This window comes from Panthera onca, chromosome B3 (assembly GCF_046562875.1).
Source record: "Panthera onca isolate mPanOnc1 chromosome B3, mPanOnc1 haplotype 2, whole genome shotgun sequence".
Taxonomy (NCBI): Eukaryota; Metazoa; Chordata; class Mammalia; order Carnivora; family Felidae; genus Panthera; species Panthera onca.
The window spans coordinates 60173800-60462157 of record NC_138344.1 but is presented as its reverse complement, the minus strand read 5'-3'; the positions used below and the strand labels follow the sequence as shown (position 1 = coordinate 60462157).

General features: G+C 40.7%; 3 protein-coding genes, 2 non-coding genes and 1 pseudogene across 21 annotated transcripts in view; 2 read left to right on the top strand and 4 right to left on the bottom strand.

The window, feature by feature from the left end:
* Positions 1 to 101996, top strand: part of STARD9 (StAR related lipid transfer domain containing 9) — a 120451-nt gene extending 18455 nt beyond the window's left edge. Inside the window, exons 4-33 of one of the 9 annotated variants that reach the window (XM_078448544.2) lie at positions 30400 to 30516; positions 34425 to 34457; positions 34546 to 34607; positions 36381 to 36493; positions 46006 to 46075; positions 47708 to 47780; positions 55134 to 55201; positions 56374 to 56471; positions 56882 to 57091; positions 57274 to 57371; positions 58751 to 58828; positions 59264 to 59335; positions 61665 to 61844; positions 65758 to 65809; positions 66144 to 66281; positions 66981 to 67063; positions 67197 to 67300; positions 72740 to 72927; positions 73382 to 73862; positions 75580 to 85752; positions 85939 to 86136; positions 86558 to 86741; positions 87088 to 87228; positions 98159 to 98276; positions 98467 to 98588; positions 98842 to 98906; positions 99074 to 99276; positions 99512 to 99591; positions 99781 to 99939; positions 100496 to 101996. In XM_078448544.2, the coding sequence (XP_078304670.2) occupies positions 30400 to 30516; positions 34425 to 34457; positions 34546 to 34607; positions 36381 to 36493; positions 46006 to 46075; positions 47708 to 47780; positions 55134 to 55201; positions 56374 to 56471; positions 56882 to 57091; positions 57274 to 57371; positions 58751 to 58828; positions 59264 to 59335; positions 61665 to 61844; positions 65758 to 65809; positions 66144 to 66281; positions 66981 to 67063; positions 67197 to 67300; positions 72740 to 72927; positions 73382 to 73862; positions 75580 to 85752; positions 85939 to 86136; positions 86558 to 86741; positions 87088 to 87228; positions 98159 to 98276; positions 98467 to 98588; positions 98842 to 98906; positions 99074 to 99276; positions 99512 to 99591; positions 99781 to 99939; positions 100496 to 100597 (13863 nt within the window). In that variant the 3' untranslated portion in view covers positions 100598 to 101996. Of the gene's footprint in view, positions 1 to 30399; positions 30517 to 34424; positions 34458 to 34545; positions 34608 to 36380; positions 36494 to 43961; positions 44101 to 46005; positions 46076 to 47707; positions 47781 to 55133; positions 55202 to 56373; positions 56472 to 56569; positions 57092 to 57273; positions 57372 to 58750; positions 58829 to 59263; positions 59336 to 61664; positions 61845 to 65757; positions 65810 to 66143; positions 66282 to 66980; positions 67064 to 67196; positions 67301 to 72739; positions 72928 to 73363; positions 73863 to 75579; positions 85753 to 85938; positions 86137 to 86557; positions 86742 to 87087; positions 87229 to 98158; positions 98277 to 98466; positions 98589 to 98841; positions 98907 to 99073; positions 99277 to 99511; positions 99610 to 99780; positions 99940 to 100495 lie in introns of those variants that run through there. The other 8 variants (XM_078448538.2, XM_078448537.2, XM_078448536.2 and 5 more) reach the window with 8 other exon arrangements.
* On the top strand, positions 16688 to 19083 carry LOC144616494 (importin subunit alpha-1 pseudogene; annotated as a pseudogene).
* A 1625-nt stretch (positions 101997 to 103621) lies between the features above and the next one.
* On the bottom strand, positions 103622 to 116034 carry CDAN1 (codanin 1). 6 transcript variants are annotated; one of them, XM_060618806.2, is made up of 28 exons: positions 115905 to 116034; positions 115187 to 115677; positions 114747 to 114953; positions 114378 to 114547; positions 114132 to 114245; positions 113971 to 114049; positions 113445 to 113565; positions 113178 to 113287; positions 112623 to 112712; positions 111908 to 111983; positions 111172 to 111377; positions 110747 to 110867; positions 110465 to 110611; positions 110188 to 110354; positions 109746 to 109833; positions 109403 to 109492; positions 109157 to 109211; positions 108814 to 108947; positions 108629 to 108732; positions 108221 to 108379; positions 107784 to 107847; positions 107512 to 107590; positions 107204 to 107352; positions 105953 to 106060; positions 105773 to 105836; positions 105424 to 105605; positions 105062 to 105169; positions 103622 to 104441 (listed from the first exon to the last, which is right to left on the bottom strand). In XM_060618806.2, the coding sequence occupies exons 1-28, from the start codon at positions 115992 to 115994 to the stop codon at positions 104316 to 104318; spliced, it is 3699 nt and encodes a 1232-aa protein (XP_060474789.2). In that variant the 5' UTR covers positions 115995 to 116034; the 3' UTR covers positions 103622 to 104315. The 6 variants fall into 6 exon arrangements, with proteins under 6 accessions (XP_060474789.2, XP_060474790.2, XP_060474787.2 ...); XM_060618807.2 differs by having other exon boundaries at positions 114747 to 114950; XM_060618804.3 differs by having other exon boundaries at positions 115857 to 116028.
* A 1318-nt stretch (positions 116035 to 117352) lies between these two features.
* TTBK2 (tau tubulin kinase 2) lies at positions 117353 to 283979 on the bottom strand. Of its 4 annotated transcripts, none has more exons than XM_078448548.2 (15): positions 283850 to 283979; positions 250575 to 250710; positions 245381 to 245528; positions 216629 to 216702; positions 210008 to 210148; positions 208425 to 208529; positions 178340 to 178405; positions 173770 to 173862; positions 173032 to 173157; positions 161729 to 161886; positions 153932 to 154148; positions 143472 to 143683; positions 140962 to 141550; positions 127932 to 129205; positions 117353 to 124420 (listed from the first exon to the last, which is right to left on the bottom strand). In XM_078448548.2, the coding sequence occupies exons 2-15, from the start codon at positions 250641 to 250643 to the stop codon at positions 123958 to 123960; spliced, it is 3735 nt and encodes a 1244-aa protein (XP_078304674.1). In that variant the 5' UTR covers positions 250644 to 250710; positions 283850 to 283979; the 3' UTR covers positions 117353 to 123957. The 4 variants fall into 4 exon arrangements, with proteins under 4 accessions (XP_078304674.1, XP_078304672.1, XP_078304675.1 ...); XM_078448546.2 differs by lacking the exon at positions 283850 to 283979 and adding an exon at positions 283421 to 283829; XM_078448549.2 differs by lacking the exons at positions 250575 to 250710; positions 283850 to 283979 and adding an exon at positions 233895 to 234006 and having other exon boundaries at positions 245381 to 245495.
* On the bottom strand, positions 150309 to 150492 carry LOC132670672 (U2 spliceosomal RNA). The gene has a single exon (XR_009606885.1). It is a non-coding gene; the product is annotated as a U2 spliceosomal RNA (small nuclear RNA).
* LOC132670488 (U6 spliceosomal RNA) lies at positions 183193 to 183295 on the bottom strand. Its single transcript, XR_009606725.1, has one exon. It is a non-coding gene; the product is annotated as a U6 spliceosomal RNA (small nuclear RNA).
* Positions 283980 to 288358: the final 4379 nt, after the last annotated feature.

The following is a 288358-nucleotide window of genomic DNA, read 5'->3' as shown; positions in this document are numbered from 1 at the left end:
TTCTGTAAACATAAATAAGTATGTATTATATAGCCTTTTAAAAAGGTGGCATTTACACTATACGTACTATTTTTCAATGTGCTTTATTCTACTCAGCTTAGGTTGGCCCTAATTTATTTGCTATACATATGGTTCTACCTCGTTGTTTTAGTGCTACATAGAATTTGATTGTATAAAGGTATTACAGTTCTCTAGTAATGGACAATTGGGATATTTCCAGGTTTCTTCTGTGATACACAATACCGGAATGAGCATCTTTGCATTTTTGCAAGTATAACTGTAAGATGCATTTCTAGAAGTGCTGTTGCATGTTCAGAGAGTTTGTGCATTTCATTTATTTATTTTTAAATGTTTATTTTGAGAGAGGCAGAAGGAGCTTGCACACGTGAGCTGGAGAAAGGCAGAGAGAGGGAGAGAGAGAATCCCAAGCAGACCCCTCGCTGTCAGTGCAGAGCCTGACATGGGGCTTGAGCTCATGACCATGAGATCACAACCTCCGCTGAAACCAAGAGTTGGATGCTCAACCAACTGAGCCACCCAGGCATCCCAGAGAATTTGTGCATTTTAAATTTCAATAGATTTTTGTCTAATTGCCTTCTAAAAAGATTGTACCAGTTTATACCCTTAACAGAATACCCTACTGTATCCCTTGTCAATACTAAGTATTACCAAACTTTGTAATCTATGTCCATCTACTACTACTAAAAATAGTATCTTGTTGGCTTTGCTTTTCTTTCATTATAATTGAGATTGAGTATCTTTTCAAGTTTCTTGGCCATTTTTGTCATAATGTGTTCATATATTTTCCCCATTTTTCTACTGTCATGTTCATCTTTTTCTTATTTGTAAGAGTAGTTAGCATATTAAGGAAATTGATCCCTCTGTTTCAGATGCTGGAAATATTTCACATTTTTCCTTTTGATTCTGTTCATGGTAGTTTTTTTTTTTTTTTTTTGTCTTTGTGTATATGTCTTTTTTATTTTTCATTGCCTCTTTTTTAAAAAATATAATTTATGGTCAAGTTGGCTAACATACAGTGTGTAAAGTGTGCTCCCTTGAGCCACGAGATAATGACCTGAGCCCCACACACTCACATTATGTTTACCCAGCACATAGCATATGCCTGACATACAGTAGATAAACATTTGTTGAGTGAATGAATGCTGTTGCTGCAACCTTGTAGCCCAGGATGCTCAGCCTCCTTCCCTCTGGTTAAAAATCTTCATGGCCCCAAATTATCTAAAGTGAAAGTATCTATCTCCCTTTTCTGTTTCTGGAATGGGAGTAATGACATGGCCTCTATCTGCTGGGTATCCAGGATGTTCTTGAGGCCACTGTGCCACTACACAAAAAACAGAACAAAACAAAAAAACCCCTGTGATTAGCCTCCATATCCCTTGGAGTTTGGAGCAGCTCAGAGGTGGAATGTGGGAGTCTGGCCTCCTGGAACACTTGGAAAGATGGACATTCTAACTTCCTCTTAGCTTCACCCTGGACTGGCACCACCGAATCCACTCAAACACATCTTGTACATTTTTATTCTTGCCTTACAATCTTTGCTTAAGCCTTTCCCTCTGACTAAAATGTTTATCTACTGTATGTCAGGCATATGCTAGGTGCTGGGTAAACATAATGTGAGTGTGCAGGGCTCTCAGGTCATTATCTCATGGCTCTCGTGTTCAAGTCCTGCATCAGGCTCTGTGCTGACGGCTCAGAGCCTGGAGCCTGCTTCAGATTCTGTGTCTCCCTCTCTCTCTGCCCCTCCCCTGCTCATGTTCTGTTTCTCTCTCAAAAATAAATACATTAAAAAAAGTAAAAAAACCCAAACATATTGTGAGTGTGTGTATTTATAAGAGACAGAGTTTTGCTCAGTTTTTTGTTGTTTCTGTTTTGTTTATCTCCGTTGATATAGCTCCATGGTATCTCCATTTCTACTGATTTCTCAGCAGCCTGCCCATGGGGCATCATACAGATGTATCTGTTCTTGTTCCAGAATAGTAGAAGTGTTCTGATTTTATTATTTAAGGTACTTTCTTGTAGAAAAATAGCCTCCCAGGAAAACATTGCTGGTTTTTCCTTCTGGATATGCCTGTTGAGGTTTACTAAATACTGTGCATATCCAGATACCTCTGTACCATGAAAGGTAGAGGACTTGCTTTCTACTCTGGGAATACAGATGTAGAGAGTCTGGGGTTGTTCTGCCTTGCCTCTTAAAGTGTGAACCTTGGTATTGCCTAGAGCTTGTTAGAAATACATTTTCAGACCCAACCCAAAGGTGCTGAATCGAAATCTGCGTTTTAAAATGTTTAGTTTTGAGAGAGAGTGCGAGCAGGGGAGGGGCAGAAAGAGAGGGAGACACAGAATCTGAAAAAGATTCAGGCTCTGAGCTGTCAGCACAGAGCTGGACACAGGGCTCGAACCGACCAACTGGTGAGATCTTGACCTGAGCCAAAGTCAGACGCCCAACCTACTGAGCCACCCAGGTGCCCCTCAAAATCTGCGTTTTAAAGAGATCACCAGGTGATACACATGCGCCTGAAAGTAATTAAAATTAGAGAAGCAGATTTAGAAGGAGGAGGTGTTGAGGTAGGGTTGAAGATGCTGCTGGCCTGAGGACTACACTTTTAGTAACAAGACTGTAGAGTATGTGATACATTCCGCTTTAATTTATACAAATCTGAATAGATGACTACTTTTCCCAAGGCCTAGTTAACTGTGCTTTTGTTTGGGCTATAAAATGTGGACTTCATTCTGACCGAAATTTCTCTTACTAGTCTGTCTGGTTGACTCAAGAAAGAAGCTGTGTTAGACTCTCCCATATCCACTTACATAACTGCCATTTCAGGCAAACCTTGATGACTTTTGGTTTAGTGGAACAGATTTTATATTATGTGATTTAAATATCCTTGATGAAGTTTTGGAGAGATGGATGGGGAATTCATAGAGTCTGGAGCCAACGGCCAAGAAAGAATTCTTGAAGACATCTTTGGTGCAAAAAGGTGATTTTATTAAGGCACGGGGACAGAACCCCATAGGCAGGAAGAGCTGCACTGTGAGTGTGGGGGGTGACCAGTTTATCGAGTTGGGGGATCTAGAGGGAGTTTCCAAAGAGACTTTAATATGCTAAAGACTTTACTGGAGGCCTAGCTGTTAAGCTACAGTTGTTTTTCCCTCTAGCAAGGCATTAACATTAAGACCTTAGGGAGTTCCTGGACTTTGGCCTATTGATAGGATTGCCTTTTTCTGGTAGAGATTCTCATCAGTTTGACCATTTGTTTTTTGTCCTTTCTTGTTTTTTTGGGGTGGCCAGAATTGTCATGTATCCTACATGTCCCACCTGGGCATTGGGGGTGTGCTAGCTTGTGTTTTGCCCCCTATCCTGCCTCACACTCCCTCATCAGCCTCAGTTTCTTTACCTTTCAAGAGGGAGCGGTAATTCCCCCACCTACCAACACTATAGGAATATTGTTAGAATAAAATGAAGTATTATGCTTGACACGACTTTGGAAAAGAGTAGAAACACTAAATAAATATCACTTGTTATTATTACTAATGCATTTCATTCTCTATTGTTTCTTTTTTAATGTTTATTTATTTTTGGGAGAGAGAGAGAGAGAGAGAGGAGGGAGAAAGAGAATGAGTAGGGGAGGAGCAGAGAGAGAGGGAGACAGAGAGTCCAAAGCAGGTTCTGCACTGTCAGCACAGAGTCCAGCATGAGCCTCGAACTCATGAATGAACTGTGAGATCATGACCTGAGCTGAAGTTGGACCCTTAACCAACTGAGCCACCCCGGCGCCCCTCTTTCTCTGTTGTTTATGTACCAAACAAGACAGTCTCTCTGCTGAGTTCTATATGTTGCCAATGAAAGTATCTTCTGGTCTTAATTCTTTAATAAGAATATTTTTCTTCTAAAAATACTGTATTGATTTTTAAAAATAGGTAATATATGCATATGGCAGAAAAAAAAAAACAGTACAGAAGGACATATAGTGAAAATTAAATCTCTTTTCTATCTCTAGCCAAACTCTTTCCCCTAAACTGAGGCAACATTGTTATCAATTTCTCATATATATATTCCCAGAGAATTCTATACAAGTATAAGCATATAATTGTATATTTCTTTTCTTTAAAAAATTGGAGCATACACATATTATTCTGTATCTTGCCTTGTTCAGTTAATATATCTTGGAGACATTTTCATATCCATATATAATTATGTCTTTTTTTTTTTTTTTTTTGATGATCACATAGTAACCTTCTGTGTGAGTATACCCTAACATATTTGCTACTGTGAACTTTTAAACTATTTATATCTTTATAGTTACAGTGAATTTTTTTGTAGGCAGCATATGTGTTTTCCTAATCAGACCATCTCTGCACTTTAATTGGGGCTATTTAGACCATTTTCATTTAGTGTAATTACCAATACAGGTTTGACAATCATTTTGTTTGTTTTCTGTTTGTCCCATCTGTTCTTTTTTTGTTTGTTTTGTATTTTGTCTTCTACCTTTTTTTGGATTGGTATTTTTTATGATTCCGTTTTATCTTGGTCGATTTATTAGCTATAACTCTGTTTTGTTAGTGGTTGCTTTAGGGTTTATAGTATACATTTCTAACTTACTGCAGTCCTTCAAGTGATAATATACTACTTCCCCCCCCCCCTTTACATTAGAATAGTTCTTTTTCTCCACTCTCAGTCTTTATCCTATCAAGTCATACACTTTATGTCTACATATGTTATGAACTCTATTACATATTAACATTTTTGCTTAAGCAGTAAATTATCTTTTAAAGAATGTAAATAAGAAAAAAAATCTTATATATTTACCCACGTAGTTACCAGTTCTGGTGGTCTTCATTTCCTTTTTGGATCCATATTTCCAACTGGTGTCCTCTTCCTTCTGTCTTTTAATGTATTCTTTAACTTTATTTTAGCTATCATATTTTGCAGAGATGGAGACTGTGTTTGATTTATATCCCACAAACTATATAGCATTATGACTCGTGTCAGCAGATGATCCATATTGTTTTGTGATTTGCTCTATGGACTTTAGCAGAACAAATTTTAACTTAGCATTTGTCTCCTAAACCGAAGGCAGCCAGAGCCTTTGTCAGGCACCGTTGATAGTATGCTGTGGCTTCTAGAGTATGGGCAGAAGGCTTTTCCATATATTCTAAAACCAAAAAAAAATCAGAAATTGATAATTTACTCTAACAGTTTAGAGCATTTCCAGATCTTGGCTGTCCAACATCCTTGTTGTTGCTTGCTGTTCTTTCTGAACTGCATTTTTGGGGATAGGAATTTAGTCTCCTATTTTCTTTTTCAGGATCTGAAGTTAGGGGTGGTCACTGTGGTATACTGGCTCTAATCTGTGATTTACATACATCTACATAAGCTCAGCTTCCAACAAAAATAGCCTTTTTGGAGTTCTGAGCTAGTGTGAGGATGAAGAGGGAACAATATGTTTATATCTTTGTTCTATCTACCTCTACTTGGTTGGCTCCCTTTTCTGTTACCTCTCCCTTAAACTAACATTCAATTTGATGTCTTTTATTTGTGAAAGCTCATTAAGTTCATATAATATGTGATTATTTTTAACTTATTCAATAATTCATTCAATGTATATCTGCTGAAAAATATGCCAAGAATTGTATGAGGCACTGGAAATAACCAGTAAGAACTGGACACTGTAGTTACCCATTAAAAATTCATAACTTTTTTTCTTTTAAGTTTATTTTGAGAGAGAGAGAGAGAGAGAGAGAGAATGAATCTCAATCGGGCTCCATACCACCAGTGCAGAGCCCAGCACAGGGCTCGATCCCACCAGCTGTGAGATGGTGACCTGAGCCAAGATCAAGAGTAGGATGCTTAAACGACTGAGCCACCCAGACACCCTGAAAATTCATAGTTCTTGAGAGAGACAGATACATAAAGAGTTAATTCCTTCACGGTGTGGTAAATACTATAATATATATTTTTAAAAGTTTTTTTAAGTTTATTTATTTATTTTGAGAGAGAGAGGTGACAAGTCGGGGAGGGACAGAGAGAAGGAGAGACAGAAACCCAAGCAGGTTCTGCACCATCAATGCAGAGCCTGACTCAGGGATCAAACTCCCGAACTGTGAGATTATGACCTGAGCCAAGATCAAGAGTCGGACACTTAACTGACTGTGCCACTCAGGCGCCCCACTATAATAAATATTTTAATCAAACATTTGAAAAAACTTAAAGAGGGACGTAGGTTTTTTTTGTTGGAGAGGGAAAGGGAGGTTGTCAAAAAATCTAGTTTACAACAGGATTGATATATTCTGGATTGAATAGGATCTAAACCTAGTAGTTCTCTTCCAAAGGTAGGAAGAACTTTTCCTATTATGCCTTGAAAGTGGTGCTTCACATACATAGATTTAGCGACACAGCTTGGTGAGTTTCCAAAAAGATCAGAGACTTATTCAAGTATCATGAATCATTCACTAATTTTAATTGGAGCTCCCTTTGGATTTCATTCTAGATACCATTTAGTCCTATAATAAAATAGGTATGTGAATTATTAGATTGAAGCTGGCTATTTAGCATGCTAACCTGATGTATGATTAGTTTGGAGGGAGCTGGATTCAGTGAAAACCTGTCTTCTTTCTGCAGGAAAGGCAGTTGATGGTTTCTCATTTTTCAATTGTAAGTCATAGCGGCATGAGCTATTTATAGACTTACTTCCCCCCATAGCCTGAACACAATAGAAGCCTGAAATCAAATGGTGACCAGATGTGCTCAGGCACCCCTCAGTTTGTGTTTAGAAGTTGGAAAAGGCAGAGCTCCTGGGGAATTGGTCTCTGGGCAAAAGCAGAAGGACTTACTCATAAAACCATCCTCCATATACAAACAGCCCCTTACATCTGGTCCCCAGGAGTGGAAGAGGTAAACAGAAGAGTGTGTTAAACTCTTTTTTTTTTCTTCTCTTCCTAGAAGCGGGGGATATTCCTTTGTCAGTCCTTTCATTGCTTAGCTTTTATCTCACTAGTTACACAGTTACACAAAATACAAATATTGTATGGGAATATGTGTTGAATTGATGTGGGGGGAAGAATTAATACAGCTTGCATACAGTCAGTATAGATAGTGGTTCTCAGCTCAGATAAGGAGATCTGAAAGGAATGGGAACCCTTAATTACTTTTTTCCCCTTTACTATTCCTCTACCATTAAACTAACCTCATCTTGTTTGTGGTGGTGGCGGTTTGGTTTAAAGCACAGACATGTAGTGGTTTCTGATTGGTGTTGCTTTTCCTTTTCTCCCACATCAGAGATTTTAAGAAAATAGAAGCAACTCTTTCTTCAGTAAGCATCTGGAAATATTCTTATGTAGTTTAGAGATTTGGTTTCAGGGTTTGGAAAAGTTTTATTTGATTTTGGAAAATGTTTTCATGACCGACTTGCTTAAGTGTGAAATGAGAAAAAAAAACACCATTTCTTGAGAACCTATCCTGTTCCAGGTACTGAACTGAGTCCCTAACTTATGATCTCATTTGCTCTTCACAACAACCCTGCAAAGTGGGTTATTATCACCTCTACTGCAGAGACATGAACACTGAGGCTCAGAGAGGTTAGGTAACTTGACAACAGCCACACTCTTAAGAGGCGGAGCCCTGGTTGAAACCCAGTTCCGCTGCCTTCAAAGCCCTTGTTCTTTTCACTACACCCTGCTGTCTGCTATGTGAGCTAATTCCTCCTATGTGCTTCCATCTTAATATTTGAAATATGATATGAATTAGCTGACGGTTAGAAAATCTTGGGCTGTTCCTGGGTGGCTCATTCAGTTGAGTGTCTGACTCCAGCTCAGGTCATGATCTCACAGTTAGTGAGTTTGAGCCCCACATTGGGCTCCCTGCTATCAGCAGTGTGAAGCCTGCTTTGGATCTTCTGTCTCCCTCTCCCTCTGCCTCTCCCTTGCTTGCTCTCTCTCTCTCTCTCAAAAATGAATAAGCATTAAAAAAAAAAAAAAAAAGAAAAGTTTGGGCTGTTTAACTTTGCATTTACTGTAGGAAAGGACTCCAAAGTCATGAATAAGAAACATTTGTTTGCAAACCTTCCTATTGATGCCTTTCTCTGAGATATGGAGAACCCCACCTATTTTTAATTTTGTATCTGAAGCAAGTGCTTGCCTGTAGGTGCAGTCAGGGTGTTTTGTTCTGAATCCTGTGAATAGCCATAAGTGACCCAACTACTTTCTGAGACACAAGAAATAGTTCACACTTCATGGCAAAGAGGTGCTTCAATTAACCTTTTCTAAGTGGGGCCAGGTTTTGAAGTGGACTTCTTTATTTTATTTTTTTGAAGTGGACTTTAAAAGTGATGAAGTATAACCAGAAGTGCCCATGAAGGAGTCTGGGATCTGTGCACTAACCCTGTCTGGCAGTGTGGTCCTTTTTCTTCCTGGCACAGCCCAGCATTTCCTGGTACCTGGTTGGTTTGTTTGTTTGAGTAGGTCTCTTATCTGTCAGGAAACCCTAAGGTGTCCACTGTCATACTGGGGAGGGAAAGAAAGAATGCAGGACCTCTAGATTGAATCCAGAAGAAAGAATCTTTTCATTTCATTTAAATGATTTTGTTATCTAGATTTATCTTAAATTCCACCAGCTTTAATTTCCAAGTATTTATTTTTCAGCAAAGATGAACCTCATCTCAGTATTTTTTTTAAATTTTTTTTTTTAACGTTTATTTATTTTTGAGACAGAGAGAGACAGAGCATGAACGGGGGAGGGGCAGAGAGAGAGGGAGACACAGAATGAGAAGCAGGCTCCAGGCTCTGAGTCATCAGCCCAGAGCCCGACGCGGGGCTCGAACTCACGGACCGGACCGTGAGATCGTGACCTGAGCTGAAGTCGGACACCCAACCGACTGAGCCACCCAGGCACCCCTCATCTCAGTATTTTTCACTTAGAAGCATTTATACACCAGAGAGGATGAATCTCTTAGGTATTTGTCAGCTCATTAGGATTAAAAAAATTTTTTTTTCATGTTTTTATTTATTTATTTTGAGAGAGAGCACGTGAGCGGGGGAGGGGCAGAGAGATAGGAAGAGAGAGAATCCCAAGCAGGCTTCATGCTGCCAGCACAGAGCCCAGTGTGGGGCTTGAACTCACCAACTGTGAGATTATGACTTGAGTTGAAACCAAGAGTTGAACACTTAACTGACTGAGCCACCCAGGAGCCCCAGTTCTGTTAGGAGGTGTTTTTTTTTGTTTTTGTTTTTTTTAATGTTTATTTATTTTTGAGAGAGAGACAGAATGTGAGTGGGTTAGGGGCAGAGAGAGAGGGAGACACAGAATCCAAAGCAGGCTCTCAGCTCTGAGCTGTCAGCACAGAGCCGATGTGGGGCTCGAACTCATGAGCTGAGAGATCATGACCTGAGCCGAAGTCAGACGCTCAACTAACTGACTGAGCCACCCAGGTGCCCCTGTTAGAAGTTTTTAATTTATTAACTATGCTTCATTGAAAGTCAGTCCCAGGTTTCTGAGTGACTGGTCAGGTTTGTGTCAGTGCCTCTCCTTATTGTCACCAGCAGATAATTGCTGAACTGAGTGCTATGCCATCAAATCTGTCTTCCATCATCTTTTTTGTCTTTTGCCTACACTTGGTAAGTGGCAGTGGCAGCCCTGAGATGGTCCCAGGGCTGTTAGCTGAGGTTGGAGTCATGCTTTGTTTCGTTGGTTGAGGTGATTTAATATGAGGGGCTGAGGCGCAGCAAGTGCCCCACTACCAGTGTAGTTGGAGATCTTGTGATTATAGGGTTGGAGGAGGGAAGTGTGGTTCAAGGGAAGAGGGCCCCTAACAGTGGTAAGCATGGGACAGAGGCTGTGCACATCAACACAAAACTAACTAGGCCTTGGATTCCTGGGAATGAGATGGGCTTCAGTTGGGCTGGCTGAACCAAACTATGAAACCGGAACTGACTTAGGGGCCCAGTTCATTTGCTTCCCCAATTAAGATTGGTCTCTGGAGACCTATTCAGACTAAACAATATTAAAAGCAGGAAATTCGTTTCTAGCAGCATGGTTGCAGGAAAACTTTTTCTACTTAGGAATGAGAGTTAAAAACAGAAACTGCATCCTCCAGGCTTATTTTCTTCTTAGATGAAAGCATTAACAACTCAAACAATGTGAAGCGGCTCCATCCTACTTGGCTGCCTTCAGCGTACTGCCTGATGGGACCTATTACAAAAGGTGGTAAAGAGCCCTCATGAACACATTGAGAAATATGAAAACAGTGCTACGTGGAAGATACTGACCTGGTGATGTTCATCTTGGTTAAAGATCAAATATGCAGAATCAATGCCAGTAAGGTTTAAAGAAGACCTAGAAAACATCCATCATTCAATTTTATTCAGCACACATTTATTGCACATATTTTAGATTCAGTCCATAGATAATGTACTCATTTGTTTAGTCAGTGTTAACCGAGTGTGTACTGTGTGTTGTTCACGGGTGCCATGTCCCAGCTGCAGCTGTAGATGTGTGATGTTCTCTTCCCTCTGTAGTGCCACAGGGCCTGCTCAGGTTTGCTTGTCACAGTCAGCCCTGGGCATCCCTGGATCTAGGGACCCGACTTTGGGGACTGCTGCTCTTGTGCATGATTCACTGCTGAGGTTAGTGGGGATCCACTAGGGAGGATCTTTAGGGAGAGAGTGGGGACAAAGAGACAGCTAAAAGCTAGTGAGGAAATGCTCTTTTCTTCCTCCCCTGCTGTGATGTCACTCTGCTTAAATCCATTGTTGAGGAAGGCTTCCAAAGCCCTCCGTGAACATGACCTGAGTTTGGGGTGACCGTTCTGTCACCCCAAACTGTGTTTACAGTTCTTACTCTGGCTCAGTAGATGTGTCATGAATGAGCGTTTGCAGAAGAGACTGTGTGGTCAAAAGATTCTTCAGCAGATGCATGTCACCCCTTTCTGCTGGTAAGGGAAACAGAGCTAGTTTAAAAACTTTTGATTGAAACATACATCGAGAAAGATGCACATTATAAGTGTACAGTTCAAATTTTCTATCCACTTGAATTTTCACAAGATGAGCATACCCATGTAACCAGCATCCAGATCATGAAAGAGAACATTACCAGCTCCTCAGAAGTCCCACTTGTGCTCTGTTAAAATACATGGTAAAGCTCTTTCCTGGGGCTTTTTTCCAGGGAGTGCTTTGACGACGTGTTGAGAGATGAGCTGTTTGAGGATAGGTCTTTCATCTCAGTTCAAGTGTGACATTCATCATGCTGCTTCCTAATAGACCTGGCAGAGAGTCTTGTAAAAACTAGTGAGAATAGTCTCTGCCTTTCTTCAGTCCCTGGGAATTGCTACAGTGTCACAATGAGAGTTTGGTTGCAGAGGTTATTCTTACATACAGTCTTAGCATTTGCCCAGTGAGGAGAGGATGAAACACCAACAATGGGGACCCTGTGTAGAAGAGACCCAAGGGAAATCAGGATCGTTTCCTAAAAAGTGTCTAAAGGTACAAGTGGATAGGAAGTTTGGAGATAGGTATAAGTCCTCTTTCTACCACCAGCTTGCTATCTGACTCTGAGCAAGTTATTTCCCTCTGGACATCAGTAGTGTCACTACCTAACCTGCTAATCTCTGAATCTAAGAGAGGTCAGACAGCCCTGCCTTCTCAACCTTCCCTTCTTTTTCTGACTTTCAGGACTATATGTGGGCTCCTTGAACAACCTTTTTGCTGAGACCTAAGGCCCAACACAATACGTTTGTTCCTCTCTCTCTCTCTTTTTGTTGTATTTCTCTTTATATTGTGCTTTCTTTATGTGGAGTCTTTGTGGAGTTAGACTGAGAGCTGTCAGTATCCTACTAACCTTCTTACCTTCTAGAGTTGTCAGTTCCCTACTAACCTTCTAGCCCTCGGCTGGTTTCTAGCTATAGAGATGGACTTATGTACTTTGTTCTTATTTTGTGTTACATTTATAAAATATACTGAAAGTCAAAAAGTGCATTTCTTAAAACAATTTTTTTAACATTTATTTATTATTGAGAGACCAAGCAAGACAGAGCATGAGCATGGGAGGGGCAGACAGAGGAGGAGACACAGAATTTGAAGCAGGCTTCAGGCTCTGAGCTGTCAGCACAGAGCCTGACATGGGGCTCGAAACCACCAACTGCGAGATCATGACCCGAACCGAAGTTGGATGCCCAACTGACCGAGCCACCCAGGTGCCCCAAAAAGTGCATTTCTTTAACAAATGTCTATGCCATGTAGAATGTCTTTAAAATTGAGGTTTTAGTATATTTGCTGTTCATCATCCCTCTTCATTTTGGTACTGTTCAGGTTGAGTACATGTAATATTTAGTAGTTGTATTATAGCCCAACGTCGTGAGTTATTGAGCACATACTGGCAATGTAACTGGCAAGCTTCTTGGGAGCCATGCCTGTGCTTTGAGGTGGAGTCATGCTTGGTCATATGGCCACACAGGAATGGTAGGGGAGCCAACAAGAAGAAAGATCATAGAGTTAGAATTTTGTAAACAGTGCAGACTTTTAAAAGAGCATCCACCATGCAGTATTGTTTATGGTTAAGACTGTAGACTGTAGAGCCAAACTTCCTGGGCCTGATTTTCACCTCTGACATTTACTAGCTGTATAACTCTGGGCCATTTTCTTGACCTCCAGTTGCCTCATCATAAAATGAAGATGACAATTGTATCTACTTCATGGGTTATTGTGAGGAGTAAATTATCAATGCATGTAAAGTGCTTTGAACATCACTGGGTACATTTCAGTACTGAATAAATTGTTCTTACTACCTTAACATTGATCATGACACTAGACTGACAACCATCTGAACCTCTTCTTTTACTAAATGCAAGTCTTTATGGGATTGAGATGGAACATAGAGTTTCCTCTTCAGAAATATTCTTTTTTTTAGAGTTTATTTATTTTGAGAGAGAGAGAGAGAGAGAGAGAGAATGAATGAACAGGGTAGGGGCAGAGAGAGAGGAGGAGAGAGAATCCCAAGCAGGTTCCACACTGGCAGCTCAGAGTTTGCTGTGGGGTCTCGATACCACAAACTGTGAGATCATGACCTGAGCTGAAATCAAGGTGCCCCCAGAAGTATTCTCTGCAGGCAACTTTACTTGCACTCGTTTATTTTGTAAGATGAGGACATCCGTACCATGGGAAAGAAAATCTCACAAGTTTTTTTTAAAGCTGTATTTGTCTCCTAAAAATTTTCCCTATAGTAAGTAGATCGATTGTAAATTTCTATCGGTTACACTCTGCAGAGAGTGGCTGAAGTTTTTCTTATAACAGTGGGTCTTAAAGTGAGGTCTTAAGATCAACAGCATTAATGTCACCTGGGATCTTGTTAGAAATGCAAATTCTTGGGCCTTCCTCCATACCCACAGATCAAACATTTTGGGGGTGGGGCCCACCGAACTCTTTAACAGCCCTCCTGGTGATTATAATGTATGCTAAAATCTGAAAACTACTGCTCAACACATTTTCTATTTGTAGGCAAGTGGGAGTATAGTCATAATTATAGGTTGGGGGAGGGACTGAAAGTTGGGAAGCAGCTGTCTTAAATGAGCTAACTTCTTGATAGCATAGGCCCTAGTTTACAAAGTGCTTTCACATGTGTTGTCATAGTCACATGTATTTGTCTCAAAATTGTTGTGGTAGGTACCATTACTTCTACATTTTGGAAGGGTTGATAGAGACTGCCATAATCTAATAATTGGTAGACCTGGAACTTTGTTATTTGGAGTCTTTGGAATCTAAATCCTGGCCTCTTTGAATAGCACCACATAGCCTTTTTATCCTCAGGCTGTGGGTGGGCTGTTTCTGGGCTGGCTTCCTCTCTAACAGACTCCGAAATGAAGAATTGTGTGAAGGTGACTTATTAGGAAGTATTGCCAGGAAAGAAATGGTAGGTGTGGTGGGGAAGTGACACCAGCAAAGGAAAAGAGGCCAAGCAACTCCACAGGGGTGCTTTAAAGACTGAGTGTAGAGTTTTCCTGGTCAAGAATTTCCTGATCAGTTTTCTTGTACCCATCAAACATTGGTTAAGGCTGACTCCTAGGATATCTGGCTTTCAAAAGGAGTTCTAGTAACTGGGGGGCAGTCCTCCAAAAATAGATAGAGACACCAGTATTGATTTTTGGAAGTAAAAGCACACCAGCTGCCCAATGTGCATGAAAATGGTGAAGGAATTCGAGTGTATATGGGTGGAACATTAACAGCACCTGCTGTGTCTTCAAAGTTGATCTAGAAGATAACAGTAGAGAACTTAAGGAATTGTGAAACATTTGCTAGTTCCAAAGTGGAATATGGCAATATTCCTCTGTGAATCCTGTCCCCATTGGTTCCTGCAGACCCCTGCTCTTAATGTAGTTTCTGGTTATGTCTCATGGTCAGTGAAGAGTCTCCTATGTCCTCTGCAACTACCAATGTGGGCATTAAGAATTGATACTTGAGGGGTTCCTGGGAGGCTCAGTCAGTTAGGGGTCCAACTTTGGCTCGAGTCATGATCTCATGGTTCATGAGTTTGAGCCCTGCATTGGGTGAACTCGAGCCCCACTTTGGGCTCCACGCTGACAGTGTGGAGCCTGCATGAGATTCTCTCTCTCTCCCTCTCTCTCTCTCTCTCTCTCTGTCCCTCACTCACTTGTGCCCTCTCTCTCTTAAACAACAACAACAAAGAATTGATACCCATAATGATAACCTCAGCATCCTGTGATTTCAGAATCCTTAGACACTAAGGAAAAATACACTAAACAGTTTGAAATTTTAATTTAAATGAAGTTGACAGTGGTTTCTGCCTAACCAATTATCAGAAAGGTTTTTTGTTAAGAGTCTCATTTTGTGGGGTGCCTGGGTGGCTCAGTTGGTTGAGCATCCAACTTTAGTTCAGGTCATGATCTCACAGTCTGTGAGTTCAAGCCCCACGTTGGGCTTTCCGCTGTCAGCACTGAGCCTGCTTCTATTCCTCTGTCTCTCTCTCTGCCCCTCCCCTGCTTCTGTGCTTGCTCTCTCTCTCTCAAAAATATATAAACATTAAAAAAATTTTTTTTTAAGAATCTCATTTTGTGATCAGTTAGGTAAAAGTGACTTAACTATTGCTATGTGATAGTCTTCATGTTGCTTACTGAATATTCATGGTTCTTTATTTTCTGTGTGATAGAATTTCACTTCCTGGTTATTGTGTGAGGTGGGGCCATATGATTAGTTTTGTACAGTGTGTTATGAGCAGAAATTATGTCTGAGCATTCACTTGGTGGGGTATGACCTTCTGAAGCCCTCTTTTCTTCTGGCACCATGAAGCAACATTGGAAATAGGTTGTTTTGTCAATTGGGTCCTAAAGAAGCTACAACCCTAAGGGTCCTCTACTGACCCACATGTAGCAAGAGCCAGAAATAAGAAAATAAAAGTAGTTTTTTAAGCTACCACGCTTTGAGAGTTGGCTACAATAACCTAACTTAGCCTGTCATGACTGATAAACTATTCAGTGTTGAGCTTATTGAATGACTTTAACTTAGGTACGGTATCAGTCATTATAAGAAAAATGGATTAGGTGGGTGGTCTCTCTCTGCCCTTCCCTCAATCTCTCTCTCTCTCAAAAATAAAAATAAAAATTTTAAAATGCATGTTTAAAAAAAAGAAAATGGACAAGGTGATCTGTACATGTACTTTCATTTTCTTTATTCTTTTTTTTTTTTTTTTACATTTATTTATTTTTGAGAGACAGAGACAGAGCACGAGTGGGGGAGGGGCAGAGAGAGAAGGAGACACAGAATCCAAAGCAGGTTCCAGGCTCTAAGCTGTCAGTACAGAGCCTGACACAGGGCTCCAACTTAAAAACTGTGAGATCATGACCTGAGCCAAAGACCGACTTGAAGTCGCTTAACTGAGCCACCCGAGGTGCCTCTGTACTTTCATTTTCAATGATAATGATGTTAACGTATTTCTAAGGATTAGAAGACCTTTCACATATTCAGGATTCATTTTAGTCTTGCTTTGTTCCCTTTTTCTCTTGGAACCCAGAGACCAACCTGTATTTTTTAAGAAGTTGACTCTAGAAAGGACTTTTGCTCTACAGTAGGGATTGGCAAACTATGCCCTGTGGGCCAAATCTGGCCGTCTCCTGTTTTAGTAAAGTTTTATTGGAATATAGCCATGCCCATTTGTTTACGTAATGTTAGTAGATGCTTTTCTACTACAAAAGCAGTTCACTAGTCATGGCAGAGACCATATGGCCCACTAAGCCTAAATAATATATTTGCTCTCTGGCCATTAATAGAAAAAAATTTCTGACCCCTGCCCTATAGGAATCTTAATTATTAGGAATGGAAAGATTCTAGATGATTTGCCTCAATTGTTGCAAACACCCTAGCTCTTGGAAGTTCACCCTAATGGAATGAAGGCCTTCTTCTGGATCTCCAATCTCCCTTTATTTTGTATACTCTCCTTGAGTCAGTACCACAACTTACCATTCTTGGATTTTGCTTATGACTAAGCAAAGACTCCCTCAGCCCTGATAATCGAACCATCTTGCATATTGCCACCCACATTGTCTTTGTCTAGACCAACTGCTAACAGGTCCATTGATGTGACTCCTGCTTGCTCAGTCAGTGTTTCTGCTTTGTGCTTGTAGCTGATGACAGTTTAACTTGTCATTGTGATAGGGCTTTCTCAGGCTGCATGGAAGGAGGTAATCAGATTATCTCACAGGATGGATATGAATGTAAGATTATGTGGGGAAATAAGGAAACTGGAAACTGTCATCAGTCACACAGCCAGGCCCCAAGACCATGGAACATTATTCATTATGGCTCAGAATTCAGCAGTAACTATAAGAGGCCAATGGCAGCTCTGTCTCCCATTCAGATCTCCCCAACAAAGTTGATAATGCCAGTTAATCTTTATCCAATTTGGCATATCCTGTTAGCATTCTTATTTGGATCATCTAATGGCTGATAGTCTCTCTTAGGTCCATGCTGAATGTTCTTGCTTTTGCTTGGGGTCCAGTTAGTTGGGGCCTGGGAAGCAGGGTCAAATGATCTAAAACATGACAAATTATGATCAAGGAACCACTTGTTGTCTTTTTAGAAGAGGCTGTGAGAATGGCAAAAACTTTGGATTCTTCCAGTAAAGCCATCTTTTCTCACAAGACCCTGTCTAATGAATCCATCTTTTTGCAAAGAAAAGGGAAGCATTAGAGCTAGATACTCATCTGTCTATTTTAGGAATTCCTCGCTTATGTCCAGAGGGTAAGACAGCTGCATATGGGATCTACCAGATCTCACATGCCATTCAGACAGTTGTCCATGTGAGCGTTGTTTAGCAAAACAGTATTGTTAGAAACAGCAGACTCTTGTATAAACAAAGACGTGTTTTGGTGATCTCAAAGCTCAGTTTTCCTGGTTCCTTCAGGAACCAGGGGCTTAAACTGGGAATATAAATTTATGTTTCTTCATGCATGTATGTTTATATAAATGAGTATGTGTATATAGTAGTTCTCTATAGTAGTACTGCTGCTGTGTGCAATTTTCTTTACTTTTTTATTTTATTTATTTATTTTACTTTCCAGAATAAGAAGCCCTAGGTAAGTGGACTGAGGGACTGCCTAGAGACAGGAATTTCTGTTTTTATCTTTGGATAAAGATGAGAAAAGAATTAATTTAGTAGTGAGGGTATATTTTAGGGTCTGATACCAGAGACGTTAGACTTTCCTCTTGTCACCCCATCTCTTTCCTAGATGAAAGGTGGTCAAGTATAGTAATTAAAAATATGGTTTATTTCCCAGATTCACAAATTACTGGCTGTGATCCTGAGCTAGTCCCTTTATTGCTCAGTGCTTCTGTTATCTTATCTGTAAAATGGGGATAATAATGGTACCTACCTCAGAGCTATTGTGAGGACTAAATGAATAAAGAAGTATAAAGCACCTAGATCAGTGCTTAGCAGATAATAAATATCTGTTGTTGTTGTCACTGAGTTCTGTGATACCTGATCAGGATCTTATCCAGCATACAATAATTTCTTGAATCCTTTTTCCATTCAAAATAATATATCCCTCTGCCCTTCCTAGTAGCATGGGCATTTTATTTAATTTTATTATTAATTAATTTTTATGTTTTTGCCTGTATATTTTAATAGGGACACTGTGACGTTACAATGTGAATTCCTCTAATGGAGAGCATTTCTAGTATTTTATAGGATCGTGGGGAAAATTATTTGGGGCACATTATGCCAAGAGGTTGAAGAATCCGAAAAATCACATGTTTACAGACTATTTAGAGACTTGAATGTTTCTCAGCTTCCCTCCGTTCCCAGCCCCCAATTTTTTTAAAGTTAAGAAGCTTCCTGTGATAGCCTAAGCCAGCTCTGTCGTTTTCTTTCTTTGTCTCATAACCGTGTCCACTAATCAGAGTGCCAGTTCACCAGCTGCGTGCCTTAACAGATTCAAGAACAAGGGGACAGATAGTATAGAAATGAGGGGGTGCCAAATTGAGGTTAGTATGGAGGTGAGAGAAGCTAAGAAGGATGACCACATGCTGAAAGGAGCAATGTCATCTCTTTTCCTGATGATGCTATTTCTCCACTGCAAGAAAACTGCAGCAAGCAGGGCACTATAGATTGGCCTGTTGATGACATTGTCACAGGCATAAATAGCAACAGATTTGGAAAGCCAGCTCCAAGCTACTGAGGCTGCTAGGAGATGGCTTTCTAGGGAACAATAACCCCCCACTGACAACCTAATCTGGGCTGGTTTGATTCCAAACTTTGTGTCCTTGGGCAGAACTGGTGGTGGTCTCATTCAGTCTGGCTCTGGTTCAGTGCTCACAAACACTGCTTCCAGGACATTGCAACAGAGCAAGGCTGTGGCAGATAGAGTGCTATCCCAGCATTCACTTCTCTGTTGATATCTCTCATCACATCAGTACACAGCTGTATGGACTCTAGGAAACATTGCAGGTGATGGTTCAGTTTTCCAAGACTTGGGTATCAAATATGGTGCAGTTGATCTACTGTTGGCTCTTCTTACACTTCCTGATATGTCATCTTTAATTTTTTTAACATTTATTTATTTTTGAGAGAGAGAGAGAGAGAGAGAGAGAGAGAGAGAGAGAGAGAGAGAATGCGAGCAGGGTAGGGGCAGAGAGAGAGAGAGAGGGAGACACAGAATCCAAAGCAGGTTCCAGTCTCTGAGCTGTCAGCACAGAGCCCAACATGGGGTTCAAACCCATGAACCGTGAGATCATGACCTGGGCCAAAGTCAGAAGCTTAACCAACTGAGTCACCCAGACACCCTATTAATATGTCATCTTTAACATGTGGTTACTTGCATCATCTTACCTGGACTCATTTTGAACTTTGTCGCAACAAGATTCATGCACCTCCATTAGATGCTGTTGCACAAAATTTTTCCTACTTGAGTTCATCCCCTGCCTCATGATGATCCAGAAGTATTAGAAGATACCTGCTGGGCCATTTTCTCCCTTACCAATGGTCCAAATGAATGGATTGAAATGGTTGTGAAAACAGGAATTGTGCCCCAACTTGAGAAGCTTCTAGGAGCTACTGAATTGCCAATTGTGACTGATGACAGTGTCATTCTGGATGCTGTTTCGTGTATCTTTTAAGCTGTTGAGAAACTCGTATAATGATTGAAGAATATGGGGGTTTGGACAAAATTGAATGTCTACAAAACTATGAAGATGAGTCTGTGTACAAAGCTTCATTAAGCTTGATTGAGAAGTATTTCCCTATAGAGGAAGAAGGGGATCAAAATGTTGTGCCAGAAACTACCCTACCAAGTTAAGGATGGCACTGCTGGGATCTTTAACTTTTAGATTATACATCTGAGGCTTAAAGTTGTGTACTATGTTTGGTGTATGTTTGTCTTACTGTTTTTCTACTAAGAACTTTTAAAAAGTGGTTTGCTATTGTAGCACTTTTTATGACCAAACTATACTGAATAGTTCCAAACTATGCATACTGTGTGAAGCTTCTCCTCTCAGTGGATTTCTTATTTCTATGTGGAATTTTGTGTCTTGGGATGTCCTATAACTAACAATTAAATCCAACCCTTAAAAAAAAAATAACTATGGGATCAGCAGACAGTCGGGGGCTAGAGAGTTCAGGGGAGGGGGCCTCAGGCTTTGTTGCAATTCTAATAGAGGAAGCTGGTACAGGACTTCATACAGACATGGGGATTGTTTTGGAGTACCCAGAGGTAAAGATTGGAATGCATGGATTCTTGGAGATCTTGGTGTAAGATGAGGGGAAAGTTAGCGTTGGTCAGTCATGCTCCTTGGTATTTACCCAAAGGAGTTGAAAACTTAGGGCCACACAAAAACCTGTGCTTGAAATGTTTTAGCAGCTTTATTCTTAATTACCAAAACTTGGAAGCAGCCAAAATGTCCTTCAGTAGGTAAATGGATAAACTGCGGTACATCCGACAATGGAATATTATTCAGTGCAAAGAAAGAAATGAGTTATCAAATCATGAAAAGACAGGGAAAAACCCTAAATGCATATTACTAAGTGAAAGAAACCAATCTGAAAAGGCTACATATTGTGATTCCATCTATATGGCAGGTTGGGAGAGGAAGGAAGCAGTGAATGTGGAGCCTGACTTAGAGCTCAGTCCTATGACCTTGAGATTGTGACCTGAGCCAAAATCAAGAGTTGGTCAGTCAACTGACTGTGCCACCCAGGCACCCCTATCCCAATCATTTTAAATTGTGTTTGTATGACTGTCGCTATGGTGTGTATACATGAAAAATGAAAAATTATATCTATGGCAAATAACCTGTATGTTCATGATATACTATATGATAAAAAGCAAGTTACAGGTTGATGTGTATTGTATGTGTCTATTTCAGTGAAAACAAACAAAAACAACTGTATATCCTTGTATATGTGGAGGAAAGTATGGAATGACATACTTGTTGGATATATTCTTCCCTGTCTTAGTACTGAAAGCTACCTGTTGGATACTTAAATGAGCAGCATTAGGGGTAAGGAAAGGTTAGCTTTTTTTTTCATGTGTTGTATTAACTTGATACAAAAAGTGAGCATTCTTTGTAATTTGAAAAACAGCAAAGAAAAAAAAATATAAGTATGTGTCTGTAATAAGCTTCAAATTCTGGTCATTTAATAAGGGTGTGTGTGTGAAATTTTGGGATGAGATTGTAATTCTCTTTATGTGCAATGAAGAGGTTAATGGAGCAGAAAACTCCAAAAGCAATTAACAAATGGCAGTAGGATTAGAATTTATTGTTTTTGGTAAATTTTATTTAAAAATTTTTTTTAATGTTTTTATTTTATTTTTGAGAGAGGGAGAGAGTGAGCAGGGGAGCAGCAGAGAGAGAGGGAGACACAGAACTTGAAGCAAGCTCCAGGCTCCGCTCAGCATAGAGCCTGAGGCAGGGCATGAACCCACTAACCGCAAGATCATTACAGAGCCGAAGTCAGACTCTTAACCAACTGAGCCACCCAGGACCCCCTAACAAGATATTATTGGAACTCCTAATACTAAATACTAAAGAGGAAATACTAAAAAGGAGACTTGGTAAAGTTTCTTCCACTGTAAAGCAAAATAACAGGAAGTAAGGAAACCATGAAGATAGTTTTAAATTGTAGGGTAATAGCTTTGTGTTTAGCAGATAAGATTTGCCTTTCCTGGTAATTCCATGAGTAGTTAATTTGTTAGCTGCAGGGTATCACGTTGGTTAAGAGCAAGAGCTTTGTTTAGAAGTACTTGGTACCTGTGGCACTTGAGTTTTCTCCTGTGAAAATTAGAGATTGATAATAATAGTAACTATCCCATAGATATATTGTGAGGAGTACTAAATCATTTAAGGTGCTAAGAAGAGCCCCTAATATGAAATAATTGCTAAGTAAGTGTTACTGGTTATAGGGATCTAAAACCCTGGCTTTGAATAAAAACACTTCTAATGAAGTACTAATGGTGCAAAACAATCCTAACAGTTATCTTTAAACAATGGGAGCAGTGCCCAGCACAGTATTTTGCTTTAGTAGGCACTCTATAAATATTTGTTGAATAAATAAATGTAACTTCTTTCACTTGATTTTATTAGTCTCTGAGTAGTTTAACATTACTTCACATATTTCTATTTGTTTTCAGAAAATTAAAAGGAAAAGTACATCCATAGGGTGATAATATGGGTGAATCTCAGGTAATGGGTTCAAGAATAAAAGAAACTTCTATGTACTTAAATATATAGAGTTTCAATAGGGGAATATGGGGCTACTAATTTGTATTTTAAAGAATAATTATGGAGGAGAGGAGTCTGGGAAAATGACAGAGTAGGAAATGATGAAGTTTTGGGGTGATGGTGGGGTGGTCTGGAGCCAAAGGCCAAGAAAGAATTCTTGAAGATGTCTTTGGTGCAAAAAGGTGATTTTATTAAAGCACGGGGACAGGACCCATGGGCAGAAAGAACTGCATTGGGGCTGTGATGGGTAACTGATTATATACCCTCAGGGTGGAAGGGGGTTAAAGATAGAATAAGTCTCTAGGTATTTTGAAAGCAAGGTTTCTGGGACCTTGAGGGGCCAGTTGCTGTTAGGAAAATGCCATTTATTATAATTTAGTAAAACTTCAGTCATGAGACCTTTCAGATGTATATCAGAGGGCCTTAAGCTTGGAGTATGATTGCTGGCATATATCTTGGGGGAGCTGAGATAAAGTTTCCAAAGGAATTTTCATAGGCTAAAGTAGACTTATAGGACCTTGGGGGTCAGGATAATGTTAAGCCAAGATTCCCTTTTGCCCCTAGCAAAGTGTTATCATCAGGCAGCTGAGCTCCTAGAAGGAGGTCACTGCCACTTTCAAGGACTTGTCACTGGGCTGTAGGCAGTAAGGGAATTAAATTTTTCATTTGCCTTTGTTTCCCATATCATCATGGGAAGCACTTAAACCCCTTTCCTTTCTTCTTAGGTTGCCAGGAGTGTCCAAGGAATATCACACATATCCCAACTGGGGTGGGGGAATACTGTTAGCTTGTACTTTTCCCTCAGCTTGCCTTATGCTCCCTTATCAGGAAGCATGAAGAATCTGTTCCCCAACCTAGACAGGGATTACACTAGACAAAACTGTCTGATGTAATGGTTTTTGGAACTCTGGATTTTCTTGAAGGCTTGCATTTTCCAGAGGAAGACTTGAGGGATAAATCGCAGTTAATTTCTGTCAATTTCAGCTTCTAGCACAGTAGCAGTTACCCATTTGTTATCCCCAGCCACGTGGCAGGCAGCTGTACATGGGTCCTGGAGCATCTTGTACACAGCTTGCACAAGTCGGGTGGACAAAAAGGACCCTGTCTTCCAAATATCAGGAATCTGTGCTGATTGCCAATTCCTGCTTGGGATCACAGAATTGCAGAGTTGAGTAGTCATTGTTGTCGCATGTTTCCCATTGTTGCAAGTCCCTCCCCGTACAGCTGAAGTGACTTCCAGGGGATTTGAAGTGACAACTCCCCACTCCACTCCTACTTCATTTTTCTGCTTTTCTCCATTTTGCAGTCAGACACTAAGGACCAGGGCATTGAAAAACAACTCCACACATGGGGAAAATTAGAAAGTGACCATGCGTGCCCAGGGAAAGGCTCAGAAAAGACCACTTGCTAGAACCTTAGGTTTACACCTCAGGCTGATCCTGGCACAGAGATAGCCTACAGTAATCAGAAAAACAAAAACAATAAACAAAAAGAATAATGAGACACAGGATACCCCAGGCAAAGGAGAGAATCTGATTTCTAGAATTACTACATTATTAGATTCAGATGTTCAGTTTTCAATGTAAAAGGTCACAAAGCATACAAAGAAACCTGAAAGTGTGGCCTATTCAAAGGAAAAAAAAATCAACAGAAACTGTCCCTTAAAAAGCCCTAAAGGCAGATATATTAAACAAAGACTATAGACCAGTTGCCTTAAAGATGCTCAGAGAACTAAAGGAAGATGTGGAGAAAGTCAAAAGCCAATGTATAAACAAAATGTTACTCTTCAATCATATATTTCACTCTATTTCATTGGTATGATATGGTGTTCTTTTCATTGCTTTGTGAGTAGTTTATAATTTTAGTTTTGATTTCTTCTTTGATTTAAGGGTTATTTATAAGTGGGTTTCTTAATTTCTTTGCTGCCTAGTTGTCCTTGTACTGCTAATTTTTCATGGTAGAACAATAGGTTGCTCATCATATTCCTTGAGATTCTGCCATAAATAATGCAGTACACACTAAGATGAAAGAAAACCTAATCCTTAGCATTACCCCAATACTTAAGTCTTATCTCCCAATGTATCTGATTTTCCAAATTCCATCTGAATAGCCATGTATTTTCGTTACTCCAAGCTTTACATGTGTTGTTTATCCAACCTAGACAATCATCCCCATCATGAAAATCCTTGTCTTTTTATTTATTTATTTTGAGAGACAGAAAGCATGCAGGCGAGCAGGGGAGGGGCAGAGAGAGAGAGGGAAAGAATCCCAAGCAGGCTTCATGCTGTCAGCTCAGAGTCTGATGTAGGGCTTGATCCCACAAACTGTGAGAGCATGATCTGAGCTGAAATCAGGAGTCAAATGCTTAACCAACTGAACTGCCCAGGCACTTCTGAAAGTCCTTTTGTCTTGAAACTCAGTTCAGATGTTCCCTACTTCATAAAGTCTTTCCAGGTTCTTCAGCCAGCATTCCCTTTGCTTTTTAGGTTCTGTTGAATGTCTTCATTTTGCCCTTCAAGATGAACTCTTCAGGGGCCCCCCGGGTGGCTCAGTCGGTTGAGCGTCTGACTTCGGCTCTGGTCACGATCTCACAGTTTGTGAGTTCGAGCCTCGTGTCGGGCTCTGCGCTGACAGCTCAGAGCCTGGAGCCTGGTTCGGATTCTGTGTTTCCCTCTCTCTCTGTCCCGTCCCCACTCATGCTCTGTCTCTCTCTGTCTTAAAAATAAATAAAACATTAAAAAAATTAAAAAAAAATTAAAAACCATTAAAAAAATTTCCATCTTATTTTTTGCCCCAAGGGTGACCTGTTGCACTAAAAAATGGACTCTCTTAACCTCTGGCTTGAGGTTGGCATTGGACAATGGAAAGCCCTAGCAGGAAATCAGAGGGGAGATCCTTTCCATAGGGTTGTCTTGGTCAGGCCTCGTATGTTTTTGGTTTTGGCCAGGGAGAGGGCCGGTGTCTTCATCATCTTTATATTTTTTGGAAGTAGAATTGTCATAAAATAGTTTATTAGTATCAGATATATACCATAGTGATTTGACAATTATATACATTATGAAATGCTCACCACCATAAGTATAATTACTATCTGTCGCCTTATAAAGTTATTACAGTATTACTGACTATATTCCCTGTGCTGTAATTTTCATCCCTGTAGCTTATTTTATAACTGGAAATTTGTATCTCTTACATCTCCTCACTTATTCCAACCATCTCCTAAACCCCCTTCCTTCTGACAACTACCAGTTCTGTTTTATGAGTCTGTTTCTGTTTTTTGTTTGTTCATTTGTTTTGTTTCTTAGATTTCACATATGATTGAAATCATATGGTATTTGCCTTTTCCTGTCTGACTTAGTTCATTTAGCAAAATACCTTCCAGGTCTATTCATGATGCTGCAAATGGCAAGATTTCATTCTTTTTTATGGCTGAGTAATATTCCATTGTATAATGTATATCATGTATTGATTGATTGATTGACAGGCATAGGTTACGTCCATATCTTGGCTATTGTAAATAATGCTGCAGTGAACATAAATGTTTATTTATCTCTTTGAGTTTGATATTTTCATTTTTATGGGTAAATACACAGAAGTGGAATTACAGGGTCATATGGCATTTTTCTATTTTTAATATTTTGAGAAACTCCATACCTTTTTGCACAGGGGCTCCACACATATTCCCACCAGCAGTGCACTACACATCCTTTTTTCCACATCCTCACCAAAACTTATTATTTCTTGTCTTTTTGATACTAGCCATACTGACTGGTTTGAGGTGATAACTCACTGTGGTTTTGATTTGCACTTCCTCCATGATTAATCATGTTGAGCATCTCTGGTCATTTTTAGGTTTCTTTTGGAACTAGGTCTATTCAGGTCCTTGGCCTGTTTTTGATTGGATTATTTGCTTTTTTGACATTGAGTTGTATATATTTTTATGTATTTTGGGTATTAACCCCTTATCAGATATAGTATTTGGAAATATCTTCTGTTCAGTAGCCTTTTCATTTTGCTGATATTTATTTTGCTATGCAAAAGCTTTTAAGTTTAAAGTAGTCCCAATTTTTTAGTTTTGCTTTTGTTTCCTTTGCTTGAGGAGACAGATATAGAAAACTTGCTGAGGCAAGTTTTTGAGAGAGCGAGAGAGAGAGAGAGAGAGAGTGAGTGCATGTGTGTAGAAGGGGCAGAGAGAGAGGGGAATAGAGGATCTGAAGTGGGTTCCATGCTGACAGCAGAGAGCCTGATGCAGGGCTTGAACCCACAAACTGGGAGATCATGATCTGAGCTGATGTCAGATGCTCAACTGACTGAGCCACCCAGGTACCCCACTGCCTGTGTTTTCTTTTAGTAGTCTTATGGTTTCAGGTCTTATATTTAGGTCTTTAACCCATTTTGAGTTTATTTTTTTGTGTATGGTGTCAGAAAGTTGTCCAGTTTCAAAAGAGGAACCCTTTTACATTGCTGGTGGGAATGCAAACTGGTGCAGCCACTCTGGAGAAACAAGTTCTTCCAAAAATTAAAACTAGCACTACTCTGTGACCCAGCAATTGCACTACTAGGTATTTACTCAAGGGATACAGATGTGCTATTTTGAAGGGGCACATGCACCCCAATGTTCATAGCAGCATTATTGACAGTAGCCAAAGTATGAAATTTATTGTCAAATTGGTTTCCATGCAACACACAGTGCTCATCCCAACAGGTACCCTCTTCAATACCCATCACCCACCCTTCCCCACCTCCCACCCCTCATCAACCCTCATTTTGTTCTCAGTTTTTAGAGTCTCTTATGGTTTGGCTCCCTCCCTCTCTAACTTTTTTTTTTCCTTCCCCTCCCCCATGGTCTTCTGTTAAGTTTCTCAGGATCCACATAAGAGTGAAAACATATGGTATCTGTCTTTCTCTGTATGACTTATTTCACTTAGCATAACACCCCAAAGTATGGAAAGAGCCCAAATGTCCATCGATGGATGAATGGATAAAGAAGATGTGGTATCTATATACAATGGAGTATTCCTCGACAATCAAAAAGAATGAAATCTTGCCATTTACAACAACATGGATGGAACTAGAGGGTATTATGCTAAGAAATTAGAGAAAGACAAATATGACTTCATTCATACGTGGAATTTAAGATACAAAACAGGTGAACATAAGGGAAGGGAAGCAAACATAATATAAAAACAGGGAGGGGGACAAACCATAAGAGACTCTTAAATAGAACAAACTGAGGGTTGCCGGAGGGGTTATGCGTGGGGGGATGGGCTAAATGAACAAGAAACATTAAAGAAGACAGTTGTTGGGATGAGCACTGGGTGTTATACGTAGAGGATGAATCACTGGATTCTACTCCTGAAATCATTATTGCACTGTATGCTAACTAACTTGGATGTAAATTTTAAAAAAATTTGGAATTAAAAAATTATTAAAAAAAGAAAGTGGTCCAGTTTCATTCTTCTGCATGTAGCCATCCATCTGGTCTAATGTGTTATGCAAGTCCGCTGTTTTCTTACTGATTTTCTGTTTGTATGGTCTGTCCATTGATGTAAATCAGGTGTTATAATTTCCTACTATTAGCATATTACTGTCAACTTCTCCCTTTATGTCTGCTGATATTTGTGTTATATATTTAGATGCCCCTGTGCATAGATGTTTATAAGTGTTATATCCTCTTATTTTATTGATCCCTTTATCATTATGTAATGCAGTTCTTTGTGTATTGTTAGTCTTTAAGTCTTTTTTTGTCTGATGTAAGTATTGCTACCCCAGCTTTTTTTTTTTTTTTTTTTTAACTAGTCTTCATGCCCAGCATGGAGCCCAGTGCAGGACTTGAACTCACAGCCCTGAGATCAAGACCTGAGCTGAGATCAAGAGTCGAAATCTTAACTGACTGACCCACCCAGGTGCCCCTCTTCTCCTGCTCTTAAGATTGTCTTTTTATGTTTAATTTTTTGCATAAAAAAATTTTTTTTTACTGTTTATTTGTTTTTGAGAGAGAGACAGAGCATGAGCAGGGGAGGGGCAGAGAGAGAGGGAGACACAGAATCCAAAGCAGGTTCCAGGCTCTGAGCTGTCAGCACAGATCCCAACGTGGGGCTCGAACTCAGACTAGGAGATCATGACCTGGGCCAAAGTCAGAGGCTCAACCTACTGAGCCACCCAGGCACCTAATTTTTTACATTTTAATTATATGTCTCTTGGTGTGGACCTCCTTGAGTTCATCTTGTTTCAGGCTCTCTTTGCCTCTGAGACCTAGATGTCTGTTTTCTTATCCAGGTTAGGGAAGTTTTCAGCTGTTATTTCTTCAAATAAATTTTCTGTCCCTTTTTCTCTCTCTCTTCTTCTCAGCCTCATATAACGTGAATGTTAGTATGCTTGATGTTGTTTCAGAATTCCCTTAACCTATTCTTAGGTGCTTTTTAAAAATCTGTTTCATTGATGAGGAAACTGAGGTAAGGTTACTTGCCCAAGGAGCCAGGCTTTGAACCTAGAAAGTTCCAAAGCCTGTGTTCTTTTTTTTTTTTTTTTTAATATTTTTTTAAAATGTTTGTTTATTTTTGAGAGAGAGACACAGAACATGAGCAGAGGAGGGGCAGAGAGAGAGAGGGAGACACAGAATCTGAAGCAGCCTCTAGGCTCTGAGCTGTCAGCACAGAACCCAATGTGGGGCTCGAACTCACAAACTGTGAGATTGTGACCTGAGCCAAAGTTGGATGCTCAACTGACTGAGCCACCCAGGCACCTCCCAAAGCCTGTGTTCTTAATAATTAAACTATAGGTAGCTGTTTAGAGGAAGAGAAATCATTTTAAGAAGTTTCCCTAATGTTAGGCCCTACTAAAAAATATATTTTACATGAATCCTCTCTCTTTAAATAACAAGCTCCAACCCTACTTTTCTATACTACTACCACAAGTTTGGAGAGAGGATGGGTAAATAGATCCACAAATAGTATCAACCTTACCTCAACCTTTATGTGTGATAAGAAGTGTAAATACAGCTCTTTTTTTTTTAAGTTTTTATTTTCATTCTAGTTAGTTAACATAAAGTATTATATTAGTTTCAGGGGTACAATATAGTGATTGAACAATTCCATATGTCACTACTCTGGGTTATTTTTTTTTTAATTTCTTTTTAAGTTTTATTTATTTAAGTTATTTCTACACCCAATATGGGGCTTGAACTTACAACCCTGAAGTTAGGAGTCACGTGCTCTTCCAGCTGAGCCAACCTGGCACCCCAGGGTTATTTTTTTTAAGTTTATTTATTTATTTTGAGAGAGAGAGAGAGAGAGAGAGAGAGGAAGAGGGAGGGAGACTCCGAGAGAATCCCAAGTAGGCTGTGCACCATCTACGTGGAGCCTGATGTAGGGCTCAAACTTCCGAACCACGAGATCATGACCTGAGCCCAAGTTAAGAGTTGGACACTTAACTGACTGAGCCTCCCAGTCACCCCACCCCTGGGTTTTTTTAATCCAAAATATTATAAAGTGTTTCAAGTACACATGACTATTAATTCCCTATGATTTTACAAGAACAAATTCAGTTTCAGAAAAAGTTTGCTAGGGAAAATTTATTCATTCAAATGTGTTTTAACACACTTACTGTGTGTTGGGCACAAGGCTAGACATTGAAAATTTTATAACTGGAGTTGGTGGGCAGGGCCGCAGTCTGACCTGATGTCTGCCCCCAGCCCACCGCTGGGGCCACAGTCAGACTGGTGTGTGCCTTCTCTTCCCCTCTCCTAGGGGCGGGATTCACTGTGGGGTGGTGTGGCCCGTCTGGGCTACTTGCACACTGCCAGGCTTGTGGTGCTGGGGATCTGGCGTATTAGCTGGGGTGGGTAGGCAAGGTGCACGGGGGCAGGAGGGGCAGGCTTAGCTCGCTTCTCCTTAGGTGATCCACTTCAGGAGGGGCCCCTCTTCCGTGGGCCTCTCGTCTGCGCTTGGCTCCGGAGACTCCGTTCTGCTAATCCTCTGGCGGTTTTCTGGGTTATTTAGGCAGGTGTAGGTGGAATCTAAGTGATCAGCAGGACGCGCGGTGAGCCCAGCGTCCTCCTACGCCGCCATCTTCCCTCTCCGACATTGAAAATTTTAAAATGATATGGTCCCTCAATATGCTATGGGAAGGACTATAGTGACATGCTTTTTACTTTTGTTGTTACAGGTGTTCCAAGATTTGGGAACCGAAGTACTGTCTGGAGCTGCCAAAGGCTACAACATATGCCTTTTTGCCTATGGGCAGACAGGCTCTGGGAAGACATATACCATGCTGGGGACCCCAGTGAGTGTTGGTATTGAAATATATCTCTTTCTGTTGCCACAGCAAGCCTGAATCTCAAATGTCCTTGCTACTGAGAGCTAGAATATGAATTTAGCAGTCAAGTTTAATAAGATTTAATGGGCTCTCTTCTGTATTAAGATTGGGTTTCTTAGCACTTTAATTGAAAAGTGAACTTTGAATAATTAGCCCTTCCTTATTAAACCCTGAAGAACCTTAGAATTTTACAACTCCCTTTGATGAAGCAGACCTTGTCAGTGCTGAATTTCTCATATCATTTCCAAGTTCGTCACTTGAAGCTTTTTAACACCTTAGGAGTGGATGAGACAGACTGAATCTTAAGTGCTGCCTAGGGCTGTGCAGAAATGGGGCTATGTGTTCCATCTGAGTGTTGGAGAGAAGCAGGAGGACCAGCTGCTGGGATGGAACTTTCAGAAATATGAAGGACTTTTGAGACCCTTCCTTTGTCATGGAAAATTGGGAGGGTAGAGGTCCTTAAGCACACCTCTTTGTTTTATGTTTAGGAGTACCTTGGTTAGTTGAACTGGTGGGGCAGGTGGCAAATAACACTACACATGGACATTATCTGGGACATTATTCCTTCTGAAAGATTACCCCCCAGGGGTGTCTGGGTGGCTCAGTTGGTTGAGCATCTGACTTTCGCTGAGGTTATGATCTCACAGTTCGTGAGTTTGAGCCCCATGTCGGGCTTTGCACTGACAGCACAGAACCTGCTTCAGATTCTCTGTCGCCCTCTCTCTCTGCCCCTCCCCCTCTCTCATGAGCACGCTCTCTGAAAAATAAACATTATTTCTTATACCGTACACAAAAATAAACTCGAAATGGATAAAAGACCTAAACATAAGAGAAAGCCATCAAAATCCTTGAGGAGAAAGCAGGCAAAAACCTCTTTGACCTTGGCCACAGCAACTTCTTACTCAACACGTCTTGGAGGCAAGGGAAACAGAAGCAAAAATGAACTCTTGGGACCACATCAAGATAAAAAAACTTCTGCATGGGAAGGAAACAGCAAGACTAAAAGGCAACCAACAGAATGGGAGAAGATATTTGCAAGTTACATATCAGGTAAAGGGTTAGTATCTAAAATCTATAAAGAATTTATCAAACTCAACACCCCAAAAAAACAAATAATCCAGTGAAGAAATGGGCAAAAGACATGACACTTTTCCAAAGAAGACATCCAGATGGCCAACAAATACATGAAAAAATGCTCAACATCACTCATCATTAGGGAAATGCAGATCAAAACCACAATGAGATACCACCTCACACCAGTCAGAATGGCTGAAATTAACAACTCAGGCAACAACAGATGTTGGTGAGGATGCAGATAAAAAGGAATCCTTTTGAATTTTTTTTTTTTTTTCAACGTTTTTTATTTATTTTTGGGACAGAGAGAGACAGAGCATGAACGGGGGAGGGGCAGAGAGAGAGGGAGACACAGAATCGGAAACAGGCTCCAGGCTCCGAGCCATCAGCCCAGAGCCCGACGCGGGGCTCGAACTCACGGACCGCGAGATCGTGACCTGGCTGAAGTCGGACGCTTAACCGACTGCGCCACCCAGGCGCCCCAAAAGGAATCCTTTTGGACTGCTGATGGGAATGTAAACTGGTGTAGCCACTCTGGAAAATAGTATGGAGGTTCCTCAAAAAAATTAATAGAATTACCCTGTGACCCAGCAATTGCAGTACTACGTATTTATCCAAAGGATACATGTGTGCTGTTTCAAAGGGGCACATGCACCCCAATGTTTATGGGAGCACCATCGATAATACCCAAAGTATGGTAAGAGCCCAAATGTCATTGACAGATGAATGGATAAAGAAGATGTGTGTGTGGATATATATATATATATATATACACACACATACATACCACACACGCACACGATGGAATATTCCTTGGCAATCAAAAAGAATGAAATCTTGCCATTTGCAACAATGTGGATGGAACTAGAAGGTATACTAAGCAAAATTAGAGAAAGACAAATATCATATGACTTCACTCATGTGGAATTTAAGATACAAAACAGATGAACATAAGGGAATGGAAGCAAAAATAATATAAAAACAGGGAGGGGGACAAACCATAAGAGACTCTTAAATATAGAGAACAAACTGAGGGTTGCCAGAGGGGTTGTGCGTGCGGGGATGGGCTAAATGAACAAGAGGCATTAAAGAAGACAATTGTTGGGATGAGCACTGGGTGTTATACGTAGAGGATGAATCACTGGATTCTACTCCTGAAATCATTATTGCACTGTATGCTAACCAACTTGGATGTAAATTTTAAAAAAGAAATTAAAAAAAAAATCCAGCTACCATTTTTTTTGTGGAAATTGGGAAGCTAATCTTAAAATGCATATGCAAATTAAAGGGTCTCAGGACGTCCAAAACAATTTTGAAAAAGAACAAATTTGGAGGTTTCATACTCCTTGACTTCATCATTTACTAGAAAGATAAACTAAATAAGATTGTGTGGACCTTTTATAAGGATTGACATATAAATCAATGGAAGAAAATAGAAAAACAAACTCTTAAACTTTCCACAAGTGTGCCAAGACAATTCAATGGGCAAAGAATAGTATTTTCAAAAAATGTTGCTGGGACAACTAGATACACTCATGCAAATGAAAGATGCTAGAACTCTACCTCATAACTACAAATAATTCAACATCATTCATAGATCTAAATTTAAGCGTTAAAATTGTAGGGTTTTTTTGGAAAACAAAACAAAATAGAAGTAAATCATTGTGACGTTGAATTAGTCAATGACTTTAGATATACTGCACCAAAATCACAAGTGGCAAGAAAAAAACCCCCAGATAAATTGGACTTCCTTAAAATTAAACATTTTTGTGCTAAAAATAATAAAGTAGAAAGACAACCTAAAAAAAAAAAAAACATTAAAAAAAAAAGATTACCCCTGCTGCCTTGGGCTCAGCTCATTGCTACTATGTCTGTGGTTTAGTGTGACTTTATATATTTGAAATTAAGAGAAAATGCTGACTACACCACGGGTATAAAAGCTTTAACCTACATACATGTTAACAATGGGTCTAAAATGAAAAAAGAAGCTACTTTTCCCTAAATGTGTGCTTTATTTTATTTTATTTTTTAATTTATTTATTTTGAGAGAGAGAGAGTGTGGGAGGATGGGCAGTGAGAGAGGAAGAGAGAATTTCAAGCAGGCTCTGCACTGTCAATGAAGAGCCCATCGTGGGGCTGGATCCCACGAACTGGGAGATCATTACCTGAGCCGAAATCAAGATTCAGATGCTTAGCCCATTGAGTCATCCAGACCCCCATGTGTATTTTATTTTTTAATTTTTTTAATGTTTATTTTTGAGAGAGAGAGAGAGCTCAAGCAGGGGAGGGGCAGAGAGAGAGGGAGACAGGATTCGAAGTGGGCTTTGCACTGAAAGCAGTGAGCCCAATGTGGGGCATGAACTCACAAACTGTGAGGTCATGACCTGAGCCAAAGTTTTCATTCAACCAACTGAGCCACCCAGGCGCCCCCTAAATGTATATGTATAGTTCTCTATGTGTAGGGATAGAAGTGTTTTGGGAGGGCCTGCCATGGTAAATAGGTTTATCCAAGAAGGATGTAATCTTTATTGCATGAAAGCAGGTACCTGTGTTTGTTAGCTTCTCCACTCTTCCTTCTTACGGTGGTGATCTGCCTCTCAGCTGGTACATTCCTCCCGTGAGTGTCTCCTGAGAGCACAGGCAAATAGAATCTTCTACATACTTCCAGTGAACCTGCCTAAAACGAAGAGGTAGCACAGGGAACCCATGTGCCCATCCCCCTGCCAACCTTGGTTCCTGGTTGTTGTGGGAGAGCTTCACTGTAAGTGAACAGTAATGCTTTCCTTTCTTCTCTTCTCTAGGCCTCTGTTGGGTTGACGCCACGGATATGTGAGGTATAGATTCTATTTTGACTAGATCCTCTCAAAGTACACCTCCTTTGTACACTCCCTTCAGTGAACTCCAACCCTCTGGTTTGTGCAGGGTCTCTTCATCAGGGAGGAAGACTATGCCCCACTGCCTTCCTCTTGTAGGATAAAAGTAAGGTAAGAACCTGTCAGGCCCTAGGGCCTAAGATATTTCCGTTTCTACTCCAAATTGTAGCATGTTCAGCTGTCCTCTCTTTGCTTCAAGAGTCATCTAGAGGGATGGAGAAAAGTCACAGCAGAAATATTTTGCAGTATAGAGTGATGAGAAACATACTTAGATCTTTGGGTTGTAGGAATCTTAATTCCTATCCCCAGGCTTAAACAGGTGTTTCCTGTGGACCAGCTTGCCCTGGCTATCTGGGTTCCTTTTCTTCACTTTCCTTACAGTTTAACACCAGCTGTTGGAATTTCTCTTGCAGCTCCAGTAGGTTGTTCTTTGGGTCAGTAGTTCCTAAGCTCTAGTTCCAAGACAGTGCTGATTACTCCCATATGAAGTTTTAACCAGCCTATAGCGAAAATGTTGGTGCAAGGTTACCAATTGCCCTTAATTTTTGGTATTCTGTTTTTTTGGTGTTCAATGTCCTTTTTAAAAAACATGAGACATAACTCATATACCATAAAATTCATGCCTCCAAAGTGTATAGTTCAGTGATCTTTTTTTTATATTTACAAGGTTGTGCAGTCATCCTTACTAATTCCAGAACATTTCATCATCCCAAAAAGAATAAATGCCCTTTTTAAAAATTAAGTGATAGTGAACATTATTTATACATTTTTTTAAGTTTCAAAGTAAAATTTTTAGACATGTATATGTGTGTCTGTGAACATGTACATATTTATTGGCCATGAAATCTGGGAACCACTACTCTGAGAGACATCTGGGATTCCTGTGTCCAAATCTGGGAAGGTTAAGAAGAAACAGTTTATAAGAATGTGCATAGTGTTCAGCTCTGATCTGGAGCCTTTTTTTCTGGTCACTGGCTTCACAGGCAAACATCTGTGTTCTGATGAGGAAGACCTTTCTGTGAGGTTTGTTTTCTTTTCTTTTTTTTTTTAATTTAATTTTTTATTTATTAAAATTTACATCCAAATTATGTTTTCTTATTTAACAAAATCTTTGCTGATTTTAATTAAGAGTTGTAGCTATTTTGTTATTATTTTAAAGATTTTATTTTTAAATAATCTGTACATCCAGCGTGAGGCTTGAACTCACAACCCCAAGATCAAGAGTTGTATGCTCCACCAGCTGAGCCAGCCAGATGCCCAGCTATGTTGTTATTTTGAAAAGGAATGAAATGCTAGTAGATACCTATAAGATACAGCATATGTTAACCAGAATTGCTGTGTATAAAACAGGTGAAATGAGAATTGTCCTACTTAAATTAGGGGTAGGGACCAGAATTTTATTCATTTAACTGTCCTCATTGCTCAACACTGGCTCTCAAGATGCCATCACAGAATAATAAGAGCTCAAAGATCATATTTGAAAATCACTTAAGAAATAAGCCTTTAGACTTTGCGGTATGGTGGCCTGATCAAGATAAAGGCTGGTGGCAGCATCCTAAAACCATGCTGAAATAGCCTCTTGAAGGCTAAATTTGAGTCAGCGCTGACATTGTAAACCTAAGACTGTCAAGTGATGACAGCTAACGCTAGCAGCACAATTGTGCACATGTAGAAAGAGACTCAGTGGGGCTCCTTGGCATGGCCAAGGTCTTAGAGTGTCAGAGGTAGAACTGGATCAAGAATTAGAACCTTCTGATTCTTGGCTTAGTGTTTCCCCTACTTTTTTCCAAATCTAATATGTTGCCTTTTTTTCACAATGTAATTTTGAAAAGATGTCCCCATTTTTCAAAATGTAATTACGTGCCTTGTTCTACATGTCTTTAGTTTTCTGGAAATCTATAATGAACGAGTGCGGGATCTGCTGAAGCAATCTGATCAAAAAAAGTCCTACAGTCTGCGGGTCAGGGAGCACCCAGAGATGGGGCCCTATGTACAAGGTGAGCCACTGTGGTCCTGGAAGTCTGAGACCAAACTGAATTCTGAGAAGCTTTCCTAATGGTCACTGATTCATATAACAGATGTATAGTGAATACTTACTATGTGCCACCTGCTGTACTAGATGCTGGATATATAGCAATAAACAAAAAAGACAATCCTGCCCTCAGAGGCAGGCTTACAATCTTGTGGGGGCTCAGGCAGAAAACAAACAATTAAAGTAGTGATAAAAAGCTAATAAAAAATAAATAGATGTCATGATGGAAAAGAGCATTGGGCAGTGTAGGCAGTCCATCTGCATAGCGTGGTCAGGAAACACTTATGTGAGGAGATTCAGAAGCCAGTCATGTGAAGAATGGTGTAGCAAGGGGAAGAGTGACTCAGGTAGAAGGAGCACTGTGAGCAAAAGCCCTGAGAGAAGGGCTGGGTGATTACAAGGAGACCGATATGTCTAAAGCATGGTGGATGAGAGGGAAAGTGGCATGGTATAAGGTTGGGTCTGTGGTGCCAGGTCCAGCAGGGCCTGGACTGACTCCCAGGTCAGGCATTCTCCTTTTCTGAGTACTTTGTCTTCCACTGGTGGTGATAGGGAAATGAGGAGATGTCACACATAGCATGGGTCAGAACTGCTTCCTCATTGAGTGCTGATACTTGGTGTTTGGTACCATTTGTCTTATTCCATTAGGCTAGGTCTTAATATTAAGTAGAAACAGTTGTGTTCTTTTGTGGAGGAAGTTTTTACCCTTTCAGGCCGCTATAAAAAAATAACACTCAAATTCTATGCTCCTATTCCTTCAGAGATATGCTAATTTAATTCCTGACAAAAGAGAGTTATATCAGACATCAAGAGTTGGTCTCTTCTTTGACCAGGGCATGACCGGTGGAGGTGTACCAGTCACTGATTCTGCTACCTTTGTCTTTTCCCAAATGTTCCATCATAAACAGCAGCCTGGAAACAACAAAAATGCCATTTGCTTTCCCAAGAGCCAGTGGAGTTTACTCTGTAAAACTGTGTGGATATGTATTTCTGTGTAAAACAATACTTTGAGGGCAGACCAGGAGTTGATGCAGTAGTGTCACAGTTTCTCACCTTTGTGTTTTATTTTAATGTGTGTGTGTGTGTGTGTGTGTGTGTGTGTGTGTGTGGTGGGGAAGTAGAGGAAACCTCAGACACAGTCCAGGTGTTCCCATTGCACAAAGGCTAAAATGAAGCTACAAGAAGCTAGGGGATATTCCCAAATCACACAGCTCACTGGGGCATGGTTGGAACTGGGAACATTGCCTAGAATAGGAGGAGATGAGTGGGACAGAATCCTGTACATCAGGGAGACCTGTGATCATAGATTCTTTGATTGGCATTGCACCTGAAACCCGGAGAAGGTAGGAACTTATGCATAGTCATTCAGCTTGGGTCATATACCCAAGGTCAGTGACAGGAACTGGACTGAAATCTCAGGGCTCTTTTGGATACCTTCATGGAGTGAACCCTCAGGGGGAGGGGGGATGGTTGGTAGGAAATAATTCTAACCCAGCAAAAAGTCTCTTAGCTCCTTTGGGTTACATGTTTCTTTTTTTTTTTTTTTTTTTAATTTTTTTTTTTTTAACGTTTATTTTTGAGACAGAGAGAGACAGAGCATGAACGGGTTAGGGGCAGAGAGAGAGGGAGACACAGAATCTGAAACAGACTCCAGGCTCTGAGCTGTCAGCACAGAGCCCGATGCGGGGTTTGAACTCACGGACCGTGAGATCATGACCCGAGCCGAAGTTGGATGCTTAACCGACTGAGCCACCCAGGCGCCCCTCCTTTGGGTTACATGTTTCTTAAAGTTGATTGGCATTTTCTCAAATCATGACAAATAAAGGTCAACATTCCTCCCATTTCTCAATGAAGGAGCCTTGAACTTAAGTTGTACAGAACCAGCCTTGGAAGCTAAGACTCTGAATAGTCACACTGAATTATTATTCCCCTTACTACTCTCTGATGGCATTACAGCAAACTTTTTACTTTTAGTTTTTTAAACATTTGCTTTCTTCATTTATTTACATTATCTGCCTACCTGCCTGCCTATATACGTGTCTGTGTACCTCCATCTTTGGGCTCATACATTCTGTGAATGTGATTCCAAAGTGGAAAGTGGTTTCTGCTTTGAAACCAATTCTCTGGGAATTTATTGAGTACCTACTAGATGCCTATACTATTCAGGGTGCCATAGGAAATATGAAAATATAAGAACTTACACTTCTAGTTCAGAATTGTGAGCTGAAACTTGAGAGTTGTCTAAATCAAAGGAAAGGAAGGGGGTAGCCCATTACCTTCCATTAAAAAGTTTATTAATTAGATGACAGAGTAAGTTCAAATCTGAAACGTACAAAGTTCTGCCCAAAGCACACATCAGAGGCTAGTGGTTATAGGGTCTGAAGTATTATCTAAGTGAGAAAAGGACAGTATTATGTTTTTGCCTTGGCCTTTATCTTAACATAAAGGGATAAGGTGCAAAGTAGAAGGTGTTGGAGGTAGGTAATTGGGTTTCTGAAAAAAAATTTTTTTTAATATTCTATGTGTTCAATCTACATGTTTGTTTTTTTTCTTTTTAATTCTTTTTTTAAAAAAATTTAATTCTTAAACCTTTTTTCCCCTTGCCTTTCTGCACTTACCAGGACCTCTGGTACCATATTAAATTAAAGTGCTAGCAGTTTTTAATCTTGTCCCCAGAGGAAAGCTTCAACATTTTACCATTAGGTATGATATTTGCAATAGTGTTTGTTTTTAATAAATATTATTTATCACATACTTATAAAAATATAGCAAAAATATAGGACCAGGTTTTTTAAAAAAATTTCCAATCTATGGCAAACCAAAACCTTGATAAAGTAAAGATGAATTAGGGGTGCCTGGCTAGCTCAGTTGGAGGAGGATGCAACTCTTGATCTTGGGGCTGTGAGTTTGAGCCCCACCTTGGGTGTAGAGATTAAAAATAAAATCTTAAAAAAAAAGATGAATTACTAGAAAAATGAGAAAGACATCTTGAATATAAGCTCAAATTCTTTTTACCAATTCAAAAGATATAAAATCACTTGTCATATTGTTATAAAAGTTCTTAAAACTCTCATTTCTGTTTCTTTTTTTTTTTTTTTTTTCTCATTTCTGTTTCTATCTCATTACATACTAGTAACAATTTGAGAACTGGCCCCAGTCTTTGGACCAGCTTTGAGAAACATTGCCATAGCAGATTAAGGGAATTCTCTTTTTTTTCTAAAAGTTTTACAAGAGTTTTTTTTATTTTTTATTTTTTGAGAGGGAGAGAGAGCATGAACGGGGGGGGGGGGGCAGAGGGAGAGGGAGAGAGGGAGAGAGAGAGAGAGAGAGAGAGAGAGAGAGAGAGAAAGAGAGAGAATGAATCCCAAGCAGGCTGTGATCCGCCAGCACAGAGCCCAATTTGGGACTTGAACCCACGAACCATAAGACCATGACCTGAGCTGAAACCGAATGAGCCACCCAGGCACTCCTAAATTTTTTGTTTTTTAACTTTGAAACAAATTAAACTTTTTATAAAGTTGCAAGTACAGTGTAAAGAACTTTTTTTCTTGAACCATTTGAGAGTGAATTGCGAACCTAATGACCCATCTCCCCTGATTATTTTAGGGTATTTTCCCTCCATTCCTCCAAATAGGAATGTTCTCCTGTATAATCACAGCACAACGACCGAAATCAGGAGATTAACTTTGGCATGTTACTACCATCTAATCATGAAAACCCATTTAAGTTTCCCTAACTATCCTGATAATTGCCCATTTGAGAATCACAGATTGCATTTAGTTTGTCTCTCTGGGACTCTTTAGTCTGGAAAGTTTCCTTGGTCTCTCTTTAACTTTCATGAACTTTGACAGCCATCAAGTAGTATACAGTTTTAATGTGCCCCATTACTTATGATATTTAAGGTGATATCTGCCAGCCTTTTTCACTCTGAAATTGCTATTTTCCTTTTGTGATCAACAAGTATTTGTGGGGCAGTACTGTGAAATCATGTACATATCCCATCGTCATCTAACTTTCAATTTATTTATTTCAGTTTAGATTCATGGTTTCCTATTTTATCCAATGGGTTATCTTCTTTTACTGTGATTTTTTTTATTTTGATGCACTCAGGAATCCTCTTTGAGTACGCTTCTGTGACATTTTGACACATCACTGTTATTTTTTTGAGCATCTCCTTGTTTTCTAGCACAGAGATATTCCAGGCCCATCTACTTTCTTTGCCTCAGTCTTGGAATCAGCCATTTCTCCCAGGAGTCCTGTTCCTTTTTAGTGGAGAAGAATATTTAGAAGCTAGGGTCTGGGTGCTATGTATGCCCAAATGTCCCTCTGAGTGGACAGAGCTAAGTAATCTGTGTTCACACCAGTACCTTTAATTGCAGTCCAACACAGCACAGTTCGTTCTGGATTTCTCTCTTTTCATATTTGTAATTCCTTTATCTAACAGGGGAGATACTTCTTTGATCTACCTTCCTACATGTGATCTGTCTCCTTGCCATTGCTGTCCTCTTTCTCATGTGGGTGTCCACCTCGTGCACATGCTGGGCTTCTTGAGTCTGCTGTTTAATGACCCTTTATCAGTTGTGGATATTTTTTAGTCGTTATTTATTCTAATATTGCTTTTTTTCCACTCTTTTCCTTCTATAACTCCACTTACAGGTATGTTAGACCATTTCCTTATCTGTGCTATGATTTTTACCCTCTTGTCTATATTTTTTATATTTTGTCTTTCTGTGCTTTATTTTGGGTATATATGATTCTGACCTATGTTTCTACTCACTTTTTTTTTCAGTTGTATCTAACCTGCTATTAAGCTTAGATATTGAATTCTTATTTTCACTGTAGTACTTTTTATTTCCCAAATCTCCATTTGATCCTTTCATTACAATTTCCAGTTTTCTGTGAAGTTTTATAATCTTGCTTTTAGTTCCTTGAAAATAGTAAGCAGAGTTACTTTAAAGTTACCATAACCCCAAGGTCTGAATTTTTCTTGCATTTATATTGCCTATTATTATTTTTTAAAATTTTTATTTAAAAAAATTCTTTTATGCCAATACCATGCTGTCTTGATGATTACAGCTTTGTAGTAGAGGCTAAAGTCTGGGATTGTGATGCCTCCTGCTTTGGTCTTCTTCAATATTAATTTGGCCATTTGGGGTCTTTTGTGGTTCTATACAAATTTTAGGATTGCTTCTGCTTCGAGAAGAATGCTGGTGCTAGTTTGATTGGGATTGCATTGAATGTGTAGATACCTTTGGGTAGTAGTGACATTTTAACAATATTTATTCTTCCAGTCCATGAGCATAGAATGTTTTTCCATTTCTTTGTATCTTCAATTTCTTTCATAAGCTTTCTATAGTTTTCAGCATACAGATCTTTTACATCTTTGGTTAGGTTTATTCCTAGGTATTTTATGCTTCTTGGTGCAATTGTGAATGGGATCAGTTTCTTTATTTGTCTTTCTGTTGCTTCATTATTAGTGTATAAGAATGCAGCTGATTTCTGTACATTAATTTTGTTTCCTGCGACTTTGCTGAATTTATGTATCAGTTCTAGCAGACTTGGTGGAGTCTATTGGGTTTTCCATGTAGTAGTATGTCATCTGCAAAAAGTGAAAGCTTGACTTGATCTTTGCCAATTTTGATGCCTTTGATTTCCTTTTGTTGTCTGATTGCTGATGTTAGAACTTCCAACACTATGTTTAACAACGACGGTGAGAGTGGACATCCCTGTCGTGTTTCCCTCAGGGGGAAAGCTCTCAGTTTTTCCCCATATTGGATGATATTAGCTGTGGGCTTTTCATAAATGGCTTTTATGATATTTAAGTATGTTCCTTCTATCCCGACTTTCTCGAGGGTTTTTATTAAGAAACGATGCTGAATTTTGTCAAATGCTTTTTCTGCATCGATTGACAGGATCATATGATTCTTATCTTTTCTTTTACTAATGTGATGTATCACATTGATTGATCTGCGAATGTTGAACCAGCCCCACAGCCCAGGAATGAATCCCACTAGATCATGGTGAATAATTCTTTTATATTGCCTATTATTTTTGCTGGTTTTCATTTATTTATTGCCAGATCTACTTGGATGTTTGGTTTGTTACAATTTTGTGCCAGATAGTGTTGGCTAAATTTTTTTCTAGAAATAATTTGAAGGTGTAGGACAATGGTATCTTTCTATGCAGAAGACTTCTCTTTATTTGTCCAGGTTTCTGCATATGCTAGTGATCCAGAATCACCTCAGTCCAATTTAAGTTTTGGCAACGTTCAAAGCTGCGTTGCAAACCCTTCAAAGGCTATGTACTTCTAACTCTTTTATTCCTGTGTGTTAGCCCTTTGGGTTTCCAGCTCAAGTGGTGTTCTATAGGGCAACTGTGGGTGGGATCTGGACTGCAGTCTGGGTTTCTCTAGACCAGTGAGGTTGTCAAGGGAACTGCTCTGAGTCATATCCCCTCAAGATCTGGCAACTGACCTCAGAGGAAAAGTGTCCCCAGATGCTGGCCTCTTTTCTCTGGGCTTCCATCTTCGCCCAGTATATGGCCAGAAAATTTTTAATATCTGGGTATCCCTCTGTGCCTCAATACGTATGTCTTTAATATTACTTGTCCAGATTTTTCTAATAGTCTGTACTGGAAGGATTGATTTGTGTTATCTCACTTACCATTACCACAATTTTTAAAACTTTTTATTAGAGAGAATTTTGAACACACACAAAAATAGGCTAATATAATGAACCCCCATGTATTCATCACCCAGTTACAATAATCATTAACCCCTGGCCAGTTTTGCTGTACCTATATTCCTGTCTACTTTCCCTCATTCTGTGTTGTTTTAAGGCAAATTGTGTATGTCACATCAATTCATCTATAATATTTTAGTATGTAGCCCTAAAAGATAAAGATTAAAAAAAAAACATAACCATAAAACTAATTATAACATCTAAATAATAATAATTTCTTTTTTATTTATTATTTTATTTCATTAAAAAATCTTATTTTTTAAATTTTAGTTTATATCCAGTATAGTTAACATACAGTGTTATATTAGTTTCATGTGTACTATATAATGATCCAGCAATTCCATACATCACCCAGGGCTCATCATGATAAGGGTACTTACAATCTCCATCACCTATTTCACCCATCTCCCCAACCACCTCCCCTCTGATAACCATCAGTTTGTTCTCTATAGTTTAAGAGTCTGTTTTTTTGTTTGTCTCTTTTTTTCCCCTTTGTTCTTTTGTTTTGTTTCTTAAATTCCACATATGAGTGAAATCATATGGTGTTTGTCTTTATTTCTTATTTCACTGAGCATTATACTTCTTAGCTTCATCTACATTGTTGCAAGGTTTCATTCTTTTTTTTTTTTTAATTTTTTTTTTTAACGTTTAATTATTTTTGAGACAGAGACAGAGCATGAACAGGGGAGGGGCACAGAGAGAGGGAGACACAGAATCCGAAACAGGCTCCAGGCTCTGAGCACAGAGCCCGATGTGGGGCTCGAACCCACGGACTGAGAGATCATGACCCGAGCCGAAGTCGGACGCCCAGGCCACCCAGGCGCCCCACAAGGTTTCATTCTTTAAAAAAATTCTTTTAATGTTTATTTATTTTTGAGAGAGAGAGAGAGAGAGAGAGCGAGCGAACATGAGCAGAAGAGGCAGAGAGAGAGGGAGACACAGAATCCAAAGCCGACTCCAAGCTCTGAGCTGTTAGCACAGAGCCCGACCCAGGGCTTGAACTCATGATCTGCGAGATCATGACCTGAGCTGAAGTCGGATGCTCAACCAACTGAGCCGCACAGGCACCCCAAGATTTCATTCTTTTTTTTATGGCTGAGCAATATTCCATTGTATATATATATATATATATATACACCACAATTTCTGTTTGTTTGTTTTTTTGAGAGAGAGAAAACAAGCAGGGGAGAGGGGCAAAGGGAGGGAGGAAGAGAATCCCAAACAGGCTGTATGCTCAGTGTGGAGCCCAACTTGGGGCTTGATCCCACAACTCCATGTTCATAACCTGAGGTGAAATCAAGAGTAGGATGCCCACTGACTGAGTCACCCAGGTGCCCTTATACCACAATTCCTTTATCCATTCGTCTATCGATGGACCCTGGGCTGCTTCCATATTTTGGCTATTGTAAATAATGCAATACACAGAGGTGCATATATCTTTTCAAATTAGAATTTTTGTGTTCTTGGGGCCCCTGAGTCACTCAGTCGGTTGAGTATCTGATTCCTACTCAGGTCATGATCTCACATTTGGTGAGTTTGAGCCCCACATCAGGCTCTGTGCTGACAGCTCAGAGCCTGGAGCCTGCTTCGGATTCTGTGTCTCCCTCTCTCTCTGCCCCTCCTCTGATCATGCGCTCGCTCGCTCGCTCTCTCTCTCTCCAAATAAAGAAACATTAAAAAAATTAAAAAAAAAAAGAATTTTTGTATTCTTTGAGTAAATAGTGGAATTATTGGGCCATATGGTAGTTCTATTTTTAATTTTTTGAGGAACCTCCACACTGTTTTCCATAGCGGCCACACCAGTTTACATTCCTACCAACAGTGCACGAGGGTTCCTTCTTCTCCATGTCCTTGCCAACACTTGTTGTTTCTTCTGTTTTTGATTTTAGCCATTCTGACACGTGTGAGGTGATATCTCATTGTGGCTTTACCAATAATTTCTTAAAATAAAGAAATCCAGGCAGTGTTGAAATTGCTTTGCTAATTTGTAGCCTAATTGTATTCAGCAATGAGCCAGTGAAGTTACTTTTTTCCTGAATCTCTGACTCAGTTGTGAAGGCACTTTTTGATTTGGTCACTAATGACCCATAAAGACTTGCTTTCATATCCTTAAGCTCCTCTTTACCTATCTAAAGCCTACCTATTCTGTGACTAAATTCAAGTCTCAATTCCTTCATGGAGCCTGCCCTGGCCACTCCTCTGATTGCCTTAGCATTTATTATCTCTTCTACTCCTATGGCATTTGGCCATATGGTTTTGTATAGTATAACTTCTTACGCTTGTAAACTGTGTTTGCATAGGGACATGTGTACTGTATGTTTTGCATGCCAAATTGAGTCTGCCGTCTGGTGGGGCACATAGCATCTGTTTACCTCAGAAATTTTGTGAGGGCCAAATGTGAGGGAATATAAAATCTTTTCTCATACTCTATGTAGCTAAATTGTAAGGAATTGCTGTTGTTTTTGTTGTTGTTAGCAGAACCACTGTATGAATTCTAGACTATATTTTCTGTGAGGGCAGAGATCTGTGGTTCCAGAGCCTATCATAATGCCTGACAATAGGCTTCCAATAAATATTTGTGGATTTAATTTATTATCTTAATGAATTTAGTCAAGGTCTCTTATTCTTGTCTATCAAATTATATAAAATAGGGTAAAGTTAATGACCTACAGGAAGAAGTTAAACTTTATCAAACATTTTATTTATTTTGCTTTTTCCTCCCTCACAAATCTGATAGGTTTATCTCAACATGTAGTTACCAACTATAAGCAAGTAATTCAACTCTTGGAGGAGGGAATAGCAAACAGGTAACAGGTTTATTTGTTGCTGTCCTTCTTTCAGCCTCATTCTTCTTTCCTGTGTTCTCATCTCCCTTTTGGAGTATATGATTATACTTCTCTCTGTAGCTTCCCACATTCACAATCAGGAGACCTTTCTCAGAACAGTAATGTACCCAGCGGAAGGGGCAGTAGCTAAGATTTCATGCATTTCTCACTAGTAGATAGGCTGGAGTTTGTTCTGGATATAATAATATTAGGCAGTAAGCCCAGAGTTACTCTGTGCTTTGTCTTATAATACACAACTTTTGCTATTTTGACTAAAGAAAGATTCTTGCCTGCATTGTTCTTTCTGTAGGCTTGATAGAGATAAGAACCAGTATAGTTTAAAATGTTTCAGAAAACCACTTTTCTTCTAGTTTGATATATTTGTAAAGGATACCTAAAAAAAGACTGTTTTGAATCTGCTATGAATAAGTGCTGTAGACTCTCCTAAAAGCTATTGTAAGATAACATTCCATATTGTTGGTTACTAGGAAATACTGAGACTGTTACTAGTATATGCCTGAAAGAACAGACTTTTTTACCTGGGAAAAATGTTGGGATTTAGTCTCCTATTTACCCTATTAATAGCATGTCCAAGTTAATTGACCATAAAAGAATAACTTTATTTTTTAATTTTTAAATGTTTTACTCATTTTTGAGAGCATGCAAGCAGGGGAGGGGCAGAGAGAGGAGGACAGAGGATCCGAAGCAGGCTGTGTGCTCACAGCTGCGAGCACGATATGGGGCTTGAACTCACAAACCCTGAGATCATGACTTGAGCCGAAGTCAGATGCTCACCTGACTGAGCCACTCAGGGGCCCCAAAAGAAGAACTTTAAGTTTGACATTCTACTCTTTAGGTTTCATGGAACTATCCTGGAGGACCTTGACTCTGGTCTTCAGGATACCCTGTGTTCCTTGATTTTTAAGTGTCAGGCTTCACTTTTTCCTCTTTATCCTTGAATCATGACACCTGTCTTTGGAGTTTGACTCTTCTTCCATTCTCCAGCTCCTCTGAGAACAGAAGTCAGTAAGATGGTCTTAAACTGAAACATGATTGACTTAGATTTAGATGAAGGGAAGACTCTTCTGACTTTAAGGATTAATATTTCAATGAATTCTAAAGGAGGTTATGCATTCCACCTTGCTTAAGTATGACTTTGACATAATTCAGGATCTCATTTCAAATCCCTTTCTGACACTACAACATTAATATTTAGTGTTTAATCACGTTTTACTTTTTCTTTGAGGCTTCTCCGACAAGCTCTCTATTTCCTCTTGTTTTCTTTAAATGGGTCTATTTTGGGGATATTCTTCCAGGTTGGCGACACTCTAGTATTCCCCTTTTCAACTCTGATTTTTGCTGCTTTTGCTTAAAAATGTCCTAATGTGGTTTAATATGATGCTACACTGCCTTTTATTCTCAGATATCCATACCTAGAATGCTGCTTCTGCCATCTTTGGACCACTCTCCTAACTAAACTGGACTAAATATGGATGTTTTGTGATTCTCACCTGTGAACCTCGACACTAACACTTCTTGTGTTCCCCTTGGATTCTTAAGGATCCACCGTGCGTAAACAATACCTATCCTAATTGTCTTCCTTTATGTACACAGAATCACAGCAGCCACTCATGTTCATGAAGCCAGTAGCAGATCCCATGCCATCTTCACTATCTACTATACACAGGTTGGTTACCCCTTTATTTGCTTAGATCTCTTCCTTTCTCAGGCCCTTTTGACGGCTTTCTTGTCTTTTCTTACTTCTTTTCCTTTCTTCTTACCTTTCCATTTACAGGTCCTTTACTGTGATCTAATGTCACAAGGAGGACCTACATACAATCTCCTAAGCTCTACACCAGAAAGGGTGGAGGCAGTTTCATAAAAACTAATCAAAATATCTTCAACTTATATTTACTTTTAACATTTCAAAGCACTTTTACATCTATGTGATCAATATGAGCATTTAAAACAAGCAAGGGGCACCTAGGCGGTTCAGTTGGTTAAGTGTCCAACTCTTGATGTTGGCTTAGGTCATGATCCCATGGTTTGTGGGATCGAGCCCCATGTTGGGCTCTGCACTGGCAGCACAGAGCCTGCCTGAGATCCTCTCTCTTCCCCTCCCAGCTCTCTCTTCCATGTACTCTCTCTCTCTCAAAATAAATAAATAAACATTAAAAAGATAAAACAAGGAGCGAGACTGAAATAAATATAAGTGTTAAAATGAAAAGGTTGAAGATTTACTTCTATTATGATGGAGTAAAGAGATCAACAAATCCTATCCCTCAAAAGCAACTATAAACCTCATCAAAACTGTCAAAATAACCATTTCTCCTCTCTAAAAATAGACCAGAGTCATATAATAAACCACACATTTGTTTAAGAAAACTACCAAATTGCAGGTAAGAATAGTACAAACCTGTGGTGTGTTGCCTTAGGCTGTTACTATCCCTACCTGTCTCTGTTAATGAGGTAGTTGAGTGAGGGAACAGAAGGCCATGAAAGCCAGCACCTTTGTTGCTACCGCTGCTAGAGGAGTTCACATGATTTGGACCTTTTTCAAGTTAGAGTGGTGCTATTGATGGCAAGGAACAGGAGATCAATAGCTCCCTTAAGACTGAGGTTGTGAGTCTGTTTCACGCAAGAAATGAACTGGAAAATTATCTGGGGATTTAACAGGAAGTTCTGGAAGATGATGCAGCCATAGCAGACTTGATAAGATCTTCACATATCCTGTATTGAACAGAACCTAAACCTAAAACTGAACTTTTAATGCATTCCCCAGCCCACACATAGATCCATTAACAGAGAATAGAGATTTTATTGGCTCAAGATGTTTGATTATAATTTATGACCTGTCTTTTGTTGAATACTTAGCTATGTAGACACAGAGTGGCCCCCAAAAGGCCAAGCTTAGAGGTAAAAACAACTAAAGAAAAAAACTGAACAGAGAATTCTTTGGCTATATATTGCTGGGGAGGCAGATTTTAGAGATTTTTAGCCTAGGCAAGTTACGAGAGAAACCCAACAACCACTGCCACTTTCAAGGGGAAAAAAAATAACAGAATTCAGAGTTGTTACAGTATGTTATCTAAAATGGCTAGTATTCGACCAAAAATATTAGACATGCAAAAGCAAGTAAGAAACTACAACTCATGGCCATGGGGGGAAAAACAAACAAACAAACAAACAAACAGTAACAGTCAGTAGAAATTGATTCTAAGTGCTCCAGATGTTAAATTGTTTAATGATGCCAGTGACTCTAGAAAATTTCAATAAAATCCTAGAAATTGTTGTATAAAATGGGAGTCCCAGAATTGAGCTGTATAATAACTGAAACAAAAAAATTTACTAGTGGGACTTAAGTAGATATGAGATGGCAGAAGAATTACTGAACTTGCATACAGACAAGTAGAAACCAAACATTTTGAAGAAAAGAGAGTAAAAAGATTAAAGAAAAAAGCACAGAGCCTCAAAGACCTGTTGGACCACAGCAAATGTGTTAACATAAGTGTAATGGAGATCCCAGAAAGACACAAGAAAATAAGCATAAGAAAAATTTGAAAAATAGTGGCCAAAAGTTCCAATATTTGTTGAAAATCATTAATGTACAGATAGAAGTATTTTGAAATCTCTGAGTAAAATAAATATAAAAAGATTCATACCTAGACACATCATAGTCAAATTATTGAAAGACAAAAAGCAAATCTTGAATACAGCTAGAGAAAAATGACTCAGGATATATAAGAGAACAATTACATGATTAATGGACAACTTCTCACCAGAAATATTGGACCTCAGAAAACAGAGTACTGAAAGGAAATAAAACTGTCAACCAAGAATTCTCTATGCAGCAAAACTAACTTCCCAAAATTAAGATGAAATAAGAACATTCCTAGATAAAAAAGAAAAAAAAACCCAGAATTTATTGCTAGCAAGCCTACCTTACAAGAAAACCAAATGAAATGTTTCATGCTGAAAGAAAGTAATGTCAGTAACTTAAGTCTACAAGAAGAAACGAAAAGTGCTGAGAATAGGAAATATGTAGGTTAATATAACAAGCTACATAAATATATTTTTTCTCCTAATGTTATTAAAAATAAGATTGTATAAAACAATAATTATAATGCTGTATTATAATCACTATACATTACATACATTGTCATACATATTGACACTAATAGGACAAAGGAATAGGAAGGAAAAGGAGATCTATTCAAGCAAAGTTTCTATATTTATAGGAATGAAGTTAGTATTGTTTTGAAGTTGATTGTGATAAGTTGTGATGCATGTTGTCATCTGTAGAGCAATCACTAAGAAAGTAGCTAAAAAATGTAATTCAAAAATCAGAAATTTGGGGCGCCTGGGTGGCTTGGTCGGTTAAGCGTCCGACTTCGGCTCAGGTCATGATCTCACCGTCTGTGAGTTTGAGCCCCGCGTCGGGCTCTGTGCTGACAGCTCAGAGCCTGGAACCTGTTTCAGATTCTGTGTCCCCTCTCTCTCTGCTCCTCCCCTGTTCATGCTCTGTCTCTCTCTGTCTCAAAAATAAATAAACGTTAAAAAAAAATTAAAAAACAAAAAACCAAAAATCAGAAATTAAAATGACATACTAAAAATAATTATTTAACACAGAAAAGGCAATGAAGAGAGAACGGAAGTGTAAAAAATATATGAGACATTTGGAAAATAAATAGAGTAGGAATAGTTTTGAACACATCAGTAATTCCATTAAGTGTGATTGGATGAGAGTACAAATTGTCAGATTGGATAAAAACAGAACTCAACTATATGCTGTCTACAAGAAACAGCCCTTAGATCCAAAGATACAAGTATGTTGAAAGTAAAGGGATAGAAAAATATACACCATGCAAATAGTGACCATAAGAGACTTACAGTACTATGTTAATGTCAGGCAAAAAATAAATTTTAAGACAAATACTATAGACAGAAAGGGACATTTCATAATGTTAAAAGGTCTGTGCATCAAAAAGATGTAAAATTAGGGGCACCTGGGTGGCTCAGTTGGCTAAGGGTCCGACTTTGGCTCAGGTCATGAACTCATGGTTTGTGAGTTGGAGCCCTGCATTGGGCTCTTTGGAGCCTGGAGCCTGCTTTGGATTCTGTGTCTCATTCTCTCTCTGCCCCTCCCCCACTTGTGCTCTGTTTCTCTCTGCCTCTCAAAAATAAATAAATGTTAAAAAAAAAAAGTTATAACAATTATACATGTATGTGCTTTCAACAGTAGAGCTCTAAGATGTAAGAAGAAATAGAAATAGACAGTTCAGTTACAGTAGTTGGAGATTTCAGTAATCCACTTTCAGTAATTGGTAGAACAACTTGGCAGAAATCGGCAAAGATATAGATTTGATCAACATTATCAACCAACGTGACCTGACATTTAACACTTAACATCTACAGAATACATTTTCTTTCTTTCTTTTAAAGTAAGCTCCACGCCCACGTGGGGCTTAAACTCCCAACCCTGGGATCAAGAGTCAGATGCTCCACCGACTGAGCCAGCCAGGTGCCCCTAGAATACATTTTCAAGTGCACCTAGACCATTCTCCAGGATAAACCATATATTGAATAAAGCTAAAGTATGCAGTTGTAAGTTAAATAAGTTCTGGGGATGTAAAGTACAACTTTATGACTAGAGTTAACAATGATAGATTATTATTTGAAAGTTGCTAAGAGATCTTAAAAATTCACATCACAAGGACAAAAAAATTATAATCGTGTGAAGTAATGGATGTCAAAACTTATTGTGGTAATCATTTTGCAATATATTCATATATCAAATCATTATGTTATACATCTTAAACTTATGCAATGTATATCAATTATATCTCAATAAAACTGGAAAAACAAATTATGGCACATTTACATTTAATGTTCTCTACCTTACAAAAATGATACATCAACTAATCATAATATGTAGGACTTTAGTTGGATTCTGATTCAAAGAAACTAAAAAAAAATTGAATAGGAAATTTGAACAATGACTAGATATTTGATGCTCTGAGAAATTGTTGATAATGTTCTAGGTATACCGATAGTATTGTGGTTGTGTTTTTTAAGGGTTTTTTAGAGATGCATACTGTAATATTTACAGTTGAAATTGTAGTGATGAATTGACTTCACAATAATGTGGGTGGTGAAATAGTGGGGATATAAGCAAAGTGAGCCTGGCCATATGTTGACAGGTACCTGAGAACTCATTATACTGTTTTTCTACTGTCCTATATGTTTGGAACTTACCCTAATAAAAATATTTTTAAGGTAAAAATAAAAGGCTAAGACAGTGTGGCATTAACATTAAGATAGACAAATAGATCCATGGAATAGAAGGGAGTCCAAAATAAATCTATGTACAGGCAACTGTCTTTTCACAAACTTGGCAAAGACAATTCAGTGGAGAATGTGTAATCTTTTCAACAAATGGTGGTAGGACAATTGGATAGCCATATGTTAAAAAGAAAACAAACCCCTACAAAACCAAAAAAACAAAACAAAACCCACACCAAAACCAGAAGAAAACAACTGTAATCCATACCTTGCACTTTATCCAGAAATTAACTCCAACTAAACCATAGATATAAATGTAAGGCCTGAAACTATTAAATTTGAAAATAACTTGGGAGAACCTTCGTGATACTGGATTAGGCAAAGGGTTTTTCGGTAAATTGAACAAAAGAACAAATTGAAATTTGCAATTGGTCAAAATTTAAAACGTTTCTTTGAAAGACATTATTAAGAGAATTTTTAAAAAGCCACAGATAGGAAAAATATATCTGTAAAACATACCTGATAAAGGATTTGTATCCATAATATATATAGAACTATCTAAACTCAGTGTAATAAGAAAACAACTTACAACAGTGGGCAAAAATTTTAAGCCAGCACTTCACTAAAGAAAATATATAGATGGTTATCAAGCCCTTGAAAAGATGCAGACATCATTAATCATTAAGGGAGTGAAAGTTAAATGAGATACCACTATCCACCTTTTAAAATACCTAAATTTATTTATTTTTAAATGTTTATTTATATTTGAGAGAGATAGAGACAGAGTGCGAGCTGGGGAGGGGCAGAGAGATGGGGAGACACAGAATCTGAAGCAGGCTCCAGGCTCCACAGAGCCCAATGTGGGGCTCGAACTCACAAACTGTGAGATCATGATCTGAGCCGAAGTTGGACGCTTAACCGACTGAGTCACCCAGGCATCCCTAAAATACCTAAATTTAATAGAGTGATTGTACTAAATCATGACCTGCTATGTAGGAGCTGAAGTTCTTGTCCACTATATTACCAGTTGGAATATAAAATGGTACAACTTTGGAAAAGAATTTAAACATATATCTACCATATGATCCAGCCATTCCATGCCTAGCTATTTTTCCCAAGAGAAAAGAAATTGTATGTTTGTACAAAGACTTGGACTCAAATATTCATAGCAGCTTTATTTGTAATTGCTCAAAGCTGGACATGATCCAAATGTCAATCAAGAGGTGAAGAAGGGATAAGTTGAACCTGATATATTCACACAATGGAATATTACTCAGCAATAAAAAGGAATGAACTCTTGATACATACCTCAACACGGATGAATCTCAAAATAGTTATGCACAGTGAAAGAAGCCAGACATTGTATAATTCCATTTGTATGAAATACACTGAGAAGACAAATTTAAGAATTTTTAATGTTTATTTTTGAGAGCGTGAGCAGGGGAGGGGGAGAGAGAAAGGGAGACACAAAATCTGAAGAAGCAGGCTCCAGGCTCTGAGCTGTCAGCACAGAGCCCTAGGAGGGGCTCAGATCCATGAACCACGTGATCTTGACCTGAGCCGAAGTTGGACAGTTAACAGACTGAGCCTCCCAGCGCCCCTGAGAAGACAAATTTATATGTAGAAAATTGGTGAGTGGTTGTCTGGGGAAAGGGATGGGAATGGAGATTGATTGTGTTCTGACTTGGGGGAACTTGGGGAGTTATTGGAAATGTTTTAAAACTGGATTTTGGGGCACCTGGGTGACTCAGCTGTTTGAGTGTCTGACTCTTGATTTCCATTCAGGTTATGATCCCAGTATTGTGGGATCAAGCCCTGTGTCGGGCTCTATGCTGAGCGTGAAGCCTACTTAAGATTCTCTCCCTCCCCCTCTCCCCCTCTTCCCTGCTCACACGTGCTCACCCTCTCTCTCTCTAAAATGAAAAACACCCCCCACCCAAAAAAAACCCTCTTGGATTTTGGTGATCGATGCACAACATTAAAATAAAACAACAAAACCCTACACTTAATTTTTTTTTTAAAGGAAAAATAGGTTTTTTTCTTGAGAGCTGGATGGCTCCTGAATTGAGAACATAGGTAGAGTGCTTGCCCTAGTAAGTGAACATGCTGTGACTCCAGTTGGGGGCCCTACACCTGCTGTGGATCTCTACTGATGAGAGTCAGTCCCCAGGAGGGGAGTCAAGCATTTGCCTGCTAAATTGTAGTAAAATTTCTGGTACCTCTGAAAATTGTGCTCAGAGGACCTCATGGGGATTTGCCCACTGTGGAAATCCTGCTCTATTTTCTTTTTTAAAAAAAATTTTTTAATGTTTATTTATTTTTGAGAGACACACACACAACATAAGCAGGGGAAGGGCATAGCGAGAGGGAGACACAGAATCCAAAGCAGGCTCCAGGCTCTGAGCTGTCAGCACAGAGCCCAACATAGGGTTCAAACCCGTGAACCGCAAGATCATGACCTGAGCTGAAGTCGGACATTCAACTGACTGAGCCACCCAGGCACCCCCCTCCTTTTTTTGTTTTTGTTTTTTTTTTTTTAATTTTTGTCCTGCTCTATTTTCAATGAAGTAAGGACCCAGAGCTTACTGATTGACTTATCAAACTTTGAGAGCTCATCCGGTTCAGAGCACATTCATATACACATTTTTTGAGTGATTTGGCTAAAAATCCAGAATATCACCTTGTTCAGGGAGGGTGTCTAAGGGGGAAATACTACACTTTTCCAAATGACAAGCTTTAAATGTGCTTTCTCCCTTAGGCAATCCTGGAGAACAACCTCCCCTCTGAAATTGCTAGCAAGATCAACCTTGTGGACCTAGCAGGCAGGTAATTAGGATCTCAGAGCCAAGGGGAATTAATCCCTTGACCTTGTTCTTGCCCATTTTACAGGGAATAAACTTGTTCCACCTTTTCCACATATCAGTCATCCTGAGAAAATTACAAAAGAAACAAATTGTTGAATGCCATGTTAAGAAATTATAGTTTTCTAGGGTCTGCAAAATCTCCGATGTCAGGGGTTCTAAGTCTTAGCTGCTTATTAACATCACCTGGGGCCTTTAAAAATTCTCAGTGCCTGGGTTTCACCTCTGATCAAATAAATAGCATTATTAGTGGCACCAGAGGCAGTGCAGATGTCAGTAGTTTTTGAAGCTGCCCAGGTGATTCTAGTGTATAGTCAAGATGAAAAACCACTGCTCTAAGTGGAAGTAACCGGTTTAGTATACTTTTTTTTTTTTGACTTAATATTGGTTTCATGCAGCTATCATTACTGGAAAAAAAAAGAAAGCAAGCTTATAAAAATACCATGGCATAGAGGAGAAGATACGACCTTCTAAGTATTAGAAGAAAGCATGGATTGTAGTCACACGTATATTCAGAGAGAAGAAAGTCATCTTTCTTCTGTGGTCACACACAAAAGTGTGAGATGAGATAAAGCAAATTTTCTTATTTTAAAACTTAATTTATTACTATGGTACATCATTCCCTTAAAAATGAAGTGTTGTCTCTGTCAGTTGCAACTCTGGCATTTTGGGAGAAAAAAATGAAATGCTCTCTGAAAGAAACTATATCAGGCACCTGGAAGTGTGAATCTTCAATATTTCCCATTGACTTAAAAAAGAAATTTAAAACAATTGACAGATAACGACCCAGATACCATAAAGCCATTAATAGGTGAAATTAAAACAAAGATTGGGCAGATGTGAGTATATGAAAAATCTATGCTAATATCATTACTGTAAATGAGCATTAGTTAGCTGAAAGTGCTCTGGCAGTCAAAATAAAAATGTAATGAATTATTTGATTTCTATTGCCTGAGAAGTGGAAGAATGCCAGTTGGTTACAAGATGGTAATACTTTTTCGGGCACTGAATTCTAAAAAGAATTTATCATGTGGGCTTCTTACATAATGTACAACATAATGGATAGTGTCTTTCAGCAGTATTATAAGGACAGTGTCTTCCTGTTTGTTTTTCTTCTTCTTTTCATTGATTATTTAGTGAAAGAGCAGATCCCAGTTACTGTAAGGACCGGATTACTGAAGGAGCCAATATCAACAAGTCTCTTGTGACTCTGGGAATTGTCATCTCCACTTTAGGTATTTTGCTGATAGACTGGATCATCAGAGTGGGAGGGAGACTTTGGAAAATAACTCCTATATTTTCATCTTGTCAAGCTGGGATAGACATTTACAAGGTCCTTTTTTTATAAACTTAGCTTCTGGGTGAATATCGTAAAAACTGATACTTGTCTGTGATTGAGAACACTATGGTCATCCTCCCATCCCTCTCGTTTCAGAAAGAGAGGAGACTGAAATATCATGTGACCAGATACTCCATGTCATGAGTCCAAAGTCTAATTCAGGGTTCAAACTTGTAGCATCCTATCATATGCAGAGAGGGATTAGGAAGTGTGATACTTAAATTTGTGTTCTCCAACCATTGTTTTACTGCGTGTGTTTCATGATTCCTTTTTCCCTCCACTTTTATTATTTTTTTGTCTTTAAAGCCCAGAATTCTCAAGCATTCAGCAGCTGCCAGAGCCTCAACAGTGCAGCCAGTGATGGTGGTGACAGTGGGATCCCTAGCTCTCCTTCTGGGACAAGCAGTGGAGGGGGGCCCTCTCGGAGGCAGTCTTATATCCCATACCGGGACTCCGTGTTGACCTGGCTGCTGAAGGACAGCCTTGGCGGCAACTCCAAAACTATCATGGTTGCCAGTGAGTGGGATGCTGGAGCTGGTTCTGTGTTGGGACTGGTACTCTGCCTCAGAGAAGGGGCCATGACCACCTGCTTCATTAAGGGTCTCATAATACAGCATGGATGATAGCAGTAAGGCAAGTGGTTACAGGCTGGGTCGGAAGGGCTTGGCATCATTTTTAACTTTCTCCTTCTACCTCAGCTGTGTCTCCTGCACATACTAGCTACAGTGAGACCATGAGCACACTGAGATATGCATCTAATGCCAAACACATCGTCAACAAGCCTCGGGTAAATGAGGTGAGACCTTTATTTGAAGTCCTGGTTTGGTATTGTTTACATTAAGTTCTTTTATTCTCTCACTGATTTCTTTCTCCTTACAGTCACCTCAACTTGCCTGACCTTCTCCAAATAAAGAGTGAAATTCTTTGTTTCAGAGTCATACCCTTCTCCCATATCTTTACTGACTCCATTTCACTTGCCTTTTTGAATAGTTTATTTTAGATACTTCTCTGAGGCCATCCCTGGTGTACCACTGCCACCTTAAGGGAGATCATTTAAAAGTTTCTGTGTTTATTGCTTTTGAGTTTATGTTGATGTATGCTTCTGTTTTATTTCTTTTCTTTTTCTTTTTTTTTTTTTTTTAAGTTTATTTATTTTGAGAGAGACAGAGACAGTGTAAGTGGTGGAGGGGTGGATAGAGAGGGAGACAGAGAATCCGAAGCAGGCTCTGTACTATCATTGTGGAGCCTGACAAGGGGACTGTCCCCATGAAACCACAAGGTTTCATAACCTGAGCTGAAACCAGGAGTTGGACGCTTGACCAACTGAGCCACCCAGGCACCCCTGTTTTCTTTCTTTTCTATGCAAACTGCAGTGATTTCTCTGTTTCGGGCTAAAAGGGGCTTGTAAGGAATTTAATAGTTTTGAAAGTTGATTAATAATGAAAAATTCCTGGGGTGCCTGGGTGGCGCAGTCGGTTAAGCGTCCGACTTCAGCTCAGGTCACGATCTCGCGGTCCGTGAGTTCGAGCCCTGCGTCGGGCTCTGGGCTGATGGCTCAGAGCCTGGAGCCTGCTTCTGATTCTGTGTCTCCCTCTCTCTCTGCCCCTCCCCCGTTCATGCTCTGTCTCTCTCTGTCTCAAAAATAAATAAACGTTAAAAAAAATTTTTTTTTAAAAATAATGAAAAATTCCTTATCTTTGCAGTTTCAGTGAAAAGTTTCAGGGCTGGAATCATAAACTGGTGGCTAGACCTTTATAGCCCATTTATGAACTGTTTTAAAAGGCAATGTAATTAAGTAGGTACTAAATTCAGTCACACTATAGGAAGGCCAGCATCTACCACCTATTTGTGCTGCTTTTTGGGTTACCTGTCAACCTCCTGCTCAAGGACACTGATTCTCATACTTTATCAGAATCAACTCCTTGAGGGTTGGTTAAACTGGGCCCTGGCCCTCAAGAGTTTCTGATTTGGTAGGTGTTGGTGGGGGGCAGAATTTGCATTTCTAACAAGTTTTTAGATAAAGTTGATAGGGTTCTGGGATCATACTTTGAGAAGACTGCCTCAGAAGTTACTCCAAAGGAGTAAACCACTTTTTCCGAACTAATTCTCTGTTTTATTTTAAAGCTGGTTGAGGCCTGATATCATTCAGTGGTGACCAAGTTTTTTATGTTTCAGGATGCCAATATAAAACTGATCCGAGAACTCAGGGAGGAGATCAGAAGACTAAAAGCCATGCTGTTGAGCTTCGAACTGGTATTCAGGCAATCGGAACTTTTCTGTACACAAAACCTGCTTTTCTTCTGCATGGAAGCTGAGCTCTGCTGCATTTTGTGTTTTCACTTAAGTGACACTTGTAGAACAGAGTCAGGAACAAAGACAGGACTTAGATTACTCTGATTACCTGAGTAGTTTCGGATGGGGTGGGCATCATCAATATATCATCTTTGCTGTCCGAAGGGCAATTGCCTGAATGGCTGTTATTCTGTGTGTAAGAGGATTAAGAGAATGGGCCCCTCCAGAAGAATTTCTTTGAATTTTCCTTCTTTGTACCAAATTGATCCCCAATATTTAAGCTTCTGATTTGTTTCTGATTTTAATGATAAGGTCGTTTTTTTTTTTAATCTGCCCTTCTTTTCCTTCATAAGAGTAAGGGTGAGACCCATGAAGCACATCTTTCTCTTTGTGCAGAGAAACTTCAGTTCATTGAATGAGGAAAAGGATGAGAATCTGAAGGAGCTGGTTCTCCAAAATGAATTGAAGGTGGGTTTGTTGGGTGGACTCATTTATGGTTTATATCACCCTGGTAGTGGGTCTCATCTCCTTCCATTATTCCTCAGTCAAGACTGCTCCCTCCTCAGGACGGAGAGGTTCTATCTAGTTTAGAGACAGTTGTCTCCATTGAGCCTTGAGTGGGGAGTGTGTTTGCCTTAGGGACTGGTGACTGGCTTTCTTTGTTTTGTTCTCTTAGGGGTTCATGATAACTTCCTTTGGATAGGGACAGTAGCCTAGAAAAAAAAAATATTTTCCAGTCAAAAAATCAACTAACTGACATGTATTCGTTGAGTACCAAATAGGTGCTCAGCATGATGCTTCCAGAGATACAAAGAAGTTCCTTCCCTCAACTGGCTTGCAGTCTAGTTGGAAACACACTTAGAGAATGGTTAAATGAAATGAACTATACGAGTTATATGAAAAGAGCTTAGGGAAGGAAGAAATCAGTATGGCTTGGAATTTTCAGTGCAGGCATCACAACGCTGGAAGCTAGAGAAGTTGAACTAGACCTTGAAAGATCAGTGGATTGTGTTAGATAGGGAGAAAGGGGTACGACATTTTGGGTGAGGGTGGGATAACATAAGAAAAGCCATAGAACCAAAAGAATGAACTGGTGTGGGAGGCCACGTGGAAGCACAGAGTGTGAGGAAGACTGAGCTGGCGAGAATAGGTGCTCATGGAAGAGAGTAGTGGAGGTGATGTTAGGGCCAGTTTAGGAGGTTTGAATTTGACATACACAGGATTAGTCATGGCTTCTTGAACCAGGTTGGGTGACATAATAATGGAGTCTATTGGTGACATTTAATATGACAGTTGTATGTAGGACTAATTGAAGAGAGGGAAGACTGGAAGCAGAGAGACCAACCAGGAAAGAGACTGATTTTGCGACCCTGTGAACGTGAGGACAAGACATGTGGGGAGGTTAGGTTACATGGTGATTCCTGGAGACATTTGTGAGGAAGAAATGGCAGGCATTGTTTGGTGACAGGTTCGATTTAGATACCACAACCAAATGTCCCAATTCCTGGTATTCTGTCGCCTCATCCTTATCCATTATAAAGTATCCTGGCTACGTCAATATTTTGTTACCCAGACTAAACTTTAGGACTACATCACGCATCCAGATATCTCTCAAAAATTCTGTGTTTAAATATATGTTCTGATTTTTGGTTCAGAAAATACCACCCCTGTGTATATAAGAGATGAAGTACAGAGTCAAAATCACTCCGTTATACATTCTGGCAGACCTGGACTCGAATCTGCCACTTGCTGGCCTTCTGACCTTAGGCTTTGTAGGGGTAGGTGACGAAAGCCAGCCAGAAGGGGTACTTCCGGTTAGCTGAGCCACGCTGGCTAAACTGTAAGCCACCATGCACTGCTGCTCACCTCTGCCGGGTCCTAATCCAACCCAGCCCTTCGCAGTACCTGGTAGTTTCACTCTTTGCAGACTTCAACTCAATGATTATAATGTTAAAAATGACATTTCTAGGGTACATAAAACACTTGTACCTAAACTTGGCATACTTGGTTTTTTCTCACATTCTCTGTTTATGAAAAGTACTTAGCTGAATCCAGGTCCTTTTCCTGGGCTTCCTCAGTTCTTCCATTCCCAGGATAACTTTTCTGCCTGGACATTAATTTCCACCAAAAGAAGAAAAAAAAGCACCTTATACTCAACACTGTTCATTCACGTTCCCCAAATGGCCTTAGCTTAAGGCCTGTAATTTGCTATATTATATATATTTAAACTCTGTTCCTGATATATAGTAAGCCCTTAGTATTTTATTGTTGTTATTACATGTTCTTTTAGACCAGTTTCTTATAATCTTCTTTCTACCTGAGGAGATTGATCTTGATGCTTTGTGTATCTTTGAGCCTGATACAAGCTTATATTCGGATTTGAGGTTCTACACCTTGAGAAAGAAGTGTTAGGTCATAAAAGGATTCCCAGTATGGATCACGTAGAAGAAGGATGGGGAAAGGGGAGTTGTAAACATACATGTATGAATAACATGTCAAATAATAAAACAAAGTAACATTTATGGCATTTTTTCGAGTTATAAAAACAATACATGTTTGTTGAAGAAAACTTTAAGAATACCCTTTACTGAGGGAGTTTATAAAAGTAACTCTTGCTTATTGAAGAAATTTTGGAAACAGCTCACATAGGAGGTACAAGGGCCTATGTGGAGCTTTGAATAGTAACAGTGAAGAAGGTGAGGAAGGAATGCCATGAGGAATCAGAGCATGGTGGCTTCTGACCTTATGTCTGCTCCGTGGACTGTTGGGCGTCTAAAACTGCCTCCTGTCTCTGCAGATAGACCAGCTGACTAAAGACTGGACCCGGAAGTGGAATGAGTGGAAGGCCCTCCTGGAGCATTACAGAGTGGACATCAACAGGAGGCGGGCTGGAGTGGTCATTGACTCCAGTCTGCCACACCTGATGGCCTTGGAGGATGATGTACTCAGCACAGGAGTCGTGCTGTATCACCTGAAGGTGAGCAGGCTGGTTCATTGCCTCCTTCCCTGAGCCACTGGCTCCAGAGTCAAGGAGGGAGAAGCCAAATGCAGTAGCTATGCATCTACGAATTGAGTCAGATGCCACAGAGCTGTGTTCAGGTTTGCCCTCTGGAAAATGGGCTAGCAAGCCAAGGGTGATTGATTTGTTTGCTTTTGTATGATTAGAGCAGAAAACTGGGAATCAGAACAATTATTTGTTTTTCTCTGGCTGCTACTATTGCTCTTATATAACTTACTTTTGTTCTCTGTGATTTAATTTCATCATTTTAAAGTAAGAATGATGCTGCTTGTATTCCTTTTCTGGCTTCCTGAAGCACGGAAGTGCAGGCATGGAGGTAAAATCCTAACCTTGAAAAGCGGTTAGCACTCCTGAGCTCTGCACATGCAAGCCGCTCACAGACAGCTTTCAGAGGCTAAAGAGGGACTCAAGATCTGAAACAGTTTCCTTCTCCTATCTCCCCACTCCTCAACCTCCTGCTTCTCATTACTAGGTTTACCAGGGAAAGAAGAGAGGCAAATGAAAGCAGATATAGATGGCTTAAAGAAAGCATGAGGGATGTGGCACCTGGGTGGCTCGGTTGGTTGAGCATGCCACTCTGGATTTCAGCTCGGGTCATGATCTTGCGGTTTGTGGGTTCGAGCTCCACAACGGGCTCTGCACTGATAGCACAGAACCTGCTTGTGATTCTCTATATCTCTCTCTCTCTGTCCCTCCCCAGCACGCTCTAAGTAGATAAAAAAGAAAGAAAGAAAGAAAGAAAGAAAGAAAGAAAGAAAGAAAGAAAGAAAGAAAGAAAGAAAAAAAAAAAAAAAGCGTGAGGAAGACCCCAGAGTGCTGGTGGGCCAGCAGGGTGGGGAAGGGCAGGGCACAACATGCAGCCATCTGGAACAGTGGAACAAACTCCTGCCTTCCAAGAAGGATCTGGATCACCTGGTTCTTTGTCACATGGAAGCAGGTCCTCATTTCTAAATGAAGCATTTTGAGATGTAGTGCCCAATGGTAGTCATTCATACCCTGTCCTCATCAAAAGTATTTGTCCTCCTATAAAAGGACATTCCCTGTGGATGACAGAACATACTGTATGTGGCCAAAATCCCTACGCTCACTGAAAATCCAGTCTTCATTCTCCTAATTGTCCCCAGCTGCCGTTTGAAAGGAACAGGGTTTATGAGGGGTATGTAACACTGCTCTCATCCCTGGAGAAATCAGGCTCCTATCACTGCAGTGTATATGGTAGCGAAATGTTAGCAAAGCTCATCCTGTTTAGAAAGTCTGTGTTCTTAGGATAAGCCCTCAGGGAAGTTGTCAGAGACTGAGCCTCTCAGAAAGTTAAAGTATTTTATTTTCCGACACAGAGTATAAATTAGCTCCGTGAAAATGCCTCAGGCAGAAGCTGTTACCTAAATAACAGATCTGAATACCAAAGGCTGTCTATCAATCCTTCTATTAGAACCATAGGGAGAGGTTGGAGGTCAGGAAGAGACCAGTGGATTAAAATGGTTAATATTTGAATAGAAATGATCTGATGTATTGAGTAGATGTGGAGTGAGCAGGTGAAGCTAGACGTCATGTGGTAGGGCTAAGTGTGGCAGCAGAGGGTTAAAGGACATGACTCAGATTGAATCAGAGAGGAGAGGTGAGCACAGGCCTCATCTGAATGTTGGGAGCGCTGGTTTTCAGTGTGGGGTCTGTGCACACTGAGGGTGGTGCCCCCTCCTAGATGCATTCCCAGTGAACCTGGGGGATGAGGTTTTAGTCTAGTTCTAATCCTGGCATTTCTGCATTTTTTCCCTTTTTGTTGGTTTAGATCCTATTTTGGGTAATGGTAGAGCAGTAATCACTCAAGATTCTCTGTATTTTTGTTTGCTTTGCTAACTTGGTTATAGACCTGTCACGAATCCCTAGCGTTGCTCTGGACGCTCTTTTCCATTGGGTCACCTTGGGAAGTACCTTGGATGGACAGAGGGAAGGTTGGGTGGAGCACAGGTTACTGGTATCCTGGACTTCATCCTCATGCTGTTCACTCTCCCTGCATAAAGAAACAGAGGGGGCAGCAAGCACAGCAATCATCTCAGTCCTTGTTAAATGAGATGCCTTTGTGGTTTTTTTGGTAGTTTCTTCCCTGTAGATGTAGAAGTTGTGATATACTGTGAGGAATGCATTTCATCATCAGGACTGACCCTGAACCCAAGGGGTCCTGACCCCTTTTCCTCGATTTTGTTTGATGGTATTTGTGGAGGCCAGCATCCATTTGTTTGTGTGGCTGAGCAGGAAGGGCTGGGCTCTGGCTGTCTGGGGGTGGTGGGAAGCACAGTGAGGCCAGAGTCTCATTCATTGCTTCTAGGAGGCTGCCTTCTCACCAGCTATTTTTGGGGAGCTGCAGGGACATCCCCCTTCTGGCTGCTGACAGTGAAAACAGGTGGGAAACTCTCTGGTCACTTCCAGTTACGAGGGAGGTGGTATGGTGAGGCTGGACAAGCATGGGCTCAGGCCCAGAGAGACCTCAATTCTAGCCATGGCTCTCCTATTTAAATTTTTTTTTCTAATAATTTTTTTTAAAGTTTATTTATTTTGAGAGAGAAACAGACAGTACATATGGAGGAGGGGCAGAAAGAGAGCGAGACAGAGAATCCCAAGCAGGCTCTGCACTGTCAGCTTGGAGCCTGATGTGGGGCTTGAACTCATGAAACCGTGAGATCATAACGTGAGCCAAAACCAGGAGTCAGACATGCTTAACCAACTGAGCCACCCAGGTGCCTCTTAAAATATTTTTAATGTTTATTTATTTTTGAGAGAGAGAAAGACAGAGAGCAAGCACAAGTTGGGGGAGGGGGAGAGAAAGAGGGGGACGCAGAACCCAAAGCAGGCTCCAGGCTCTGACCTGTCAGCACAGAGTCTGATGCAGGGCTCAAAAGTCAGACCACAAGATCATGACCTTTAACATTTAACCAACTCAGACATTTAACCGATTGAATCACCCAGATGCCCCAGCCATGGCTCTCCTATTTAGTGTGTAGGCTCCCTGAGCAACTTTCCCCATCAGCTTCAGATTCCTTATATATAAAAGGGGGATAATGAGTATATTTTAGGTTGCTCAAGGATTAAATAAGAGCTGTCTGTAAAGCACTCACTGCAATGCCTGGGACATAGTGGATGGTTATTCAATACCTGATAAATATGTATCTAAACTCAGCATCCTTGTTGTCATAGTGCTGCCTTCTACAAACAGAGCTATGTGTTCTTAAAAGAATTGCTATAATCCAAGGGCCAAAAGGCCCTGTTATCTACTAACCCAGTAATTTGTTTATGCTAACTCCTTTTTCCCCTCCTTACACTCTCTTCTAGTCCTTTTTGATTCTAGACATGCTTTTCTCCCATTTGTGCTTTACCCTTCTTAAAATCTGGTATCTCTCAAACTTCATTTGTGGACCAAGAAGTTAAAAATCTTGTGCTCCATACATCTTCGTAAAATACGTGTCTCTTGGAGACTAAATGGACCAAACTTGGACCACACCAACCTTAGTCCCTAGAGAAAAGCTCTGCCTTTGCGCCCTCTTCCTCGGACTGGAGATTATCTGACCGACAGCCATGACTGTTCCCTAACATCAGGCCATGGGACAGAAAGGAGTTTGTCAACACTAGTTGACTTTGCAAAGAGCTGGTGCTGCTTTTTTCTGTATTTTTTGCCCCTGCCTTCTCAGGAGCTTCCTGGGCTGCAGTGGGTGGGCAGAGCAGTCAGAACAACCTGGACCAAAGTTGAGAAGTGGTGTGGGAAAGGCCGGGGTGGGCATGGGAAGACAGTGAAAACACTCCACCAGGTGGGTTCTGCTTTGGGGGCAAGCTGTGTCCCTTTTTATTCTCATTTAAAGGGCTTTGTTTTTCCTTTTAGGAGGGGACAACAAAAATAGGAAGGATTGACTCAGATCAGGAACAGGACATTGGTAAGTGATAGAGCATCTGGGTCTGACACTGTGGTGGATACTCATGCCTGACTGGTCTCTTTAGAGGAACCTGATGATGCTCTGAGAGGAAGGAATCCTTGAGGATCAAGGGGCTATTACTCTTTTGTTGCTACATTGTGGTGGTTGTTGTGTGTCAGGGACATGATAGGAGGAGATCCACACCATGGGAGAATCCAGATCTGGGTGGTTTTCAGGTGGTGGCTCTTCCTCTCTTGTCATAATGTAAGATCTTCTAGATGTGGATTCCGATCTCGCAGAAAGGGTGTTTCCCTGGGTTGTTTCCCCACCCACGTGACCCCCATCTCTTGTGTAGTTCTGCAGGGGCAGTGGATTGAGAGAGACCACTGCACTATCACGAGTGCCTGTGGGGTGGTCATTCTGCGGCCTGCCCAGGGGGCCCGCTGCACAGTCAATGGCCGGGAGGTCACTGCCTCCTGTCGTCTGACCCAAGGTAAGACTGTTTATAGCCCTGTTTATACCGGGATAAGTGATGAACTAGCTTCCTTCTCATGGGCCAAACCCACAGAACTCAGTGAAGCAGGCTTTAAACATGGAATACTCATCCTCTGCACCCAGAGATCTGAAGATCTGAAGATTTCCTAATACCATCCTCTTCCCAAGGCCCCAATTCCAGGTCCCAAGGTGGAGAATGACTCTCTGAAATCTCTCCCTGTGTTTGCTAGCTCTGTGTCCTTGGGAAAGTCTCTGGACATCAATTTTTTCATCTGTAAAATGGCGATAAGAGAATTGTTGTGAAGACTGAATGAGTTAATTTGTGTAATGTTCTTAACAGTATTCTTGTCACCTAGTAAATACTCATTATCACTATTACTATTACTACTATTATTAATCTGTTCAAATTCCATCTTTCCTTTGACGCTGAGCTTATATTCCCCCTCTTCCATGAAGCATTCCCTAACTAGTCCATGAGGAACTCATTTTGCTTTCCCTCAGAATAGCAGAACTCCTCCTGTTCATTTTGTTAGTTCAGTACATATGCTGTGGGATATCCAATGAATACATATCTTATTGACTCACCTAAGTTATAAGCTTGTTGGGGGCAGGACTTTGTCTCTCAGAAGGGCACCCTGCACATAATACATACGGAGAACGTGAGCTGTTGGTTCATTCTCCCCTGTCTCTGCCACAGGAGCAGTCATAACGCTGGGGAAGGCACAGAAGTTCCGATTCAACCACCCAGCAGAGGCCGCTGTCCTGCGGCAGAGAAGGCAGGTTAGTGTGCTGTGTTTTCAAGGTGACTGCCAGCCGCCCTGCTCCTTTCAAAGGGACAAGTTTGAGCTTTATCTGGTTCTCTTGGGGTGGGGTTGGTGATAGCAGCCTTACCGCACTCATTCCTCGTTCCCAGGTCGGAGAGGTTGTCGGTGGCAATGGCTCTTTGGAATGGTTGGATTTGGACGGAGATGTCACTGCCTCCCGGTTGGGTCTCTGCCCTTTGCTTTGGAAGGAGAGGTGAGAATCTTGTGCTCATTTTGCTATGGAACCTACTGTTCTTACTTCTTAGTCTAATACAACATGGAGCAGGGAGGAAGTGAGTATAATAGCCAAGCTCTGAATGAGGCCTGGTCTCAACCAACTTGTGCAAGTGATGGAATGTTACTGAACTAGCTGCTTAGCTTCTAGTTGGCAAGGAAGCAGTCTTAGCCCTCATTCATTTCCTGTTTGTTATTACAACTTCCTTCATCACTGAAAGGAGTATATATCATTTGATGTTTCCTGTCGCCAGTTTCTTCTGTCAGCAAGATTTGAACATGACATGTTTGTACATAACTTTGAGACTGCTTCTCAACTTACCTCCCCATGTGCCCCTTTAAATTCTGGCTGGCCTGTGTGTGAGGTCACAAGGTGTGTCAACTTTCAGGACTGTGGCTTCCTCTGAGTTTTTAAAGATAGTCTGTGACTGAGAATCCTTTCTTTTCTCAATACCAAAGGGTCCAGAACTACACATAAGAGGGTCAGGAACTCTCAGAACAATATGAAAATATCTTGGAGTTCTGCCCTCTCATACCCACTGCGCCTGCATTGTGATCGTGAAAACATGGAATCAAAGTTTTATATGTGATTGGTGGCCATTACTTTTCTTCTTCACAGTCCTTCTTCATCTATTTCTCCACAGAATCCCCTTCCCAGATCTACATGTCTCGTAGGTTTGATACTGTGAACAGTGGTATCCTTCTGGTCCTGTAAGCCAAAGTAGCCTCTTACTTGGGGATGTTCTGTAGAAAATGTCAGCAGGACACCCACTGCCTGTGAGACCAGTGGTGTTGGGAGGCTGCCCAGCACTGAGGCCAGGGTTCCTGGGAGATTATGATGGCTATTTCCCCTGGTTCCTTCCAGGGAATCTAGCTGCTGTTTTCTTAGGCCAGGAACATTTGCTGGCAGCTGATGAAAAGTCTTGGTCTGACATTGGTGGTGAGGTGTGTTGGATGTAGGGGCAGAGTGCTGCGATGCATGAATAGCAGGCAAGTCCTCACATGTGGGCTACTGAGGATGGAAGGACGAAGCACCAGAGTCTCAGGCAGGATGACTCCAGTGTTGCGTGACCAGGGGCTCTGTGGGGTGACAGGGAAGGTGGGAGAGGTGACACAGCTGGAACATATCAAGGCCAAGGTGGAGTAAGGAGCTGCTGGAGCTCTTGTTTCATGAGAGTACAGTCATGAGAGGAGGTCTTGTCTTAGGTAAGATTTCTACTGTGGGAAGACGCATTGGAGATCTGTCTTTCCCAGAGTTCAGAGATTTACAGAGAACAGCTCGGCAACTTAATGAGCTGTGAGGTTGAAGAGTTATCTTGGAGTTGGATAAAGCTCCTTGACATCCTGGAATTATGAAGTAAAAGCTTTGTGGCCTTAAGCAAGTTACTGAGTCTCTGAGCCTAGTCCCTCACCTCTAAGTAAGGATACTACCATCTGTCTCTGGGAGGTCCTCATGATAGGGTTTGAAAGAGCAAGTGCACGTGGAGAGCTCTGCCTTCTGCCTGGCACTCCCAGCCTCGCTGCTGAAGGCCCTTGTGCCGAGCTGCCCAGGTACATAATCTCCCTTTTGTTTTCCTGTCCTCCCACCTCATCTCAGCTGACCCATCCACCCTAGAGAACACTGGTCTTCTCCTGCCTTTTTTTTTTTTTTTTTTTAACTTTTATTTATTATTGAGAGACAGAGAGACACAGAGCGTGAGCAGGGGAAGGGTAGAGAGAGGGGGAGACACAGAATCTGAAGTAGGCTCCAGGCTCCGAGCTGTCAGCACAGAGCCTGACGCAGGGCCCGAACCCATGAACCATGAGATCATGACCTGAGCCGAAGTCGGATGCTTAACTGACTGAGCCACCCAGCTGCCCCCTTCTCCTGCCTTTTAAAGGTCTTCTTGGGCTCTCTAGCCCCAGGGGCACTGGTGTGACCTTTCAGTAACATCAAGAATGCACCCTTTCATTTGGAGAGGACAGAGAGGGATTGAAGAATCAAGGCCTCTCCCACTTGCTGCCTCCAGTCTTTAGCACCAGCTCCAGGAGTCCGTGGGCTGGGCTGGTCCTACGCAGCTACCATAGTCACCATCTGTGTGCCAGCCCCTGGTGGAAGTGGGGTGGTATGGGCCTCAAGCCTGTGATTGGGCAGAGGGACCAGGGAGAGAACCCGTGAGAGAGAACACTGTATGTCGTCAGCTGGGCTCCCAGACTGTGTGTGTGGCTGTGTCTCCATAAGAGTCTCCTCTGCTCTGGTGAGCTTAGCTCCAGAGCCTCCCCTTGTCCTAGAGTTTTCTTCTCTCATTTTTCTCTCTGGGGGAGCACTCACAGGGAGCCTGCAAAGGTGGAGCTGACTCCAGAGCCAGAGGGGATTGGTCAACCTGTCTCTTTTTATCCCTTGCAGCAGTGACCTGGACCACAGAGGAGTTTGTCTTTGAAAACTTTTTTTTTTTTTTGCATTTTCCTCTTTGGAATTTTGGGGACTTAACCTTAAGTGCTTAGAGCCTGGGAGACCCTGTCGCTGCTGCCACTGCCACTGTTGCCTTAGTGAGTACCTGTGGCTGCATTCTGCTGCAGAAGCTGTCAGGCCTCCAAGCAGCTGGGAGAGAGGGCGGGGGAGGGCGTTATGGAGTCCTGGCAAGCAGGTGACCAGACAGCAGTGGGGAGATGCTGGAGCCACCTAAGATGAAGGGCAGTCATCTGACAGAGACAGAGGTCCTTGGCTGGCAGATAACTGAAGACTTGCCAGTAGTAATAAGCCCGGACATGTAACATAAGGTTGCTTCCCCCACTCCCCCACCCCCAACCTGCTTTCTGGGAACTTGACTGATGTGCTTAGCAGAGGAGCCATTTTTATTCTGATGGTGTGTGGCCATCTCAGGTGAATGTGCTGGGTCTATAGTGATCATCTCAGACAGCTTCCCTGTGCAGGTCTTGTTGGTGCATGAAGGAAGCTGCATTGGGTCAGCAGAAGCTAACTGGCTAGCTGCTGCTTCCCTAGGGGAAGGGTAGAGGGAACCCTCTTCTGTGGAGAAGCAAATTGTGAATCTGAGGGTTGTGAGACAGGCAGAGAAGGAAGCTGAATACTCTCTGGGGATTAAGAATAAAGGTACCTCCCCTGCTCCTTGCGTCTGATGGTCTGGACTTTAGCTGAGTTTGTCCAAGACCCTCTTAGGGGCTAATGCTTGTAATTCAGCCATGTCTGTGGTCAGACAAATTTTGGAGCGGTAATCTAGCATGCATACAAACATACGTATAATCTGTTTCCCATTAGCACCTTTTCTCTTTGTGTGGTGTTAACTGGTTTTCTCTTCTAACTGCTGTCCTTAGCCTTTTGCCTCACATATGAACAGAGTGCCTTTCCTCTTTCCTGTATATTCCACTGTGTGTGTTTGGCCTTTTGCCCATAGTAGTCAGAGCCAGTCTCCCCCAGGACACACGCACTCAAGTATCTGGGCCTGTCCCAGTTCTTGGGCCCATTGTAGATTGAGTCCCCTCCCAGACTCCTTCCCAGGGAGGAGATTGCCATCGTGTCACTTCGTACCCCCCCCCCCCCCCCGCCCGCCGCCATACATCCTTCACTCTCCTCTTAAGGCTGCATTAAGAAATCTTAATTTCTTCTAAGACAAAAGGCAGCAAACTTTCTGTAAAGAACTAGATAGTTGGTTTGGGTTTTGTTGTTGTTATTTTTACCAGATAGTATTTTAGGGTTTGTGGGCCATACAGTCTCTGCCGCAGCTGCACAAGCAGCCTAGATATAAACACTCATAAACGAATGAGTGTTCCAATAACACTTTATTCACAAAGATAGGCAGCAGACCACATTTGGTTCACAGGCTATAATTTATGGACCTCTGCTTTGATATACCCTCTGTGATTTCATTCTTCTCTACAAAGTAGTAAATTTAAGCTGGGTGAACCCCTCCCCCCCGCCCCCCACCCCTGCCCAGAGCACTGCTCCGACTGTCTAATGTCAAGTCAGTAAATGGGCCTTGAGAGTCAGGGCATCCTTGGACTGGAATGAGTGCTAAGGACTGGCTAAGGGAGAGCAGATGCGGGCTCTTTTGTTAGCCTGTGGCAGCTCCCAAGCCCTTCTAGTCACTTCCTACTCCCTAGGGCCACCACCCTGGAATGCCCATGCAGTGGCTCTTTTAGAAATCTGAACGACAGAGGGGCGCCTGGTGGCTCAGCCGGTTGAGTGTCCAACTTTGGCTCACGTCACCATCTCACAGTTAGTGGGTTTGAGTCCCATGTTGGACTTTGCGCTGACAGCACGGTGTCTGCTTCCAAATTCTCTGTCTCCCTGTCTCTCTGCCCCTCCCTGGCTCACACATGCACTCTCCCTCTCAAAAATAAACATTAAGAAGGAAGGAAGGAAGGAAGGCAGGAGGGAGGGAGGAAAAGAGAGACAAAGGGAGGAAGGAAGGAAGGAAGGAAGGAAGGAAGGAAGGAAGGAACCTGAATGACAGAGATGGGGAGACCCTGCAGAAACAGCATGTGAGGTCCTTGTATAGGAGGCCATGTGTGCCCCTGGGAAAAGCCATGCAGGGAGAAGCTGTCAGTCTTCTGAGGAAGGCTGTGACTCATCCACGGCCACACAGGTACCTGAAGGCAGAATAAAGCATGACTGCAATCCAGAATTCTTTTTAAACTTTGTATTATGTATAATTCCAAATACACTACTAGTGATCAAGTCATGGCTAATCTTGTTTCGTTTATATCCCCACTCCCTTTCCATTTTCCCCTACTGTCCCCCACACTGGATTTGAACAAATCCCAATTTCACCAGTAAATACTTCAGTGTATATCTCCGAAGTTATGGTACAACCTGAAACTCGTGAGCCCTATTCTTGGGCTCATTCACTGAGAATAGCCCTTGAGTGGAGACCAGCCGTCCTCTGGGTCTCAGTGCATATAAATCTCTTTCCTCTAGATTGGCTACCTTTTTCCTACTCCCATGTCACAGAGTGTTTCTGTTTCAGAAAACAGAGATGCATGATGAACATGTAGGGGAGTTTCTATTCCCACAGTGGTTGTTGGAGCTTCTGCCTCTACTCTGTTTCCAGCACATTTTGAGCAGATACCTTTTATTCTTTTTTAAAGGCCAAAGCTCCTTGATTTAGCTAAAATGTTTTTGTTTTTTAAAGCTGCTTTACTTTCCTGGTTATTTTCCTTAACTAGAATGAACTTGTGTTTCTGGTAGACTCACAGTCTAAGGATATGCTAGTCTGAGGACCATTCTCCCCTCCTTCACTGTGACATCATGAGCTGCCTGTGACAGCGTGCCTGGGACAGTGTGTGTCTCAAGTTGCTAGAAGTTCAAAGCCCTCTCTGCCCTGTTGAATTCATGGCTCTCTCAGAAAAGCTTAGACTACCACTGGTTTGCCCTGAACTGGGCTTGCATTTCCCTTGGGTAACCCCGGCCCCTCTGTGATAGGAAAGTGCTGGAAGAGCAGAGCGACCAGGACCGCCAGCCACTGGGGGCTGGAGTGGCGCCCCACAGGGCCGCCATTCAGCACCAGCACTACGTGGGGGATTTGAGGCAGCGGATCCTAGCAGGACAGATTAGAGCCAGACAGGAACTGGAGTTTGACCAAGCACACCTCAGCCGGCAAATTAAAGACAGTAGGTGCCCACTGCTCACTGTGTTTGCTTCACCTTTTCATCTCTTCATTTTCATGCTTCCGCATCCTTCTGTATTCTCTCCTTTGTTGCCTTTATGATTTGATGGAATCTTTGGTATTAGGTGTTCTCTCCCCTCTTTTAGAAACCAGGGGCTCTTATGAGGGGCTGGAAGCAAGAATAAGGAAGCGACCTTCCTTATTGCCCCTCAGAGTGATGGACCTCCTGCTCTCTCTTCACGCGCACATTTATTTGTGCTTTGGTGCCTGTCCCAGCATGTGCTAATGCCTGGGGGCTTCCTTCCCTAGCCCTGTGGTAAGGGGGCCTGGCATCCCTCATATCTTGGCCAGGGCTTTCCCTCCATTCAGGTCCAACCACAGCCAGAGTTGTGTGAGTCTACACCACACGGGCAGGGAGAGAGGTGCTGCCCTTCTCTCAGGGTGTCTTTGGTTCCCAGACCAGCAGTGGCTGCTCATAGAAGAGCCCTGGCTGGCTGGCTTGCAGCAGCAGCAACAGCAACAGCAGCAAGACCACATCGCAGAGAAAGAACTCGAGGCTTGTGTGCGACCTGGTGCTTGGCTCCAGACAGATCTTGAGACTCTGCCTCCCCCACTGGTCCGAAGCCAGAAGAGGGAGGTGCGACTGCAGCTTGGGCGCAGGAACGTGCTTCGGGCAGCACAGAGGGACATCTGGCGAAGAAAAGCCTCCTTCCAGCTAGAGAGAATCATCAAGAAGCAGAGGCTGCTGGAGGCCCAGACAGGACTGGAGCAGCCCAAGGCATTGTGTGGGCTCCAGGATGACCACACCCAGAAGCCCCCATACCGGCTCTCTGGTGCTGGTGCGATGGTCCGAGGATCTCAACACAGAAGCAGACTGACAGATTGCCGTTCTCTGAGCCTCCAGAGGCTCTGCAGCCAGTATTTTCCCAGGCTACACAGGTACAGCCAGCTGTGGTCACCTGAAATCACTGGCTGAGGTTTACAGCCTTGTTGCCCAGTCAGTGTTCTTCACTTCCCAGTGCCATGGTTTCTCAGTCTGTGAAATGGGAAGATTTGCTTCCTCCTCTTTTTCCCACCACTTTTTCCCTCTTCTTTCTCTGTAGGTGAGATCTTCTAAGACTTAAGCTTTTCTCTTCTCCCACCCCGAGTGGCAACTCTTGCTACTTTGGTGATATCTTCCAAGTGAGAATCTCAGCCTCATTTTTCACCTGCTCTTTAGACCCTGGCTGTGCACATACATTCCTTGTGTTTGTCCTGCCACCACCTCCCTCTCCTCTTGCCTCACACCGGACTGTGTTCCCACATGCTTCCTTCTCCTCCCTCCCTTCCACCTGTCCTGCCACCTCAAGTGAGCTTCCTCACCCTACCTTCCAACTGGTAAGCTAGTGGAACACTAGCTGATTCTTGGGTCCAATTTGGGATCTTCTTTTTTTTTTTTCTTTTCCCCTTCACTCCTTATATTCAGTCAAGGTGAGGGTGGACTGTGTCTACTTCTCTGTATCCTCCAGGCTTACCTCAGAGCCTTGCCCATGGTATGTGTAGACTTCACGCCTTTTCATTCTGTTGGCTCACCTCTCTGGTCTTCAGAGTACTAGGCAGGCTTTTTTTTTTTTTTTTTAAAGACTTTTATTAAAAATTTTCAAACATAGACTAAGTTGAGAGAATAGTGTCCCTATCACCCACATTCAGGAGTTTCCAACATCTACCATGCTTGCTTTAATCTCCTCTCCTTCCTTTTCCTGATGAAATATTTTTGTTTGTTTTGAGAGAGAGAGAGAGAGCACGTCCACGCACAAGTTGGGGAGGGGCAGAGAGAGGGAGAAGAGAATCCCAAGCAGGCTCCACACCACTAGCACAGAGCCCAGTGCAGGGCTCAAACTCACGAAACTGTGAGATCATGACCTGGGCAGAAAACAAGAGTTGATCACTTCACCAAATGAGCCACCTAGTCTCCCCTCTGATGAAGTATTTTTAAAGCAACTCTTAGATACCGTGTCATTTCAATCCTACATCAAGTATACACCTAAAAAAATAAGAACTTTCCTTCGAACCACATTTCATTATTCACTTAACAAAATTAAGATTAATTATTCGATATAACCCAAAACCTAGGCCATATCAAATTTCTCTAATTGCCTCAAAAATATGTATTTACACTTCACATTAAGATCCAAATAGGATTTACACACTGCATGTGGTTATGTCTTTTAAGTTCCTTTTTCTTTTATTTCATTTTTATTTCTTCATATCACTGATTTGTTAAAAGTGTATCAGTTCTGTAGAATATGATGCTTTATAGGTTTGCCTGTTTGATTCCTTGTGGTGTCATTTAGATGGTTCCTCTGTTCCTCACGCTGCCTATTAAATGGAAGTTTTCCCTAAAGGCATGATTACATTCAGATTCAGTTCAATTTTTTTGTAAGATAAAGAAATTAAGGAACAGAGTGTACCTGGGCCTCTTTGAAGCCAGGGCTATAGTCCACAGTTGCTTTTTGTACCCATAGAGCTTTTCTCTGACTTCAAATGCTAGGGGACAGTGACATTGGCCTAGTTTTTAACCTCTTTTACAGAAAACTAAGTGGGACTTTATATTCCCTTTGTGAGCAGGCAATAGGGACCTTCTACTTTTCTGAGATGGATTTCCTTATCTCCACAGTATTTTCCTGAGTCGAGATCCCTCCACCATGGTACCTCCTTTGCCTGATCCTACTGACCAAATATCAGAGACATTTCCATCAGAAGAATATTTGCCCCAGGCTGCTTCTTACCCTCCAAGGACAGGGCATTTCAGCAAGAATGCCCTCTGTTCCTCAGGCAAGGGGCATCTCTGCAAAGCCAGGGGGGCCTTGGCAAGGAAAGGAGCCTCAGCCTCAGGCACCTGTCTCACTGTGAGTTCTGAGTCTGCCAGCATCCAGGAAATGGAGAGCGTGGGTAAGCAGCCCTGTTGGATGGTGTCCCAGAGCTTAGCATCTCTTGACCATTTAGCTAACAAGCTAAAGCCAAAGGATGAGCCAGAAGCACTCAGCCCTTCCACCTATACCAGGAGGGGTAGGGGACTAGCAGACTCTGACCACACACGATCAAGGTGGCGTAAAGAAGGGAACGTTGGGACCCACAAGACTGCTAAGGGAGCCAGATGCAGTTCCTCACATCCCTGTGGACCCAGACAGGCATCTGGGCATGGAAAGGCAGCCAAGACTTTCTGGGTAGAATCCAAACCACCTTCTTCAAGCAAGGCATCAAAAAGGCAGCAGAGGGTTCTGGTAGCTAGGGCCAGAGACATTGTCAGAAATTCCTCTTGTTTGCCTCATGGCAGCTCTTTGAGGAGGCAGCACAGTGCAGGAGACCCAGATTCCACATCCTCACTCACTGATTGCAGCCCAAGAGTGGATCTTGTAAGAGGGAAAGATGGTGACTTATCTGATGCGGATAGCAGTTACTCAGTGGATTCTCTCTCCTATGTCTATGCCAAAGCCCAAATGGAGCCACTGAAGCCAGAGGACCTCCAGGGGAAGGAACAGGATCTCCCAGAGTCAGAGAACTCCGAAAGTGATGACAGCCAAATATCTGAGGACTCGCTGGCTGAGAAAGGATATGAAAGCCCGCCAGACAGCTCAGGGAGCAGTTATCTCACCAACCACCATGGCCACCCCAGGGCCAGAGCTAAAGTCCCTGTGAGGGGCTTCACCATGTCCTCAGACAGTGAACTATTCACCCAAACTTGCAGGAGCTTTTCCCTGGATAGCCTGATTGATGCCAAGGAGGAACTGGGGGCAGATCAGCAAGAGCCTTTCTTCAGTTCAGCTGAGGAGATGCCCGCAGAGACATTTTGGCACCTGCAGACCTCCAGTCTGCCCATAGTGGACCAGGAGGCAATGTGCAGGCTTGGTCCCATCAACCATAGAACAGGAACCAGGCTGGATGCCATCCTGCCAATGAGCAGTTCATTTTACCTTGGCCCCCCACCCCAGCCTCACTGTGAACAACCTGAGTCGGAGGTAGAGGTGAGCTCCTCTGAACAGGCAAACACACTCCAAGGCCTGCAGCTTTCCAGAGGGAGCCCTCTGTTGTCCATGGATTCCTGGTTTTCCTGTGACTCTAAGATCAATTCCAGCAGCCCTTCAGGAATAGTGGGTTCCTTATGTCCGAGTCCTGATATCCAGGAATTTGAACCCCAGGGTCAGGAGCAGCCTGGACAATGGCAAAATATGGAAGAACTCAAGCCATCAAGGGCAGAAACACTCCTGCCTTATAACTCCAAAGTACCCCAAGGCGGCACTGAGCTGCCTTGCCATATAAGAGGTGTGTACACAATCCCTGCCTCTGATACATCCAGGCTGTCATTCTGGGGGTCGTATAGGCTTCTTCAGCCACGAGTTGCTGGCATCTTTCGAGCCAGAGGTACCCCTGATACAGCCCAGCAGGGCAACTCGGAAGCATCCAACACCTCTAGCCTATCAAGTGTTTTGGCTGCCTCTGCCGCCTCATTAACTCATGTAGGCAGTGCACCTGAGAGGGACTGGGCTGCCCTTCAGCAGAAGTACCTCCTTGAACTGTCTCATCCTGTTCTGGAGGCTGTGAGAGAGCCCAGGCCAGCTTTCCCCTCCCTCGAAGAAGACTCCACTTCCTTTACCCAAGCTTCTGGCAAAGAAACAGATACTGTCTTGCCAGTTGGTTTTGGGGTATCCAGCAGTCTGCATTTCAGCACCTTTCCTCTCCATTTTTCCAAAATTAGGCATTTGAGAGCAGAGAAAGAACAGGACAGTCTGAGCACTGAGATAGAAGGTACTTCAGATTTCCTTACAACTAGAGAGAAAGAGGTGAGTCATAGTGGAACTTATTCAGCAGATGTAGAATCATTGACTTCTGGAACTATAAATGCACCAGTCTTTGTAGCCGAGAACAAGGTGGCAAATTCCATGACACAAGCACGTGAAGACAAGCAGAACAGTTTGGAAGAGTCTTTGCAGAGTAATGGGAAGCCTGGACTGATGACTTCCTCTGATGAATGTTTCTTCCTCAAGCGCCCTTGTCACAGTAATGTCACCATAGCCACTAAAGAAAACCACTGGCCCCGCGGCTGGGCTCCTCTCAGAAAGAATAGTGCAGGCCAGGAGGGGCACTTAAGTCACAACAGCTACCTGCCCCTCCAGGAGGAGAAGGTGAACTATCAGGAGAGCTCCAGGGAAGTGGTTGGAAGGCACACTAGCGTTTCATTCGCGTCAGGTCCAGAGCCATACCCCCACTCTGCTGCCTGGAATCCATTCCCGTCTTCCTTGAAGCCACCCCCCTTGGAGACATTCTATGTGACCAAAAGCCGGGATGCCCTGACAGAAACTGCCTTAGAGATTCCGGCTTGCAGAGAATCAAGAGTGCCTTCCCCACCCCCCAGGGAAGCCTGGGGCTTTGGTCATGACCACCAGGTTCTCCACAATGTTTATGTGAAGAATAATTTGCCAGTGCTGTTACAAAACCACAATTCCAAGATTCCCTCATCTCAGCAGGTCACAGCAGGGAGGCCAGTTCATCTGAACACCAAGGAAGGTATCAGAAAAATGGGGGAATGCCCTGGAAATACTGAAGAAGAAAGCCATAATTCAGTTTATCTTTTTGTTGGTCAGAACAGACATTTTCTATCTACTAGCACAAAAGTATGTGAATTTGAAAATCAAGTTGGAATTTTAAATGAACACAGTCTTTCATCACTTGAGGAAAAAGAAAAGGCCACAATACAGTCCTCTTGCAATGTTTCCTCAAACCATTGTAGGTCTGGGAGGCCTCTCCTTGTTTGTGAATCTGAGGCAGATGGGGAAGAAGAGCAGGATCACCATGTAGTCCTAAGACAGACCCAGGCGTTTGATATGAACAGACAGCTTCCTTCCGGGGCCAGGTCTGATTTCATCTATAAAACCATCAATTTAGCCCTTGACAAGGACATGCTGGGGGAAACTGCTGTTTCTTTGCAGTCTAAATCAGTATGTCATAGAGTAAGAGGCCCAGAGATGATGGCCCAAGATGAGAGTCCAGCCCACAAGGGTGGGGGGAAAGCAGAGGGGAAGAGTGAATCTGGGCTTCTTGGGAAATCTCTCCATTCCAAAGGCTGCTCAAAAGAGTTTAAGCTTCCACAGACAGAGTCTACATATGAAAGATTCCGGTCAGTTATAAGCTCTCAGGAAAAAAGCCTGAGTGAATGCAAGGGCTCTGGAAGATCACAAGAAACATTAAACCCCAAAGAAGAACCTTCTGGAAGAAAACAGAATAAAAGAGTTAACAGTGCTGATGAAATGGCCAGGCTAATTAGGAGTGTAATGAAGCTGGAAAATGGCATCTTAGAAATTGAATCCAAGCAAAATAAGCAGCTATATGCTCCTCCCACACAGGGAGTCAGTAAGGAGTCTGTGTTCCAGGACCAGAGGGACCGGGAGATGGCTGACTGTGCCCTGAGGTCAGGCAGCTCTGGAAACCACCTGTCTTTCAAGGATCAGCCATCTTCTCCAAAACAGATAGATGATATTACCTTTAGGGATAGTGAAGCTGGAGAAATGGAGGTTAACAATAGCGTTGGGAAAGGTCCCCAAGTCCGAAAAATCATCTTGAGCCCCTTCAAGTTAAGGGAATGTATACAAGACATTAAGTTTGTGACAGAACACACTCCCCCAGCTGTATTAGACAGACCATCCTGGGACACTTGTGATTGCGTAGGGACATGTACAGCTGGTAAAGCGTTCGCAGACACTTGCAGTAATCCAAGAACTGAGGCATCAGCTAGTGCTCTGCCATCACAGCCCAGACTGAAGATGTCTTCTGAGAAGGAGAGCGAGGCAGGGAATGCATCTGCATGCCCCAGAGGGCAGCCCTGTAGCTTGGGAGGTCTTGAGGAACTGGAAACTGTGAAAGATTTTCAGGAGAGCCAAGTTGCCAAACATGTAAGTAGTTCTAAGCAAAAGGGGCCAAAAGCTCAAGGCCGAGTTGAGGAAATGATTGTGCGAACAGGAGGGAGCCTACTGGAGGAAGACAAAATGGTCTCATGGACTCAGAAAGTTCCTAGCCCAAGCCCACATTGTGTGAGCACATCTTTTAGCCAGGAGACTGGCCCATTGCTGAGCCAGCCAGATTCCTCTGTGGCTCCTCACAGAGACCTGAGTGGTACCTTGCCTTTGGATTCTCCAAGGCTACCAAGAAACTATCTTCACGCATGTGATACTGTACACATTGACAATGTGCTGGATCCCACGATGTTCAAAATGACTAACAGTCCCTTGGTAACTGGAGCAGGGCGTCAAGACCAGAATGGAGAGCTCCGAAGCTATAGCCCTCAGGGAGATGTTAGAGGGGGCTTTTCCTTGGCACACACTGCTTGGTGTGAGTCTGTGATAGCTACAGCCATGGCATCTCATGGTCAGTTCCATGTACCAGAGAGCATTTCCCTGGGGGCAGAGAGCAGGAGATCAGCAAGCACTCAAGATGAAGGAGGGAACCTCAGAAGCATCGTGATGGGCTTGAGTCCCAGGGAGAGTTTTGCTTCTGAAGCTGAGGCAGCTGTGCAAAGAGGATCAGAAAGAGCCAGTCCCCTGAAAAGGGGATTTAGCCCACTTGAAAAGAAGACCAGCTGCCTCTTAGAAGAGGGTAACAGTCAAGGCCAGCAGGCTAAGCAGAAGGCAGAGAAGGAGGCCAAGGACCTCAGTCCTGCTGGTGGTGCTTTCTCAGCACCTGTGTCCCTGCCGAGGGTGCCTCACCCAGAGCACTGTGCTCATACATCTACAGACCTGGCTGTGTTAGAGGAGATCAGGCAAGCAAAGGCCCAGGAAAAGCAGCTTCATGGCTTAGGGGCTGATGGCAATGTTCTTCCTTACTATGTGACTTTATTAGAACCTGAACATTCTTCAGGGGCCCGTGGTAGGCCTCAGTGTCCACAAAGGGACCAGTCGGTGTCAGATAGGACCAGGAATGAGGATGAAGCACAAGGATTTTATGTGACATCTCTCTCTGCTGAACCAGGACATCTGTCGACTGATGAGGCCACACCCCTCCCTGCAGACAGCTTTCAACATCTGCCCAACACTGAAACTAAAACAGGGCCATGGCATCCCTCACAAACTTCCTCCCATGCAGCCCCTGTTCCAGGCAAAAGCCATTGTACTGGAGAACGGAGACATTTTCTGGGAGCTGGTGAACAGTTTGTATGTCACTGTAGCTCTTCTGAAATCATAGAGAAAAAGAAAAAAGCAACCAGAACACCTTCCTCTGCTGATCCTGTGAGCTCAGACAGTTTTTCTTCCACACTGGTAGTGGACAGGAGGGTAAGGTCAGAGAAAGCAGTGGCTGCCTTATCTTCTTGGGCCCCTTCTGGTGATCCTGGCATGATTCTGTGTGGGGGAAGCCAGTTAGCTCAATGGGAGACTGCAGAAGGCACACGCCCTGGTGGTCAGGAGACCAACCCAGTGCTTCACGAACCTAGAATTCTAGATACCACTTGTGGTGGAGGTTCAGGTAATTTCTCAGTGGCTGCACAGGGAGGAAAAACAACCTATTCTGAAAGTGGGCTTGTGACCTGTGATGTTCAGAATTCTGTCAGCCTCTCAGGACGTACCCAAGACCATGGCCGGTGCTTTGAGGCTTCCATTGGCTTAGAGGAAGGGGGGGCAAGTCCCAAACAGGGTACCATCCTGCCTGGAGCCCCAAGAAGGGTTGATACAGAAGCTCCTTCACAGCACCATGTGAAGTGGGAGGAGAGCGATGACTGTGGGATGGCAGAAGCCTGCAGCCCAGCAAACAGTGCCAGCAGCAAACATCCTAGACCAACTCCATTGCCAGATCAAAGACCTAGCCCTGATTCTGAGGTTCAGGAGGAGTCCCAGTGCAGACATCCACAGGAAACTTTAGACCGTGTCGTCATCTCAGGGAGCATGGAAGGCAGCAGGGCTCTTAGTCCACCTAGGGGGCAGGAAGACAGTGGAACATCGCCTTGCTGGCATCTTTGCAATCCTCAACCCATGGATTCTCGTGCCTGTGCATCCCCGTCCTATACTTTATCGTGTTACAGAGACGGTGACCTGAGGAAGGGGAGTGCCAAGACTGCCCTACATACTCTCCATCCACCCTGCATAGTATCTTCCAGAGCCTGTGGAATGGATGAGACAGCAGAAAGCTATTCCAGGGCACCTGAAGTGCTCTGGACTCCTGGCCTTGAGCCCAAAGGCATTCGTGTAGTATTTGCACCAGCAGACATCAGTTCTTGGGAGCCTTCCGCTTCCGCTCCTGTCCTATCTCTGGCTCAAGAGGGCAGCTCCCCTTCCGCCCCTGATGTGATGACATGTTCCTTGAGCCACTCAGTGGCTGATGGAAGCTCAAGGTCAGGAGAGGATCCTGAGAAAAAGGTTGCTGAGAAGAAAGCCAGCCTAGAGCCTGAGGCTACCTTTTCCTCTGCAGACATGTACTCTGAGCCAGTGAGGGAATTTCAGGATAGCTCTGTAGGTGGCCAGAATGCACAGGACTCTCAAACCAAGCCAGAACCACCTTTAACAACTGGGAGACCATACACCCTGAATTTAAGTAAAGGGTCTATTGAGAGTGAGCTTCTGGGGGAACCTCAGCATGGATGTTTAGAAGATGCCATCCAGTGCCTTCCAGAAAAACCACAACTTTCCACTCAGTCCAGAGATCACAGTGGATTGGATCCCCAAGCCAAGTTTGTAGCAAAGTTAAAACACATTGCTAGGCACCAAGCTGACAGTCCCTGGGATGAGGAAGAGCAGCAGAGACACCAGGCTTCGGGTGGTTGGGAAGAGCCTGCCCAGGGCAGGAGCTCCCAACCTTCCCATGAAGGTGGGTTGGACAGCTGTCGAATTACAGATGCAGGCAGAGAGGAAGCATCTGTAGCCCATCTGTCTGTGTCCAAGATGCTTTCATCAGGCTTTGAAGACTCAGCCTCCATGCCTTTGGGGCAGAGTGGAGCCCCATGGCCCACACCCCAGAGCCCTGGCCTGCCTGCCTCTGGCAGGGAGCAGCCGGCTCCCCATCATGGGTGCTCACTTCCTGTGATTTCAGTCTTTTCTGGCCCCAAACACTCCAGGTCCTCCCCCAGACCACAGTTCTCTGTGGTCAGCTCTTCCCGGTCTCTTCAGGAGCTGAATTTGAGTGTGGAGCCTCCTTCCCCCACAGATGAAGATACACAGGAACCTAACAGATGGTGGACTCCACATCTCAGGGGTCATTTCAAAGGAAAGTCAGCAGCAGGAACATCTCTGAAAGCTGAGGGCTGCAGTCAGAAAGACTCATCTAACTGGGACATGAGCACTCCTGGTCACCAGCCCCCACAACCTGCCAACCCTCCTTACCCAAAGTCCTCAGATCTTTCTTTCATGCCCATCCCTGACTTCATGACAGGCTGGACATCTAGTACCCTGGAAGAGTCCTGGCAGGAAAATCCAGAGAAGTGGCACTCCAGGGTAGACAAAGGAACGCTACACTTTGGCTCCAGGGACATCAATCCCTACATCCTCTACTCACGTCCAGAGGGTCCTGTGCACGTTGGCTGGAAGCAGTATGTGTTTGGCAGTGCCACGGATGTCTCTTGTACCCAGGGCCCAACACCATCAAACATGGCCCGTTGTTCAAGCATGGACGATGGCCTCGAAGACCAGAACTCTCCTCTCCACTCCCACCTTAGCACCTATGCCAATGGCCGGGACCTGGGGAGCACACAGAGCAGCATTAGAAATGCCCAAGGTTCACAGGAGGCCTGGGAAGTATGGGGCTCCTCATTTGCCTTGGGGAGCCCCCAAATCCTGAACATCCCTGAAGGAAAAATCCCCAGTAAGTGTCCTGACAAGAGAGCCCAGACCCTGGGCACTCCTGATGAAGCAGGCTGTCTGAGGAGTAGGCCCCTGTTGGCAGAAGAAAGTGCTGCAGGTCCAGTAGGTGAGATTATGCTTCTGTATCCATCAGAGGCATGTGGCCCTGTGGGGCAGTCCAGGATGAACACCTTGGAGCAGGGCACACAGACCCTGGGCTGCAGTGTCTGCTGGAGCTCCACTGACATCTCTGCTCAGCCAGAAACAAGTGCAGTGCCAGGCTCTGGTCTGGTCTCCTGGACTAGCATGCACAACCTGTCTCTCCACCTCTCACAGCTGCTACACAGCACCTCGGAGCTGTTAGGGAGTTTCTCCCAGCCAAGTGTGGCTGAAAAGGAGCGGAACTTCAAGAGGGAGTCCCCAGATGAGATGACCCAGGCCCTAATGATGGACTGCTGTACTCAGACCACCATGGATGAGGGCATCCAAACTGAACTGGCCTTACCACCTCTGCACCTTCCAACCCCAGAGGCCAACCCTCAGGAGGTCAATGTGGTCCTTGAAGTGCTGGGCTCAGATATCTCCATCATGTCTCAAAAAAAGGGACATGTCACAGGGACCCTTCAGAAGAGAGAGTCAGAGGAAACTGCATGGAAAATGGCAGGGCCCTCAGAATCTCAGGAAGAAAGCCCCCACTTTAGGCCCCAGAGCTTTCCAGCACCCGCATACCACTCGAGGCTTCAGAAAGCCCACTTTGGGCAGAACCTCCCTTCTGTGATCCCTCAGGCTTCCCTTAATGCCTCCCTGCCTCCCAGCGTCCAGGCAGAGGAGCCCTCCTGCCTGGCTGTCAACAGCCCCAGCCTCAAAGGCTCCCACTCCCCAGGGCCCTGCCCCAGTCCTGCAGAGTCCATGGGGAATCCTAAGGTCCAGAAGGAGCTGGGCACTGTGAGTACCTTGTTGGTAGACAGGGCCTCCTCCCCAATACTCACGCTTAGTGCCAGCACCCAAGGATTGGGGCTCTCCCCAGATTCATTGTCTCTCACAGCCCCCTCAGCTTGTCCTCTTGAAGGCCGCCAGAATTTTGTCTCCAGTCCAGACCTTTTCCTTGATTCCCCCAGGCCTCCAGTGGATAATTATTCTCAAATTGTTAATGAGTCCGGTGACTCCCAAAGAGTGGGGGCTCCATGTGGGGACGGTGGAAGTCCCTTAGAAAGGAGTGATGGCAGTTCACTCCTTGAGGTGAGGTCCCCAGTCAGTCCACCACAGAGCCCAAAACTCCAAGTCTGTTTCATAGAGCAGCCCCCTCAGCAGCTTCAGCCCAAGACCACCACCTTGGTCCAAAACAGACCACCACCACCCTCACTGAGGAGCCAGAGTCCGAGTCTGGCTGATGACTTCGTGCCTGAGGACATGGCTTCCTTGGAGTGTGGCTCGCTGAGCAGTAGGGAGCCAAGTGAATGGCGGAGCAAGACAGAAAATGAGGGTGAGCCACAACCCTCTCTGGACTTTTCCTCTTCAAGAGGAGGCCTTCATCACCTCAGACCCTGCCCTGTCTCTGAGTTGACTGCTACTGCAGGGCTCCGGGGTCCCACTTTGAGCCCTACCTGCCAATCTGAGGTGCTACTGAGCTCCAGTTCCCAGGTATGCATGGCCGCTGAGCCCCAGCATCACGGCCTGAGGGACTCCTCAGTGCATAACAAAGTCAGTCATTGGAGCGGGGTTCAGGATGGCTCTCCTGGGGGACTAGGTGTGGAGTCACTGGGAACCAGGTGTGATCTTAGCTCTGGAAAGCAGGGACAGAAGCCCCTACAATCTCCTGACAACCAGAGCCAAGATCCTGAGTGGTCCCAGAGGGAGCAGATCCCCTTGCAGATTGGGGCCCAGAACCTCTCACTCAGCACAGAGCTCACAGAAGCGAAGTTGCACCACGGCTTTGGGGAGGCCGATGCTCTGCTGCAGGTGCTGCAAAGTGGGACAGGGGAGGCACTTGCTGCTGAGGAGCCTCTGCAGTCCACCTGGGAGGAGCTCTTTGCCCGGTAAGTGCCCCCGGCCTGGCGTGAAAGGGCAAGGGGTGGGCTGAAGGAGAACCACAGAAAGCTAATAGCTGGCTGTTCCTTTCTCCCCTGCTCAGCTCTGGGATCTTCCGGGGCTCAGAGATAGATCTTAAGATGGAGAAGGGCATTCAGGGCCAGCTTCAGTAAATCAATCACATTTTGTCTCAGGCAAAAACAAACCATTGAGGCCCTCCGGAGAGAGCGAGCTGAACGACTTCAGAACTTACACCAGACACGGAACCTCAGCCCCCAGAAACAACTGAGCCTCCTGCCCAACAGGGATCTCCCGACCTGGGACCTCGGCCTACCCAGCAGGCGCCGAGAATACCTGCAGCAGCTGAGGAAGGATGTTGTGGAAACTACCAGGTATGGACCAGGACCCTACAGAGAGCAGATTGTGTATGGAGTGGGAGGGCTGTGGGGGGCAGGGCCTGGAAAGTGGGGGCTGCAGCTTCCTTTGGACAAGAGTGATTCCAAGAGTGGGTCCTATGTTCCTGTGGGCAGGTGGAGGCAGCTCGGGGAGAATGGGTCAAAGGGAAAAAGGAGGATGTGGGAGGGAACAGGGTGGGGGCAGAGCTCATGGGAGAGGGTGGACAGAGCAGCTGTGACCTTCTGTGTAAGACAGCAGGCCTGAACCTCAAAATGGGTGGTAAAACCAAACTGGGCAAAGAGAGGATGGGTCCTTCAAGAGGATGGTGTTGAATAGGTCTGGGGTAAGCAGGCCAGGGCCGTCACCCATGCACCCACCATGTTAGAAGGCATCTCTCCACCCTGTGGTTTTCCTTAGGAGCCCAGGGTCGGCATCACGGTCTGCTCACCCTGCCTCAGACATAGCGCTGATGCTGCAAGAATACCAGCGCGCCCGCGAGGAGGCCAAGGTGGAGATTGCCCGGGCCCGGACCCGGCTGCAGGAGCGGACCGAGCAGGAGAAGCTGAGAATCCGCCAGCAGATCATCTCCCAGCTACTGAGGGTGGGGCATGGGGCAAGCTAGTGATTCTGAGTGGGCCAGGAGCCTGGGAAAGACGCCAGACCGGGTCAGCCTTCGCCCGGGCTGCCTTGGAGTCCTGGGATGTAGCCTTTGGAGGAAGGTGTTGGACTCCTAGTGCCAGCTCAAAGCTGCGCTCGCTCTTTTTACTTGTCACCCTCCTCTGACTGGCTCCTGTCCCCAGGCCAAAATCTGGGAGGAGGCTGCTTTGGTTTAGAGTTGGGGTAGGTATGTGGGAAGGCACTGGGGAGGTGAGGAGGGGTGGTTTCAGGGGAGGAGGGGATAGAGAAGGTGTACCAGCAGCTGGTTGCCAGCCATCCGTCCTTGTAAGGAAGAAGAAAAGCTGCACACGCTGGCTGCCTCCAGCTCCCTGTCTACCAGCTCCAATGGAAGCCTCTCCTCTGGTCTTACCTCTGGCTACAACAGCAGCAACGCCTTATTGTCGGACCAGCTCCAGTCCCCAGACAGTGTGGTGAGTGGGCAGATACTAACAATGAGCCACAGGCCAGAGCCACTGAGACAGGAGTTGGAGCAGGAAGTTCTGCCTCCCGGAGGCTGTCGCTGACTTGAACCCTTCTGGTGGATGATAGATAGGCTTTGTCTCTCCCTTAGTTTTGCCTCCTTCTCCCTGTGTGTTCATTCAACATGTGTTTATTTTGTAGGTACTATTTTAGGCACTGGGGTTAGAGCAGTGAGCAAAAAAGTTTTTCTTAAACCGTTAGAGGGATATGCACAGATTATTGTAAGATTATTTAAGCACTGTTGCAGTAAGTTATATGAAGAAGGGGTTCTAAGTCAATATAAAATGGGATCTGATCTGGAAGGTCAGCAAAGATGCTCTGAAGAGAGTGTGTTTAAAGTGACACCAGAAGTGTGAGAGGCAGTTAACAGAGCAGAAGCTTAGTGTAGTATGTCAGGTGTCAGGAGAGATGGTGGGTTGGATGGGGAACGTAGCCTTCCAGGCAGAGGTCTTGGTAAGTGAGGCCTCAGGGAGCAAGAGTTTGAGGAACTAAAAGCTAGCATGGCTGGAATATGGTAAGAAAGGAGAGTGACTTGAGGAAGGACTAGAAAAGGCCAGATCACGTAGACTCTGCTGCAAATTCAGGCCCCTTTCGGATTGATGTTACTTCCCAGAAGCTGCTCTAAAGCCTTGAAACCAGGGGAGCAGGATGATGAGGTTATAGGAGAGGGGACAGGGCAGCTGTGGGTGGAGCCGGCAATGACCACAACAAAGCCTGGTGAGAGCTGCCCATAGCCGGGTGGGGGCCCTGCTAGTGACAACGAGCACAGGGGCCCAGGGGGGTGCCCTGGACAGAGCACATTCACTGGACGCAGAGGAAGGGCAAGGGTGGAGTCAGAAACAACACACACTTTTTTTTTGGCCAGAGCAGCTGAAGGGGCAGTGATGGTGACTGTGAGGCACTGGGGGAGGACAGGTTTTGTGGGGAAGATCATGAGTGTAGTATGGGACTTACTGGCTTTGAAGTCTCTGTGAGAAATGCAAAGGGAGCATTTGGAAACACAGGTTTATCACAGGTAAGATCTGGCCAGGGATATAAAATGTGAAATTCGCTTTATAGTAAAACTTCACTAGTATTCAGACAGTAGCAGAGGATATACGATGCCAAGTTCGTCTTTCAGTCTCCTGTTGCCCTGCTCAGAACCAATCTTCTATCCCAGTACGGTGTGGATTTCTGGAGGTATTCTGAATATGTTGTATGTCTTACTATCTATAAGAATGTGCATATTAAAAATTTTTTTTTCTTTTTTAATGTATTTTTTCTGTATTTTAATTTTTAAAATTTTATTTATTTTGTTATATGCGTATTTTTTTCTTTTTCCCTTTTTTTAGATTTTATTTTTAAGTAATCTGTACAACCCCAGGATCAAGTGTCACATACTCTTCTGACTGAGCCAGCCAGGCGCCCCCATGTTTTTTCTTTTTTTTAAATCTCTCCCTCTCTCTCTCTCTCTCTTTTTTTTTTTTTTTACAATGTGTGTATCTCTCTAAAGCACATGAATGGCAGCAAAAGTGACCTGCTTTGTCACTTTTCTTCCTTAAGAATGTCTTTTGGACACCATTGCGCACCACCAAATCTGCGGCTGACTTATTCTTTTTAACAGCTGAATACTTAGTGTTTCTTTTTTCTCTTTTATTGTATGGTTTTAAATGTGATGTTTTGCATAGGTAATCTTTTCCTATGGTAGAAAAGACAAAAACTTATATATACCTATCTCTAAAGGTAACTAGGGAAGTACCCGCCCCTAGCAGCCGACAAGCCAGTCCTTCTCCCTTGCCGCCCCCAAAGAAATAGCACTGTTGTGTCGGGGGAGCCCTCCTAGAGTATCTTAATGCTCATGGAATAAAGCATATCATGCCACTTCAGGGTATCTTGGAGCTCTTTCTACATGACTGTATAGAGAACTTGCATTGTCTCTTTTTTTTTTCTCACTGCTACGTAGCATTCCATTATAAAGATCCAGTGTAATTTATGTAACCAGTCCTCCAGCTGGGGTTGATTTCAGTCTTTTGATGTTGTAAACAGTGCTACAGTAAATAACTGTGTGTATGCATCATCTCCTAAACCTACAAATATATCCATGAGGTAAATACCCAGAAGAGTATGTGCATTTGAGATCTTAATATTGACAAATGTTACCTCACAGATATACACAGTGTCTGCAACAGGTTATCAAATGTTTAAATTTTTGCTGGGCCATATCTTCGTATCCTTTGCTCATTTCTCTATGTTATTGTTACTAGTTTCTGGAGTTCTTTAGCAAGCTAGCCCTTTGCCTAATAGGAATTAATGATATTTATCCCAGTTCTTTGTTCTCTTTTGACTTTGCTTATTGTGTTTGGAGCTAGTCAGAAAATTTATCAGTTCTCCTCTTAAGTGTCTATGTTCTGATCATAATTAGAAACATGTTCTTCATTCCAAAGTTGTATAAAGAACTTCTGTGGTTTCTTCTGGAAATTGTATAGTTTTATTTTTCATATTTAAATCTTTTTTCATTTTTAAAAATTTTGTAAATTTTTAAATATTTTTATTTCATTTCTGAGAGAGACAGAGTATGAATGGGGGAGGGGCAAAGAGAGAGGGAGACACAGAATCCGAAGCAGGCTCCAGGCCCTGAGCTGTCAGCACATAGTCCAACGGAAGGCTCGAACCCATGAACCATGAGATCATGACCTGAGCTGAAGTCATATACTCATTGATTGAGCCACCCAGGTGCCCCTAAATCTTCTTTTAATTTAATTTTTATTTTAGAGAGAGCAAGCAGGGGAGAGAGAGGAAGAGCAAGAGAATCTTAAGCAGGCTTCACGCTCAGCTCAGCACAGAGCCCGAGGAGGGGAATTGATCCCATGACCCTGGGATCATGACCTGAGCCGAAATCGAGAGTCAGACGCTCAACTGACGAGGCATCCAGGCTCCCTGCCCCTCCTATTTAAATCTTTGATTCATTTTGAATATATAAGGTATGGATCCAACTTTATTCTTTCCAGATGGCTGTTGAGCTGTCTCTTTAACATTTGATTGTTCCTCTAGACAGCTTGCCTGTGCTTCACCAGTTTAGGATGTCAGCTTTTTTTTTTTTTAAGTTTATTTATTTATTTTGAGAGAGAGAGAGCATAAGCAGGGGAGGGGCAGAGAGAAAAGGGGAGAGAGAATCCCATGCTGGCTCCATGCTGTCAGCACAGAGCCCGACACAGGGCTCAATCTCACTATCATGAGATCATTATCTGAGATGATATCAAGAGTTGGATGCTTAACCGACTGAGCCACATATGCGCCCCCAAAAGTTCTTTATAAAGGGGCTATTTTGAAGATTATGATTCTGACTTTGGAAGAACGACAGTGATTGGCAGTGGAAGGAATCACATGTAAAATTCTTTGCATAAAAATTTTTTGTATGGGCATACATTTTCCTGTCTTTTGAGTATATACCTAGGAGTTGGGTTGATGGGTCCATAGATGGGTGAAACTGTGTTTCACCATTTGAACAATCGGCAAACTATTTTTCACAGAGGCTACACTACTCTAAAGCCCCACCAGCAGTGTGTGAGCACTGAATTTCCCCCCATGTTGACCAGCATCTTTCTTTATTATAGTTGTCCTAGTGGATGTGACATGGTACCTCACTGTGGTTTTGATTTGCATTATCCTAATGGTTTTGAGCATCTTTTCATGTGTTTACTCTAGCTATTTATATGTTTTCTTCAGATAGATGTCTTTTCAGACCTTTTGTCCATTTTATAATTGGATTATCTTTTTATTAAGTTTAATAATTTTTTTATATATTGTACAAGTTCTTTATCAGTTATATATCTGGTTTGTAACAATTGTGTCCCATTCTGTGTATTGTCTTTATACTTTTTTGGTGATGTCCTTTGAAGCACAAATGTTTTGATGCTGTTTGTTTTATCTATTTTTTCCTTTTATTGCTTACACTCTTGGTTTCATATCTAAGAAATTTTTGCCTAATCCCCGGTCACAAAGATTATGCCTATATAGGCAAACATACCTCCTATTATTGTGCTTTGCTTTATTATGCTTTGCAGGTAATGCATTTTTTTACAAATTGAAGGTTTGGGCTGTGTAAGGCAAGTCTGTCCGCCATGTTTCCAACAGCATTTGCTCACTTTATGTCTCTGTGTCCCATTTTGGTAATTCTTGAAATATTTCCAACTTTTTAATTAATATATTTGTTATGACCGGTGATCAATGATTATGACTCAAATAATGGTTACAATATAAATCTCAAATAATGGTTAGCATTTTTTATCAATAAAGTATTTTTTTAAAGTTTATTTATTTTGACAGACCATGAGCAGGGGCGGAGCAGAGAGAGAGGGGGAGAGAGAGAATCCCAACCAGGTCTGTGCTGTCAGTGCAGAGCCCAACAAGGGGCTCGATCTCACGACCATGAGATCATGACCTGAGCCGATATCAAGAGTTGGATGCTTAAGTGAGCCACTCAGGCACTCCAGCAATAAAGTACTTTTAATTAAGTTATATGCATTGTTTATTATTATTATTTTTATTATTATTAATTTTAGAGAGCACAGGCAGGGGAGAGGGGCAGACGGAGAGAAAGAATCTTTTTTTTAAACATTTTTAAAAAATGTTTATTTTTGAGAGAGAAAGAGACAGAGTGTGAGCAAGGGAGGGGCAGAGAGAGAGGGAGACAGAATCTTAAGCAGGCTCCAGGCAGTGCGCTGTCAGCACAAAGCCCGATATAGGGCTTGAACTCACAGACTGTGAGATTATGACCTGAGCTCAAGTTGGATGCTTAACTGACTGAGCCACCCAGGCACCCCGAGAAAGGGAGAATCTTAGGCAGGCTCCACTGTTAGCATGGAGCCTGATCCATCCCACAATTCTGGGATTGTGTACCCAAGCCAAAATCAAGAGTCAGAGGCTCAACTGACTGAGCCACCCAGGTGCCCTATGTATTGGGGGTTTTTTTAGATGTAATGATAGCACACTCAGTAGATTATAATATAGTGTAAACATAATTTTTATATGCACTGGGAAACAAAACAATAATCTGACTCACTTTATTCCAGTGATCTGGAACCAAACCCACAGTATCTCCAAGGTGTGTCTGTATTTTCTTTTAATAGTTGTATGCTGGGGCGCCTGGGTGGCTCAGTCGGTTAAGTGGCCGACTTTGGCTCAGGTCATGGTTTCGCGGTCCGTGGGTTTGAGCCCCGTGTCAGACTCTGTGCTGACAGCTCAGAGCCTGGAGCCTGTTTCAGATTCTGTGTCTCCCTCTCTCTGACCCTCCCCCATTCATGCTCTGTCTCAAAAATAAACGTTAAAAAAATTTTTTTTTAATAAAAAAATAAAATAGTTGTATGCTTTTAGTTCCTAGGTGTAGGTCTTTGATCCATTTTGAGTTAGTGTTTGTATTTAGTGAGACAAAATTAGGAGTTGAATTTTGTTCTTTGGCATGTGAATATCCACTTGTCCCACCACCATTTGTTAGTAACTATTATTTCCCCCCCATTGAATTGTCTTGGTGCCCTTGTCAAAGATGAATTGACCATAGATGTATGGATTTATTTCTGGACTCTGAATTTATGCCATTGAATTATATGTCCGTCCTTATGTCAGTACCACTATTTTGATTACTGTAGCTTTGTAGTAAGTTTTGAAATCAGGAGGTGTCCAACTTTATTCTTTTGCAAGATTGTTTTGGCTATTCTGAGTCCCTTGAATTTCCATGTGAATTTAGGGATGAGCTTATCAATTTCTGCAAAGAAGTCAGGTGGGATTTGGATTTTGATTTCATTGAATGTTTGTGTCATTTTGGGGTGTATTAAACATCTTAATAGTAATGTCTTTTGATCCATGAATATGAAGTATCTTTCCATTTATTCAGGTCTTCTTTGTTTTCAACACTGTTTTGTAGTTTTCAGAGTACAAATTTTGAATTTGTTTTATTCAATTTATTAAATATTTCATTCCTCTGATGCTATTATAAATGGAATTGTTAATTTCATTTTCAGTTTGTTAATTGCTACTCTGTTTATTTTTGTGTACTGATCTTGTTTCTTGTACCCTTGCTGAGTTGATTTTTTTATTAGCTCTAATAGTTTTTTAGTAGCTTCCTTAGGACATTCTGTATACAAGATCATATCATCTGCCCCTGTTGTTGTTTTCTTGTTTATTTTATTTTGTTTTTTTTATATATATATATATTTTTTTTAATTTTTTTTAACGTTTATTTATTTTTGAGACAGAGAGAGACAGAGCATGAACGGGGGAGGGTGAGAAAGAGGGAGACACAGAATCAGAAACAGGCTCCAGGCTCTGAGCTGTCAGCACACAGCCCGACGCGGGGCTCAAACTCACGGACTGCGAGATCATGACCTGAGCTGAAGTCGGCCACTCAACCGACTGAGCCACCCAGGCGCCCCTGTTGTTTTCTTGTTTAATTGCCCTGGGTAAAATCTCCAGTTCAATGTTAATAGAAGTGCTATGAAAGCACACATTCTTGTTACTGATCTTAGTACTAAACCACTCAGCCTTTTACCATTAAGGATGATGTTGACTTGTGGACAATTGTTATCAAGTTGAGGAAATTTCTTTCCAGTCTTAGTTTGTTGAGTGAGTTTTTATCATAAAAGGGTATTAAATTTAGTCAAATATTTTTTTTGTAACTATTGAGATGATTGTGTGGATTTTTTCTTTTATTAATATGGTGTATTACATGATTGATTTTTGTATATTGAACTAATCTTGTGTTCCTAGGATAAATCCCAGGAATGGTGTATACTTGGTCATGATGTATATAACTCTTTCTGTGTTGCTAGATTCACCTTCCTAATATTTTGTTGGGGGTTTGTGTGTTGATATGCATAAGGGAAATTGATCTGTAGTTTACGTGTGGTTTCTTTGGTTTTCAGGGACTTATAGAATGATTTATGAACTATTCTCTCCTCTTCTGTTTTTGGAAAGAATTTGTGAAGTATTGGGTGTCAATTCTTTAAATGTTTGGTAGATTTGAAGCTAATGAAACTATCTGGTCTTGAAATTTTCTTTGTGGGAATTGTTTTGATTACTAATTCAATATCTTGTTAAATGTCTGTTCAGATATTCTATTCTTTTTTTTCCTTTTTTCAAATTTTTTATTAAAATTTTTTTTCTAGTGTTTATTTTTGAGAGAGAGAGAACGAGCGGGGAAGGGGCATAGAGAGATGGAGACACAGAATCTGAAGCAGGCTCCAGGCTCTGAGCTGTCAGCACAAAGCCCAACGTGGGGTTCGAACTCATGAGCCATGAGATCATGACCTGAGCCGAAGTCGGACACTCAACCGACTGAGCCACACAGGTGCCCCTCAAATTTTTATTTAAACTCCAGTTAGCTAACATATAGTGTCATATTGTTTTCAGAATCTATTTCTTCTTGAGTCAGTTTTGGTAGTTTTTGTCTTTCTAGGAATTTGTTCATCTATCTAATTTGTTGGTGTATAGGTATTACACCAACTCATTTATTTTTTGTTTTTTCACTGATGTAAATATTTAAAGTTAAAATTTTCCACCTGAATGGTACTTTAGTTATATCCCATAACTTACATATTTTATCTATTTTTTATAGTAATTTTGCATTTTCAGTTTGTATTTCTTTCTTAATCCAGTTCTTATGAGTTCTTAAGAACTTTTTGGTAGAAAGCCTCCTGTGTTTCCTGATTTTATTATTAATTTTTAGTTTGCTACGTGTTGATTATGAAAGATTCCAGAGAAAAATGATTTCTACTTTTTTAAGTTTATTAAGGTTTTTTCGTTATCAGTATTCCCATGGACGTCAACTTATTTATTTAATTTATTTAATTTATTCTTTTGAGAGAGAGAGAGAGAACACACATGAGTAAGCAGGGGAAGGGCAGAGCAAGAGGGAGAGAGAGAGAATCCCAAACAGGCCCCACCCTTAGAGCCTGACATGGGGCTCAATCTCATAACCATGAGATCGTGACCTGATTTGAAATCAAGGAGTCAGATGCTCAACTGACTGAGCCACCTAGGCATACCTTCCCATGGACATCTAAAAATTTTTTGTTGTTTTATCATTATGTGGTCTGTTTGTTCTCTGCTGTGAGGGTAAATATGTGTCTTTTTTGTCTGATAATCTGGAAGCCTTTAAAAAATTCTTTCCATGATCATTTTTATATCTTCAAATAGTCTTTATTACTTGATTTAGCAGTGTTGTTACCTTTATAAAACATTAGGAAATCAATGTTCTACCCTTTTTTTTCCCTTTACTTTTTGTCAGAGTATTTCTACATTGTGTATAATGTTTGCATTCATAGAGTTGTTCTTAGGCTAGATTAAATGGACTCTTCTCACTTCTAGTAATTTTCCAGGCATTTTTATTCCTCCCTAGTGATTCGTCCCCTCATAATTTCTTCCAGAAAGACTCACGGGCCCTTTCTCTTTGGTCCCTGAGTTTGTATTTGAAATTGTTTATCGCTTTTATACTTAAATGACAGAACATCTCTTGGTTGCATTCCTACGAATGAGATTGGTAGGTCAAAGGATATGTACATTTTTAAATTTAAAATATGTGGTAGATGTTTCCAAAGTATACCAGTTTACACTCTTAAATAATACTTGACCACTCTGCTTAACAGAGCGTTGCCAAGGGTTTTTCCTTCAGTCTTTGGCAGTGTGGTGGGCATAAAATACGCATTTGCAGTTCTCCTCATGTGTCTAAGATCGAGCGTGTTTTCAGATTCTTAAAAGTTCTGTGTCCTTTTGCTCCATGACAGTGTACTGTATCCACTTCTCGAGTGGGTTGTTAGTCTTTTTGGTTTTAGAGGCCCTTTTATATTAAGAAAATTATCCTTCTGTTTCATTTGAGATACCAGTGTTTTTTCCTAGTTGTGTGTTTTTATTTTGTTTGTTTTTTTTTATTACTACCTGGAAATGTTACTTTTTAAAGTTTTTAAAATTTATTTTGAGAGAGAGAGAGAGAGAGAGAGCGAGCATGAGCAAGGGAAGGGCATAGAGAGGGGAGAGAGAATCCCAAGCAGGCTTCGTACTGTCAGAGCAGAGCCTGATGTGGGGCTCAGACTCACCAACTGCAAGACCACGACCTGAGCTGAAATCAGGAGTTGGATGCTCAACTGACTGAGCCACCCAGGCGCTCCTGGAAAATGTTAATTTTGTGTTGCCTGGTGTTTACCAATGTTTTCTTCATGGCTTCTGAATTTTATGCCCTGTTTAGGAAGTCATATCCCCACTATAATTTTTTTAACTTATTTTTTTCTTATAGTAATAATAAATTCTTTATTCCATGTATTTTTGAGCCACAAAGCATGAAGAGTTTATATTGGCATGATGTATGAAATGGGTCTCTGATCCATTTTTTTCACATGGTACCTAGTTGTGTCATCAGTATTTATTGATTAAACCATGGATATTTACTTTTAGGAGTCATCAGTGTAGCAGGGGGAGCAGATGGAATCACTTAGGAGTATATAATGAGTGAGAAAAGAGGGCCTGGGCCTAAGTCCTGAAAGAATCCCAGAATATCGATTTTTGTTTGAGGAGTCTGAGCCAACACAGGAGAAGGAGCACTGCAGGGAGAGGTGCCAAGAGCCTGGGGAGTCAGGAAGTGATTAGGAAGGGAGAGGCTGGCTGAGTGGAAGCTCACGGAGAGGTTCAATAAGGTGGGGACTGGAGTTGGTGATCAGCTCCAAGCACATGGATGTCACAGGGACCTGGTGACTGCTGTTGGGTGGAGTAGTGAGGCAAATGTTAGTTCAAGCAGGTTCAGAAGGGAGTGAGAGGTGGGAGATGGCAAATGGTGACCGTTGTTTCAAGAAGCACGTGTGTGAAGGGTGGGAGAGCAAGGACCCCTCTGAGGAAATTTTTTAAAGGTGGGAGAAATATTTACATGCTTGAGTGCTTGTAGGAAGGATCCAACGAAGAGGGTGAGGCAGAGGCAACAGTGAAGGAGGAGATGATCAGTAGTGGAAAGTTCCCAAGAAGATGGCACAAGACTTCAATCTGAGACAGAGACACCTGCTTAAAGTACAAGAGACTATATGTTGCAGCAGAGGAATGGAGACAAGGATGGAGATAGAACTGTCTGTGTTCACCTCTTCTTGTCTTTAGCCATAGGTTAAAAACTGATGATAGAGGTGGGATGGACAGTGCCTGTCAGGTCTGGTAGAGATCAAGGTCATGTCACTGAGTTGCCGGCTGAAGTAAAGGTGGGAGGACCGTATTGCAGATCCAGAGATCATCCCTTCTGGTTCCAAATTAGGACCTTTGGCTTACTTGCTGTATGGGGTTGGGGAGGTGAGGCTCAGGGAAGTTGGGGCCTAGGGTCAAGCTTTTCACAGTCCGTTGCTTTTCCTCCCCCTCCCTCCTTCCACTTGGGCTCCAGCCATGGCCTCATTCGTGTCGCCACATGGTAGAGCCCCCAAACCCACTGAGGCTCCATACCAGGTCCTCTGAGGCTCTGTTCATTTTGATCCCTTTTGGAGCTTTCCTACAAGCAGTCTTTGATCCTGTGGCTTGAACCATAAGGAGAGATTGTCCAGGGACTGGTTTCTATTGCTCTTGGCTTCTTGGAGACATCCAACCTCCTGTAATCCCAATGGGGAAGATTTTTTTTTTTTTTTTTTTTTTTAAAGCAGGCTTCATGCACAGTACAGCACCCAGCACGGGGCTTGAATTTAAAACTGTGAGCTCAAGACCTGAGCTGAGATTGAGTTGGACACCTAGCTGTCTGAGCCACCCAGGCTCCATGGGGAAGATTTTTTTGATAGAGCCTCTACATTGGAAACTTGGGATAGTTCAGAGGCAGAGGAGATAATTCTACACAGGCTTTCTGGTGCTCTGCTTTATCTTTCTTTGCTCTGGTCCTAAACATCTTTTCTGCAGGGGGACGCACACTTGCCTGATTCCAGTGACTCCTGGATAGGGGATGTTCGGGGACATTCTGCAGTGAGGAACAGTCAACTGAGTCTGGCTGGATCCACCTGGAAGAGCTTAGCTTACAGTGAGTGGTGGGGGTGAGGGCATGCAGCTATCTGCCCGATTTGGGGACTTTGGGGGCGGAGGTCCTCTAGATCCTTAGGGAGTCATTAGCCCGAGGTTATCAGCCCTGAGTCACTGTCCCTCAGGAGGCTGTTGCTGCTCTGAGGCCTCGATGCTCATGCTGTCTCACGACCTCTGCCTGTTCACTGCAGGCCGCAAAACCTCCCTGGGCAGCTGCTGCTGCTGTCCGTCCAGCCTGTCCAGCCTGGGGGCCTACCTGTCCTCCTCCTATCAGGATTTGGCCAAGCACATCGTGGACATCTCTATTGCTGACGTGAGGAGCGATTCTGCTTGTCCCGTGGTTCCTTTACCAGCCCTCCGCCGGGTGGGGAGAGGGAGGGAGGGAAAGGAGGGAAAGAGCAGGGCAGATGAGGGCCAACTTCTTTTAGATGAGGGTAGGGCTTCTTTGGTGGCTCTCCATCTCGACAGAAAGGGAATTCAGCAAACACTGGCCCTCGTGACTGACTAACCCAGGGGTCTGCTTTGTACCGTGCCCACTCACTTGGGTGTGATCCCTGTGTCTGCAGGTAATGGCTGCTTGCTCAGGTAACCTGCACAACCTCTTCAGCTGCCAGCCAGCAGCTGGCTGGAAGTAAGTTCCTTCTAGTGTCTTGTCCTAACCTGTTGTCCTGCTTGTCCTCTTTCCTCCTTTACCTTCTCTGTCCCGGCTCCCTTGAGTCCCTCCCCTGAGCTGCCCCTCTATGACCCAGGAGCCCAGTTCTCACCTCTTCTTCCTCTTCCCCACCCTCGTGTCCCCAGCCATCAGGGTGAGGAGCAGGAGGTGCATCTTTACTACAAGATGTTTTCTTCTACTCGGCATGGCTTCCTGGGGGCAGGCGTGGTTTCCCAGCCACTGTCTCATGTGTGGGCAGCTGTGAGTGACCCCACCCTGTGGCCGCTCTACCACAAGCCCATCCAGACAGCGAGGCTGCATCAGCGGGTGACCAACAGCATCAACCTTGGTGAGCCCAGGGAGGGCTTCCCATGGGTCCGGGCCAGGGGCCAGGGGCAGCAAGGGTTGGAGGTGGTCCTCTCGGGAGGCCAGGTGCTCACACGACCTCCACCGGGTGGCTCAGGCTAGGTCTGCCTGTCAGGTTGCAGAACGACAGGATATTGGTAGGCGCTCTTGAGCTGGGAAGGATTTAGGACTAGGTCTGTCCATGCACCTCCTGACTCTCCCCATTCCTGACCCCCCAGTGTACTTGGTGTGCAGTACTGCCCTGTGTGCCCTGAAGCAGCCGCGGGATTTCTGTTGTGTCTGCGTGGAAGCTAAAGAGGTGCCTGCCTCGCTGGTGGTAAAGATGTGGGAGGAAGTTGGGCTGGAGTGCTGTTGAGAGGCAGTCACTGTGGGCCTCAGGTCCTGCAGGGAAAGGAGGGTGCGGTGGGCAGGGATGAGGATGACATGAAGCCTGTCTGGCCGCACTGGAGCCTGTCCTGGTTTGATCCACTTCACTCCCTGTCCCCAGGGGCACCTGTCTGTCATGGCGGCTCAGTCTGTTTATGATACATCCATGCCGAGACCCAGCAGAGACATGGTCCGAGGGGAGATCCTGCCCAGTGCCTGGATCCTACAGCCTCTCACCGTGGAAGGAAGGGACATCACTAGAGTCATCTACTTGGCCCAGGTGATCCTTCCTGTGTGGCTGGCTGCACAGAATGCCTCGGTGTGACCCCACCACCCCGCGGGAGTTTTCTCTTCAGCTGCTCAACACCCTTCAGTGCCCAGGCCCTGTGTCCCCAGAGCTGGAGACTCAGGCTTCCTGGGCCACAGTGCGGGGAGTCAGTGGGGAATCGAGGACGGAGGAGGGGGACAGAGTAGGTCAGTCTCCTCTGACTGAAGTTGCTGTTACCAAAGAGTTCGGTGGCCTTTAGACCCTCTGTTGCTGAGTCCTTGGGAGATAGTCACGGTGAGGGAGGAGCAGCAGCCTCAGCAGAGCAGAATGAGCAGGACCCATTCTGTCCATTCTCCACTCCCAGTTCCCCAATGTGACCTTTGTCACCGGGAGGTGAAGCCCATGCCTAGATCTGAACAGCAGAGCCCAGGGGCCTGTAAACTCCGGGACCGCAGAGGAGCTTTTTGCATCGCAACAGCCTGGGTGACTACCTGGGGCTGACGTGTGGCCTGGCGTGTTCTCCCCGTCTGTACACACCTTTAACCCTTCCCTCTCTGCTTTATTTCAGGTAGAACTTGGTGCGCCGGGCTTCCCCCCTCAGCTCCTAAGCTCCTTCATCAAACAGCAGCCACTGGTTATAGCCAGACTGGCTTCCTTCCTTGGGAGTTAGCATCTCACTGTCAAGATGGTGCTGCAGAGACGCGGGTGCAGGATGTGCCAGTGATGCCACGTGGCTCTTGTCATTCTCTGTACAGGATGCAAGGACAGGCGAGGCTCCTGGTTGTGGCTGACCAGGCTGACCAGCACTCAGACCTGAGTTGCCAGCAAAGTCCCGTCAGTACTTGGGTCACAGCTGGTGCCTCTGCAGAGCCAGGGGACCTGAGTTCCTGGCCCCAGGTGGCCAGCATCAGTGAAGCTCAACTCACCTTTTTGGATTCCTCAACCTCTCTTTCCTCTCCGGGACATCGTGGCAGATAGGCTGCTTGAAGACCAGGACTGGGAGTAGCCAGCAGAGCCAGGAGAGGGCAGTACTCTGGCCCAGCCCTCAGCCAGGGAGGGAAGCAAGCAGCCATTGACCGGGACTGTTCAGAATCCGTCTCCAGCATTCAGCTCCACTGCGGACTGCAGTATCCGAAAGTGCCAAACCAGAAAAACGGTTTAAAAAAACAACTGCACAAACCATTCGGAATCGTTTCTCCTTGCATTTTTACAAAATGCTTTATTATTAATTTTTACTTTTTCCTCTTCGTTTCCTTCACAGGAGAGGACATTTGGGTCTTTGCCTCAGTCAGGAGTATTGAGCAATGCTCAGTCTTGGAGCAGTCACTCCAGAGCTCAGGAGAATGGGAAAGACCACTGTAGAAGCAGGTTGGACAGATTTGAGGCCAAGGAGGGGAACCTAGCCCTTTGAGGAGGGAGGGGGGTGGGCAGCCCAATGTTGGCTGCTGACAGGGCAAGAGGAATTTCAAAGAGCTGAAAAGTTGTTTATTGAAGACTGAAGATATGAGAACTCTTAGAGGAGGTAAGTGATTCATTAGGAGGAAATTCAGTTCTGTTCCTTCCCTCACTCAGAGCCTTGCTGCCAGCCTTCAGTGGTCCCCTGAGCGTCCGTGCTGCTGTGGTCAGACGTGCTATTCTAGGAGGGGACGGGGAATGGGCTCGGTTTTCTTGTACCTTAGCCTGCCTAAACTTGAGCTTCGAGTATTCAGTACGATTACGTGGAAGTGGTAGGGTGGGAGAGATTCCCAGCTTCCATTCTGGTGCCCACAATCTTTGGCGGAAGAGGATGACCATATGGGGGATTGAAAAGGTCAGTTTCTGTACAGTATAGCACAGAGATTTATTGTTTCTCAAAGTGTTTGCAGGATTGTTTTTCTTTTACCTCAGATTGTTACTCATATATGATTGAAGACTTTTTAAATTGCTTTTAAATGTATTTTTCTGGCTAAATTTTTGGTATATTTAACACCCTATTTATGTACTCCCATCTCTTTTCATATAAATCTCTTAAGTCCATTGACTGAAAAAGAACACTTGCAAATTAAAGGTCCATGGTGTCCTTTCATTTAGTGAAGACTGTGGTGTCCCTTGAGCTCAGAATTTAGTCTGGGGATTATGATGGCAGCAACAGCTCACGGCCCAGTTTCAAGCTATACAGTTCACACACATGTACTGACTTCTTTCCATGAGCTCAGCACGACTTTATGTGTGAACAGCCCTGTCAGTTACCCAACTACAGCCAGCTGTAGCCAGATACGAACATGAGCGGATTCCAGATCAGTTACTGCCACACACCAGTGACCATGATCCCCTGGAAGGAAGCTCTTTAACAACAGGTGAGTACTTCTGGGCTTCTGAAGCAGAGCTGGCAATGGGAAGCTGAACATACGCGTCCCCAGAGGCGATCCCAATCCCCTTCCTACAATAGCCACACACCAGGCCTGAGTCAGCAAGCTAAGGAATATTAACTGAGGCTGATTCTGTACTAAAGATAATCCAGGGATCCAGCTCCAAATGATCATGAGGAAGTCAAATTTTGGCTTGGATAGGTGGCTTTCTGACTTCATCAGAATCCCCTGAAGAACTTGTTGCATCCCAGAGTTTGAGATGCGGTAGTCCTGGAGTGGGGCCAACGTATTTGTTCTATGTCTGGGAAGTCCTGAGGCTGCTGGTCTGGGGACCAGCCACCCTTTGAAAACCAATGTTTGAGACAATTAGTAGAGAGCAGGTATGTAGAAAGGAACCTAATGAGTTCACTGTTTCACTGTAATTCTATCTTACTGCCTAGAGAATGGGCCTTTAAGGTTCACACAGGCCACTGTGAAGTTTCCTGAGCTGGGCCCACGCTATATTGAATTGAGTGGGCATTAGCCCAGCATCCCTGGGGCTTCAGGCTTGCCTCCCAGCTCCGCCTACCTGTCCCACCTACAGAGAGCTGGGTCCTCTGAAGTGGCAGCTTCTTACCTCAGGGCTCACCTTCAGAGAGCAGTGCTCTCGTTAAGCCACATGGGTGCAGAAAGATAAAACATTTCTTGGCTCCCAGGCATTCAGAACTTCCTGAATTTAGTATAAATGGATTTATAGGACAAATCCTATAGATTAGTGTGAAATGGATTTAAAGGACAAAATAAAGGCCTTTGAAGATAAAAAGATTATGGAACAAAAGGTTCAGCTGCAGAAACTTGTAAAAGGAGCAGCTGGGAGGAGCTGAGGGATGGAAGTGGCTTTTTAGGTGCTGAGGGACCTTTCTGTGCTGAGGGCTGTCAGGACTTCCCACCAGCTTTCCTCAGGTGACAGACACAGCAGGCCCCTTCGGCCTTGGGTCGGCCTCTTTGACAGCTATGTGCTTTTCCCCCAGGAACTACACACTGACGCACAGACAGAATTTTGCGAGACACTTCAGGAGGGTTCCCTGAGTACCCTCTCCTTCCTCCAACACAGCCCGAATCTGTGTGCACTGCCAATGTAGAAAAGCAATGAATTTTATAGGAGTGAACTTCATGCACGTTATCAAGGTAGCGCTTTTTAGTCCAAACTTAGAGACACACAGAACGCTTTTGTTCTGAGCCAAATGCAACACCCCCAGCCCTAACAAACCAGCACAAGGGTTGCTCTGCCCTGTCAGTGCCCACCTGAGACTACAGCCTTCTCAAGGGAAGAGCCAGGTGAAAATAACTAGACATGAAGCCCTTGATAAAGAAAACGGTTTATTTTAAAAAGCTCTAATGTTCTGCCCTGTGTGTAGCCCCTGTATGGAGTTACGGTTGAGAGTTAGTACCTGCACAGGGCTGAAGGCAGAGAAGGTGCAGGGTAAAAGCTGGGCTTCTGGCAGGTCAGCCCCACCTCACGTACTGTGCATTTTTAAGGAGATGGCAGGCAGCCTAGCTCCTGGTGGTAAGAAAACGTCCACTCCCCAAGATTCATGTTTTAACTTTACTCACGAGTTAAGCAGAAGCCACTTGCCTCTGTCATGATTTCCAAACCAAAGAGTTTTAAGGGATGCTGGGGTAGCAGCAAATAGGGCTCGAGTCCTGTGTCGTCAAGCCCACACACGTCATTTAATAATCCAAATAATAAATGCCAACTCTTCTGCTCCAGGACTGGAGTCTGTCTCTAGGCTTTCCCATCACAATCCTGAATCTGGTGAACCCTCCTCCTTCCTCTAGGACGCGGGCGGTGAGCCTGCAGTCAGCGTCAGTGGGATGCCGGCAGCCACACGCTTCCTTCGCATGTGAGCAGGAAGCCTGACTAACAGACTTAGCTGCTCCCGCATCAGCAAGGGTCAGCGGTGAGCACTCCGAGGGGGGCACGGGACCTCCTCCTGAGGCACAGTCCGGCCGGGCTCCAGGGTTCTGGTCAGACACCTGAGGCAGGGCCACTCCCCAGCCCTAGCTCTGGGCCAGCACAGTCCCCCGGTTTGTTTGCACCAGCTCACAAGCTCTTAGCTGGGGTTCTGGCATGTGAGGCTCAGCTAGAAATGGGTTGAACAGTGTTGCTAATTCTTCAGAGAAGTCCTGGAATAAGCAGAAAGAGGACAGAGAAGGCTGACACATAATTCTGGATGGTACATCCTTTCTATAAAACTCAATCCCCAATATCTAGCCCTTGCTAACCAACGAGTAGACAACCTTATTTTTTCCCAACGGCCTTCTACACTGAAATGGACATGACACCTTTTCCCATTAGTCCTCTGGGGATGCTCCAGTTCCAGCAGGGAGAGGGGAATCTGACAGGAGGCACAGAATCATCTAGTGAGTACTTACCACCAACAGATATCATCCTGACAAACCCTAGGAGGTATACGCTATTCTGCCCTAGATTACGATAACATTCAGTACCAGCTGAGATTCAAATCTAGGTTATTCTAATTTAAAAAACCCATACTCACCTTGCCACGCTGCTTTCCAACTACCTGCCCTCCATCTTCCTTCCTCCGCTGGCACCCTCTTTCATACAGTAGCTACTCAAATGTGAAAAAGGCACTCGAGAACAGCCACACCATTTCAGGGTGGTCCTGAAGATACCTGATAAAGTCCACTGAGCTTTGGGAAGATCCTAAGAATTCCTGGGCCCCACCGCTGGCCCCATTTCAGGAGAAAAGGGACAGATGGATGAGGAGATGAGGACTCCTTACCTTTGGCCACTGGGCATCATGGAGGCTGCCCAGGCAGGCCTCTATCTCTGTCCGTCCCATCAGCCCTTTCTCTACCAGCTCCCGGAGCAAGAACAGCAGCAGGTCCCACTGCAACACACATGGAGAGCGTCAGTGGGGTAGGTTGACACAGCGACCCTGACTGATCCAAAGGACAGAGCTGCTGAGGAGGAGGAGGAGATCTGCAGCCCATGTGAGCGTATTAGAGGAGACGAACACAGCGCCAGAAAAGGTGGAGTAAAGGAAACACACACACAGCAACTGGGGTGAGGGTGGGGGGGTGTCAGAACAGGAGTGCAGGGGGCTAAAGAGCCCACTTGCCCACCTCCACCGCTCTAGCTCACCTCCCTTGGCCGAGTGTCTGCCAGAAGCCCCAGGTTTCTTGGGCTCAGCAGCAGCTGCAGTGGAACCAGCACCTGAAAGTCATCCTTCCACAGGGAAAGCAGCATGTGCAGGAGCCTGTGAGCCTGTCCTCTCTCCAGCCGGTGCTGCACCGGGGGCCCGAGGACAGGGATCTGGTCTGCAACTTTGGGCAAAGAAGAAAGTCAAGCTTTGAGAAATGGAGGTAGGGTCACCTAGCTGGCCCCTGGGAGGTAGAAGAGAACAAAGCTCCATGTTTCTAATCTAGCTTGTACCAAAACCTGAGATCTGGGGGATGTGACAGAAGGGTGATGTAATGACAGAGAGCCATACCAAGGAGGGATGCTAACTCCACCGAGCACTTTGCCAGATGCTGCTCTGCAGGCGGGCACAGGAACTGTAGAGAAGAGGCTGGACGTTAGCGCTATCCTTACAGTAGCAGCCTTGAGCTGATGCAGCTCTGGTGACTAGCACTGGACAAGGACACAAGTACAGCGTCGTGTTAGGTCTCACCTGGCGGCACCGCAGTGTCTGGCCCAGCTGGCCCAGGAGCTGCTCCAGATGCTCCGGAGAGACTCCCTCCTCAGGGTCCCGGGGCCCCACAGCCAGAGCGAGCACATCCTGGAGAGAGCGGGGGTGGAAGCAGAGCGAGACTTCATACCTGGCTGGGACCGAGGAGGCCACCGAGAAGCCAGTGGAAAGAGGCAGAAGGAAAAGGAAGACCGGGTCCCCGGATGAAGCGGCCGGGCCAAGGTGCCTTAGACCTGGGACTTGGGCAGGACCGCACAGCTGGGAGAAGAAGCCAACCAAGTGGACAGCAACAGAGGGAACAGATGGAGCAGGTCAGCTGAGGGACAACATGCTGCCTTGAGAGCTCAAGAGATGTCACTCGTCTTGGGACAAAGCCACACCCAGCCACTTCCCAGAGAGCCTTATCCTGAAAGCATTTAGGAGAACCGTCTGGCTACATGTTATATTTTCTATCCCCCATGCTTCTGTTCATCTTCTTGGGAGAGTCCGGCTTCAGTACAGAAAACCACTTAGCCTTTTCTTCTCCCCACTATATACTCTCCATTTTTGTCATTCCTTCTTAGTCCCTAGTCGTAATCTTTGGCTCCACCAAACAGTAAATAGTTGAGGGTTTGCAGGCCTTAACATCTCTGCTGCTATAGCACAAAAACAGCCCTAGACAATTCATCAGTGAACGAGTGTGGCTGTGTTCCAATAAAACTTGATTTATAGAAATCAGCAGCAGGCTGGCTGGATTTGGTCCATGGGCTGTTTGCTGAGCCCTACTCTAGACGGTATCTAAATTTTTACAATCAAGAGCAATGGTAGTTTATTCTTACTGCCTACAACTAAATAAGCATCACATCCCACATATAAGAACATTTCTGAAATCTTGTGCCAACACAGGTGACTGCCCCCTTCGAGGCTTTCCTACTACAGCAGACGTCCGCTCCCCCCAGACCCCCATCACCTCCCATGCAAGCAGTATGCAGCCCATTGGAAACTTTCATATCTGTTCTTTTCCCCTTTTGGGTGATTCAGGTACCGGAAGTTAGTGAAAAGCAATTAGGAAAACCGTTCAGTTCAGCTGTGCCCTACCTAATCCGGTTCAGTAACGAAGGACACCGAACTAGCTGCACAACACAGAAAGCGGCTACACAAAACACTGCAGCTGACGTGAGGAAGGAGGGAGACCAGGAAAAGAGCGGGGAGAAGGGAGAGGAGAGGGGCGCAGGGAGGAGGGGAGCTGTGTACTTTGATCTCGGAGATGAGGTGGGAGGGGAGGGGAGCGTGGTGCTCACAGGCTCGGGAGCAGCCCCTCCGCTCCCCCCGGGCAGCTGGTTCAGGACCCTGGGCTCGAAGTGTGCGACTCACTGCCGCCTTCACCTCCCTCCTGATCAGTGCTGCAGGTCAAAGGGAGAACAGAAGAGGGGTCACCACACCAACCCATGCCCATCACTGTTTCCAACTGGTTTATGTTCCTTCTCCCCCAGAGGCCTCCCACTTTCTGCCAGTCCACTTTCGAAGAACTTGGTCAGCCACTCCCCTGTCCTGGACCTTACCTGTGATGTTGGCTGACAACCAGGCACAGGCCTTCTCTGTCGCAAGCCCCACAGCAATGTTCTCTGCGCTGCTTAGAACCTGTGACCCAGAAGAACTGCAGCGTCAGGGGCCAGAGGAGGCTCAGGGATGAGAATGAACAACAGCTCAGGTGTCCCCAAGGCCGGGACCAACCCTCGGACCCATCCACCACCTTCATGCACATGTGACCCGCAGCACAACTCTCCCACCACCAAACAGCAGCCCGCGGGCTCCAGGCCTCCTCCCTACTTACAGCTGCCGGGGTCTCCTCGGGAAGCAGTGCCCGTACTGCCCCAGGGCTCTTCTTCTGACAGAACCTGAAAGGAGACAGAGTCCGTGATGGCTAGAGGTTTTGGCCTGGCTCACAGAAAGAAAGGCCAAGTGCACCAATCAGCTGAGCCAGGAGGGCTCTGCCTTGGGGAGAGGTGGGCAGGGGAGTAAGAGAAGCACTGTCAGCCCTGGGCCCACCCCTGATCCCTGACGCCGGGAGGAATGGGACACCCAACCCCCCATTCTTCCAACTCAACTTTGGACTTTGGGTCCTAAAGCCTAAGATATGTACCTACATAGGAAGTGAAAGAAAAAGGGGGTTTCAGAGAGGACGTGGAATAAAAAGAGATGAGTTTGTGAAAAAGAAAAAGTCAGGAAAATAAAAGCGGAGAGTGGGGATGAGGGTCTGGCGTCTCTTACTCCCGCCCCCGGGTCAGTGCCTGGGCCCCGTGGGGGCACAGCTGGGAACACAAGATCTCCAACAGCTGGGCTGGATCACCCCCTTCCTGTCCCTGCGTCACCAGCTGCTCCTGAAGAAGCGACTCAGCTTGGCGTACCAGATCTGCCACCAGTGTGGCCCTGCAGCGGGAACAGAAAAGCTTGAAGGTGGTTGAGGGAACTGAATCAGAAAGGGGCTGCAAATGCAAGGAAATCTGGTCAGAACTAACCTCAAATAATGTTAGCAGTTTTAGCCTCCCCACCACATCCTTCCCCTCAAGCTAACTTTCCTCAGATTGGCAATACAATGTTAAGAGTTGAGGGGGTAAATGGTAAGGGAATGAGCCCGGCACCTTCCACATCTGCCTTCCCAACCCCCTCAACCCTTACTTGATGTGTTTGACACAGTTAGAGCCGATTCTTTCAGCCACAAATTCTACAGTCCTGCGCAGGGAAGGCGGCTGGTTGTGGAAAAAGGCTTGGGCCAGCTGTGCCTATGGGGAGGAGGCAACGGCGCATGAAGAGTTTCCTCTCTCTTCTCCCCTGGATGTCCCCTGCCTCTGCCCTGCCCTTACCTGCAGCCCCTGGGTGGTCCGGGGAGGCTGGGCTCCAAGACCCGTGGTGGTGGTGGGAGTGATCTTCCTCACAAAGCCTCCACTCCGCCCACTGCTGCCGGACACCCACGAAGCGAGCAGTTTTCGGAGCTCTCCTGCGACAGGGAAGCCCAACTGCTTAGTTCCAGAACCACCCCTACCCTCCCAGGCATCTTGGGACTTTAAGTATTTGTGGAGTAAAGAGGCTGAGGCACCTGGGGAACGCCTAAGAAGAGAACAACATATTAGGGTGTTAGGCCCACGGGATGTCTTTTAGGTGCTCATGAAGGGACAAGCCAGGGACTGAGGACCCTGGGTGCCTCACCAATATAGGGGCAGCAGGTGTAGAGTAGGTGCTGGTCCACCACAGGCATGCCATCCTGGGGGAGAGAACAGGCCAAAGTTAGGCAGGCAGGCAGGCAGGCAGGCAGGCTTCTCTTCCTCCCCAGTGTGCCAGAAATGGGACAGTTGGGGAAGAGTTACAGAAGAGTTCAGTCTCTAGGATCTCCCAGACTGCCTGCCTCCTTTATTCCTGCCACTCCCACAGCTTTGGCCAGACCCCAACACTTACCAACCCATGCTCTGAAGTTACTGTATCCACCTCAAAAGTATCCAACTGACCCTCTTCCAGAAAGAACAGATCCTCAGGGACTGTGGGAATCTGACAAAAGATCAAAGCAGTGCAAACTCCAGTCAGCGCTTCAGAGATTCAACACACAGACCTTGTGGTTCCAGGGTTTGGCCACCAGATACAAAGCAACCTTGCTCTGAAACCATGGTAATTCCCATACCCCCTCTAAACCTTCATCTTCTGGCCGTGACCTTGTTCAGACTCAGACATTCTCCTACTCCCTGACTCCACCCACAGTGGATGCCTCCCTTCCCCAATCTGGATCTTCCTCCACTTGACCAACCTGGAAAAGCCAGCCCAGAACAGCAAGCAGCAGCAACTTGTTAAGGAAACACATCTCCCCCTCGCTTTCCTTTGACAAGACCAAGCTCCTAAACAGTACATTTGTATAAGGAAAGACACAACGGAATAAAAAAAAGCTATCACTGGGAAGGTAATTCTCAAAAGCAGACCAAAAGGGGATGGCTGTCATACAGGTGACCCCATACAGATCTCCCCACCGCCCCTCACCAGATCTGTACTCCCTCTGAGCTCAGCCACAGGAGGAATAAAAAACAGCTAATAAAAGTGCAAAAAAGTGCCCACTTTCTGCCTCTCCCCTGAGGGTAGGTTATGGCTATGGTACCGCACAGGAAGCACAGGGCCGCTCAACCCTCTTCACTGACAGCAGCTTCAGCAGTGTTCTCCCATGCCCTTGGCTTAAGCCTCACCCTTTCTGGACTCACCGATGTAGGTGGAGCAGGAGAGTGAAGATGCTGCGGTAATAGTCCAGCAGTGGCACAATGTGGTCAGCGAGGGAGAGGAACTCCACCAGCCAGGGCACTGTGAGCACGGCTCGGCGGGCCCGCAGCCCCTGCTGCAACAGCGCCCGCACATCCAGGGCTGGGGGAACCTGGCGGGGCAGGGTTGGGTCAGGCGGCGGGGGGCTGGAGGTGGGGGACGCCCTCCATCTCCAGGGCTTGGCGGCCCCTCCCGGCCCTCCTTACCAGAGCCCCCATTCACCTGGCTCCTCAGGGCCAGAATGGAGTCCTGGAGCTCACGGGTGGGGGGTGGCTCAGGCCCCCGGTATGGCAGGAAAGCCACAAAGCCCAGGAATTTAGCCAGAAGCCTCAGGCTGAGCAGCACCATGGCAAACTGCCTCCGTTCACCCTGTAGGGATCAGGGAAGCAAGATGCCCTAAGCATAGGGCTTCAAGAGCAATTCTGAATCTGTTACCCAGTTCTTGAAAAGAGCCCTTCCCTCCTAGGTCAGAACCCTGTTCTCTCCCTCATTCTGCTTTCTAACCTGCCAGTCCACATCTGACTCCCCATCTTCGTCACTGGGCTCAGGCTGTGGCAGGGCAAGGCTGTTGAGCTCCCGGATCTTTAAACTCAGACTGTCCATGAGATGCTGATTAAACTGGAAGCTAGGAAGTGAAGAAAAAAAAAAAAAAGACACTGGCAGAGGCATAGACAGAATCGGAATAGAGAGAAAGTTCATGCAGAAAGCAAGGCACAGTGGGGCAGAGAGGGAAGGAGGCTGAGGTTACCAGTGTGGGTCAAAGAACAGGAAAGGAAATGGAGGCAGGAACTGTGAGCTAGAGGAGCCTGGCCATCACCGGTCCCACTCTGTTACATTCCAGGCAAAAGAGAGAGAACTGTTGCCCTTCTGGAAAGACAAACCCCTCCTGGCCTCAGCCCTATTCCCTGCACTTTGCAGGGGACCCTTACCTGCTGGCGCTCAGGATGAAGTCCCTGAAGAATCCTTGACAGCCCGGGAAGGTGGGGGGCGGACAGGGCCCCCCGCTGCTCTGAGGGGCCACAAGCCTCTCCTGTAGGCGCCGCAACCGCCCCAGTTTGTCAGCTCCAAGCATACTTAACACATCCGGAGCTTCACCCAAGACCGTGCCTCCGGTGCCACTGGGACTCTGACACATCTGCGCGGCAGGAAGAGGAGAAAAAAAAAAACAGTAAGTTTTTCTGGAAAGAAGGACTGAACAAAATAGGGTGGAAGTAATGAACATTTCTGGAATGCCAGCCTTGTATCAGGTGCCACAGGTTTGTTTTTCAAGGTTGGGATCAGGCTATTTTATAGGTAAAGAGACTAACCTCACAAGGTTAGATGTTTGCCTCGGTCACTAGGGCCAGGATTTAAAATCGGGCCTGAGTCCTACGACAGGGCTCGCTCTACTATGGCACAGACCAAGGACAAGGGAGTAGTGAGGGCCTAAGGCTGGCAGGGTATGCTGGGTGTGTGAGGAGGCTAGGGAGGCCGTGGGTGCAGGGCACGTGATGGAGGGCTCTGGCTCCCCTCTGGCTACCTGCATCTCAGCCACCCCCCAAGGAGAACTCCTGTTCAAACTCCAGCCCAGGACCTGCATGTCTGTCTGCTCCATCCCACCATTACCTGGCTGCCTTTAATACCTACTGCCTCCTGTAGATTCATCTCTTCTGCTGGGGCTCTTACCTGGAGAAGTTGTTTCTGGAAAAGCCGAACGAAATGGCTGTGGCTGCAGGCTGCAGAGAGCTGACCCATCATGGCTCTGAGGCATAAGAGGCAGGAACAGAATGTGACGGAAGGAGGAAGGGGGCAGAAATCTGAGAGAACGAGCCAATCCTTGGGCCTTTCAGTCCTTACCCAGGGGCGTGAGCAGACCTCAGCCAGAGTTGGCCAGTGCAAAGATGTGGGAATAGGTAAGGGACACTCTCCTTAGCACCAAGATCCCTCAAGGCTACAGACACACTGAACCCACCAAGAGATAATACCATCCCTAATCTTCAGTCTATACTGGGCTCTAGTGAGTGTCATGACTCGTGTGGAAGGTAGATCACTGGACAGGATATTCTTTCTGCATCTAGCTATGCAAAGTTATTGGAGCTGCTGAACTAGACAATGAAGAAAATGTTGGAAAGGGTCTAACCAGTGACTTGGGCCAAAACTCAAGCAACCTGGAAAACGGGCTTGGTATTCATCCAAGCATTCACACTCATATAACAAGTCTGAGTCATTCTGAGTGCAAGGAGCTGGCAATACAAATCCCTCTGAGTAGAGGCAGAGTTGCCAGTAACTAGAGATTAAGGAGGACACAGAAGGTAGGAGCTATGGGCTATAAGTGGAGGAAGAGCCCTCCTCCAATCAACTACCAGAGCACCACTAAGGTGACCAGCGTGGGAGCACCTACCTGATCCTGCTGCCCAAGCCCTTCTCAAAATCCCAGCCAGGCTCCTCATGCCGATCTTCCCACTCTCGAAGCACCTCAAAAAACACATCCCTGACAGACACAAGAACGCCTGATCAATTGAGGCATAGCTGATCTCACTCCCAAGAGTGCTTTCTCTAGCTCCGAACCATCGAGGACAGGACTATCCACAGCCCCATTCCTTATCCTCTCCAAAGTTCTCTACATGCCGACAACATTGAAGACCCAGCAGCAGCACACAACATGCTTCACATAGTTCTGTACACAGGAAAAGCTGATCTGGTTCTCTCTTGTTTGAGGACCCTGTGACTAATGTCATATACCTGTGAGAAGGCTGCTGAGGTCAGAGGTTCAAGTCCATGGGCAGGAAAATGGAATGAAGGTGTGTAGCCATTATGATACTTGCAGAAAGGGTGCAGTGGTGCTAAACTACCACCTATTAGTGCCAAACTCCTAGTTTCTAGGAAAACAACATAGGCTGCCTATCCCAGAGAAATGCTGCCCCACTCCCTCCTGAAAGTTCCCTTTTCTTGTCACCTTTGTTTTTTAAAAGTATGAAAGGCTCGGTCACTGGAGAAGTTGGCACGATTGTCAGTTTCCGGCTGAAAGGAGACAGCTTGAGCAGACGGTGGCATCTCCAGAGAGACCTAAAATATGGCAGGGACATTAGGGACTGAAACCCTCACAGATCATGCTCAGAAAACCTCATCTCTGTATTCCTGCCCGGAGTTAGCCCGGTGTGTGCTGGGCTGCCTAAATTATGAGGCTGGGAAGGGTCAGGTGGAGGCCAGGAGGGGTCCCTACCTTGGCAACACTGCCCTCATAGGCAGCTCGGAGGCGGCCTTGCAGAGCTGGTGAAAAGCACAGCAGCCGCTCATTCTCAGCCAACAGTTTTAAGGTCCCTTTGTCCAAGTAGGAAAGAACCCTGCAGGGACAAAAGCACATATGACTGGGAACGGGACATGGACTGCAAACAGGAAGCTGACATCTGCACCCCACAGAGAACATTATCTGGAACATGGAGCAGGCATGTAAGGCAAAGTCATGGGCCAAGGATTTAAGATGATGGAGGCAAGGGGGAAGAAACGAAACCTTATGGAGCAGGGAAACATTAGACATAAACCCAAAGATCAGATGCCAAGACCACAGAGAGCAATTTGATTGTTATAGGAGTTAAATTCATAGCTTTGACCAATAACTACAGACTCCATGTAGGAAAAGGCCCAAGGTTATTGCACCTGTGTTAAGCACAAGCATTTTACCTCAAGTGGCCAGAGACCCAAGCGAACATTGGGAATAAGGCTCAAATGCCAAAGCTGGGGAAACTCACTGAAACTGATGCTCCAAAACCTGTACTGCAAAGAAGACACAATCATGGACACTCTGGAACAGAGGGCTTTCCAGGGAATCTAGAAGGATAGTACCAAGCTGTCAGTTAAGAACTGTTCCATCTCCAGACCTCATTTCCCAAAAAGAGGCTCACTCACTGACCTAGTGCTCCCGGAATTGGTTCAAGGTCACTCTCCTTCGTGGCCACCATCCTCCGAGCAGTAAGGAGTTGAAGGACGAAGAAAAGCTCCAAGAAGAGGTTTGGTACCAGGTTCTCTGGATATAAAAGGAAGCCCCAGGGTGTCAGGCATCATTTGGAACCAAGGCTCAGTTCTGCTTGCCTTATCATTTCTCCTACACCAAAATTCCGCAGGCATCTCCACTCAAGCGCCCTTTGCTCTCAACTACCTGCGATGCATGAAGAGTAGATGAGGGCTATCAGCTCTAGGCGCTGGCGGGAAGACACTCTGGCAGGGTCAGCGGGCTCAGCTGTGAGGTTACCTGTCCGGCTGGGGAGGGGAGACCCCGATTCTGAGGTGGGACAGGCGGGAGTAGGTGACTGCTGCAGCTGCTTAGAGCTAAGGGGACAGAGAGATGTCATGAGAGGTTCCCCTGGCTTCCCCTCCACAGCCATACTCAGGTTTCTCCAGAGCAGACATCCACAGCCCAGGAAACAGACCCAGGGCTGCTCCCAGGGGCAAACCAATCTCAAGGGAAAAGGCCTGCAGATCCCCCACTGGGAGGAAGCTGACAACCCAGGGAGTGGCAAGATCATACCGCTCCTTCCTGAGCATCTCCCGTTCCTCTTGCAGACTTCTGCACCCTGGGGGAAGGCCATGGCCCCAAGGGCTAGTGTCCGGGACTGAGGGTTGGGAACTGGGGACACAGTTGATTGGGGGTGAGGTGAAGCAGGTCTTGGGCTTGGACAGTGACCGCTCTTCGCTCACCGGAGTTGGATTGATCCTGCGCGAAGGCTTCGTCCTGCTGAGTAGCCACAGGTTTTTCTCAAATTCGTTATCTTCAAACACCTCCCCCTCCACCACAACAGCGGGGAGGGGGGGGGGCGCTTCGCAAAAGGCCCCTCACCACTGTGGTTAACTCACCCCCAACCCTCGGGGCATTCCCACGCTCAACTGCGGAGAGCCCAGCCCTGATTTACTGATTCCCCTAACACAGCCTTCGTGCCACCCCAATCGTGGATGGGGCCTGATTCTCACCCTGCAGGGCCGGGGGGAACCGAGCCTACGGGAGGGAACTCCTCCAGGTTGCTGAGGTTTGGCGGATCAGAGCGCGCGAGGCTGGGGCTGCCGGGGCTGCCAGATCCCCTGGGCCTCCGGCCTGCGGCCCAAGGCGAACTCTCTCCGCTGACCCCCTCCTCCAGGCCCCCGGGGCCGCGGCCTCCCCGCTCGCGACCCGGCCCCGGGCCCCGCCTCCTGCCCCCGCGGCGGGCCGAAGGGGCCTCGGCGGCGGCGGTGCTGGAAGGCTCCGTCGGAGGGAAGAGCTGGCTGCGCGCCCCGCGGCCGCCCCGCGGCGGGCCCCCGGGCCTCCCAGGCAGAGCTGCCGAGGAGCCCGGGGCCTTGGCGGGGGTTGGGGGGCCCTGCGGGAGGACGCGGCTGCTCTGCTCCCTCAGGAAGTTCAGCAGGAATGGCACGAATTCCTTCCGCAGTGGCCGGAGGGAGCTCAGCGCGGCCGCCTCCCCGGGGTCATCCTGAGGGAGAAGCGGGCGAGGGGCGAGAGGGTCAGCTGCCAGCCCGGCGCCACGAGCAGCCCGGACCGCAGGGCGCGCTGAGGCGGGCGGCCCGGCAGCGGCCCCTAGTTGGAGCGCATTCGGCCCGGGCTGACAGCCAGGCACCCAAGAGAAAAGGGACCGGAGGGGTGGTATCTCACGCGGAAAGCAGACTCGGGCCAGGCCTGGGGGCGTGTCGGCGCTGTTACCTCCGAACTCTGGGCGCTGCGCGCGATCCACCTCACCGCGGCTGCGACCGACACCTCCTCTCGCAGCAGCGACTCCAAAACGGCCGCCATCCCGGTCGGGGCACTTGAACGCGATTGCGCAGGCGCCGACGCGCCACGGGCGGCCTGGGAGGGGCGGGGCCGGCGCGGAGGAGCGACCGTTGGGCCGCGGAGCGGAGGGGCGGGGCTGGGGGTGGGGCCGGGGCTTCCCCAGGTTGAGGTTCGGCTAAGGCCTTAGGTCAAGGCCGCGGCTGGCTCAGCGGCTCCCGGCAGCCAACAGTTGGCCCGCAAAGTGAGGCCGCACCGCGATGGGTGAGGTCCGGTCCCGGCTGCCCTGGCCCGAGGGGCGACCTGCGGGGTCCCAGGGACACGACAGGGGAGACCGAGGGGCCGGGAGAGCGGCTGGACGATAAAGGTGAACAATTCCCCGAGAGAGACACCTGCCTTATCTTCTGTGATAAGCACACTCTTTTCTTTCTGGAGTTTAAGTTTTCTAGATACAACAGTCTCCACCCTAACGAAGTTAGGATAAAATTAGCCTAACCTCATTTGACCTTGTCTTTCTCAAAAGTTGAGTTTTCAGTCCCCTGGCCCGTGCGACGCCCGCTGTCACCATCAGCTGCTCGACCATTTAAGGCTGTAAGACACGATGATTCTTGCATGGAGGCTTTTTATAATCCTCAGCCCACAACCCTTAAAGTTCCTCAGGCCACGCTGCACACAGAAGCGCTTGTCTGTACCTTTACCTTACACCAGGTTATATTATTTGGACTACTCTGCAGTTGAAATGTTAAGAAGCACATTCAGATTAGTTTATGGCAGCTTGAGTTATTTCTTAATTTCTTTTAGAAACACGAGAGAGGCAGCTCTTTGGATGTTGCTACTCACTGAGAAAATCAAGAAAGGGAAACCAGGCAGAGAGCTAGACAGATGGCAAGAACACTCCAGGCTGAACCACACCAGGCGGGGTGGAGCAGTGCCCATACGGGTGCCTCCTGAGAGTTCCTCTGGTTCAAAGGAAGGTCGCAGATGGAAAGGAGAGGGTGGTAGGGAGCAGGAATCACTCTAGTGATACAAAGGGCGTTTCCTGCAGAAAAGGAGAAAGTACCTCCAGCCAGAGGATGAAGGAGTGAAAAGGAGATCTTAATACACACAGTTTTGTTACTTCACCTTCAGTTTTATTACATGGGAAACCATCTCCTCATATCCCAGAACTCTCGTTTTTATCTGCAGGGATACTGAACACCTAGCTTCTATTCAGTCCAGGACTTCTTTTTCTAGGTCACCTCTGGATGTGGTACTGCATTTATAGTAACACCTTCTGTTCCCTGTTGATCTTGTAACCTCTGGTGCATTCAATAACTTTATTAAATCAGAAAAATATTATTTCCTGCTTTTGAAAGCAAACCATCACACAAACAGAACTAGAGTTTGCATGCGGAATGAATATTTTATTACTAGATTATAAAAATAAAATACAAAATAATTTTAAAACAGAACTTAAAACACTGTACAAAGCTTTAATATGATACAAATGGGAAAATTAAATAAATAATTACACTTTTATGTACAGATGGCCTATACAAAAGCACTCTGTGTTTCTGCCAATACTCTTATGTCCTTGGTTGCCTGAGCAAAAATGCATAAACAGGGCTGCTTGGAGGGAAAAGGTCAATACAATACCTTTGGAGGTATTTCAAAGAGCAACTTCTCATCACTCTGATTTCACGAAGAGGAGGAGAAAGGGAGAAAACTGTGGGATTATTAAAGTCCTCTATTCTACCTTACTGGTCTTGCTTGACAAGAAAATTCTTCTAGTTTGTGGTTCAATCTGATATAACAGTTGCCAAGAGTTCATAACTTTCAAGAATTATAACTAGTCAAAACTAGATGTTTCCCCCTCCCTCTTTTTTCCCCAAAACTGTTAAACTCGTAAACAAATGGCCCAATGAAATCGACACTGGCAATTTTAGGAATGGAGTCAGGAGGGGGACCAAGAACTGTGCAGGAGGGAGGGAGTGCATGGACTCCACGTGGGTTCTCTGATCTGTTCTCTGTTCAATTCACTCAATCCAATTTCAGAGCTGCAGGTGGCACAGTGTTGTGATCTTCCTAACTATTTCTGAATGCTTTTTACCTTACTGAACTAACTTACCTATCTTGTGAGTCATTTAAAAAGAAAACAGTTATGAAAAGTCCTACGGGCTTTCCCTTCCTGGGAAAGATGGCAAGAATTTTACTCCCTAAAATAAATCACATTCAAGCTCTAGTAGCCTTGTTTATCTCTTATGGGTGAGTGAAGAATACCCAGACTCCAAATATGGTGAAGTGCTGTGAATGAATTTTGAAGGATTTAAAAATGTGTATTATAAGGTGGGGAGAAAGTATCATATGGCAAGGACAGTCTATATTAAAACCTTGGGTTTACTCAATGTTTTTAGCTGGGTGAGTGAACATTTTTGTACACAATATGAAACGGTATTAAACTACTGAAAAGAGGTAAAATTCCTATCTATCATTAGTGTGTAAAATGATGTCATTGGCAAATTCTATAGTCACATGGGCTCAAAGATTTGCCTATGGAATCCTATTCTGTAGGTCAAGGAACCCAGAACCACTGGCCCAGAGTATCTAAGAGACGTGTCAGCATCACCAGTGATACATACTATGCCCATACTGTCACTGCCAATTGAAGAGGCAGGCTCTGTGAAAATTTCACAGGGTAATGAAGGAAAAGGCTTCACTTGTTTTACATGTCTCCTTAAAACCAAAGATCCAGCAAAGCGTAAGAAGTATTCAAATTATTACTAAATGTTACTTGTTGGCTATTCCCTTTTTTGAAGATTGTGTATAATAACCACAAAGTGATCTTGATCTTGTCACACATTTCCATTTTCTGATCCAAATTTGCTCAAGTGGAATAATTAAACATCCAACTTACATTTTAAAAGTCAGAGCAGATAATCACAACTCAATTAGGCAATGTAGTGATGGGCCAGGACGCTAATGTCATCATTTCATGTCCAGCCAGGGATTTCTCAGGGACTGAGGTATGCAGCATCCAAATTCTCCTTTAAATTAATAGGGATCCTTGTCCCTTGTCCTGGAGTCACTTAAAAACTATAGGAATTCCCATATACCTCCTGCAGTTCTCCGTTGCACTGCTGGCAGCAGATTCTGCAGGCTCCCACGACTATCTGGGTTCACTTTCTCCTAATTCCAAAGGGATAGCCAAACTATTGAGAAATCTAATGGTACGACGTTTCTACATTCCTCCCACATCCTCGAGGTGTACACCAGAGTTCTATCGGATGAGGACAGGGAAGCAGGAAATCCTAAAAAGCACCTGGCATTTTCTGTGCACCACATCCTCCCATACAGTCTGAGGACTGCAGCTGCTGCATGTTCCCTTCTGTAAGTTAAGGTCTAAATCTGCACCTCTGGATTCAGAACTTGGGTAAATATTGACATATGACGACTACCACTGTGGTTACGTGCCTCAATCCTGTAATACTTTTTGTGTTAAAACATAGATGAGTAGCTCTTCTGCAAATAAACTGTACAGACCCAAACTGAAGAAAGTTAAACAATGCCACTGTCATCAACCATTCTATCTCCTCAGTGATACAGGTGCCAAAATATGTCTCCGTTTAGGCAACGTCCCAAAACATCTGTGGTAAATGCACATAAACAGAAATGGGCAGAATATAAAAGAGTGAATGCAAACAAGTTAATTCCAAAATACATGAACACGAGAGAAGAAATGGTTCGCTAACATATGACACGTTTGGATAGATCTAAGGGAATGAAAAAAGTTTTAAAATGTAAAAAACTTTGATCTCCCAAGACTAAATCTAGACTTATCTACAAATAAATATATTTTCAAATAGCCAGAATAAGATGCATTTTTTTTCCCTAAGTCACTAAATTCTGAATTCCCAATCCTGTTTCTCCTTTCACCAATTCCTAATGTTAGATTCAGAATGTAGTTCCTAGAACAAAGAACCCTCTGGGGGAAAAGCATCTGTTTTTAATTCAAAACTATGGGGTACAGAAAAACTAATTATAGTTTTAACTATCTGCGTGTGGGTTTATCAAACATGCACCAATGTACACTTTTTCCTTGTAGATTGAATGCAACTATAGAAATATTTGCATAAAAATCTGTAGCCTGGAAGGAATCTCTGATGATTACCAAAGAACTTCAAGTTCCCCTAGTGGCTGGGAGCTGAAAAGAAAGAGATACTGCACAACTAGTCCACTGAATCAGGAAGCAGCTCAGATTTGCTTAGTATTTTAAAGCAAATAATACAAAGTGGACAATGACAACAGTGGTATCAATGACCATTTTGCTACTTATTTAGAACTGGACTGACTTGGCAACTTTTACAAAAAACATTCCCTTCACAACATGCAACTTAAGAAACAGTAAGTATGATGGTGCCCTTGGTCAGCAAGGCCAGCTTGCATACCAAGTTGGGAATAAGGGCACCTGTCTGAGACTTACCATTCAAAGATGTTTACATGCTGTGCTTTAAGCTTACGCCTGATATGATCCAATTTTCCTTTGTTCACTATACATTAAAGTTAAATGCCTGTATGCTGCGCAAAAGATTCTCAGGTGAAACTTTAATATTTCAAACAGTCTGTACACCCTGGAGATTTGGCAGCATAATGTAAGAAGAATGCTACCTACAGGGAATGAGCTAGTGCTAATCCATTTTCTGCTCCACACATAATTCCAGAGACTAGACATGACGGTTTAAGGGCAAGTGTGACTAGGGTTTGCCATTTTGTAGTGAGAAGAGAAACCAGGAGGCACTTGATTTTCAAAAGAGAATTTTAACTTTTGCCCCATACTATATTAGTATAGTTTGGCTGGACTTTTAATTAATGGCCATGTTTCTTAGGTAGAATAACCAAACTGATTTAAAATTGCTTGGTTGATCTGTGTTTGTCACTTAGATCTGAAATATGCCAACACTAAAAAAAAAAAAAAAAAAACAAAACAAAAAACACACCAAAATAAATAAAAAAGAAGGAACTAAAACAACAACAAATAACCAACCCATTCTCCATACCATAACCTTAAAATAAAACAAAAACAAAAATCCTTGGGCCAAAAATGCTTTGCTCAGGGCTGCCAACTTCTCTTTTTAGCCTGAGACCTCTAACATTTCTAAAAGCACAAACTATGCTTTTAAAAACCATGAAGTAAATCTCTGCATCAGCTAGTCCTTTTAGGTGGACCTATTGATACTTAAGCGATAACTAGTCTGTTTTCTTTTGAAAGTATCAGAGCAGAACATCTTTGGTTAACTCTTTCCTCACATGCAAAATAAAATATTCTTATACGCTGAGGCTATTTCTCTCTGGATCTGGAGTTCGTCAGGGCCATTTAGAAAAGGGGGCAACACAGTAGAAAAGCTGGGAGAAAATTAAGAAACCATAGAGAGAAAACATCCAATCACCATGTTGCCATCACTGTCTGTTTTGACCGCTAGAAGAGAAACACCAGTTAAAAACAACACACACACCATAACTGCAGCCTCATCAGCTTTCCCAATGACTGGCACATTTCAGATGACAGGGGTCAGGATTTAAAGCTGGCTACCCTTAGCACAATTTAGCTAATACAACAGAAAAAAGATAATTCCTTAACTGTAGATAATTAAGGAACTGTAGATAATTCCTTACTCCACTCCCCCACCACCCAAAAAAAATTGTGAGATGAAAAGAGGAACGAAGAATAGCAATTTTAAGACATTAAAAAAAATCAATTTATGTCAGACCCATGATTATCATTCCAGTTTATCCCCTTTAACCATAAGGACAGAATTATGTGATTAACATGACAAATTTTTGAACGAGTATTACAAGCATGTCCCGGTAATTTTTTCCCCTATTAAAATCTTTTAAAAGTGAAAATTAAATAACCTATCTTGGCTTGAAGGCTGCCAACCCTTGCATTATTACACAAAGAAGGCAAGAAGAATCTGAAATGTCCCATGCCAAGAACATATTTTCAGAAAATGAAGACAGGCAAGGCCCAAGTGTACACGAGGCACACAATAGAAAGGAATTTCACCATCTGTGATCTTGAAATTACAAATGGAGAATGAGAAAGAATGAGTTTATATAAGCATATGGTTCTCTATATATTTATAAATATTTATATCATTTACCATGAAGACATGCAAGTAGTGTTATAGCAACTATTATACAATATAATACAGAAGGACTGGTCTTCCAATATTAGAGTTGCTTTAGTTAAACAGCAAATATGTCTTATCTATTGCATTCCTCTGTAGTGCTTGAAACCGGAGAGAAATTAAGATTCCACACTATGCTACATTTCTTATGGGAGATCGTATAGGACTCAACAGTGCTTTGAGTTTCGTTTTGTTTTTTGTTTTTTGTTTTTTAAAAAAAGCTCAACACAGATAAAGAGAACGAGAGAAGTTCAGTGCAGCTTCAGGGCAGCTTTGATGCAGCATTAGAATGTATTCACTTAGTGAGGAAATACACTTCTTTCTTTCTTTTTTTTCTTTTTTCTTTTTTTTTTTTTTTTCCAATTCAACCATGTTAAGCTTTGGCAGCAAACACAAGGTCAAAGAGAAAGCACAGATGTTTGCTAGAAGGCAAATTTCAACAGCAAGCAGACCAATTTACCTGACCTCAATAAGGTCTTTACAACACAAAACACCTACAGAGTAGAAAAGAGCCCATTTGAAAAATCTAGCATAATTTACTTTTGCCTGATTCCTGTTACTAGAAGAGTGAAATCAGAATATGCTCCTCCTCACAGCTTTATAAATTGAGGTTACAAGGAAATCAGGTCCAAAAGCCCAAATATTCAAACTAAAGCACAAGAGAAGCAGGTAATAAAACATTAAAAGATAAATACTGAGCCTAAATTTATTTCCCCAGATACTTGTTCCTTATTGGCTAAATGTATAAAATACAAAGTTTGAGGATTATAAACCTCAACAACGTACCTAATTTCTCTCTATTTTTCTTTCTAAATATCTAAAAGCATAAAGTCACACTCCGCAGCAGTGTATTTCCCTGGTATCATCTTTGAGGTTGATATTGGAAATAGCTGGTATCCGGAAGACCTAAGAAAGTAAAGTCTACTCTGGTCGGTCTTCCTTCCATAAGGAGGAAACAGAGGGGAAGAGGGTTCTTTTGTCTTGAATGGTATTAGCCTCACTCTGTTCCTCTCTCCCTAAAGCACTGAAGCCTGGAAAGTAGCTCTATTTAGACTTCTTCCTTTACCTAAGTTTCAGTAGTTCTTTTTCACAATAAAAATATACTAAGAACTGCCGCTCCACAGAAAAATATTAGGGGACTAAAAAAAAATAACTGGATTTGAAGTTTTCATCATGTGCTGCTGAAAGCATATTAGAATGTATCGTTAAAATTAGAGAGACTGCGTCAGGTGAGATACACTAACTTTAAAAACTGTGAAATCCAGGGAGGGTAGTAGGCATGAGGCAAAGTAAAGGTGTGAACTCTCAATACACTAGATAAATACACAAGCCATGTGTGTATGAGCACTGGGTCTCCAGGAAACAGACTTGTTATATATCCTAATATTAGAGCAATTCTGACTCTCCCACGTTGGGAAGTTTGAATAAAAATATTAAAACAAGAAGTTTCACTTTTGCTATATAATCTTTGAGCAATGCCTTAAAAACAAACATACCAGGCCAAACCCCTTAAAATTCCATTCCATCTCCTTCCTTTAACTCCTTTGTTTCAAAGGCAGCTAAAAAATAAGAGTTCATTTAATCTCCCCCTTGGATTTTGCTGGATTGCCCCTTCCTATGCAAAGGCATGGATTCCTGATCTGCTTGCTGCCTGCCTTAGGTAATTCCTTATCATATATTTATGTCTTCTTATAAATAATTTATGTTACTTTCTTTTGTAAGAGAAGATCAACACTGATTTTTTAAATAGACAGTACAAGGACACACATGCATCAGGTTTAGGAGGAAGACCTCACACCTTTCCCAGAGATGCAGCCCAGCTCCTATCTGCTGAGTTTAGTGGCTGACTTACTCTTCCCTGGGGGGGCTTTCGAGCCGGCCGAGTGGTGGTGGAGGCTGCTGGATCCTTTCAGGCCATTCTTGCTGGGTTTGCAATGCTCCTGTTGGCAGGACCTCCTGGAGGAGGAGGATCCTGAGTGGCTGGGAGGTGACTTGCTTCTCCCCAGATGTGGGGATGAACTCCTCTGGTCATGGTGGGGCCGTCCAGCCCTCGATGGTGAGGAACTAGATGTGCGAGGCAAGGAAGAGCTTCGAGGAGAGGCACTGGGACTTCTGTGAGGGACAACTGGACTCTTGGGTGGTGTTTTTGGATTGTGAGGGGATCCTGGACTCTTGCACTGAGTAGTGCTCCGGGGTTTCTGAGTTCCATTTTGAAGAATTTGGGCCAGGCGGGAGAAAAGGTCTGAGTCGGAATTGCTACTCCCTAGGACTTTGTATCTGCGGAGCCTTAAAGGAACAGAGAAGACTTCTTTTCATTTTAATTCATTTCAAGTGAGTCCAGAAAGTCACAATGTCCCAAATGATAATGTATCTGATGTGAGTCAAGTCAGCAAACACAGGAAACAGAGTTACTCTTTCACACACCAGTTGTATGACCCTAGACAAATTATTTAACCTCTCCTAGTTTTTTTTAAAAGTATAGTTGACATACAATGTTATATTAATTCCAGGTATAAAGCACAATGATTTCACAATTCTATACATTATACAATGCTCACCATGATAAGTTTTGTCACTGTCACTATGCAAAGTTATTACAATATCATTGACTAAATTTCCTTTGCTGTACTCCCCCCTTCACCTACTTTACCCATCCCTCCCCTCTGACAACCACCAATTGTTCTCTGTATTTATGAGTGTCTGTTTGTTTGCTTGTTCATTTTGGGTTTTTTTAGATTTCACATATAAGTGAAATCAGATGGTATCTGTCTTTCTCTGAATCACTTCCTTTGCCATAATACCCTCTAAGTCCATCTATGCTGTAAATGCCAATCCATGTTCTTTCTTTTCTATGGCTGAGCAATATTCTATTACACACACATACACACACACTCTATATCTTTATCCATTCATCCACCAATGACACTTGGGCTGTCTGCATATCTTATAAACACAGGGGTGCATTATATCTTTTCGAATTAGTGTTTGGTTTGCTTTGGGTAAATAGCAGTGGCATTACTGGATCATATGGTAGTTCCATTTTTCATTTTTTGAGGAAATCCCATACTGTTTTCCACAGCTGCTCCATAAATCCCATCCTCAGCAGCAGTTCACGTAACCTCTCCTAGCTTTTAATAGGAATGCTATCTACCTCCCAGGATTACTGAGCAGCTGAGAACAGTGGCCCAAGTATTTAGTTGGATGTCTGCCATTCAGAAGCACTTAAATGTTGTTAGTCCCTTTCCTCCTAAGGCAGGTTTGCTCTTCAACTTGAAACATCTCTAGCATGTTAGTAAGTGAGAGAGAGAGAGTAAACCATTTTGTTTAAGGCTCCCATGACAGAAATGTGGCATGTGCATATGCAAACATTAAGCCCCACGATGTAAGTCTTCAACATGAACTATATTCACCAACAGCAGGAAATACAGACAAAAGTATTTTTCAACCTCATTTAATACTTTCCAAAAGGAAAAGAGTAGTCACTGGTTTCTTGGGGCCTCAGTTTCTGCCCTTGACAACAGTCTGAGATTCAGCAGAGCTGGGTTTGGGGGCTGACTGCCCTGTCTTACTGGCAATGGACCTGGGCCTTAGAATTCTAAATCTAGAGAATATTCATATGAATAGCAGTATCTTCTCTGCCCTAAATGTCTTTCTGTCTTGGGCTAAAATCCATTCAGTTAAAAAAGAATTTAAACCGCAAACTGCAGACATGCCACTCCTTATAGAAGGAAGTGGGAGAACTTCCAAGGTTGTATGATCACTGGCAGGATGCAGGGACATAAACAGCCACCATCAATCACCATCATGTGTCAGCAACAAGTTACTCAATTTTCTCTCCTCCTCCTTTTCCACCATCTACTTATTCAGACATGATGAAACTCACTCTGGTTAAGCCTACCCTCACGGATCTTATGGTAAAACTTGAAGAAGGGAATAAAATACGTCTTCTGTGCCAGGACCTAAGTGGGAAAGTTGCATTTCTGCTGAACTCCCAGATGAAGTCCAGACCGGTCAGCTCTGCAATATCTGGCACAATGCCACATGCTTGGCTTGGTTACCAAGTGCTACATTTGAGGGACATGTAAAGTGCTAAATAATAAATGATAATCAAGATTTGTTTGTTGCAGTCCAAAGCATCTCAAGCCACAGACACATTATCTCTATTAAGTACAGAAGAAAAGCAGAAGGAAGAGGGGATGTGTGGCTACTGTTCATGGAATCACCTTTAAAATGTCTCAAATGACTGCAGTTTACACATCACCATTCTCCCCATGGAATTGTAGTCCCACTGGCACTGAAAATCCAGTGTTTAGTTACCCTTGAACATGAAACCTTAGGGCAAGTCTAAACTTACCATTACCCTGGGGGAACAAGTTCTGCTGGGTAATGATACAGACAGAACTTCACTTTAATACACTTCAGAATCCATGTAACAGGTGGAGACCTACTACTGTACTACCTGTAACAGGCTCTAGTTTTCAGGTAAATGTATTCTGATTTTCACCTTGTTTTAGGTAAAAGGTCATCCTTTTTCTCTTTCTTCTCCAAGGGTTTAGACCCTTCTAGTCTGTGAAAGTGAGTAATGGCTCCAAGGAAAGCATTCTTAACTGGTTCATCACCTCCCAATATTTCCCCCCTTCCTTAAAACAGAATCACTCTTGGGGTGCCCGCATGGCTCAGTCAGTTAATAAGCATCCGACTCTTGATTTCGGCTCAGGTCATGATCTCAAGGTTCATGGGTCCGAACCCCTTGTCAGGTTTCACACTGATAGTGCGGAGCCTATTTGGGATTCTCTCTCTCTCCTTCTCTCTCTGCCTCTCTCTGGCTTGGACACACATGCAAGCCCACACATGCTCTCTCTCAAACTAAATAAACTTAAAAAAAAAAAAAAAAAAATATATATATATAATACACATTATTATATTATATAATAATATATATATATATATATATATACACACACACATATAAATAAAATCACTCTGTGGTCAATTATACATAAGAATACTTCAATAAACAAGTATACCATACAGTAAATATTGAAGTAATACTTTTGTAAGGCCGTATGTATCAGGCCTAGGAAAACTGCCCACAGGGTTTTTGCAGTTGCTTAATTCATTATAATCAGATAAACAACATGGTTACCATGACCCGTTCATCAAATTATGGACACAGGAGGTGCCTGGGTGGCTTAGTTGGTTGAGCGTCCGACTCTTGATTTTGGCTCAGATCATGATAATAGGGTCATCGGATTGAGCCCCACACTGGGCTCTATGCTGAGCATGGAGCCTGCTTAAGATCTCTCTCTCTCCCTCTGCCCCTTTCCCCTGCTTGCACACATTATCTCTCACTCTCTCTCTCTCTAAAATAAAATTAAAAAAATTATAGACACAGTCTTTTTCACTGGAGTTTGACATCATAATGACATCTGTTATAATGGAGTATCTAGTTAAAATGGACTAGAAGACAAGTAACCTTTGTCGCATGCTAATTAAACCCAGCACAAAGCTCCATATGTATGCAACCTTATTTTATCCTCCCCAAACCATGAGGCAAATGTAAGACCTGTTTCACAGATGAGGAAACTAAGGGTCACACTGTGAGAAAGTGGGAGAGGCAAGAATTAATGTGAATCACTATGATCCCTTTTATACACTGGGCTATAAAGGCTGGAAAAGGCAGGGAAGGAAGTAGATGATCAGAAACAGGCAACGAAGAAATGAAACCACTGATATATCATAATCAAGCAGACACAGAAATAACACTACACACTTAACACAGAACACATGGCATTACCTGGCTTCTACTCCAGGCCTCGTAGGGGGCTTTCCTGGTGGTGGCCGAGGCAAGAACTGAGCTGAAGTTGCGGTACTAACTTGATCTGTGTTGACCCATGAAACTGGCCTTGGAATTTTGCTCTTTCTGGACTGGGAGATGATGGGTGACAGAAAGCTGTCTTCGGCTGATCTGCTCAGGTGTGAGTCTACAGCCAGTCTTGAAAAGGGAGTGAAGACTTCCTCCTCAGAAAAGGGAGCAGGAACAGTAGCTAGTCTCTCCTCTAGCAATTTATCAGAGGCACTTGAGAGGTCCCCAAGGAAAGACTTGAGTTGCCTTTTTTCCACAAGAAGCCTGACTAGGTCTGGCTGATAAGCTTTCTTTTGGAGGAGCTTTTCTTTTGCAGAGACTGGAGAGGATGATTCAAAAGTTGAATCTATTTCTTGTGCTAAAACAGGGATTCGGCTGTGTCTAGTTACAAAAGATGACTTAACCACATCCTTTCGGGATGGTGGACAATGTTCACTCTCTGAAACACAATGAAATAATTCTCCATTTCTAGGGGCAATTTTCTCTCTCTTACCCTCTTGGTGCAAAAAAGTAGACAGGTCTCCCTGATGACCTGGCAAGTCTTCACTCCTGATGTCATCATCCTTAGATAGCTTACTTTTTTGCATTGCTGCCACCTGACCTATCTGTCCTTCAACATGTGAGTCAATGACTCGTGGAGAAATTTCTGAAGTTCCAACTGCCAGAAGCTTCATTATCTCATGATTTTTGTCTTGATTTGGCACCACACTAAAAGTCTGTGTCTTTGTCACATCAAGAGGTTCAGTAGTAGCTGAGTGATCCCTTTCCGCAGTTACCAAGTCTCCTGGAAGAGAGGCGATCTCAATATAATGCTGTCCTTTACTTAACTTCTCATCTTCATTATCTGATCCTAGAAGAATGCTTTTCTCTTCGGTTTCTCTAGGGAGACTCTCAAATTCTCTCACAGCCAGTCTGTTATGGTCAGCGAGGTCTTTTGGTTCCAGGTCTTGAGATTTGTTACTCTCTCTAATACTGGGTAACAAGTCATGACCAATATGATCTATCTGAAGCCCCAAGTCTGTTCTGCTTCCTCCACTAGGAGGCTCACCCTCTGTTACAACTAGGCCAGAGAAGTTCTCCCGTGGAGAGTAAAGTTCTACAGTGGGCTCAACAGGCTGAAGGTCTCTCCTCTCTGGCTGCTGACCATAGTGAAAGCTTCCTGAAGTTGACTGTGTGGATGCCACAGAAGGTCTAGGAATTGTAATCTGGAGACACAGAAGAAAAAACATAATGCAATAATGTGGAATATTAATGAAGATGGATGATTTGAAATTTAATACTTAAAATTCTAATTTATTAGAGGAACACAGATGTTGACCAGGTCTGTCCAACTCATACCTAAAATGAATAATTCTCAAAGTACATGACACTTAAGCTCCCCTACTCAGGAGCTACATAAAACAGTCTCTGTCTAGGCTCATCCCTGCCTTTACTTTAGCCTGCTCTGTGCTCTGGAAGATGAATTTCTATACACTGCACTATCCAGGCTCCCTTGCCTTCTGATTTCTGGTTGGGTTTGCCCAATGGGAAGCACCAACAGAGAATCAGAGAGTTGAGGAGAGAAAGGTCTGGGTATTAATTCTCTCTGCTTCCTGCCCAAGGGAGAAGAGCATTGGTGGTGACTACATTCTACCACTTCTAGCCATAGCTGCTGTTGCATGGCGCTTCTCCCAGCTTCTGCTCCTTCTTCCTTCTCTTGCAGGACTCAAGATAAAACTGACTCCCTTTACTGACGGTCCTGTTGGTTCTCTTTAGTCTATCCACACATCCGTAAAAAGTTGTTTTCATTAAATTCTAAGCCCCCTTCAGTGTGCCAGCTACTTCCTGCCAGAATCCAGATATAGGATTACAGGAAAAAATCATTGGCAAATTACTCTAAGTTTAAAAACTCTGGATTTACATGCATTTTGTTTCCCATAAATCCTAGCAATCAAACAATGTTAGGAATATTTTATCTTCTTATAAGCAAAGACTTGCAAAGATGTTTCCTTATGTTTCATTAGTTTCTTTAATTTTTTAAAGACAAGCCTATGATAAATTCTACCGTCCTTCCACTGAGGTCATTTCAATTCTATGTGAATGAGATAGATACAGTATCTAGTAAGAATGTCCTTTCTTAAGACTCCTAAAGTTTCTACATTTTATGACATGTAAGAAAAAAAAGTGACATGTAAGGAGACAGAAAATGTCAACCACATACACTGATAAGGAAAAAAGCCTTTCTGAGAAATCAAGTAAGTCAAATTACTTAATGAAACCAATTATGTTTTGGGGAAACTATGGAAATTGGCCTGAATTCAAAGCAAAATGAATGTGGAGCTGTCATGGGAGACTTCACTTAGATCCCATCTTAATCCAAAGACATCAAGAAATGGGTGTAGTTCCAGAGTCAGAGAAACTGTCTGGATTTTTTTCCTCTGTATATCAGGAATACAATCAGGTTTAAGAACATGTAAAGCTTGGGGCGCCTGGGTGGCTCTCAGCTGGGTAAGTGTCCAACTCTTGATTTTGGCTCAGGTCATGTTCTCACAGCTTGTGGGTTCAGGCCCCACATCAGGCTCTGCACTGGCAGAGCAGAGCCTGCTTGGGATCTCTCTCTCTCTCTCTCTCTCTCTCTCTGCTCCTCCCCTGCTCACTCTCTTTGAAAATAAGGAAATAAACATTTTAAAAAAAAGACATGTAAAGCTTGTCGTAAGTACAGCCCAGGAGAAAACACCTAACTAATTTCCTGAAATAGCTCCTGAATGGAACCAGTGTCCTGAGCATCTGTCTGATTAATTGAATACAGGCTGTTTAGGTTCAGATCAGAATTCTTACAATAAGCCCAGACCTCTAATGACCTTCAGGAAAAGGGAGTCAGTTCTAGTGGTCTGTTGCCCTTCAGGAAGTCACTTTACACTTGTATCTCTTTTTCATTGTTCTAAAATATATTCATTCAGGCAGATGACAATTTGCTAGTATATTTTAAAAAATGATATTGAAACCTAGAATACATAGTTATTTACTATTCGAAATGTATTTTTTAAGACCTGGGAGTCAGGGTGATAAGAAAACCAGGTAAGAAGTTACAATAAATGTCAAATAACAAGGGAGATGACTCTACCTACAGTCAAAATAAAACAACAGTCATTTCATTATTATATGTAATTTCAGAAATATCAGCCAAAATAAACTCAGCAGTGTTTAGAGAAAAACATTCCAATGATCTTCTGAGATTAGAGCTAGGGAATCAATGCACTTGTGAGCTTAATTCATCTTAGATTCAGGACATAAATGGATGTGTATGTGTGGCAAGAAAAAAGGGGTGACAGTCTTCTACACATGTAAGATACAGGAACATCAGATAGGAGAATTTATTTTCTTGAAAAAGATTCTGAGCAATTATGAAAAACTGCATAAAATATGCTCATATAATATTTCTACAGCACCTAAAATTTCTAAAATGTTCCTAAAATCATTTCTACAAATTTCATTTCATAACTGCCCTGTATTTTCATTGGGTACTATTGTTGACACAAATTTCACAAGTGAGAAAAAAAACCTTGGTAAAAAAAAGTCAGGGATAGGATTTAAGGATTTTGAAATCATACATAGCATAGCAAAGCATTCTGACATGCACTACACTCTCAAGTGAAGTCTGGGAAAGAGTCTGCAAAAACATTATCTGATGAGATAAAAGGAGAAAACCAAAGATCAATAGCTGAATACAGAGAAAGAAAAGGCTAATTCTAAGTGTATCTGAAAACAGATTCCTTGACCTCAGACTGTAAGACACAAAAGCACTTCCCATAATTGGAAATTAATTAACGATCTGCCAGGAAGCCATATGCATCTTTTATATCTTTAATTTCTATAATTCACAAACACTTCATTAAGGCATGAATTCAATCAGTGACTTTCTTCTGTTCTCTAACTGGTTCTCTAAAGGTAAACACCTTTTTACAGAACTAGAAAATGACCTCAATATTTTCCATGTCTTTCATATTAGTTTTATTAATGCCTGCTACTCAGTTTGACTAACCTCAGTCTCATTACTTTTTAGTTCAGATAAAGCAGCCTCATTATTTATAATTACCCCATGTTTACAACTGGCCACATAACAAGAGACAGTAAACTGTAAACTATTATTTACATTTAACTTATAAATAATTATCCTTTAACTTTTATCTCATTCAAGGAGTATAATGTTATTAATAAAAACTTTGGGAAATTCAACAGGCATACCAAACAGCCTCTCTTCCAAATAAAATGTCATATATGAAATATCTAGATCTCCTTTTGGTTTTTGACAAATAATTTACGATATATCGGTAGTAGAATAATTTATTAGTTCCCACTATAGCCAAGAACAACTGAGTTATATGAACACATTCCTGGCCTATTAAAAAAAATTAAATTTTAAACATTCGCATTTCTTTGGGCCATTCAAATTCCACTATACACTTCTTTTGCTCAAAGCATCTTTATGTGACACTTCATACAAGTGTTAAAACTTATGAATGAAACTAAAACACTATTATTGAACCATGTTTTTAATGTATCAAATGTTTATTACTAAAAAGTGAGTACACGGCAGTGATAACATTTGAGTATTAAGAGGCCTTATCGGGGGAGCACCTGGGTGGCTCAATTGGTTCAGCGTCCAACTTTGGCTCAGGTTATGATCTCGCGGTTCGTGAGTTCGAGCCCCTTGTCGGGCTCTGTGCTGACAGCTCAGAGCCTGGAGCCTGTTTCAGATTCTGTGTCTCCCTCTCTCTCTGCCTGTCCCCCACTCATGCTGTCTCCCTCTGTCTCTCAAAAATAAACATAAAAAAAAAAGAGGTCCTATCTGCTAACAGAATGTCCCACTCTCTCACTCTTTATCCCTGTTGCTTACTCTGACCATGTTGCTTACTATTGCTGAAGATGTTGTTACACTGTGGCTTGGCTTATGAATATGGAGGCTGACTAGAGGAGGAATGGAGAGAGCAGCAATGTGCTACATAGGTAGGTAAAACTGAAAACCTGAAGCCTCGAGCCGAAGTAAACAAAAAGTAAAAGTTGCTTTTCCCCTTCCCATTACCCATTTCTCAGAGATACTCACTCATCATTAATAGTTCAAGTGTTTTTTAGCAGGATTTGAAACTATGAGAATTTCGTGGGGGTATCAAAAATCATAAGCAGGCCACAACCCCACACCAAAGAATAGAAGTCACAGAAAAGACAGACGGAAGTAAAAATATTTTTGGTTGGCCTGCAATTACACATCACATACTTGACTACAGGATTTCATGGTCAGTTTTCAAGCCCCTTCATATAATACTGGAAGACACTTCAGGGGTCACTCTAGTTCAACTATTCCCAACTTCCATAACCTACAGATTTCTATCAAAGCATCAATAACACTTCATTTGTTTCCCTTTACTAGCTTGAAGATGCTTGGAAGCAGTGAGGAGACTCATTGGGCTCTGAATTCTTTTGATGCCTAGTGCAGTACTTGACACACAGTAGATGCTGGATAATTGTTGAATAAAATTCCCCTCCCTCAATCTTGGCAGTTTCTTGTCCCACAACCCACACATCTCAGCGGAGCAGGCCGATGCCCTTTATCACCTTACCTTTTGCATTTTATCTTCAGCCCCTTTCCTTTTCCCTAAAGAAAGGGCACTTAAGACTCTCAATCACATATTTCAATGCTCTGAACTGTGGTCTTCAAGTCTCTGTGCCTCTGCACATACTGTGTTCTTTGCCTCACAACCCTGCATCTCCCTCCAGCAAACTAATTCATCCTTCAGAGTCCTCTTATTTTTGAAGTGCACCTTAACCTTTCCAGAAAAATATTTTTAATTGTTATTTCCTCTCTAATTATGAAAGTAATGTATTTTCAAAATTTCATTTTACATGGTAAGAAAAATTAGAAAATAAAGAAAAGTTTAGAAAATAAAAACACCCAATATTGTACTCCTCAGTCCTAGGTAGATTGATCTGTGCCCTCCTTTGTGTACACAGCTCCACTAGAATCACTTCACGTTGTTTAAGGTAACTGTTAGACATAGGCCCTCAGTGCCAACCTGGAAGGCTGGTGCCAACTGTTTATCCCTGGGGTAAAGCATAGAGCCTGGAACTCAGGAGACACTGAATAGAACTGAAGGAATGAAAAGAACAGAATTAAGGCAATGCAATCACTGCTGATTTGAATTTTATAGTACTGGTATTGGTACTCCTGTAAATACAGTCAGAGGAATCCTCTTTGTAGATGCTGACTACCAGATAGATCACAAAACAATTATGTGACTCCTTTCCATTTTGTCTTGCTCCCCGTGTGTGTTGTGACTCGCAGCCCCTTTCTTCTTCTCAGTGTCTAAGAAACAAGTCAAAGAGGAAATTCCTTCAAATGTTGATAATCCCCTGATGTGAGGAACAGAACACAGAATGTACTCCACTAGTTATCTGCCTCTTTACAGATTATCTCCCTGTCCTATGGTTTGGTGTCATCAGTGCAAAAAAGGACAATAATTTTCCCTCTGCTTCTTCCATAGAGTCGCTGTTAGGATCAACTACGAAAAGTATTCTATGAAATATGGATGTAAGATAATATGGTAGCCAGTCTCTATGATGGCCCCCAATGACCTCTGCCCCTTGGTATTCATACCCTTGTATAAGCCCTCCCACACTGTAGCCGGATTGGTCTGTGTGACTACCAGAATATGACAGAAGTGATGGCATGCCCTTCTGAGATGAGGTTATAAAAGAAATTATGGCTTCTATCATGGTGGAGGCATGTTGGCTCTACCACCCCACCCACTCCCCTTTCTCTATCTCCTTCTCTCCTTACTCAGTGACAAAGTCAGCTGCCACTGTCAAGAATGGAGAGACCCAAGTGGTGAGGAACCAAAGCCTTTGGCCAACAGCTACTGAGGCCTGCCTACAGTCATGTGAGTGAGCCTGGAAGTGGATCTTCCCATCCTGGTTGAACCTTACAATGATTTCAACCCTAGCTGACAGCTTGACAGCAACATCATGAAAGACCCTGAGCCAGAACCATTAGATTGAGCCACTCCTACATTCTTAACTCTCAGAAAAGTGTGAAATAACTTTGTTGTTTAAAGCTGCTAAATTTGAGGGGTACCTGGGTGGCTCAGTTGGTTAAGTGACTGACTTCGTTTTGGCCCAGGTCATGATCTCACGGTTCATGAGTCTGAGCCCCACACTGGCCTCTCTGCTGTCCGTGCAGAGCCTGCTTCAGATTCTCTGTCTCCCTCTCTCTCTCTGCCCCTCCCCACACTCTCTCTCTTAAAAATAAACATTAAAAAAACTTTTTTATAAAATAAATAAAGCCGTTAAATTTGGAATAATTTGTTACACGGCAACAGGTAACATATTGTTGATATTATCATTCCCCAGTCATATTTATACTACTTCCAAAGGTAATATTAAAATGAAGCACTGGTTTTCTTTCTTTTAAAAAAAAATGTTTTTTTTTAATGTTTATTCATTTTTAAGAGACAGAGAGAGTGTGAGTAGGGGAGGGGCAGAGACAGAGGGAGACACAGAATCTGAAGCAGGCTCCAGGCTCTGAGCTGACAGGCTGACAGCAGTGAGCCTGATGTGGGGCTTGAACCCACAAACCGTGAGATCATGACCTGAGCTGAAGTCAGACACTTACTCAACTGAGCCACCCAAGCACCCCTGAAGCACTGGATTTCTAAAAGACCATCTAGAACCATGAGATCATGTGGTACAATCTGCCTTGATACTCGGTTTAAGAAATAACTTTTCCACTCCTGTATTAAATTTCAAATCCAACCTCCCTACTAACAGAGATTACCCAATGTCACGTGGACCAGTGGTTTAGACCTCTTTTAGAAGCAGTTCATTTTCTTTTCTTTTTCTTTTTGTATCATTTTAATGTTTATTTATTTTTGAGAGAGACAGACAGACAGAGTGTGAGTGGGAGAAGGGCAAAAAGAGGAGACAGAATCAGAAGCAGGCTCCAGGCTCTAAGCTGTCAGCACAGAGCCCAAGGTTGGGCTCAAACTCCCAAGCCATGAGATTATGACCTGAGCCAGATGCGTAACCAACTGAGCCACCCAGGCACCCCTTCTTTTCTTTTTCTTCTCTACCCTTATTTATGTATGCTAGCTTAATCTTGTCTCTCCATTTTTTTTTTTTTTATGTTTCTTTTTTATTTTTTGAGAGAGAGAGAGAGCACAAGAGAGACAGAGCATTGTGGGGGAGGGGCAGTGAGAGAGGGAGACAGAATCTAAAGCAGGCTCCGGGCTCTGAGCTGTCAGCACAAGAGCCCAATAAGGGGCTTGAATTTAAAGACTGCGACATAGGGGCGCCTGGGTGGCTTGGTCGGTTGGGTGTCCGACTTCGGCTCAGGTCATGATCTCACGGTCCGTGAGTTCGAGCCCCGCGTCGGGCTCTGTGCTGACAGCTCAGAGCCTGGAGCCTGTTTCAGATTCTGTGTCTCCCTCTCTATCTGCTCCTCCCCAGTTCATGCTCTGTCTCTCTCTGTCTCAAAAATAAATAAAAGTTAAAAAAAAAATTAAAAAATAAATAAATAAAAAATTAAAAAAAAATAAAGACTGCGACATCACGACCTGAGCCAAAGTCAGATGCTTAACCAACTGAGCCATCCAGGCACCTCTCCATTTTCTAATCAAAACATAACTTAGTATTTTTCCTGTAAGCCAAAGGTTGGTCTTATTTACTCCCTGTAAATCCATGTTTAGCAGCTTTTTAGAAACGATTGACAGTGAGCCAATTTCAATCAACACTGTTTACCCAAGGAAAAAAATTTAATTTCCAACAGTAACCCCAAACCAATTTTTTTCAAATCTAGCAAATTTAGCCATCTTTCAAAACATATTATTTAAAAAATTTATACATGCTATGTGATAATCAGTGGTTTCATGTTTATGGATAAGGGAATTCCTAACCAAGGCTAACAGCTCTGCACTAATAAAGTTTTCATCAGGTTAGTTTATTATGCCAACTATGCTTGTAAACAGATAAACTTTTGCTTTGCCTATTTTTATATAGTTCCTACATATTTTAAGACATCGGTATATTCTCCCTTCATATCATCATAAAAGAGAAACGAGCCTGAGTGAAAAAGATACAAACTAACAAACATTATCATCAGGATATGTCTTAATTTAAAATATTCAGATAGCCCAGTAATATAGTTTAGCATATCATCCAAGCTAGAACATATAATCAGAGTTGCAAGAGATGTGGAGAAGCTAACTGGGAGCCCTCCCTATTTAATATGTCTGTAGTAAGTTAGGAAATAATACCATCTGCTTTGCAAAAGTAAACTCTGAATTTAAGCCTCAAAAACAGAATCAACATAAATATATTTTTAATCTCATCCCCCACAAGTGAAGGAAATGGTTAAGTTTAATACCTTAGACATAAGTACACAAGTGATGCAGCTGACATTTCTTTAGAGACCTTCAGTTAAGAAAAATACTTTAACAGACACACAGATCAATGGAGCAGAATAGAGAACCTAGAAATGGACCCATAAACATATGGCCAACTAATCTTTGACAAAGCAGGAAAGAGTATCCAATGGAAAAAGACAGTCTCTTCAGCAAATGATGCTGGGAAAACCGGACAGAGACATGCAGAAGAATGAACCTGGACCACTTTCTCACACCATACACAAAAATAAATTCAAAATGGGATGAAAGACCTAACTGTGAGACAGGAAACCATCAAAATCCTACAGGAGAAAATAGGTAGCAACCTCTTTGACCTAGGCCATAGCAACTTACTACTTGACATGTCTCTGGAGGCGAGGGAAATAAAAGCAAAAATGAACTATTGGAACCTCATCAAGATAAAAAAGCTTCTGCATAGTGAAGGAAACAATCAATAAAACTAAAAGGCAACCGACGGGATGGGAGATGTTCGCAAACGGCATATCAGATAAAGGGTTAGTATCCAAAATCTATAAAGAACTTATCAAACTCAACACTCCAAAAACAAAATAAACAGTGAAGAAATGGGCACAAGACACGAATAGACACGTTTCCAAAGAAGATATCTAGATAGCTAACAAACACATGAAAAGATGTTCAACATCACTCATCATCAGGGAAATGCAAATCAAAACCACAAGGAGATACCACCTTATACCTGTCAGAATGGCTAACATTAACAACAGATGTTGGTGAGGGTGTGGAGAAAGGGGAACCCTCTTGCACTATTGGTGGGAATGCAAACTGGTGCAGCCACTCTGGAAAACAATACAGAGGTTCCTCAAAAAATTACAAATAGAACTACCCTATGACCCAGCAATTGCACTAGTAGGTATTCATCCAAAGGATACAAAAATGCTGATTTGAAGGGTCACGTGCACCCCAGTGTTTATAACAGCACTATCAACAATAGCCAAAGTAGGAAAGCCCACATGTCCATTGAGTGATGAATGGATAAAGAAAATGTAATATATATATATATACATATGTATACATACATGATGGAATACTACTTGGCGATGAAAAAGAATGAAATCTTGCCATTTTCAACAACATGGATGGAGCTAGAGTGAATTATGTTAAGTGAAATAAGTCAGAGAAAGACAAATATCATATGATTTCACTCATATGTGTAATTTGGGGAACTCAACAGATGAACACAGGGGAAGGGAAGCAAAAATAAGATAAAAAAAGAGAGGGAGGCCAACCATAGAGACTCTTAAATACAGAGAACTGAGGGTTGCTGGAGGGGAGGTGGGTGGGGATATGGGTTAAATGGGTGATGGGGCATTCAGGAGGGCACTTGTTGGGATGAGCACTGGGTGTCATATGTAAGAGATGAATCACTGGGTTCTACTCCTGAAGCCAAGACTACAATGTATGTTAACTAACTTGAATTTAAATTTTTTTTTTAATGTTTATTTTTAAGAGAGAGAGAAACAGACAGACAGACTATGAGTGGGGGAGGGGCAGGGAGAGAGGGAGACACAGAATCTGAAGCAGGATCCATACTCTGAGCTTGACAGCAGCAAGCCCAGCACAGGGCTCGAACTCATAAGTAGTGAGGTCATGACCTGAGCCGAAGTTGGATGCATAACAGACTGAGCCACCAAGGCATCCCTTGAATTTAAATTAAAAAAGAAAGAAAAAAGAAAAATACTTGTATTTAAAGATATCTGAAAATAAGGCCAAAGTTATAATATCAAATAAATGAATGCAAGTCTTTCAACAACCCGACAGAGAAAATGTTGCAAACAGTGTAAGAGAAGCATGTGAACAATCCCTGTGGATAAAAAACAGTATTGATGGGAGAAAGCAATACTAGGAGAAATGGAGCCAAGGCTTTAGAAAACCTTTTTTTTTTTCCCAAAAATTTTTAATGTTTATTTATTTTTGAGAGAGAGAGAGAGAGAGAGGTACAAAGAGCAAGCAGGGGAGGGGCAGAGAGAGATGAAGACACAGAATCTGAAGCAGGCTCCAGGCTCTGAGCTGTCAGCTGAGTCCCACATGGGGCTTGAACCCACAAACGCAAGATCATGACCTGAGCCGGTCAGATGCTTAACCGACTGACCCACACAGGGGCCCTTAGAAAACCTTTTTGAAGGGAAGTACACCAGAATGCTTGAGTGACGGCAAGTACATAGCATGAGAGAGTCCAAGATAAGAATAAACTGAAGATGGAAAGAGAAATAAATGGAAAGAGGGAAGGTGGGTGGAAAAAGGGATGAGGGGAAGGGGGGGTGATTGGACTTGCCTCTAGCCCATAGGTCATTGTGTACAATTTGAAAAAGGATGCTTCCTTAAAGAAGAGACAGACCTACACAAAAACGCAGTTTGGTTAGCAAAGTTTGGGCTAGGTTTCAGCCCCTACTTGCTCCCTGGGCTAGGCCACTTTATTTAGTGAACAACCTGTATAACTGTACAAAGCAGTCCTGGAAAAGAAGAAAAGACTAACTCTGATGTAGAAAGAGGCAGGCATTGATTTTCCTACGGCGAAGTGCAGGTGAATTCCTACAAAGCAGGACACAAAAGCAAATTTTGTTATCTTTTCTCACTGTTTTACACCTGCATTTGGAATTGTGTTCTAATAGAAAAATGTCAGTTTGGGGAACAACATTGTTTTTGGTGAGTTGGAAAAGACAGCTGCTAGATGATTAGGGAATTTGAGAAAACCTGGTACTTCCACCCATGTAAGGACAGAGGTACCTGTCCTCAGGATGGTGCCAAAGATCTCTGTACACAGTTCCTTACTGCCTCCATATTTGACTTTTCTGGGGCTCCAGCTGCTCTCAGTCATCGGGGCATCACTGCTTACTGATTAACAACAGGGTAACAGGCGTCTCCAGCTGAATGCCCAAACAGAGGGTAATTCCCTTGCAAAAGACCTATATCACAACTGCTTTCAGCTACTTGGTAAAATGCAGACTCCTGGTCTCACTCTCTCCCAGACTTATTGAAGGAGAAGCTCTGGAAGTGAGGCTGGGACTCTGTATTTTACACAGTGGACATCAAAGCTGGAAGACTACTGTTTAAGAGTAATGTAAAATATGAGAAATTTCCGCGTGGAGATTACGAAAAAGAAACAGAACAAAAAGAATCAAACCTAGCCAACTGTACACTATAAAGTACAAATTATATATGCCTTCCTCACCAGGTTTATAAGGCAGAGATTCAAAATCTTTAGAATTACAAACTTTTAAAAAGTCATATCTAAACACACAGCTCTTGTGGACTAATTAGAAATGTTATTCTGAAATTAGGTTATAATGACATTTCATGTGTTGCTACACTGACAGGAAACCTTCACTTGTTTTGAGAAATTTCATATTGGGTGACTGACATAGAACCTACTCCAGACATCATGCCCTATCCCCAAACTTAGGCATCTGCTGAACAATCTCAGTTGATTGCTAGTTGAACTGGTTAGTTCTTTTTTAACAGCACCTTGAATGGATAGCAGAGAAACATAATAGGAACAAATTTCTTACCGCTGTGAGGGGTCCTTCTGCTTGCGCCTCCATTGGACTCGTGGGTGTCACTGCAATAAAGTGACTAGCAGCTCCAGCCTGGAGTTCTAGCCTATCTGTATACTGCTCTGGAGCAGCAGTGGCAGGACACTCCCCAGAAAGTGCTAAGACCACACCTGAGGTTTCTTTCTTTAAATGATCACTTTCTGCCCAAGGACCCAGTAGGAGCTTTTCATCTTGAGGCGATTCCTCCAGGACTTGAAGTACTTCAGGCTCCTCATCAGAAGGGCTTCCAGTTGTTTTATGGCCTAAAGCCTCATTTGTCCTAAAATCCCGAAGGTCCTGCTCCTTGTCCACAATCACCCATTCTTTGGAATCAACCTCCTGCTTGCAGGAGCTCAAGTTAACTGCTATAAATCCATTGCTGGCACCGCCATCTGCCTGTTCAGGGGTGTTGGCAGAGGCAGGCTTAGAAGCATCTGGAAGATATTCTTCATCATAGTGCCAGATATGGTCAGTACGGGACACAGCGGGAACACAAGGCTTATGAAGCAGAGCAGGGAGAATAGATTCCTTTCCTGCACTGGAATCTTTCTGCATTTTCTCCAGGCTTAAGAAAACAGAGAGAAGTTACTCAACTGTCCTAGGAAAATATTTATTGCATAACCTATAAGCTCTATACAGAACTAACATTCACACACAGGTTAGAGAAAAAAATATAAATAAAACATAAGGAAAGTTTCACAGGCTGATTAAGTTCTGCTTTATGTGTCATAATCCTGTTTGGGAAGATGGAGCCCATGGGAGGAAGATGGCTCTCCTGCTGCAGGGCAGAAGAGAAGCCTAACCAGGTTGACTCATGTGATCTATTTCAACTTTTCTTTGACAATTCAATCACGCTGCCCTCTCTCTGGCAGACAGGAACAATTTAGCCAAATTTAGCTTTTGCTTCACCAGAAGGCCTACAAAAGGAAATGAAGAAGCTAGTATGCATTAGGCAAATACTTGAAGTGTTTCTTCTTCAGACATATATGTAAATGTACTCATTCAAGTAAATACCAAAGGCAGAACTTTTAAAAAGAAAAGCTGCTATACCTGCTCAAGCACACCCAGTCCACTACGCACATAGCGGTGCACACAGTGGAGGGGGTGGGGGAAGCTTCAAGGTATATTGTCAGTTTGGCTGGATTAAAAGGCAGATGGCAGAGAGGTATAGAGGTATAGAATCTCTCTGCCGGCTGAGGGGCAGGCAATGGTGTGACCATTTGGCTGCACTTGCTTCTAAGAACTGATCTCATCTTCAGGGGAGTAGTTTAAGCAATACACTTTTTGCTTTCCAAGTCTGTAATTAGGTGCTTCAATTCCTTCAACTGTTCCCTTTTCATTCTAGCTTCTGGCTTGAGTTCATTTTCTTGGATTACTTCTCTTAACTCCACCTTATTTTTATTTCTCAGCTCTTCCCTCAACATGGACTCCCTTTGGTTTCATTCCTTTGTTAAACTAATTCTTTACCAAACTAAGCTTTTACTCCTATTGCATTTAGGTCTTTATTCCCAATCTTAGCCACAACTCAAAATGTTTAAGCACTGCCCCATCTCAAATCCATCCTTTTGACCATATCAATGTACAGACATAGCTTCTATCACATAGCTGTGAGACTGAATGACTACCATGTAAGGAAGAATACACATATATGAAGGACGATTGAAAATGGAAGCCAGATTAGACTAGGCCAGAAGTGGCTGAACTGTCTTTAAACACAGTAAACACCATGTTAGTCAATTACATGGTCCTTCTAACATTTCATTGCCAATAGCAGCCACCGGGGATGTACACTGAAGGGCATGCGACCATCACTAGTCACTTGGCTCTTAGTATTACTGCAGTCTTCTTTAATTTATATATAACAATTCTTCTGTTAGCAAAATTTATGGATAATTGGACTTCTAATCATGAACTATAGTTATTACCTATGTATAGCTCTCCAAAGTTCCACCTTTCCTTATTTCTAGGAAGAAACTTATTCATGCCTATTTTTCCTACAGTACTTACTCACAGAAGGCCTTCATTAAAATTGAATTGAACTGCCTGTCCCTTGTATATAAATTACTTGTTTCCCTCCTTCACGAACTCCCCTTCTTCCTGCACAATACCTTCTTTATCTTGTGCACTCCAACTCTACACTGCATCTTCTTACTCCAATAAATGAGATCCCTTCCAAACAAGGTAAGTTCAAAATGTTTTTAACTTGTACCTAGTTTTATGAAATTACCAGTTCCCACTGCTCAACTTGCAAGGCCAAAAGCTGTGTTATAAGAACTTGTAACAATATTATAAGACAATTCACATTAAGAATCACAAAGATAATAAAAACATGGATGCAGATGAGAGCTTAATCAAATCAGTACTACAAAAATGCAAACATTTCTTATTTGAAAGACTTTACATTATAGAAATTAGTAATAATGATGTTGAGGATAACTATAGCATCTTTCTTAGTAGCTTTAAAGAAAAGAAAAACTATTTCATACCAGGTCTCAAGAAACTTGTCAGTATCTGGCTTTGGCTCCAGTGTTAGACGTTTTTCCAGCTCAAAGCTGTGGATAGAACGTAACTTCCGCACCAATGGAACATCTCTGTCTGGCTGAGTAATCTCTGAGCGGACACGAATCGGTGAACCAAGGCTTGGAGCATTCAGAATACCATTTACTTGACCATGGCTGTTTTCTTCCTCAGTAGCAGCCTAGACAAAATATAAAAGAAAATAATGAAAAACATTCAGGTGACTATGTATAGGAATTACTGACGTCTTTCAAAATAATATAAGCAAATGCTTGCGATGTGTTTTCAGGAATCAAGACATTTTGGATAGGTGACATCTCTAAACACTTGTCTATTAACCCTTTATAAAATGAATATTAATTTATTCTCCGTTTCAGTATTATTTTAGTTTTTTATGTTTTTGGTACAAAAATAAACAGTCTAAAAATGTTTAACAACCTTAGCTTTTTGTATGATATCTTACAAGATGCTTGCAGGTCTCCATTCCACTAAAGTAAAAATAAAACCTGGAAAGGACATTTTCTTCGAGCCACAGGTGGTCTCACAAGAGTTAGGAGAGGCTGCCAAACATGAATATCCCCTGTTGCTCCTTCTCTAAAAACCAAATGAAAAACCAAACAACAATAAGAAAACTTGGAGCTAGAACAATAAAGAGCTGAGTAGAGCAGCAGGTTGAATATGACACAGCTCAGAGTAGTGGGGCTGCCTAAGGACAGATGCCCACAGCAGCACACTTACCAAGGAAATTAAGCTTGACCCCAGTAGTAGGGTAAGAGAGGGAGGTCTGGTATGTTTAAAGATGCCCAACTGGTCTGCTGGCTACCAGCAGAAGCAGAAGACAATCTTCTCTGAGGTAAGACTTCTTCTGAAGTAAGGTCTACAGGACTGCCATCAATTATTAATCAAACACATGGGAAGGAATGCCACCACAACTAACAGAAATAATAATAATTTTTAGAAAAATATTTAAAACTCCCAAAGACATCAGATATTAAACTTGTTAAAATACAGGATATATAGGGGGGAGAGTTAAGATGGTGGAGAAGTAGGGGATCCTGGGCTTTCTTTGTCCCTAAACACAGCTGTATTGAGGTCAGATTTTTTGGAACACCCAGGAAATAGATCTGCAGAGCAACAGAAGGATCTCCACAGTTGGAGGGAAACAGCTTGGTAGATGTGAGGTGCATGGATGTGAACTGGGGAAGAGAAAAACAGTGGAGCCACAGACAAGAGGGAACCATTTCTGTGCAGAGACAAAAGGGAGGGAAAGAGAGAAGGGTTAAGAAAGTGCAACATCAAGTTAGCACAAGAGGAAAACCTCTTTGGACCATGAACTGGGGAGCGAGAAATACTGAGCATCCCAGTTTTGTTTTGCAAATAGCTTTTGGAGCTCTCACTCCAAGGTTTTGGAAGTATGTGTCTTTCTCCTGAGCGGAGCTGTGGACGCACTCCTGGGGAGAAGGGAGCTGGCCCTGGAGTGCATACTGTAGTGTAGACATCTCCAGGGTACACTGGAAGAGAACAGTCCCCTTCCTGGAGTACTTCTGGAAGAGGGTTTATTGCCTCACCAAGGACAAAAGACCATGCAGGTGACGGCCAAACCCTTTCATCAGCAGGGTGGAAAGGCTCTACTCTGGAGGAGGGGAGTAGATCTGCACTATGCCAGGTCCTTTAAGATTTGGGGTTTTGAATCCCAACTGTGCACCAAGGAGAAGGTGCAGGATACTTGTGGCTGAGGGCAAGGTGACTGCCCTCACTATTCTGTAAGGGCTACTCAACAGTGGTGGTTGGGATCCCCAGTCTGGGGATCAAAGCCTGGGGTGATGCCATTTTTTCCCCCAACACAACACAGTGGGACTTCAGAGAGAAGCACAGCGGCCCCCAGTGGAGTTGGGACCTGCTTACACCATACTCTGCCCCTCCATGCCTGGCAACGGCTTATCTACTGGAAGCAAGATGGAATCTGAGCTAATGCAGCCAGCCTTTGCTCCAGACCAGCACAGTCAAGCACCCCTCAAGCACCAAAGACAACTCATTTTTAGTTTTTTTCTCCTTTTCTCTTTTTTCTTTTGGAATCAGGCTCATAGTTTCTGGTTTACTTTTTGTCATTTCCTTTTGTCTTTTCTTTTTTTTTTTTGAATCAGGCTTTTTAATTTTCTTTTTCCTTCTTTTCTTTTTTCTTCTGCTTCCCCCCCCCCCCTTTCTTTTTCTGTGCAATCAGCTTTATAGTTTTTTGTTCCCTCTCTTTTTCTCTTTTTATGGGATCAGCCTTTGCCGTCCCCGGCACCCCCCCCCCCCCAGCCTTTTCCTTTTTTCCTAGGGTTACTTCAACAAAAAAATCAAAGCACACCTGGTTGAAGTTCCATACACTCCACCACTACAAGCAAGGAGGAGCTTTGTAAAGGACTGACCAGTGGGAAAGAGCAGCCAAAATGCAACAGCAGAGGGCACACAGCATACACCAGAAACACTTCCTGGAGTGACAGGCCCCGGACAGGGTATGACCCCTTTTTAATACAGTAGTATTCTCAGGTGTAGGAAACATAACAAGCTTTTAAAACATGCAAAGGACAGAAACTTAGCCAAAATGACAAGATGAAGGAATTCTCCCCAAAAGAAAGGTCAAGAAGATATCACAGCCAGGGACCGGCTCAAAACAGATATAAGCAATATATCTGAACAAGAATTTAGAACAACAGTCATAACTACTATCTGGGCTTAAAAAAGGCACAGAAGACACCAGAGAAACCCTTGCTGCAGAGATCAAAGACCTAAGAACTAGTCAGGATGAATTAAAAAATGCTATAACTGAACTGCAAAATAAACTAGATACAGGGACAGCAAGAATTAAAGAAGCAGAGAATAGGTGCAACAGAAGAAAAAATTATGGAAAATCATGAAACTGACAAAAAGAAGGAAAGAAAATTACTAGATGACAAGGGGAGGCTTAGAAAACTAACTGATTACAAGAAACGAAACAATATTCATATCAAAGGAGTCCCAGAAAAAGAAAAGCGAGGAAAAGGGGAGGTTTATTTGAACAAATTATAGCAGAGAACTTCCCTAATCTGGGAAAGGAAACAGGCATCCAAGTCCAAGAGGCACAGAGAACTCACTTCAAAGTCAACAAAAACAGGTCAACATCACAATGTATCATAGTGAAATTTGCAAAATACAAGGATAAAGAGAAAATTCCGAAAGTAGCTATGGACAAAAGGTCCTAGCCTACAAGGGTAGATACATAAGGTTAGCAGCAGACCTGTCCACTGAAACTTGGCAGGCCAGAAGGGAGTGGCAGGACATATTCAATGTGCTGAACAGGAAAAATATGCAGTCAAGAATCCTTTATCCAGCAAGGCTGTCATTCAGAATAAAAGGAGAGAAAAAGACTTTCCCAGACAAACAAAAAAACTAAAGGAATGTGTGACCACTAAACCATTTCTGCAAGAAATTTTAAGGGGGACTCTCTGAGGGGAAAAAAAAGGACCAAAGCAGTAAGACTACAAAGGACCAGAGAATATCATCAGAAACACCAAATTGACAGATTATCACAATGGCACTAAATTCATATCTTTCAATAATCATTCTGAATATAAATGAAATGCTCCAATCAAAAGACACAGGGCATCAGAATGGATTAAAAAACAAGATCCATCTATATTCTGCCTACAATAGACTCATTTTAGACCATAGGACACCCACAGACTGAAAGTGAGGGGATGGAGAACATCTATCATGCTAATGGAGGTCAAAAGGAACCTGGAGTAGCCATGTATCAGACAAACTAGATTTTAAACCAAGGACTGTAACAAGAGATGAAGAAGAGCATTATGTCATAATTAAGGGTCTATACATCATGAAGATCCAACAAATGTAAATATTTAATGCCCCTAACTGAAGAGCACCCACATACATAAGTTGATTAATCACAAACATAAAAAAAACTCCTTAATAATAATACCATAATACTAGGAGACTTTAATACCCCACTTGCAACAGATAGATCATCTAAGCAGAAAATCAACAAGGAAACAATGGCTTTGCATGACATACTGGACCAGATGGGCTTAATAGATATATTTAGAACATTTCATCCTAAAGTAGCAGAATACACATTCTTCTCAAGTGTACATGGAACATTTTCCAGAATTGATCACATGCTGGGTCACAAATCAGCCCTCAAGAGGTACAAAAAGGTCCATATCATACCATGCAAATTTTCAGATCACAACACTATGAAACTTGAAATGAACCACAAGAAAAAATTTGGAAAGCCCTCAAATACATGGAGGTTAAAGAACATCCTACTGAAGAAAGAATGGGTTAACCAGGAAATTAAAGAAGAAATTAAAAAATACATGAAAGCAAATGAAAACACAATAGTCCAAACCCTTTCAGATGCAGCAAAGGCAGTCCTAAGAGGAAAATACATTGCAATTTAGGCCTATCTCAAGAAGTAAGAACAGTCCCAAATACACAATCTAAACTTACACCTAAAGGAGCTAGAAAATGAGCAGCAAATAAAGCCCAAAGCCAGCAGAAGAAGGGAAATAATAAAGATTAGAGCAGAAATAAACGATATAGAAACAAACAAACAAAAACCCCAGCAGAACAGTGTCTACCCCTGCAGGTTAAGGTCCATTTGTCCCTAGCTGTTTTCAGAAAAACAGAACACATCAATGAATCTAAGAGCTGGTTTTTTGCAAGAATAAAAATTGATAAACCCCTAGCTAGACTTATAAAAAAGAGAGAGAGAGAGAGAGGATCCAAATAGATAAAATCATGAAGGAAAGAGGAGAGATCATGGGACACCTGGGTGGCTCAATTGGATAAGCATCCAACTTCAGCTGAGGTCATGATCTCATGGTTCGCAAGTCTGAGCCCCATACTGGTGTCTCTGCTGTCAGCACGGAGCCCGCTTTGGATCCTCTGTCCTCCTTCCATTCTGCCCCTCCCTGGCTTGTGCATGTGTGCACTCTCTCTCAAAAAAACTAAACATTAAAAAAAAAGAAAGAAAGAGATCACAACCAACACCACAGAAATATAAACAATTATAAGAGAATACTATGAAAAATTATATGCCAACAAACTGGACAATCTGGAAGAAATGTACAAATTCCTAGACACTCACACACTACCAAAGCTCAAACAGGAAAAAATAGAAAATTTGAAGAGGCCCATAAGCAAAGAAATTGAATCAGTTATCAAAAATCTCCAAACAAAGTCCTGGGCCAGATGGCTTCCCAGGGAAATTCTACCAGACATTTAAAGAAGAGTTAATAACGGGGCACCAGGGTGGCTCAGTTGGTTAAGCGGCCGACTTCGGCTCAGGTCATGTCTCGCGGTCCGTGAGTTCGAGCCCCGCATCAGGTTCTGTGCTGACAGCTCAGAGCCTGGAGCCTGTTTCAGATTCTCTGTCTCCCTCTCTCTGACCCTCACCCGTTCATGCTTTGTCTCTCTCTGTCTCAAAAATAAATAAATGTTAAAAAAAAAAAAATTAAAAAAAAAAAAGAAGAGTTAGTACCTATTCTTCTAAACTAATCCTAAATACAGAAATGGAAAGAAAGCTTCCAAACTCATTCTATGAAGCCAGCATTACCTTGATTCCAAAACCAGACAAAGACCCACTAAAAAGGAGAATTACAGGCCAATATCCCTAATGAACCTAGATGCAAAAATTCTCAATAAGATAAATGTACTAGCAAATCAAATTCAACAGTACATTAGAAGAATTATTAACCATGATTAATTGGGACTTATTCCTGGGCTGCAAGGCTGGTTCAATATGCTATGCCACATTTACAAAACAAAGGATAAGAACCATATGATCCTTTATAGGTGCAGAAAAAGCATTTGGCAAAATCCAGCATCCTTTCTTGATAAAGACCATCAAGAAAGCAGAGGTAGAAGGAACATACCTCAACATCATAAAAGCCATATATGAAGCTAATATCATCCTTTAATGGGGAAAACCTGAGAGCTTTACTCCTAAAGTCAGAAACACGACAGAGATGTACACTCTCACCACTGTTGTTCAACATAGTACTAGAAGTCCTAGCCTCAGCAATCAGACAACAAAAAGAAATAAACAGCATCCAAACTGGCAAAGAAGAAGTCAAAACTTTCACTCTTCGCAGATAACATGATACTCTACATGGAAAATGCCAAAGACTCCACCAAAAAATTGCTAGAACTGATGCATGAATTCAGCAAAGTCACAGGATATAAAATCAATGCAGAGAAATTGGTTGCATTTCTATACACCAATAATGAAGCAACAGAAAGAGAAATCAAGGAATTGATCCCATTTACAATTGCACCAAAAGCCATAAAGTACCTAGGAATAAGCCTAACCAAAGAGGTAAAAGATCTGTACACCGAAAACTACACAAAGCTTATGAAAGAAATTGAAGACACAAAGAAAGGAAAAAAGATTCCATGTTCATGGATTGAAAGAACAAATATTGTTAAAATGTCTATACGACCCAAAGCAATCTAACACTCAATGTAATTCCTATCAAAATAACACCAGCATTCTTCACAGAGCTAGAACAAACAATCCCAAAATTTGTCTGGAACCAGAGAAGACCCCAAATAGCCAGAGCAATCCTGAAAAAGAAAACCAAAGCTAGAGGCATCACAATTGCAGACTTCAAGATGTATTACAAAGTGGTAATCTAGACAGTATGGTACTGGCACAAAAACAGACACATAGATCAATGCAACAGAATACAGAACCCAGAAATGGACCCACAAATGTAAGGCCAACCTACCTTGAACAAAGGAGGAAAGAGTATCCAATGGAAAAAAGACAGTCTCTTCAGCACATGGTGCTGGGAAAACTGGACAGCGATATGCAGAAGAATGAAACTGGACCACTTTCTTATACCATACAGAAAAGTAAATTCAACATGAATGAAAGACCTAATTGTGAGACAGGAAACCATCAAAATCCTACACTTGATCTTAGCCAAAAGGCCGAGAAGCGATGAAACCATCAAAATCCTACAGGAGAAAACAGGAAGCAACCTCTTTGACCTAGGCTACAGCAACTTCTTGACATGTCTCCAGGGGTGAGGGAAATAAAAGCAAAAATGAACTACTGGCACCTCATCAAGATAAAAACCTTGTGTATAATGAAGGAAACAATCAATAAAACTAAAAGGCAACCAATGGGATGGGAGGAGATGTTTGCAAATGACATATTGGATAAAAGGTTAGTATCCAAAATCTATGAAGAACTTACCAAACTCAACACTCAAAAAAAAAAAAAATAACCCAGTAAAGAAACGGGCAGAAGACATGAATAGACACATTTCCAAAGAAGACATCCAGGTGGCCAACAGACACATGAAAAGATGCTCAAAATCACTCATCATCAGGGAAATACAAATCAAAACCACAAGGAGATACCACCCCTCACACCTGTCAGAATGGCTAAAATTAACAACTCAGGCAACAACAGATGCTGACAAGGATGCAGAGAAAGAGGAACCCTCTTGCACTGTTGGTGGGAATGCAAACTGGTGCAGCCACTCTGGAAAACAGTATGGAGGGGTTCCTCAAAAAATTACAAATAGAACTACCCTATAACCCAGAAATTGCACTAGTAGGTATTTATCCAAAGGATACAAAAATGCTGATTTGAAGGGGCACATGCACCCCAGTGTTTACAGCAGCACTATCAACAATAGCCAAATTATGGAAAGAGTACAAACATCCACTGACTGATGAATGGATAAGAAGTTGGAAAGAACCCAAATGTCCACTGAGTGATGAATGGATACAGAAGATGTGGTGTATATATACAATGAAATACTATTTGGTGCTCAAAAAGAATGAAATCTTGCCATTTTCAAGAACATGGATGAAACTAGAGTACATTATGCTAAGCAAAATAAATTAGAGAAATGATTTCACTCATATGTGTAATTTGAGAAACTTAACAGATGAACATAGGGGATGGGAAGAAAAAATGAGATAAAAACAGAGAGGGAGGCAAACCATAAGAGACTCTTAAATACAGAGAACTGAGGGTTGCTGGAGGGGAGGTGGGTAGGTGGATGGGCTAAATGGGTGATGGGCATAAAAGAGGGCACTTGTCTGAATGAAAACTGGTTGTCATATGAAAGTGATGAATCACGGGGTTCTATTCCTGAAACCAATAGCACAGTGTATGTTAATTAACTTGAATTTAAATAAATTAATTTAAAAAAAAAAAAACAGGATATATAACAGTTATACCTAAAATGTTTAAAAAAATAAAGGTCATTATCACAAATATCAACAAGGGATTATTTGGAATTAGCTGATGAATTTAATATTAAATATTCAATCAACAAGTTAAACATCAAATTAACCAGGAAAAGCCAAAGTTTTTAATCAGTGAACTAGAAGACATAGCAAAAGAAATTACCTAGAATGAAGCACAACAAGATAAGGAGAAGGAAAATATGAAAAAAGATGTTAAGAGATTATGAATGAAGCACAAGATTATGTAACAGAATAAAAAGGCATAATATATGTTTAATTGGAGTCCCAGAATGAGAGAACAGAGAGAATGAATTAGTGGCAATATTTTGCTAGGGAATGGCTGTACATCTCTTAGAAATGATACAAAATTATGAATCAAAGACTCAGGAAACAAGATATCCCAACCAGGATAAATAAAAAGAAATATAAGCCTAGACACACTGTAGTTAAAATGTACAACACCAAAGACAAAGAGAAAAGCTAAAAAGTCGCCAGGGAGCAAAGACGGGGGAGAGGGAATGGATCATGTAACAAAGAAAAAAAAAAAAAAATCCAGAATAACAGACGTTTGAAATTCAATACAGAAGCCAGAGGAAAAATAACTGTCAATCAAAAACTTTGAAGCTAGCATAAACTCTCTTTAAAAATTGAGGCTAGGGGCGCCTGGGTGGCTCAGTCGGTTAAGCGTCCGACTTCGGCTCAGGTCATGATCTCACGGTCCGTGAGTTCGAGCCCTGTGTCAGGCTCTGTGCTGACAGCTCAGAGCCTGGAGCCTATTTCTGATTCTGTGTCTCCCTCTCTCTCTGACCCTCCCCTGTTCATGCTCTGTCTCTCTCTGTCTCAAAAATAAATAAAACGTTAAAAAAAAATTGAGGCTAAAATAAATACATTAACAACTAAGTAAAAATTGAAAGTCTTTCCAAAAGATCTGAACTAAAGGAACTTCTAATGGAAATACTTCAGAAAGAAAGAAGGTGAGTCCAGGACTTCCAAAAATGTAAGGAAATGGTAAATATCTTTGAAAAATCCACATAAACACTACTGCTATAAAAGAACAGTAACACTAATAATCTAATTTGAGTACTGTTTTTGAAAAGGAAATAATTAAAAAATAGAAGAGAACTAAATACAGATTAAATAGTGACAATGGGTGAAAGAAATTACAGTAAGTATGTTCTATGTCAAATGCCATTTCATACTCTCATATACACAGATACCCCTGTGGGCTGGCAACTAAGAATGTCACTAGAGATTTTTATTTTATTATTTTTTTACCATTTCTTTATTTTTTGAGAGAGAGAGAGAGAGAGAGACAGATGGGGGATGTCCCCCAGATGTCTCTTGTCCCACAGACAGGCCAAGCTCCTCACAACTGATCATGGAAAATTCTTTTCAAGATATACTTCATAAAGCATGACTAGCCAATTTTCTATCAGTTATGTCAATAGGTATGAGCCCAAAGTCTCATTTCACACCTATACATTTAACTTCTATTCCACATAAGAAGCACCAGAAACTAACTGATTCATAATTCACTGCCTCTCCATTCCCATTAATCTTCATTTTATCTTCTATGAACTGGAAAGGACAAGGAACAGTAAAGGCAAAAAGAAATTTGGGGATAATATGCCCCAAGATTATTAAAAATTAACCATTTAATTCAGAAATCTGTATCTCTCCCCATACTTACAAGTAGTCCTGCTTACAATCCTAAGGAAGAAAAAATCATGTCAATTATTCAACATCCACTATGTCACCTCATGATCAGTTCCATTCCCAACCCTCATTTCCCCACCTCCACTTGAGGCAATTTTCAGAATGGGTACTCCTAGTTCCCTAGGTCCACACTAAAGAAGGGGCCCAGAGTTTTGTCATATTATTTAGAAAGACTATTACTTCTTTTCTATAGATGTCTCTTCTTTTAGTCTCTGTGTCTGGTTATTTTTTAAAAATCCCTTCATCTTTTTCACAAAATACAAGATGAAGATTAATGTTTAGCATCTATACCTGAGTGCTACGGGCAAAATTAGCCAAGATGTTGCAATTACAAATATATAAATCACTAGCAATAAATGTTCTACTTCTCAAAGTTAAGAATCATGATACTTAGCTACATTAACAGAAGAAAAACATTAAGCACATAGAAAGATATTCTTCCTATACAAGAAATACTAACCTTACAAATCCCAAGCTTTATCTTGTTCCTGTTGGCATCCATCTCTTCCCAGACATCCTTCTCCTGGGGACGTGGGTGCCCCAAAGATCCAGGCAATTTATCTGGTGACACACCAACAGGGATGCCATTCTCCCCATCACTAAGCTGTTCATCTGGAAACACCTCATCTGTATTTTCTCGAAGCAAGTCTCCTGGGATGGGAGTGGCATTGGCAATTCTAAAAATGTGGAGTGAAAAAAAGGTAGAACTTAAAAACACCAGAATCAAAAGTTACTCTAAGATTATCCTACATTTTGTTTCTGGACTTAAATCATGAAGTCTATACATGAGTAAAAGAGTAATACAAAACAAAACCAAAAACCTCAGAAACTTAGGTCATGCCAATTGTACAAAATAAAACTGCTTCTGATCAGTAGAATTTTCAGGCTGATCTAAAAAAAGAAATGTTAACAATAACTCACTGATTCAACAATTATTGCTCTATTTTCTAATAAGTCCCTGTCAGTTGTAGTATTTTCTATTCTTTACCCATTTTTTTTTCATTTAGGGAATAACAAAAACTATAAGCAAAAAAATATTAAGTGTCATAACGATATAAGCAGGTATGTGATCACTTGTATTTTTTAAATAGTGTAAAATGTATCTAGCGTTCTGCATTTACAGACTTTTTACTAAGTATCTACTATATGGAAGGCTCTAGGGAAATGAGAAAGGAAATTCTTGCCCTCTGGGTGAAACTAGAAATTCTATAATTATACAGTTCTGCATGAACTAACCATGAACAAAATTTAAAAAATATCGACACCTGTCAATATATTTCTTTCTAAGTAATTTCATGTCCCATTTATATGGCTGGTCATCTCTCCCTTAGACCGCTGGCCCATGAGGGGGCTTTTCTAGTTCTTAGTTATCACTCATTAAGTGTTCAGATCCTTGTATGCTCTTATGTTCTAGAACTATGCTCTGTATACTAGTTTGTATTTTATTTTTATTTGTTTGGTTTTTTTTTTTTAGTAGGCTTCACACCTAGCACAGAACCCAATGTGGGTCTTGAACTCATGACCCTAAGTTCAAGACCTGAGCTGAGATCAAGAGTCAGATGCTTAACCAACTGTGCCACCCAGGTGCCCAGTTTGTTTTGTTTTTAAATATTGCCGACTGAACACAATATTTACCACACAGTGAAACCTTTTCTTAGAAGTGATCTGGAATGTCTAAAAATAGAAAAAACAGTCTTCACTAGACTAACTATACTGACACATACAATCAATATGAGTGGTAAAATAGGCATCTTCTTAGTGAACCACTCCAAGGGTGACAACGCTCTGGCCCAGGTATTGTCAATATGAAATGCTGTGAGAACAAAGATCAGTCATTTTTCAGGGACTTGTTCTACCTAAGTTGACCTTCGCTACCACCTCTCCCTACTAGGGCCAATAGGAGAAGATGAATCTCTTTATCAATATGTTATATGTATGTAATTAGAAAAGCACTGATAATAGCTCTCAGGAAAAAAATAGCTCTCAGGCCTGTAAAGTGGTTCTTATAGTTCTGACATTGGGAACACATTGAAAAAGGTAGTGTGGCCTAAAATAGTTCATATAAAGGGATTTATGATAAAAAGAAAGTTCAAAAGTAAATAAAGTTCATAAAGGTCATAAACTGGCTACTAAAACATTTTTCAGATATAAGTTCAGTATACAGATTGATGCTAGACATTACAACAGACACTAACATATATGTGCTACATGGCAATCCAAATGTTTATTAAAAGAATTCCCTGTATTCTCGAGGACAGAGAATGGCAAAAGAATCAATATTTGAATTCAGGAAGGTCGGTCTACTAGCCCCACAATTTTTTCCCATTTTAAATCTCTCAGTTTTCTTCCAATCCTTTCTTCCCTATGCCTAGCTACTATTCCACAGTTTCTTTCCAACCCCCCAACTCCTTGGCATTTCCTTCTCCACTCCTGAGGAAACAAAGTACATCTCCACCTACAAACTGCTTCTAATTTTATTCTATCCCAGTTTCCCTCTTCTCTCATATGCTGCGGTCTAATTCCACACACTTCAAGGGGCTCTCACATCTTCCCCACACGGGCTCTCCTGCACATGACTTAGGTTCCTCTCTGCATTTATTCCCCATTTTTAACCCTTACATAGTTCTATTTTCTTCATTCTCCTATAGCTCTGATCCAAATCCGGAGTTTGCGATATGGAAAGAAATTCCTTCCCAGAAAAATCATATTTCATTCAGGAGTTGAATGAATGCAAAAGTATATGTAAGAGTATTATTAGCACATTAGCACATTGTGTGTGTTTGTGGACAAGGTATAAATTACAGAAACATTAAGGAAAAAAAAGTAAGGACATGTATGGAAGAATTGGACAGATGTCAAGAAAAGTACTAAGAAGAGACATCCTTTTCACACTTCCTTCCCCATAATCTAAGGCAGGCATTAGCCAACTGGGGCTGTGGGCCAAATCTGGCCAGCTCACCTATTTTTGTAAGTCAAGTGTATGGCATGGGTCATGCTCATTCATTTACATATTGTCTGTGGCTACTTTAGCACTATAATGGAAGTGGTAGTGGCGAGAGAGACAGCACAGCTCACAGATATTTATCTGGCCTTAATAGATAAGGTTTGCTGAAAAATCAGTATTTTAATTCAGAGGTCAGCAAATTCAGTCACTTCTTAACGGGCCAGATAAATGGTAGGCTTGTAGGCACAATACTTTTCAGGCAAGATTCACTGATGGATGCTAAAACTTGTGGGAGAAAGTACAATGAAAAACAAGTTTTGGGGTGCCTGGATGACTGAGTTGATTGAGCATTCAACTTCAGCTCAGGTCATGATCTCACAGTTCATGAGTTTGAGCCCTACATCAGGTTCGCTGCTGTCAGTACGGAGCCCACTTCAGACCCTCTGTACTCCTCCCTCTCTGCCCTTTCCCTGCCTGCATTCTCTCTCTTAAAAAAAATTTTTTTTAAAAATAAATTTAAAAAAAAGTTTATTTGAATGGTCTCAAAACATCTTCCCATAAAATAATTACTTACAAAGGGAAAAATAGTAACTTCACAGTGGAAAAATCTAACATCACCCTAACCAGATTAACAACATTAATACCACCAGTAATAAGACATACTGACATCATGTACCTCCTTACTTAATACCCATAATTTCCCTCTGATCTTAGCTTTAAATGTAAAAAATGAGTAGTCTGATAGGGTTCTAAGTTTCCAGGAGGAAGGGCCTTTGACATTTTTGTTTTTTGTTGGAAATTTCTAGTTCTAATGCAGTGTGATCAGGCAGTATAATATTTCTGCTTTATGGAACTATAAAGCATTAAAGTTTCTTGATGACCTAATAACTGATCAATTTTTATTAATGTTCCAGGGGCATTTGAGCAGAAGGCACGATCTCTATCTTCAGGATGTAGAGCTAAAAAAATATGCAAGAAGATCTCCCAATTACTCGTGTGTTTCTAGCTATGCCTCCCTGAATCTCTTCTGGTTGTTGCTTCCTAAAGGTGACTGCTGGGATTCTGGAGCCTAAATATTATGTATTTATTATGTCCCATTTGTGAATTGCAGCATTAAGCATTAATAAAAGCATTCCATCTTCATAACTTTTTTTTTTTTTTTTTTTTTGCTTTTTTTGCTTGAATTTTAGACTCTCTGATATCAGGATCATTATTCTCTTCTTAGGGCTCCCATTTTTTGGGTTTTTCTTTGTTCATCCTTTCTGAAATATTTTTTAGGTCTCTTGTACATAGCATATGTATTTAGCTATGTAAACCAAACTGAAAATCTTTTCATAGAGGAGTTAAGCCCATGCATATTTATTGCTATGATTGATATGTTTGGCCTCAACTCTGTCACAGTATTTTATAATTATATGTATTTTGTTATATTTCTTTCTCTACAAGATGAATCTTCTTTGTACTCTCATTTAGCCTCTTTCTCTTTCTTTCTTTCTTTCTTTCTTTCTGTTTTTGGGGGTATTTTAGGTTTGCCTATAAAGAAGTTTATTTATTTTGAGAGAGAGAGAGAGAGAGAGAGAGAGAGAGAGAGAGAGAGAGAGAGAATGCATGCACAAGCAGGGGAGGGACAAGGGAGAGGGAGAGAGAGAATCCCAAGCATGTCCCACATGGTCAGTGCACAGCCCATTGAGGGGCTTGATCTCATGAACTGTGATATCATGACCTGAGCCGAAATCAAGAGTTAGACTCATGAACGACTGAGCCACTCAGGCACCCCTTGCCTTTTTGTTCTAATGGTGTACTCTGGACATATACCTTTTTAAATGCTCTTAGTCCCCTGTTTTCTCATTTTTTCTTGCTATAGAGTTTCTTGGTTTTAACCGGTATTGTTTTGTTTTCTTCCATTAGGGACTCTAACTTAATCGATAATAAATGCTATTCCTCCTCTGTCAGCATTCCATTTTTACTACTCTCTCTCTAGCCATTTTAAATGATTATCTTATTTTCATTCCTTTAGGGCTTCCCTCCCCTACCCCCGACTTTATATCAATGCCCTTATTAAATTTTCATTTGAATCTACTCTCCTTTATGCTCTTTATAATTTTTTTCACTTTTTCATTTTTTAAGTTTATTTTATTTATTTTGAGAGAGAGAGAGAGAGAGAGCCAGCACACACATGGGAGGGGCAGAGAGAGAGGGAGAGAAAGAGAATCCCAAGCAGGCTCCGCACTACCAGCTTGAGCCCAATGCAGGGCTCGAATTCACAAAACATGTTATCATGACCTGAGCTGAGACCAAGTGTCAGATGCTTAATCGACTGAGCCACCCAGGCACCCCTAATTTTTTCACTTCTAAGACATCTTTTTTTCTTCCATTCAGTTCAGTCAACTCTCATGTCTTCCTTTCTCTCTCTTCTCCTTTTCCTTTTTTTCCCATCTTCCTCTACTTTGTGGTCTATTTCTGTTCTTAGTTTTTAAATTTCTGATTCAAGGTGATTATCCCTATCTTCAAATACACAAGTATATTTACTTCCATTTGGGGTTTTATCTTAGAGTTTTCTTCTTCTTCGTGGTTGATTCTCTGAAAGGAAATTTCCTTAGTATGAAGTAGATTTTCTCTTCTGATTTTTTTTTCAGTAAGACGTAATGGACCTTGGAAATCTTTTTCTTGTTCATTTTTGCGGTAGTGAAGTAGTTCATGAGATTTGTAGTTTATCTGGTGCCCTCTTCTGTCAATATAACAAAGTCCAAACACATTAGTGGATTTTTACTTGTTTTTATGGTCAGAGAGATACAGTATCCTGATTTTATAGTTGTCCTTTTTGTAGGTAAACTTTATTTCCCCTTTTGCCCTTCTGCAATTATTGATGTACCGCCTTCAGCTTGAAATTCATCCCTTTTGCCTGTTCTGTGAAAGTGGATCTGAGCCCTTGAAATATTTTCCTTTGCCAGCTGGCACTGGGGCTTGTGTCAGAGGGCACTGGAGAGACACTGCAAGAGGAAAGTGTTCTGTCAGAACTCCAGTGTGCAGCTTGGCAAGTCTCTCCAGTGTGTATGGCTCTCCCCAGCACAAGGATCCTGCCACGTCTCAGCATCTTCAGCACCTGTTTCCTGCAGCACAAAGAGGTCAGCAACCAACAGCTTCCCTGAGAAATAGCAGTTTTATGGCACAGTGTCTCTGGTGAGACACACCAGCAAATAGTTTTCTCTGACACCCCAGAGAACAGATTTCCATCAAGTTCCAGAGGGCAGATTTTCAGCAAATTCTACCAGGCATCAGAGTGACTTCCTGGCCATCCAGTGAGCAATCCAACAAGGTCAGGAGCTCAGCCCTGGAGTCAGAGCTGGTGGAGCTCTTCCTTGGATGCTTCATCTTAGCCTTAACAGTAGGAGCTACACTTTGTATTTGCTAGCACTGTATTTCTATTTCTTACTAGTCTATGCCACATTGTTCCAATTTTGTATTATAGGTAATGACTCCTTGTATCATCCTTCTCTGTTCAAATTACTATGTAGTTTCTCTCTGCTGATTGGACCCTTCACCACTCAACTGATAAAAGGCACTTCTCCTTTCTGTTTTGTCTCTTTTCTTCTTTCTTTCTTTCTTTCTTCCCTCCCTCACTCCCTTCTTCCTTCCTTCCTTCTTCTCTTTCTTTCTTCCTTCCTTCCTTTTTCCCTCCCTCCCTCCCACTCTTATTTTTTTTCTTTTCTTTTCTTCTTTCTTTCTTTCTTTCTTTCTTTCTTTCTTTCTTTCTTTCAGAAGCTACGTATTTTGAATCATTGTTTGTTTGTTTGTTTGTTTTTTTACCTCCTGGTAGTTCATGACCTGATCTACCTAGATACTTTCTAATAATTTCATTTGTAAGACAGGTTCAGTTTTTCTGATGTTGGTTTAAGACCAACCTTAAGTCCCATTGCTAATTTTCCTCCTCCCCCCAGTTTTTAGTGATCTGCCTTTATAAAGCCTGGGGGGCAGGGTTGAGTGAAGTAGGAACATAAGAGAGTTGGTGGTTTTTTGTTTCTCTCTACTTATTTTGGAGTTTAGGGTAGGCATCCTTTGTCTTCAAATTATGTTAAGGACATGGTTTTTGTGTAGTTTTATTTTTTCTTTCTTGTTATTATGTCTTATTTTAGGAGGAAACATTGAGAGATGGGAACTTAAACTGTCTTCACTGACTTCAGCTACCATGAAGCCCTATCACCTGGATTTTTGCAAGTTTGAGACTTATCTACTTCTAACAACAATCAAAGGAGGAGGACAAAGGCACTAAAACAAGAATCAAAATTTCTAGACAGGTTCCAGCTCTGTTGCTAATATTTACCTACAGTTGGATGATTGATTCACTCAGTGTTAGGATTATTTCCTCTATTGTAAAAGGGAGTGGCCGGACTAGGGCAGTGGGTTCTAAACTCAGAGAAGCAAGAGAAACATTCTGTGCCTTGGACATTTTGATTCGGTAAGTCTGGGGTGGCTCCAACAAATGGGTACTTTAAGCAAACATCTGTGATGATTCTAATGTAGATAGTCAGGGTGCCCCACTTAAGAACTCTCAGACTAGCTAATCAAAGATATCATCTCCAGTTATGTAAGCCCATGTAAGCTCTTCTGATTCAATAAGCTCTGGTGATCCCATCTTTCAATATAAAATCAAAAACAATGGATTAGTTTATCACAATTAGCTCCATTTATATGATGATTTTTCCCTACTTACTTTTTTCATTGTTAACTAAATAGTTTAAAGCAACCAGAGCAGGTAAAAATGGGTCAGGAAAAAAAAAAGGACAACCTTGCCCCCCAATTTTAAAAATAACAAACAAAACCAACTGTATTTAATGCATGTAAGGGAGAAAACAAACAAAACCAAGATGATGGCAATACACCATAACCTGTTCCTAAAACACTTTGTAAATTAAATCACCTTCTTAGAGCAACAAGCTACATGTTTTGTTCACACTAAACTTAAGCATAGTATAGTTAGGTATAATTGTGGTTCATTCTTTCCAGGCTCCTATATATTCTTTAGAACTAAAATCAAACAATTCCTTCTCATTGTGAGGAATACCCATTGTAAATCTGACAATAAGCCATACCAGCTCAAAGCTCCCATTTCACAGTATGACCTATAAACACTTTCTAAGAAAAGTAAATCTGAACAGACATATGTAAGAGCAATATGAATTCAAGGAAATCCATAGGCTTTCTCATATGTCTTAGCATTTTGTCATCTGAAGGAACCTGGATGAAATAAAAGACATTTCTGCTAACACAGTGCACGCAAGAAAGCCACTGGTAAATAATCTGTTTAGGACATACCCAATTGCTGCAGGGGTCAAACGGGTGTGCAGTTGAGGGGTGGCAGAAGTAGTGGTGGTTGTTAGGGAACCATCAGTTCCAGTCTTCTCCCAGTCAAAAGGATCACTCTCAATTACTCCAAAGGTCTTGATGCTGTTGTCAAACACGGATGTCAGAAGCTAAACCATAAAGAAAAACACTAGAGTAAGGTAACAATAAACATCATTGCTTTATTCCTTGAGAAAGCTGCCAGACTCACAATTGGTTTTGTAGTAGGATTTAAAAAAATAAAACAAAACAAAACAAAGAACAATCGTACAAATGGGGGAATTTGAATAAGGACTATATGTTGATGATGATATTGAATTAATACTGATTTTTCTCAGTTGGGTTACCAGTTTACAGTTATGCAGGAGAATGTCTTTGTTTTTAGAAGATACATAATGAAGTGTCTTATCTAAAACCTACTTTCAGATGGTTTGGCAAAAGAATATTTGTGTTGTATGTATATACATGTGTATTCAGTTTCAATCATCAAGGTGATCATTTTTTTTGTCAAACACGCATTTTTATATGGTTTGATGTAAGTGAAGAGTGTTAACAGTTGGTATATCTAGGTATACAGAAGTTGATTGTACTTCCTTACAATTTTTGGGGGGGGGGCTGAAAAATTATTCAGCTGTATGTGGGTGCATATGCACAAATCATCACAAAGAAATCTGCCTCTTTATTTGGTTTATATTATATATTTCAATTTTTTGTCTTCATTTGTTCAAGATCTTATTTTTCTTTCTTTTTAATTTTTTTTAGTAGGCTCCACACCAAACGTGGAGCTCATGGTGGGGTTTGAAATCACCACCCTGAGTTCAAGACCTGACCTGAGATCAAGAGTTGGATGCTTACCTGACTGAACCACCCAGGTGCCCCAAGATTTTATTGTTAAGTAATCTCTAAACCTGACATGGGGCTCAAACTCACAACCCCAAGATGAAGAGTTGCATGCTCTACTGACTGAGCTAGCTAGGCACCCCTCATTTTTTTGTCTTTAAATTCTAAAACTCTGATGTGACGTGGATAAAGATCTCACAAAGATCATCCTTTATGAGAGTTTGAGGATTGGGATACTGAAAATTTCAGGGAGGAATAGGGTATATAGATACAAATTTGACAGTCAGCATATAGATATGAAAAGGTATTATTTAAAGTCGCTGAACTGGATGATATCATCTAAGGAGAGTAGGAAGCAAGAGGTCAAAGGGCAAAGGCCTAGGGCACTCCAACATTTGGTTGGAAAGAAGACTCAGCAAAGGAAACCAAGAAGGAGTGGTCAATGAGATAGGAGAATCAAGTGTGTGCTGTTTTTGATGCCCAGTGAAGAAAACATCTCAACAAGGTGACCAAATGCTATCAATGGTATATTTATAGCTATTTCTGATTATTTGATTGGTTTCTTTCTTTCACCCAAACTGTAAGCTCTAAGAGGTTGGTGCATGTCTGATCATCACAGTATCTAACACAATACTTTATATATAACAGCAGTGTTGTGATTTATAAGTTATAAGTTTGGTCAATCACATGACCAGAATATACTTCTTATGTATATTTGGTCTTTGTTCATAGTTCCCGGCACACAGCTCCCAAAACCTTGAAATTTCCTGAAAGAAAAGAGCAATAGGAGCATCTTTTGATATAATAATATTTGATCTATAGTCCTCAGTTCCTGAAATCACTTTAGAGCCATAAACATGAAATGACTATCTTGTTATTCATAACAAGCCCCTTCCCACCACAACTGGGTTTTTGTTAATGAGGTAACTTTTGGAAAGCTCCTCTGGATAAGGGCTGCCAACAATGCGATTAGAGACTTGTAACTTTCAGTCCCATCCCCTGGCCTCCAGGAAACAAGAGAGGGGCTAGAAGATGAATCAATCAACAATGGTAAATGATTTAATCAATCACGCCTATATAATGAAGTCTCTATAAAAACTAAAAAGGATGTGGTTTGGAGAGCTCTTGGGTTGGTAAACATAATGGACGTGCCGAGAGAGTGGTGCCCGCAGAGAGGGCATGGAGGCTCCACACCTTTTCCCCATAGCTTGCCCTATACATCTCTTCCATCTGGCTCTTTCAAAGTTAAATCCTTTGTAACAAACCAGTAATCTAGTTCGAAAACTGGTTTCCCAAGGCCTGTGAGCCACTCTAACAAATTAACCAGGCCCAAGGAAGGGGTTGTGGGAACCTTTGGTTTATAGTCATAGGTCGTCAGAAGTACAGGTGACAACCAGGACTTGCGAATGGCATCTGAGGTGGAGGGCGGTTTCTGGGACTGAGTCCTTAACCTGTGGAATCTGATGCCATCTATCTCTGGGTAGATAGTGTCAAAAGTGAGTTGAATTGCAGGACACCCAGCTGGTGCCAGAGAACTACCAGGCTGAGGGGGTGGGGGGGGGTGGGGGTAGAGAGAGAAACCCATGTTGGAATTACGAGTCCAGAACCTTTAAATAGCTACTCTCAAAACATTTCAAGAACAAGTATTTGTGATAATATTAACTAAAAGATTCATATAACGCTACCTTTCATTTAAATCCCAAAGAAAAAATAATACATGTAGAAAAGGAAACTAAATAGATAAAAGGAACTGGAAACGGCATGGCTATAAGACCTCAGAAATTTGATTTTGGTCATATTTTTGTTGACTTAAGTTACCTATGTTATAGCTTAGACTTCCCCAAAGTGTCAGAGTTAGAGGGCTACAGAAAACCCAGAAGGAAGATGGATTGAGACCCAGCATATGGGAACAGAAGTGGCATACCTTGGACTACTCTCTTGACTTTGGAAATAGAGGTTCTCACAGAGTGAGCTGCATGCCTCCTGAAAATGGAGTCCCTGTCCCTGAGGCAGTACCCGCCTTGCTGTGTGAGCACTCAGACGGCCACTGCCACACTGCTACAGCCCGTACCGGGCTGCCAAGGAACGATCCTAAGCAGTTTTTATGCCAGATGTCCTTTTATCATGGAATTATTTTCTTACATTTATCAGAGTATAAACGTATGCAGCATATGCCTTTGGGCCTCAGATAAAAAAGTCTGTTACTAAGATGGTGACACCAGAGACCCAGCAGCAGAAGGCAGAAGGATGGAAGGTACAGCACAGAACAAATAGACCTTCCCTGACCCTCTAATTTATGGGAGGTTCCCCCTTGTTATTCTCCAGCTCAATCTCTTATTTTTTGCTTCCTAACAGCCCATCTAGGCCTTCTGAAAAATTTAACTCCAATGTCATCAGACTCAGGGGAATCTTAAAACAGCAAGAGGCAAGCCTGCTGCATTCTGATGCAACCTCTGCTTAAACAGTCCCATTCCTAAACCTGGGAAGTATATTAACAAGATTAGTAAGAAATGTGGTCAGCTTTGGATTTCCTATCCTATACTCTGATTTTAGCAATGCTGTGGCACTGTATGGACTGGCTGACATATACATTTTAGTTTTAGGTTCACCAACAGTGTGGATATTTATGGGTTTTATTGGTCTTCTCAACTTGCTAAACAATGCTTCACATCACTGGAACACTCTAATAAAAATACTTTTGTGGTCTTTTGTCAGGATCACATGATTCCATTAATTACTGACAAGAATTTCTAATAATTCTTCATATAACTCTGTAGTTCTTTCACTGCATTTTTATCAACCAGTCATGTTAGTATTTGTTTTACAGTGGCTGCTGTGTTTGTGGCCACCTCTCCAAAGAAGTCAAGATGGTAAAAAACAGGGCTTTTTGGAATGAGTCAGAAATTGGGTTCAGACACCACTTCCAGTACCACTACTGGAAACCACCAGTTTTCCCAGGCAACAGGTCTAAAGTAAGTCTCCATAAAATGGGGATAATAACCCTACCCATGTATTGCTATGGCATTGTTAGGTGTCATTACCATGACAATAATGTGCAGAGGCACCAAGAGTTTTTATTTTTTAATTTTTTATTTAATTTTTTTTTTTTATTTTTTTATTTTTTTATTTTTTTTAAAAAATTTTTTTTATTTATTTTGGGACAGAGAGAGACAGAGCATGAACGGGGAAGGGTCAGAGAGAGAGGGAGACACAGAATCGGAAACAGGCTCCAGGCTCCGAGCCATCAGCCCAGAGCCTGATGCGGGGCTCGAACTCACGGACCGCGAGATCGTGACCTGGCTGAAGTCGGACGCTTAACCGACTGCGCCACCCAGGCGCCCCATTTAATTTTTTTTTTGAGAGAGAGAGTGAGTGAGTGGCGGGGAGGGGCAGAGGGAGATACAGAGAATCTTAAGCAGGCTCCATGCTCAGTGCAGAGCCTGATGTGGGGCTTGATCCCACAACCCTGGAATCATGACCTGAGCCAAAATCAAGAGTCGGACACTCAACTGACTGAGACACCCAGGCGCCCCCCACCCCAAGGGTTCTTCTTTATCCAATCTGATGCTATGTTAGTTTCCCATTAACTAGTAACTGTGTCACCTACACGTGGAGTCTTGTGGTGGAATTCAAGGTTAAGATTTTCCTATTTACTCCTCAGAGATATTTTCCTTTCTCAAAATATTTTAAAAAGGATTATTTAAATTACGTGGTGGTCACAATAGGGTTGAGTGTTTTTAATCATTATGTACATTTCTGAAAATGTTGGCCCAGCATTTTTTCTTTAATCTGAAATAATTAAAGATTAATAGTAAATTACAATAATAGTACAGAGAAATCCCCTTCACCCAGTGTGCTCCAATAATAACACCTTAAATAGCTAGAGTACAATATCCAAACCAGGAAAATTACATGGGTACAATCCACAGAGCTTATCAAATTTCACATTTTACATGCACTCACATGTGTGTGTGTATTTGTACATGTATAAAACTATAGAATTTTATCATCTGAAGAGATTCATATCCCAGCATCTTTTTCTTAGAGTTGCTATCCTCTTTCAGAATTTAATTTATCCTCTTTCAGATATTCGGGGGCACCTGGGTGACTCAGTTGGTTGAGCATCAGACTCTTGCTCTCGGCTTAGGTCATGATCTCACAGTTGTGAGAAAGAGCTCCCATGTGAGCTTTGGGCTGGGCATGGAGTCTGCTTGGGAGTCTGTTTCTCTTTCTCTCTCTCTCTCTCTCTCTCTCTCTCTCTCTCTCTCTCCCCCTCCCACCCTCCCTCCCCCTATACCCTTCCCCTGCTCATGCTTTCTCTCTCTCAAAAAAAACCCCATAATATTCATAATATGATCTCTGTTTCAATCATGGCTATAATTCTGATAGCTTCACTTAGTTTAGTTTAACAGATAGAAAACAGCATTTATAGATTTCCTTAGTAGGTGATTGTGGGCAAACTAAGATTAAATTGAATTTTCCTAACATTTGCTGAAAACTTAGGTGCCAGGCACAGTGTGAGGATAGTGCAAGACAAAAAAAGAAGACATGGTTGTACCTCCAGGACTTAAAGCCAGCTGGGAAGATACACTTATACATAAATACTAAGCACTGATAAACTTGGACGTAGTTTCCCAAAACACTATAACTCTTTCCAAAAGCAAATGCCAGCCATTATTCTAAGACATGCATAAAAGATTCCTGGTTAAGAGCAAAACAACTCTTCTCTCTAGGTCTGGACTAGATGGCTACTAGATGAGGTGTTGGCTATGTGCAACTTGTTAACATGGAAATGTTTTCTTGCAAGAAATTCTGACTTTTAAGGGCTTACAAAGCAGAGACATTCAAAGTGAACATGGCTTTGTAAAACAGCATCATTTAACACTCTGATTATAAAATATATTCACTCCAGTCTTGGCTCAGAACATACAAGACATAATGTTTTTTGACCTTTGATGTAGCTAGGGAAGCAGTCATGCTAAATACTGGGGTTTTTTTTGGTTTTGTTTTTTTGTTTTTTGGGTTTTTTTTGCTTGTTGATAGAAGATTTCGTTATTGTTTTTAACCACAATGGTTGTCCAATGAGGAATTTAAAATTTTGAAAGAACAGTAATTAAACTCATATTCCTGAACAGATACCAAACTGTAAAATTAACCATATGGACAGCATTAGTTCACAAAGTGTTCAGATTCAAAGCAGAGTAATTTTTCTCAAAATGAAGTCCATAGGAGGACTCTGTGAGGGAAGCAAGAGACAGAAGATGCAGTCAGACCTTTTTGGAACCTGATGTCACATTGATACTAGTCATGAGAACATACCAGGCACACCAAAATCTTTTCCCCAATTATCTTTCTCCTTTCCACCTGTCCTCTGCTCCCACTCACTGCTTATGAGAGATCAGAGAGCAAGAAAGAACCAAAAGAAAATATTTTGCCTGCTCTCTCTCTTCCAAAAGTAGTAAAATTATTATATTTTGTTTTGTTATTAGATGACAAAGACACAGAGAAGCCCCTAGGAGAATGTCCAAATGAAAAACATGAGAATAAGAATATGTTAATTTAAAGTAATTATAAACAGGGGTGCCTTGCTGGCTCAGCTGGTTCAGCAACCAACTTCAGTTCAGGTCATGATCTCATGGTCTGTAGGTTTAAGCCCCATATTGGGCTCTGTGCTGGCAGCTTGGGGCCTGGAGCCTGCTTCGGAATCTGTCTCTCTCTCTTTCTCTCTCTCTCTCTCTGCCTTTCCCCCACTTGTACTCTGTCTCTCTCTCAAAAAATAAACATTAAAACAAATTTAAAAATTAAATAAAATAATTATAAATCTAACTTTCAAACTTAAGCTAGTGAATACAATAGTTTTCTTTAGATTATAGACATAACTAAGTGCTGAATGTGATCAAAATTATTTTGCTTGCTCAACTTTTATACTCCCATGCGAACTCTATCAATAAAAAATTATTAGCACCCAAGATGAGAAAGTTGGAACATTTTCCAGCTCCTCCTGAATCTAGTATTACAGGTAGAATTTTATTACAAGTAATATGAATTCTGTGCCTTTCAGAAATACATATAAAATGTAACTATAAGAATATATTCCAAAGTGACTTGCATACAATGGATTTTCTCCATTTGTTACACAATCTATAGTTATTAATGCAAAAAGCCACACAGGAAAGAAGGTGACAAGTTGACCCACTTAACTAAGTCTCTAAGTACTCAAGGCTATATATTGCCTCTCTGTTTTATATCTTGTTTATATGTTATACAAAAGCTGCCATTTCACACAGAAATAGCTACCACATACAAATAAGTTCACTATGCTGTTCAGAGTCTTTCAACCGGGCAACACTGATGAATGTAAAATTTTCATTAACAGTAAAGTCTATGTATTGTCCTTTGTATATGAAAATGATAAACTGATACACCATTTTTATAGTTACACCTCAGAGATATTGCAGATTGGGTTCCAGACCACCAGAATAAAGCAAATACCACAATCAAGCAAATCAAGTGAATTTTTTGGCTTCCCAGGGCATATGAAAGTTATTTCTACTGTACTGTATACTATTAAGTGTACAATAGTACTATATCTAAAAAGAAAACAATGTACATGCCTTAATTAAAAATATTTATTGGAGGGTGCCTGGATGGCTCAGTCAGTTGAGCATCCGACTCTTGATTTTGGCTCAGGTCATGATACCATGGTTGTGGGAATGAGCCCCATGTTGGGATCCATGCTGAATGTGGAGCCTGCTTAAAATTCTCTCTCCCTCTGCCCCTTTCCCCTGCTTGTGCATGTGCTCTCTCTAAAATAAAGAATAAAATAAAATAAATTTAAAAATTTTTTTAAAAACAAAAATATTTCTAGAAGATGCTAACTATCATCTGAGCTCTCAGCAAGTGAATCTTTTTGGTGGTAGAGGGTCTTGCCTTGATGTTGATAGCTGTTGACTACTCAGGGTGGTGGCTGCTGAACGTGGAGGTAGCTATAGCAATTTCTTTTTTAAAAAAAATTTTTTTTTAATGTTTATTTATTTTTGAGACAGAGAGAGACAGAGCATGAACAGGGGAGGGTCAGAGAGAGGGAGACACAGAATCTGAAACAGGCTCCAGGCTCTGAGCTGTCAGCACAGAGCCCGACGCGGGGCTCGAACTCACAGACCGAGAAATCATGACCTGAGCCGAAGTCGGCCGCTTAACCTTAACCGACTGAGCCACCCAGGCGCCCCTATAGCAATTTCTTACAATAAGACAACAATGCAGTTTGCCACACTGATTGACTATTCCTTTTACAAGTGATTTCTCTGTTCCATGTGATACCTTTTTTTAATGTTTATTATTTATTTTTGAGAGAGAGAGCGAGCGAGCACGTGTGTGCACAAGTGGGGGAGGGGCAGAAAAAGAGACGGAGACAGAATCTGAAGCAGGCTCCAGGCTCTGAGCTGTCAGCACAGAGCCTGATATGGGGCTCAAACTCACAAACTATGAGATCATGACCTGAGCCTAAATCGGATGCTTAACCAACTGAGCTACTCAGGACTTCTTTCAAAACTGGAGTCCATCCTCTCAAACCCTGCCACAGCTTCATCAACCAAGTTTATGGAATATTCTAAATTCTTTGTTTTCATTTCAACAATCTTCACAGCATTCTTCACCAGAAGTAGCTTCCATCTTAAGAAACCACTTTTCTTTGCTCATCCATAAGAAGTCACTCATCTATTACAGTTTTATCATGAGATTGCAGCCATTCAGTCATGTTTTCAGGCTCCATGTATAATGCTAGTTCTCCTGCTATTTCCATCACATCTCCAGTTACTTCCTCTACTGAAAGTCTTAAACCCTTCAAAGTCATCGATGAGGGTTGGAATCAACTTCTTCCAGACTCCTGTTCATGGTAACATTTTGACCTCTTCCCATGAATCATCAGTATTATTCATGGCATCCAGAATGGTAAATCCTTTCCAGAAAGTTTTCAATTTAGTTTGTCCAGATACACCAGAGGAATCATCATCTATAGCAGCTATCGCCTTATAAGACATATTTCTTAAACATTAAGACTTGAAAATTGAAATGACTTCTTGATTCACGGGCTGCACAATGGATACTGTATTAGCAAGCATGAAAACATTAATCTCATTGTACATCTCCAACAGAGATCTTGGGTGACCATGTCCATTGTCCATGAGCAGTCATATTTTGAAAGGAATCTTTTTTTCTGAGTGGTAGATCCTAATAGGGGGCTTAAAATATTCAGTAAACCATGTTTTAAACAGATATGCTGTCATCTGGGCATTGCTATTCCATTTACAGAATACAGGCAGAGTAGACTTAGCATTCTTTAAGAGCCCTTAGATATTCAGAATGGTAAATGAGCACTACTTTCAACTTCAAATCACCGGCTGCAGTAGCTTCTTCTTTTTTATTTGATTTGATTTTTTTAGAGGAGAGAGCACGAGGGAGCACAAGTGGGGGAGAGGGGCGGAAGGGGGTAAGGGAGAGGGAGGGAGGGAGAAGGGGAGAGAGAGAGAGAGAGAGAGAGAGAGAGAGAGAGAGAGAGAGAGAATGAATCTTAAGCAGGCTTCATGGAGCCTGACACGGGACTTGATCCCACAACCTTGGGATCATGACTTGAGCCAAAATCAAGAGTCAGATGCTTGCTCAGCTGACTGAGCTACCTAGGCACCCCTGCAAAAACTTCCAACAAGAGAGTCAACCTGCCCTTTGAACCTCTGAAGCTAGACATTGACTTTTCTTCTCTAGCTATGAAAACCCTAAATGGCTCTTCTTCCAATAGAAAGCTGTTCCTTCTACATTGAAAATCTGTTGTTTAGTGTAGTAGCCACCTTCAGAAGCTAGATCTTCTGGATAACTTGCTGCAGCTTCTATATCAGCACTTGCTTCACCTTGTACTTTTATGTCATGATGAGGGCTTCTTTCCTTAAGCCTCATGAACCAAACTCTGCTAGCTTCAAACTCTTCTTTGGAAACTTCCTCACCTCTCTCAGCCTTCACAGAATTGAAAAGAGTTAGGGCCTTGCTCTGGATTAGGCATTGGCTTAAGGGAACGCTATGGCTGGCTTGATCTTCTTTTCAGACCACTAAATCTTTCTCCATATCAGTAATAAGGCTGTTTTGCTTTCTAATCAGTCATGTGTTCACTGGAGTAGCATTTCTAATTTCCTTCAAGAACTTTTCCTTTGCAATCACTACTTGGCTAACTGTTCAGCACAAAAGGTCTGGCTTTCAGCCTATCTTGGCTTTTGACATACCTTCCCCACTAAGCTGGGTCATTTCCAACTTCTGATTTAAAGTGAGAGATGTGCAACTCTTCCTTTCACCTGAACACTGACAGGCCATCATAGGGTTACTAGTTGACCTAATTTCAGTATTGTTGTGTCTCAGGGGATAGGGAAGCTCAAGCAGAAGGAGAGACAGGGAATGGCTGGTCGGTGGAGCAGTCAGAACACACATAACATTTATGGATTAAGTTTACTATGTTACATGGGTATGTTTCATGGTACCCCAAGACAATTACAGTTGTAACATCAAAGATCACTGATTACAGATCACTATATAACAATAACGAAAAAGTACGCAATATCTCACAATTATCAAAATGTGACACAGAGACACAAAATAAGTAAATGCTGTTGGAAATTGGTGCTGATGGACTTGCTCAATGCAGGGTTGCCACAAACCTTCAATTTGTAAAAAATGCAGTATCTGCAAAGTGCAATAAAGCAAAGTGGAATGAAATGACATATGCCTGGTTTAATCTATGGGTGGCTTCATTTATGTCTTCAGTGGTAGTGATTATCTTGCATTAAGCTATATTAAGTTCTCCCTGAGAGCAAAAGAATCTTCTGAAATACAGTTGGTTGGGGCCAGGGGTGCAATTTGTGGTAAACTTAGTCAATCCTTATAAGGCCTTATTAATGGAAACCCTAAGGAAATGATTCACTGACCACAGATAAAATGGAGCCAATAATCTTCACCAACTGTTGTTCCCTAGCATATTAACATACGATATTATAGCCCTAAGCCCTCAACAGATACATTACCTAGCTGGACACTTCCTTCTGGTCAACAAATTAGTTATAGGATTTACATAATTTCAACTATCAGCAGTTCTATATACCAGATGAATCACAGCAGGAACAGTAAAATCTATTCAACCATACACAAATCTAAAACTCTAATGAAGTATGTTCTTCCAGATGGGAACACACACAAACACACACACACACACACACACACACACACACACACACACACAGTCCTCATCAGTCAGTCACCACATTTCTCAGGATGTATTAAAATAATATCATTCTAGGACCTTCCATACTCATATACAATATCCTCAAAGCTACAGTAAGTGAAGACAAAGACTAAATGAGAGAGAAGGATTAGCCCACAGAACTCCCAAAGATGATTACCTGGTAGTCTGGTTTTGTAAAATAATCCAAAGAAGAGATGTGGTCCAAAAAGATGCTGAATTCTGGAGGGAGATGTTTCAACATAAGCCTGTGGTCATACCTCTCCTTAATAGAGCCTACTTGCTCCTGGGAAGTAAAGAGAACAGGAACTAAAGTCAATTTCTCTTGGCAGCTACACATTAACAGCCTCTCAGTAATAGTCTCAAGGGTATGTACTAGGGAATGAGATAGTGGGTAATTAAGTATAAAGCAAGAATTGAGCTCTTACTAATAGCTTAATGCACAATGCCTTAGTGGGAGAGGGGAGGATAATCAAAAGGGTAACAGAGTTCTGCATCAGTGAATTGACAGTTCGCCAAAAAAGAGTTATCTAGAGTTAAAGAGTTAAATCTAGTCTACTTTTCTTTACCAACACATTTGTTCACAGTTTTCAAATCAAACAATATAATGTAACAATTAAAATTTAAAAACTTACTTGACTTATAAAAATGAATACGGGAGAAGTAGTGAAAAGAGGGAAAGCTAGAAATCAAATCAGAAGTGATGATTTAATAGATACTCAAAGGAGTATCTATTCTCAATGTACACAGAAAAAAAATCCTAACATTAGATCTTTAATAACAGCTTAATTTTAATTTTTATATGTAAGTATGTTCTCATCAATTATGGCTACCCAGGAGAAATTTTTATTCCTTCCCCTACTAAAACTGTTATTTCCATTTCCGGTTTCAAAATTACCTTGTCCTTTATTTTTCTCCAAGGCAGCTGACCAACCACAAACTCCACCAACATGTAGAATAAGGACCAAAGGTCATCATGTCTTCCCATTTCCTTCATAAGCCAAAGAGAATTCAGTCACAATACATTACCACTCCTTGTGAGTATATTACATTGTCTAAGGCCTTACCATTGTGTTTCATCTTATGAGGCTTAAAAATTTTAACGTATTTCCCATAAAATCTTCTGGTAAATATATCTACACAGCTATGTAACAATCTGCATAATAGAAATAGATATAATGAAATACTTTTTGGTATAAAGAACACCCCAAAACCCAGATATGCTGGAAATATAATTAACAGCCCGTTAATTAATAAATCAGTTCATTAAGAAGGGAAGGTGAAGGGCAAATTAGCATTTAGTGGGTATGGGGTTTCAGTGTTGCAAAATGAAAAAGTTCTAGAACTTTATTGCACACTAATGTGAATATACTTAACACTGCTGAATTATCCCTTAAAAATGGTTAATACGCTACACTGGTGAGCATAGCATAACACAGAGTTGTTGAATCACTATATTGTATACCTGAAACTAATGTAACATTGTGTGTCACCTATACTCAAATTAAAAAAATGGTTAACATGGTAAATTTAATGTGATATGTTCTTTACCATAATAATAATTAAAAAAAAGAATTAAAGCAAATTCTAGGAGCCAAAATTAAAAGAAAGCTGGAAATAAGAAAAGCAAGCTGATGCTGAAACTTTGCCTTTGGGAACATCTGTTACAGGTTTTATCAACCAGGGTTTTAACAATCAGGAAGGGAACAGGTATAAAAGTACTGATACTACACAAGACGGAAGCTATAACTGAGACACTTTCCCCTAGGCCCTCACCATATAGCTCCGACCCTCAAAGGGCTATCTTTAGTTCAATATTTGGTACGTACATTTTACAGCAATAACTTTTTTTTTCTGTAAAATTTAACCACTATCAAAGGGATAAAGTTAGTGGTTAAAAAAAACTACCCTGAAAATTTGTTACCATAGTCCTGCCCCTCACTCAGATTTGGGGTTTAAATTTATACCACATGTGTGGTCTGGGAAACCAAGTCCAGAAATTAACTGTTTTCTGGGTAATCCCACCCTGTGGTAATGACAGATGAAAATGAAAATCCTGTCATGGGGCGCCTGGGTGGCGCAGTCGGTTAAGCGTCCGACTTCAGCCAGGTCACGATCTCGCGGTCTGTGAGTTCGAGCCCCGCGTCAGGCTCTGGGCTGATGGCTCGGAGCCTGGAGCCTGTTTCCGATTCTGTGTCTCCCTCTCTCTCTGCCCCTCCCCCGTTCATGCTCTGTCTCTCTCTGTCCCAAAAATAAATAAAAAAAAAAACGTTGAAAAAAAAAAATTTAAAAAAAAAAAAAAAAGAAAATCCTGTCAACATTAAAGAACCCATAAATTCAGGCTTCACAGAAGTCCTATAAAGTCCCTAAAATATAAGCTCATTATTCACAAGTACAAAATACATTAGAAAGCAGGCTATCATAAGCTAATGACAAGATAAATTACAGAGCAGAATTAGATATCCAAGAATTTCAGATATGGAATTATAGGATACAGAATATGAAATAAGAATGTTTAGGGGGCCTGGGTGGCTCAGTTGGTTAAGTGTCCAATTTCAGTTCAGGTTATGATTTCACAGTTTGTGAGTTCAAGCCGTGTGTCGGGCTCTGTGCTGACAGCTCAGAGTCTGGTGCCTGCTTTGGATTCTGTGTCTCCCTCTCTGTCTGTCTCATGCTCTGTCTCTGTCTCTCAAAAATAAATAAACATTAAAAAAAATTTTTTTTAAGAATTTTTAGAATGTTTAAGCTTTAAAAAAAAAGGGAATAAATGTCATCAGGAAGGAACCATATCCTACCCCAAAAAATAAAAAGACCTATTAGATTTGAAAAAAGACCAAAAAGAATATCTAGAAATTAAAAACTCAAGGGAAAGATTAAAAAGCTAATCAAAATCAGCAGAAAAAAAAATTAATGAACTGGAAGACAGATCTGAAGAAAGTATTTAGAAATGCAACCCAGAGGCACAAATAGTTAGATCTGAGAGTGAACCTAAAAGACATGGAGGGCAAAACAAGAAGATCTAACAAATATATCAATTTGAGATATGAAAAACGAGGGTACAGAAAGAAAGAGAAAGAGGCAATATTTAAAGAAGAAATGTCTGAGGTTCTTCCAAAATCGATGAAAGACATGAATGCTCAGATTTAGGAAGCACAACAAATCCCAAACAGAATAATAATTATTTTTAATGTTTGTTTATTTTTGAGAGAGCGCAAGCCAGGGGTGGGCAGAGGTGGGGGTGGGGGGCAGAGGATCCCAAGCAGGCTCTGCGCTGAGAGCAGCAAGCCCAATGTGAGGCTTGAACTCATGAACTGCAAGATTATGATCTGAGTTTAAGTCAGATGCTCAACTGACTGAGATACCCACGCACCCTGCAAACAGAATAATTATAAAGAAATCCACATACAGGCACAAAAGAACATATCTGTAGAATAGCAAAGACAAAGAGAAGATATCCAAAATAGTCAAAGAAAAATGACAAACTAAATACAAAATAACAAAAATTAAATGGACAAAGATCTTCTCAATAGAAACCACAGAATCAGAAGACAGTAAAATAATTTCTTCAAATTAATGAGATACTACAAATATTAATAATGGATTGAAATGTAGAACAATGTAGTGAACAGAGTTCATGTATTTTGAAAAGTTGTATATTGTCTGAGAATTATTCATGTTAAAAGTTTAAGATCAAGGTACCAAAAAAAAAAAAAAAAAAAACCCAAAAGAAATGGAGTGCATTATGCTTAGAAATTATCAAGATCACAGAATAGGGAAGAAAGAAGTATATTAGAATTATCTGAGCAGTCTTTTAAAATTAGACCAGCATCTCTGAAAGTTCCACTAGTTGCACTCCTGTATCACCACATAAACTAACAACCACTGTGAAGCTCTGTAAAGGATTCTACATCTCAGGTGTCTTGGGAGCAGAAAAGAAGGTTAAGAACTGCTGATATATATAATCAAATTCCTTTACCAAGGTCAGATGAAAAACAAGTAATATGCAGGTTAACAGAGTTAACTGTTAGAGCACTCTATACTAGAAAAGCTTTTTAAAAGAAATTTGTACAAATTAAAAAAAGTAAAAATATATAATCTCTTTCTACTAGCTTCTTTGGAAATGCATATGTAGTTATAATGATCTCTGGAAATGTTTATGCTTATCTCAGAAAGACTGTCTTATCTCAAAGATTCTAATGTTGACCAAATTTTTACACAGAATTAATTAGAAAGCCTAGTAATTCTAAAGGATTTTAAGAATATATCTTTTCAAGGCAGAATAGTTGACCAGATGCCATATTAATACAACACTGAATCAAACCAAATGAGCTGACAGCCTTGGCAGGGTGCTACCTTATGCACTGATAAAAATACTTTTCCTATTTTCAGTTTATAATCATATTATAAGAAACCAAATTAAATTAACTAGAGCACAGCATATAAGACCACAGCATACTCTTCTTACTATAGTTAGCATTAGTCAAATTTTCAATAAGGCAACTCTGGCTTCACAGAACAAGAATAAAGTAATAAAAGGTCAAGAAAAGATTTTTTTTTAATGTTAATTTATTTTTGAGACAGAGAGAGACAGAACAAGAGTGGGGGAGGGGCAGAGAGAGAGGGAGACATAGAATCTGAAGCAGGCTCCAGGCTCTGAGCTGTCAGCATAGAGCTCGACATGGGGCTTGACCTCATGAACTGTGAAATCATGACCTGAGTCGAAGTCAGACGCTTAACTGACTGAGCCACCCAGGCGCCCCAAAAGATTTCTCTTTTATCAAGGAATCACTTGTTAAATGCCTCAGCTTCATCCAGACAAGTTCAAGGATTCAGATTCCATAAAATAAACACCTTTCCCACTCATAATTAAGATTCAGAAAAAGAAAAAAAAAAATCAAAAGAACAAAAGGAGCAAAGTAAAAAAGAGACTTTAAAATTTTAATCTAAAAGGTATAATTTACTAAGATGCAAATTTTAAAGTTATCTCTGTTTGAGAGATCTTCATGAAAAGAAAAGGTTTAATGGAGAGGGGATATCACAGATTAAATGCGTACTGCAGGTACAATGCTGACTCCTATATTTCATTAGGTATTGAGAGTATGATATTCCCAAATAACTTCTTAAGATTAGAACACAGATAATTTATTTCTTCAAAATTCTATATTCAACCTGTTAACACTTACTTATACCTAATTAAGGACATAAGATTCCCTACACACACACACACACACACACACACACACACACACACACAGAGCTATTATCTTTTCCAACAAATCCAATTTTATTTTTATGTAGCTGCGAGCATCTACTATCTACTCTACACACCACCACACATTAGTATTACTAACACATTACCCTTTGCTTCCAAGTACCTTCCACACTTGTGTACTCTAATATAAAAAAGTCAATCTGATTCAAGCCATCAGCATGCTTATGCAGACATGACTCTAAGTTCATATACCTACCCTGTTTCGGTGAGCATTTATTGACGCATAACGAACTGTCCCTCGAAAGCCTGCCACAGCTCGAGGCTACAACAAAATGAAGTAAAGAATAATAAAATGAGCTTCAAATAACAAAAGACTCACACACTTGAGCACATGAAGTAGATGGGAGAAACGCGCATTACTGTCACAATAAAATACTACTTAAATTTCTAATTTTTTATTTTGAAATTACAGAAAATTAGAGAATATCTCTAAATCATGTTAAAAACTAACATTTTAGTGATCAGTGAGCCCATTTTTTTTCTACCTACATTTTAAAATACAGTAGCATTTATGATAAATAAATTCTGTACATTAGAAAACACTTGGGGCGCCTGGGTGGCTCAGTAGGTTAAGTGTCTGGCTCTTGATTCTGGCACAGGTCAGAATCTCATGGTTCATGAGATTAAGCCCCAAATCAGACTCTGCTGACAGTGCAGAGCCTGCGTGGGATTTTCTCTCTCCCTGTCTATCTGCCCTTTCCCTGCCTGTGCTCTCTCACTCTCTCTTCCCCCCTCCTCAAAATAAATAAACATTTTTTAAAAACAAAAAAGAAAGAACACTAAATGCCTTCACATATCCAGAATCATGCTAAGCTGGTTACATTTAAGTACAGTAAGACCACAAGGAATCTCTAAGTAAAGATGCCAACCTCTTCATGTCTTGGCTATTTCATTCAAACTCAATTCAAAAATGATGGCAACTTATATCCCTCTTTAAATATATAATTCATACATTCATAAATCAAGTTATTGGGTAACTATTACATGCTAGGTACTGGGAATAAAGCCAAACATGAATAATACATGATCTCAGTTCTCAGAGAGCTCAAATTAGAATACTAAGTCCAAACTCTTATTCAGCCTACAAGATTTCCATGATTTGGCATTGGCCCCATTCCAAAATGGATTCAGTTATGGTTTATGCTACAACCAACTGTGTTTCTAGCGTCTTCTGCTACTCACTCCAGCTGGAAAGCCATCTCTTCACATGCCTCCAATGGTTAGCTCTTCTACTTCACATTAGGCTCTCTGCTGAAATGTTACCTCCTCAGAGAAGTACCCCTTAATTATCCTAATCTAAAATACTACCCCTCCCCCCCTTCAATGCCACTCCACCCTTTTTTACTGTTTTTATTTTTTTAACATAATACCTTTCAATACCTAAAATTAATTTTATTTATATTTTTACTTATTTGTTCACTGCCTGTCTTCTTCCACTGCAATATAAACTGTGATAGCAAGGTCTTAGTCTTGCTCATTTCACAGACATAGAAACAGGCTCTGAGAGGTTAACTAAACTTATGTGAGGACACAGAATTAGTAAGTGATAAAACCAGACATCAACCAACGTCTTTTGATTTGAAATCATACATTGTTTCCACTCTACTGCTTCACAAGGATCAAATCAATACCCTAAAGATTCATGGATGGCACCATAACTCAATATGAAAACTTGACAAACGTGAAAACGTTCACAGCCAATAATTTTCATTAGTAGACTTTTCTTTCCCAGTAACTTCAAATTACCCTCAATTAAGATGTATTACTTTTATAGCCAGAAAAAGACTATAATAAATGTTGTTTTTATTTACTTATTTACTTATTTATTTATTTATTTATTTATTTTTAATGTTTATTTATTTTTGAGAGAGAGACAGACAGACAGACCATGAGTGGGGTAAGGGCAGAGAGAGACACACACACACAGAATCTGAAGCAGGCTCCAGGCTCCATGCTGTCAGCACAGAGCCCAATGTGGGACTCAAACTCACAAACTGAGATCATGACCTGAGCCAAAGTCAGACACTCAACCGACTGAGCCACCCAGACGCCCCAATAAATGTTATTTTTAAAATCTTGTTACCAGAATCATTCCGGTCATACGCTAAAAGATAATCATTCTACACGTTCTTCCTTCATTTACTCATTTTTGTAATCTGTTCAAATAGTTTTCTGTATATCCCTTCTTTCATGAAATTCTGTCTTCCCTTTTTTAAGAATTTCATTTTTTTTTTAACGTTTATTTATTTCTGAGAGAGAGACAGAGTGTGCATGCAGGGGAGGGGCAGAGAGAGAGGGAGACACAGAATCCGAAGCAGGCTCTGGGCTCTGAGCTGTCAGCCCAAAGCCTGACATGGGGCTCGAACTAATGAATAGTGAGATCACGACCTGAGCCGAAGTCAGATGCTCAATTTGACTGAGCCACCCAGGTGTCCCTGACTTCATTTTTAAGTAAACTCTGTAACCAACATGGAGATTGAACTCACAACCTCAAGATCAAGAGTCACATGCTGACTCTCTTGACCAAGCGCCCCTCTCTTCCCTTTTTAATTACTCCTTTTTGTTTTTTTCTTAAGCTGTAAATATTTTAAAAATAGTCTTTGTATTTATTTTTTTTAAGTTTTTTTTTTTCTTAACGTTTATTTATTTTTGAGACAGAGAGAGAACAGAGCATGAATAGGGGAGGGTCAGAGTGACAGGGAGACACAGAATCCGAAGCAGGCTCCAGGCTCTGAGCTATCAGCACAGAGACCGACATGGGGCTCGAACTCACGAGCTGTGAGATCATGACCTGAACTGAAGTTGGACGCTTAACCGACTGAGCCACCCAGGCGCCCCTGTATTTATAACAATTTCGGCAATCAAAAGTTCCTGCAATATATTTAGATCTCCTTTCTTTTCTTAGCTGCCATTCATTGACAATCATAGTCGGTAGATCTCAATATTTTCCTAAGACATTCATGACTGACAGGAATATTTAATATTCTCAATTTGATGGAACTCTGAGGTCAGAGATTCCTTTTCTAAACAAAGAATGTGTAGGATTATATATGAAAGCCTACCATCAATCTTTTTCACTAAATAACATTTCACTGGCTATACTTTTATTCATTACCTGACAAGAGCCTTCACTAACAAAAATATTTTTGTAGCACGTACTTTTGCCCAGTTATTTTAATTCCAGTAACTGTCAGGATAAAAATCCCCAGAGTTATTACCACACTCTGCAGTCCAGTCCACAGTTAATCAGACATCTAGATGTCCCCTAACAGATTCTAGCCAAGACAAACCCAGGGGATCCTTTCCAGTTAAGAGCACCCCTGACCTTGCTTCTGCCATGAAAAAGTGAGAGCTAAAGACAGATCAGCTGTATAGAAAGATCTTGATGTGACTCATCAAAGAATAATGCCAGGTCAAGAAAATTCAGCCACTTTATATAAAGCAGAAAAGACAACTCAACCCACCTGGGGAAAACAGTCATATATACAACTAATTCTAATTTAAAGCAGATTATAATGAACATCATTAGCAAAGTACAAAGAGCTATGAAAAAGCCTAAGAGTGGTAAGGATTAGTTCCATTTGGAGAAAGGGAAGAAAGAAAAGTCCCACTGAAGAAGAAAGTCTTAAGAATAAGGCAACATTTAATGGGGCCTTAAAATAGAGGATCTCTTCAAATTTCCCTAATTAACAGCAATTTGGCAATATCTATCAAAATTACAAATGCATGCATTCTCTTTGACAAAGCCATTTCACTTCTGGAAGTTTATTTTATAGATATACTTGCATATGTACAAAAATAACGGATGTAACACATTCGTTCACTACATTAATGTTTGTGATAGCAAAAGACTGCAAGCAACCCATATGTACATAAATCGTGGACTGATTAAATAAATTACAGTACATATTTAAAATGGAATATACTTTGCAACTGCAAAAAAAGAAGGAAGAAGTCCTATATCCTCACATGGGAATATGTCCTAGATATACTGTGGGGAAAAAAGACAAGTGTAAAATATACATCACGTTACCTTTTGACTCAAAAAGAGAAAAATGAGAATATACATTCATATTTATTATATATGCAAAAAGAAATTCTGGAAGAATACATTTAGGAAATAGTAACAATATAGCTACCTATATTGTTGGTTGGAAAGAGGGATAAGGGCAGTATAGAAAATGAGTACATTTGGGAGAGCAGAGGTAAAGTAGGAGATTTGTTTCATGGTTTACCTTTTAGTTTTTTTTGAGTCAGGTTTATTAAGGTATAATTTACACCGTTAAATCCAAACTTTAGGTATACACAGTTCTATGAGTTTTTAAAGATACACAGGCATGTAACTACCACTGAAGTCAAGCCATAGAGTATTTCTATCACCCCTAGAGTTCCCTTAAAGGCTGTAGTCAATCCCTTCCCCTCCATTCCCAGTCTCTGGCAACCTCTGATTTCTGTCCCTCACAAGCATTTAGAATCATCTTTTTAGGTTAACTGCTGGGTAGTAATGTCTTAACTGTGGTTTTAATGTGCATTTCTCTGATAACTAAAGATGTTCACCATTTGCTACTGTGTCTCTTCTTTGATGAAAGGTCTATACAAATCTTTTGCTCATGTTTATTCATTTACTATTGAGTTGTGAAAATTGTTTATAAGTCCTTTGTCAGATGTGTGTTCTGAAATATTTTTTCCTACTCTGTGACATGTCTTTTCATTTGCTTAATAGTGTCTTTCAAAAAAGAGCTTAACTTTGGGGCGCTTGGGTGGTTCAAATGGTTAAGTGGCTGACTTTGGCTCAGGTCATGATCTCGCAGTTCATGAGTTCGAGCCCTGCATCAGGCTCTGTGCTGACAGCTCAGAGCCTGGAGCCTGCTTCAGATTCTGTGTCTTCCTCTCTCTCTGCCCCTCCCCTGCTTGTGCTTTCTCTCTCAACGATAAATAACAAAACATTAAAAAAAGGGGGGGTTAACTTTGATGAATTTTTACCTTATTTTTGTACCATATAAATACATTATCTCTTAAAAATTATATTTAAAAAATCCTTTTTCTAAAAAAAATATGTAAATCTTCATGAATTTACATGTTATCCTTGCACAGGGGCCATGTTAATCTTCTCTGTATCATTCCAGTTATAGTATATGTGCTGCCAAAGCAGGCATTATTTACATCTTGAAAGAAAAAAGTGAGAGTGGTTAACAACCTAAAAGCATATTTGATTAAAATAAATACCTAGATATTTGGATGAAAGTGAAAATGAAAATGAAAAAGAAAAAGTTGGACGTTGAAAATCTGAAAACCTTACAACAGGAAGAAGGAAAAGCATTTTAAGTAAAAAGAACACTGTGAACAATGCAAAATGGGAGCAAAGTACTGTGTGTGTCAGGCAAAGTGTCTGATATGGCTGGAGCAAATGGTGAGAGAAAATAATGGAATATAGGTTGGAATCAGGCTAAGGATGGCCTTGAATGCCATATTAAGGTTTTTGGTTTATAACATGCAGGCAAATGGAATTCATAAAAAATTTTAAGTAGGGACGGGACATGATCAAGAAAGTTCTTGGGATGTATACTCTGTTGGAGGTAAAAATAACAGACTGGAAGGAGGAGGTGGGGAGACCAACAAGGAAACTCTTTTAATAATCCAAACAAAGAAACCACAAGAGTACTACAAGCACAGAGCAATGTGAATGTGAAGGAGGGAATGAACGTCAGAGACAAAATGAGCTCCGGGGAGAATAAATCTAGAAGGAGAAGGGAAGAACTGGAGAAATGAGCCCAGACCTATTGCTAACCAAAGGGAAGAGATCAGAGAGTGGGTGGAAAGCATGGAGAACTGTGTAATATAGCCCCCAATGGAAGTAAGAAAATAGCTGAAATTGTGGGGTGCTAACAGAGAAATAGACTCTTAAAAATTTTGTTAAGTAGGTCACTATAACCCTAGGCACTAGAAGTTTCAACTGAATAGCAGAAAGGAAGCAGGAAAAGAAAACAAGCCATTGCAAGAGTTGAGATACAAAGGATCAACATGAGACCCAGATGGAGTGAGGAAATTAAGGCATACTTCAAATCAGGAAGAAACAATAATGAACATGACGATTCAAATTATTAAGTAAACAAAAGTTCAACTCTGAAGCTGTATGGAACAGAATACTGTAAATGTACGCAGCTCAGGACTTCTATGTGCCTCACACATCCCTATTCAATGTAACTAATACATCTCAAAGTTAAATAGTAGAGTTAAATAGTAGAGGGTCTCAAAAGCAACCACATAAACAACTCACTAGTAGTGCAACAGAGACTATACATCATTCCCATTGTAATGCATTCTGATGGTCCTATACTAAGGATACTATTACTAAGTATGGTAAATAATTTATATTTATGTTTTGAGGGAATTTCCTTGTGGTGATGGAATAGTTTTGTATCCTAGACTGTATACGTGTATCTATGGATACAATAGATTGTATACAATAGATTATAGATATAATAGATTGTGTCCACATATTGTGTATTGTATCCATAGACTGTGGTGTTGGGTGTGCAAATCTATACATGTGATAAAGTTTCACTTACACTCTTCCCTCATGTAAAAAAAAAAAATAGTGAAAGCTGACTCAGGTCAGGTCTGCACTTAAGCTGATAATCGTATACCATTATCTCCTTCCTAGTTTGTACAACGTACTACAATTATGTAAGATATTATCACCAGGAGAAACTAGGTGAAGGCCATATGACAACTGTACTATTTTACAATAGCTCCCTGAATCTGCTCCATACTCCAAAACAAGTACTGTCAGGTCTACAAAAGAGAGAAGATTTAATACAAATTTTAGAATGGAGGTTATGTGTAGAGCTGCAATGGCCAATTAAATAGCAACCTAAAACTAAACAAAATTTAAGGGGCACCTGGGTGGCTCAGTCCATTGAGGTCTGACTCTTGATTTCAGCTCAGGTCACGATCCCAGGGTTATGCGATGATTGGGCCCTGTGTCAAACTCCTTGTTGATCATGGAGCCTACTTAAGATTCTCTCTCTCTCTCTGATTCTCTCTCTCTCTGTCCCTCTCTCTCTCTCCCTCCCTCCCTCTCTCTCAACTCCCTCCCTCTCTCCCCCTCATCCCTCTCCCCCATTCTGTCTCTCTCAAATAAAAAACAACACAGAGAGAAAACAAATAAATGAAATTTAAAATTCAGTCCCTCACTTGCTCTGGCCACATTTCAAGTGCTCAAAAGCGCCATGTAGCGTGGCTACCATATTAGTATAGATGCAGAACATTTCCATCCTCGCAGTAGCTTCAATTAGACCATACTGCTTGAGGGAAAAAAAGGGGTGGGATGTAAGGTGGTAATAAGATATTTCTTAACATAGATGGAGGCCACAGATGTTTTAATATTCTTCCTTAAAATTTTTATGTTTTTTTTTTTTTTACATTCTTCTGGAACACATATGGCAAGACAAAATCAAAATATTGATTTTTGCAGATAACATGACAGCATACCTAGAAAATCTAAGTGTTTCAACTTAAGCTTCTTAAAAGGAATGAATAAATTAAACAAAATTGTACTACATGAAACAAATCTACAAAAGCAACTTTTGTGTTTTTTTTGTTTTTTTTTTTTTTATTTTTTTTATTTTTTAATATATGAAATTTACTGTCAAATTGGTTTCCATACAACACCCAGTGCTCATCCCAAAAGGTGCCCTCCTCAATACCCATCACCCACCCTGCCCTCCCTCCCACCCTGCCCTCCCTCCCACCCCCCATCAACCCTCAGTTTGTTCTCAGTTTTTAACAGTCTCTTATGCTTTGGCTCTCTCCCACTCTAACCTTTTTTTTTTTTTCCTTCCCCTCCCCCATGGGTTTCTGTTACGTTTCTCAGGATCCACATAAGAGTGAAACCATATGGTATCTGTCTTTCTCTGTATGGCTTATTTCACTTAGCATCACACTCTCCAGTTCCATCCATGTTGCTACAAAAGGCCATATTTCATTTTTTCTCATTGCCACGTAGTATTCCATTGATTTGATATTAGTGGAACAATATGAGAAAATGATTTCAATCATAATCATGATCCAAAAAGTATGAAATTAATTTTATTTGAGACTTAAAGAAAACTATGAAAATCTTACTGAAATCTTAAAAGGAACCAGCTAGTGATATGTAAATAAAGGGAAAGTTCATTCCTCACACAGCCTGAACTATGTTCACCCACAATAACGTTCTCTCAGCTCTCTCCTCTTGCTCTTTCACAGGGCAAACCAGATCCTCACCCAGGTTAAAACCAACTCTCAGACTAACCTGTAAATCTAAACAAGCAATTAAAGGTGTCTGGAGAAAAACAAACAACTGTCCTGACAACCTCCCCTTAAATTGCCGTGATGCTCAAATGAGCTTTCAGCACAGGCCAGCAATCTATTTTGCTGATGCTAGTTTCCCTCTCTCCCTTTCCATGGTAACTATTATTTCACTTGTCCTCTTCTCTCCTCAAACTCCAACACCATTCTGCACTCCCAGCAAAAGGCCTTGCCTCTTTCTGCACTGAGAAAATAAAAGCAATGAGAGAACTTCAACTTCCCACCACCAAACCTAAATGCTTCCCTGTATCTGTCTCCACTTAATTCTGCCTTTTCTCAATTACAATGGATAAAGTGTTCTTGCTCTTAAAGAATGGGCTAACCCCATCATTTGTGTCCAGGTTCCTTTCCTTGATGGCTATGCAAGAATGTGGCTCCTTGAATTATTTTTCCTCTGTCCTACAATATCATTTTTTTTTCATGTCTCCTAGAGCATTACCATCAGTACACAAGCATGCTATAATAACTGCCATTAAAAAAAAAAAAAGGAATAAACTAAGGAAGGATTTTACTTCCCTTTCAGCCCCTTTCCTGTTTTACCACTCTTCTTTAAAAAAAAAAAAAAAAAAAAAAAAAAAAGAACCAGCTCTTCCCATAGCGGCCTAAGGTGATCTCTGACAACGGTTCACTATTCACTTGATCCAGAAAACTCTACACAATCATGCAAATCAAAAAGTACAAATCTTCATGTCCACTTTAAGAATACACGTGAAACTGCCCAGGCCATGAAGGGCACGCATATCCAAAAAGCCACCAAGTATCTCAAAGATGTCACTTTGCAGAAGTGATGTGTGCCATTCCATCACTATACTGGTGGAGTTGGTAGGTATGTCCAGGCCAAACAGTGGGGATGGACACAGGGTTGGTGGCCCAAAAAGAATGTGGAATTTTTACTGCACAGGCTTAAAAATGTGGAGAGTAATAGTGAACTTAAGGGTTTAGATGTAGATCCTCTAGCCATTGAACAAATCCAGGTGAACAAAGCCACCAAGATGTGGTGTAGAACTTACAGGGCTCACGGTCAGATTAACCCATATGTGAGCTCTCTCTGTCACACTGAGATAATCCTTACTGAAAAAGAGCAAATAGTTCCTAAACCAGAAAAGGTTTCACAGGAAAAAAAGCATTTCCCAGAAGAAACTGAGGAAATAAAAACTACGGCCCGGGAGTAAATTCTACGTAAAATAAATGCAAATAAAAGTAAAAACAAAAAAAAATTTAAAAATCTAAAAAAAATAAACTCCTCCAGAAAGTTGTCTATACTCCCTTTCTCTATTTCTCCCCAATCCTCTCTTTAACTCACTCCTCTATTAGGTTTTCATTGTTCTACAAAACTATTCTTATGAAAGTCACAAAAAGGTTTCATCTTGCCAATCCAGGTCAGTTCTCAGTTCCCACCTTACTTGACCTATCTGTAGCATCCGGGATAGGACAGCACCAGGTGGGCGATGACCACCTACATATATGAAGCACTTTCTTCACTTAACTCCCAAGATACCACACTGATTTTCCTCCCCCCCCCCCCCCAACGTTTTTTTAATGTTTATTTTTGAGAGAGAGACAGACAGAGCACAAATGGGGGAGGGGCAGAGAGAGAGGGAGACAAAGAATCCAAAGTAGGCTCCAGGGTCTGAGCTATGAACACAGAGCCTGATGTGGGGCTTGAACCCACAATCCGTGAGATCATGACCTGAGCCAAAGTCCGACACTCAACCAACTGAGCCACCCAGGCATCCCTGATTTTCCTCCTACCTCATTGGCTGATTCTCCTTCCCACTATTCTGGGCTAGCTCATAGTTTTCTCTTTTTTTAAGTTTATTTGTTTATTTTGAGAGAGAAAGCAAGGGACAGCATGCACACGAGTAGGGGAGGGAGAGAGAGAGATGAGAAAAAGAATCCCAAGCAGGCTCCACACCGTCAGCACAGAGCTGGGCACAGGTCTCCATCCCACAAACCATTTGAGTTCATAACCTGGGCTAAAATCAATAGACCCTCAACTGACTAAGCCACCTTGGTGCTCCTCACAGTTCTTTTCTACTCATCATCCAATTGCCAAAGTAACCAGTGGCTCAGACTTTTATCTAGCTATATGGGCTCCTGAGCCATCGAATCTCATTCCATTTTCTTCTTTTATATTGATGATTGTATAATATTTCTCCTTTAATCTCTTTGTTTTTTTAATATAATTTATTGTCAAATTGGCTTACATACAACACCCAGTACTCCTTCCAACAAAGGCCCTCCTCAGTGCCCATCACCCACTTTCTCCTCTCCCCCAGCCCCCATCAACCCTCAGTTTGTTCTCAGTTTTTAAGAGTCTCTCATGGTTTGCCTCCTTCCCTCTCTATTTTTTCTCCTTCCCTTCATCCGTGGTCTTGTGTTAAGTTTCTCAAGATCCACGTATGAGTAAAATCGTAAGATATCTTTCTCTGACTTATTTCATTTAGCACAATACCCTCCAGTTGCATCCACATTGCTGCAAATCGCATGATTTTATTCTCTTACATTGTCAAGTAGTATTCCATTGTACATATAAACCACATCTTCTTTATCCATTCATCAGTTGATGAACATTTAGGTTCTTTGCATAATTTGGCTATTGTTGAAAGCGCTGCTATAAACATTGGGGTACATGTGCCCCTATGCATCAGCACTCCTGTACCCCTTAGGTAAATTCCTAGCAGTGCTATTGCTGGGTCATGGAGTTCTACTTTGAATTTTTTGAGGAACCTCCACACTGTTTTCCAGAGCAGCTGCACCAGTTTGCATTCCCACCAACAGTGCAAGAGGGTTCCCATTTCTCCACATCCTTGCCAGCATCTACAGTTTCCTGATTTGTTCATTTTAGCCATTCTGACCAGTGTGAGGTGGTATCTCAGTGTGCCTTTGATTTGCATTTCCCTGATGAGTGAAGTTGAGCATCCTTTCATGTGTCTGTTGGCCATCTGGATGTCTTCTTTAGAGAGGTGTCTATTCATGTCTTCTGCCCATTTCTTCACTGGATTATTTGTTTTTTGGGTGTGGAGTTTGGTGAGTTCTTTAGAGATTTTGGATACTAACCCTTTATCCAGTTTTCATTTGCAAATATCTTTCCCCAATCCATCAGTTGCCTTTTAGTTTTGTTGACTGTTTCCTTTGCAGTACAGGAGCTTTTTATCTTGATGAGGTCCCAATAGTTCATTTTTGCTTTTAATTCCCTTGCCTTTGGAGATGTGTCAAGTAAGAAATTGCTGCAGCTGAGGTCAAAGAAGTTGTTGCCTGCTTTCTCTTCTAGGGTTTTGATGGTTTTCTGTCTCAGATCTAGGTTTTTCATCTATTTTGAGTTTATTTTTGTATACAGTGTAAGAAAGTGGTCTAGTTTCATTCTTCTATATGTTGCTGTCCAGTTCTCCTAGCACCATTTGTAAAGAGACTGTCTTTTCTCCAATGGATACTCTTTCCTGATTTGCCAAAGATTAGTTGGCCATATACTTGTGGGTCAAATTCTGCGTTCTCTATTCTATTCCACTGGTCTATGTGTCTGTTTTTGTGCCAATACCATATTGTCTTGATGATTACAACTTTGTATTAGAGGCTAAGGTCTGGCATTGTGATGCCTCCCGCTTTGGTTTTCTTCTTCAGTATTACTTTGGCTATTCAGGGTCTTTTGTGGTTCCAAACAAATTTTAGGATTCTTTGTTCTAGCTTTGAGCATAATGTGGGTGCAATTTTGATTGGGATTACACTGAATGTATAGATTGCTTTGGGTAGTATTGCCGTTTTAACAATATTTATTCTTCCAATCCATGAGCATATGGGATATTTTTTTTTAATTTAATTTTTTATTTTTAAAATTTTACATACAAATTAGCATATAGTGCAACAATGATTTCAGGAGTAGATTCCTTAGTGCCCCTTGCTCATTTACTCCATCCTCCCTCCCACAACCCCTCCCATAACCCTCAGTTTGTTCTCCATATTTATGAATCTCTTCTGTTTTGTTCCCCTCCCTGTTTTTATACTATTTTTGTTTCCCTTCTCTTATGTTCATCTGTTTTGTCTCTTAAAGTCCTCATATGAGTAAAACATATGATTTTTGTCTTTCTCTGACTGACTGATTTCACTTAGCGTAATACCCTCCAGTTCCATCCACATAGTTGCAACTGGCAAGATTTCATTCTTTTTGATTGCTGAGTAATACTCCATTGTATGTATATACCACTTCTTCTTTATCCATTCATCCATCGATGGATATCTGGGCTCTTTCCATAATTTGGCTATTGTTAGTAGTGCTGCTATAAACATGGCGGTGCATGTGTCCCTTTGAAACAGCACACTGTATCTCTTGGATAAATGCCTAGTAGTGCAATTGCTGGGTTGTAGGGTAGTTCTATTTTTAGTTTTTTGAGGAACCTCCATACTGTTTTCCAGAGTGGCTGCACCAGCTTGCATTCCCAAGCATATGGAATGCTTTTCCATTTCTTTGTGTCTTCTTCAACTTCCTTCATAAGCTTTCTATAGTTTTCAGCAGTTTCAAAGATGTTTTACGTCTTTGGTTAGGTTTATTCCTAGGTATTTTATGGTTCTTGGTGCAATTGTAAATGGGATGGATTTCTTGATTTCTCTTTCTGTTGCTTCATTATTGGTGTATAAAAACACAACTGATTTCTGTACACTGATTTTGTACCCTGCGAATTTGCTGAATTAATGTATCAGTTCTAGAAGTTTTTTGGTGGAGTCTTTCAGGTTTTCCATGTAGAGTATCATGTCATCTGCAAAACGTGAAAGTTTGACTTCTTCTTTGCCAATTTTGATGCCTTTTATTTCATTTTGTTGTCTGACTGCTATGCTAGGACTTCCAACACTATGTTAAACAACAGCGGTGTGGGGCGCCTGGGTGGCTCAGTCGGTTGAGTGGCCGACTTCGGCTCAGGTCATGATCTCACAGTCTGTGAGTTCGGGCCCCGCGTCGGGCTCTGGGCTGATGGTTCAGAGCCTGGAGCCTGCTTCCGATTCTGTGTCTCCCTCTCTCTCTGCCCCTCCCCCATTCATGCTCTGTCTCTCTCTGTCTCAAAAATAAACATTTAAAAACAAAATTTTAAAAAACAAAAAAAAAAAAAAAAAAAAACCAACAGCAGTGAGAGTGGACATCCCTGTTGAGTTCCTGATCAGGGGAAAAGCTCTCAGTTTTTCTCCATTGAGGATGATATTAGCTGTGGGCTTTTCATATATGGCTTTTATGATGTTTAAGTATGTTCCTTCTATCCCGAATTTCATGAGGGTTTTTATTAAGAAAGTATGCTGTATTTTGTCAAATGCTTTTTCTGCATCTATTGACAGGATCACATGGTTCTTACCCTTTCTTAAGGTGATGTATCACATTGATTGATTTGTGAATACTGATCCAGCCCTGCAGCCCAGGAATGAATCCCACTTGATCATGGTGAATAACTCTTTTTATATGTTGTTGAATTCGATTTGCTGATACCTTGTTGAGAATTTTTGCATCCATGTTCATCAGGGATATTGGCCTGTAGTTCTCCTTTTTTGTGGGGTCTCTGTCTGGCTTGGGAATCAAAGTAATGCTGGCTTCACAGAATGAGTCCAGAAGTTTTCCTTCCATTTCTATTTTTTGGAACAGCTTGAGAAGGATAGGTATTAACTCTGTTTTAAATGTCTGGTAGAATTCTTGAGGGAAGCCATCTGGTCCAGGGCTCTTATTTGTTGGGAGATTTACGATAACTGATTCAATTTCTTTACTAGTTATAGGTCTGTTCAAATTTTCTATTTCTTCCAGTTTGAGTTTTGGTAGTGTGTGGGTGTTTAGGAATTTGTCCATTTCTTCCAGTTGTCCAGTTTGTTGGCATATAATTTTTCATAGTATTCTCTGATAAACTGCTTGTATTTCTGAGAGATTGGTTGTAATAACGCCATTTTCATTCGTGATTTTATCTACTTATGTCCTCTCTCTTTTCTTTTCGAGAAGCCTGGCTAGAGGTTTATCAATTTTGTTTATTTTTTCAAAAAACCAACTCTTAGTTTCATTGATCTGTTGTTTGTTTTTTTTATTCTATATTGTTTATTTCTGCCCTGATCTTTCTTATTTCTCTTCTTCTGCTGGGTTTGGGGTGTCTTTGCTGTTCTGCTTCTAGTTCCTTTAGGTGTGCTATTAGATTTTTGTATTTTGGATTTTTCTTGTTTCTTGAGATAGGCCTGGATTGCAATGTATTTTCCTCTTAGGACTGCCTTTGCTGCATCCCAAAGGCTTTGGATTGTTGTATTTTCATTTTAATTTGTTTCCATATATTTTTTAAATTTCTTCTTTAACTGCCTGGTTGACCCATTTGTTCTTTAGTAGGATGTTCTTTAACCTCCATGCATTTGGAGGCTTTCCAAACTTTTTCTTATGGTTGATTTTAAGTTTCATAGCACTGTGATCTCAACGTGTGCATGGTATGGTCTCAATTCTTTTATATTTATTGAGGACTGTTTTGTGACCCAGTATGTGATCTATCTTGGAGAATGTTCCATGTGCACTCGAGAAGAATGTATATTCTGCTTTATGATGAGAAGTTCTAAATATATCTATCAAGACCATCTAGTCCAGTATATCATTCAGGGCCATTGTTTCTTTATTGATTTTCTGTCTAGATGATCTGTCCATTGCTGTAGGTGGAGTATTAAAGTCCCCTGCAATTACCACATTCTTACCAATAAGATTGCTTATGTTTGTGATTGTTTTATATATTTGGGTGCTTCTGAATTTGGTGCATAGACATTTATAATTGTTAGCTCTTCCTGATGGATAGGCCCTGTGATTACTATATAATGCCCTTCTTCATCTCTTGTTACAACCTTTAACTTAAAGTCTAGTTTGTCTGAAATAAGTATGGCTACGCCAGCTTTGTTTTGACTTCCAGTAGCATGATAGATGGTTCTCCATCCCCTCACTTTCAATCTGAAGGTGTCCTCAGGTCTAAAATGGGTCTTGTGGAGATAGCAAATAGATGGGTCTTTTTTTTTAAATCCATTCTGATACCCTGTGTCTTTTGATTGGAGCATTTAGTCCATTTACACTCAGTATTATTATTGAAAGACATGGGTTTAAAGTCATTGTGTTATCTATAGGTTTCATACTTGTAGTGATGTCTCTTGTCCTTTGTGATCCATGCAACATTTCACTCACAGAGTCCCCCGTAGGATCTCTTGTAGGGCTGGTTTATTGCTGATGAATTCCTTCAGTTTTGTTTGTATGGGAAAACCTTTATCTCTCCTTCTATTCTGAATGACAGGCTTGCTGGATAAAGGATTCTTGGCTGCATATTTTTCCTGTTCATCACATTGAAAATTTCTTGCCACTCCTTTTGGGCCTGCCAAGTTTCAGTAGATAGGTCTGCTACTACCCTTATGTGTCTACCCTTGTATGTTAAGGCTGGTTTATCCCTAGCTGCATTCAGAATTCTCTCTTTATCTTTGTATTTTGCCAGTTTCACTATGACATGCTGTGCATAAGATCGATTCAAGTTACGTCTGAAGGGAGTTCTTTGTGCCTCCTGGATTTCAGTGTTTGTTTCCTTCCCCAGACTGGGGAAGTTCTCAGCTATGATTTATTCAAGTATACCTTTGGCCCCTTTCTCTCTTGTTCTTCTTCTGGAACTCCTATGATACGGATATTGTTCCGTTTCATTGAATCACTTAGTTCTCTAATTCTCCCCTTGTGATCTAGAATTTTTTATCTCTTTTTCTCAGCTTCCTCTTTTTCCGTAATTTTATCTTCTAATTCACCTATTCTCCCCTCTGCTTCTTCTCTCCTCATTGTGACCGCCTCTATTTCAATTTGCACCTCATTTATAGCATTTTTAAATTTATCATTACTATTTTTTAGTTCCTTGATCTCTGCAGCAATAGATTCTCTGCTGTCTTATATGCTTTTTCAAGCCCAGAGATTAATCTTATGACTATTATTCTCAATTCTTGTTCAGTTATATTGTTTATATCTGTTTTGATCAATTCTTTAGCTGTCATTTCTTCCTGGAATTTCTTTTGAGGAGAATTCTTCTGTTTCACCATTTTGGCTAGTTTTCTGTCCCTTATGTATTTTAAAAGCTGTTATGTGCCCTGCTCCTGCAAGCACTACTATATTAAAGAGGGGTCATACATTGTCCAGGGCGTGGCCCTTCAGGAGATGTTTTTGGGAGAGTATTACTTGCTGTCTGTTGTTGTGACTTGGGTTACTTTGTCTCCCTACTTGTGGTGATGCTTTGGACCTTCCACCAGGTGTGCTTTGATTTGTTGAAGTAGCCCTGGAAAGGAAAACAAACAGACAAACAGAAAACAAAAACACACAAACACACAAACAAAAAAAGACAAACAAAAAAACAGAAACACCAGCTACAAGTAAACCACAGGGTGGAGGCAGTGCTGATGAAAGAGGCCTTATTCCGTACAAAGAAATGATGGGAGGCGGGGGAAGGGAAGAAAGAATAAAAATTCACCAGAGAAACTATATGGCTTAATCCAGAGAGAGAGAAAGGAAAATAAAGAAGGAGGTGGGGAAAAAGAAAAAGAAAAGAAAGTTACCCAGACAGATAAACTATATGGCTTAATCCAGAGAGAGAGAAAGGAAAATTAAGAAGAAGGCAGGGAAAAATGAAAGAAGGTAAATTTGTTCAGAGAGAAACAATACAGCTTAATTCAAGACAGAGAAGGGAGAATAAAGAAGGAGGTGTGGAACAGGTATCAAGAGAATGGGTTAAATATGTCTGCTGAAACAAACCAACAACCAGAGTAACCAGACTAGAGGGAAGAGATAAGAAAGAGAAAAGGAAGGAACAATGTATCTACGTACATTAAACCAGGCAATGCAGCAGGGCAGGTCTGGAGGAGGGGCTGTCTGGTTCCTCAGCGTCTACCCTGCCCCAGTAGATATGCAGTTACCCGGCACGGAGGGGCGTGGTTTGGTGTAGGCTGGTCTCGCCTCCACTGTGGGTCCTGCTGTCTGATCCCTGAGGCCTCACCTTGGTGGTTTAAGGAGAAAAATGGGGACCCCCCCCCCCCCCAGTCTCTCCTCCACAGACCCGGTGTCCTAAACCACTCTGTTTCGGCCATCCTCACTGTGCCACGGGTGTAAATGAAGCAGTTTGTCTCGCTTCCCCAACTCCTATGCCTGGCACTTGGCTGGGATTCAAATTCTTGCTCCCCGGGTTCCGGTACAGGGGAAGCGCCTCTCTGCGCCACCCGATATGTGGTCCCTGGCTGGCGGGAACAAGCAGGCTTTGTCCTGTCCCACAGCACTCCAGGGAGGGGATTGCTTTCTCCTACTGTGGACTGCATCCCTGACCTAGCCACTGAGCCCGGGGCTGGCTCCCCCTTTCCTCAGGTACGCCATTCCGGCCAGCCAGCCCCAGTCTGGAGCAAGCCCCACAGTTAGAGATTTGATCTTTCTCTGTCCTGGTCTGAGATTTTTCTCTTGTCCAGATACAGTCCTATACTTCCCTAGCCACTCTTTCTCTTCCTTTTGTCTCTCTGCAGAAGCAGATCCCTGCCCTCCATTCATTTTATCTCTCCCAGTTCGCAATCACGCATCTATGGCCAGTCAGGTTGTTCCAGGGGATTCCTGGGAATACGACTGTTTCTTTTCCTCCCAGACTCTTGGGATTCAAAGTCCTTTGGCTTCAACACTTCTTTGTCTGGGAGAAGAGGGAAATTCGGATCCTCCTACTACTTCGTGATGTTGGCCCCTCCCTTCTCATTCCACTTTTTAAAACTGCCATTTATTTTTAAATATTGGGAGCAAATGATTTTTTTTTTTTTTTTTTTTTTTTTAGTCCATTGTCTTCTGGGTGTTGGCCTTATTGAAATAAATTCCTTTCTTGTTTCACCACCACTCTCTGCCTTTGGATTTTTCTCAACAGCCAGTAACTGAATCTTACCTGTTTGGGACCCCTAGAGCCAGGTGCTCTTTTAACTCTGAGCCCCAGCTACAACCCCACTCCTAATCAAATGATTCTTAAATTTATATTATCTCCAATCCTGATTTCTCCTTTAAGGTATATATTACTATATCATATCACCTTCTTGTTATTTCCATCTGAAATCCAAGAGGCATCTCAAACTTAACTTCTAGAAAACAGAATACCAAATCCACTCTTCATCCTTCTTCCCCATTATGTTATTGGTATGATCATTCATTCAGGACTAAATTTAGTAATCAACCTTGACCCTTCTTTTTCCTTGACATCCCAACATCAACAAATCCAAAACGAAGTTTTGTTAAGTCCATTTTTAAAATATATCCTAAGGGCACCTGGATGGCTCAGTCAGTTGAGTATATCCAACTCTCGATTTGTGTGTCTGTCTCTTGATTTTGGGTCAGGTCATGATCTCATGGACATGGGACATGAGACAGAGCCTCTTTGGGCTCTGTGCTGGGCATGGAGCCTGCTTAAGATTCTCTTTCTCTCTCCATCTCTCTCTGCCTCTCCCCTGCTTGCACTTTCTCTCAAAAACAAAACAAAACAAAACAAAACCTATATCCTAAATATGACCATTTCTCACCCCTTTCATTATAGCACCCTAATGCCCTAGGTCCCAGTCACCATCAATGATCAGTGGACCATGGCATTAGCCTTCTAACTTATAACTTTCTGATCTCTTCTTCACAGCCAGAGTGACTTTATAAAAAAACAAAAAACACATGTTCTAAAAATTGAAAAATGATTATTTAGAACAGAAATGGGAGGGGTGCCTGGGTGGCTCAGTTGGTTAAGTATCTGATTCTTGATTTCAACTCAGGTCTCAATCTTGGGGTCGTGAGTTTGAGCCCCGCATAGGGCTCCACATGGGTGTGGAGCCTACTTAAAAAACAAAAAATTAGGGGTGCCTAGGTGGCTCAGTTGGTTAAGCATCCAATGTCAGCTTGGGTCATCATCTCACAGTTCGTGGGTTCGAGCCCTGCATCTGGCTCTGTGCTGACAGCTCAGAGCCTGGAGCCTGTTTTAGATTCTGTCTCCCCCTCTATCTCTGCCCCTCCCCATTCGCACTCTGTATCTCTCTATCTCTCAAAAATAAGTAAACATTAAAAAAATTTTTTAATTTAAAAAAATAGAATAGGGATGGGATTCTAAAAATATATTCAAGATCAATAAACTGTATAGAACCTAAGTTCTTTCCTGCATGCATACTAATTAACACAGGAATACTGATAAAACTGAAGACAGTCTCCTTACAATTTCTAGGCATTGAAATTCTCCTATGGCTATGTTTTAAATATAATCTACCACTAAATATAATTCCACTATGTAGTTACCTTATTGACAGATCATGTACCAGAGTATGCAATAACCCTGCTCAAAATTTTCCCAAGGCTTCCTATCGTGTTTGGAATAAAATCCATCTCTTTGCAAAATCATACACAATCCAGGGCCAACCAACCTCTTAAACCTCGTCTCTCTCCACTTAACCCCTCATCATGCTACACTATGTTGTGCTATAGCTCCAGTGGCCTCCCTGCTTTTCCTTGAACACACCAAACTTACTCTGCCTCAGGGCTTTTGAACTTGCTGTTCCCTTTGCCTGTAACTCCCTTTCCAGATTATTCACATGGCAATTCACATTGTTCTCATACTTCATTCAATTCTAAACTCAATACCTCCTCAGAAAAGTCTTTTTTTAAAAAATATTTTTATATATATGTATTTTTAATGTTTATTTTTGAGAGAGAGAGAAAGAACATGCACACGTGCAAGTGTGAACAGGGGAGGGGCAGAGAGAGTGGAGGACAGAGGATCCAAAGCAGGATCCAAAGCAGGCTCCACGCTGACAGCAAAGAGCCCAAAGAGGAGCTCGAACTCAATGAACTATGAGATAATGACCTGAACGGAAGTCTGACACTTAACCGACTATGCCACCCAGGTGCCCCAAGAAGTCTTTTTTAACTAATACGTCCAAAATAGTCTCCTATCCTCACTGCCCATCACTCTCTATGTCAATATACTGCTTTGTGTTTATTTACAGCATATACTACTACCTAAAATTATGTATATGTTTATCTGTCTTCTCCACTAAAATATAACCTCTATAAGAGCCAAATTTTGGTCTGCTTGTTCACCACTACAGTCCCAGCACCTAGATCCATGCCTCACACGCATTATGTGCTCATTAAATATCTGTTATGTGTGTGAATAAACAATAACCTGGTAATAGTTTAAAAACTAAAAAAAAAAAAAAAAAAGACATCTGGAAAAGAAATGGGATTACAGAAATATATTGAAATCTAGTAAGCTACAAAGAACCTAAATTCTTTACCTGCTTTGCTATCTATTAATGCAAGACCTTCATTAAACTCAAAAAGATTCTTCATAATTTCTAGGCAGGTAAATTCTCATGTGCCTATATTTTAAATATAATTTACATTTATGTATACAATTCTAGTAGCATATACTTAGTGTAGCAAATGTATTCAAAATTAGCATTTCAACTTGTATACAACTAATTTGCTAGAAATGAAAATCACAATCAGTACCATGTTAAAACAAAACTAAAGGTAAAGAGGAGATATTAGAAGAACTGAACTGTAAGGATGACATTATAAGGAGTTCCACTTATGATAGGAAAAGATAGGATTAGTAGGCAAGAGGGAAAGATTAGGACCTGAAGTCCCTGGGTGGGGAAAAATGCATATTTGGAACAATTCTAGGAGTGTCTGATCACAGCAAACCCCCTCACCGGTAAGGTTCCACTTAAGAGTGTAACAGACACCATCTACTCCCCCCCCAGGTTTCCCTTAGGAATTTGACAAAAGACCTAACTATGACCAATAGCCACCCCTCATACAATAGAATAGAGACAATCAGAAATGGACCACCCAGCACCTAGAACTATCAAGCCAATAAGGGTGGGACCTGAGAGGGAACAGGGGGAAGGGGAAAGCTAACCAAAACCTTATAAAACAAGGACCCTTGCCAATAGTCGGCTGGCATTCACTTTCAAATGGTCCCTTTCTGTAAAGAGAGCTTTCATACTACTCTTACTTTCTAATCTTATACTCTAATAACCTTTTGCCTGCTGGTCACTTTGTGTCCTCCTCTTCATTCTTCAAAGTGGTGAGACAACAAATCCAGGTATTGAGGTAAATAAAAAATCCTGCAACACACTGACCTGATTCCCAGTAAAACTGGTGAAAATTATTTTAAAAACAGCTAAATCTTCCGAAAATGGTCCTTAGAGCAAATAATGAATGAAGAAACATCTATTCAAGAAAACTGAAAATTAAGTAAAAAAGGCTAGAGTCTACGGTACTTGCACCAAAACCACTCCTTCCCTCCCCTCTTCCAGAGCAGAGAGGGTGGTTCCACTCTAGACTGTTGCAACCAAGGACACCAGACTCCATCCTTTCTCAGTTCCCAGCCAGAGGGCTTTCTTCCCATAGGAGCAGGACTTCAGCATTTCTCAGCTTCTTCCAGCTGTCTGTTGCTGAGGAAGCTAATCCAGGTTAAGTGTGGACAGAGAAGTACAGTTCCTTTCTTGCACCCAGCTTCCACTCATGGAATGGAGGCTCTACCTTGGGTAGGAATGTGTTGCGAATACTGGGGGCCCAACAGCCCTCTCCTGGCTCAGGAAGCAGTGCTTCCATGGCAGGAGAGACAGAGATCTCAGCCTACTGCCCCCATCTCAACCCTAGGGCTCAGCTCCTAAAAAATAACGATGTTACTCAGAAGCTCAGCATAGTCCTCACCCCCAACTCTAGAGCCCTGGCTCAGAGATTTTGCCTGGGGGTGAGAGGCTAAGAGAAAAATTACGAGGTGTACTCACAACTGCAAAGAAATGATCTTTCCTTCCCCCCCCCCCTTCTGAAACCAGCCAGGGCCCACCCGGTCGCAGTCTGACATAAAGGCGGGAACCAATCAAGTTCTGCTGAATGGTTTGAAATAAAGGAGGGAACCAATCAAGTTCTGCTGAGCGTTCAAATTTAAATGTCAACCTATAACAGCTCTGTAACCTCAAAAAAATCCCTAACTTGTTTGTGCCTGTCTATAAAAGAAGCTGTAAGATCCTTGCTCGGGGCCTTTTGCGTCACCGGCAAAGAGTGCGCGGAGCACCGGGTTCGAACCTGCAATAAACGACCCTTGCCACTTGGCTTTGACTCTGGACTCTGGTGGTTTGTTTTCGGGCGGTCTCTCGAATCAGGGCATATCATTTGGGGGCTCGTCTGGGATACCCCCAAAACCCACCAGACCCCAAGTCAATGGGTCGTCCCTGAGACCGATCGGTAAGTGAGCCGGCTCTGTCCGTTTCTGTTTTTCTGTTCGTTTCTGGCTCTCCCGCGCGGGATCTGTATCAGTGACTGACACGGCCCTGGCGGACGCGCTATAGGGCAGTCGGTCAGGTCCAGTAGGAGACGTCCACTGGCACCCGTCTGGGGCACCTTTTTGGGCCCATCGGAATTTTTCTGGTCGGGTGGCAGACACGCGAAACGCGCTAGCGATCTAAGTGTTGTGTTAAGTGTTGTGTTCTCTATTCTATAACCTTTAAGTGTTAAACTCCTTCTCTTTCACAGGTGACCTGGCCTGGCCCAGCCAGAAATCCTCATAACTTTACTGTTTCTCCTTTTAATCCTTTCCTCCACCTCCAGGATATAGATGGGCCAATCTCAAAGCACTCCTCTTTCTCTCTTCGTTGCTAACTTCAGGGATGTTAGAACCAGAGGACAAAATTTGAGTTTAGACATCCGGCGGGGAAAATTAATAACCCTCTGCCGCTCCGAATGGCCAACCTTTGGCGTTGGATGGCCGGCCGAAGGAACTTTCTGCCTCCCTATGATTGTTAAGGTGAAATCAAAGATTTTTCTACCAGGTCGCGAGGGGCACCCGGATCAGATTCCATACATTCTTGTATGGCGGAATTTAGTGGAAAATCCACCCCCTTGGTTAGCCCCCTTCCTATCCTCAAGAACGTGTAAGGTCCTTGCCATGCGGCCTGCAGGTCCCCCCCAAAATCAAGGACGCCAGCTGCGCCCTTGTATCCCATATTGCCCGATAGACAGGACCTACTATCCCTAGACCCTCCAACCTATCATCCCCCTCCCCTTGTACCCCAGGCCCTGCCCGCGGCAGCTGCCCCACCAGTCGCCCCGCTAGTTGCCCCCCTAGGGGAACCGGGAGGACGGGAAGCGGCAGCTGCGCCGGAACCAGGAGGACGGGAGGCAGCAGTCGCGCCGAGCCCCATTGAAAATGTAACCAACCACGAGGGGCCAGCCGGTCGAACCCACGGGCGCACCCAGTGTGAGCCAAACTCTCGCCTCCCCGACTCCACTGTGGCCCTACCCCTGCGGGAAATAGGACCCCCCGATGAAACAGGCAACCCCCAACTCCAGTATTGGCCCTTTTCCACCAGTGACCTTTACAACTGGAAAACGCAGAACGCTCGATTCTCTGATAACCCTAAAGATCTAATAGCTCTTTTAGACAGTGTCATGTTCACCCACCAGCCCACCTGGGACAACTGTCAGCAGCTCCTCCGCATCCTGTTCACTACAGAGGAGCGAGAGAGGATCCAATTAGAAGCAAGAAAGCTGGTTCCCGGAGACGACGGTCGGCCGACATCTAACCCTGACCTCATTAATGCGGCTTTCCCCCTAACCAGGCCTCCACAGGATGAATGGGACTACAACACGGCAGAAGGTAGGGGAAGGCTACTCCTTTATCGCCAGACTCTAATGGCCGGTCTCCGGGCTGCAGCTCGCAAGCCCACCAATTTGGCTAAGGTAAATTCGGTCGTACAGGGAAAGGCAGAGAGTCCAGCTGCTTACTTAGAGAGATTAATGGAAGCCTTTAGGCAGTTTACCCCCATGGATCCAGAAGTCCCTGAGAACCAGGCTGCAGTCGTTATGTCCTTTGTAAATCAAGCAGCTCCTGACATTAAAAGGAAACTCCAAAGGCTAGAGGATTTAGAAGGTAAACAGATCCGGGATCTACTCCGTGTAGCACAATGGGTCTATAACAACAGGGACGCCCCAGAAGAGAGACAGATCAAAGCCACAGAGAAAATGACTAAAGTCCTGGCCGCTATAGTCCAGAAAGAACAGCCACCCCCAGAAGGCATTCAAACAATGCTGCCCTCCCAGGCAGCACTTAGATAAAGATCAATGCATCTATTGTAAAGAGAAAGGCCATTGGATACGAGAATGCCCCAAGAAGAAACAACCCCGCCCCAGCCAAGGGCAGTGGCAGCCTAAAATAGCCCCCATACTGTTTACCCAAGATACAGAATAGGGAGGACAGGGTTCGGATCCCCTCCCCGAACCTAGGGTAACGTTGCAAGTGGAGGGGACCCCAGTCCAGTTCCTAGTTGATACCGGGGCACAGCACTCAGTTCTGGTCAAGCCCCATGGAAAAGTACCTGAAAAATCATCCTGGGTACAAGGGGCCACCGGAATAAAGAAGTACCCCTGGACAACTCAGAGGACTGTGGACTTAGGAACTGGGAAGGTAACCCACTCCTTCCTGGTCATTCCTGACAGCCCCTGCCCCCTGTTGGGGAGGGATCTGCTTACCAAAATGGGGGCCCAAATTCATTTCCAACCAGGGGAACACCAGCGGGGAGCGGGGGCGGGGCCGCGGCCCGCGCAGCGGCGGGCAACGCCGCGGCGTCCCATGGGCCGCCGCCAGGGCACACATCCCCGGGGCACAGCCCCGCGCGCGACTCGGCCTTGGCGTGAGCTGCCCCGACAGGGCAAAGGGGGCCGGGAGGACTTGCAGGACCAACCATTATCGGATGCGGACGCCATCTGGTTTACCGACGGAAGCAGCTTCCTTCACCAAGGACAAAGGTATGCGGGGGCGGCCGTGACTTCAGAGACCAAGGTGGTGTGGGCAGAAGCTTTACCTCCCGGAACCTCAGCCCAGAAGGCTGAGCTAATAGCCTTAACCCAGGCCCTAAAGTTAGGAAGAGACCGGAAGCTAACCGTGTACACTGATAGCCGATATGCCTTCGCCACCGCTCATGTACATGGGGCGATATACAGAGAACGGGGGCTCCTCACAGCTGAAGGGAAAGACATCAGAAATAAAGAAGAGATTCTAGCCCTGCTAGCAGCCTTATGGGAACCCAAAAAGCTAGCAATTGTACATTGCCCAGGACACCAGAAGACAACAGACCCAATTTCCCGGGGCAACAATTTGGCCGATCAGACTGCAAAAAAACATAGCTCGGCCCCCAGTGCAATTGCTGACCCAACAGCTGCCAGACCCCGGACCCCGGGAATTGCCCCCCAGCCCTGAGTATTCAGAAAGTGACATTCAATGGATGAGCAAACTTCCTATGACCCGAATCAAAGATGGCTGGTGGAGAGACTCTAAAAGCAGCATTATACTCCCAGATAAACTAGGATGGCAAGTTCTAGAGCAGATCCATCGCAGCACCCACTTAGGTTCCCGGCGAATGTTGGACTTACTGAGACAGACTGGACTAAAAATCAGAAATGTCTCTGATAAGGTCGATCAAGTAGTCACTAAATGTACAGTGTGCCAACTCAACAATGCGAGTAGCAATCCTCAGACAACAGGGGTAAGATAAAGAGGGAGCAGACCGGGGACCTATTGGGAAGTAGATTTCACTGAGGTAAAACCAGGAAAATATATAAGTATTTGCTAGTTTTTGTAGATACCTTTTCAGGATGGACTGAAGCCTTTCCAACCAAGAATGAAACGGCGCAGATTGTAGCCAAAAAGATCCTAGAAGAAATCCTGCCCAGGTATGGTTTTCCAGTAATGATAGGGTCAGACAATGGGCCTGCATTCGTCTCTAAGGTAAGTCAGGGACTGGCTTCCATACTTGGGGCTGACTGGAAATTACATTGTGCATACCGACCCCAAAGCTCAGGACAGGTAGAGAGAATGAACAGAACATTAAAGGAGACCCTAACCAAATTGACCATGGTGACTGGCGCTAATTGGGTGGTCCTTCTCCCCTACACTCTGTTCAGGGTGCGTAATTCCCCATACAAACTGGGACTCACACCCTATGAAATAATACATGGTAGACCACCCCCCATCATCCCTAACCTAAAAGATAACCTTATCAAAGCAGAGAACGATAATAGTCTTGAATTCTTGTTCTCCCTACAAGCCTTGCAGAGGGTCCATGAAGATGTATGGCCCAAATTAAAAGAACTCTATGAGACTGGACCCCCACCTATTCCACAACAATTCCGGCCAGGGGATTGGGTCCTCATCAAACGTCATCGACAGGGAACTCTGGAGCCCAGGTGGAAAGGACCTTTCCAGGTCATCCTGACAACGCCTACTGCCATCAAAGTAGACGGAATCGCCACCTGGATCCATTTCGCCCACGCCAAACCAGTGGACCCGTTCTCAGACCTCATCGGACCTTCAAAGACAACCTGGACTGTTGATCGGACTAAGGACAATCCTGTGAAATTGACTCTACGCCGCCCACGGACTGAGCTGTAACTATGGTACTTACCCTTCTCTTGATTGTTCTGCAAATTCTGTCTGTAAATTCAAACTCCCCTGACCCCTATAATTTGACATGGGAAATTACTAATTTAGAGACTCATGAAGTCTACAACAAAACCCTAGGAACTGCCCCATTAAATACCTGGTGGCCAGATTTATATTTTAATTTAGAAAAAATTAGTCCATTAAAAGAAATGGAAGGAGGTAAATGGAGGCAACTGCAAAGGAGGGTATCAATAAGTAGAAATGGATTTTATGCATGTCCGGGATTTAGGACGGGGGCAATGAGGCACACATGTGGGGGGTTTGAAAACCTCTATTGCACAGCCTGGAGTTGTGTCACCTCCAATGATGGGGAATGGAAGTGGGAAGTAAAACCCCAATTTATTGAAATGTCCTATGTCCAACCATGTAGCCGCACCAGGTATGATGAAAACTGTAACCTTATTCGTGTGAGATTTACAGAGGAGGGAAAAAAGGACAGGCGGTGGATCTTAGGACTCACTTGGGGACTCTACTTATATCAATATCCCCTCTTTGGGACTGCCATTCAAATAAAATTAAAAGTCTCCCCTCATGTACAACCGGTAGGGCCAAATCAGGTATTAAAAAAATTAAGGAAAAAAAGAGACGAGTCTATCCCAGAAGGTATAGACTCCCTATGGAAATTGCTAACAGCAGCGTATGAGGCCTTAAACCGATCGGACCCTGAGGCAACAAGGGCCTGCTGGCTATGTTATGATATAAACCCCCCCTTCTACGAAGCCGTAGGACTAGCTGCCCCTTTTTCACAGTCAGACGAAGATTCGCCAGCAGCTTGCAAGTGGAATCGAAAGGGCCCCAGCCTCACACTGCAAGCGGTCACTGGCAGTGGGACTTGTATAGGAAAGGTCTCCTCTAGCCATATCCAGCTCTGTGCCCAGACTAGTCGCCCTATAGGTGAATCTAAATGGATGATTCCAGCTCCTGACAGCTGGTGGATTTGTTCTAAGACAGGGCTCACCCCATGTGTTAGCAGGGATGTTTTTAATTTGTCACCCGAATATTGTATCATGATATTAATATTTCCAAGGGTTCTTTAACACCGAGAAAATGTTATATATGATCTGTGGACAGAAGGGACGGAAGCAAGAGAGTCAATAAGAACAAAACGGGAACGCTTTACGGCCATAACCTTGGCCACCTTATTTGGCCTCGGTGCCATAGGGGCAGGGACAGGGATCTCATCACTAGCCATTCAGCACCGAGGGTTCAATAGCCTAAGGACAGCCATTGATGAGGATATAGCCAGACTTGAGGACTCAATCTCGCACCTCAAAAAATCTCTGACCTCCTTTTCTGAAGTGGTCCTACAGAACCGAAGGGGGCTAGATCTAGTCTTCCTCCAACAGGGAGGTTTATGTGCAGCCTTAAGAGAAGAATGTTGTTTTTATGCTGACCACACCAGAGTAGTCCGAGAGTCCATGGCTAAAGTTAGAGAAGGCCTGGCCAAACGGAAGCATGAATGAGAACAACAACAAGGCTGGTTTGAGTCTTGGTTCAATCAGTCCCCATGGCTAGCCACCCTGCTTTCTGCTCTAGCGGGGCCCCTTATACTCCTCCTTCTCCTCCTCACCCTCGGGCCTTATATTATTAATAAACTAGTTGCCTTTATCAAAGACCTAGTTAACACGATCCAACTGATGGTCCTTAGGACCCAATACCAACCCGTCATTACCGAAACATTTGAGTCAGACACATAAGATCCAAGATTGGCTCTTAAGGCACCAAAGAGAGGGGGCAATGAGAGGCTAAGAGAAAAATTACCAGGTGTACTCACAACTGCAAAGAAATGATCTTTCCTTCCCCCCGCCCCCCCCCCCCCTTCTGAAACCAGCCAGGGCCCACCCGGTCGCAGTCTGACATAAAGGCGGGAACCAATCAAGTTCTGCTGAATGGTTTGAAATAAAGGCGGGAACCAATCAAGTTCTGCTGAGCGTTCAAATTTAAATGTCAACCTATAACAGCTCTGTAACCTCAAAAAAAATCCCTAACTTGTTTGTGCCTGTCTATAAAAGAAGCTGTAAGATCCTTGCTCGGGGCCTTTTGCGTCACCGGCAAAGAGTGCGCGGAGCACCGGTTCGAACCTGCAATAAACGACCCTTGCCGCTTGGCTTTGACTCTGGACTCTGGTGGTTTGTTTTCAGGGGGTCTCTCGAATCGGGGCATATCAGGGGCAGGAGAAAGGCATGAAAAAAATACCTCTTCCCAAAGGAACTTATTTCATTTGCAACAGTGAAGTTTAAACTGAAGACATTTCTCAAAAATACTGAAGGTTGTGGTGTAGAAAAATGGGAAGAGATTCATGGATCTAATGAAGATAGAGCCTAGGCTACAGGCTGGCCAAGTGAGAAAGAACCAGGGGAATGAGACATCTGGGAGGAGGACTCCTGGGCTCAGACAAATACAAATTCTGACCTCAGAAACTATTCCATTTTAGGAGCCACAATTTGATTAGATTCCTTTGTGGAGGAATTTATGCCCCAGGGCACTATTATAAACAATAGAGCAATCAGCCAGCAATTAGTGGAGCTTAAAAACTGGGTGTGGTCAGAAAGTATAGAAGACAGCCCTACCAATACCACTGTCATTCCAGGGTGACAGTAGGCAGAATGACCCAGAACAACAACAGACTTAATACTGAGTGTTGGGAAAAAGGGGTTGGGGGGTGGCGGCAGGGAGAACAGCCTTCACTAAAACAAATCCAGTCATTCACTCAACAAATAAACAAGCAAAATAACAATAACAAGCCTTAGAAAGGAGGACCAGTATCTGAAACTACTAGAAGATATTATCTAAAATGTTCAGTTTCCAACAACAAAGAAAAAAAAATGTAAGAAATCAAAGAAACAGGAAAGTATAACCCATACATGGGAAAACAGGCAATAGAAACTGCCTCTGACAGTGAGTAGATGCTGGACTTAAAAGATTTTAAAACAGCCATTATAAATACGTGCACAGAACCAAAGCAAAGTAAGGAAAGTATGACAACAACATCGTATCAAACAGAGAATATCAATAAAGACAATTTTTTTTTAAAAGAACCAAATGTAAATTCTGGATATGAAATGTACAATAACAAAAACAAGAACTGTAGGATATAGAAAGAGCCTCAGATTGCAAAAAAGGCCCCTGATCCTAAAGGGCCAACATGTGTTCTTACTACAAATCCATTCTAAACCTGTGTCTCATGTACTTTTTAAGTTTTTTTTTTTTAATTTTTAAAATGTTTTTAATGTACTTTTTTTAAAGCCACAACTTTCAGTAATAAAATTAATTACCTCTATCCTATATTTAATGATAAATTCTATATACTACTTTTTGAATGACATCCATTCTATATATAATTTGTATGTATTTTTTTTTTTTAAAAAGTGGTACTATAAATAATAGGTTAATTCTTAAATATTTAATAATAATAATGAAAAATCTTACTGGTCTGACGTCACCACAGGAATTGGTAAATTGTCGAGCCAAGCCAAAATCAAGCATGTAACATTTCCTACATGTACTAGGAAAGCGACCCATGGCGAAGTTTGACTAGAAAAGCAGAGAAGGAAATATATTCTTATAAAACTTATATTTACATCTTATCCTTCCTATACTTTAACTCTTCAATTTAACCTCTATATAATACATACGTCCCAAATATACTATTCCAATCAATGATTTTTGCTGGATATTAATACACAATCTCATTGTGGATTTTATGAGTGCCCAGGAACAGGTAACTTTGAGCAACAAAGAATCTAACTGACAGTATAAAGTTACATACAACACAACACTGACTTAAGTGGAACTCTAAATTCCTTGAAATTCTAATCTAAGTCAGTGCTTTAAAGACAGTCCAATTCTTCCTTTTTAACATGGGAAGAACCAGGAGTGAGCAAATTTTAATACATGGCGAGGAATTTAAATGAATTTCCTATAAGCATCATAACGCTGAATTTCACTAAGTACAAAATTAAAATTCAATTTAAGGAAACATTTCAAAACAGACTTAAGGAAAATAAACTTTGCATTCTTTCCTTAAAAAAGTAAATGTAATGTTAAATAAGCACAGACTTGCAAAGATGGTATGCAAAAAGGGAATTTATAAAGGAAAAAGCAAAATTGCTACAGAATTGTTAGCTTTTATTTTAAAAGACTGTTCCATTTAAGGAGCATTCAGTCACCATGATTCTCAAGTAGTGACATTTAGCTTCGCACAGAAATAAGAGGAGAAGAAATCTACATTACGTTAAGCCTGACTCTACTAATGTTAATTTTAGTTGGCATTTTCATGTAAACCATTTAATTTTAGAAATCATGTAGCAACAGAAGGGTGTAATTTTCAACTGCACTAACCAACACATGGTATATTTATAGTAAATACAGTATACCAGAAATGGATCATTTCCCCTTGTGAGTAATAAAAAAAAAAAAAAAAAAAAACCAAGAAGGAAAAATAAAAGCATATTTCAGTTATGGAAGTGACAATTTCTAAGAAAAACAGAATTGAAAAAAATACTATATATTGCCACTGCAGCACTCAGAAAAAAAATAATAAGGTCCTTCACAACTGATGGTTTCTTGTAAGTACAATTTGTCACTTGAGAAATAGTTCAAAGAACACAATGTCAATATCTAAAAGCAACATATGTATATATTTTTAGACAGTATCAGGAAAAAAAAATCTAAAGACTAACTACCAATTGAGGTGTAAGGTTAAGTAACTAGGAATGTCCGCACACATAATAATAGTCAAGCATTAATAATTTTTAATTTGGCTGCAAGCAACATTTTCATTGTATGAGAAAAGCTCTTGAATTTAAGTGGTAGTGTGTAATTATAACTTTAAAAAAAAATTAAGAGGCAAGTTACATTTTGCTTCTAGTTAAAGAAATTAAAATATTACCTTGTGTTTAATAACAGAAAGCAAACACAGAAAGCTACAATTATAATTTATTGTGTCCCATCATCAGATGAAGAGTACAAAGCAAACTCAGTCTATGCTCTGACTTGAAAAGGTCCCTTACTGGTTTGATGTCTCGGTGCAAGAATCCCACGGAATGAATGCTCTCAATAGACTCCAGAATCTGTCTCCCCAGCCTAAGAGTAGTGCTAATGGTGAATGTGCCCCGGGACTGGCTACGGCGTAGATCTGCCAGATTCCGACCCTGTGAAAACCAAATCAACAATGTCAAATATGGTACTATGTTGTAAGAGAAGACTGGGGAGTTATTCATTTACTATTAAAAATGTTTTGACAGAAAGAGCAAGGATTTTACCCAAATCGCGACCCTCTCATTCAAAAGAAGAGATTCTAATGAACACAAGGGAAGGGAAGCAAAAATAATATAAAAACAGGGAGGGGGACAAAACATAAGAGACTCTTAAATATGGAGAACAAACAGAGGGTTACTGGAGGGGTTTTGGGGGGGGTGGGCTAAACAGGTAAGAGGCATTAAGGAATCTACTCCTGAAATCATTGTTGCACTATATGCTAATTAACTTGGATGTAAATTTAAAAAATTTTTAAAAATAAAAAAAGAGAAGAGATTCCATTAAAATACATGAATGTTTCAGACAAATTTAAGAATAACCAGAAGTTTTTGAACATACTGTGTCTTTGAGTCATCGTTGTGTTTCCACTTGTCTTTCATGCCATAACAAAATGTAGTCTAAATATACAAAATACATGTACCAGAACAGTAATTCTTCATTACATATTCCTATACAAACATATTCCTATACAAACTACTTGATTTTTCTGTGTCACGGTTTCCTTATAAAATGAAGAGAATTAAACAAGATACATGTAAAGTGTTTAGAATACTGCCTGGCACACAGTAGGTACTCAGTAAATGCTAATTACTGTTATTATGAACAAAAATAACATGAAGCAAACACTCAATAATTTATAGCAATAAATAAAAGCAGTGAATGTATCTAGCCTGTGCCAGATGTGTTACATTCCTGATTGCATTTTACAGCCACCTAAAATAGGTGTAACAGGTGAAGAAAATGAGGCTCAGAAAGTTTAAACAATGTTAACCTATTAAGATAAAGTTGTTTTTCAAATCTAAACCTGTTTGAATTCAAAGTTGTGGGTTTTTTTTTTTTCACTTCATAGTACTGCTCCACCCACAAAGTTCTCTGTTGCCTAGGTAACAAACCAGTAATTTGATGAGAAGAGTAGGGCTACAGTTGCTATAGTTCTACCACCCAAAGAATGGAAACTGGCTCCTTCATCACGAGGGAATTTAAACATCCCAATCTCTCTATTCTCAAAACTTTGTAGTATATGCTTGGGATTAATACCACTAATACCATCACTTCATCTAAAGACAGTTGATTCACTTTTGAAAAAGTAATAAATTCTTAAATTACTTGAGTACCATTTAAAATAAAATAGTAGGAGTGCCTGGCTGGCTCAGTCAGAACATGCGACTCTTGATCTCAGAGTCATGAGTTCAAGACCCACACTGGGGATAGAGTTTACCTAATAAAAAAATTTTTTTTAATAAAAAAAAAAATACTAAATAGCACTTAAGTAATAAAAGAATTGAAAAATTACAGGAAAGTCAGGAGTCTTTCATACTTCATATCTTCTTTAAAAATGCAGTTTTCTCATAACATAAATTGGTAGTTATCTTTATTATTATTATTATTTTTTTTTTTTAAACGTTTATTTATTTTTGAGACAGAGAGAGACAGAGCATGAACGGGGAAGGGCCAGAGAGAGAGGGAGACACAGAATCTGAAACAGGCTCCAGGCTCTGAGCTGTCAGCCCAGAGCCCGACGCGGGGCTCGAACTCACGGACAGTGAGATCGTGACCTGAGCCGAAGTCGGACGCTTAACCGACTGAGCCACCCAGGCGCCCCTATTATTTTTTAAATGTTAGGTGAATTTATTGTTCTCTACATCTCAGCAAATGTAAAATAAGTGACAATCTAGAACAATGAGTTTTACAATCCATGAGAATACCTAATAAATTTTATTAGCACTCCAACAATATTTTCTCAAAAATCAGTATTTTGATCTCCAAAAATATACCTAAGAAATATTGGAACTTCATTTGTAAACAACTTGTACAGTTATAAAAGCTTTTGAAAGAAAATAAATTAATTCAGTTTATGGTATTAGCAATGATTCTAACATTTCAAATCTTTTAAAATGTAAATCTAAGGGGCACGTGGGTGGCTCAGTCAGTTGAGCATGTGACTTCAGGTTAGGTCATGATCTCCTGGTTCGAGCTCCACATCGGGCTCTTGGCTGTCAGTGCAGAGCCTGCTTCAGATTCTCTGTCCCCCTCTCTCTGCCCCTCTCCTGCTTGTGCATGCTTGTCTGCCCTCTGTCTCAAAAATAAACAATAAATAAATAAATAAATAAATAAATACATACATACATACATACATACAAACCTAAAATATCAATTAACAAAATCAAAAAAACTAAAACATAAGGCTAGCAAGAGTATGGAGGAAAGTTATTAACATGGTATATACGCAGGTTTTATCTACCAAATTATACTTCAGAGTATAAACTAAAACTGGTTATTACCTGTTTGTTTGTTTTTTTTAAGTTTATTTGTTTTGACAGAGAGAGCGAGCACGCACTGGCAAGAGCAGGGGAGGGGCAGAGAGAGAGGCAAAGAGGGAATCCCAAACAGGCTCCATGGTGTCAGTGCAGAGCCAGACATAGGGCTGGATCTCACCCACCATGAGATCATGACCTGAGTTGAATCAAGAGTCAGGCACTTAACCAACTAAGCCACCCAGGCACCCCGGTTATTATGTTATAGAGAAAAACTGAAAATAATCTATATGTTTATCAATAAATGAAAGGTTTAATACACTGTGGGAAATTCATCTTATTGACCGGTATGCAGCACTAAAAAACAATGAATCTTGGGGCGCCTGGGTGGCTTAGTCATTAAGCATCTGACTTCAGCTCAGGTCATGATCTCACGATTCATGAGTTTAAGAATCAAGTATTCTTTTCTTCTATTTACTGCCTTTCTTGTATAAAATGTATCTCAGGTAACCTAATAATTGGTGGAGTGCTATCTATCTATCTATCTATTTATTTATTTATTTTAAAGTAATTTCTACACCCAGTGTGGGACTCGAACTTACAACCCCGAGATCAAGAGTCGCATGTTCTACCAACTGAGCCAGCCAAGCACACCTGGTGGAGTGCTTTTTGAAGAATTCCAGTTAATAAACTAAGAAAAATAGAATTAGAATAGTACATTTGCAATCTCACTAAAGTAATGCATCTAGGCAATGATTACTAATGGGTTTTTAAAACATAGGAGAAAAACCACTGGGAACTTTAAAAAGGATGCATCAGGCTGACAGTCCCCAAATCTCACCAATCAATCCTAACGTTACTAAAAACAGACAACCCAGACATTGCCTACTGATGTGATGCAACAGGAAGCATACCACTCACCTCTCAAGTACTGTGGCCAAATAAAACAAAACTGGAATCTTATCTAATCACCAGGTTATAGAAAATACAGGGGATAGAAGAACATGTTAAATAAGGAGGGGACAATCAGCAAATTCCAGAACATGACAACTTAATAACAAATGATTCCACTTTTATCAATGACAATCAAAACAACAAAAACTGTAAGAAAAAAAGAAAGTGAATCTATAGAGTAAAAGAGGCTTAAGAATTATATCTACCAAATGCAATGTGTGGAACTCTGTCTGGAACCAGATTCAAGTAAACCAAATATAAAAAATAAAAGAGATACAATCAAGGAAATCTGAAGATTGTCTTGATATTTGACACTATTATGAAGGAACTATTGTGTTTTATCATTAAGAGGAGAAAAAAGGAATCTCCGACTCTTAGAATACATATGTATATATTTCCACATAAAATATTCCTTCAGTTTGCTTTGAAATAATCTGGGAAGGGAGAGGAGAGGGAGAATACACCAGCAACAAGACTGGCCATATACTGATAATTACCAAAGCTGGGTGATGAGTACATGGGTATTCATTATACTATTCTATTTTCATGTATGTTTAGTTTCTTTCATAATAAAAAAATACATTTTTAAAACTATGGCAGTTCTGGTGTCAGGCAATCTAGATCTACATCTGTAGTGGTTACAAAATTAAAAGTACTTCTTGGCTTTCCCTAGGTGATATGGTTTTCACAAAATATCACTCCTTGGCTATAAAAAAGATGGCTCTGGAAAGCCTCAATGGTGAAAGGAAATTCCACGAGAACTGTCTCAGGTCTTGCTGGTAGAAATGAGAAAAGAAATAAGTACAACTTCTTGATCCTATAAGATTTTAAGACCCACTCTGGGGTGCCTGAGTCGCTCAGTCAGTTAAGGGTCTGACTCTTGATTTCAGCTCAGGTCATGATCTTATGGCTCGTGAGTTTGAGCCCTGTCTCAGGCTCTACACTGGTAGCGCAGAGCCTGCTTGGGATTCCCGATCTCCCTCTGTCTCTGTTCTTCCCCACTCTCTCTCAAAAAATAAACAAACAGGGGCACCTGGGTGGCTCAGTAGGTTAAGCTCCGACTTCGGCTTAGGTCATGATCTCATGGTTTGTGAGTTCAAGCCCCATGTCAGGCTCTATGCTGACAGCTCAGAGCCTGGAGCCTGCTTCGGATTCTGTATCTCCTTCTCTCTCTGCCCCTCCCCAACTTGTGCTCTGTCTCTCTATGACTCTCAAAAAATAAATAAATGTAAAAAAAAAAAAAAAATTTTTAAATAAACATTTAAAAAAAGACCCATTTTAGTGGTAATTAGCTATAATTTCTACAATAGACATAGGATTATTCCTTGAAATTTTTAAGGCAGATATTATATAATTGAATCACCAAGAGGAAAAGAGTACTTAAGAATTAATGAACTTAGGGTTTTTAGAAGAAATTAAAAGTGCCAGTGAAAAGCTGAGTATGTAAATTTTATCACAATGTACATGGGGAAACTTTGTAATTATCTTCAATGTGTCAACTAAGAGAGAATACCCTCTAGTAAGTACACCAGCGTGAGCCCAAATCAAGTCAATCAACTACGCAGAATGGGGGGGGGAGGGGTGGCTAATGGTAGATTAATTTTATTATGACAGGAAAAAATACAGCATGAAGTCAAATAGAAAGGTTTTTAGGTGAGTCCATAAGAGCTTGCCAAAGGCCAAAGGCCATTGTTATCTGATATACAACAATCTCCTTAGTTTTCCCAGACTAAGAGCCCTCCCATTTCCAGAAAGTGAGATTTAAATGACTGCAAATAAAATAAAAACAAGCTCAAGTAACATAAAAATGAGTATGTGTTAAGACTCAGACAGATTCTACAGACTGAGAAAGCTTCTATCCATATTCTCTAGTCAGTAGTAACCTAAAAACAAAATGAAGAGTTTTCTCTAATTGTGCCAAGAATACTGGCCTCAGGCTTCCACAAAAGCCTAACACCCAACAAGTTAGTCAGTCCCCAGGGAAGTCACAGACCTCTTTGAGCTTCAGTCCCTTAACTTGCAAAATGGGGATAACCTCCTTATCCTCTCCATGGGGATATGGTGAGGATCAAATAAGATGCATAATAAATCCAGAAGAAAACTATACAATATCATACCAAAAAGTTACATTATTAATGACCAAAGTGAGAGAAGGAGGGTCTACACTAATGACCTCAAAAGTTACAAGGATAACTGCTTCAAGAAATAAAACAATGCTGGCTCAAGAGACAGTGAATCACACGACTCAAAGACTCTATGGCTATAACTTACAGAGACAATATCTTTAGATCTAACTCGAATGCTGAAGGATAGTTGAGGGAAACAGGAAAAGCATTCTGATGAGAAGAGAAAGCATTCAGGCTAGGATATATGTCTGAAATCACTGTTATACAGTTAAATTCAAAGAAAACAAAAGAACCCAATGTCCAAAGAAAGTTTCGCAAAAGACGAAAGGAAACTCTGATAACTCTTAAGTTAGGCAGTAAGGTAAACCACAGCTTTTACACTTTGAGAGTGACTACAGTTCAGAGGTGTGTGTGTGTATGTGTATATGTGTATGTGTTCAGGGGCAGACGCAGTTGTCAGAGAGAATGGGATGGTTTCCCTCTTCTCCCTGCTGTGGTCATTACTCCAAAATTCCCTTTCTGAGTTTCTTTCCTCTCCTGCCCAGCCCAATTCCACTCTCCATCTAAAGGATAGGGATCAGACCTATGTTAATGAATGATAAAAGAAAAAGGAATGCATTTCTCCTCTGTATCAACTAATGCTTCAATTTTCAAGGAAAGTTACTACGTGAGCACATAAATTAAAAACTAGAGTCCTAATGGTAATAAAGACAGGAAGGGGAAGGGACAGGGACAGAGCAAGACTCACATTATATCCAGCAATCCATGTAGGGATTGAAAAACTTTGCAATGATGACAATCAATGAAGATATGGATCAACTAAAACAGTTGACAAGAACAACCCTTTCGTCTTTGGGAAAATCTATATCAAATCTGTTTAAATAAAATTCCATCCAAAAAAAAAAAAAAAATTCCATCTGCATAGTATAAAACATTCTGAGATGATGATACCAAGAATTTTGTTTTATCCATAACAAGTAAAATTAGGTACCTTGATCAAAACTGAAATATTTTAAGATACATTTTCAAAGTAACCTACCTGCAACTGCATGACCACATAGTTGAATCGATCATTCCTCCCACAGCCAATAAATCTACAAACATGGTCTTTCCCTGGATAAAAGAAAGAAAAGAAAAACACAAAACAGTGGAAAAGGTTATACTATGGTTTCTCTTCTAAAAAATTAATAATTTGTTTTTCTGTATAGTATTTTATAATTGAATACAATGGACCTGTCTTAAGAACCTTAATAATAGGAAATCTGTATTATTCAGATTTTCTACCTACCTCCCCTGGACTCTACACTGTTCCTTGTGTAGTCAAATAAATGTTTATTGAATGAATAAATTTACTGGATGAATAAATGAATGAATGAGGGAATAAATGAATGATAATTTATTTAGGAAGTAAAGAATTAAAGGGTCATTTCAGATCAAGTTGCCCAGACATTATACATATGAAAAGAGAGAAGAGCAATACCTAAGAACTCTGTTAGGAATATAAATCCTGAATTTTAGATATGGTCTGCCATTGACCAATATATGACTTCAGTCACTTAATCACTTAATCTTTCTGGACCTCATTAATTTGCATTAGTTCAGTAGCTTTCAACCTGAGTTCCATCTGTGAAACCCAAGGAGGTGCTGACTAGGGTACGGAGGAAAGCAAAGGTGGAGCAGGCAGAAATCTAGGGTTCTGCCCTGATCCAATAAAAGCAAACAAAGGTCTTTTAAAAAGGATCAAGACTGGTAGGCTCCAAGGCTACTGGAGTACAGTGAATGAATGGAGAACAGCATGAGAAGACGCTTGAGAAGAAGGAGGCATGAGACCACGAAACGCCTTAGACTCCATGATAAGGAAAGTGAAAGACATTTATAAGTCGGTGTTTACCAGCCCAGGCTGCTTATCAAAATCATCTTGGGAAGATTTTTAAAGATTCCTAAACTCTATACTGATTCATAATCGATGGAGGAAGATACAGTATAGGAGCTTTTCAAAAGTTCTCTAAATGATCCAAAAGCAGATGGGCCATGGATGGACATATAAAATCTACTGCTGGGTAAAGAGAAGCATATAAAAGATTTTAAGGGGTGGCTGGATGGTTCAGTCGGTTGAATGTCCGACTCTTGATGTGGGTTCAGGTCATGATCCCACCAGGGTCATGGGAATAGGTCCTGTGTTGGACTCTGCGCTGATTGAGCATGGCGTCTGCTTGGGATTCTTTCTCTCTCTCTCTCCCTCAGCCCCTTTCCCTCACTCACTTGCACGCTCTAAAAATAATAAATAAATAAATAAATAAATAAATAGTAAAAAATTTTAAGATGAGGAAAAACACAAAACATTTTACTTTAGAACACTGCTATGGTGGCAATGAGGAGGATAGGCTACAGAGAGGTTAATTCTAGAGGCAGAAAGGTGATTCTGGGAATAGTTACAATATCCCAAGAGAGAGAATAGGGTTTAAATTATTACAGTAGAGACAGAAAAAATAAGATAAATGTAAGAGATACTAATTTTTGACTAAAAATTGGTACAACTATATGATAAATTGTACCAAAATAAGAGAATACATAGTAGGTTGTATAGACTGTAAGGGATATCAGAATATTGAGTATAAGAACAACCTGTTGAATTCAGCAGACAATTGTAATTTCAAGCCTGTTGCTGAGCTATAGAAATACACTGGGGAACCATTAGTTCATGGAAGGTAGATGGAACTACAAACATAGATGGACAGTTGACAAGCTGGAAGAATAAAGAATGATAAAATTAACCTAAGAACAGAATTTTAGAAAATGCAACATTTAGAGCATGGGCAAAAATAAAATGCATGAAGGAAATCAAGTAATAGCCACAGAGGTATGAGGAAACTATGAGAAAGGGGTATTATAGAAATAAAATGAGAAGAGCATGTTAAGGCAGAAGTGGCCAATGGCAAATGCTATAGAAAGACTGAGAAGTGGGGCGCCTGGATGGCTCAGCTGGTTAAGCGTCTGACTTCAGCTCAGGTCACGATCTCATGGTTTGTGGGTTCAAACCCCGTGTCAGGCTCTGTGCTGACAGCTCAGAGTCTGGAGCCTGCTTCAGATTCTGTGTCTCCCTCTCTCTGCCCCTCCCCCACTTGTGCTCTGTCTCTCTTTCTCTCTCTCTCTCTCTCTCAAAAAAATGAATAAACACTAAAAAAAAAAAAAAAGAAGAAGAAGAAAGACTGAGAAATACTGGTTAATATAAAAAATTAGGAAGTCACTAGTGAGTGGAAAGGGCGGCAGCCAGCCTTTAATGGATTACAGTGTAAGTGAAGTATGAGACAGCCAGGGCAATCTTTGAAGAAGCTTGCCTGTAAAGTAAGTCACACACCAAGAGCTATAAGGGCAAGACTTGATAGATGGATGAGAAATAATATCTCAACATTCAAAAAAAAACCTTTCTACTGGCTGACGTAAAACATAAAGACAATCTAGACTTAAGTTAATAATTCAACTTCTTTTGCTTCTGGGTTATCACACTGTTTTCTCATTATCTGTGCTTTTGTTGAAAAGGACTCGAACTAGCAAGAAATGAGTGAAACGGGAGCAGTAACTCCCAGTGTGTACAATGCTGACAATCACTTCACGTGCATGTTACAAATGTTTGCAAAACTGCGTCACCTAGTAAACTGAAGTAGGAATGAAAGGATAAAATAATGGTCAATTAGCAACTTACACTTTCCCTCAGCTTCAAAGGAACAATTAAAATATCATTTAGGAAGTATTTTCTTCTTGTTTCCCATTCTTCAAGATTCCATCTTCCTAGCATATAACATTTAAATGATGGATCTCTATTACAAAGACATCTCAACCATCTAAAACCAGAAGGTCATACTATATTTAACTCTTCTTAGGATGTTCTTTCAAAAATATCCTATTGGTATGTTATATACCAAAATACTATTTATCTCTCAATAGTAAAACCATCCTACTTTTAAAAAGAAAAAAGACAGAAATCAAATAAAGTGTAGACTCTACTAGGTAACCAAACTACAAAGTCAGTAGCAAATTTTCTGGGATTCACCCATTTATCTTCATTGCTTTAGGTAAGAGCTTAATGAATTCTTACCTCATACTTTGGAAACAGTGTACTACTGCTCTTCTATTTTAGATATACACAATTAATGAAAATCCTTAATAAAGTTAGTTCAGTAAATATATACAAATTTTTAGAAGCATGGAGAAACTAAAATTTAATTGGAATAGTAATTCTTCACCACCACTTAGAATAGTAAAATAACTACTGTAACATCTAGTACAAACTGAGATATCACTCCATGAGTAGTACAAGGACCATATCTATCTGGTCCCTAGCACAGTACCTGGTAAATAGTGAAATCCCCAATCAGTATCTATAAATAAACAAATTAATAAATAATTATAAATAATAAAACATGCACAATATGCAAGCATATTGTGCCAGGCATTATATTAAGTCCTTTACATGTATTTAATCCTCACAGCTTAAGTATTATTATTTTCCCTATTTTTTAGATGTGAGTTAAGCAAAATAATCTCTAAAAATGAGGGGACTAGGGTAGGTTATACTTGAAGAGAATGTTAGTAATTCAAAATCATTGCTGTGGAGAAAACGAAACATAGACAACCAGCTTGAAAAGCACAGACTATATCAGGTAAAACCTAACACACTGTCATTTAGATAAGAGTCCTAAGTAGAATCTAGATACCAGAACTATAGCAATCTTTATTGTAAGTTAGGCAGTCTACAAAGTCATATATAGTTGGTAAGCAAACAAACGAAAAAAAAGAGTCCTACACTATGCACTATGAGGTCTGATCACGACTCCACATTCACAAAACTAGTTATTCAACTTCATGCACAATGAGAATAGAGGAGAGGCCCAGAAACACTACAGAAACAACTCCAAATCTCTAGGTAAACCATTCTATAAACTTTTAAGAACTCCCAGGATAAAAGACATCTAAATATTCTTTAAGATTTTATTTTTAAGTTATCTCTGCACCCAATGTGGGGCTTGAATTCAAAACTCCAAGATCAAGAGTTGCACAGTCTACCGACTGAGCCATCCAGAAACCCCCATGACATCTAAATAATCTTTTTTTTTTTTTTAAGTTTATTTATTTGGGAGACAGAGACAGTGCAAGTGGGGAAGGGGCAGAGAGAAAGAGGGAGAGAGAATCCCAAGCAGGCTCCGCGCTGCCAGTGCAGAGCCCGTCGTATGGCTCAAACTTCATGGAACCATGAAATTATGACCTGAGCCAAAACCAAGGGTCGGACACTTAACCAACTGAGCAGACAAGGTGCCCTGACATCTATATAATCTTAATGATGCTGTAGAGCAGGACTATCTTGTGTAGGAATGATAACCAAGCCAACCCTCATTTTATTCCTACTTAATTCCCACAGACTCTCATTACTGTACACAAAGGCACCAGAATATAATAGATATATAAACTTAATTTCAGCATCTTCAGGCTATATTATGTTCGTACTCTAGTACGCAGCTCTGCACAGGATACATACTAACTAAACAATGAATAAGTTTTTTATACCTTTATTGAAACATTATTAACATACCACACAATTCATCCATTGTCCATTTCATGTAGGTTAATTTGTGGTCATGTACTATGTAGTATTCCCTTATTATAATCATTTTTATTTCCGTAAGGTCAACAGAAATGTTCCCTCTTTCATTCCTGATTTTAATAATTTGATTCTTCTCTATTTTTCCTTAGTGTTTCTAGCTAAAGGTTTGTTAATACTGTTCATTTTATTCAAAGAACCAATTTTTGGCTTTGTGGATTTCCCCCTTGTTTTTCTCATCTCCACTATAATCTTTATTATTTACTTCCTTCTGCCTGCTTTAGGTTTCTTTGTTTTGTTTTCTTTTTTAGGTAAGCTCTATGCCCAACCTGGGGCTTGAACTCATGATCCTGAGATCAAGAGTCACACTACTGACTAAGCCAGCCAGGCTGGCTCTGTCTGCTTTAGGTTTAATTTGCTCTTCCTTCTTTAGTGTCATAAGGTGGAAGGTTAGACATTGTACTAGAGATCTTTCTGGCTTCTTAATTTAGGTGTTTACTGCTATATGTTGCCTTCTAAGCACTACTTAAACTGTACCCCATAACTTTTGGTATCTTGTGATGATTAAGTTTTAATTAAGGAAAACTACAGAAAATCACTTTGGAATCTGAGAAGATAGGGTCATGAATGCCATATACCAGTGGGACAACTTATTATTTTTCTTTGAAGGAGACACAAGACAGATGGAAAGAAATAAAGCAAGCACTAGATTAGAATTAAATCTCAACTCTGCCATTAATAATTATGGAAGCTTAAGTCTCAATTTCCTCAGAACTACTGAGAAAATTAAATGATATAGTATATTTATAAAGCATCATATTGATTAACTATCCAGTGTTCATTCCCCCTTAATAACAGACCCAAATTACCCTTGGGGAATGATCTTTCTTTATCATGTATCTACTGTCTCTATGGGCTTGATCTACTTCCAGGCCCAAGGTTGGACATTAATTGTTCTAAGCCAATCAGAGTAATAGAGAAATTTCTCTTTTATTATAGAGAGGGGAAGAAAACTAAATATTCAAGACTTAAAGCAATCAATGCGTGACATTACTCTGACGAGATTTTTTTTTTATTAAAAAAAAATTTTTTTTTAACATTTATTTATTTTTGAGACAGAGAGAGAGCATGAACAGGGGAGGGTCAGAGAAAGAGGGAGACACAGAATATGAAACAGGCTCCAGGCTCTGAGCTGTCAGCACAGAGCCCGACGCGGGGCTCGAACCCACAGACTGCGAGATCATGACCTGAGCCGAAGTCGGATGCTTAACCGACTGAGCCACCCAGGCGCCCGACAAGATTATTTCAGGAATGTTCTAATCAGAGGAAAACTCAATAGTTTCATATGACACTTATGAGAAGAGATGTTATTTTTAAAGAGAAAGAATGGAGCTCCTTTCCAGTTGCTATCAGCAACTATCTCTCAACCATGAAGGAAATAAAGATGAGAATTATTTCTACAATATGGAAGAGATAATCACATACAAAACCTGCCAGCCATATGTGAAAGAATGAAAACCAGATGCTATCTTATATCATACACAAAAATCAACTCAAGATAAAGACTTGAATGTAAAACATGAAACCATAAAACTGATAGAAAAAAACATAGAGGGTAAGCTCCTTGACACTGGTCTTGGCAATGATTTTTTAAATTTGACATCAAAAGCAAAGATGACAAAAGCAAAAATAAACAAGTGGGACCATATCAAATTATAAAGCTTCTGCACAACAAAGGAAACCATCAACAAAATGAAAAAACAACCAGCTGGAAGAAAATATTTGCAAATCATATATCTGATAAGTAGTTAATATCCAAAATATAGAACTCATACAACTCAACAGCAAAAAAGAACAAACAATCCAACTTAAAAATGGGTAGAGGACCTGAAGAGACATTTTTCCAAAGAAAATAGTAAAATGGTCAACAGGTACATGAAAAAGTGTTCAATGTCATTAATCATCAGAGAAATGCAAATCAAAACCACAAAGAAATATTATCTCACACCCATTAGAATGGCTATTATCAAAATGATAAGAAATAACAAGTGTTGGTAAGGATGTGGAGAAAAGTGAATCCTTGGGCACTACTCCTAGGAATGTACATTGGTGTGGCCACTATGGAAAATATTACAGAGATTTGGCTCAGTCAGTTAAGCGTCCACCACTTGGTTTTGGCTGAAGTCGTGATTAGCAGTTCCTGAGTTCGAGCCCTGCATCAGGCTCCATGCTGACAGTGCTTGGAATTCTCTCTCTCCCTCTCTCTGTCCCTGCCCTGCTCAACACTGTCTCTCTCAAAATGAATAAATAAACTTTAGAAAAGAAGTTTCTTAAGAAACAAATGAACAAAGAAAAAAAAAGAGACAAACCAAAAAACAGACTCTTAAGTATAGAGAACAAACAAATGGTTACCAGAAGGGAGGTGTGTGGGAGGATGGGTGAAATAGGTGAAGGGAATTAGGAGCGGGATTGTCTTGATAAGCACTAAGTAATATACAGAACTGTTGGATCTCTATATTGTACACCTGACACTAATATAGCACTATACATTAACTACATGGGAATTAAAAAATTTTTTTAATTAAAAATAGAACTAGCATATGATCTAGCCATTCCACTTGTGGGTATATACCCAAAGAAATGAAATTACTATCTTTAAGAGACATCCCACGCCTACGTTCAATGCCACATTACCTATAATAGCCAAGACATGGAAACAAATCACGGTTAGTGAGTTCAAGCCCCTCATTTTGGCTCCACACTGACGGTGCAAAAGCCTGCTTGGGATTCTCTCTCTTGCTGCTCCTTCCACATGCTTTCTCAAAATAAATAAATAAACTTAAAAAAAAAAAAAACCCTCAAAGTTAAAAAAAAAAGTTCTTATCACAAGAAAGAAAAACTTTGAGGTGATAAACTAAACTAAACTTGTGGTTATTTTGCAGTATATACATGTATCAAATCTTTATGTTGTATATAATACAAAGTTATATGTCAATTATACATATCTCAGTAAAACTGAGAGGGGAAAAAAAGAGAATCCGGGTCAAAATATACCTGTAGTCTATCCTACACCTCTGGATCTTTCAATATGATGTGGAAGAAAAGTTCATGTGGTCAAGATCACTGGAATTAAATACAGCTTTTTCACTTGCTAGCTTGTTACTTAATTTCTAAAAGCCACATGATGGGTAACAAAAATTCTTAACCTCAAAGAGTTATTATTACACAGGTAAATCAGGTAAGGTATGTCTAATATTAAATACACTGCCTGGCACACAGTAAATGCTCAATATATGCTTCCTATTATCGTTAGTGATTATGAACACAAATTTTAGAAAGACAGATCTAAGCTAAAATCCTAGCTCTTTTATTCACTACTTTTTTGACTGTGTGGACAGATTATTTAACCTCTTTTAAGCTCTATTTCCTCAACTATAAAATCAGGGGAAAGTTAAAGAAAAATTAAATCAAAGAATATTTTTTTTAAAGCATACACTTAAAACAAGGCCTGACACAGAAAGAATGATAAATGGCTGCTAGCCTCTTCATTAAATAATAGGCACAAATTGCCTTCCACAGTGGTTGTACCAATTTATACTTCTGCTATCAGGACTTCAGTAAGTTCCCATTTCTCTGTCTTCACCAACACTTGGAGCTGTCAGACATTTTTGTTTTTGCCAATCCAATGGGTATGAAACAGTGTTTTGCTATATATTTTGAGTTTCTTTATTACTAGTAAGGTTGAGCATCTTTTCATCTCTTTATTGCTTAGGTTTTCTTTCTTGCGAATTGTCAATTCTTATCTTTTGTCCATCTGCTCTCCGTCCACTCCTGGGACTTCCTACCTTGGCCTAGGACATCACTATGTCATAGAGCCATTTATCTGGAGTCCTTTTGCGTCATGTTTCCCAAATACTTTAAAGCCCTTGTTCGTTCCCTGCCACTATATCCTTTCTCTCTATATTACTGGTGCCACTTACTTATCACCTAAAGACTCAAACCCCCCTCACTTTCTCCTCAGGCTCAGCAGGAAACATTTATGGAGCTCTAACCAACACAATACTCTAGATGTCATCAACCATTCACCCTTGCCGCTTCGACTTGTCCTGACCTAACTCCTTGGCTATGACAACTGAGCTTCTCTCTGGTTTCTCTTTTGTTCCCTTCTCAATGCTCCTATGGATCTTTTTAATAAATTTTATACATTTTTTATAACTTTTCGTCTATAACATCATTATTCACCTTCTGTATCAGTCTGACTTGATTGTGAACCCCTGAGGACAAAAACCATTCCTTATTTATAACCCCAGTTCCTAGCACAGTGGTTCACATTTAACAGGTGTCTAAGAAGGAAAGAAGGAAAGAAGGAAGGGAGAATGAAAATAAGCCTTTCATAAACTATCTAGCACCCTGGACTTTCTAGGCCTAAGGCCATTTGCTCCTTCTTCTCTGCTCTACTGCCCCTCTCCCCACCCCTACAGGGTAGGCCAAATGTCTACCTTAGAATGACAAGCACGAGCTTGCCTTGTCCTGTGCTTCACCTATCTTTTATAAACATACTATTGGACTCCTCTGATGATGCATGCTCTAATGAATTACCACCTATTATTTACTGACAGGCTCACTTAGCAGTGTCTCTTCTAGACTCCCTCCATTCTGTCAAATCTGATTGTACTTCACTGGACTAGGCCAAGAATATCCCATATGTCACCGGCCACACACTATTCATAGGATAATTTCCCCAAATACTGTTTGGAATATCATGTCATTTGCCTACTTAAGAAACCATAAACAATAATGTCTACATAAAGACCATTAAAATGGTGAAGGACTCCACCACAAAACTACTAAAACTGATAAATGAATTCAATAAGGTCTCAGGACACAAAATTAATATACAGAAATCCATTGCATTTCTATAGACAATGGAGTAGCAGAAATAAAAATTAAGAAAAAAACCCCATTTACAATTGCACCAAAAATACCAAAACACCTAGGAATAAACTTAGCCAAACAGGTAAAAGATCTATACTCTGAAAACTATAAAACACTGATGATTTTGAAGATGACATAACAAATGGAAGACAGTCCATGCTCAGAGATTGGGAGAACAAATATTGTTAAAATGTCCAAACTACCTAGGGCAATCTACAGATTTAATGCAATCCCTGTCAAAATACCAACAGCATTTTTCACAAAACTAGAACAAATAATCCTAAAATTTGTATGGAACCAGAAAAGGCCCTGAATAGACAACGCAATCTTGAAAATGTAGAACAAAACTAGAGGTATCACAATCCCAGATTTCAAGATACACTACAAAGCTAAAGAAATCAAAACAGTATGATACTAGCACAAAGACAGACATGCAGATCAATGGAAAAGAAAAGAGAAACCTAGAAAAAACCCATGATTATATGGTCAATTAATCTATGACAAAGGAGGCAAGAATATGCAATGGGAAAGACAGTCTCTTCAACAAATTGTGCTGGGAAAACTGGTCAGTTACATGTAAAAGCATGAAACTGGACCACTTTCTTACACCATACACAAAAATAAACTCAAAATGGATTAAAGACTTAAATGTGAGACCTGAAACCATAAAATTCCTAGAAGAGAACATATAGGCAGTAACTTCTCTTAAGATAAGGATAACAAAAACAAAAATAAACTACTGGGACTATATCAAAATTAAAATCTCTGCACAGCAAAGGAAAAAATAAAACTAAGGCAACCTACTAAATGGGAGAAGATATATGCAAATGACATATCCAATAAGGAGTTATCATCTAAAATACGTAAAAAACATACAACTCAACACCAAAAAAAACCCAAATAATTCAATTAAAAATGGTCAGAAACATGAACAGACATTCCTCCAAGGAAGCCATATAGATAGCCCACATGAAAAGATCCTCAACATCAATAACCATCAGGGAAATGCAAATCAAAATTATAAAGAGATATCACACTGTTAGAATGGCTAAAATCAACAACACAAGAAACAACAAGTGTTGGCAAGGATGTGGAGAAAAAGGAACCTGTTGGAGGGAATGCAAACTGGTGCAGCCACTGTGGACAACTGTATGGAGGTTCCTCAAAAAATTAAAACTAGGACCACCCTACAATCCAGTAATCACACTACTGGGTATTTACCCAAAGAATACAAAAACACTAATTCGAAAAGATGTATGCACCACTATGTTTATTGCAGCATTATTTACAATAGCCAATTATGGCAGCAACCCAAGTGTGTATTGATAGATGAATGGATGAAGAAGATATGAGATACACACACACATGCACACATGTATGCGTGCACACAATGGAATATTACCTAGCCATAAAAAAGAATAAAATCTTGCCATTTGCAAAAACGTGGATGGATCTAGAGGATATAATGCTAAGTGAAAGAAGTCAACCGGAGACAGGTAAATACCATATGATTTCACACATATGTGGAATTAAAGAAACAAAGCAAATAAACAAAGAAAAAAAAGGAGACAAACAAAAAATGAACTGTTAACTACAGAGAACAAACTGGTGGTTACCAGAGAAGAAGTGGATGGGGGGGGGGGGGGGAGGGCAGGTGAAAGAGGTGGAGGAGATTAAGAGTATACTTATTATGACGTGCACTGAGTAATGTATATAATTGCTGAATCATTATATCGTACACCTGAAACTAATATATTGCTCTATGCTATTTTACTGGGATTAAAAGTTTTTAAACATTTATTTTCTGGAAAAATAAATGCAATGCAATGAAATGAAATGAAATGGTGAACCTGGAATTCACAATTAATTCTACATTACTTACCAAACCTCAGTTCTTCAACATGTATCATACACACTAATGAAGCCAGTTTCTTTTTTTGTTCTCCTTCTCAAATGTGCTACTTTGGTTTTTGCTCACATTTTCCCCTCAACCTCATTTCCTCAAATCAAATACAACTCTTAAATCTAAATATCCCTGTAAGAGGTAATATCAACCAATTAAAATTCAGGATTAGATTTTCAGGTATTAGCAAATTAGTCACCTACCAAAGCCCTGAGGGGAAAAAACAAGAAAATTAAAGTAAGTTTCCCAGAGTTGAAAAAGAGCGATCAAGTCTGGTGCAGAGACGAAAGCAGAGAAAGAAGACAATCAGCAAGGTAGCGCTGATCACTAAAAGTCATAGATGGTTGACCTCAAGAAAATACAGGATGGAAGTATATAACAAATCAATTTTAACTTCGTGTTTATATGTCTCTTACGTTAAAGAAATCCTGTAAGAGAGGAAAGGAATTCTGAATATACAAACCAAATCTTTACCAACCCTTCAAAATACCACCACTAAGTCCTTCTCTTAATTTTCTAGCTCCTGACTAATACAATCCAATAAGGAATGTTTGTGGTCTGTCACCAAACTGTGCAAAATGAAATAATCCGTGATATCTCCACCTAAAAAAGACAGTAAGAAGTAGACTTAATTTAAATAGGTAGATACTATCTTTGGATATTATAGGCAAGATGGAACCCTGGTAGTTAAACACCGATTTTAATTGTGATATTAAAAAGGATTTTTACTCATCTAAGGCAAGTAGTGTCAAACCCTTCCTTACTGTCCAAAATATTTTTTTAAAGAAATAGATATGCTGGTACTTTAAAATAAATGCATAAAACCTAATGAATCTTCTTGTTCTTACAACTTCATTTTTTTAATTTTATTTTTTATTTTTTAAAATTTACATCCAAATTAGTTAGCATATAGTGAAACAATGATTTCAGGATTCCTTAATGACCCCTACCCATTTAGCCCATCCCCCCTCCCACACCCCTCCAGCAATCCTCAGTTTGTTCTCCATATTTATGAGTCTCTTCTGTTTTGTCTCCCTCCCTGTCTTTATATTATTTTTGTTTCCTTTCCCTTATGTTCATCTGTTTTGTCTCTTAAAGTCCTCATATGAGTGAAGTCATAAGATTTTTGTCTTTCTCTGACTAATTTCACTTAGCATAATACCCTCCAGTTCCATCCACGTAGTTGCAAATGGTGTTCTTACAATTTCAAATGATAATTTACTACCTTTGCTTTCAATCCAAGAGCTTAAAAAGCTATGGCAAGTGATGGTGTGGTGGTCTACATCCTAGCATTAAATATTAATGAATAATAATGTCATGCAAAAGGCAAATAACTGTATGTTATTTTTATATGATAGAAGACAGTAAAAAAATCAGAAAGAGGCATCAATCATTTTCCTTTCAAAATAAAAAAGCCATTTAGTAATAAAGTGAAGAGCTGAGTTAAAAGTATCCCAAACCCCCTAATGGGGATGCTCTGTAACTTAAAGAATAAATTCCAGCTCAGTGGCAAACTAGCAAATACTGGGATTCTGCAAAGCTGGGCTACTGTACTGCCAAAGACACAAGAAAATCAGTCCTAGCTTCCTTACCCACCTATCCTTTACTCCTCTTATTCACCCACTTGCACCACCACCAAACAAACCACACCCAACCTAACAAAAACAGTTCATGAAGTACTTATACCAAGGAAGACAGAAAAATAAAAGGCATAGGGTCCTGTCCTCAAAGAATCTACAATTTTGTTGAAAGAAATGAACTCACTATACAATATGACAATATGAGATCAAATGATAGCTTCTAAGAACAAAGAATAAGCACTGTGAGAAATCAATAGATTCGATGGATTAGAATGCATCACAGAGCTTAGAGCTTGACTGAGTTAACCTATCGGTAAAACAAAACAAAACAAAACAAAACAAAAGTGGTGAGCCCTCTAAACCAAGTCCCCAGAAAAAAATTGAGCCAAGGAATTTAAGGAACAAAGGCTCCTCTTAGCACTCACGAGGCTGCCCATCTAACAATTACCTAGGTTATAGTAGCTCACCAGGAGTCAAAGGCAAAAGTTTCCATCTCTTCAATCTAGATAGTCATCACAGGGAATTCTACCTTTTAAACAAAACTATTCTATCACAACTGCCAATTTAAAACTACCAGGCTTTTGTGCTTAGAATGAATAAAATAAGCACAATTTCATTACCCTACTTAAAAAATGTACTTGTCTATCACAGATATGTACGAACAAGCATATGTAAAAATAAGAGAAGAAACCAAGAATTAGGGAACCATTCCAAGGCCCAGTATAAGGAAAATAATAATAATAATAATAATAATAATAATAATAATGATGATGATGATAATGAAGGGGGGGGAAACCATCAACAAAATAATTCAAGAAAACTTCCCAAGAGAAACCTTCAGATCACAAGTTTAAATAAAGCACACAAACAGGCATACTAGATTAAAACACACCCATACCATGGCATATCACCATGAAATTGAAAAACCCTGGGGGAAAAAGAGAAAAAAATTAGATATTGCCAAAGTGACAAGAATCATAATAGAATTATACTTAACCACTACGGTGAGTATGAAGACAAATTTTGGAAGCAAAATTATTTTCCATACAGAATTCTAAATCCAGAGTTTTTCATTTGAACATCAGAGTAGGATAAAAACACTTTCAGACATGCAAGAGAGGTCCCAAACACATACCTCCCATGCATCCTTTACTCAGGGAGCTAGTAGAAGTGCTTCACTAAATGAGAATAAACACAAAAGAAAAGGGATTCAACAAGGCATACAATATAAAAGAAGCAAAGGGAATCCCCAGGAAGACATTGAGGTGTGGTCCAAGGATGATACTTGTGAACAGATCAAAAATGCCTGACTGGAGCTGACTAGGAGGTCCCTGGAGAGACTCCCCTAAGAAGAGGAAATCAGGAGTTGTGAGAATTAGGAGTTCATACTTTTTTATTGCCAAACAGTATTCCACTGTATGTGGATTTACCACCCTTGATTTATCCATTCACTCTTTGAATTATACATTTTTGACAAGAATAGAGGTGATATAAATATTCTTGTATCTGCTTTTATATGAACACAAATTTTTATTGCTCAAGGGTAAATGCCTATGGGTAGGATTGATGGATCACACAGTAAATTCATGTTTAACTTTTGTAAGTATCTGTTTAATTGCTTTCTAGAAGAACTGCATCATTTTGCAACTCCACCAACAATGTGAGAGTTCCAGTTGCTCCACATCCTCCTCAGTACTTGGTACAGTTAACAGTTTTAATTTAAGCCATCGTAATGGATGTGCAATGGTAACTCACCATGGTTTTAATATGCATTCTCCTAATAGCTAGTTATGCTAAACATCTTTCCATGAGCTGATCTGCCACTCTATATCCCCTTTGCCAAAGCCTATTAAACATTTTTAAATGGCTTATTTTCTTACCATTGAGTTTTCAAAGTTCCTTACATATTCCAAATATAAGTCCTTTGCAGGTATGTGACTTGCTAGTATTTTCTTCCAGCCTATAATTTGCCTTTTCATTTTCTTAGTAGCATCTTCATAAGCAATGTTTTTCCTTTGCTAAACTCCAATTCATTGATTTCTTCTTTCATGAATCATGCTTTTGGTCTCATGTCAAAGAACTTCTTGTCTACACTCAGGACACAGAGATTTTCTCATTTTCTTCTAAAAGCTATATAGATTTATGTCTCAAATTTAGATGTGTGTTACATTTTAAGTTCATTTTTGTATAATATGTTTGGTTTAGATCAAGGTTCATTATTTTTGTATGTTGATGTCCAATTATTCCAACGCCACTTATTGAAAAGATTATTCCTTTTCCATTTTGCAACTTTATAAAAAATTATCGGCCATATTTGTGTGGGCCTATTTCTGGAATCTCTATTCTATCTCATTGAGCTACAGCTCTTTCCTTTGCCAATAAAGTCTTGATTATGATAGCATCATGCTGTTTTTAAATCATGTAGTTTCATTTTTTCCAACATTTTTCTTTTTCAAAATTGTTTTGGCTATTCTAGGTCCTTTGCCTTTCTTTAGAAATTGTAGAATCAGTTTATAACTAGGCAGAGTGCTGTTGGGATTTTTTTTTTATCAATACTGCTTTAAATCTATAGATCATTTGGGGAAAACCACCATCATTACTATCGCGATTCTTCAAATTCATGAGTACAACGTATTTCTCCATTTACTTAAATCTTTTTTTTAATCAGGGTTTTAGAATTCTCAGCATAGAGATCTCACACATATTTTGTCACATTTATAGCTGAGTGTTTCATTTGGGGGGAGCTACGTAAAGTTTTTTAAATTCAGTTTTTAATTGTTTATCACTAGCATATAGAAATATGATTGCTTTTTCTGAGTTGACCATGAATCACTTGCTAAACTCACTACTTTAGGAATTTTTTCGTGGATTCCTTGGGATTTTCTACATAGATGATTACGCCATCTGCAAATAGGGACAGTTTTATGTCTTCTTTCCAATCTCTATGTCATTATTTCTTCAAGTATTTTTGATGGACCACACTCATTCTCTTCTCATTCTGGGTCTCTGATGATACAAATTTAAGACTTTGTCATAGTCTTGTAGGTCCCTGAGGCTGTGTATTTCTTTATTTTTAACTGTTTTCCTCTGTTTTCAAATTACATCATTTCTGTTTATCTATTTTCAAGTGCATTGACTCTTTCATTGTCATGTCTACTCTGCTATTGAGCTGATTTAATGAGTTTTCATTTCCATTACTGTATTTCTTAGTTCTAAATTCTCCATTTAGTTCTTCATATCTTCTATTTCTTTGCGGAGACTTTCTATCTTCTCGCTCAATCCTGGAACATGGTTGTAATAGCTGATTTTAAAACTGTTTTTCAGAGAATTTTAACATATGTGTGATCACCATCTGTTAGGTGTCTTTTCCCATGTGAGTTCAATATTTCTGATTCTTTTTAAGCTGAGTAATTCTAGATTGTATTCTGGACACTTGGAATATTACTTTATGATACCCTGGGTCCTATTTAAGTCCCACTAAGAATGTTGGGTGTATTTGTTTTGGACAATAACTGACCAGTTGGGTTCACATTTCAAGTTCTGACCAGCCTCCTGTGGGTTCTATTTCCAATTTCAATTCAGTTTTCAAACCCTCTGTAGTCATACTGAATGTGTTTTATAACTGTCCCACGTAGTGTCTAGTTTGGGAGTTAAGGGGTGGTCTATCCCGTATTTCAGTCCTCAATGTTTCTGTATGCTGTTTAGGATCAGACTCAGGTAGGTACAGCTTGGAAGTCAACTCATGATTTCATAAGTAACTTTAAGTAGTCAGTTTCCCAAACTCCTCATTTTCTTGCAATCTCTTGGTTCCCCGGGGCTCTCCTTTTCCAGCTTTCCAGCAGAAAATTGAGGCTTCATTAACCCCACTCTGCCATGTACTCCTCAAGACTGGGCCAAGCAACAAAAAAAGAGCAGAGGGAGCAGAAAAGCCATGGGATTTACCTCTCTCTTGAGACCAGAGCTCCTCCAATCTGAGAGGAAACTTCCCCTCCCTCTGAGATTTAGGCTCCTGCCTGCCCCCACTGAGGCCACTGCAGCTGCTCCCAAGGACTGCTTGAGGCCTGGGGTGCAAGAAAATGAAGAAAAGGAAAAAAAGAAGAAAAAAAGAATGATGCGGTATTGCCACATTTTCTCTGAGCATTAGGAGACCCCTTCCCGGAGCTCCTTGAGTCAGAACTAGAGGGCTTCTCCTGGTAGTTTTTCTGTCGTGTTAATAATGCTCACTTCCAAGTTTCAGGATACATTAAGTTCAGGCTGGGGCATACTGGAAGGAAAGAAATGGTAAACTCACCGCCGGTTCAGTGGTACTTTGAATTCTGGTCTTCTTCCCCAATCTGCCTCCTACTATTTATTTTTCAGAGTCCTCAAATAGCCACTCCAAGCACTCTGTCCAGGTTTTATAGCTGCATTCAGTGGGAGAGACAGGGTGAAGTGTGCTTACTCCATCTTATCTGGAACCAGAACCTGGACTACTGCTTTTCATAATAACTTTGAGGAACTAATTACTGAATCTATTTATATAACTTTGATTGTACAAAATTAAAAATTAAAAATAAGCAAATCCTATATTAACCTTATTGTGAAAAAGGAAATAAGTAAGCCAGTAGAATCACATTTTTTAAGCATATATTCTTTTGGATATTATATGCTTATGAAAAAAGTGAAGTTTTTAATTGTACTTTGCTTTATTTCTTTAAATCTTATTTTACTTGCGGATTTTTGTAAATGCTATGACTGTTAGAAATTTGTTAAAAGAAGAAAAAAAAAGTAGGAGTTATCCAAAGTACAAAACAGAGGAAGTAGATTGCAGAGAAGAGGTTATAAACTGTTTAAAAAACTGAAAAAAGTTGGAGGATGACCAACACTCCAAGTCTAAGCCAAGAGTTTCAAGAGGCAAGCAAAGCGGGCAGGAACCAATTCAAGGTCTTGTATGCCAGGTTAAGGTAGCTGGACTTTACCTGAGAAAAGGAAGGCCCTGAATTGTTTTAGCAAAGGTTGGGAATGCTATGATGCAATCAGTATGTTTGAACAATTATTCCTGCTGCAGAACATAAAGGTGCATAAAAAATGAGTGTTACTGTCTGAATCTTAGGGGTCATGTTAAGTTGCAGAACAAATATATATACAATATGATTGCACGTATTGTGGAGGCATATGGGTAAGAGAGGGAAATTTTACATACACACACGCAAAAAGTCATGTCATATGTAATCAAAGGATTTTATAAATGATTATGATTCCATGATTTATATATAGAATATATAGCACATGATTATATATACGCATGCGTAAAGATAGATAAATAGCTGATTATAATATGTACTATTTCTGGAAAAAACAAAAGAAACTAGTAACAATGGTTAATTTTGGAGGAGAGTGAGGGGCTAAGAGAAAGCAAACTTACTTTTTATTCTTCTGTTTGATTTTTAAATCTTGTACTGTGAATACTTACACCCTTAAAAAGGGTTGTAAAAAAAAAAAAAAAAAGAGCGAGGTCTTACACACGAACTAGACAGAAGATAGTAAAACAAGATAAGTATGAATGAGCCTAGCATTCAGTACCCCAACTCCTAGCATATAGTCAGCTCTCAAACACTCTACAGATCTCTCCACAAATAAGGTATTACTAACCGTTTATAAAGCAAGTTCATAACACAAAACAGTTTTTTTTATTATATCACACTACACTAATTCACCATGTATTTTCAATCATTCAGAAATGTAAACAGAAGATAAAGAGCAAGAATGGATTCCGAAGATATTTATTATCATTATACTACATTTTTACTATAAAAGAAAGATTTGCATAATTCTTTTCAATTTCTTAAGCACTGAGGGATATAAAAAGCTTTACAGTAAAAGATCCTCTCCTTTCCCGGTCCCTCCTAATGCCAATACCCAAACATAACCATTTCCAATGGCTTCTTGAGTTCTGTATGATTCCAGACTTTCATTGTGCTTATAAAGCACATATAACTATATGTGCATATGTATATACAAAGACAAACATATATACATTATATTCCCTTTCAAGAAAATGGAACTCTGCTCCTTAAAATAACCTAGAACTATTCTATTTCTATATGTCCAGAGTAATGAATAGACAAATCCCCAAGCTGGCAGATAATGTTAAATCTTCCAAGTAGAGAATATTAAAATAAATGCACTGAACAGATAAAGTTCTCAGAGATCTCCTAACACATCTTTGATGGAACAAATGAACCTTAACCAGGGCAAGCAAAAATTACTTTAGGGAAAAGAAGTACCAGATGAAATAAACAAAAGAGCAGATGACAGGTTAATAAATGGGTAGATGATATAATAAAGGGTGAGAGTTTATCTCTAACCTTTTAGTCCCAGAGTTCAATTACTCTGTTCTCCCACAAAAGGAGTTATCAGAGATCTTCTAACACCCTTTGATGGTACAGATGCACCTTGATGAGGGCAAGCACTTTGGAGTAACTTTCACAGACAGTCTTCTATACTGGACAGACCGGTAGTCTAATCCAAAAAAGACGTTGTCTCTCATTCTTACAACTGGGGAAAGGGAGTAGTCATACTTTTCAGCAGAAGCTAGAGACTTCAAGCAGGAGGGCAGAAGAGGTACTGCTGCTCTTCCGTACTAGCAATCCTTCTTCCCAACTCTCAGCTTGTGCTCTGCAGTCTCCAAGGCAAAAATAAAATGCAAGACCAATATAACAGAGTGAAAAAATTTCCCCAGAAGTCAAAACAAAATCAATTCCTTTTTAAGGGCTATACCAAAGTAGTTTTCCTCTACATTTATGTGGGGCAAGAAAAATTAATTCCCAGCTATTTCAACTGAGAATAATAAAAATAAAAATAACAAAATTACTTGATTATCAAACAATGGCATTTAGTCTATTTTTTTAAGTAGCCTCCATGCCCAATGTGGGACTTGAACTCACAACCTTGAGATCAAGAGTCATGTGCTATAACCAAATGAACTAGCCAGGCACCCCCTATTATTTTTTGATATTAATAGGATCTTTCTATACTTGCTTTTAGAGAATCTAGAGGAGAAAAAACTTAGTTTATAAATTATCTTCTCATCTAAGATAAAGAGAAAAACTTCAGTTTTACTCAAGTTGGTGCATAATGAAAGAGTACAAGAGATAAGATGATGCTTTATTTCATTCACAGAATGAAGTAGAGTTAAAATGGGGCAGGAAAGCTAGACAACTTTCTAAGTCACTCATTGATTTAAGCAGTGATTTTTAAACACCATAAACTTCATTAGATTGAACACATTATGGAAGGCACTTTCACATAAGAATTAGTGAGAAATCTGATCTGTAGGATACTTTTAAAGAAAAACTATTTTATGCTTAGGTATATCATTATATAGTAATTAGAAGCAAATAAACAAAATTTAAACTTTTAAAGATCCAAGAAAGCTTCTTTGATGAAAAGATATACTAAGTATAAAACACAGTAATTTTATAATACTCTTGAATTCCCAAAACAGTAGAACCACCTATATCCAAAAATAAAAAACTTCTAAACCAAATAGAAATGATTTTCTGGAAGATCCAAGTGACTGTTTTTTATAACAATAAAGAGTTAAATCTCTATACAACATGGTTTGGAGAATCTAAGCTGTGATCATCTAAACTTTTTTTTTTTTTTTTTACTTACCAAAAAAAAAAAAAAGTTTATAAAGAAAATTGCCAGAAATAGAAGTTATTTTTCTTACTCTCTCATATCGCCATTTACAAATGTATGCTATCACCAAATACAAAGCTAATTTGTGCTACCATTTTGCTCCTGAACATAATATATATGTCAAGTTTAAGTATATATAATTCTTTAAATAGCTTGCAATTTAAAAGGGAACACAAATGTATTTTTATTTTATTTATTTTTTATTCATTTTTGAGAGAGAGACAGGCAGACAGAGCTCAAGTGGGGGAGAGGCAGAGAGAGAGACACAGAATCCGAAGCAGGCTCCAGGCTCTACGCTGTCAGCACAAACCATGAGATCATGACCTGAGCCTAAGTCAGACGCTTAACCAACTGAGCCACCCAGGTGACCCTATTTTTTTTTAATGTTTTATTTATTTATTTTTGAGAGAGAGAGAGAGAGAGAGAGAGAGAGAGAGAGCGCGCGCACGCACACGAATGGAGGGGAGGGACAGAGAGAGAGAGAGAGAGAGAGAGAGAGAGAGAGAGAGACAGAAGGCTCCAGGCTCTGAGCTATCAGCACAGAACCCGATGTGGGGCTCGAACCCACAAACCGAGAGATAATGACCTAAGCCAAAGTCAGATGCTTAACTAACTGAGCCCCCAACACAATGTATTTTTGAAAATAAACAATTCAGGAGCACCTGGGTGGCTCAGTCAGTTAAGCATCCGACTTCAGCTCAGGTCATGATCTCACTGTCCATGAGTTCGAGCCCTGCATCAGGCTCTGTGCTGACAGCTCAGAGCCTGGAGCCTACTTCAGATTCTGTGTCTCCCACTCTCTCTCAAAAATAAATTAAGATTAAAAAAAAAATTTTTTTATAAAAAAAAAATAAGCAATTCAGATGCACCCCATGTTTATAGCAGCACTATCAACAATAGCCAAAGTATGGAAAGAGCCCAAATGTCCATCAATGGATGAATGGATAAGAAGATGTGGTGTGTGTGTATATATATATATATATACATATATATATATATACACACACACATATACGCACAATGGAGTATTACTCGGCAATCAAAAAGAATGAAATCTTGCCATTTTCAACTACGTGAATGGAAATGGAGGGTATTATGCTAAGAGAAAGACAAAAATCATATGACTTCACTCACATGAGGACTTTAAGAGACAAAACAGATGAACATAAGGGAAGGGAAACAAAAATAATATAAAAACAGGGAGGGGGACAAAACAGAAGAGACTCATATTTATTGAGAACAAACTGAGGGTTACTGGAGGAGTGGGGGGGGGGGGGATGGGCTAAATGGGTAAGGGGCACTAAGGAATCTACTCCTGTTGTACTATATGCTAACTAATTTGGATGTAAATTTTAAAAAATAAAAAAACTAAATTAAAAAAAGAGGACTGACAAGGAAGAAACTGTAAAGTCTCTTGATTCAAGAACCTTCTAAAGGATTTGCTCTCAAACTTGTGTGTGCATTAGAATGACCAAGAAAGCTGAAGAAGGCAGCTCACAGACTCTGAATCTGTTAAGTCTCTGAGTGGGAACTCCTTTTCCTTTTGACAAGATCTTCAGATGCTTTGGATACAGAGCAAATTTAAGAATCACCTTATTAAATACTCCTAGAGGCTAAAAGTGCCTATTTATCCAAGGTGAGAACTTCTAAACTGGAAGATTTTCACTGTGTCTAAAAAAACCATTCTCTTCATTAAATTTGCATATTCTTATGCAGTCTCGGGATAAAAGCATAACACTAAAGGTTAAATATGAACCTGGAATAATTATTTGACAGAAAATTACTAACTGCCAAGAAATAACTGATTAATTAGAGTTTAAACATGAATGGTTCATTTAAAGTTTTCTTAAATTAGACCTACATTTTATTAAAATTTTCTATTCAGATTTGTTATAAATACAAGGAAAACTTGTAAAAAATTTTGGACACATTGAGAAATACTTAAATATAATTAAACAGAATTTTTCATTTGTAAAAAAAAATTTTTTTTATAAAAAAATTAAACAATTCAGGGGCTCCCAGGTGGCTCAGTCAGTTTAGCAGCCAACTCTTGACTTCGGCTTAGGTCATGATCTCATGGTCCTGGGATGGAGCCCTGGCATCGGGCTCCACAATGACTATGTTGCCTGTTTGGGATTCTCTCTCTAGTTCTCTCTCTGCTCTTCCTCTGTGTGTGCACACACTATCTCTCTCAAAATAAATAAACTTAAAAAATAAATAAATAATTCAAACACATTAAAAAGTACACATTAAGAATAAACCAGACAGAATCTAGTGGTTATTAAAACCTATTGAGAAAAATGTGTTGGCCCAAGAGCAACTAGTGCCCTAGTGCCATATTGTAATCTCAATTATTTCCCAATAAAAGGAAATAGGGCTTCCTGGAGAAACAGAGTTCCAGATTCCAACAATAGCATGGGGGAAAGTTCAAGGAAAGCCTGAAATATGGCCTGTGCCAGAAAGGAAAGATGACATCAAAGAACACTGGAGTTAGAAAGACACAGCAACCAACTTGAAAGGGCTTCCACTAGCCAAAGACACGAAAATTTGAGCATCAAAATAACAATGACTGTAATGAGTTGAAATAAAATACATAAAAATCCTTGAGTTCATGGTGATTCTGGAAACAAAAACAAAAACAAAAAAATTCACCGGTCATATATGGCACAAAGCTCATTATTCTGAGAACTGGAAAATAAGAAGGATCAAAAATCAAGTCTTTACCCTGCCCTTCTTATAGCAACTATGTTTCGGGGGAAACACAGAGCTGGTGAAATAAAGTTCTAACTTGATAGAATAATTCCACTTCAGAAATTTGGCAGAAATAAAAGAATCAGAAAAATCACTATTTTGTAACCCCTATGGAAACAATATATCCAGACAATGTACTCTTGCCAAAAACAACAGCAATCACAACATGAATCTCACCGAAGCTCTATATATCTACTACCATACTACCATACCATATCCTACTATCATAGGAAACACAGAGGCTAGAGAAACATGTTAAAAGGCACCCCAAGTATGTGATTAGCCAAATCCAGAATTTGGACTATTCTATAGAATAGAACTAAGAACTTCATTTCTCCAACAAATAAATGCAGGGGCACCTGGGTGGCTCAGTCAGTTAAGCATCCGGTTAAGCATCTGACTCGTGATTTGGGCTCAGGTCATGGTCTGATGGTTCATGAGTTCAGGCCCTGAGTCGGGGTCTGGGCTGATATCACGGAGCCTGCTTGGACTGGTTAGGTTCACACAGCAGTGGATGGTGGAATTGGTCCTGATTCCTCAGGTGTCACTTTTTTTGTCAACTACAACTTATGTTTTTCTATATATTATACTTCTGCCACTTCCCACTGGTCAATGCTATAGTCAAGAGTCAAAGCATGCCTCTCAGTCCTGCTCACTCACCAGTTCCTTCCCTCCCCATCAGTGCTGACAAGGTATCGATAGGCCTCAAAGACAGAACAATAGGATATTTTTGATACAATGGGAGAAATTAAACACTGCATAGATTTTAGATGGTATTGAGGAATAACTTGTATTTGATAGGTGTTTAAAACTACTGTTTATGTTATTTTAAAAAAGGAGCACCTTACCACAAATTATAGATCTTAGTTATAATAATGTATCAATACTGGCTCACCAATTATAACAAACATATCCCAGAAGCAGCACCAGGATGCAGAAGGAACCTAGCATTTCTTAAATATTTCTTAAATATTACTCCAGCAAGGTGGCAAAGAGTGTTGAAGGAGTAGGATATAGCTGCAACAGGACTGGCCAAGTGCTGATACATCAAAGTTGAGTACTGGGTACAAAGAATGTTCTTTATATAATTATTTCCATCTTTGTGTATATTTAAATTTTTTCATAATAAAAATTAGGGAAAATAGCAAAGTTAAGATTTGCCTGTCTTGCTGCAGGATTATAGCTATGTATCAAAATTTTATAAATGGAACAGGAATCTTTATAAAAAGCACTGATGATAGGTTTCTGAGGTGCTACAGAATTACTGGTGATCAATTTGAAGTCATGAGACAGAAGGTTTTTTCCTCTTACACCAGCAGTGCAAATAAAACTATACTTACTAAAAAGACCAAAAACAAAAAAAATGGTATAGTGAGATACAACTCAAGAGGGCCATTAAAATGGAGAAGTGAAGATAGCTAGGATATTGCTACAAACATGTACTGAAGATGGGAGAAAAGGAAGGAAAAGGAATCTAACAGACGAGGGAGGCAATTATCGCCTTAGCTCTAAGTTTCAAAGCAACTGAATTGAAAAAGGTTCGGAGACAGTAAAGTCCAAATGGAGACAAGGAAGAAACACAAATAAATTATACACAGATATATATTACTAAAAAGAAAAGCTTATTAAGTTGTATGGTTCTATTTACTAGGATACTTTACAAAATAATAACTAAGTGTAGACGTACTATCTAGTACTAGAAGTACTGCCTACAGACATGGTTTAGTCTAGTAGCAACTAATGCATTCAAACATATTTTTATTTATTTATTTAAGTTTATTTATTTTGTGAGAGAGAGAGAGAGAGAGAGAGAGCGAGCACACAAGCAGGGAGGGGGCAGAGACAAAGGGAAAGAAAGAATCCCAAGCAGGCTCTGTGCTGTCAGTACAGAACCCAACGCAGGGCTGGAACTCATGAACCACAAGATCATCACATGAGCCGAAATCAAAAGTTGGACACTTAACCAACTGAGCCACCGCCCCTCAAACACATTTTTAAAAACCAAGTACAATTCAGGAGTCAAACTTGACTCAATAGAGAATTGTAGGATACATCCAGAATTGGTTCAGAAAGCTGTGAAAATAGAGTAATCTGAGACAGTAGCATAGGGAGGTGATTTAGAAGAAAAGATGGGGTAAAACGCTAAGGCCTTCACACTTCAGGGCCGGTGAGAAAGGATCATACTAGTAATGAGAGTTCTGTGTGAGCTAAGGAAATACAGGGTTAGACTGAGAGAAAATTGAGAACTGAAGGAATCCAGGAAAAAAAAAAAAAACTGTGAGAATTTTGAAAAGGGGGATTGATTTATTACAAGGAATAAAACTTAGGGCTCTGGCTAAATTCACCTTAAAATATCTTTTTATCTTATAAAGAAACAAATCCTTATACTACCTATCAAAAATTGAACATCAGTTAAAAACCAACCAATCCTGGGGCACCTGGTGGCACAGTGGGTTAAGCATTCGACTCTGGCTCAGTTAATGATCTCACAGTTTGTGAGTTTGAGCCCCGCATCAGACTTTGCACTGACAGCTCAAAGCCTGGAGCCTGCTTTGGATTCCGTGTCTCCCTCCCTCTCTGCCCCTCCCCCACTCACACTCTGTCTCTTGCTTTCTCTCAAAAATAAACATTAAAAAAAAATCTAAAACCAACCAATCCTTTAAAGGGTTAGCCTCTGGTTGTATATCTTCCCCTTATACACTTAGCCTTTTTATTGGGGTCAGTGAGTAAGAAGTCATTATATCAAAAGGAAGGCAAGCAAGTCAGCCCCATAAAAATGTTCTCAAAAAGGCCCAAATTCTAAAGCACTTTCAACAAAAAGAAGTTGTGAAGCATTAAATACGCAGAAGGCATAAGTGAGAAAGCCAAGAAGAGTCAAGAGCTGCCTCATTGAAATACAGACCATAGAAATGAAACCTTAAAAACAAAAGAAGAAATACAGACCAGAAGATAAAAACCCATTTATTTTTGGAAGGTGAAGGATTCTGAGAACTAGGATGTGGTTATAAGCGGGTAGGAAAAACATGTCAGTTAATAGTATGAAAGATAAAATAGCCAGAAAGAGAAGGAGAGCCTCAGCATCTCAGGGTTTAGCATTAAAGTTGGGCACCTGGGTGGCTCAGTCAGTTAAGCGTCCGACTTCGGTTCAGGTCACAATGTCACAGTTTGTGAGTTTGAGCCCCCCGTTGGGCTCTGTGCTGACAGCTCAGAGCCTGGGGCCTGCTTCAGATTCTGTGTCTCCCTCTCTCTCTGCCCCTCCCCTGCTCACATCCTGTCTCTCCCAAAAATAAACAAACATTATTTTCCTCCCCTTCCCTTCCCCCATGTCTTCTAAGTTTCTCAAATTCCACATATGAGTGAAAACATATATGTCCTTCTCTGACTGACTTATTTCACTTAGCATTCTACCCTCCAGTTCCATCAACGTTGTTGCAAATGTCAAGATTCATTCTTTCTCATTGCCAAATACTATTCCATTGTATATAGAAACCACACCTTCTTTATCCATTCATCAGTTGATGGACATTTGGGCTGTTTCCATAATGTGGCAAACAGAGAGGGAGGCAAACCATAAGAGATTATTAAATACAGAGAACAAACTGAGGGTTGATGGGGGGGAGGAGAAAATGGGTGATGGGCATTGAGGACGGCACTTGTTGGGACAAGAACTGGTGCTGCACGTAAGCGATGAAGCATGGCAATCTACTTCTGAAGCCAAGACCACACTGTATACACTGTATGTTAGCTAACTTGACAATAAATTATATTTTAAAAAATAATAATAAATAAACTAAATTTTTTTTAAAAAGCTACTGAAGTTATCTTCAGGCTTTATCCCATAGAATCCTGGGTAAATTGCAGTCAAAATAGGCAAGAAACCTACTGAAAGACCTATAGAGCTATATCCTGCCTCACCTGGAAACATCTTCCCAGGGCCAAGTAGGAGAAAGGTGAAATGGCACTGTGCAGGCCACACTGATGCTGACATATCCTTTATGAGCTTGTCCGAGAGTCAAAGAGATCTGCTAAGATCTGAGCAACCCAGGAATTGGTAGCTCCAGCCGCACCTATTTGTGTGGCCTCTATGTCACTGAGCTGAGAACAGCTCCAAAGAATCAGGGAGTACGGAGAAAAGGTGAAAAAAAAAAAGAGAGCACCATCTTTTCCCCTACTATTCCTTCTCCAGTTATGTTTCTTCTAATAGGTATTGATTTATCCACTGCTTTCCTAATTTCTCATGTTTTGGGAAAGCTAATTTTGGACTAAAAAATAACTATTAAACAGATCTATAATTTTATTAGCATCAGGCTCTAATCAAACGAGCCAATTGTTAGAGAAACCTGGATAATCAGAAAGCTTAGGCAAAGGGCAATGATTAAAAGAACAGACATTGCCAGAATACGTAATACACACACACTTCATTAACTTAACACAAACTAGTTTACTAGAATTCCAAACATCAAGAATTCACAAAGAGAGCACATTCACCCTAGAGACTACACAGCCATGAATTTGAAGGTCCTAGGCTACACAGCATTTTGTGCTTGCTATTTCTACCAACTACAGTTATTTCTAATTCTAGCAACTTCCTTTGCTCTATATGTTACCACTAAATTCCTTTAGATACTAATGAATGTCCCATAACAATATCAAACCGTCTAGAGCTTAACGAGATCATTTAATGTGCTAATAACCCCATTTAATTGATTCAGACAAAACATTTAAATATGAGTAATATCAGATTACATCATTAAGCTGAAGATACAAAGATGAATATAAACTAGCAATAAATTCAGGGTATTACATGACTGGGTTAAAGTCAGAAAAAAACTTATTTATCCTTGTAGTAAGAAATAGGAACCCAAGTAGAAAACAGATCTCAAAAATGACAACAGGGCAAGAAAAAGTTATCCACACAACAAATAGTATTATTTTTAATCCATCCTGCAGTATGATTTGAAGGCAGCTTCCTTAGTGATTAAAGCATATTTACACCCAATGACATGAGTAGAAACAACTCAGAGGTATTCATGTTTAGTGGTTTAAAAAAAAAAAAAAGGCAAATTTTTACCAAAACAGACTTACGAAAACACTTTCTAAAGCAGAATGTTTTAGGTAATTCACTCTGTCATCCTTGTTCACCATAAAAAGGAATTCCCAAAGTCCAATTAGCCTAAGCAATCAGTATCTCCACTCCTACTAGCTAGTGATAAAATTTCCAAGAGAAAAATGCTATGCATTGTTTATTCCTGATTATTCATTAATAGTTTGAGAATGTAACTGAGGTTTAGAAAGGTAACAGCAAATTATAAATTGTTTGGTGTATCATACAAAATAGCTTACCTTGTAGTTTTTTCAGTACAGCAACCTCCATTTTCAGAACTTGTTTTGGTTGTTGAGCTGATTCTACCTTCAGTGCAACATTTTCCCTGGTAAGCATGTCCAAGGCATCGTAAATTTCTCCAAAGCCCCCACCCCCAATCTTCCTCAACTGCAGGGGAAATAAGAACATACACACATAAAATTACTAGAACATTCTAATTGGAAACCAATTCATCTCTTGTATATAATTTTACTATCCCTATTTGAGGATAAAAGATCTCAATATCGTTAAATTAACTGCACATATGCCAAGAAAACAGATGCCTAGAAATACCATCAAAACCTTTTCCCATGGTTTTGCCCACAAAAGGTAATTAAATTATTTCAGCCACAATTTTAAAATTTAGTCTACAGCATCAAAAATGTCACAAAAAAGGACAGCACCTGAAAGTTTCACTTGCCACAAATGCCCCCCAACAACCAGATATGTTATTTTATTTTTTTTTTTTTAATTTTTTTTTTTTCAACGTTTTTTATTTATTTTTGGGACAGAGAGAGACAGAGCATGAATGGGGGAGGGGCAGAGAGAGAGGGAGACACAGAATCCGAAACAGGCTCCAGGCTCTGAGCCATCAGCCCAGAGCCTGACGCGGGGCTCGAACTCACGGACCGTGAGATCGTGACCTGGCTGAAGTCGGACGCTTAACCGACTGCGCCACCCAGGCGCCCCCAGATATGTTATTTTAATTCTAGGGCAACATTTGTAAACTTTTAAACCATGAAATCTTTTTGCCAATCAAAATCATATCTGGACCCCAGCTGAGATGTGTATGTGCAGAGGCTGGAGGTGGGAGTGAGGCAACCAGAGCCCAGCCTTCTCAGCACCACTTATCCTCCTCTCTGAGGCACTGAGCAGACTCCACAGAAGAGACAGAAAACTCCTGTTCTAAACTATCCCAGAGTTCACTATATAACTATATGCTCAGATAAGACAAAGTCTAATCAAATAAAACACCTTCAACAAACACTTAATATCCTTACTGATAAAACGTATTAGCTTAACTAGGGAATACCAGGATCTCTGTCTGAGTACTACAAGCAAGTTCTCAAGTGTTAGTGACAACTAAACCTGTAGAGCTATGAGCACCAAGGTGGGTAGTATACTTCAAACCAGATGTAGCACGGAATTAGCGTTCTTCCATTTCCTGAAGGTCTTCTCCTTTCCACATTATCAAACACCTAAGACGTGATGTAAAGCAGGCAGTCCTCACTGGAGGCACAAGGGTCCTAAATCCTAACCACCCCAGAGGACTCACTTTAAGCTCTACTTCTTTCAAGAACACTGCATTACTGATTACCTCCAGGCATATTTCTCTATCTTCTGAATCTCTATAGGAATTATTTGCTTAATCATTTAATCATTTTACTAACCTAAACACCTCAGATATCACTTGTATTAATACACTATACTATTTTTTGACTTTCCACTGTCAATGTCCTAGCTCCCTACAGTGAAACTAAGTTTCTTCAGAAACAGCCACACCTTTCTATTTTTCTGTTTCCCTTACAGCAAGTGGCTAAGTGGTAACTACATAATTATTGCTAAATAACTATTCATTGCTTTGTATATAAGAGCCATAATCCTTTATTCCAGTTGGGTGATGGGAAGAGATAGCATGAGAAATTCCAGTATGAGCGCAGGATTAAAATAAAGTTCCAGAACTTCATTGCAGTTAAATTGTTTTTTGTTGGGCCCTGATTGATACTTACAATTCTTAATATCTGTCTATTAAACAAAGCCTAGTATAACTTTAAAAATCCATAAGCAATACCAAAGGGACATTTTTCTAATTATGGACAGTGGTGAGAGGTACCTTCATGTTTTACCTCACAACAACCTTACCAAATGACAGAACAGAAAATCTAGACCAAAGTAATGATTTTGCTCCTTGGTCTACTCCTATAATGTCATCTCAACAATAGTGGGAACATTAATATTTTTTACTGAGCTTGACAAAGCATTAAGACATCATCAATGTTTATAAAGCAGAAAGCTAGAGGCAGTTTAGTATGATGGGGGTATGTAGATTAGGGAAAGAATGGTGGTAAGGCCTGTGGCAGACTTTGTTTCCTAAAGATGATCACAACAATATCACCCATCCCTTTTCCTCTTCTTCAGTGTGACCTTGCCCCTCACCCAAGATATAGCATCCATTCCCCACCCTCTTAAATATGGGTTAATCTTGTGGCTGCTTTAACCAACAGAACATGGTGAAGTAATACTGCCCCAGCCCTGAGAACAGCCCTTAACCAGCCCCGCAGTTTCTGTTTCCTGTCTCTCAAAAGCCAGCTACCATATAAAAAGTGTGACCATCTGAGAAGCCACAGACCTGTGAAGAGGTCCTAGAAAATAAGCTACCAGGGATGACAGGGGGAGGACTAGGGAACTAAGGACCTTCAAGTCACCAAACAGCCCACTTGGAAGTTGGGTCCTCTAACCCACCCAACCCTGCCGAGTGCCACATGGTTAAGAGACGAACTGGGGCACCTGGGTGGCTCAGTCGGTTGAGCGGCCGACTTCGGCTCAGGTCATGATCTCACAGTCTGTGAGTTTGAGCCCCACGTCGGGCTCTGTGCTGACAGCTCAGAGCCTGGACCCTGTTTCAGATTGTATCTCCCTCTCTCTGACCCTCCCCTGTTCATGCTCTGTCTCACCCTGTCTCAAAAATAAATAAAAATGTTAAAAAAATAAAAATAAAAAAAAAAAAGAGACGAACTATCAGGCAAACTCATCTCAAATTCCTAATCCACAAAATTATATGTAAAAAAATAATTGTTTTTTAAGCCTCTAAATTTTGATGCAGTTTGTTCATAATGGTAGATAACCAAAACACCATCCATAACAATGAGACTATTTCTTACTAAAATGCTACTATGCCTGCCAAATTTGGGGGACATGTTCGATATGTATATTAGTTCTAATTATCAGGACAGAGCAACTAAGCCAGGCATAGCTTCATTTGTCACCTTTTGATATGTCTACTGGAAACAGCCAAACTTTATCACAGCACTTAATACAAAGCACTCACCAAAGAAACACTCATTTCTGACTTACATAAAAGATTACTAATTGTAATCTTCCTGCACCAATCCATGATGACAACATGATTCTTTTCTTACATTTACTCAAGTAAATTTTCAAAGCCAATTGATTTGCCTAATTGGTTAAAACACTGTATCATAGAAACAAAATTTGTATTTCTAAAGGAAGAATCTTCTTTTTCCAATCTGTTGATAAACTAAGGAAACCACTAAAACAACTTTCCTACACCTGGTAATGAACAAAACTCTGATTAAAATACATATTTAAATACATCTGAAACAAAAATTGTTCCTTGAAGAGCAGAGAAGATGGCAGATTCCAAGTCCAGGACAAGGAAGATATCAAAGGACTATTAGGATCATGTTGAAAGACTCAAGAGACAACTTGAAGGGTGTCCTCCCTTAGTCAAATGGGACAGTTTAGGGATCAATAAGGATAGTAATGACAACTGAGTGAAATATATGAAATATGCTTAAATCCATGCATTCTTGACTACCTATTTTTAAAAATCTCATTGGTCACTTTTGGAAAATGCCAGGGAACCAATTCATTATTTTGAAAACTGGTAAATTAAGAAAAAGAATTAAGCATTTATTCTCTTTTCCTAATCAAAATGTACCTCAGGACAATCAAATAGTTGACAACAAAAAATTTCTCTTTGTAGATGTACTTTAAAAAATGAAGGAATGACAGGAGTGCCTGGGTGGCTCAGTGGGTTGAGCATCCATTTTGGCTCAGGTCATGATATCTTGGTTGTAAGACTGAGCCCCATGTCAGGTTCTGCATTGAGTGTGGAGTCTGCTTCAGATTCTCTCTCTCTCCCTCTTCCCCACTTGCACACGTGTGCACTCTCTCTCTCTCTCTCTCTCAAGATAAATAAACAAACATTTAAAAAATGAAGGAATAACAAACGCTCAATAATCTGCAATTAACAGACCTAGAAAATGATGATCAGGACTGCTAAAATGAGAATGGCCAATAGGACACACAATGTCTTGATGGGTGATAAGACATTATGTGCCTCCTATTGAAAGATCACAATACCCTTTATGAAAAAAAAAAAAAAACGCCAACTCAATAAACAAACCTGAACTTAGATCTAATCAAACCCCAATAAATAACAATTTGGGGATGCCTGGGTGGCTCAGCTGGTTAAGTGCCCGACTCCTGATTTCAGCTCAGGTCATGATCTCATAGTTCCTGAGATTGAGTCCCACACTGGGGGTTGTCGGTGCAGAGCCTGCCTGGGATTCTCTCTATCTCTCTCTCTCTGCCCCTCCCCTGCTTTCTCTCTCTCTCTCAAAATAAATAAACTTCTAAAAATAAGTAAATAAATAAGAATTTACATAAAATACATGAGACAGAGAAACCTATTAATACCACACAGAAGAAATCAGAAAAATCCAAACTGTGAAATTCTACAGGTAAATGACCAAGTTTCTTCCATAAATAAACTGTGAGGAACAAAAGCAAGATGAAAAGAAATCTAGAAATTAAAAGATATTTAAGCGATGTCAACCAATTGCAGAAGAATACTTAATGACATTAAAAAATTATTACTTTTTTAGATGTGATAATATTATGACTACATTTTTAAAAGAATTTTTAACCTTTAGAGATACATAATTGTAGCACACACAGAAGAAATACCAGAGTAAAAGATTTGCTTCAAAATATTCCGGGAGGGAGGTTAAAGAGATAAAACAAGACTGACTATAAATTAATAACTACTTAAGCTGGGGCATGAGTATATAAAGGTTAATTATATCAGTCTCACTACTTTTATGTATGCTTACAATTTTCCTTAATAAAAAGTTCAAAACTTTTTTAAAAGAGAAGTTCATTGTACTGTATTTTTTTTTTTTCATTTGTCTTTCTCTAAGTACACTTTTTTCTACCTTACTCAGCATTAGCTATCAGTGGTTAGGAAAACTGACTACTGTATAAAGCAAGAATTATTGTATAAACAAGACAATCACAGGAAAATAACTGAAAACTGATTCAGGCATATTAGCAATATATATATTATTTCCTAAGGAAATCCTATTTTTATCAAGATACCAAAAATTACCCCACATGTTGTCTCTCTCTCAATCTAAGAGAGATACCCACCACTTTCCATCTTTCTTTGACCAAGATTCCAACACTGAGAATATCCGGCTGCTCTCCTCCTCCACTCATTGCAATTCACTGATGTGATAGAACGGTTATACAGGCATCCAGCTCCCAAGGGTGGTTTCCATTTAACCTAAAACAAAAGAAACAGCAGCAGCATATCAGGGCTAATTAATTAACACAAACATTCCAGGACCAAGTAGCACCATTAATTCTATACATTAATTAGGTTGCTTTGTTGGAAAGGGAGTAAAAACACCAAACTCAGTTCCAAAATCTGTTTAGTGCTTATATAAAAAAAAAAGTACCTTTCCATTAAAGGTGCCCATGACATTACAAAGACATTATGTTACAACACAGATATAATTTCAATAACTGAGACTGCTAAACTATAGAGCAAGCATGGTGTCAATGACAATTGACCTAGACAGACCACCACCCTAACTACAACATATTGCTAAAGAAAAAGACAAGGCACCTAACTTACAACAGCTTATAGTTTAATAGGTTGTAACTTAGAGCTTATCATCATCAGAGCTAATAAAATTTTAATATTACATAATGTACAAAATGCATTCAAAATGCATAGGAAATAAACATGAGCCACAGAAATGTACTGTTGATCAGTTCTAATACAATGATATTTAAAGAAAAAGAGGATAATAATATGAACAGCATACCTACAGAAAATGAAAATAACCAGAAAAATCTGGCCTAAAGGAGATAAGGAGATGACAACATAAATCATAATTAGAAATTAGGAAGACATAAAAAGAAATCTGAGCTAACTCAGAAAAGGATCAGAAATGAAGAGGAGACACATGAGAAAACACCATACAAATTAAGGAAGAAAAAAAAGAAGAAAATGAAAAACACATTTAAAAGCAAAAGTGACAAATAAAAGGCAAAGTAAATACAAAATACATATTATAGAAGGCCCCCAAAAAGAAAACCCATGCTAGGAAATAGAACAAATACTAGCCACTATAATACAAAAAATTTCTCTAAATTAAAAGAAAAAGGCTAAATTTGCATACTGAAATGGTATATCACTGGGATATTCTTGGGTATACCCAGGTATACCTGAGAAAACAACCCAGGAGATCAACATCAACATGCAGTCTAATAAAACTACTGGATTTCAAGGGGGAAAAAATCATCAGCATCTGTGCAGACAGTCCAAATTACTTAAAAGGTAAAGAAAACAGACACTGGCACTGACAATAGACATTAGCACAAACAGTTTACACCAGCAGACAATGAAATTATACATTTAAATATCTAAGCCAAAGATGTTCTACCCAGCCAAATTAACTTCCATAGCTAAAGGAAACAAACAGTTATGAAACACAGAACTCAAAGAACACTGTTCCCAGGAAATGCCCCTAAAAATCAACTATATAACAAGCATCAATCAAGGAATTATGGTAGAAGATCTGGCATGAGGAATGGCCTGAAAAGGCCTAAAAGCAATGATAACCTCTGCCTTCAGATTGTGGACTTTAAATTTTTTTTTTTTTCAACGTTTATTTATTTTTGGGACAGAGAGAGACAGAGCATGAACGGGGGAGGGACAGAGAGGGAGACAGAATCGGAAACAGGCTCCAGGCTCTGAGCCATCAGCCCAGAGCCTGACGCGGGGCTCGAACTCACTGACCGTGAGATCGTGACCTGGCTGAAGTCGGACGCTTAACCGACTGCGCCACCCAGGCGCCCCAGATTGTGGACTTTAAACATCACCTCCCACTAAAAGAAATCAGGGCTTCCTGGAGAAATGGCTTTTTCCAGGTCTGACACAGGAAATTGTACACAATGAACTTGAGATATCTTGTCAAATCAGAAAGCAACAAAATATCAACAATACTACTACAGGCAAGTCAAAGGAAATCAGAGCCAGGCAAAAGGATTCTCATTTGCCAAATTTCTCCCTTGAGCATATACAAGAATGGTGACTGCAATGATTGGAAAATATAAAAAATACAAATACCAATAGTTTATAATGACACTCAAAAAAAGAAAAAGAGGGGCGGCTGGGTGGTTCAGGTGGTTGAGCATCTGACTATTTATTGGTTTTGGCTCAGGTCCTGACCCCAGGGTCATGGGATGGAGCCCTGTGTGGGCATGGAGGCTGCTTGGGATTCTCTCTCTCCCTTTGCCCTTCTCCCCCACTCACATGCAGTCTCTTTCTCTCTCTAAAATAAACAAACAAACAAAAAACAAAGTAAAAAGAAAATTCCTCTTTGGCCATCCTGTGGAGGTTGCCAGAGTACAACTTATTACTCTGAACACTGATAATGAAACAAAGAATCATGGATTTATCGTGCCTTTCTGGTATGAACAGTATCTGGGGGAAACTAAGGAGATGAATTTTTCCTCAAAGGATAATCACAACTAATAAATGCTAGAAGAAATGACAGAATTAGAAAATCACCATTTTCCATGGGGTGCCTGGGTGGCTCAGTCGGTTAAGCATCCGACTTCGGTTCAGGTCATGATCTTGAAGTTCTTGAGTTTGAGCCACACATTAGGTTCTATGCTGACAGCTCAGAGTCTGGAGCCTACTTCGGATTCTCTCTCTCTCTCTCTCTCTCTCTCTCTCTCTCTCTCTCTCTGCCTCTTCCCTGCTTGCACTCTCTCTCTCAAAAATAAACATTAAAAAAATTAAAAAAAAAAAGAAAATCACCATTTTCCAAATCCAAAGGTAGATGGGGAACTTTAATATGAAAGATTAAGTTGAACCCACCAATCAATCTTTTTTTGTTTTAAATTTAATTTATTTATTTGGGGGGGGGGGTGAGAGCCAGAGAGCACAGGGGGATCAGAGAGAGAGGAAGAGAGAGAGAGAATCCCAAGCAGGCTCCATGCCACAAATGCAGAACCCAACAGGGGACTCAAACTCACAAACCATGAGATCATGACCTGAGCCAAAATCAAAGAGTCAGACGCTCAACCAACCAAGCCATCCAGGAACCACCCCCCCCACAACCACCAATCAAGCTTAACATCACTAAAAAGCAAGACAATGAAACGTAAGTGCTTCCTGATATTCTGCAACAAAATTTTCTCAGCACCACCTATGCTACGAAGCCCCTCGCCTAAAAAACAATTTCAAAACTAAATTTAATCAATATTCTAGATTTAATTATCATTTAAAAAAATAAGGGGAACAAAGGCATATGTTAAATGCCAACCTGAGAATACAGTAAGCTAAATCCATGATACTGGAGATTCTAAAGGACAAAATGACCAGTTTATCCAACAAATAAATGGTATGGAAAATAAAAGACCTTACACTATACATTACAAGAAACAATATACATCTCAAACTAAGGCAACAACTAGCAATCAGAAAAATTGAGTAGGATATAATATTAAGGAATAACTGATAATTTTCTAGAGTGTAACAATAGTGGTATGGTTATGTTTAAAAAGTCTTTCTCAGACAGATACCATATGTTTTCACTCTTATGTGGATCCTGAGAAACTTAACAGAAACCCATGGGGGAGGGGAAGGAAGAAAAAAAAAAAAGAGGTTAGAGTGGGAGAGAGCCAAAGCATAAGAGACTCTTAAAAACTGAGAACAAACTGAGGACTGATGGGGGGTGGGAGGGAGGTGAAGGTGGGTGATGGGTATTAAGGAGGGCATCTTTTGGGATGAGCACTGGGTGTTGTATGGAAACCAATTTGACAATAAATTTCAAAAAATAAAATAAAATAAAATAAAAAAAATAAAATAAAATAAAATAAAATAAAATAAAATGTCTTTCTCTGTCAGAGACACATAAACTACCAATGTACGACGTGAAAAAAGGTCTTGAATTTACCCTAATTCACTGTAAGGGGAAAAAGAGTTACTGTGTTAGGGGTGGAGAATTAGATGAGGTAAGAATGGTAAAATTTTTATAATTTTCTAACTGTATGATGGGTACATGGGAATTCACTATACTATCTATTTCTGTGTATGTTTGCAATATTTATATACTAAAAGTAAAAAAAAAAGTGCATAGGTTAAAAATATCTAGAGTCTTTTGTAACAAACAGTGCTGTGATAACTACACATCCAATGCAAAAGAATGAACTTGTACCCCCATCTAATATCATATACAAAAATTAACTCAAAATGTATCAAAGACATAAAAGTGAAAGCTACAATTATAAAACTCTTGGAGAAGAAAACAAAGGCATAAATCTTTATGACCTTGGATTAGGCAATGATTTCTTAAATAGGATACTGAAAGTACAACAAACCAAAAAGAAAAAAAAAAAGATAAATTGAACTTCATCAAAATTTTTAAAATTTATGTTAAAAGACAACCTAGAAGAAAAAAACTGCAAACTATATTATCTGATAAAGGGCTAATGCCTAGAATATATAAACAACAATTCAACAACCCAAAAAAACCAAACAACTCGATTTAAAAATGGGCAAAGAACCTAAACAAATAATTCTCCAAAGAAGACATATATATGGCTAAAAAAGCATATTAAAAGATGCTCAACATCTCTATCATTGGATAAATGCAATTCAAAACCTCATGAGAAATCACCGCATAATCACTAGGATGGCTAGTATTAAAAACAAGCAATCAGTTGTTTAACATAGTGTTGGAAGTTCTAGCATCAGCAATCAGACAACAAAAGGAAATCAAAAGCATCAAAATTGGCAAAGATGAAGTCAAGCTTTCACTTTTTGCAGATGACATGATACTATACATGGAAAACCCGACAGACTCCACCAAAAGTCTGATAGAAGTGATACATGAATTCAGCAAAGTTGCAGGATACAAAATCAATGTACAGAAATCAGTTGCATTCTTATACATTAATAACGAAGTAACAGAAAGACAAATAAACTGATCCCATTCACAATTGCACCAAGAAGCATAAAATACCTAGGAATAAACCTAACCAAAGATGTAAAAGATCTGTAGGCTGAAAACTATAGAAAGCTTATGAAGGAAATTGAAGATACAAAGAAATGGAAAAACATTCTGTGTTCATGGGTTGGAAGAATAAATACTGTTAAAATGGCAATACTACCCAAAGCAATCTACACATTCAATGCAATTCCAATCAAAATTGCACCAGCATTCTTCTCAAAGCTAGAACAAGCAATCCTAAAATTTGTGTGGAACCACAAAAGACCCCGAATAGCCAAAGTAATACTGAAGAAGAAAACCAAAGCGGGAGACATCACAATCCCAGACTAAATTTAGCCTCTACTACAAAGCTGTAATCATCAAGACAGCATGGTATTGGCACAAAAACAGACACATGGACCAATGGAATAGAATAGAGACCCCAGAACTGGACCCACAAATGTATGGCCAACTAATCTTTGACAAAGCAGGAAAGAGTACCCAATGGAAAAAAGACAGTCTCTAACGAATGGTGCTGGGAGAACTGGACAGCAACATGCAGAAGAATGAAACTAGACCACTTTCTTACACCATTCACAAAAATAAACTCAAAATGGATGAAGGACCTGAATGTGAGACAGGAAACCATCAAAACCCTAGAGGAGAAAGCAGGAAAAAACCTCTCTGACCTCAGCCGCAACAATTTCATACTTGACACATCTCCAAAGGCAAGGGAATTAAAAGCAAAAATGAACTATTGGGACCTCATCAAGATAAAATCTTCTGCACTGCAAAGGAAACAATCAATAAAACTAAAAGGTAACCGACAGAATGGGAAAAGATATTTGCAAATGACATATCGGACATATCCACACCTAAAAAACAAATAATCCAGTGAAGAAATGGGCAGAAGACATGAATAGACACTTCTCTAAAGAAGACATCCAGATGGCCAACAGGCACATGAAAAGATGCTCAACGTCACTCCTCATCAGGGAAATACAAATCAAAACCACACTGAGATATCACCTCACGCCAGTCAGAGTGGCTAAAATGAACAAATCAGGAGACTACATATGCTGGAGAGGATGTGGAGAAATGGGAACCAGCACTTTCAACAATAGCCAAATTATGGAAAGAGCCTAAATGTCCATCAACTGATGAATGGATAAAGAAATTGTGGTTTATATACACAATGGAATACTACTTGGCAATGAGAAAGAATGAAATATGGCCTTTTGTAGCAATGTGGATGGAACTGGAGAGTGTTATGCCAAGTGAAATGAGTCATACAGAGAAAGACAGATACCATATGTTTTCACTCTTATGTGGATCCTGAGAAACTTAACAGAAGACCATGGAGGAGGGGAAGGGGGAAGAAAAAAGTTACAGAGAGGGAAGGAGGAAAACCGTAAGAGACTCTTAAAAACTGAGAATAAATTGAGGGTTGATGGGGGGTGGGAAGGAGGGGAAAGTGGGTGATGGGCATTGAGGAGGGCACCTGTTGGGATGAGCACTGGGTGTTGTATGGAAACCAATTTGACAATAAATTTCATATTAAAAAAATAAATGAAAATAAATAAATGTAGAAAAAGAAAAAAAGCAATCAAACAGAACTAATAAGTATTGGAGAGGATATAGAAAGTAAAATATAAAGATAAAATAGTGGCAAAGTAAAATATAAAAATGTAAAAACAGCCACTATGAAACACACAGTATGGCAGTTCTTCAAAACATTAAACATATATTTCCCACATGATTCTGCAATTCCAGTGCTGGGTATATATCCCCCCAGATTGAAAACAACGTCTCAAACAGATATTTGTGCACTCAAGTTCACAGCAGCATTATTCACAATAGCCAAAACATGGATACAGCCCCAATGTCCATCAACAGATGAATGGATTTAAAAAATGTGGTATATGCATACAATGGAATATTATTTAGCCTTAAAAAAAGAAGGAAATCCTGACATGCTACAACATGAATGAAACTTGAGAACATTATACTGAGTAAAATAAACCAGTCACAAAAGGACAAATACTCTTATGTATCCACTTATATGAAGGATTTAGAGTAGTCCAAATCACAGACAGAATAAGTAGAATGGTGGTTACTAGGAGCAGGAAGGGAGGGAAAAAGGGGAAGTGTTGTTCAGTAGGTATAGAATTTCAGTTTTGCAAGAGGAAAGAGTTATGGAAATCTGTTTTACAACAACGTGAATATATTTAACACTAATGATCTGTCCGCTTAAAAATGGTTAAGATGGTATATTTTATATTTTCTTTACCATAGTAAAAAAGCAAAGCAAAAGGAAAGCAAAAGGAAAGCAAAAGGAAAGGAAAGGAGAAGAGAAGAGAAGAAAAGGAAAAGGAAAGGAAAGGAAAGGAAAGGAAAGGAAAGGAAAGGAAAGGAAAGGAAAGGAAAGAAAAGGAAAGAAAAGAAAAGAAAAGAAAAGAAAAGAAAAGAAAAGAAAAGAAAAAGAAAAGAAAGGATGGTATGGGCCCAAGGTGGGGAAACTGGTAACATTCAGCATGATAATATACATTCAAACTCTAAACCAGTAATTATACTTCAAGAAATCTATTCCAAAGGTACCACGACAAAAAATGTGAAATGACTTCTTCACAAGACTTTTCACTGTAACACTACTTACAATCACAAGACTAGAAAAAAAAAAAACCTAACAGCCCATCAATAGGGGATTAATGGAATGATATGGTTCATCTGTGTAATGGAATACTAGTCCAGGAATAAGAGAGATGTTGATACAGTGATTTTCAGGATATATTGTTAAGTGAAAAAAAACAAGATGCAGTAAAGTATTTACAGTATGCTACTTTTGTGTTAAAAGAAGATAAATGTTAAACTTATTTGCTTTTTTTAAAAAGAAAAAGAAAAAAAGATAAGCCAAAAAATGATGAAAATGATTCCTTATAGCAGAGGTCAGTGTATTGTTGGAAAAAGGCCAGATAGTAAATATTTCAGTCTTTTCAAGCCATACAATCCTTGTGATAGCTACTCAACTCTGCTGTTACAACACAAAAGAAGCTATAGATGATATGTAAACAAATGAGTATGGCTGTGACAAAACATTATTTGCAAAAAGAGCTAGGTAGCCAAATCTGGCTTACAGGCTGTTGTTTGTCAACCTTTTCTCAAACGAATGGAGAAAACAGAATAGAAGGGATAAGAACGGGAGTCAGACTTCTATGGATCTATTTTATCACATAGGTTGAGATTAAGCCCAGCGTTGGATGAGCTTGGAGCCTGCTTAACATGCACTCTCTTCCTTCTTTCTCCCTGCCCCTCTCCCTTGCTCTCCAAAATTTAAAAAAAAAAAAAAAAAAATTAAACCAAAATCATTGTTTTGCATGAGAAAAAACTATTATAATTAAATTCCAAGTTCAAGAAAGTAACTTTCCAATAGTAATCATCAGAGCTGGCTTTAAACTCATCCTCGTCTATCAATAATAGGTATGAATAAGTGACCACACTTCAGAAAGTCTACTAATTAGGGGATGCCTGGGTGGCTCAGTTGGTTAAGGGTCTGGCTCTGGATTTCGGCTCCGGTCATGATCTCATGGTTCACGATATCGAGCCCTGCGTTCAGCAAAGAGCCTTCTTCTAGGATTCTCTCTCTCTCCCTCACTCTCTGCCCCTGCCCTGCTCGTGTGTGGGGGTGTGTGGGTGGGTGTGCGCGCACACACGCGCACACCCTCTCTCTCTCTCAAAATAAACAAACATTTTTAAAAAGTCAACCAATTAGCAGTGACACTCCATAACCACATGTACATAACGAAAGTTCAACCACTTCCTAAACAGTCTCACTTCACTGATCCCAGAACTCTTAAGCCTCATAGCTCTCCCTTGCACAGAGAGACATGAAAAAGCATTTGGTTCAGATATTCAGTGACGGCCTCTTCCTTCAAGACAATTAAAAGATATAATTAGGGGCGCCTGGGTGGCTCAGTCAGTTAAGTCTTCGACTTCAGCTCTGGTCATGATCTTGCAATTCACAAGTTCAAGCCCTGCATCGGGATCTGTTGCTGACAGCTCAGAGCCTGGAGCCTGCTTCTGATTCTGTGTCTCCCTCTCTCTCTGCTCCTCCCCCACCTTTTCTCTGTCTCTCTCTCTCTTAAAAAATAAATAAAACATTAAAAAAAATTTTTAAGACAAAATTAAATTTAAAAAGAAAAAAAAGAGCCAAACATCAAAAATTTTACACAACCTCTAAAAATTTAAAACAGACTGAAACCAATAACCTACTGTTTTACCAAGTTTGTGGCTCTAAAATACAGTAATTTGATTGTACATTCCCTATTCTAAAGGAATAAAAGAACCACAAAGAAATGTTAAAACAGCCTTTAGTAGTTATATTATTAGAATATCGATTACATTATTTTAAAACTATTATAGATATACTACAGAACACAGCAAATAACTGATTACATTAAGCCACTAGGAATCAACATTTTATGCAAAAAGAGATATAAATACAGAAGTCAAAGAAGTAAAAATCCTGAAATCCTATAATGAAGAAAGTATGAAAAAATATGATCTTTATTTAAATATGTACTTCACAACTAACCATGAGCAGTCCTAGGAGTAACACAGAACAGTCTCATTAAACATTTATTAGTATACAGACTGAGGGTACCAAATACCACTTTCCTCCCCGCCACACCCAAAACGAAAAAGACTGAGGGGTGTCTGGGCAGCTCAGTTGATTAAGTAACTGACTCTAGATTTCGGCTCAGGTCGTGATCTCATGGTTTGTGAGTCTGAGGCCCACATCAGGCTCTGACGACAGCGGGAAGCCTGCTTGGGATTCTCTCTCTCTCTCTCTCTCTCTCTCTCTCTCTCTCTTACTTTCTCTCTCCTCTTCCTCTCTCCCTACCCCTCCCCCACTCACATTCCTTCTCTCTCACTCTCAAAATAAATTTTATTTATTTATAAACTTTGAAAACAAAACAAAAAGAATGAAAGCTCCGTGGACAAATGACTACTTCTAAACTACGGCAGAGTATGTAAAAGATATGCCTAGAACCTCGCTATGCTTGAAAGCAGGGAATATACAGGGGTGCCTGGATAGCTCATTTGGTTAAGTGTCGGACTCTCGGTTTCAGCTCAGGTCATGATCTCACGGTTTGTGAGTCTGAGCACGTCAGGCTCTCTGCTGTCAGCGAGGACCCCACTTTGGATTCTCTGATTCCCCCCGCCCCCATCTGCCCCTCTCCTGTTGATTCTCTCTCTCTCAAAATAAATACATAAACTTTTTTTAAAAGTTTAAAATTTTTTCTAATTTATAAAAAGAAAATCTACAATCTAAAAAGGCTAGTAAAATATTCCTCCCTTTTACAACTGTGTCTCTGTATGAGGCCACATTTTCTTTATATACTTCAACCAAAGCAACATATTGTAAGAGAATGAACACAGAAGTATGAGAATCCAGCTGTCTTCTATCACGCCAGATATTGAAGAGACTTAAAAAAACATAAAAGAATGCCATTCATTTCATCAACTTGCTTTTCTGTTTTGGAAAATAGATAACATGCAACAGTTTTATTATTTTAAAATAAATAAATTTAAAATATATTTTAATCTTAATACAGAAAATATCATTATATATAAATCTATGATTAAAAAAACAAACTCTTTAGGGTCCTCAAAAAATTTTAAGATTAGTAAGACAGACGTCCTGAAACCAGAGTTTGAGAACAGCTAAATTATGTTATAGAGATATATATTTTTCCCTATTAATAATCCTGACTTATGGTATACAAAGCTATGCGAATGAGTAAACTTTTTTTAGAGTTCCATTTTTGTTTTATAATGTTTTCTAATATGCCATTTTGTAGTTTTTTTTAATCATGAGAAGTGTACTCTTTAATCCCCATTACCTATTCCCCCATCCACTTAGATTAAGAGTCTGTTTCTTGGTTTGTCTTTCTTTTCCTTTGCTCATTTGTGGTTTTTTTTTCTTAAATTCCACATACAACTGAGACCATATGATATCTGTCTTTCCCTGACTGACATATTTCGCTTAACATAATACTCTCTAGCTCCATCCATACTGTTGTAAATGGCAAGAATTCATTCTTTTTTATGGCTGAGTAACATTCCATTATGTGTGTGTACACGTGTGTGTATACGTATCTTCTTTACCCCATTCATCCATCTGTCGACAGACACTTGGGCTGTTTCCATAGTTTAGCTATTGTAAATAATGCTACAGTAAATATAGAGGTGCATGTACCCCTCTGAATTAGTGATTTTTGTATTTGGGGGATAAATACCAAGTAGTGCAACTACTGGATTGTGGGGTAGTTCTATTTGTAATTTTTTGAAGAATTTCCATGGTGTTTTCCATAGTGGCTGCACCAGTTTGCATTCCCACCAACAGTGCAAGGGGGTTCCTTTTTCTCCATATCCTCGCCATTACTTGTTTCTTGTGTTTTTTTATTTTAGCCATTCTGACAGATGTGAGGTGATATCTCATTGTAGTTTTGATTTGCATTTCCCTGATGATAAGTGATACTGAATAATTTTTCACATGTCTGTTGGTCATCTGTATGTCTTCTTTGGAGAAATGTCTACTCACATCTTCTGCCCATTTTTTAATAGGATTATTTGGTTTTTGGGTGTTGAATTGTATCAGTTCTTTATATATTTTGGATATTAACCCTTTATTAGATATGTCCTTTGCAATTACCTTCTTCTATTTGGTAGGCTGCATTTTAGTTTTCTTGACTGTTCCCTTCACTGTGCACAGACGTTTTGTTTTGAAGTAATCTGAATAGTTTGTTTTTGGTTTTATTTCTCTTGCCTGAATAAGTAAACATTTTTTAAAATTCTACAATCTCAACTTTTACTAATCATCCTTTCAATAAACATTTGATGAGGACCCTGCCCAAAACTGTGGAAACACTAAGATGAGTAAGCCACAGTTCCTAGCCTGTAGGACAAGAATGGCTCCAGGAAAGAGTTCTCAAAGATGATGCTATTGATAGAATACCTAAATGAACCTGAATACATTAAGAGGAGACCTGTACAAATTGAGGAAAATTTGGGACTGAATTAGTGATTAGGAAACTAACCAACCAAACACACAAACAAAAACAATTATAAGCTCTAGGAAAAAACAAACAAAAATAACAGTGTAGAGAAGAAAAGATACCATTATCTCTATTTATATCTGTATAGATAGCAAATTTCACCTACATGTCAAAGCATTTAGAGTCAAAATAAAGTCTGAATATTCACCTAATCAAAATTAAGATATAACATTACTGAAAAAATAGGACTTAACTGTAGTAGGAATGAGATAAGCAATGAAAAAAATAAAATTCCCATCTTCCATAGAAAAAAGCCAATATATTATAACTAAAATTTAAAAGTTAGGGGCGCCTGGGTGGTTCAGTTGGTTGAGCGTCTGACTTCAGTTCAGGTCATGATCTCTTGGTTCCTGGGTTCGAGCCCTGCATTGGACTCTGTGCTGACAGCTTGGAGCCTGGAGCCTGCTTCAGATTCTGTGTCTCCCTCTCTCTCTGCCCCTCCACTGCTCACACTCTGTCCCTCTCTCTCAAAAATAAACATTAAAAAAAAAATTTTAATAAAAATTAATCAGCAGCAATACAAGCACATCAGTTTAAGATATAGAGGTAAACAATGAAAAAATCAGGAAAAAGTGTTCAAATGAGTACTTCTGCAGAGTTGTAAACAGGGCAGACGGGAAGGAAAGAAAACTGTTCTTTTCTATAATAAAGTGCAGAGAATCATTAAACTTTACATGCATATTTAAATTAATTGAAAATAAAAAAATAAATTTAAAAAGTAACTTGTTGGGGCAGTTGGTTGGCTCAGTCAGTTGAGCGTCTGGCCCTTGATTGTGGCTAAGGTCATGATCTCATCATTCATGGTTTCCAGCCCCCCGGAGAGCGTGCTTGGGATTCTGTTTCCCCCTCTGCCCCTCCCCCACACTCACTCTCTCCCTCTCTCTCTCTCCTCCTCTCTCTCTCCCTCTCTCAAAAATAAGTAAATGAACATTTAAAAAAAAGTAACTTGTAAAATATTTAAACATGAAAAATTCTTTATGCTTCAAGTTAAAGAGTTATAAAACAGTATATATAGATATATACATATCTATCCATATATATAGATAGATAGATATGTATATATAATCCCATTTGTATTTTTAAAAGTGTACACATAAATTATGTATAGAAAAAACCTGCACTGGGGTGCCTGGGTGGCTCAGTTGGTTGAGCGTCCAACTTTAGCTCAAGTCATGATCTTACTCGTGGGTTTAAGCCCTGCTCCCCCCAAGTAGGGCTCTAAACTAACAGCTCAGAGTCTGGAGCCTGCTTCCGATTCTGTGTCCATCTCTCTCTCTCTCTCTCTCTCTCAAAAATAAATACACACTTAAAAAAATAAAATAAAAAACCTGACTGATATTTACCAACTATTAACAAATTAACAAATTAACTATTAACAAATTATATAGTTCTATATAATAGGATTATTTTCTTAAGGAGGATTCCTCTTCTGTAAATTTACTACACCAAATACAGATTTTTACAATAAGAAGAGAAACACTGTTTTTAAAAGTTAAAAATTTTAACCTTACATATATGGTCAAATGATTTTCAACAAAGGTGTCAAAACTATTCCATGGGGAAAGGACAATCTTTTTTAAATGCTTACTTTATAATCGTATGCAAAAATTTACTGAAAATAGAGTTAAAAAAAACTATACAACTCTTAGAAGACTACATAGGGGAAAAGCTTCATAACATTGGATCTGGCAATGATATCTTGACTATAATATCAAAACAAGAAAAAACAGATAAATTGGATTTCATAAAAATTAAAAACTTTTGTGAAGCAAAGGATGCTATCAACAGAATGAAAAGGCACTGGAATGGGAAAAAAATATCTGCAAATCATATCTGATAATGGGTTAAATATCTACAGTATATAAAGAACTACAACTCAACAACAAAACAATGTTTTTAAATAGGCAAACAACCTGAATAGATATTTTTCCAAAGAAAATATGCAAATGGCAAGTACATTAAAAGATGCTGAACATCATTAATTATCAGGGAAACACAAATCCAACCAGTAACCACTTTATACCCATTAGAATGACAATTATAAACACACACACACACACACACACACACACACACACACACACACAAACTGCTGGCAAAGATGAAGAGAAACTAGAACCCCTGTGCATTGCTGATATTAACTTAAAATGGTGCAGCCACTACAGAAAACATTATTGGCGGTCACCCTCAAAAGTAAGCATAGAATTAAAATATGATTAAATAATTCGACCTCTGAGTATATAGCCAAAAGAATTCAAAGTAAGGAGTCAAAAAGACATTTGCACACCATTGTTCATAGCAACACTATTCACAATAGCCAAGAGGTGGAAGTACCCAAGTCTCCATCCCAAGTGACAGACTAATGGATAAACAAAATGTAGTACATACATATAATGGAATAGTATTCAATCTTAAAAAGGAAGGAAATTCTCAAACACACTACAACATGAATGAACCTTGAAGACATTATGCTAAGTTAAATAAGCCCATCACAAAAGGTCATATTTATGGTTCAATTTATAATATGTACCTAGGTAGGCAAACTCATAGAGACAGAAAAGCAGTTTCTGTCTGGTGGGTTGCTAAGGGCTACAAGGAGGGGATAGTGTTGATTTACTGTTTGGATACGGAATTTCATTTTGGGAAGATGAAAAAGTTCTGGTGGCACAATAGTGTTAAGGTATGTAATGGCACTGAATTTGTCCACTTAGAAATCGTTAAAATGGTAAATCTTATGTGTATTCTACCACAGTAAAAAAAAATTTTTTTAACGATTACTAGTTACCCCTCAGATATAACTACAAAATCCAAATAATTTTCATGGTCTCACTCTAGGTTACCAATGGAAATATCATGGAACAAATGATACCCTGGGTGGAGTCCTTCACAGAACACTGAAATAAATCTAAGAATACACCTGTTCCAATTAGGAACTGAACCCTACAGAAAACACCTAGAATCTTATAAGCTACCAAGATGTACTACTTGTACTGCTTCTAAAATGGCTCCCAATGATCTCTCATCTCATGCTTTTGATCCCTCCTTGAGTGTAGGCGAAATCTAATGACTTGGGGTGCCTGGGTGGTTCAGTTGGTTAAGCATCCGACTTTGGCTTAGGTCATGATCTCACGGTTCGTGAGTTTGAGCCCCGCATTGGGCTCTGTGCTGACAGCTCGGAGTCTGGAGCCTGTGACTCCCTCTCTCTGCTCCTCCCCTACTCATACTCTGTCTCTCTCTGTCTCAAAAATAAATAAACATTAAAACAAATTTTTTAACAACAACAAAAAAATCTAGTGACTTGCCGCTAATGAATAGAATATAACAAAAGTGATAGGTTGCTTCCCAAATATATTACTAAAGACATCTACCTTGCTCACATTCTTTCTCTTTGGCCCTTCCCACTTGGTGCTCTGATGAAGCAAGCTGCCATGTTGCCTCCCAAGAAAGGCCCAACATGGCAAAGAACTGAGGACAGTCCTTGCTAGCAAAATTATATGATTCCATTTATAACTGGTACTAAGAGCTATAGCAGAGAGCTGAGGCCCTCAGTTCAACCACTCCAAAGGAACTGAATCAATGCCAACCATCGGACTAAGCAAGGAAACAGATCCTTCCCCAGCTGAGCCATGTGACAACTACAGCCTATCCTGACTGCAACCTGTGACTGACCCTAAAACAGAGTACCTACCTGACTCACACCCAAAATCTTGCCCTAAAGACACTGTAAAATAACAAATGTTGTTATTCCAAAACACTAAGTTTTGGGTAACTTGTTATGCAGCAATAAATAAGTGACACGCCAGCCTTCAATGGTATGGGGCAATAGTTCTTTCTGATTCCACATCACTAAGTATATCTAAACAGTGAATGTAATTTGGCTGCAAATAATTGGAATTCATTTTTCAGTAACACTAATAACTTAAAAATAATCAATCTTGATGCAAGAAAACTAGATACTGCAAGAGAAAAATTAAAAATTTCCTCCCTAATAATATTCATGACCTAGAATAACCTAGGTGACCTTAATGACCTAGATCCTAATAGAGTAAACAGCATACTGATGAATTCAGTCGATGAGGATAAATCTGAAGATGTTGCCAAAACAGACCCAAAGATGATGAAATATGAACAAAACATATTAAATGGATATTCAATTTGTAAAATAACATGTGGTGAAAAATCACTTGAAACATGTGTTAGATAGAAAAAGACTGAGAAGAAAACAGCCAACAAATTAATAAGCAAACACTGACAATCCCCTAGATTATAAATCCCTTAAAGATGAAAACCATATCATAATCACATATCCTCTGCCATAATAAAAAAATATATAAACTTTGCAGTTAATCAATAGATATCTGAGGGGTGCCTGGGTGGCTCAGTTGGCTGAATGTCCGACTCTGGCTTAGTTCATGATCTCATCGTTCACGAATTCAAGCCCCACATCAGGCTGTGTGCACAGCTCAGAGCCTGGAGCCTGCTTCAATTTCTATGTCTCCCTCTCTCTCTGCCCCTCACCTGCTCACACTCTTGTCTCTTTCTCTCTCTCTCAAAAATAAACATTTAAAAAAATTTTTTTAACACAAAAGTGTATTTTAAAAAAATAGATATTTGATGAAGTTAATTAACAAAACGAAAATGAGGAAACAAACTATAATTTAAAAGTTATACAGATTCACATACACAAATAGAAAGATGCGAAGAAAAGGAGAAAAGGAAAATGAAAATAAGAATAAGAGGAACAATGGCAAATAGATAAAAAATCCTATAATAATTCTATAAACATAAGCTAGACCAAACCACACCAAATGAAGAGAACTCCCTATAAGAGAAATTAACATAATACTGCAGTGAGTTTATTGTGTTCTAAGTCCAGGGACTTCTCAAAAAATAGACATGAAGACCAAACTACCTGGAGTCAAATCCTGGTTGTGTAATCTAAGGCCCATTACTTAGCTTTTCCATGCTCAATTTCCTCATCTAAAAAAAAACAGGTAACAATGGTGGCTATCTCAGGATTAAAAGTGACAATATATGATATATGTAAACTATTTATCACAATGCCTGGCATACTAAGTGTGCTCAATAAATGGCCATGATTACTTAATAAATCATTGTGTATGCTTCTTAACCAAAAGAAGAAACAGTCACATTAACAGACATACTACTGTCCAAAGCAGTCCCTGTGCTGCTTGAATGCTGATGAACAGAAATTATCATGTTTGCATAGAGGCCTTGAATTTAAACCCATTATACAACTACTACTTAGCAAATTCATACAAAAATGTTTTTGCCAGCAAGAGAAAAATATTACTCTACAACTATGATTACAAATTAAATTACAGCATTTGCATTGTTATAATCTTGCTTTTAAGGTTAAGTGAAAATTGGCTGATCAAAAAGGGAATAAAAATAAACCAATGCCACCTACTATTTCTAAATTCGAAAAAGTATAAATTAGTTCCTAAATGTGTCTTGACTTGAAGCAAATTTTGAGAATCCGCCCACATAAAGGAAGGAAGCATTATCATAGTGACTATCAAAGAAGAAATATTTAAAAATAAAAACTTAGACTCTCATAAACCATTGGTAGGAATGTACTCTGGAAATAGTTCTAAGTAAAGCTGAAAATGTGCATACCTCGTGACCCAATAACTCTCTTCCCAGGTATATATCCTAAAAATACTCTTCTCTCATGAGCCCCAGGAAACATACACAAATATGTTCATAGCCACACCATCCATAAACGCCAAAACAAAAAACAACTCAAATGTCCAGTAAGAGAAGAAAGGATAAAGTGTAGTATATAGTCATACAGTTAAGAAAGAAAGAAAGAAAGAAAGAAAGAAAGAAAGAAAGAAAGAAAGAATTAGTTTCCTACTGCTACTGTAACAAATTACCACAAATTTATTGGCACAACAATGCAAATTTATAATCTTACAATGGTAGAAATCAAAAGTCCAGGCTTCTAAATGGGGCTAAAATCAAGGTGTCAGTAAGGCTATGCTTGTAATGGAGGCTCTAGGAGATAATCCTTTATCCTGTCTTTTCCAGCTTCTAGAAGCTGCCGGTATGCTTTGGCTCACGGCCCCATCCTGCATCTTCCAACCTAGTTGTACAGCATCTTCAAATCTTTCTCTCTGAGCTCTGCTTCAAACATCATGTCTCTTTATATATGTCTCCCTCTTCTAAGGTCCCTTGTGATTACACTGAACCAACCTGGATAATCAAAGATAATCTTCAAAAGCCTTAACTTAATCACATCTGCAAAGTGCCTTCTGACATATAAGGTAACACATTCACAGGGCACCTGGGTGGCTCAGTCAGTTAGGGGTCAGACTCTTGATTCCATCTCAGATCATCATCTCACAGTTGTGGGACCGAGACCCAAGTCAGGCTCTGCACGAGCAGTGCAGGGATTAGGGCACCAATATCTTCAAGGGACCATTTTCTACCTACCACAAAAACTATGCTAAACCAAAAATAAACTACTGTGACACTGAACTACTAGAACAAGTCTCACAAACAACATTGAAAAAAATCATACAATATAGATCCTTTTTTTAAACTTATTTATTTATTTTGAGAGAGAGAGAGAGGGAGCATGCAAGCCAGAGAGGGAGAGTGGGAAAGAGAGAATCCCAAGCAGGCTCCGTGCTGTCAGTGCGAAGCCTGATGCAGGGGCTTGATCCCATGAACTATGAGATCATGACCTGAGCTGAAATCAAGAGTCCGTTGCTTAACCAACTGAGCCACCCAGGTGCCCCCCCCCCAATATAAATCCTTTTATATTAAGTTCAAAAATAAGAAAAACTAAATTATGTTAAATAGGGATGCAAACATAGGTAGTAAGTCTATGAAGAAAAGCAAGGACATGATTTTTTACAAAAGTCACGAGAATAGATTCCTTTGGGGTATAAGGGAATAAGATCAGGAAGGGGCTTCTGAGATGCCGGTAATGTTCTATTTCTTGACCATTTATAATAATGTTAAATTTCACACCAATGTTTTACGTAGTCTATGATTAATATGTCTTATAAAAAAAAAAAAAAAAAAAAAGCAGGAGGGATACCGGGGCACGCAGTTGGTTAAGTGTCCCACTTCGACTCACGTCATGATCTCATGGCTACAGAGTTCAAGCCCTATGTCTCAGAGCCTGGAGCCTGCTTCGGATTCTGTGTCTCCCTCTCTCCTCTCTCTGCCCCTCCCCCGTCTCTCAAAAATAAATGTTAAAAAAAATAAATAAGTGAAAACAGCAAAAGATAATAGTCATATAAACCAGAGGCAAGGAAGCTAGGCACAGAATAGATTAGGCAACAATCATCTAGCAGTGTGACAGACAGCAGGAGACTGTTCCATCTATGCAAGAGTGAAAAGCCAGCTAACCTATGAGTTGGTCATAGGGCAGAAATCTAGGTTCAGAGTAAAGAAGCAGGCTTATAAGCACATACATAATTTACAATGCTTTAAATTTCTTGAGGTCAAGAGCAGAATTCTTCTCATCTTTGTACTTAGTATCTAGCATAATACCTACCACAGAACAATCTTTCAATAAATGTTTAATTATTGGAAGAATGAATACAACTTCTTTCACATTCTATACAGCTGAGTCAAATTAAGTCATCCTCAAACAAGTAATTGAGAGTTGATTTGAAAATAGTCATTCAATGAATTGTTATAAATACACAGAAGAGTAGGTAGAAATGTAATGCATGGTTTTGCCCTTAATTAATTTACAAGCAAGGAAAGAAGAAAACATAAATAATTATTTCCAAATTATTCTTTAAAATAGAATACATAATGCAAAAACAGAACGTAACAGTAATTCTCTGGACTTAAAAGGTAAAAAATACAAAAAGTTAATCAACATCAAACTGTAAGGGCCAAGTACACATGACAAATCAGAAATGCGAGAGGTTTACATGAGATAGGATGATTATACAAAGTTTCTCAGAGGAGGTGGACAGGATTTATGATGATGGTTCAGTAGATTGCAAAATAACCACAAATTCCTCCCACTCCTGTATACATATCTTTTTACAATGTGACCTTGCTGCATCTCCCACAAAGAGGTAGAGTTTCTTTATCCTGGAAACTGAGGTTGGCCCTGTGACTTGCTTTGACCAACAGAACATTAGCAAACATGACCCAGAAGCTTGAAAAGCATTTATGCTCTCAACTAGCCCTCTATTGCTTGTTTTGGAACACAAATTGTGAAGAAACCCAAGCTAGCACAATGCCTCGCATACATGAGCCCAGACAAGACCAAAAAAGAATATGCAGTTGGACCCAAACGGCCAATCCACAGAATATTTTACTAACAAATTGTGTTACCCTCTGAACTTTGGGGTGGTTTGTTTGAAGGCAAAAGCTAACTGACTGAGGAGCTAAGCAAAGGCACATAAATGGAAATGAACAAAACACACAAGTGCATGGAAAAATGAATATGTACAGTTGTCTACATGGACTAAGATTGGTCTAAAAGAGTTCTGATCATAGAGAAAGAATACATAGACATGAAAGGTAAACTGAGTTCAGACTATAAAAATCATGCTAGGAAGAAAATGAACTTTATTTTATTTCAGCAAAGGGGAGCCAATAAGGAACTTCGTATAAGGGGGATGAATATAAAGCAAAAGGAAACAAAGTTCAGTTATAACTATTATTATCTAGATATACTGTATAACTAACTATATAACTTTATAACTGTGTGTGTGTGTGTGTGTGTGTGTGTGTGTGTGTGGATATATAGATAGCTATATATCTATAACTAGATATCCTCCTATTTGGAGGGGAAGCTAGATAATTCACAAAATAAATAACAGCATGGTTTTTATACATAGTGCCATATACAGTTTATGTTAGATTCTGCTCTTGAACAGAGTAGTAGGAAAATTATTTTTACTACAATTTTAATCCCAATAAGAAGAGTGCTAGAATTAATCATCAGAAGCTTATGATGTGTCTAAAGGGCACAGAAGATATCTTTGAAGCTATATTTGGGCATAAAGATAATACATAAATTTCTAATGACAGCATAACTGTGAAATATGACTCCTCTTTGAGATTTAAATATACTCACCAGGTGAATGCAGCTCCTGGCCACAATAAAGTGACAGGGACCAGATTTACCCTACCACATTAAACAACTAGAAAAAAGGACAAAATATATGAAACATGGTTTTTAGACACTATTGACAATAAGCACTACAGAATAGGGATTCATGAGAAAAAGGGAAATAAAGTTAGCCTTACAAGTGCCCCCAACTCACTACCTGGAGAGAATTTCCAGGCCACACTACAGGGATGGGGAACCCAAACAAAGACCAGAAATCTCACTGAGTTAAGGAGACAAAATTCAGAGTTCTGGGGAGGTCAAGGCAAAACGAAACACTGGAGAGGAGAAAGCACATCAGCACAAAGAATGAGCTGTGGATATCTAGAGAGAATTCTCCTTGAGATTCTGGCTAAGTACTTACCAATGCACCTGTGTAAGGAAGTGAAATGATCAAAACCAAGTTCAAACCACTGGAAAGGCGCAGGCAGAACAATCTTTGATGCTCAAATAAGGCTAAGAATAGTTTGCATACTCACCAGACAGAGTGAAAAAGACCTTCAAAAACATTCAGAGCCTTGGATGCATCAAAGTATTTTCAAATAACTGTATCCCAAAACAAACTCCCCAATATTTAAAGGAATACAAAAAAAAAAAAAAAAAAAAAAAAAAAAAAATCCAGCACGTAACAATGTAAAATCATAATGTCTGGCACTCAAACAAATTACCAGGGATGCAAAAAAGGAAATATCAATCAATAAAAACAAACCCAAGTCAAAGCATTCTGAAGAAAGAAGAACAAAGCTGAAGGTATCACAATCCCAGATTTCCAGATCTACTACAAAGCTGAATCATCAAAACAGACACACAGAAAAGAGAACCCAGAAATAAAACCACACATTTATAGTCAATTAATCTACAACAAAGGAGGCAAGATTATACAATGGAGAAAAGACAGTCTCTTCAATAAATGGTGCTAGGAAAATTAGACAGCTACATGCAAAACAATGAAACTGGACCACTTTCTTATACCATACGCAAAAATGAACTCAAGTGGATTAAAGACCTGTGAGACCTGAAACCATAAAATCCTAGAAGAAAACATAGGCAGTAATCTCTCTGACATTAGCATTAGCAACATTTTTCTAGATAGATCTCTGCAGGAAAGCAAAAACAAACTATTGGGACTACATTAAAATAAAAAGCTTTTGCATAGTGAAGGAAACCATCAACAAAACCGAAAACGTAACCAACTGAATGGGAGAAGCTATTTGCAAATAATATATCTGATAAGTGGTTAATATCCAAAATATATAAACAACTTACACAACTCAACAGAAAAAAAAAAAAAAAAATCCAAAGAATCCAATTTTAAAATGCGCAGAGGCCCCAAATAGGCATTTTTCCAGTAAAGACATACATACAGATGTCCAACAGACACATGAAAACATGTTCAACATCATTAATTATTAGGGACATGAAAATTAAAACCACAATGAGATATCACCTTACACCTGTCAGTGTGCTAGCATCAAAAAGATAAGAAATAACAAGTGTTAGCAAGGATGTGGAGAAAAAGGAACTCTCTTACACTATTGATGGTAAGCAAATGCGCAGAGCCACTACGGAAAACAGTATGCACGTTCCTCAAAAAAACTAAAAATAGAAATACCATGTGATCCAGTAATTCTACTACTAGGTATTTATCCAATGAAAACACTAATTCAAAATGCTATATGCACTCCTGTGTTTACTGCAGCATTACGTATAATAGCCAAGATATGGAAGCAAACTAAGTGCCCATCAAGAGATGAATAAATAGGGGCATCCAGGTGGCTCAACTGGTTAAGTGTCCGACTCTTGATTTCTGCTCCAGTCATGATTTTATGCTGGGTGTGAAGCCTGCTTAAGCTTCTCTCTCTCTCCCTCTCTCCCCTCTTCCCCTCCCCCACTTGCGCACATTCTCTCTCTCTCTCTCTCTCTCTCTCTCTCTCTCGCTTTCTCAAAAAAAAAAAAAAAGAGAGAGAGAGAGAGAGAGATGAATGAATAAAAAAGAAGTTACATATCATGGAATATATATGGAATGTGGACTATTACTCAGCCGTAAAAGAATGAGATCTTGCTATTTGTCACATGGACCTAGAAGGTCTGTGAAATAAGTCAGACAGAGAAAGACTAATACAATATGATTCCACTTATATGTGGAATCTAAAACAAATAAAAACAAATGAACAACAAAAAAAGTAGATGCACAAATACAAAGAACAAACTGGTGACTGCCACAGGGGAGGGCCGTGGTGGGATGGGCAAAATGGGTGAAGGAGATTAAGAGGTATAGACTTCTAGTTAATGGAGTGAATAAATCACGGAGATGAAAGGTTAAGCACAGGAAATACAGCCAATGGTATTGTAATAGCATTGCATGGTAACAAATGGGAGCTACACTTGTGGTGAGCACAGCATACATAACTCTAGTCTTACCTTAGCACTGTACTCTACACACCTGAAACTAACGTAACATTCATTGTGTATCAAATATACTTTAATTAAAAAAAAAAAAAAAAAAGGAAGAACAGAAAGGAAAAAAGAAAAGTAAAAACAGACCCAGAAATAGAAGTGGTAGACAAGGACTTTTAGACATTAAAAGTATATATCTGAGATAAAAAAAAAAAAGGGGGGGGGGGGGAGCGCCTGGGTGGCTCAGTCGGTTAAGTGTCTGACTTCGGCTCAGGTCATGATCTCACAGTTCATGAGTTCAAGCTCTGAGTCTGGCTGTGCACTGACAGCTCAGAGCCTGGGGCCTGCTTCAGATTCTGTTTCCCTCTTACTCTGCCCCTCCCCTATTTGTGTTCTCTCTCTTTCAAAAATAAATAAATAAACATTAAAACAACAACAACACTGGATAGGATTAACACCAGATTAGTTACTGTAAAAGAAGGGATTATGAGCTGGAAGATAGAGAAGAGAAGAGAAAAAAAAAAAAAAAAACAACTATCCAAAATGAAACATACAGAGAAAAAGAAACCCAACCAACAGATCATCAGTTAGTTATGGGATAACATCAAAAAGCCTAAAACATGTAATGTAACTGGAGTCCCAGAAGGAAAGAACAAACTGTTTACACTTTTATTTTGTTGTCAGTTACTGTAACCATACTGTCTTATATAAAGTTTCTTTCCACTTTTAGTAGATATTTTAATTTCTAGATACACTTATTGGGCCCAGAGGGATTCCATGCTAGGGGGAAAAAAATCTAAAGAAAAAAAAGTCTTAAATTTTTTCAAATTTGATAAAAAAAACATTTATCAAACACCTCCTATTATTAGAGTAAAAGACCAGATGCTTTCAAAGTAATCCTGATCTATTATATAAACAGGTAGAATACATAATCTGTAATCCAAAAATAGATTAAAATATAGTATGATGCAGAGTGGCTACCTCCTATCTCAAAGTCAAAATAATATATTTTTCACATTATAAAAAATAACCTTGGGGTGTCCAGCTCAGTCAGCTAAGCACCCAACTTCAGTTCGAGTCACGATCTCCTGGTTTGTCAATTTGAGCCCCACATTGGGCTCTCTGCTGTCAGTGCAGAGCCCAATTCAGATCTTATGCCCCCTTCGTCTCTGCCCCTCCCCCCTCGGTTTTTTTGTTGTTTAAAAAGTTTATGTATTTATTTTGAGAGAGAGAGAACACAAAGGGGGGTTAGGACAGAGAGAGAGGGAGAGAGAGAATCCCAAGGAAGATTCACACTGTCAGTGCAGAGCCCAACTAAGGGCTCAAATCCACAAACTGTGAGATCAAGAGTCAGATGCTCAACTGACCAAGCCACCCAGGAGCCTCTCAGTTATGTTTTTAAACAAGCTGAGAGACAGATGCAAGTTTACAGAGGTACACAACAGCTAAGTTTTTCAAGACACTTAATAATATTAATGTAAAGAACAGAAATAACAATCAAGAATAGGATAAATCTCATGGGATTTTGTTTTTGTTTTAACCCAAAGATTTTTGGCCAGAGCCTCTCTAAAGGGCTATTAAAAAGAGATAAAGATTTGTGATTAATGCTATTTGCTGATAGCAAAAGGAAAAGAATATTTAGTCACCATTCATACTTCAAATGTTCCTTCTAAACTTTCACAGGAGGTAAATTACACTTCTAGCAGCATGGAAACTCTCTGGGTTCAATAAATATATTCAAGAAAGTAAAATACCTATTAAAGACAAACTTTACAAGTCAGTATAGTTCCAATTACTGACAACAGGATAAAAGTGTAAACAATCTAGTTCTCTTCTCCCTGGCTACAACACTAACAACACATAAGCAAATCCTTTCCCTAAAGAAAGTACAGTGTAACTTACATGGCCAGATTGTAATGAAAACACTGAACAAGACCGTTCCTTGGGTAAAATCTTTTGTAGCTATATCAACCAAACAAAGCATTATAGGTCTATGATCTTCCCACTAAGACAAAGGGAAAAAAATCAATACAGAAACTTCTCTGTAATGATCTCCATTTTAATTATATTAATTTTCCTTTTTAAAAACAGCAAAACTGAGGCAAAAAGGAGTTAAGTAAAGTACTATGATATGTTACAGTAAAGATTAGAATACACTCAAATTGCATCCTGATGCATAATTAACAGTTTGTATTCACTTGCTGTGTAAGCGTTTATTTTTTTATTTTTTTAATGTTTATTTATTTTTTTTAAATATATGAAATTTATTGTCAAATTGGTTTCCATACAACACCCAGTGCTCATCCCAACAGGTGCCCTCCTCAATACCCACCACCCCCCCTCCCCTCCCTCCCACCCCCCATCAGCCCTCAGTTTGCTCTCGGTTTTTAAGAATCTCTTATGCTTTGGCTCTCTCCCACTCAAGCATTTATTAATGTAGAGGTTAATGGCTCTAGTAACTTTATTTTCTAAACCAAAATTAGGTGCCAGAATATGGTAAGAGACTTTTTTTTCTGATTTAAAATGCACTACATATTTTTAAACTTACAAAGATATCCAAATTATATCCTAATTACTTGTATATTTAATAAGTCACCTATAGGGGCACCTGGGTGGCTCAGTCGGTTAAGCGTCCGACTTCAGCTCAGGTCACGATCTCAGTCTGTGAGTTGGAGCCCTGCGTAGGGCTCTGTGCTGACAGCTCAGAGCCTGGAGCCTGCTTCAGATTCTGTGTCTCCCTCTCTCTCTGCCCCTTCCCCACTCATGCTCTGTCTCTCTCTGTCTCAAAAAAATAAATAAAAACATTAAAAAAAAATTTTTTTAAATAAAAAAATAATAAGTCACCTATAAACTGTTAGATTCTAGCCACAGAGAGACAGTTACTTACCTGGAAGACTTCTTTTTTGTAGCCATACATACCCTCCTACTGGTAATGCCTAGTCCTCATTTCTGAGATTCAAACACAGAATGTGAAACATAACATAGGAATTCTGTCAGTACTCAAGCAACTGAAGCCTGAGAAAACCCAAAGTAGATACTCATACTGTACAGAGAGGTGGACAGACTCTGTAGAACCAAATTTTTCAAATGCTCTGGTGTTCTGAAAGCATTTGTCTGAAGCTATTTCAAAAGCTGTGTGAACATTTCTTATTAAATTGTTTTATTTAAAAAGCTTATTAAAAATAAATTATTATTTTTAATTACTTAACTGCTTATAGCTGTAATATATCTATTAACCTCTGAATCTGCTGGCATATGGAGAATAAACCGTGGGTGACAAAACAGAAGACTACTTCCCTGAACCCACTCCCCAGACTGTTAGTTCTGTCTGGTAATACGTTCACCCAGTAGTCTGCATTTTCCCTTCATGATACTTGGAACACTTAGAATTCCTTATTCTATAACAGACTGCCTCCATTATATTAAGCTCCAGAAGTGACATCATTTTTGTCCTTTTCACTGCCAAATCTCTAACCCCTAGCATAGTAACACAATAGATGCTGAACAAATATTTAATGAACAAATGGATGAGGCTATTACAATAGTTCCAAGGAGAGATAATGAGGTTCAGAGCTGCCACATGTTTAAGGAGAGGTAATGAAGTGAAAAGAGGCTAAGTTAAGGTACTTACAATAGAAATAAAAAGGAGAGATTCTGTGCAGGTAGAACCAGGGGGAAAAGGAAACCAAAATATATACATACATAATGAGATTTTTGAGCTTGGGCAACTGATTAAATAATAATACCTTCATTTGTAGAACTAAAGCACTTAAAAGAGGGCTGACTTTTGTCTTGGACATGTTGGATTTTCTAAGTGCTAAACAAGCGCAGCAGAAATGAAGTCCTAATCTAGTTTACTATCTACCATACGAATTAGCTTCCAGATGATTTTTTCAAATCAAATTTCATGAGAGGCAAGAGTCTCTTTAGCTATTCATTTTTTCCTACTTCCTCCCCTCATCTCTGCCTCATTGGTCATTGCAAAATGTTGATAAAACCATTTCTGAAGTATTTTAGAAACTAGGCCCTTAATGGATCAAAGAAAGTAAGAAAGAGGGTCTTTCCAACTTAATATATAATATATAACATGTATAAAACTAAATGTCAGACAAATATTAACAAAATACAGTATTTAAATGAATAAGACAAGGAAAACAATGTGAAATCACTTTTTTAAAAAGGCAATTATCTTGAAACTGCAGAAAGAAGAAAAGACAAATGTAAAAAAATGATAAAAGGAAGCAACCAAGTGTCCATCCATTGATGAATGGATAAAGAAGTGGTATATATACACAATAGAATATTTCAGCCACAAAAAACAATGAGATCTTGGCATTTGTGACAACATGATGGACCTAAGGGGTATTTTGCTAAGTGAAATTAGTCAGACAGAAAAGGACAAATACCATATTATTTCACTTATATATGGAATCTAAAAAACAAAACAAATGAACCAACAAAAAAGCATTAACAGACCCATAAATACAAAGAACAAACTGAGGGTTGCCAAGGGCAGGGGGCAAAATGGGTAAAGGGGAGTGGGAGGTACAGGCTTCCAGTTATGGAATGAATAAGTCATGGGAATAAAGGGTACAGCATAGGAAATATAGGCAATGGTACTATAATAGCACTGTATGGTGACATATGGTAGGTACACTTGTGGTGGGCATAGTGTTACATATAAGTTGTGTACATATGAAACTAAAGTAACATTTTGTACCAACCATACACTTCTATATAAAAAAAATGATAAAAAGCATTCTGGTAAAAATACATATAATGGCAAATAAATTTTCTATTTCAAACATTTAAAAACACCAATTCTTATTTTCATTAAGATGCAAACTTTCTATAAAACAAAAATGCTGATTCCTAAAACACAGTTAAATCCTGAAAGCTTACCAGAGAGAGTGAAAAGCTACCACCTCCCATTCTTTTTCTTTCTTTTTTTTTTTTTTTTTTTAATCTTTACTTCTTTATTTTTGAGAGAGAGGGAGAGAACTCAGGGAGGGGCAGAGAGAAGGGGAAGGATAGAGAAAAGGGAAGGGGCAGAGAGAAAGTGAGACACAGAATCTGAAGCAGGCTCCATCCACGCTCTGAGCTGTCTGTGTAGAACCCAACTCGGGGCTTGAACCCACAAACCATGAGATCATGACCTGAGCTGAAGTCGGATGCTTAACTAACTAGGCCACCCAGGCTCCCCTACCACCTCCTATTCTTCAGAAGACACTAAAACACCTCAGATTCTTTTCAAAGAACACTTAATTTTTTGTAATGTTTATTTTTGAGAGAGAGAGAGAGCGTGTGCGCACACATAAGGGGGGAGGGGAGGCGGAGAGAGAGCATAGGAAGCAGGCTGACAGTAGAGAGTCTGATGCAGGACTCTAACTCACGAACCATGAGATCATGACCTGACCTGAATTTGAAGGCTTAATGAACTTAACCACCCAGGTGCCCCATAACACTTAATTTTTTACCATGGGAAGTTTAAATCTAAGTGAAAGTGAATTTCTTAATACAATAAAAAGGAACTATCAACATCCCAAAACATCGAGGATCTCATATACAAAGGTTAAAAAAAAAAAATCATGAAAAAAATTCAATACAAGTCCAACTCTTGATTTCACCTGAAGTCATGATCTCACAGTTTGTGAGCTCCGGCACTGTGCTGGCAGTGCGGAGCCTGCTTGGGACTCTCTCACTCCATCTCTCTCTGCTCCTCCCCTGCTTGTGCTCTCTCTCAAAATAAATAAACATTAAAAAAAAAAGCAGACAAACAGAACAGGGGTGCCTAGGTGGCTCAGTCAGTTGAGTGCCTGACTTCAGCTCAGGTCACTCATTATCTCACTGTTTATAGGCTAAAGCCCCATGTCCAGCTCTGTGGTGACAGCTCAGAGCATGGAGCCTGCTTCAGATTCTGTGTCTCCCTCTCTCTCTGACCCTCCCCTGCTTGTGTTCTATCTCTTTCTCTCTCAAAAATTAACAACCATTAAAAAAAAAAAAAGAACATATAAAATAACCACAAAGAGAAGAATAATTATGTTTATCATAGTCATAAAACATAAATGAAAATATACCAAGAAATCTGCTTAAAAATCACCGATTTAAAAGATGAAATTTTCTGGCAAAATTGACATTCACATTATGTAAATAATTTAATTTCAGTATGTATTTTAGAGATTTTTATTTTTTTTAAGTAATCTCTAGACCCAAGGTGGGACTTGAACTCACAACCCCAAGATCAAGAGTCACATGCTCCACCAGCCAGCCACCCTTCAACCTGTATTTTAAACCTACAATAAGATCACCAGATATTAAGGAAGACAGAAACTTTTTTTTTCGAGAGAGAGAGAGAGAAAGAGCGCAAGGGGCAGGGGAGAGAGGCAGAGAAGGAGAAGGAGAAGGAGAAAGAAAGAGAGAGGGAGAGAAAAAGAGAGAGAGAGGGAGAGAGAATTGCACACAGTCTACATGACCAAGCAGAGCCTGACACGGGGCTTGATCCCACAACTTGGGATCACAACCTGAGCTGAAATCAGAGTCCAACGCTCAAAAGATTGAGCCTCCCAGGCACCCCAAGGAAGACAGTAACTTCTGAGTGGCAATACTATATGTTTGTACATATGCTCAAAAGTTAGCTCTAAAATACTCAACTTTTTCATACAGACTTAAAGACTCCTGTCTCAAACATGGAAGTATGACATTTAACCTGAAAACACTGAGCATTTACAAATAAAAGTTATAAAAGTATTTTCAACACAAGGATTCTATCCACTGAAGCCTCAGGTGGGGTGGGGGTGGTGGTGGCGGGGGTTAGAATCCACCACTGCCATCGCTATTATTTACAATACACTGCATAACAACAACAAAAAAAGGACGACAAGGAAGTAAAATAGCATAAATATGTTTAATTTCAAAAATTCATACATTGAAGATATCCTGCAATATTACTAATCAAATAAACGGACACAACTCCAGCTATATGTTGAGTATTTCTCAAAAACCTCAAGAAGAGAAAAAAAAAAAAAAAAGGAATACATGACTAGAATCATTGTGAGTAACTTAAATTGTAAAGTTTAAATTATAAAACCCAAGTCGTAAAGTTGTTTGTCACATATCTATAAAAGAATTTTTCTACAGGAGACTTCTTTAAGAGTGGGGAAGGATGTAAGCTATATTTTCCATTAATTCTAAAATGCTATTTTATTTCGTGAATCAATTCAACCCACACTAGTTCAATAATGGTCATTAAAATTTTCCCCTTGTTATACATTGCTTTTTGTTTTTAGGCAACAAACATTCATTAACTCACAGAGTTTCTGAGGATTAGGAATCTAAGAGTGTCTTAGTTGGGTGGTTCCAGGTCAAAGTCTCTCACAAGTTGCAATCAAGTTGTCATCTCTATATAGTACTTTTTAAGGTTATAAAATATAAAGAATTGACTGCCCCTGTCAAAGTTAGATTCCATGATAGTGAACTAAGCTCTGTAAGATTTGTTTACATTGAAAAACCAACAATCTATCACTAATTATCACCTTTTAGCCCATTTTTTTGAGGTAAAATACTTTCAAATTTGTCTAAATTATACAAACTTCACTTTCAACTCTACATTTAAAACTATTTGAAGCCCTATATAATTGAGTTCAATTTGCTAAAGCAAATGAGCGTGTTCTCATGGAGATTTCCTGAGGCATTAAAATAATCAGTATTTTTTTAAGTCAAAAAAAGACACAAAATCTGAAATCATATATAGTACAATAGAGAATTTACTAAATTATGTATTAACCACAGTACAAGAGCATAAGCAAGATCTATTATTTTTAGCCCCTTACTGAAGATCAGATTTATTTCAATTTGATATTATAAATTAAATTAATGAAGCTAGGGGCTTCAATTTCTTTTATGTTTCTAAAACTGAAAGAGAAAAAAACATTTCCTAACATTCTATCATAAAAGAATGAGAAACTTTCCTTTATAAGCATGCTTCAGACATCCCTTTCAGTGCCTTGATCTAAGATACATCATACAGGAAAACATAACCTTCTAAATTAAAGGTTCCTTTTGGTATGTTTTCAATTTGAATGGATCACAATATGCCATGGAAATGAGTACACTTATTATTTGAAAAATTTCTAGAGTTAGTTCTTCAAGATTAGTCATATTAGTAATATTTGTCAACATTACTGTTTCTTTATAAGAAATACATAACATTCAATTCCCTCGATACTTTAAAATCAATCTCCCATCTCTCCTTTCCCCCCAAAGAGAACATTATTCTACTGAGCCAAAAGAAAACAGCAAACACATCTTTCTTTGTGGTCTACTCTGGCAAATCAGTGTTTAGAAACCAATGCAACTGTTATTAATGGCTCAGAACACACACTAACAAAACACAGAGTGGATTCTCCCTGCGTGTATGTGTACATGCGCCCATTCATAATAATGTGATCCTCGTGTATTTCAGTTTTTTTGGATTTCAAAATCTCAATTTCTACTGAATACCAAAACATCTTTACATAATACATAGACTATAAGAAAACTGCTCTCTCTCATGTTTAAAGAACAATTTCTAAAGCTAAGGATGAGAAGAGTTAATACCGGGATTGCTGCCACCTATCAACTTTAATTCAAAGCAAAGTACAACTCAATGTCATTTTTACCTCCAATGCAGCCACGACTGAAACAAAATTAACTTCACTGTGCGATAAAGTATCCTGGCATCCAATGGATTATTTACTTCTCTGATTTGACAGTACAAACGTGTGGAGTCTTTTGTCCCTCCCACAGCACCCAGGGTGTCAACATCATCTTAGTCCAGGCAAATGGCAGGCAAATCCTTCAGGTCATTACTTTGCACCTTAAGTACCAGAAAGTCATGGCCTTCATTGTCGTTACTACACAGCAAACACACTGCATAGTCCCATGCCTCCTTCTATTATATTTGGGGAGGCGGGGTGCGAAAGAAGCGCTCAGTGTATCCTGAGAACCCTCTGTGCTCAGCCCTGGTACCAGAAGCTGCATAAATACAAGCAATATATGGGTCACCTACAGAGAGAGAAACAGACGAAGCTTCGTGACCCTCCAAGTTCAGTCAAGACACCGAAAGGCTCTCGGGAAACAGGGCACAAGCCTTCGGGTAAACGGTGTAGAAGCAGACGGTCTCCGAGGTGGAGTGACTAGGTCTGGCACAAGCCCAGGGCGTGGGCAGCTACCGAGGAGACTCTCGTACCCTTCCCCTCCGCACCAGGGTCGGTCACTCCGCGAGGGGTGCGGCTGGAGGAGGGGGTCAGGACTGGGGGAGGGCGGGGCCCGGGGCACCCCAGAGGCGCCCGGGGGGTTCGGGGGGGTGTGTCCTACCTGGGCCGTGGCAGACGCAGGGATTTCGGGCGGAGGGCTCGGATCCAGCTCAGGACCAGGACCGACAGGGATCAACCCTCAGCAGGCGGGACCGCCGCCGCCTGCCCATCCCCCGCCGCCGACTGCGGCGGGAGCCGAGCGCGGCTTCGAGGGCCGGCCGGCTGGGTAGTCCCCTCGGGTACCGTCCGCGTTTACTGGCGGCGGCGGCGGCTGCGGCTGCTGTTAATGCTGCTGCTGGCCGCCCCCAGCCGCTGCTCTTGTGCCAGCCCCTGCTCCTCCTCCTGCCGCCGCCGCCGCCGCCTCGTCCCCACCGCTCCCATCGCCGCTGCGGCGACTACTGCAGCGCCCGCTGACCCGACCCGACGTTATTCTCCCCCTTCGCAACCCGACACAGCCTAGCCCACCTGCCCTGCCAGTGCGCACGCCCACCTCTCCGCCGCAGGTGATGATTGGAGAGCAGGACCCGAACCCGCCACGTCGGTTGGCTGGTCCCATTGCCTATCACGACGGGGGCGGAGAGTCAGGCAGAGAGCGTCTCCGCCCCCCACCGGAGAATTGCCGCTATCTTCAGGTTTGCCTGAGAGGGCGAGTTACCGGGAAAGGAGCATCACAATGGCAGCGCGCGTGCGCGCTGGAATTCTGGGCCTTGTAGTTCCAGCCACAGCCGCAACTGCCCGTGGGTCCGGAGCGTAGAAGTAGAGCTCCTGAGACTAGTGGTTGGCCCACGTTGGTGTCCTCTTAGCTCAGTAGTTAACTTGCTTATAGAGGCATGATTGTGACCCCAGGTTTGGGCTTTTTGGAAGAAAATCGGAAATGCGTTGTCACGATACGAATTTACACTGAAGGAGTCACGAAGAAGGGCCCCAAACCGTGAGGCCCTACCATGCCACCTCCTCAGAACCAGAGCTGCCAGGATCTGGCAAATTGGCGCCATCCCCAGAACCGCCTAACAGGAAGCTAATCACCGGCGGGCACTAGGAAGAGGCCTAATGGTAGAAGGAGGAAAGGAGACCGAGACCTCCAGAAAAGACTACCAGCCTGGAGCCCGAAGTGTCCTTACTGCAACCCGTGAAAAACGAGGCTTCCTTACTTTTTTCAAACACCACTAGCAAAGGATACACAGCCCTTGTGAGGGTCAGGATGGGAATCTAAGCAAGACAATTGCGGGAGTCCCTCGAAGACTTTCAAGGAAAAGCGAGGAGAGCAGGGCAATGAGGCTGTGTGGGATAAATTTGTATTAGGTGTTGTGTCAAGCTCTTTGGTGAAGAGGAAACCTTAAGATTAAACCTCTCTCCCATCCTTACCCACCAATTTAGAGAAGAAAAATCTCAAAAGAAGTTAAGCAACTTTCCAAGGCCATAAAACTAATTAGTGGCCAAGCCAAAACTCGGGTCTCTTGTTTACTCGTTGTGTTTCAATTATTTATTTTATTTTCATTTGAGAGAGAGAGAGCGCGTGAGCTGGGGAGAGGGGCAGAGCAAGAGAGAGAATCTTAAGCAGGCCCCTCATTCATGGCAAAGCCGGTGGCAAGGGCTGGATCCCACCATCCTGGGATCTTGACCTGAGCCAAAATTAACAGTCAGATGCTCAAGACTGAGACACACAGGTGCCCCTAATTTATTTTAAGTAATCTTTATACCCAACATAAGACTTGAACTCACAACCCCAAGATCAAGAGTTGCTCGCTCCTCTGCTTGAGCCAGCCAGACACCTCAAAACTCAGGTCTCTTAAACTTACTCCTGTGTCCAATGCTTTTTTTTATTTAATAATCAAAATGACTCCCAGGAGTCTGCCATGGACTGAAAGGATGCAATGACTTACAAGCTTCATCTTACATTAAATATTTTTCTTCACTCAAGTGACATTATGATTGAAACCAATTAATTGGGAGTATGGAAAGGTTAATAATAAACCCTATGTTCAATCTCAGAACTGTTATAGAATCTGTTTCTTCTTATTCAGGAAATGCCACAGCCTCCCCACATTCTTTAAAAAAAAAACAACAGACACCTCTGTCATGCCTAGATCCTTGGATAAAAAGCAGGACAAAGTGTACATTATGCACATTAAAGGCAATTGATGATGACACAGCTTATCTTGTTCTGTTCAAACTTAAAGAAGCCAAATTGTTTCCTTTCCACTGATTAAAACCACAAGTTGTTTTTCCCATTATTTTGTCCAATGGAATATAGTTCACTTCAGAATATTGGCTGGGCAAGTAATTTGAATTGGAAAGGATTAGGGTTTCTGCAAATGTTTTTCTTTAAAATTAAAGAAGTTTATAGGGAAAAAGTTCAGATTCATTGAAATTATGCCTAGCAATATTTCAAATAGCTATTCTCGGTTCAAGATAGTATTTTTCACTCAGCAAATACAGTGTGTCCTCTTCAAGCTACCCAGATAAAATCTCTGCTATCATGGGTAAGAGTTTTAATTAATGTATTCACAGAACTATTATTTTGTTTATTTTAAATGAATCAGTAGGTACAGCTGGATTCTCCAAATATGGAAAGATGATTATTTTTCTGATTGTTATTTTGTAACCAACTCCATTTGCAAATCCATGAAGGGTAAGGTAATAGCAAAGTATGTGAGAAAACAATCCAGTAGCTGCATATCGAGAACAACAAAAATTTTTTAATGCAGTGCAGAGGGAATTGCTCTAGGATGAGTATCTTAAGAATAGGGTACAGTGTATCTCAGAGTAGGAATTGTAAGAATTAATAGACAGTAATGAATAAATAAATAAATAAATAAATAAATAAATAAATGGTGAAAATGCCACAGGAGTGGGAATCCTATGATACCGGACTGGCCAAAGAAAAGCTCACCAGGTCACCCTTTTCCGTGATCTTTTCCATTTTAGAAGTATTGAGGCAGCTCTTTCTGCCCATGGGTCCTGTCTCTGTGCTTTAATAAGATCACCTTTTTTAAGCCAAAAAAAAAAAAGTACTGAACTGTCCCAAAAGGCATTTTTCAGTTAGAATAAATGGCAAGGTAATATATTACTGAAGAGCTGGTACTAGTGTTAAGGAATCCCTTTTGAGATAGGTAGATAGATAGATAGATCTCAAATATGTATGTATATTTGAGTGTATCTATTTATTTTGAGAGACAGCAAGCAGGGGAGGGGCAGAGAGAGAGGGGGAGAGAGAATCCCAAGCAGCCTCCTTGCTGTCAGCACAGAGCCCTATGCAGGGCTTGATCCCAGAAACCATGAGATCATGACCTGAGCTGAAATCAAGAGTCAGACGCTTAACCAACTGAGCCACCCAAGCACATATATATATGCATACACATTTTTTTTAAATAAATGTAGTGGCCAGCCTCTAAAATGGCCTCCAATGATCCCTTCTTCCTGGTATGTTCACCCTTGTGTAGTCCTTCCCATACTGAATTGGGCTAATCTGTGTAACTAATAGACTTTTTCAGAAATTATGGTATGTAAATTCCAAGACCATATTGTAAAAGACTTTGCAGTTTCTGCACTATCAACAAGAACCAAATTATTGCTTATTAGAGCCCTAATGCCCATTGACTAATGAATGGATAAAGAAGATGTTGTATATATATACGATGGAATACTACTTGGTGATCAAAAAGAGGGAAATCTTGCCATTTGCAACAATGTGGATGGAACTAGAATTATGTTACTAGTATTAATACTAGTATTATGCTAAGTGAGATAAGTCAGAGAAAGACAAATACCTTGTGATTTCACCCATATGTGGAATTTAAGAAACAAAACAGGTGAACATAGGGAAAGGGAAGGAAAAATAAGATAAAAACAGAGAGGGCGGCAAACCATAAGAGTCTCTTAAAGACAGAGAACAAACTAAGGGCTGCTGAAGGCAGGGGGCAGTGGTACAGGCTAAATGCGTGATGGGTACTAAGGAGGGCACTTGTGATGAGCACTGGGTGTTGCATGTAAGTGATGAATCACTAAATTCTACTCCTAAAACCATTATTACATTAATGTTAAGTAACTCAGATTTAAAAAAAAAAAAAAAAAAAAGACTTTGCAGCTTCTGCTTTATGCTCTCTTGGATCACTTTCTTAGAGGGAAGCCATTTGCCGTAACATCAGGATGTTTAAGCAGGTGGCCCTTAAGAGTGGCCACCTGGCCAGGAACTGAAGCATTTCAACAGTCAGCACCAGATTGCCAGCCATGTTAATGAGCCATTCTTGAAAACATATCCTCCACCCTAAGCCAAGCCTTCAGATGACTGCAGGCCCAGCTAGCATCTTGACTGCCATCTTGTGAGATACCCCAGTTCAGAACTACCCAGTTAAGCCATTCCCAAAATCCAGACCCACAGAAACCGTGTGATACGACAAATGTTTACTGTCACTTTAAGGACTTAGTTTTGGAGGGCAATTTGTCATGCAGCAATTCATAACCAGTGCAATAAAATTTACAAAAATAAGAGAATGAGGAATGATTCAAGTCTAGGGATATCTGCCCTGGATAACTGAGTCTGAAAGAATGAGACTCTGGTCCTAGGATCAGTCTTAGAGCACATTCAAGGATAATGAGCAGATTTCAGATTTATGCTGATTCCCCACCTAGAACATAATAGCGCCTTTCAACACACCTTTTTTCTCGTAGCACAGAATAAATCACATATTAGAGAATGCTTTTTCTTTCTCTCTACCTCCATTTGTGGCCTCCTCTACCGATCTTTAGACACCCAATGGTTTCCTACTTTCTAACTTCCCCCTAATCCAAACAAAACCATCTAGATGGGTTATTTATATCATTATCAGGAGGACAGCACCACACAGAACAAACTTGGGTACAATTCAAGGAAAAGAGACCCCTTCCCTTTTGCTTTCCACCTCTCTCTTCAAAAACAAATCTCACTATACCTAGTACACCTAGTATACCTGAAACTAGTCTAATGTTATGTCAATTATACCTCAGCAACAACAACAAC

Coding starts and splice junctions, on each gene's coding strand:
- CDAN1 (XM_060618804.3), bottom strand. CDS start 115,994: ATGGCGGCCGTTTTGGAGTCGCTGCTGCGAGAGGAGGTGTCGGTCGCA. Junction 114,548..114,746: donor GAGATGCTCAGGAAGGAGCG/GTATGATCTTGC, acceptor CTGTCCCCTTAG/CTCTAAGCAGCTGCAGCAGT. Junction 105,170..105,423: donor CAGACACTCGGCCAAGGGAG/GTGAGCTAGAGC, acceptor TGTGTGTTGCAG/TGGGACCTGCTGCTGTTCTT.
- TTBK2 (XM_078448548.2), bottom strand. CDS start 250,643: ATGAGTGGAGGAGGAGAGCAGCCGGATATTCTCAGTGTTGGAATCTTG. Junction 173,158..173,769: donor GGAGAAAAATAAAGGACAAG/GTAATTTTGAAA, acceptor TTTACTTCCCAG/GAGCAAGTAGGCTCTATTAA. Junction 161,887..173,031: donor TTACAAAACCAGACTACCAG/GTAATCATCTTT, acceptor TTTATGGTTTAG/CTTCTGACATCCGTGTTTGA.